At 44.6% G+C, this 288,358-nt stretch overlaps 4 protein-coding genes across 5 annotated transcripts; 1 reads left to right on the top strand and 3 right to left on the bottom strand.

The window, feature by feature from the left end:
• Positions 1-7,357: 7,357 nt before the first annotated feature.
• Positions 7,358-9,767, bottom strand: MCHR1 (melanin concentrating hormone receptor 1). Its single transcript, XM_008144590.3, has 2 exons — positions 9,504-9,767; positions 7,358-8,325 (listed from the first exon to the last, which is right to left on the bottom strand). The coding sequence occupies exons 1-2, from the start codon at positions 9,583-9,585 to the stop codon at positions 7,358-7,360; spliced, it is 1,050 nt and encodes a 349-aa protein (XP_008142812.2). The 5' UTR covers positions 9,586-9,767.
• Positions 9,768-46,682: 36,915 nt separating this feature from the next.
• On the top strand, positions 46,683-229,182 carry MRTFA (myocardin related transcription factor A). Its single transcript, XM_028149946.2, has 16 exons — positions 46,683-46,718; positions 47,009-47,573; positions 78,779-78,840; positions 106,397-106,658; positions 188,499-188,564; positions 209,860-209,915; positions 212,259-212,334; positions 213,205-213,366; positions 216,931-217,106; positions 217,499-217,630; positions 219,848-220,101; positions 220,332-220,503; positions 221,557-222,585; positions 223,769-223,930; positions 224,204-224,264; positions 227,773-229,182. Exons 1-16 carry the CDS (start codon positions 46,683-46,685, stop codon positions 228,285-228,287), a joined length of 3,786 nt encoding a protein of 1,261 aa, XP_028005747.2. The 3' UTR covers positions 228,288-229,182.
• A 107-nt stretch (positions 229,183-229,289) lies between these two features.
• SGSM3 (small G protein signaling modulator 3) lies at positions 229,290-262,527 on the bottom strand. Of its 2 annotated transcripts, XM_054719555.1 has the most exons (23): positions 262,426-262,527; positions 261,734-261,891; positions 241,166-241,282; positions 240,537-240,622; positions 240,074-240,140; positions 235,560-235,768; positions 235,365-235,472; positions 234,694-234,837; positions 234,253-234,448; positions 233,796-233,941; positions 233,278-233,502; positions 232,943-232,997; positions 232,628-232,755; positions 232,376-232,531; positions 232,076-232,130; positions 231,871-231,920; positions 231,523-231,675; positions 231,282-231,352; positions 231,126-231,195; positions 230,965-231,050; positions 230,095-230,217; positions 229,924-229,984; positions 229,290-229,779 (listed from the first exon to the last, which is right to left on the bottom strand). In XM_054719555.1, exons 3-23 carry the CDS (start codon positions 241,170-241,172, stop codon positions 229,699-229,701), a joined length of 2,277 nt encoding a protein of 758 aa, XP_054575530.1. In that variant the 5' UTR covers positions 241,173-241,282; positions 261,734-261,891; positions 262,426-262,527; the 3' UTR covers positions 229,290-229,698. The 2 variants fall into 2 exon arrangements, with proteins under 2 accessions (XP_054575530.1, XP_028005755.2); XM_028149954.2 differs by lacking the exon at positions 261,734-261,891 and having other exon boundaries at positions 231,126-231,174.
• A 5,997-nt stretch (positions 262,528-268,524) lies between these two features.
• ADSL (adenylosuccinate lyase) lies at positions 268,525-284,895 on the bottom strand. Its single transcript, XM_008144595.3, has 13 exons — positions 284,675-284,895; positions 281,542-281,745; positions 279,735-279,779; positions 279,324-279,403; positions 275,698-275,869; positions 275,478-275,524; positions 274,796-274,886; positions 274,272-274,341; positions 273,983-274,130; positions 272,387-272,477; positions 271,006-271,095; positions 270,346-270,522; positions 268,525-268,849 (listed from the first exon to the last, which is right to left on the bottom strand). The coding sequence occupies exons 1-13, from the start codon at positions 284,843-284,845 to the stop codon at positions 268,763-268,765; spliced, it is 1,473 nt and encodes a 490-aa protein (XP_008142817.2). The 5' UTR covers positions 284,846-284,895; the 3' UTR covers positions 268,525-268,762.
• Between the last annotated feature and the right edge of the window lie 3,463 nt (positions 284,896-288,358).

Here is a 288,358-nt window from a genome sequence, read left to right as displayed (position 1 = left end):
CCCTAAATACAGGATGGTCTCATCCCGAGATCCTTAACTTAATTACACCTGCGTAGACCCAATTTCCAAATATTGTGTTCTCAGGTGTTGGGGGTTAAGACTAAGACGTACCTTGTTGAAGGACACGATTCAACCCATTATACTATACCCTTTTCAGTCCTGAAATTGACCTTCCTGCAGCATTTGATGCTCTTGATCACTTCCTTTTGGAAACTATCTTTTCCATTGGCCTCCAGGATGCCAATCCTACCTGTCTGACGGATCCTCTAGGAGTTCCTTTTCTTCTGCCCAGCCCTGAAATGCTAAGGCCCCTAAGATTCTGTCCTGTCCTTAGCTCTCTTCTGCTCTTAATCTTCCTCAAGCAATTACATTCATTCCCATGGTCTTCAATAAAGACATAACAGAGACATCTTATATTATTGCAGACTTTAGGGCTGGAATGGGTCTTTGACTTAACCTAATGGCAATAGGAAAGGAATATTATAGGGTCAGAAGAGAGGCCAAAAGAACACAATATTTTAAGAAGATTTCTCTGGTCATGGTATTTGGGATGGACTGGATTGGAGAAAGAGGTTAGAAAACTGGGGACCCTTTGGGAAGTTACTGCTATAATTCAGGTATGTGATGAGGCGCACTTAGACTAGGATGCTAGGGGGAGAGAGAGAGAGAGAGAGAGAGAGAGAGAGAGAGAGAGAGAAGTGTTTTTCATGGCAGCTATAATGTTGACAAAAGAACATCCAAATTTATAGAAAAATTTCATGAGTTAATGTGACCCAAAATTTTGAGGACATGCCCAGAAGCAAGATCTCAATGGATTAAGAAAATGCTCCAGAGAATGGAGTTTTGCAGCAAATTTTATACATTAGATTCAAAGGAGAATATGTAAGGAGAGTCACATGAAATTCATTGGTGGTAGATTAAGGGGCGGGAGAAAACAAAGTGGAGAAATCTCTAGGACTGGATAAAAAGCAACATGGAGAGACACAGAGGTGGTATGCAAGCAACAAGATAACGAGGAGGAGTTTCTGGGGCTCGAGCTCCGGTGGTCTTGGGCTCTGGTGCCAGCAGTTGTGCCTCGGAGGGGTTTGAAAAAGAAAATGACACCGATCTTTCAAAGGTATGTCATCCTAGATGCATAAGAACAATGGACAGGGTTCTCTTAAGGTCAAGGTTGACCTTTGCTAAGGAGGCTATAGGCCTGGGACGTGACTACCCACCATGACCTGTCCAGTCACGAATTTATGATCAGAACATCCTGTGTGGTTACTTTAGGTCACTGAACTTGCCAGGCCTGCCATGTGACCCCCTGAACTTGTAAGATCTTACTACTAACTCCCTCACATTCACAGTAGTGTGCCACTTTATATATGCTTCAGTTCTCAGAACAATCCTGCAAGGAATATATTTTTACCTCCATTTTACAGATTAAAAAACTCAGAGAGGCTAAGTGATTTGCCCAAGGTTACACAGCAAGTTAATGGCCATGCTGGGGGAATAAACCCAGGTGACTCTGAGTCTAGAAATCAGAGGGAAGGCATGAATCTGCTAAATAATATGTCTTGATAGGACTTTATAATGAAACATATAGGAAGTTAAAAAAAAAAGCAAGGGACATAATGTGCTGGAGAAAACTGGGGAGTTTTGGAGAGTGAGTTGGTGTGAGTGGTAAGTGGTAAGACCATCATACTGAGCCTGGGATGCTAAAGATATGTGGACAAATGGAAATATTAGGCTGGGGGTCAGGAAGGAAGATAGGGATTGAAGGGCATCAGTAAAAACGGGGAGTGGCTGACTGAATGGTCAAAGAGATGACAAAGGCTGTGAGTGATGATTTGTGGGAGCACTTCGTTTTATCTAAAAGTTGCTGCGGCATTTCAGGTTCCTGTCCCCAGTTTATTCAGAAAGGTATTGCCTTTTTTATTTATTTTTAATTTTTTAACTTATTGATTTTAGAGAGAGAGGAGGGGGAGGGGGGGAACCATGGACTTGTTGTTCCACTTATTTATGCATTCATTGGTCGATTCCTGTATGTGCCCTGACTGGGGCTCGAACCTGAAACAGTGCTCTAACCAACTGAGCTACCAGGCCAGGGCCAGAAAGGTATTTTCTTAACCTCTGACTCCTTCCTCTTCACTCCATTTCCGGAAGAGAACCTGCCAGAAATAAGCTCCCCAGCAAAGCTCTTGTTGTCTGGCAGCCACGTGAGCCTGGGCGAAAGCCACTGGTGAGCAGCTGCAGCTCACCTGGCTCCCAGGGTGAGACGCTGACGCTCATCTCAGATGACTGGCAGCAGGCGGTGGGGTGGGGGGGAAGGGGGGGGACGGTGAGCTGACCTGGGAGGGCTGAGCAATGGGATGGTGACAGGACAGGGTGGTTTGTGTTCAAAATTGTTTGTCTGGCCCTAACCGGTTTGGCTCAGTGGATAGAGCGTTGGCCTGCAGACTGAAGGATCCCAGTTTCTATTCCGGTCAAGGGCATGTTCCTTGGTTGCGGGCGCATCTCCAGTGGGGGGGGGGGGGGGGGGTGTGCAGGCGGCAACTGATCGATGTTTCTCTCTCATCGATGTTTCTAACTCTCTATCCCTCTCCCTTCTTCTCTGTAAAAAATCAATAAAAATATATATATATATATAAAATTGTCTGACAAGACAGAGCTTTATCAGGTGCTGGTAATGGAGCTGGCATTTGGAATTTCAGCCTTTCCCCCCTAATGATATCCAGGAGAGACTGGGATGAGCCAACTCTCTAGTTTTTCCCTTTGGCAATGAATTGGTCTGCCCCCTGGGTCGCTGTTACAGTCCTGTCATTGCAACCAGATTTCTTTCATGTTACACAGTGCAAAACAGAACCCAGATGAACCCGAGAACACAGTGTGTGCGCGGCTGAGACATCGCCTCGGTTCACCCATGTCAGGGCATCCATCAGCATTCCCTTAAACACAGATAACGCCTCTGCCAGGAAGGCCCCTCCCTTTTTGCCCTTCGCAGCTCGGTGGGTGAAATGTCACTTAGCCAAGCTTCTCCGACCCGCCTGAGCAGCTCTGCTCCTCTCCCGTGGTGCTCATTCTCTCTCATGCCTCTCCTTTGTAGAGTCCCAGTGGTGATTTCACATTTATTTCTGAGTTTATCTGATTAATGTTTTGCTCCCTACTGGGCTGGAAGCTGCAGGAAGACAGAGACCCTGGCTGTTTTCGTTCTGATGAGGGGCACTGTGCCTGCGCACTTGGCCACAGCCATCTTGGGTCTAATATCTGACTTTGCTGCCAGGTACCTAGATCCCACATCCAGGGATTGCTCCATTCCCAGGATTCTTCCTCTGGCATCTGGGGAGGAGTTATAAATCCTCCAAACTTGCTTGCAGCATTTTATGTGCATAAGCAAATGTGCATTTGGTGTTCGGGGGGAGGTATTCATCAGATTCAAGGTTTAAGGTACTTTCCTGTGCAAAATGCTTACCAGCAATCACTGGCTTCCTTGCTGAACTCTAAATCTTCCTTGATCCTGCTTGCCTGTTCCTTAGCCATTCTGTTTTTCATGCCACTCTCTCTTATTATTGAAAACTTACCTGGTGGGATATTATTTTTGTCTGCCCGTCATCCTTCTCTCTACTTGCAATAATATAAATTCTCTTCTCTTACAAACTACACCACACACATACGCACACACACATGCACACGCACAAGCACATGCAGAGAGAGAGGGAGAGAGGGAGGCTGCCTAGGCCCAATTAGGATGAACATGTGACTTATACTAGCCAATAAGAGTGTCTCATTTCCCTAGTTCTCAGGCTAGGTTGGGTGGAAATGGGAACTATGTAATTCACACATGACCAATAGAGGCTTTTTTGGGGTTTTAAAACAGATATTGAGGGGAAGGTGGCAGGACAGAAGTCCTGGCTAATTCATGGAGCTGCTGCCAGTGAAGACAATGCAAGTTACATACCTGCTGGTGGCCATTTATGCTACTACATGGGAGGACATTCCTTGAGAAGGAAAACTGAGATAAGTGATGAGAGAGAGAGATGGTGTGAGGAAGAGAGAAAGGGGGAGTCTGTCCTGAGGACAGAGTTCGAGCCCATGGATCCAGGCATGACTTAAAGCTTTACCTAGCCCTGAATGTTTCCCCTTAACAGGCCAATACATTCTCCTTTCTTGCTCAAATCAGTGGGAGTTGGATTTCTGTCATTTGCAACCAAAAGAACTCTTACCAGCTGTCTCAGTTAGCTCGGGCTGCTGTAACAAAACACCATAAACATCAGACATTCAGTGGTGTGTGCAGGTGGCGGGAGCACGCATTGCTTCTTACATAGTGGCACCTCTGATGTGTTCAGTTTACTGCGGGATCTGTTAGTCTCATTATAGTCTCCTTGCCCCTATTCTCTCTGACTTCATCGCTCCCCCAATCCTCTCCCCTCTGTTCTGTTTTTATCACCGCTGAAAGGTTCAAGTCAGTTGTTTGAGGGCAGGCTAAATAGCCATCTATTGTTGGCTATTAATGATGGTGATTAAAGAAAATTTGAATTTATTTAAGGAAAAGGGATGGGAGATGGGGATATCCAAAGGAAGGGGCTACATAGCACTGAGACAAAGGTATTGGGTTCATAATGGCAGCAAAAATATACCTAGGACGGTAAAACAAGGAAGGGCTTAGCACAGAAGAAGCCACAGGAGAGCCCAGGCTGGGCTGCCTTGGCTCACTGGGAAGTCGGAGAAAAGGCGGCCTTGGAAATAGTTCAGGGAGTTGATCTGGGATGAGCTGCTGCTGCCCACTGCTCCCCTGGTTGCAGGTTTCATGGGGTTCCTTAGAGGTTGGGAGATACATGCCTGTGGGGGAAGAGGTGGGGAAGTAATGGCACAGGTGTGCTCCTTAAAGAGAGAACACACACTGGGTCCTGTGTCTTGAGCATATTTTTCTCTCTCTTGCAGGAAATCTCAGGGGAGCTCTCAGGGGAGGGTCTCAATAGACTATTCATCAGCTCTCCAGGTGTGCTCTTTCAGGGTCATGGTCTCCACTGATTGGTCGGTGCCAGGGCAGGAGGTCATTAGTCAATGTCGCTGGTCTGAGGCAGCCAAGGAGTCACTTGTCTGGTTTTGCTGTTTTTCTGGGCCTGGAGCTGAAATGCACTGAGGCCTGGACGTTATCGTCAGGGGGTCTAAACTACCTGACCATCGATAGGATGGGTTCTAAATCACATGACCAGTGATATGCTAGGGGAGGATAGGTTACCCTGGGGACAAGGTTCTTATTTTCCCAGTTTTGCCCCTTGCTAGGCACTCAGGGCTTTCTTCCCTGGTGAGTTTCTGTTCCTGGCCAATTGTCCTTGCTCTGCGCATGTCTGTCTAACAACCACACACTCACTTTTCTGACTGAACCCACTTTGCTGCCATTTAGGGTTTCAAATGGAGTTGGGAGCTGAAAGAAGGGGTGTTGCCTTCCCTAGGGGTTGCAGGGCCATCAGCAGGGTGGTCGTCCACTTACAGAGCTGTGGACTTGGTCACTTCCATTTCCTGAGACGGGTCACCTCACCTATTTCCTCTCCCAAATTCCTGGATGTGGGGGTTGGAGATAGACCCGCGGGCAAACGTTTCACAGGCAAACCAGCTTCAGGGAAACCTCCAGTGGATAGGAGTTGCCTCAAGGCTCCCCAAAGAATCTTTTTTCTTTTGTTGGATGTGCTTTTAAAATGTATTTGGAGTTTACCTCTGGCAGCTAGAGGCCCCACCGTCAGTGAGTAGGGAAAAGGAACCATCAGCTTCTTTGCTCCCTGGTGCTGGATGGAGTGGAAACCAAGCTGAGAAATGCTGCTGCTAATGACGGCGATAAGAAGAGCTCCCGGGACCCAAAGAAGCTGTCCAAAGGTTTGTAAAACAGGCTACCTGCCACAACTCGGGGGGGGAAATGGCAAGAACAGGCCGTGCCCGTGCACCTGCTTTCAGGATGCATCTGGGCCCGTTGGAGGCTCTGAGGCTCACAATTTGCTCCCGCTATCTCATCAACATCTGCTGAGAGTTTGCGAAGGACTCTTGGCTCCCAGCTGCTCTTGGGGAAGCAGCCGAGAAGCAGCAGCCTTGGCTGCCGCCCAGCGGCCCCGCCTGTAATCTGCCTGCTCAACGTGGCTCACTCCAGGTCTCAGCAGCTGCAAGAAGCTGGCTCAGGCTGCCCCAGGAGCCAAGCCTGCAACCAGTGACTCAGCGGGGACGCGGTGGTGGGACGTGGGGCCCGAGGGACCAGCACTGACGGAAAAGGAGCAGACAGAAAGCTGAGTTCTGACGGTGAGCACAGCAGTAGAATTGCAATCTAATGAATTCTCAGTAATTCCATTTGTGACACTGAATCCTCTCTGTGGGTATAGATAAGCAGAGCCCCTGCTTTTTGCTTCCTAAAATGTAGCCTGAACCAGGTTCTAGGTTCCCAAGCCAAGTGACCCCTCTTTCCTCTTCTGGCACCCACCCTGCCCCTACCCCCAAGCCCAAGCAGTTAGACAGCAGCATCTAGAGATTTTTATTTGGGAGAGGACGGGCCACAACGAAAAGATGGTGCCAACACACCAGGCATCGAATGACCCCTGCACATGCAGGACACTGATGGGCACTCACCCTGGATCTGGTGACAGATGAGTGTGCCCCATGATGACAACGTGCCCACAGCTGCAAAAACCCCCTTGTTACCTCCTTTTTTTAAGTTTCAAGACACCCCCGCCTCCACCCACCCCAGTTAGCCTGGTCATTTTCAGTTGGATCTGCCAGCACATTGGGCTTTTACTCCTGTGGGCTCAGAGCCCCCCACCCCCAAATAATAAACATGCATGCCCTAAAGATACAGGGAAACCAACACAGGATGCTGGAACACGGAGAGACGGCATGCTTCCTTTCTCATCCCCCTCCAGCTTGGGAGAGAGGCCGCCCTCCATCCCACCAAGGAGAGATGGGAAGGGCATGGAGTCTGCCCCACTCTCCCCATGTCCCCAGGGCCCATGCTGTGCCGCGGGGCCTCGCTGTCACGCCCAGGCCCTGCCTGGCTTTAAACAAACCGCTTGTCTCAGGAAAAAGACATCTGGGAGCTAGCCAATGCAGGGCTCCACTGAACATTTAAAGCAACATTTTCTTCTTGCTCAGCTTCTGTTCAGCCCAAAGGTTCCATCCTGCCCTCCCAAGGGGATCTCTGATGTTGAAGCCCCCGACCCGGCTTGGAGCCTTCCCAGCAATTTGGGGGGCCCTGTGGGAGGTGTTTGGTAGCAGCAACCCCTCCCCACCCAGCCTCCCTGCACTCCCCCAGAGCGGTCTTGGGTTTTCATCGGTGTCTCCCCGTGGCCTGCCGTGGTGTCCTGACTTGGAGGTGCCCAGGGCGGCAGGGGAAGTGTCAGGTGCCTTTGCTTTCTGTCCTCTCTTCCTCGTGGCTGACGGCTCGAAGCTGCCCCTGGGCCGCGGGCTTTACCGACAGGACCAGGCGTTTGCGGAACGTCTCGCAGAGCACGATGTACACGAAGGGGTTGAGGCAGCTGTTGGCGTAGCCCAGGCTGATGGCCGCGTTGTACAGGTAGACGAAGGTGAGCGTCGGGCGGCTGATGGACAGCTGGGTCAGCTGCAGCACGTAGTAGGGCGCCCAGCATACAAAGAAGACCAAGCATATGGCAATGGCCGTGCGGGTCACCTTCTTGGTCCGCAGCCGGATGCTGCGTTGAGAGGCGGGAGCCACGGAGGACGTCATGCGCTGCAGGATCCTCACGTATGCAGCCGTGATGACCACAAAGGGCAAGGCGAAGGCCAGGACAAACTGGTACAAGGTGAACCAGTAGAGGTCAGTGTCCGGGTTGGGCAGGCGGATGCCACAGCCCACCGTGCCCCCTGGGAAGGGGATGAGCCTGGCATAGAGCCACACGGGGGTGATGCTGATGAAAGAGAGGGCCCACAGGAGGCAGATGACCAGGGTGGCCACAGAAGGCTTCCGGAACTTGGTGGAGGAGATGGGGTGGACGGTGGCCAGGTAGCGGTCGATGGCCATGGCGGTCAGGATGTAGGTGCTGGTGAACTGACTGTTGGCGTCCATGGCCGTGATGAGGGTGCACATGGTCTCTCCAAAGTGCCAGACCCCGTTGCCCATGAGCTGGTGGATCATGAAGGGCATGCCCAGGAGGAAGAGGAGGTCCACCACCGAGAGGTTGATGATGAAGATGTCGGGGACGTTGCTGCACCAGCGCAGCTTGGACTTCTTCACCACCGCGAAGATGACCATGGAGTTCCCCACGATGCCCAGGAGGCAGATGGTGCCAAACACCGAGGGCATGATGATGTTGACATAAGAGACGCTCCCTCTGCGAGGAGGTGGCCCTGGGGACAGAAGGCCAAGGGTCAGTCACTAGGCGTGGACTCCGCTCTCTAAGGGCTGACATCCTTCTGGCCTGCTCACCCTCCGGCGACACGCTTGCGTGCCTCTGCATCCTCCCTGCCATTCCAGCTCGGGGCCCACCATTTATCTAGAATTCTCTCCTGCCATTCTCCCTCCACACCCTGTTGCTCACCTTGGCCTCCTCCGCCGGTTTCCTGGTCAGTCCTAGGTTCGAACCCACTACCTGTTAGTTGAAGGACCCAGTCCTTTGCCTCCTGCATTGTTTCAGACGACACAGAGCCAACAACCACAGCTGCGGGCCCCGCTGGCTTAGCAGAAGGACATGAAAGCGTGTGTGTGTGTGTGTGTGTGTGTGTGTGTGTGTGTGTACTTTTTCCCTATTTGCAGCCTGGACCATTTCATTTTAGAAATTGCTGGTTGGAGCTGTGACTGCTTCCTGGGCATCTCTGTGGGCGACTGTCTTGTGGGGGCTTCTGCCCATGAGGTCCTCAGCCCTCCCCCCTCCTGGGACCCTACCGGGGATTTCCTTGGCCTGGGGCTTCCGAGCCCGGGCCCGCACCCAGGGAGCAGAAGCTGACGTGGGTGCTGCAGCCTCACCGCCTGCGAACTGTCTTCACACAAACCTTGCCTCCTTTTCCGTCCTTCCCGTCTCCCTCCAAGCTAGAACTGCAAGCATCTCGGCTCTGGACATGTCAGGCAGCTTCCCTCAGCAGGAAAGTTAATCCCTGTGAGTTACCCCTTCCCACAGCCTTTCCAGGGCGCAGCCGGATGGTTCAGAGCCCGTTGCTGCAGTTGGAGTAAAAAGCCAGAGGGATTGGTGAATCGGGGAGCCTCCAGTTGCCTCCCCACAGACTGTCCTCCAGCTTCTCTTGCTGGCTTTTCCAGCCAGGAATGTTTCCTGCAGAGCAGATTTGGAACTCAGCAGCCGGCCCTCGCCGCCGCTGGCCACCATCCTTGCCACTTCTGAATGTGCCTTTGCTCCAGCTCCTCCTGCCCTTGCCTGCCCCGCCCCCTTCTCCCCTTCCCCTGCGAGCCAGGCAGCCTGCAGACCTGGAGACAGAGCCCTGAAAGTTTCCCAGGCAGTTTGGCTCAGAGGTGATACCGCCTCCTATTCCCTCCCCAGCGCTGAGGAGGGCGGCTCCCCTCCGACCCTACTCACCTGCGGAGGTGAGGTTATCCCGGCCGGCCGAGGTGTTGCTGGCGTTGGGGCCAGTGGTCAGCAGCAAGGCTTCCAGGTCCATCCTGTGGTGCCCGTGGCTGCTGGCCCGGCCGCCCACGCAGGCTGCGGCAGCCCGTGCCCGGAGTCCTGTCCTGGAGCCGAGCCCGCAGTCCCGGAGGGGGTCTCCTGGGCAGCCTGGCAGCCTCAGCTGCCTCTAAGCCCCACTGCTCTTCCCACTCCCTCCTTCCCGGTTCTCACTGACATCACCTAAACACATTAACATTCGGAGGCAGATGAACATTAACCTCTTCAGTCCCGGGCTGCAGCTCCCACGCCTGACTGCCCGCAGAGCCAGGGACCCAGGGAAGCCCCAGGGACCCACCAGCTCAGGGCACCCCAGCAGGGAGGGGCTGCCTTCCCCCTGGCAGGGCTGTGTCTCCTGTGCTCACGGGGAGTGCTGCCTGCTCCATGTGAGGTGCCTGCAGAGGACAATGGGCTGCCTCCCATTGGAGGAAAGACAGAGCCTGGCCTGTCCCTAGTCCCAGGTCTGGGCGGCTGGCCACCTGGAGGGGACGGTATGACTGTTCTCAGAGCTTGGGAATGGAAGCTTGGATCACAGCACGCCTGCCCCGCAGGTCACCCTCAGCCCCTTCCTAGAGCCCCATGGATTCCAACCACCTTGCTGGAGAGACTGCCAGTGTCCTTTCGAAGCTAAGGAGTCGCTGGCTGCTGAGATGACTTTGGGCACTCCATGCTGGTGATGGCCAGAGTCTCAGAGGCCAGAGGAATAAACTCCCGCCTGCACAGGATCGCAAGGACTAGACTCACAGAGGTTTTGTTTTCCTAAGTGCTCAGAGGTCCTTGAAGCTTCTACCTGGGAGTCCTTGAGACACATTTCAGAGCATCGACCCCCCAAAGAGGTCATTAACCAGGAGCAGCCTTAGAGGGCAAAGCATGGAGTGAATGGTCTGCAGAGGCATCCTGTGGCCCGGCCTCAGGCCCCTCAGAGCCTACAGCTGCCACCACACCCACTGCCAGACTCAGGAGCTGGGGGTTCGAGTTAACCATCGTCTGATCCTCACACACGTCTTCAGTCTCATTATTTATTTGCTTCATCCAACAAATGTTTGTTGAGCACTTACTACTTTCCAAGTACTGCTCCAGGTTCTGTAAGGAAAAAGAGCGATCAAGTCCCCGAGGCCGTGTCCTCATGGAGATCACATGCAAACTGGGGAGGAGACAGAAGATGCTAGTGTACCAACACACGAAGAAGACAAGCTGTGATATTGGCCATCAGGGCTCTGAAAAGCTTAAAGCTGGGCCAGGGCCCGGGGAGCAGCAGGGAGGTGGAGGTTGCTATTTGACACAGGAAGGCCTCTCTGAGCAGCAGGGAGGTGGAGGTTGCTATTTGACACAGGAAGGCCTCTCTGTTTTGAGAAGAATCCTGAAGGACGTGAAGAGAATGTTGGGAAATATCCGCAGGAAGAACATTCCAGGCAGTAGGAATAGCCAGCGCAAAGGCCCTGGCGCAGGAGAGTGCTGGGTGTCTGTGGAGATCAGTCAGTGTGGCCGTAGGAGAACAAGGGACAGATTAGCAGGAGAACCCATCCGGGAGGAAGCAGTGGGACGGTGGGTTCTGTCAGGCCTGGCCAGCCATGGTAAGGACTTTGGCTTTCCTTTTAGGGGAAATGGGAGTCACTGAGGGTGTTCAGCTGAGGAGGGATATGATCACACAGGTTTTTAAAAGATCAGTCTGGCCCGGCCTGTGTGGCTCAGGGGATTGAGTGTCGGCCCATGCACCAAGAGGTCACTGGTTTGATTCTCAGTCAGGGTACATGCCCAGGTTGCGGGCTCGATCCCCAGGAGGGGGCATGCAGGAGGCAGCCAGTCGATGTTTCTATCTCTCCCTCTCCCTTCTCTCTCTCTCCAACAACAACAACAAAAAGCAATAAAATGATCAGTTTGTTTCTGGGTAGCAAGGGAAACAAATTGAAAACACATTTTAGCTTGGGTTTCCTTGAAAGCAGAGGCTGATAAGCGAAACAAGCCAGAGAAAGATAAGTATCACATGATCTCACTTATATGTGGAATCTAATGAACAAAATAGACTGATGAACAAAATAGACCCAAAGACATACTAGTAGAAACATGGAACAGACTGTCAATCCACAGAGGGAAGGCAAGGGAGGGTGGGTGGGTGGGAAGAGATCAACCAAAGAACTTGTGTGCATATATACATAACCCATGGACACAGACAATAGGGTGATGAAGGCCTGGGGTGGGGGGTGGGGATGGGCTAGAAGTCGGGGGGGGGGGCGCAGAGGGAGGGAGGGAACATGTGTAATACTTTCAACAATAAAGATTTTAAAATAAAAGAAAGTAGAAGCTGAGACATGGACTTACGTCCACGTGGCTTTTCTGAGAGAGGACCCAAAGAGCCAGGCATGAAGTAGTGGAGACAATGAGACAAGAAAAGAGAGAAAGTCAGTATAAGGGTGTATTTTCATTGTTGCTGCTGTGGGCGTCAGGAGCTTGAGTTTACCAGGGTCCTTGAACAATGCACAGACTGTTCCCCAGAATCACCCACCTGAGGGATAGGAGGCAGGAATTTCCCCAGCTGCCCCTTCCCCCGCTGGTTGAAGGTTGCCCCTGGGATGTAAACCCTGCACATCTGAGTGCCTGGGTAGAGCAAGCTCTGAGAGCATCAAGATTCGATGGGGCCAAAAGCAGAGAGACGGGCAGCTCACTCGTGAGGCGATAGACATGAGGTGCACAGAAAGCAAATGGACACGAGGTGCACAGAAAGCAAATGGACACGAGGTGCACACTTGAGGCAAGGCACTATTGACACAAGGTCAGCTGAGCTCAGCCACAAGTGCCTACCGCAGCTAGAGCTGAAGTCAGAGGTGGCCAAGAGACAGGTGACATGGGTTCCCAGAAACATCCGATATAGAAGACTATTGCAATAATCCAATAGAAAAATGGATTAGGGAGGTGGAGGTGGGGAGAAACGGTTGGTTTCTATACGTTATGTAGAGCCCAGAGGATTTGCTGAAGTAGTGGGTGAGAAATATGCAAGAGAAAGAGGCATCAGGGATGACTCCCAAGTTTGGGGCCCAAGCAACGGGAAGAATGGCGTTGTCTTTACTGAGATAGGGAAGTCTGTGGGAGAAGAAGGTCTAGAAGAGAAATGAAGAGTTCTGTTTTGGATACATGACATTTGAGATGCCTATTAACATCTGGTTGGGAATGGTGGGTAGTAATTGGATATGAGTCAGAAGTTCAAGGGAGAGGTCATGCCTGGAGACATAAAGTTAAATTGATGACACTGGATGAGCTCACCTAGGGAGTGAGGGTGAATAGAGGAGAGTTTTGGAGACTTAGACCAGTCATTCCAGATTTTACAGGTTGAGAGAATGAGCCTTATGGCCCACTATTTTCTCCTCTTCCACCTGCCACAGTATTCCCACATCCATCCATCCGTCCGTCCGTCCGTCCATCCATCCATCCATCCATCCGTCCATCTGTTATAGGCGGTGGGAACGGCACCAGGCGTCTGACCCATGGCATCAGACCAAACCTGAGTTCAGCAACCTCAGTACTTGGGTTCTGGCTAGAAAAAAGACCCAAACTGTAAGAGAACCTTTACTTGGTAAATCAGAGGCAGAAGAAGTAATTCCTAGAAGAAATGGGCTAAGGCCATGGTCGGCAAACTGCGGCTCGCGAGCCACATGCGGCTCTTTGGCCCCTTGAGTGTGGCTCTTCCACAAAATACTACGGCCTGGGCGAGTCTATTTTGAAGAAGTGGCGTTAGAAGAAGTTTAAATTTAAAAAATTTGGCTCTCAAAAGAAATTTCAATCGTTGTACTGTTGATATTTGGCTCTGTTGACTAATGAGTTTGCCGACCACGGGGCTAAGGGAACAAGTTATAGAGGCAAAGGAAGGGCCCTTGGAGCTTGGGAGTGAGGAAGCTCATGGCAATGTGCCTGAGGGGGGGGGCAGGGGGGGTATGAAGGGAAAGGCACAGGCTCCCTCCAGCCACAGGGTTTTAAGGGTGGAGATTTTAGGGGCGGTCCCAGGGGAGGATGGTAATAGACTATTCAGCAGATTTCCAGGCGGGTCCTTTCAGGCTTGTGGTCTCCACTGATGGATTGGCTGGCACCAGGGCAAGGGATTATTATGCAATGCAGCTGGTCCTGAGGTCAGCCATGGGGTCCCTGGTCTGATTTTGCTACTTTTCTGGGCCTGGAGCTAAAATACAACTGAGGCCTAGATGTTATCTCTAGGAAGGAAAGGTCAGGGGGTCCAAAGCTAGATGCTAGGGGAGGAAAAGTCACCCTGGGGGCGAGGTCCCACCCTACAATTGTCCTTTGCTAGGCACCTGGGGCTTCCCCCTCCCCCCCCCCTGACCTTCTGTACCTGGCCCACCGTCCTTGCTCTCACGTCTGTCCAACTGCCTGCCACACATCCAACAAGTCATTCCTGAGCCCCTGCTATGTACCAGGCACTGCGCTAGGCTCTGTAGATGCAGTGAAGAAAAGCAAATGCCGGGTATCAAGGAGCTTACACTAAAGTGGGTGAAAATATCCTCATTGATTGAATCAAGCAGGGAGTCAGGAAAACACGGAACACATTCAAGTGGGGAAGTGGAGGGGTGTTTAATAAAGGGCCTATTTATCAAGGCTGAGGCATGGTTAAGGGAAATGACAAGTCCAGCCGGCGTGGCTCAGTGGTTGAGCGATGACCTATGAACCAGGAGGTCACCGTTCGATTCCCTGTCAGGGCACATGCCAGTGTTTCGGGCTCGATCCCCAGTGGGGGGCAGCAATCAATAGTTCTCTCTCATCACTGATGTTTTTTATCTCTCTATCCCTATGCCATCCTCTCTGAAATCAATAAAAATGTATTTTAAAAAAAGGAAATGAGAAGGATGTTGTAACTGTGCCCTGAGGTAGCAAGTCTTCAGCCTGAGGGCCAGGAGGTAGGGACTGTCTCAGGAGCTGTGACCTCGGCAGCACCCTGGCAGGGAAGGAGCCAGCGGGGGAAATAAGCTGACCTCTCTCTCATCTTGCCCTCTGGTCTCTGCCTGGTGGTGCTGTCCTTACGGGCCAGCCTCCAGGGCCCAGAGCAGGGTGCATAAAGGTGGGACTTGGATTTTGAAGGTGCAAATAGCAAATCGGCCCTTTGACCCAGGGGGAGGCATCCACACTGAGACAGGTATTTCACAGGCATCATTTTGTTATTAATCCTTGAAACAACTAGGTATTTAAGGAGCCTCCTTTGACAGGTAGGGTTTTCTGGGAGCAGGCGCTGGCATGGAGAGGGGCGTTGTCCCAATTGTGCCCAATTAATTAATTATCTGTCTAGACTTAGTGGGACAAACGCAGGTGACCAGGAGTCAGCAATAACGGCCTATCCCCTGGTGCTTCAATGTCTGGACAGCTCAGCCGAACCGGAACACATGAACACACAAGACAGAATTAGTATGCAATCACACAGCGTTTATTTACCTATTCTCCAGCAAAGGCCACCCGGCGATGCACACCGAAAGACGGATGACAAAGACAGAGACAGACAGGCGGCCGCAGTTGGTTCAGGCTCGCACAGCAGAGCAGTCAGTCAGGGCTCATCTCACGGAGCGACATGGAGTCCTCTATCGGGCAGGAGACGTGGACTGAAGAAGGTCCGGTGCTTATATAGCCGGTGGTCAACAACTTGTGTCCTTATTGGTGTGGGCCAGACGGTGTGCCTTATGCTAGGAGCAGGGTGTTTACACTTTAGGGGCTCAGGGTGTTCACATCAAGAGAGTGGGGCGTTCACCAACTTGGAAGTTACAGAGTATTGGGGTCTCCACACAGCAAACATTTCACACATGAATCATTTCACACATCAGAGGGGTTTCCTTATGACCATAACACTATAATAACAGGGGTGTAAATGCTTATTGTGGGGTGACCTCTGGGAAAGGAGGAAGCGATCTGCGTTGGGAAGGGGGCGCCATAGGTTGCGATGCAGACCTGACTTCCTGTGGGAACCGGGGCACAGCAGTGCCACACTGGATGGGGATGGCAAGGCCCTCGTCTGCCTGCTTAGTCGGGGGCCAGGAGCCACTCAGAGGGTGAGACCAGCTGGGAAGCTGAGGCCGACCCTGAAGGGACAGGCGCTGCCCCTGAACCACGGTGCCCGCAGCTGGGCCGCGAGGTTGTGAAGGGGAATCGGTGGCCCGTCATCGCATCGGCCGCAGCTTTGTCCCTGCCATTGCGTGGGGGGGCCCGGCCAGCAGCTCGCGGCTCGCTTTCTTCATCGACACAAAGGGCTGATGACACAGCCACATGCGCAGACTGTGTAGCGGCTGTTTCTGGCTCTGCAAAGAGACGTTTGGGGAGCCCACGTGCAGCATCCTCCCCTGGCAGATGTCCCCAGCTTTGCTTTTCCTCATTCTCCTTCCTCTGAGCGTGGTGCACGCGAGATCGTCTAGGCCAGTGATCGGCAAACCGCGGCTCGCGAGCCACATGTGGCTCTTTGGCCCCTTGAGTGTTCTAACGCCACTTCTTCAAAATAGACTCGCCCAGGCCGAGAACCGACTTCTGCGCATGGGCCACGAAGTTTCAATCGCACTGTACGTGCGCGCCCGCACGTGGTATTTTGTGGAAGAGCCACACTCAAGGGGCCAAAGAGCCGCATGTGGCTCGAGAGCCGCGGTTTGCCGACCGCTGGTCTAGGCGGTTCCTGCAGGCCACAGCTTGCCCCAAAGCCCGGGGCTGGGATTCAGAGCTTTACAGTCAGTATCCCAACCCCCCGGACAAGGCCGTGCCGCCCACAAACTCCTCCTGAGGACAGAACCTTTGACCTACTCTCCTCCGAGCCATCTGGCTCTTGCCCTGTTGCTCAGCCCTGCCCAGCAGTCATGAGGAAGACCCAGCCTGTACACAGCAGTAAACCCCTTTCCTCCCAGCCATGTGCCCCTAGGCACCATACCCGCCCCAGGCCTCCCCAGGAGTGTGGTGTAGCTACTGACTCCCCAGCGCTGACAGCCACCTGTCCTGTACGTCTCAGGACTCGGCTGACATCTCCATGTTTTGAGGCTCATTGGGAGTCACTGCATCAGATTCCCACTTATTCCCTTCACTCCGGTCTTGCCTCTTCCACTACACCCTCCACCCAACAGCAGGAGTATTCTTTTTTTGTTGTTAATCCTCACCCAAGGATAGTTTTCCATTGATTTTTAGAGAGAGCAGAAGGGAGGGGGAGAGACACAGAGAGAGAAACATCGATGTGAGAGAGACACGTTGGTTGGTTGCCTCCCACATGTGCCCGACCAGGGCTGGGATCCAGCCTGCAACGAAGGCATGTACACTTGATCGGAATCAAACCCAGGACCCTTCATTCCACAGGCCGATGCTCTATCTACTGAGCCAAATTGACTAGGGCAACAGGAGTATTCTTAAGACAAATCTTGCCCTGGCCCAATAGCTCCATTGGTTAGAGCATCATCCGGATACACTAAGGCTAAGGGTTCGATCCCAGTCAGGGCACATACAAGAAGCAACCAATTGCCCTAGCTGGTTTGGCTCAGTGGATAGAGTGTCGGACTGTGGACTAAAGGGTCCCAGGTTCAATTCCAGTTAAGGGCACATGCCCGGGTTGCAGGAGGCAGCAAATCAATGATTCTCTCTCATCATTGATGTTTCTATCTCTCCCTCTCCCTTTCTCTCTGAAATAAAAAAAAAAAATTTTTAAACAAGAAGCAACCGAGGAGAAACCAAGATGGCGGCATAGGTTAAACACCTAACCTGCAGCCGGGCACAACAATTTCAAAAATACAACTAGAGGTCAGAACGGACATCGTCCAGAACCACAGGAGAGCTGGCGGACTGAAATGCCCACAGCTGGGGGGAAGGAGAAGGCCACGGGGACAGTCGGGGAAGCCGTAAAAGCCTGAGGTATGGAGAAACGGGCGGAGACACGAGCACACGCGCCTGCGGGGAGGATGGAACTAGAGAGGAGGGGGCGGCTGATGACCTGGCCGGAGTTCACTGGCAGGAAGGAGATAAAGGCTCCGGAGTGCGCTGAGCACCGGCTCCGATTGCACTGAACCCCATTCCGGGCGAAACCCTGGGAAACTCACTCACTTTCGCAACTCCGCCGCCCCCGCAGGCTGCCCGGCCCGGGACGCTGGGGACGCCGCCGCAGCGGCGGCGCCCGGAGCCCGGCGGCCTCCCAGCACCCGTCCCCGCCGCGCAGCCCCCTTGCGCCTGGTGCCGCGGGCCGCGCGCCCCGCACACCGGACGGAGGCCCGGGCGCCCTCTCCGTGCACCTCCCGGCGGCGCTAGACTTCAGTAGAGTTGACTGAATTCAAGGGATTAAGAAGTATAAATTGGGGGGACGCCGCGGCGGCGACGTCCGGAACACGGCGATGGCGGTGCCTGGAGCTCGGCAGCCGCCCAGCGCCCGTCCCAGCCGCGCGGCCCTCGCGCGCCTGGTTCCGCGGGACGCGCGCACCGCGCACCGGACGGAGGCCCGGGCGCCCTCTCCGTGCACCTCCCGGCGGCGCTAGACTTCAGTAGAGTTGACTGAAATGAAGGGATTAAGAAGTACAAATTGAGAAGTTTGAAAAAGATGGCGGCGGAGGTTAAAGGCTGTTCTGTTGCCTCGCACCCAGCGAAATCGGAGGGGATGAGGTGTGGAGGTGCGTGGGTCTGGCTGGTGGCGGGGGAAAGGGGCTTTTGTTCCAAACCTAAGGGAGATTAGCTCTCCATCACCCTGAAACCCAGCTTCTGGCGAACCCCGGGAGACCCAGATGCCTGCGGGGAGAGGCGGGACTCTTGCAGAGGTGCGCCCAGCAATCAGTGTTTGCTGCGCTGGAGTGCGGAACGAGGGGACTTAGATACATGGAAGGCAGACTCACAGCCATCGAGGCTCGCCGCACCATGGCCTGTTGGCGCCCTGAGACCCCGCCCCGCCCTGGGACCCGCCCCGCACGTTTTGAAGACCTGCCCCGCAAGTCTTGCAGGCACACCTGCGCCCCAAGCAACGGCTTATGCTTGTGGGTGGCCTGCCCTCTGGCAGCGGACCAGATGATCTGCTGTTCTAGTCGGACTGCTCCAGGGCCACTCAGACAGGAGGAAGAAACTACAGTTTTTGCTGTAATCCTTGCTGAGTGCCTAAGGCAGTCGCTGATCTACACCCCATTGGAGACCCAGAAACGAGGGCATCTAGTGGTCTGTGGGAGATGACACCAGATTTCAACCACGTGCATAAGGGACACATTCAACGGGAATATTCAGTGAGCGCCAAAGCTTTGCTGCACCAAGACCCGGCCCATAAACGTGTCTCCTGCACAGCAACTCTTCCTTTATAGACAAAGAGAGCCCCCCCAGTGACACCAACAACAATCAAGACTTAACTATACAAAGGAGGACCAAGATGGAGGCATAGGGCGGAAGCCTGATTGTTGCCTACCACAACAACTTTGAGACTACGACAAGAGAGCAGAGCAGACACCATCCAAGACCACCATAGGGCTGGCTGAGTAGATGCTCTACAACTAGAATAAAAGAGGGGTATGTGGGATGATGCTGATGCCGGTGACCCAAAGACCACACTTTAAGAACTACAGCTCAGGCGACACAAAAGAACTATGTCTCAGGCGATACAACAGCGGCCTGGAACGTGCTCGGCGCAGTTCCCCCGGCGGTCTCCGGCTGAGGGGACGGCTCCACTGGCAGCCAAGCACGGACAGACGAGCCCCTATGAGACATGGGGTGGGAGACTCCGCGCTTGCTGACCTCTGAGTCCGTCAAGAATCTCAACGCCCCGGAAGCGGCCAGGTGCGCATGCTCGGCGACCGGCCACCGATGCAGACCCAAGGGCCGACGCAGCGACGCCAGACTGGCCCACCGCCATGCACCGGGTGCACCGGAGCTTCGCCGAGCCGCCGCCCGACGAGTTCTGCAGCAGCCATACTGGAGCTCCGGAAGGATGGCCAGGGGAATTGCTGAGGGGGGATTGACCGGCAGGAATTGGGATCGGGAAGACGGGGCCCCGCTGAGACCCAGGTGCGGGCGGGGTTGCGCGCCTCTGGGCTCGGGTGTGGTCACACGCCTCTGGGTATAAGTGAGGCCTCACGTCCCTGGGTCTAGCTGAGGCCACATGCCCCTGGGTCCAGGTGAGGCCGGACTCCGGGTCCGGGTGAGGCCAAGTGCCCCTGGACCCGGATGACGCTGGATCCCGTGCCCGGGCGAGGCCAAGCGCCACTGGGTCTGGGAGAGCCCACACACCCCTGGGTCCAGGCGAGACCATGTGTCCCTGGATCCGGGTGAGGCCGCGTGCACCTAGGCCCGGGTGAGCCCAAGTGGCCCTGGGTCTGGGAGAGGCCAAGCGTCCCTGGGTCCGGGTGAGACCATGTATCCCTGGATCCGGGTGAGGCCTCGGGCACCTAGGCCCGGGTGAGGCCGCGTGCCCCTGGGTCTGGGAGAGGCCAAGCGTCCCTGGGTCCGGGCGAGACCATGCGTCCCTGGATCCGGATGAGGCCTTGTGCACCTAGGCCCGGGTGAGCCCAAGTGGCCCTGGGTCTGGGAGAGGCCAAGCGTCCCTGGGTCCGGGTGAGACCATGTGTCCCTGGATCCGGGAGAGGCCTTGTGCACCTAGGCCCGGGTGAGCCCAAGTGGCCCTGGGTCTGGGAGAGGCCAAGCGTCCCTGGGTCCGGGTGAGACCATGTGTCCCTGGATCCGGATGAGGCCTCGTGCACCTAGGTCCGGGTGAGCCCAAGTGGACCTGGGTCTGGGAGAGGCCAAGCGTCCCTGGGTCCGGGTGAGACCATGCGTCCCTGGATCCGGATGAGGCCTCGTGCACCTAGGCCCGGGTGAGCCCAAGTGGCCCTGGGTCTGGGAGAGGCCAAGCGTCCCTGGGTCCGGGTGAGACCATGTGTCCCAGGATCTGGGTGAGGCCTCGTGCACCTAGGCCCGGGTGAGCCCAAGTGGCCCTGGGTCTGGGAGAGGCCAAGCGTCCCTGGGTCCGGGTGAGACCATGTGTCCCTGGATCCGGGTGAGGCCTCGTGCACCTAGGCCCGGGTGAGCCCAAGTGGCCCTGGGTCTGGGAGAGGCCAAGCATCCCTGGGTCCGGGTGAGACCATGTGTCCCTGGATCCAGATGAGGACTCGTGCACCTAGGCCCGGGTGAGCCCAAGTGGCCCTGGGTCGGGGAGAGGCCAAGCGTCCCTGGGTCCGGGTGAGACCATGTGTCCCTGGATCCGGGTGAGGCCTCGTGCACCTAGGCCCGGGTGAGCCCAAGTGGCCCTGGGTCTGGGAGAGGCCAAGCATCCCTGGGTCCGGGTGAGACCATGTGTCCCAGGATCCGGGTGAGGCCTCGTGCACCTAGGCCCGGGTGAGCCCAAGTGGCCCTGGGTCTGGGAGAGGCCAAGCGTCCCTGGGTCCGGGTGAGACCATGCGTCCCTGGATCTGGGTGAGGCCTCGTGCACCTAGGCCCGGGTGAGCCCAAGTGGCCCTGGGTCTGGGAGTGGCCAAACGTTCCTGGGTCTGTGTGAGACCATGTGTCCCTGGATCCGGGTGAGGCCTCGTGCACCTAGGCCCGGGTGAGCCCAAGTGGCCCTGGGTCGGGGAGAGGCCAAGCGTCCCTGGGTCCGGGTGAGACCATGTGTCCCTGGATCCGGGTGAGGCCTCGTGCACCTAGGCCCGGGTGAGCCCAAGTGGCCCTGGGTCTGGGAGAGGCCAAGCGTCCCTGGGTCCGGGTGAGACCATGTGTCCCTGGATCCGGGTGAGGCCTCGTGCACCTAGGCCCGGGTGAGCCCAAGTGGCCCTGGGTCTGGGAGAGGCCAAGCATCCCTGGGTCCGGGTGAGACCATGCGTCCCTGGATCCGGATGAGGCCTCGTGCACCTAGGCCCGGGTGAGCCCAAGTGGCCCTGGGTCTGGGAGAGGCCAAGCGTCCCTGGGTCTGGGAGAGACCATGTGTCCCTGGATCCAGGTGAGGCCTTGTGCAACTAAGCCCGGGTGAGGCCACGTGCCCCTGGGTCTGGGAGAGGCCAAGCGTCCCTGGGTACGGGTGAAGCCAGATCCTGGGTCCGGGTGAGGCCGTGCGCCCCTGGATCCATCCGGGTGAGGCTGGGTCCCAGGCCCGGGTGAGACCACGCGCCCCTTGGGTATGGGTGAGGCCACGTGCCCCTTAGTCCAGGTGACGCCGTGCCCCTGGGTTCGGCCGAGACCAAACCAGAGGGAGTCGGACCTCCATTACCACCATTTGTCCACCATCCAGAGCTGAGGGGTCAGTGCTGACATGTACACATAAGGAACTACTGGACATCGAAATTGGGTCTCAAAAGAACTGTTGGTCCAGGGGGAAGCTCGCTACAGATTGATTCATTTGCCTGTCAGCATAAATATTATTGCTCGTCTCACATTCAGTTCTTATTAGTATATATCTAGTGACATTTGATCTCGTTCATCTAGGGGAAATGATGAACAACATAGACTGAGGAACAAGAACAGAACCAGAAGCAAGGAGGCATCGATCGGACTATCGGGCCTCAGAGGGAGGATAGGGGAGGGGAGGGGGAGGGTGGGGGGAGGGGGAGAGTTCAACCAAAGGTCCTGTATGCATGCATATAAGCCTATCCAACGGTTAAGTTCAACAGGGGATTGGGGCATGCGTGGGGAGAGGGGTGGGATGGGAATGGGGGGATGAGGACAAATATGTGACACCTTAATCAATAAAGAAATTTAAAAAAAAATAAATAAAATAAAAAAAAAAAGAAGCAACCAATGAATGCATAAATAAGTGGAACAAGTCGATGTTTCTTTCTCTCTCTCAAAAATCAATCTATAATTTAAAAAAAAATCTCATCACCCTACTCTACTGTTGAAAACACTTTAGTGGCTCCCAATTGCTTTAAAAATAAAGTCAATCCCCAGCAGAATGTATTGGCTATGACATTTTCCTGGTTTCCCAGACAACCTCCCGCCCCCTGAAAACCAAGGCCTTGAGAAATTCTTTGGGAAGGGAAGTACCAGCACCTCTCAACAGCCCAGGTGGGAGCTGCTGGTGGGATAAGCAGCCATTGAAGAGGGTTTCTTTATCTCCACGGGGTGTGCAGACCCTGGGGCTGTGGGAAGCAGGTAGCAGCACTGAACTTCCAGAGGAGAGGGAGCATCGTCATGACAATCGCTAGGGCCCGTGGAGTTACCAGGATGGCTAACCTGTAGAGACTGATGTGGCTAATCCATCATGGAGTCTCTAAAACCAAAATATATGAGCCACCCACCCATTAAGTTTCTATTGGATTTATATATCTGGGAAAAAAAGCTTCAGGTCTGGTAAGCAGAGGTCTGACATTAGCCACCATGATGGACAGCGCAGTTCCGGCACCGATCCCAAGCCTGAGTCAGTCACTGATCCGGGACCCTGGAAAGAAGTGGATGGAGGTGGGCCCTGTGACCTTCAGACCTACTTATTCCCCCGCTGGGAGAGACAGGCTCGGCCACTGGCGGAATTACCGGATTGGCCCTTGGTTTGGCGGAGTAAGGGATCTGACGATGAGAAAATCCACTGGAAATCCCTCCTTACCAAAGTGATAAGCCAAAAGCAACGTTGCACCCTCCCGGGAGTTGAAGGGATTAATAATGTCATCATGGCCTTTAAAGAGGCAGAGGTGGTGATTTTATCACATCCCCACGTCACTCTCCGTTTGGCCGGTGGAGAAGGCACGTGGGCCTTAGAGAATGACAGCGGATTACCATAGACCTTCTGACGTGGCAGCTGCTGTTTCAGAGGTGGTGTCGCTGCCGGAGAAGAGCAGTGCGTCCCGGCCACCTGGTGGGCAGCTATTGAGCTGGAGGGCGTTTTTTCTTTATTCCAAGAAGCAGAGACGACCCGAAACCCTGCTTGTATGTGTCAGGGTCATCAGTGCACCTTCGCCATCTTGCACCAGGACTCAGCTATCGCTTTTGACAGTTCTCAGAGTTGGAACGCTTCCTCATTACACAAGCGTGATGCCAGAGCTCTGTGTTGATGACCTCATGCTGCTGGGGCCCGGAGCGCCGAAGGGGTCGGGTGCCCTGGGTGTGATGTGAGGGCCATGAAAACATAGGCCTGGCACCTCCGCAACGGCTTTGGGGTCCAGTGTTCTGAACATGTCAAATTTCCCCTCCAAAGTAAAGGACCTGACATTCTCTATCACAAAAGAGGCACCTCCAGAGACACACACTTGGAAAAGGGGACCGCTAGATCCCAGGAAAAAAGGGGGAGCAGTGTGGTGCTGGGATCCCAAACCCAGGGGAGCCCAGGCCACCAGTCACCCCTGTTAGACCCGGATTGCCTTCAGCACGGGGACTATGATTCTTAGTCTAGTGTCAGGCACAGCTGCATGTCAATCAATGGAGTCTGAGCACACCCCAGCCTGGTGCCACCTGCCCCCCCATTTAGACATTCACATTGTACCCTGCTTTTCTTCATAGCAGTCACCACAATTGTAACCATATAATTATTCGTGTAGGTCAGTGGTCGGCAAACCGCGGCTCGCGAGCCACATGCTATTTGGCTCTGTTGACTAATGAGTTTGCCGACCACTGGAGTAGGTGATTCTTTAATGTCTTTCTGTCACTATGTAAAGTCTTCCCTCCATGGATGCAGAGACCAGGTCTGCCTTATTCCTCACTCTGTCTCCTGCGCCTGCTGTAATGCCAGCACATGGTAGCCATTCAGTAAATGTGGGGGAACGAATGGCTACATGTGAAGGATCCTGGCACAGGAGTGGGCAGAGGGGAGGGTAGCACAAGCAATATTACCATGCTCCCCGACCCTGAGGCTCCTCCACGCAGCCCCCGTGCCTCCTGGCTGCCATGGCAACAGTGGCCACAATGCCTGTGAGCAAGGGGTGGGCAGTCCCTTAGCTGTGAGGCAACCCACAGGCCACATCAGGCTCCTGATTGTGAGAAAGACAAACAAGATCACCTTTAGGTTCCAAGATTCCAAGACAGGGACTCAGCCTAAGGATTCACAGAAATCCCAAGGAAGCGTGGGAAAGCAGCTCAGGTGAAAACGTGTATGAAATTCTGACACGTGCGGCAACGTAAATATAATGAAGGCAGTACACCACGTGAAAGAAGCCAGACACAAAGGACAAACACTGGACGATTCCACTTACTGACGTACCTAGAGGAGTCAAATTCACAGAGACAGAAAGTGGAATGGTGTTTGCCAGAGGCTGGACAGAAGGGGGAATGGGGAGTTGCTATTTAATGGGGACAGAGTTTCAGTTTGGGAAGATGAAAAATTGCTGGAGATGAGTAGTGGGGATGGTTGCACAACAACATGAATGTTCTTAATGCCACTGAACTGCACACTTAAAAATGGTTAAAATCTATTTTATGTTATGTACATCTTACCAAAATTTAAAGATATGCTAAATAGTTTTTCAAAAGGGAGGGGTATCACGTACAGCAATTCAGTTCAAGAACCTTTTATAAGATTTCAAAAGCCCAATATAAGTCCTATTCTTATAAATTGCAGCTTTGTTGCATATTCAGTTAAGTATCTTTTCCTAATGAAAAATGAAAAAAACTAAAAACACCGTCACCACTCTGGGCCCCCCCAAAGATTCCAAAATATCAGGCCACACGGAGACCTGGGTAGCATTGCAACAACCTTTGGGGGAACAGATCGAGGTACGTCATCTGCCTTCTCTGTGGGCACCCAGCCCTTGTGCTGTTCAGGAGAGAATCTGATTTTCCCCCTCTATCAAGTACTAGGAATCTATATTGGATACCAAGTCACCCTAGGCCATAGGCACTAGTCTAAGGTGCCAGTCACCAGGGGGAGAAAAGCTGACTTTACTTGCCAGAAATCATAAGAGTTGTACAAATTGCACATAGAAATAACTGTTTACGGCCTATTTTTCTTAAAAAGGAGCTCTGTAATATTGCCTAGACAATTCAGTGAGGAAAAAATAGCCTTTTCAACAAATGATGCTGGGACAACTGGATACACACACACACACACACACACACATACACACACACACACATCAAGTTGGACCCTTACCTCATACCATATATAAAAATGAACTCAAAACAGATCATGGACCTAAATGAAAGAACTAAACTGAAAGAACTAAAACTATAAAACTGTTAGAAGAAAATAGTACAGGGTAAATCTTCATGAACTTGGTTTAGATAAAACCTTCTTAGATATGATACCAAAAGCACAGCAACAGAGGGAAAAAAAATATAGCTCATCAAAATTTAAAACTTTTGTGCTTCAAAGGGCACCATTAAGAAAGTGAAAAGACAATCACAGGGAGAAAATCTTTGCAAATTATATGTCTGATAAGGGACTTGTATCTAGAATATATAAAGAAATCCTCCAACTCAGTAATAAAGACAACAATCCAATTTTAAAATGAGCAAGGGATTAGCATTTCTCAAAAAAAGATAACACAATCAATAAGCATATGAAAAGAGGCTCAACATCATTAGCCATAGAGGTATGCAAATGAAAAACCACACTAAGGAATGTATTTATTGCCACTGAATTATACACTCACAAATAGTTAAAGTGATAAATAATATGTCATGTATATTTTACCACACAAAAAATAACAACAACAACCCCACAATGAGATACTACTTCACACCCATTAGGGTAACAATAATTAAAATGACAGTAATAACAAATATTGGCAAGGATGTGAAGAAATTGGAATCCTCATACACTGTTGGTAGAAACGTAAAATGGCACAGCCACTTTAAAAACAGCCTAGCATTTTCTCAAAATGTTAAACATAGCGTTGTCACATGATGCAGCAATTCCACTCCTGGGTCTATTCCCAAGAGAAACAAAAACATGTCCATGCAAACACCTGCACATGAATGTTCATAGCAGCATTAGTCATAATAGCCACGAATTGGAAACAACCCAAATGCCCATAAACTGGATGAATAAATAAAATGTAGTATATTCATACAATGGAATATTTTTCAGCCATAAAAAACGAAGTACTGATACATGCTACAACACAGATGAACCTTGAAATCATTAAGCTAAGTGAAAGAAGCCAGACACACAAAGAATACATATCTTACGATTCTATCTATATGAAATGCTAAGGATTGGCAAAATTACAGAGCTACAAAGTAGATTAGTGATTGTCTAGGTCTAGGACAGTGGTCGGCAAACCGCAGCTTGCGAGCCACATGCGGCTCTTTGGCCCCTTGAGTGTGGCTCTTCCACAAAATACCACGGCCTGGGCGAGTCTATTTTGAAGAAGTGGCGTTAGAAGAAGTTTAAGTTTTAAAAATTTGGCTCTCAAAAGAAATTTCAATTGTTTTGGCTCTGTTGATGAATGAATTTGCTGTCCACTGGGCTAGGAGAAGGTGGGGCTGGGGGAAAAGGAGTGACTACCAATGAGTAGGAGTCCTTTTATGGGGTGATGAAAATATTCCAAAATGTATTGTGTGATAGCTTTACCACTCTGTGACTATACTAAAAAACCATTGAATTGTATACTTTAAAAGGATATGCTTTTTGGCATGTGAATTAGATCTCAGTACACCTGTTTTTAAAAGGTGGGTGTATGGGTGAATGCTCTAGACATAGGAAGCACTGAGAAATGGGGTCTCTTCTCTAGTCCTCAGGGTACACATCTACTCTCTGTCTCCCTTTTTGCCCTGCCTCCTGGGAAGCTCATCCAGCTACATCTTGCTAATGATTTGGAGGACATTGGGACTGCCCATCGGGAACCGCCGGGGACACTCTTTGCTGAAAGGGACTTCCTGAAACGCCTCTGACATCTGAACTGCAGGGTGAAGTTGGGTTTCCGCGGACTCTGCTGACGATGTTGAAGTCAGGGATGGCTCTGCTGCTGACTTGCTGTGTCCTCCGGTAAGTCCCCAACTTGCTCGGCGCCAAATGGTAAGTGGAGTAAAATGAGGCTGCTTCGGGATTCTCCTGATTATTTTCGTTTGCTTAGTTGGTTTTTGTGTTTGAGGCACACTTATAGTAACTAACATTTGTACAGACTTTCCCCCCCACCCCCCCGTGTGATCCATCCTTGATTTCAGAGAGGAAGGGAGAGGGGGAGGGAGAGAGAGATACAAACATCAATGATGAGAGAGAATCACTGATCAGGTGCCTCCTGCACACTCCACACTTGGGATCGAGCCTGCAAGCTGGGCATGTGCCCTTGACCGAAATCAAACCTGGGACCCTTCAGTCCACAGGCTGACGCTCTACCCACTGAGCCAAACCAGCTTGGCCTTAAATATCTTAATGTTTCCAGAAAGCACTGCAAGCCCCTGCAACTCTTACACGTGGTGACCCCTCGGATCTTTCTTTGCTTGGCTGCCTTCTCCGCTGTCCTTCAAGATGCAGCAGGATAACCCTCTCCTCCAGGGAGCCCCCCCCCCCTGCCCTCCCTTCTGCTCCCCACTATGTCCTCCACCAAACACCCAGCCCGGCGGCAGCAGATGCCATTGGTGCCTCCCAGGTCGCTCTGCCAGGACAGTGTGCCCAGCCTCCAGCTGCTCAGAGCGTTGGCTCCAAGGACTCACAGCTACCCCAGCTGTCCTCTCACGTGGGGGAACCTCCTTGCCAGGAAGGTGGCGACCCCCCAGGACCCGCAGCCAAAGCCTGAGGCAGAAGTGGAAAAGGCCATCAGGGGACCCTGGGGCGCAGTTGTGCTTCAGAGCCCAACCCCACCCTCCAGACCAGGAGACGGCTGGACTTGACCTGAGACCTCCTGCCGGCAATGTCTCCTTTGCTGAGCTGCTTCACTCCCCCCTCAGGGCTATTTTCCTTCAGCACCCGGTCCCTGCAATCACATGACGTTGTAATTAAGGATTTTCTTATTGTCTCCCACTCTAGACTCTGCGTGCAGGGGCCACATCCTATTTATTTCTGTGTCCACCCCATACCCACCCCACCCCCCGCAGCCGACAGCAGGTGCTCCGTGTTGAACTCAGCCCAGCTCCTGAGTGGTTGTAAAAAGCACCCCATGAGATTCTGCATCATGCCTAGGTTTCCTGTTTCTGTCTCCTTCATTTCCTCTCCTTTCCTGCGGGATCCCCTCCTCACGGGCCTCCCTGCTCTGTTCCTCCCCTCCCCTCCCAAGTGACAGATTCCCTCTGTTCTGTTCCTTGCAACTTACATTTGAAGGGAAAAAAATTGGCAGAGCTGGTCAGGGGACTGGGCTGGAGCTGGGGCAGCTAAGAGCACCCCCCCCCCGCCCCCGCCCCCGGGGACTGGGCAGCACAGGACCCTTAGCAGAAGCCACCCAGCCTTGGTCGGCAGCCTTTTCTAATCACTGCTCTCGACTTCCCTCCCGCTTTCTTTCTGTATATTGAACGTCATAAACGCTCTAGAGGAGCCCCGGTGTTCCCACTGTTTTTCATTCATTCCCACCCACTCAGGGCACCAACCCACGCCACGGGAGGGACGTCTTGCCTCAAAGACTTATTAACTTTCCAGGCAGCATCCAGCTCACGTAGGAGCTGAGTCAGTGCCATCTCAGCCGGCTGACAGGCCGGTGTGCAAGGCTGACTCAGAGCCGGGGCGTCTGAGCAGAGGCCTTCTCCATCTGCACTGCGCAGGCCGAGGAACAGGGATCAAATGTACCCACGGAGAGGCTCGCCCTGGGCCAGGCTCGGGGCTAATGTTCCCAGGGTTAATCTTACCTAATTCCCTGCAGCCAACCTACAAGCCACGTCTATGGTTTCTGCGGCCTCATATCCGTTCTCCTCATTTCCCTGGGCTTCCAGCGGGTGACTCAGCACGGCTGTGTCCAGGGCTCTCAGAGCCAATGAAAGGCTTTGAAACTCAGATGAAAAATTCTGGGACATTGCCCTAGCCATCGCCCTGCAGACCGAAGGGTCTCAGGTTTGATTCCCTGCCAAGGGTTCTCCCTGGGTTGCAGTTGCTTCCTGCCCCCAGTCGGAGTGTGTGGGGCGGCAACCAGGCAATGTGTCTCTCTCACATTGATGTTTCTCTCTGTGTCTCTCCCCAAGCCCCTCCCCCTCTCCCTTCCACTGTCTCTGAAAAGCAATGGAAAAAAGTATCCTCGAGTGAGGATTAACCGAAAATTAAAAATTAAAAAAAATTCTGGGACAAAGAACTCTCATTCCTTTTGGCTGGACTTGAGAGCAGAGAGGATATGGGGGTTAGAGCTGCTGGCTCCAGCTTGCTACCATGTGAAACCTGATATGAAAGCATCCCTGTAGAAGAGAGAGAGAGAGAGAGAGAGAGAGAAGAGAGAGAGAGAGAGAGAGAGAGAGAAATGGCCAGAAACTAGTCCTGATTCTCTCCTAGAGTCCTGGATCCAACCATACCTGAAGCTGGTAATACAAGGACTTTCGGATTTCTGTGGCTCACTTTACCCATTTGACTCAGGTCAGTGTGGGTTTTCTGTCACTTGCAGTTGAAAGAATTCTAATCAATACTGGTATTTACTACCATATTTAACTAATTCTAAGATATACATTTTCCCTCGGTTGTAACATCTCTGATGTTAGGAGTGTACGTTATAATCAATGGCAACATCGTGATGAAACCGCCACTGTTTGCAAATTTGAGCTATTAAGCACAGCTGTTCTTACTGTCCTTCACTGAATTAGGTACCCTATGGGTCCTGTATGTGTACACAGTGAAAGTCGACCTTGGTGCTTGAGTTCTGGCTAAGAAAGAATTCAGAGCCAAGACTCAAACTCTAGGGAGATAGTTTACTCAGCAAGCAAAGCAGAAGTCCACTTGAAAGGAAGTTTCGAGTGGGCAGTTCGAAGAGCTGCCCCGGCGTGTGGGCTAGGGCCCCTTCTAACCCCTTGGATGCCGTTAACTTCTTTCTTCTTTGAGCTGAGCGATCGGGGCCTGTCCCTTCATCTCCTGCCCTTGTATGGAGGTCAGATGGGGCTTTTCTCCAGCCCCCCTGCTCTTCTCTAAGTGTGTGTGTTTGGGGGTCTACTGCATGACTAGCTACATATGGGGGGGGAGAGTCAGGGGGAGGGTCTGACCTGCTTGATGGGAGATGATCTAGGGCAGTGGTCGGCAAACCGTGGCTCGAGAGCCACATGCGGCTCTTTGGCCCCTTGAGTGTGGCTCTTCCACAAAATACCACGGCCTGGGCGAGTCTATTTTGAAGAAGTGGCGTTAGAAGAAGTTTAAGTTTACAAAATTTGGCTCTCAAAAGAAATTTCAATCGTTGTACTGTTGATACTTGGCTCTGTTGACTAATGAGTTTGCCGACCACTGATCTAGGGGAAGAAAGGGTACCTTAGGGGTGAGGTCCTGATGGACAATACTTCCAAGTATTTCCAACACTCGCTCTCCCAGTTCTGCCCGTTGCTAGGTACCCATTGCTAGGTGCCCAGGACTTTCTGCCCTGGTGACCTTCTGACCTGGCCCATAGTCCTGCTCTGCTCATGCCAACCTGACTGCCTACCGCACATGTACTGGATTTGATAGGGGCAGGAATAGAACGTTGGGGAACCAGCTCTAATTGTAAGAAATATTAATCATGCTCTGTTAACGTGATTGTTCAATTCTGATTAAAGAAGGCCCGTTCTAACCTGGCTGGCAGCTGCCTGTGGGACCTGGGAACCCACTTGGAAATGCAGCCCATGCTCCCCATCCGGGAGCTGCCCACTCTCATGGGAAGATTAGTCTTGTTGCAGAAACCAGAGCCAACAGCCCTCTGAAGACCCCCAGCCTTCCCATATCACTAGCCCTTTGAAGAACCCCAGCCCTTGGCATATCTGCAGATCTCCAGCCCCCATAACCTGGAGACTGCCCATTTGGCAATACCCTTTGGCTACTTCCCCATGGAATCTTTGTCTGCCTACCCAGTATAAGCAGCTGGCCTAGGTGGGGTGCAGAGCAGATTACCCCATGCTGCCGACAGTATTGGAATGAACGCTCATGTATGATTCCACCCCGCCGCTGCTTAATTGGCTCAAGTAGTGACAGGCCGCACGGACCCAATGATTGTCCGGTTACAGATTCCGTGCTCTTTAAAATGTCTTCAGAAAATCATATTGTGACAGCTTTCAGATAAAAAGCGATGACGCAGACAGAAAGGCAGGGAGACCGGAGCAACAGGGAGTGCAACTAAAAATTAATATAACAAAGCTTTCTCTTTGGAGGAGTGACTACTCTTTCTTACAAAGCAACAGCAAGTGCTTTGCAGAACCTAAGATAGGAAGATAAATCAGGAGCAGAAGTCGCGTTCCATTTTGTTCCTAAGATATGGGTAGAAAGATCACCATATGCCCAGCAATGCGACCGAAGGCAGGAGAAATGGCAAACCTCACAGAAGGGATGAGAGGAATTTCAAAGCAATGGCTGGTTTATGGCTTTGGAGGACTGTTGTTAAGAGGTTTCGTTGTAATGCAACTGTTGGTGTGTTTTCTTAGTGGTGCATTTTGTGACCATTGGAATGCATTGTCAGTCCCATGTTGCACAAGTGCTCAAGGTCACAGGCTCGGTACCATCAGCTCTAAGTTCTTTATTGTAACCACATCAACTGTAATTGCATCAACTCTTCCTAAAGCAAGAAACACACCAGGGTGTGGGGGAATCGAGACAAAAGGTGAGAAAGGGAAGCAGAAACCTATGGCCTGGGGTCTCTGGGAAGGAGGCTACACACTTAGCGGGGGAACGGAGCTAGGAGTCCAGGTAGTGACCCATACCAAGGTGCAAGGTGGTCCCCAGCAGCCCTGGGGTGAGGGGACACACTAAGACAGGGAAGCCTTGCCCTGGCCGGAGTGGCTCAATGGGTTAGGTGTCATCCCGTGCACCAGGCGGTTGCCGGTTCCATGGTTTGGTTCTCAGTCAAGGGCACGTGCCTGGGTTATGAGCTCGATCCCTGGTAGGGGGCATGCAGGAGACAGCCAATGGATGTTGTGCTCTCACATCAGTGTTTCTCTCCCTCTCCCTTCTTCTCTCTCTAAAAAACAATTAAGAAACTATTTAAAAAAAAAAAAAAAAAAAGATAGTGAAGGCTCAGGAGAGACCAGAGAGAGAACCTCCTCTCCCCCACTTTGTGTCAGAGGAAGCTGAGTCCCAGAGCGGGGCAGAAGCGGAGGTTTAGTTGCCAAGGTCGGTTTAACCCTCATTTACACATGACAAGATTGGGCACTCAGTAAGTTACGTGAGGTCACCCGGCTTGGAATCCATGCCTGTCTTTCCACCACCCAGTTGCCCTGCCTCTCTTTGTGAGTTTCTCATGAAGTGTCTGGCTGTTGTTTTTTTAGAGAAGGGAGAGGGGAGTGAAAGCGATGAAGAGAGGCAGAGAAGGCGGAGGAGGAGGAGGAGGAGAGAGAAAGCTCTGAGTTTTTAAAAAATATTTTTGTAAAATATGTTTTTATTGATTTCAGAGTGAGGAAAGGAGAGGGAGAGAGAGACATCAATGATGACAGAGAGTCATTGATTGACTGCCTCCTGCACGCCCCCTACTGGGGATGAGCCCGCAACCCCGGCATGTGCCCTGACCAGGAATTGAACCGTGACCTCCTGACTCATGGGTGGACGCTCAACCTCTGAGCCACACCGGCCTGGCTGTTTGTTTTTAAATCCTCACCGGAGCATGTGTTGTACTGATTTTAGAGAGAGGGAGGGGAGAGAGATAGAGATAGAGTAACATCAACCGGTTGCCTCTGTGCACGATGGAACACACAATCTAGGTGTGTGCCTGACTGGGAATGGAACCGGCCACCGTCCGGTGCACAGGACTGCGCTCCAGCCCCCTGAGCCACACTGGCCAGGGCTGACACGTCCGTTTTCTCGCTGCCTTAACGAGACACGTTTTGTTCACCTGTAGGGAGCTGGGCCTGTGGGTGTAGTATAATCAATTAGGTTGAGTCTAATGAGCGTTTTCACTGCCGCTGGGTTTCCCACATTGTAGTTTTCTGAGACGTGGGGGCGGGGGGCCGCTGAGCACTCCTGGCCACTCAGGCAAGGAGAAGTCACCGCTTTGGCAGGAGCCGGCAGACAGCAGCGCCCGGAGGCAGGGAGACGATGACTTCAGAACCCCGTCTAGTCAGGTAGGGAGATGAACCAGCATAACCCGGCCCACCCGCTCAGCACCGCTGGCGTTGGAGTCCCTCCCCCCACTTTGTGATTTGCCCCCAAGATCGCCACCAGCAGCTCCAAGCCAACCTGGTCTTCATAGCTTGTGAAGTTAGAGTAGAAGAGAGAATATTTCTTCTTCTTTTTTTCTTTTTTTTTTTTTAAATTTCTTTATTGATTAAGGTGTTACATATGTGTCCTTATTCCTCCAGAACCCCTCCTAACCCCCCCCCCCCACTCATGCCCTCACCCCCCTGTTGTCTGTGTCCATTGGTTAGGCTTATAGGCATGCATACAAGCCCTTTGGTTGATCTCTCTCCCTTACCCCCACCGTCCCCTACCTTCCCTCTGAGGTTTGATGATCTGATCGATGTTTCTCTGTCTCTGGATCTGTTTTTGTTCATCAGTTTATGTTGTGAGAATATTTTTTCCTGACGACTGTGGTGTAAGTCCCCGGCAGCACTCCGATGGCCTGGTTTGGCTAGGTCCCTGTCCCAGGGGTAGGAAATCCTTTGTCAGAACTTGGTTGTGTGGCCTCTGTGGGGGGATGGGGAAGGGCTCAAGCCCATTGAAGTCACATGGACAGAGAAGGCTTTCTGAAGAATAGGTGTGGCTTATTCCCCAGAAGGTTCACTGGACCGACAAAATACATCCCCTGGACCAGTGGTCGGCAAACTCATTAGTCAACGGAGCGGCAAACTGCGGCTCGCGAGCCTCCCGGATCTGGCTCTGGGAGTGGTGTGATCAGCTGCTCTACATGCCATGGGGGTGCCAGATTCTTCCATTTCTCCCCTCTGCCTCCCTCGCTGTCAGCTTCATTTTAAGTCTAGTTTTCCTCCTGGTCACAGGGTGGCTGCAGCGGCTCCGGCTGTCACCAAATAACACCCTCAGTCTCTTTCTTAAGCACAAGAGAACCTTTTACAGCCCCGTCCCCAGGGGAAGGTCTGTTGTGTCTCATTTACCAGGACTGGGCAACTTCCTCACTCCTAAAGCAGTGACATGTATTTTGACCCCTCCCTCACACCATACTAAAATTCATTTCCAGAAGGGTTACAGATCTGAAGCTAACATAAATAAATACATTCTAGACTAAAGTATAGGAATATCTTTATGACATTGGCTAGGCACATCTTTCACAAACAGGAAACAAAAAGAATCATAAACGAAAAACAATTATTAATGAACTGTATTAAAACTAAGAACCTCCACTCATCAAAAGATACCATTAAGAGAGTAAAAAGAAAACCTACAAAATGGGATAAGATAGTCCCAAATCCAGAATTTAAAAAGAACTCCTACAAATCAATAAGGAAAAGACAGACAACCCAACAGAAATCTGGGCAAAAGACTTGAGCAGACACTTCACAAAAGGAACTACTCAAATGCATAATAAACATATGAAAATGTTCTTAAACTCATAACTTTACTCTCCGTGGACATGCAAATAAACTGCAATATGATACCGTTCCGCTCGACTGGATAAAAAGAAAGGTTTGAACACATCAAGTCTAGACAGGATATGAAGCATCAGAAACTCTCAGTGAGTAAAAATTATTACAACTACTTGAGAAAGCTAACTAAAGCTGAAAATATGCATCTCCAGTGACCCAACAAATCCACTCCCAATAGAAACGTGTGCATGTATGTTAACCAAAGGACATCCATGAGAATATTCATACCGGCACAATGCGTGACAATCCCACATGGAAAACAGCCCACATCAGCAGAATAGATAAATCTATTGTAATTTATTCATACAATGCAATGAGACTGAACAATCACACACACACAAATGGTCTAATCTCACCAACAATTTTGAGCAGAATAACCCAGATCATTCCATTTATATAAAGAGCAAAAATAGGCAAAACTAATCTATGCTGTTATCCTATCTAATAAAGAGGGAATATGCTAATTGGCCATCACTCCGTCACAAAGATGGCTGCACCCACAGCTGAGGCCAAGTTCCCAAAAGGAGCCTTAATGAGCAATCAGCAGGAACCTGAGGCTACACTCTCCCCCGCTCCCAGTGGGGCTTGACAGGGGACCTCAGGCCGTGTCCCCCACCTGGAGGGGCTTGATGGAGGACCTCAAGGCACACCCCTCTCCCCAGTCTGGGCTGGGGGACCTCAGGCCACACCCCCCGTCCTGGTGCCAGGCCAGGGGACCTGAGGCTACGCCCCCTGCCTGGCAGGGGCGACTGGCCGGCTCTAGATCTAGCCCAATGGGGGGAGTGGTAGCCAGGTCTGGGTCTCACGGGATTTTGAGGTGCATGTGGGTGGGCAGGCACTTGACTCTGGGTCCCATGGTGAGCCCCAGACTCTGACAGGAGGAAGGTTTTCATATGCATTTTACTAATTTTCTTTCATCTCTGACACTTCTATTATAGAGAAAGGGCAAATAGCAATATTAAATTATTTCCTCTAATTAATCCCCTTTTAATGTGCATGAATTTCATGCACCAGGTCACTAGTCTATATATATAAAAGGTTAAGTGACCAACTGTCCAACCAGTAGCTATGACACGCTCTGACTACCAGGGGGCAGACACTCAAGCAGGAGCTGCGACTGGTTTATGGCTTTGGGTGATGCCGCACCCCAGAACCCGAGAGGAGGGAGCCCAGTTCTGGGGTGCATCACCTGAGAAACTCTGTCTTGCAAATCCAGGACCCCTCGGGCCTGTGGGAGAGCCAGTTTTGGCCCGATCCCCGCCAGCCAGGCCAGGACCGTGGGAGGTTGGCTCCAGGGCATGTCCAGCCTGTCTCACCCAGCCCCGCCCCGCTGGCTACCTTCTAATTAATTTCCTTTCAATGTGCATGAATCCGTACACCGGGGCACTAATATATCAATAAGGAGGCACCTTGGGTGGTATTGAATGGAAGGGGGCATGGGAGGGACTTCTGGGGACCTCGTGCTATTCTCTTTCTCGATCTAGGTGCTGATGAACATGTGCTCTATTTGTGAGAGTTCTTTGAGCTGTACAGTAATGGTAAATGCACTTTTCCGTACACTTCTGAACTATATATACTTCAATAGCAGGTAACATAACAAAAACAAAAATAAGCCATGACTGGTGTTTCTCAGTGGTCAGAGCGTCGGCCCTCACACTGAAGGGTCGTAGGTTTGATTCCCAGTCAAGGGCATGTACCTGGGTTGCAGGTTCGCTCTCTGCCCCCTGGTTGGGGTGAGTTCGGGAGGCAACCAATCCATGTGTCTCACATTCATGTTTCTCTCAATTTCTCTCTCCCTTTCTTTCTGTCTCTGTGTCTCTATCTCTTTCTCAACGCCCCCCCCCCCCTGCCCCCTTTCTGGTGAGGATTAACAACAACAACAAAAAGAATATATTATGGCCCGGCTGGTTTGGTTCAGCTGTTGAGCATCGACCTATGAACCAGGAAGTCACGGTTTGATTCCCAGCCAGGGTACATGCCCGGGTTGCAGGCTCGATCCCCAGTTGGGGGGCGTGCAAGAGGCAGCCAATCAATGATTCTCTCTCATCATTGATGTTTCTATCTCTCTCCCTCCCCCTTCCTCTCTCTGAAATCAATAAAAATATATTTAAATATATATACTAGATATTATGAAGTCAAATTCAAAATATGCCGAAACAAGAGTCTTAAAGAAATGCCTTGCTTATTGCAGGCCTCTCGTTACTCAAACAGGGAATGCTCCCTCCTCTATGAAGGTTCTTTGGTGGAAAAGTCTGAAAAGCCCACTTCTGTTTCCCCATGGTGAGGTTTGATGTGCCACCTTCTGGAGTCCTCCACCAGAGAGCTCTGCCACGGGGCCGGGTTTCCTGGCTCCTGTGTTTGTGCCACAGGATTAAAGTGAGGCATGGTAAGGTAAGTGCAGGGTCAGATCCCGTCTGTCTTTTAAATTTTGATATTTTATTCATCGTGGGGTTTGGGGGGCATTAATTTTGATTTTTTGAAATATTTCTTTGAAATTTATTTATCTTGATTATTGGGTAAGGGGGGGGATTGACATCCTTTTAAACTTTGTATCTGATTGTCTTCACCCTAGATGATGACAGCATGACCAGTTTTTATTTAAGAAAAAAAAGCTATTCTAGTTTTATTTTTAAAACAAAATCTCTATGTTCTCCAAGAATTAAGAACTCTCATGGTTTACCAGTGTGTTGCCTATTCGCTAGTGTAGGGAGTCAAAAGGGGATTACAGCTTTAACCATGAGGGGGCGCCAAAGAACACCTTATAAAGCCAAACTCCTGGGTAACGGGTGTCCTCCAGGAAAGACATTCCCCAGCTTGGATTCCTTTTCTCTGACAAAAAAAACATCCATTTTGTGATTCCATGCCTCTATCCGCTCCAGTCTCAAGTACAGGAGCCAAATTCAATATAAGAGTATGCTTGGATTCTATCCCAAAAGTACCCAAGTAAGATATTTATGTTGGCTGATCAGAAAGCCAAAATAAAACCTTATGGGGTTTGATTTTGTCAGACTTGTGTTTATTTTTACTTATTGATTTTAGAAAAAGAGGGGGAAAGAGAGTGTGTGTGAGACAGAGGGAAACATTGATTTGTTGTTCCCCTTATTTCTGCATTCATTGGTTGATTCTATATGTGCCCTGACTGGGATCAAACCCGCAACTTGGCATACAGGTCCACCCTCTAACCAACTGAGCTACCTGGCCAGGGCCCAGACCTGTTTTTATACCCTGGCCTGTGTGCTGTGGGGCAGGGCATATTATTGGCAGAGTGACCAATCTTCTTTATTTGACGGGGTAGTCTTGGTTTTAGAACTGAAAGAAAGTCCCTGCAAACTGGGACAACTGATCACCCTACTTGCTCGACCCTCAGTTCTTCTGATATGTAAAATGGAAATAATGTCAGTACCTACCATTGGGAGAATTCAGTGAGACTATGATATACATAACAGGTGCTGAATATGAAACTAGCTTAATTTTGTTATCAAGTAATAATGTAGATGGTTGCAGGCATGATTAAGTTCCTATAAAACAATTTAAACAGAGGCCCAGGGCCCTGGCCGGTGGCTCAGTTGGTTGGAGTGTTGTCCCGGTATGCCAAGGTTGTGGGTTTGATCCCCAGTCAGGGCACATACAAGAACTATGAGCCCAGCCAGCATGGTTCAGTGGTTGAGTGTTGACCTATGAACCAGGTGGTCACAGTTCAATTCCCGGTCAGGGCACATGCCTGGGGTTGTGGGCTTGATCCCCAGTGTGGGGTGTGCAGGAGGCAGCTGTTCAATGATTCCCTCTCATCATTGATGTTTCCATTTCTCTCTCCCTCTCTCCCTCTCTGAAATCAATAAATTAAAAAATCCCTGGCCGGTTTGGCTCAGTGGATAGAGAGTTGGCCTGCGGACTGAGGGTCCCAGGTTTGATCCCAGTCAAGGGCACATGTCGGGGTTGCAGGCTTGATCCACAGTAGGGAGCCTGCGGGAGGCAGCCAATCACTGATTCCTTCTCATCATTGATGTTTCTTTCTATCTCTCCCTCTCCCTTCCTCTCTGAAATCAATAAAAAAATATATATTTTAAAAATCAACCAATAAATGAAGAAATAAGTGGAACAACAAATATCAATGTTTCTTTCTCTCTCTCCCCCCGCTTACTTTCTGTCTCTAAAATCAATATAAATAAAAAACCAAACAAATAAATAAACAGAGCCCCAGCATTTTTATCACCTCCATCATGCATTCAATTCAATTCCAAAAATATTTGCTGAGTGATTATTAGTGGTTTAGTGGTTATGGGCACATTTAAAAAAATGATTGACACTTCTCAAGGATGTTATGATCTTTAGGGGACAAGGAGGGACAGAGTGTTTATAGAGCATATGGGGAAAAGTAATCCACATTTACTGCCTCCACTATCATAGGTCCTTATTTCCTGTGGGTGGGTAACATATCCTAGCTTATCTCCTCACTCCCATTGCAGTCTCCTATCCAATCAACTAACTACCAGGTAAATACTCTTAAGATACAGTTTGGATCCTGTTTTCAAAAGCCCAATGCCAACTTTGCCTTTCTTTACTTTTTACAAGAGGGACTCAACCAAACTTTCAAGCCTTATCTCTCCAACAAAGCGGACAACTCCCTTGCTCAAACATGCCCATGTTTTCCTTCTCCCTGTTACTCACGGTGTTCCCTGAGTCGGGGTGCCCTCCCTCATGCCTGCCTGTCGAAAGCAAACTCCTTCACGTGGCCTTCCTGCGTTTCCCACCAGACATGGTTTCATTTCTACTGTCCTTACAGCATTGTTCATGTGAGGGTCATTTATGGATCCTGTTTTGGATTGTGGGCAAGCATGGTCTATTTCACTTTTTTATATTTCCTCCAGTTCCTTGCATGCAGCCCACAAATGCTCATTGGATCACGTCCACAATGCTGCTTTTAGTGTCTGTTCCCTGGCTTTGCTAGCTTTTAGACACTGAGTTACTGAATTAACCTCTCTAAGTCTCAGTTTCTCATCTGAAAAACGGGGATTATAACAGCATCCACCTCAGAGTTTCTGCAAGAATGAAGGAAGATAATAAATGCACTTAGGGTGCTAGTATTGTGCTTGGCACAGTAGGAGCTGTGGATGGTCCTTCCTGTTGGGTCTGGAGAAATGGTGGAGGGGTGGGATGTGAGCCGGGATGTGAACAGATCAAAAAGAGAAGACATTGAGACAGAGGGACCAACCTGAACAAAGGCATTAGAGGAAACAGGGAAGAGCAGGATTTGCTGAGGACAGCAGTGGTCCAGTCCCGGGAAAGATCTTTGGAGAGATTCCCCAGGAAGAGAGACAGAGGAAAAGAACAGGTGAGCCCTGACTGGTTTGGCTCAGTGGATAGAGCGTCGGCCTGCGGACTGAAAGGTCCCAGGTTCGATTTCGGTCAAGGGCATGTGTCTTGGTTGTGGGCACATCCCCAGTGGGGGGCATGCAGGAGGCAGCTGATCGATGTTTCTCTTTCATCCATGTTTCTAGCTCTCTATCCCTCTCCCTTCCTCTCTGTAAAAAAATCAATAAAATATATTAAAAAAATAAAAAGAACAGGTGAAGTTAAGTTTTCCAGGAGGATGGATCAGCAGGTTGGAAGGAGGGGAGGTCAGTCCCCAGTGTTTGCTGAAGGTTCCCATCTTTGGGTCAGCCCCTTTCAGCAACAGCAACAAAACTAGAAGCGGCAGCCATTGAGGTGACAGAAGCAAATCAGCCTGTGTTTATAGCAAGTTGCAGCAAAAGACGGACATGGTCAGAATGACAGCTAGTTATTAGCAGGGTTAAACTTAAAATCCCACATTTGTGTTCAAGAATTTATTGACATTCATGAAAGAGTGAATTTGGCTTAGAATCAGTTTGTGTGGGGAAAGCTGTAGCGAAAGGGGCGGAAGGGATCGGTTATAAAGTCAGTCGGAGCCGCTAAATTTGCTGATGCGATCACCTAGTGTACTAATGGATGTAGGGAGGCCAAGGAGGGCCACGGTCTCTGTTTTTTCTGTGTGTGTGTTTGTTTTTGTTTGGCCACCGTCTCTTTGTACTCTGTGGTGGTCAGATCGCACCCGGGTATTTTATGGAATCACATTTTGGGCACAAGAAACAAAAACTCAGCCCTAGCTGGTTTGGCTCAGTGGATAGAGCGTCGGCCTGTGGACTGAAAGGTCCCAGGTTCGATCCCGGTCAAGGGCATGTACCTTGGTTGCGGGCACATCCCCGGTAGGGAGTGTGCAGGAGGCAGCTGATCGATGTTTCTCTCTCATCGATGTTTCTAACTCTCTATCCCTCTCCCTTCCTCTCTGTAAAAAAAATCAATAAGATATATTTAAAACAAACAAACAACCTCCCCCCAAAACAAACAAACAAAAGAAACAAAAACTCAACTGGAAAGGGAAAGTATTGGCCCATTTGATTGATAGACTCAAACGGTGCCCCTCCCAGTTCTCTTTCACAGGCCAGTGCACCCATTCCCCAGCTGGTGTGTTGGCAGCTAAGTGCCTGAAATTCCAGAGATCTGCCCTTAGCTGAAGGGAGCAGCTTTGGTGACCTTAACCCCTTCATGGCTCATCGCCAATGGCTGACTGATTCTGGGGTACACATGGAGGGATAACTCTGTGGTGTGTGTGGTTTATGCTCCAGAACTCTCCACCGTGGGTCCGGCCAAGGCCAGATCAGGCCCAGCCTTGCTTGGCTCTTTCACTTTCCCTTGTCTGCTCCACTTCCTCCCTTAGAGGTCTTTCCTCCCTTGGTAAATTGCATCTCTGTGTTTCTACCAACCCTGACCTAAGACACCTGCAAAACCAAATAGTCAGGAAACAGCTGGATTCAGGTTCTCAAACAAAGTTATGACCCATTGAGGCCTTGATCTGTGTCTCAGCCCTGATAGTTTGTTTTCACATTGGCCTTGTCCTTGAGCAGGTTCTTTCCCCTGGCCCTCGCTGTCAGCTCCAGGTGCATAGTCAGGCTGCTCAGTAGCCCCAGGGCAGAGAATGTCTCTGTCCCAGTAGTTTCACCAAAGGTTCCTGGAACCACTCTGATTGGAGACCTTGGCCTGAATCACTCACTGTAGATGTTGGTGGTGGGGAGGGAGAACAATGCTTTGGTTGGTTAAGACTGGGCCCCCGTCCTCTCCACTGGAAAAGTGAGTAGTGAAGTCAGGGAGTGGGGAGGAGTGGTTCCCCAGAGAAATTAGGCTCCCCTTACCAGGAGAAAGGGAACACTTGCTGGAAGGATAAAAATAACACATGTCCCTGGTAGATCCTGGCAAACTGGAAGATGTCATCAAGAAGTCATCAAGACAGTGAGGCTTATGGGAACCATCCTCTGAGGAATGGTGGCAAGAAAAAGGGACTTTATCCCCATTGATTGGAGAGATGGGTAGAGGTGGTGTGAAAGGGCATAATCATCATCTTCCAATATTTGGAATGTTGTCACAATGACGTGGAATTAGACATGCTCTGTGAAGCTTTTGGGGAAAACATTAGGATCGAGGGTCGGAGATAAGAGAAAGGCAAATCATTCATAAGAAATACATATAAACACTTTATAAATATACAACATAGACATGTATGTATGTATACACAAAATCTATACAATATAAATTGTCAAAAAAAAAAAAAAAAAAGAACAGGCCGCTTGGTCAGGGTGGCTCAGTGGTTGAGTATCGACCCATGAACCAGGAGGTCACAGTTTGATTCCCGGTCAGGGCACGTGCCTGGGTTGCTGGCTTGATCCCCAGGAGGGGGTGTGTAGGAGGCAGCTGAGAGATGATTCTCTTCATCATTCATATTTCTATCTCTCTCTTTCCTCTCCCTTCCTCTCTTTGAATTCAATAAACATATATTTTAAAAAACACACAACAGAAACAGGCATATTTGAGTGGTGAGTTTGCCGTGTCTGAGAGGCTGTGAATGTGCATACCCCTCTTCGCATGACTAATAAAATACATGTCTGCTTCCTTCTTACCTTGGCTTTTTCACGAAGGCTGTGTCTAGGTAGACTCTATTTGGAAAGTTACACCTGGGTTTTATCTTGGGGAAATCTGCCCTACCCCAATAATTCCAACCAGCAGTACTTTTTCTGAGGTGTACTTCTGCACCCTCTTGTTAGTCACGACTCTTGGTGAAAGGTTAACGTAGTGGTCCTCTGGCAGGCTAAATAGCCATCTCAGATGGTGATTAAATACAATTGAATTTATTTAAAGAAAGGGGGATGGGCTATGGGGACATCCAAAGGGAAGGGCTATACCAGACAAAAGGGCTAAACCAGCCTTGGAGACAGGTTCAGGGGTTAAGCTCTGGATGAGCTGCCGCTGCCCATTGTTCCCCTGGTTGCAGTCTCAGGAGGTCCCTTAGAGGTTAGGGCAGTGGTCGGCAAACTGCGGCTTGAGAGCCACATGTGGCTCGCGAGCCACGGTTTGCCGCTCTGTTGACTAATGAGTTTGCCGACCACTGGGATAGGGGCTTAATCACAAGGAACGACAACAGACTGTAATTATTGGAATCGAGAGTCCTGTGCCTGTGGGGAAGGTGAGAGGGAAGGGAATGGTATGGGTGTGCTCCTCGGAGGAAATGTGCACTGGCTTCTTTGTCATGAGTATATTTCTCTCTCTTGCAGGTGGAAATCTCAGGGGAGCTCTCAGGGAAGGTTCTCAGTAGAATATTAATCAGCTTTCCAGATGTGCTGTTTCAGGGTCCTGGTCTCCACTGATTGGTTAGTGCCAGGGCAGGGGGTCATTAGTTAATGCTGGTCCTGAGGCAGCCGAGGAGTCACTTGTCTGGTTTTGCTGCTTTTCTGGGCCTGGAGCTGAAATACACTGAGGCCTGGATGTTATCTTCAGGGAGGAAAAGGTCAGGGGGTCTAAACTGCCTGATCAGTGAGATGCAAGATCAGAGATCCAAACCGCATGACCAGTGATATGCTAGGGGAGGATAGGTTACCCTGGGGCCAGGTTCTTGTTTTTCCAGTTTTGTCCCTTGCTAGGCATGCCCTGGCCCATTCTCCTTGCTCTGGGGGTGGGGTGTCTAACATTTGGGATATGGCCTGGCTTTATAGTCACCTCAGTATGTTCTTTAACTTTCCCCAGTTTGGTGAAAGCATCAGGGTGTGACTATTTCATCTTACCCCCTACATATCTTACTCAAGAAATGCTGAATAATGTTGAATAAATAATTTTATCAGGACTTGACTTTTGTGGAAGGATTCTTGCCACGGGGAAGGTGTATGACTAAGGGGTCACGAGAATCCTGCTCAACTCAGAAAGTCTGACCACCGCGTGGTACTGAACTTGAAGCTGACCTATCCTACCTAATAAAAGAGTAATATGCAAATTGACTGCACCTTCACTAAGCCCAAGCCATGCCCACTAGCCAATCAGGGCGGCTATGCAAATTACCCAACAAAGATGGCGGTTAATTTGCATATGCTGAGGGAGGGAGGAGTGAAGACTGAAGGAAGAGGGAGGAAAAGCAGAAAGCAAGATGGCTGCCAGAGGGAAAGCGTGGGTGGGGCGGGGCGGGGCAGGCGGCAGTGGCACGTGCGTGCAAGCATGGCGGCTGCATGCGCAGCAGCAGCAGCAGCAGCGCGTGTGGCCGCAGCAGCCACTTGCAGGAATCTTCCTGCAAATGGGCTCCTAGTATATATATAAAAAAGCCCATCAACCGAATGGCGGAACAACCAGAACGACTGGTCGACCAGTTGCTATGACATGCACTGACCACCAGAGAGCAGATGCTCAATGCAGGAGCTGTCCCTTGGTGGTCAGTGCACTCCCACAGTGGGAGCGCTGCTCCGCTGACTGGGATGAGCAGCTGCTCCCGCAGCCGCTACCAGGCCCAGGGTGAGGCTGAGTCTCTGCACCTATCAAATACCTGAGACAATCCAGACTCTGGCCTGACCCCACCAGCTGATGCAGGACCTCTAAGGTGTGTTCTAGAAAGAGTGCAGGGAGCTGGCATAGGCGGATGGCAAGAGGGGACGTGACTGTGGACCTCCTGGGGAGGCTGTCCTGATGGCTGAGGATCCTGGAGCACAGCTGCCCTGAACATCCTCTATGGTGTCACCGACCTGGCATCACACATCAAGGACATTCACCGAGTGGCTTTGGTGTGTAAAGCTCTCCGCCAGGTTCCTCCAGGACACAGAACATGCCTTTACCCAAGACATTACCCTGGAATATCAGCTCAGACTAATTTCCTCATTCAGCAGCCGCTCAGAGAGCGGGTCCATAGCCACTCGGCTGACCCGGATGAGCAGCACTCCCACAGCAGGCCGATCTCTGCAGGCCACGCCCCCCACCAGTGCATGAATCCATGCACCAGGCCTCTAGTCTACACTAATAAAAGCCTAGGTGGCCCTCGTGCCCTCACTCTCACATCATCACAAGATGGCCACCCCCACACCATCACAAGATGGCCACCACAAGATGGCCGGCAGGAGAGGGCAGTTGTGGGCGATAAGGCTGGCAGGGGAGGGCAGTTGGGGATGATCAGGCTGGCAGGCAGAAGCAGATAGGGGCAATTAGGCAGGCAGGCGAGTGGTTAGGAGCCAGCAGTCCCGGATTGTGAGAGGATGTCCAACTGCTGGTTTACCGACATCCCCTGAGGGGGTCCCAGATCGGAGAGGGTGCAGGCTGGGCTGAGGGACACCCCTCCCCCCGAAATTTGTACACCGGGCCTCTAGTCTATATATATAAAAGGCTAATATGCAAAGTGTCTCCTTGGGAGTTCGATTGCCCGCTATGACGTGCGTGACCACCAGGGGGCGGTGCGGAGCATGGTGGGGTCACTGAAGGAGGAGGGAAGAAGGCAGGGAGGCGGGGAATCTGATTGGCCCTGATCACTGGCCAGGCCTAGGGACCCTACCCGTGCATGAATTTCCTGCACTGGGCCTCTAGTAGATGAATAACTGGGAATGCCCAGGGCCCCCTTGGCTTTTGGAAGGAGTGAGGAGGCACACTTTCCCTCCCTTCTTCAGAGAATTGCACCAACGGGCAGTCCCCGGAGACCACTGGGGGAGAACAGGGAATTACAGTAAGAATTTACCCTGGAATGTAAAATGAATTGCCTCCTTTCAGTCTCGGTACCTTCACACTGCTCCTCCTGAAACCGGGAAGAATGCGCTGGCCTCTTCTTCCTCTAGTTACTGTTACTCCTGTCTCCAGCCCAGCCTGGTGACACCATCCCCAGGAAGCTTTAGGAAAGCTCTTCCCCCTCTTTTCCACCCTGCCAAGTTGACGTTATTCCTCCTTTTCTGGGCTCCCTCCCAGAGGGAGGAGGGGATGGGGAGCAAACGGTCCGCCTCCGCCTCCACCAAGGCGCTTCTCACAGCAGACCTGGCTTTACTTGTTTCTCTCTCCCTGCTCGCCTGCATTCTTTCTCCTCTTGTTGAAGTTATGAACCAGGTCCATGTGTGGGCTCTGTGCCTAATGCAGCACACACACACACACACACACACACACACACACACACACCTTCGCTACACGAGTGGGTGCCAGAAAGAGCAGGACGCCAGCATTTTAGAATTTTAGAAATTGCAAGAGTCCGGAGTCATCGGGTGCAGCCCGCCCCTTTCCAGACGCTTTTCCTGGAGTCTCCTAATACAAGCTTTTGGGTTCTTTCAGCCCCTTTCCTTCTCGAAGCCCAAAGCACTTTCGCTGGGGATGATCTCAGCATTCCAGGCAGGTGGAGAGGTGTGGGTAGGTGTCAGCAGCCTCCCTTTTCACCGTAGGGTACACTGACTCAGACGACGACGGGCCTCGGTGGGGCGGGAGCTGTAACGGGAATTCAGGGCTCCAGGCCGGAGCGAAATTTATTGTGTATCCTTTTGGGAAGTGTGAAAGTGAAGTCATCAACTTACGAGTCCCAGGCGGGACCCTTCAGCCCTCTAGAAGGATCGGAATGGATTAATGCAGTAGAAGAGCTCGTGGCATTGGCCCATTGGCAACTTTGCGAGGTCCAGCCGAGTCCGCCGCCCTTCGCTTGACAGGGTGGCCAACGGCCTGCGGCTTCTTTAAGGCCCCAGCGTCCCGCCCCGGCTCGTCGCGGACCTCCTCCCACCTCCTCGCCCCAGCTCCTCCAGTTCCAGACTTCCCTCGGCGATGAGGTCATCTCCCTGCTTCCCATTGGCTGCTCCGGGCCGTCAGTCACAGGAAGTCCCGCCGCCGCCCTCCTCTCCCTCGTGCCCCTCCCTTCCTTGCTCGCCCCTCGGCCCGCCGGCCGGCCTTCACGAGGCCTCCGATTGGCCAGTGCCGCTATCACTCCTCCAGCGGGCGGCGTGGAAGGCGGGCGGCGGGTGTGGTGGGAGGGTCTGCAGCTTCCGTGGCTGAGAGGAGCCGGCGGCGGCCGTGTCTGTGGTGTCCGCGGTGGCGGCGAGAACGGCCGTCCCACCTTCCCCATCTCCCAGGCTCCGCCGGCTACACACCCTCCGCGTGTGCGGGCTTCTCCGCAGCTCCGCGCGTCTTCGCGGGACGTTGAGCTTCGTGAGGAGACGCGCGCGGTGAGAGCCGGAGCGGGGACCGCCGCGGAGCTCGGGCCGGGAGGAGAGCGAGGCGGTGAGTGAGAGTCCGGCCAGGGACCCCCTCCCCCACCGCGGCCCCGCCTCGCCGGAGCATCCTTTCTCCTCGGCGCCCCGCCGCGCGCGCCCTCCCCTCCGGGGTTCGCGCAGGGCCGGCCGCGCCCCCCTGCCCCCAGCCGGATCCGTCGCCCCCGCCGCTTCTCTTCGCCCCTCCAGGCCCGGGCGAGTGGCGCGGGGCGCGGTCGTGCACCTGTGCGCTGCCTGGCCGGGCCGCGCTGGTGGGGAGACACCGAGGTTCCCGCCCCCGCGGCGCCCCGGGAGCATGGTGACTGCGGGGACTGGGTGTCCGGCGCTTTCCCTGGGACCTTGTGCAAACCCTCCGGATCCATGTGCAAACCCGGGATTCCCAGGCGGGGGAGGCTCACCTGGGCTTGTTGATGCCTGTTGTAGCCACTGGAGTGCCTCCAGGTGCGAGGGCTCTGGCAGACGGGAAACTTGCCGGCCGAGAACTTTATCCTCGAAGAAAGCGCCTGCCTGTCAGGGCACTTTGATTACACCCCCACCCTGGCCGGTGCCATGAGAAAACATTGATACGGCAGTGTCTGGGCTGGAGCTTTCCACTCAGGTGTTCAAACCTGCCACTTGCCACCTGTGTAATCTCGGGGCTCAGTTTCTTCATTAGAAAAGTGGGGCCCGGCCAGCGTGACTCAGTGGTTGCGCAGGGACCTATGAACCAGCAGGTCCTGGTTCCATTCCCGGTCAGGGCACAAGCCCGGGTTGCGGGCTCGGTTCCCTGTTGTGGGGCGTGCAGGAGGCAGCTGATCCATGATTCTCTCTCATCATTGATGTTTCTCTCTCTCTCTCCCTCTCCCTTCCTCTCTGAAATCAGTAAAAAACATATATTAAAAAAGAAAAATGGGGATAATACCTATCACATGGGGTTGTAAATTGAGAACGACTGGTAGACCAATTTGTATGTATGTATGTATTTTTCATACCACGTTTGCTTATTGCTAAGCACTTCAGGTGGATATGGATGGACTGGATGGATCGAGTCTCACCACCACGATGCTGATTTACTTTCAGAGTCTCCAACCAGGTCACCAGCTGCCCTGTAGGGAGCTGAATAGGGTCTGGAGGTTGGGACTTCCCCGCGGGAACTGGGGGGCGGGGGGCGGCCAAGAAACAGACCGCTGAGGACCACGATGGCGCTCAGGCCCAGGCTGGACCCATGAGCTACCGGCTGCGGGTTTGGGCGACCCCCTCAGCTTTACCCGTGCCCAGTTCCAATCCGGGCGTGGCATACAGAGTCCAAAAAGTAGACATTTTTCAGCTGTGGCTGGTTGGCTCAGTTGGTTGAGTGTCGTTCTGTGCACCAAAAGGTTGCAGGTTTGGTTCCCAGTCAGGGCACATACCTAGGTTGCGGTTCTGTCCCTGGTGGGGGGGGGTGGGGGGCGAGTACTGGAGGCAACTGATTGATGTTTCTCTCTTACATCCATGTTTTTCTCTCCCTCTCCCTCCTTGTACTTGATCCCAAAAGAGAGGTCAGTTTGTATTTAAGCACTAGCCCAACTTGGCTTTGTCAGAATTTCTCTCTTTTTTTCACTATTATGTAGCATAAGTAAAGGGCAGTTGGTGGACAGTTAACTGCTTACCAGCCCGTACTTGGCAGCAAGTGTGTACATACAGGAATGTGAAATACATCATTTAAATGTAATATGAAATTACACCTAGCTTCATGCGTTTTTACATACTCTAAAATCCATAAGCTGTCTCTTCCTAAGGTGCTAGGTTTTTGAGATCTTTTCTACCTGAAACCAAGTCTATAACATAACCTTTATTTTCAATAGAAATTAAATTTGTCCATTTTAAAACATTTAAGAGACACCCCCCCACACACACACAAAAAAAAAAAACCCCACCCTCCAAATCTTACGTATCCAGTTTTACTGTTGAAAAGCAGCCACCTCCCAGGGCTGAGGTGGTACAGCCAGCTGGTCCACAGCCCCATGACTGCAGGGTGGGGAACCCTTGGCTGAAAGTTATTAAACTGTTTTGCCTGTTGTCATTTGCATTTTTCATAGTGAATCAAAGGGCTTCACTTCATGATACTCAGTTTCTTAATTTAGAAAGAAACCATTACTACTTTTTTCAAAAACACATGCAAAGAAAAAGTGACTGTAGTTTAGTTCTAGCATTTGCAAGAACTGTTGAAGAGACCCTGTTTAAAAAGGCTTCCAAAAGTCCTATGCATTAGGATAATTTTTAAATTTAGTGTAAAATTGTAAGATGGAAGAGTAATATGAATCCCATAATCCAAAAGTATTTATTGCAGACTTTCCATGTCCATAGTACACTGCTGAGTGGTAGGAAGAGATTCAAAAGAAGTATAAAACAGCATCTCAGTCCGTAAAGGGCAAAAACATAAAGTTTGGGTCCCCCAGTAGTAATTATGGGTACTCCTTACTTAAGTACTGACTTCATTCACTCATTCGTTTATTCATTCAACGAACGTTTGTTCCATGCTTGAAAGTGCCAGGTGTTTTTCTAAAACATAAGATAAAGATAAGTGAGATATGGTCCCTGATAGTGAGGAGCTCACAGCCTAATGGGAGCAGCAGCAAGTGACAGATAATTGTAACACACTGAAATAAACTTTATGTACAAGCCCAGAATTGTATGGGAGAGTCAAGGGAGTTTTTCCTTTGGATTTCAAAGAGAAGATGGTGTTTGAGCTGGTGGGAAGATACCGAGGTTCCCGCCCCCACGGCGCCCCGGAAGCGTTGTGACTGCAGGGACTGGCTGTCTGGTGCTTATTGATGTTAACTCATTGATGAAGGATAGGAAGATCATTCCAAACAGATGTAACTGAACTTGGAAAGATTTCCTGATACTCTTCTGATCGCAGGTGTAAGTCCTAGGGAAGGGGAAGGTAATTGACATTCCTTGATGTCCACTATGTAACAGGCATTAAGTTAGGCTTTTAGTGTATTACTTAATCCTCACAACAACCCTATGAGGTAGAATTTTATCTCCATTTTAGGATAGGGAAACTGAGGCTCAGGATAATTAAATAATTTGTCTATGGTTAGTGACAGAGCCAGGACTTGAATCTCAGTCTTAAAATTGTAGTATTCTCTTTCCCTTTTAACACTCTGTTTTATAGAAGTAAATACAAATGGGTGAGAAAGTTCTACCTACATATGTCATTTTATTACATCTATGACAAATTACATTCTGTGAAATGTTCATATTTGGTTTAGAATTGCTAAAGCTTTTATAATAAACTAGAGGCCCGGTGCACGAGATTCGTGCACTGGTGGGGGGTGTGGCCTGCAGGATGGGCCAGCTGTGGGAGTGCTGCTCATCCTGGTCAGCTGAGTGGCTGTGGACCCGCCCTCTGAGCAGCTGCTCTCGCTGTGGGAGCTCCTCTCATCCCGGTCAGCAGTGTGGCGCTTCCACTGTGGGAGTGCACTGACCACCAGGGGACAGCTCCTGTGTTGAAAGTCTGCCCCCTGGTGGTCAGTGCGTATCATAGCAACTGGTCAACCAGTTGTTCTGGTCATTCTGCTGTTCGGTTGCTGGGCTTTCATTTTATATAGGATAGGATGAAGGCTGTCTTTATCAAATGGTATTTATTTTATGCTTATAAATGTGGCATTTGCTAAAAAGTGTGGCCCATAGAAAGATTAAATAAAATGGAAGACATTGATTGATACATACAGATTCTATATGGAGCACTTTACACAATTGTTAAACCGATACAGACTTTCCTTGAGATTGAAGTTTAAATATCCTATATAATAAGAGAGGAATGTGCTAATTATCCGTTACGCCCTGAGGATCCGTTAACGACCAACTGTGTAAAGACCAGATCACGGATCTGCAGGAGGGTAGGGCAGCGAACTACAAGTGGGTGGCGGAAAGCTACAGGAGGGGGCAGGGCAGCAAGCTATGGGGGGAGTGCGGGGGGAGTTACAGGAGGGCGGCAACGACCTACTGTGCACGGATTAGTGCGCAGGGCTGCTAGTTTAAGTGTACAAAGTAAAGTATATCAGAAATATAACCAATTAGACAGTAAATGGGGTAAAATAGTTTTGAGTAATTAATTTTTACAAAGGGGAAATTAGAATTTTGATCACTATGGCAAGGACATATACTAACTGTAAGCTCCACAGAGCAAACCTTGGGACATAATAGGTGCTCAGTAATATTTGTTGAATAAAAGATGAGTATGAACAAATGTATATTTACAGTGAGTAGTGTGTTTATGAGTATAAATACTAGGATTGATAGTTAGAATTGATTGACATAATAGGGAATGTTTTAACCTGCTGAAAAAAACTTTGTATAGGTTATATTTCAGAAGGTGTTTGAAAGGGAAAAGGGAAGACATTAATAGATTAAAGATTATATGGGGAGTAGTTTACATATGAATTAATTTGGGAAGAAAAGGAACATTGAACAAAGGGAATGGCCCACTGACACTGAGAAGCAGAAAGTGACAGATAATTGTACAAATTATTGTACAAGGACAGATAATTGACAGACAATTCAACAAGTATAGGCAGTGGTTCTTTCTTTTTTTTTAATTCTCACCCGAGGATATTTTTTTCATTGGTTTTCAGACAGAGTAGAATGGAGGGATGAGGGGGGTAGAAAGAGAGAGAAACATCGATGTGAGAGAGACACATCTATTGGTTGCCTCCCCCACTCGCCTGGGACCAGAGCCAGGGGATCGATCCCACAACCAAGACACATGCCCTTGACTGGGAATTGAACCCAAGAGCCCTCGATGGGTGGATGCTCCAACCACTGAGCCAAATGGGCCAGGGCAGCACTGGTTATTCCTAAGGCCTTATTGGCGTTTTAAGGATCAAGGAAACAGTTTCTGCTCTCCAGGAGCTTACAGTTTCCCAGAATAGTGTGCTAGCTATCCATTGTTGTGTAACAGCTTACCACAAAAGTTAGTATTTAAGACAACCATAAACATCTCTCACAGTTTTTGTGAGTCAGGAATTTGGGAATAGGTCGGCTGAGTGGTTCAGACTCAGGGTCTCTGAAAAGATTGTAGTAATATGTCGTCTAGGATTTTAGTCATCTGAAGTTTTGACTAAGGCTGGCAGATCATTTTCCAAGGTGGCTACTCACATGGCTGACAAGTTGGTCTAGGCTGTTGGTAGGAGATCTCAGTTCTCCATGTGGGCCTCTCTGTAGAGCTACTTGAATGCCTGCATGGCAGGGCAGCTGACTTCCCACAGAGCAAATAATCCAAGAGACCAAGTTGCATTGTCTTTTATGATTTAGCTGCAGCGGTCACATCCCATCTTTTCTCCAGTATTCTGTTGGTCACACATGTGGGAAGGGCGTATACAGGGATGTGAATACCAGGAGGTGAGGATCCTTAGGGACTGTCTTGGAGGCTGACTACCTCAGTGGGTAGAATAGAAAAATAAGTGCTGGAAGAAGGTACAGACTGCTGGGGGAGGGGAAGGAAGGAATCAGAGGAGAAAAAGGTTACTGTTGGAGAGATGAGGGAAAGATTTAATTTTTTTAACAGATATTCACAAATATTTATTGAGTGCTTACTGTGTGCCTTCCACATGGTCAGCTAATATGTGGACGTGAACACTGAATTAGAGTTATTTGTTTTAAGTATTCTAGGTCAGCATTTACACTAAGGACAAATATTTGATCGTTGTGTGTAAGGTGAGGGTGGAGTAATTTTTCTAATATTGAAGAGAACAGTAACGTATCAGAATGATAGACAAGCAGTTGCAGAATGCAAGAAGTTAAGAGCATAAGCACTAGACTTCCTGGGTTCAAATTGTGGCTACACCACTTGCTAGTTGTGTGACCTTGGGTTTGGGATTATGATACTCTTGCTATTTAAAAAAAATACATTTTTACATATTTTATATATGGGCCACCTCTGCATGCTCCCCAGTGGGTATTGAGCCTGCATCCTGCATGTGCCCCGACCTGGAATCAAACCTGCAGCCTTCTGGTGCATGGGATGGCGCTCAACCAACTGAGCATTTAAATGTCAGTCATTGCTGCTTCAGTATCAATTTTTTTAGTTCAAGTATCTACCTACGTCTAATAATTTTTATTTCACAAAGTAGAGTGAACCAATAATTTCACTTAGCTGAACTCCATAATTAAAACAAGACCACAGTTGCTTGTTGAGGGCATAGCATATCCTCTTGGGCCTCTTTACATTACTGGGCCCTCTATCTGCTAGAAGCAGTACTTAACAGGTGCATATGCTTCAAAAGAGCTTTGGGGTGGAACCTGGGACCCATAGTAAAAATACTGTGCCTAGAAGGAGGATTTTTGTGACTAAGTCACAAGACAATCTGCAGACATTCTTAAAAATACTATATCACTTCTATGAAGCGGAAAGATCATTGAATTCCATGTCGCTGCAGGTGTTAAATCAGAAATTGAGTGATTTGCCAAAGTGCATTGGGTGAAGCTAATTGCTTACATTTTCTTCAGTTCTGTGATTCTGTGAGTCAAGTCCAATTCTCATTGTTTAGTTGAACGAAGGCATTGAGAAATTAAATGGTTTGAGATTCCACAACAGTCTCATGGCTGAGCCTGGATTAGGTCTTCACTCTGTATTTAAGGCTGGCTCACATAGCAATAAGAGAACATTTGCAGAATCCTTCCAAGACTGAGTTGTGCAAAGTTTTTCTTTTCTTTAGATACCATATTTTCACTTTTGTGGTATATCTGGTTCATTTACTTCCTCACTTATGCTTGTTCATATGCATGTAGAAGTCATTCCTTGTATAGATGAGTGCTGATAATGAATAATTTGGATAGCTCATTTTGAAATCTGGAGTGTATCCTCTCTTTGTTACTGAATTTTCAGGTGGGCTACTTACAAGTTTTTGACCTCTAAAATTGTGAGAATTATGGGTGAGTTTGGTTCTTTATACATTTTTTTATTTAAGAATAGTTGATATACAATATTACGTTAGTTTTACATGTACAGTATGGTGATTCAACATTTTTATACCTTACAATGTGATCACCCCAGTAATTCTAGTAATCGTCTGTCACCATGCAAACTTATCACAATATTATTGACTACATGTGACTTTGGTTTTAAATTTAAAATTATAATGGGTGTAATTTGAAAAAAAAATCTAAATTCCCTAGTATGATAGAGTAAAAAAACTAAGGAGGTAACATGTCAAGTTTAAGGGCATGAACAGAGTTAGGTCCTGACAGTTGTTAGCTGTGTAACCATAGGCTCACTCCTTAACATGTGGTGACTCAATTTCCTGATCTGTAAAATGGAGTTAATAATTCTTACAGCATGAGGTTATAAGGATTATGGGAAACTGTTAAGGGAAGTAACAGTGTCATCATCATGGTGCTCCTTATTAACTTGCACCAGCTCTGTGAAATATGTAGTAGTATCATTTTGCAGATGAGGTAAGTGAAGCTTGGAGAGATGAACTAATTTAAGAACATTACACTGAGGATTTGAACCCAGGTCTGTCTTTGAATTAAAAGATACTGACTCCCTACATTAATGTATATGAAGTGCCTAATTTTGCCACTAGTAAATGTCTGTTCTTGTTCACTTTCTTTTGCAGAGTGAACAAGAAAAATGTCAGTATACTGAGAATTCCTTATGGTAGTAATAAAAATATTCTTTCCTTATATGCATCTTGTTGCCATTCCTGGAATTGCTCAATAAATACTTACTAAATAAGGGCATACTATAATGTCCAAATTAAAAAAAAAATTTGTCAGTGTGTCAGTATCTGTAAATGGTGTAAGTGATGCCAAAGTCTCTTAATTATGGTGAATTTGTACATATTTTCACTACCACAAAATTTACAGGAACTTAGAAAGTTGTCCTCTCCTTATACTTTAGGACACACCATGTCGCATTTTGGTATGACTGTGATACTATCATGGTTATGAAACTGGCTGTATTGATTTTATATTTTATATGATGGATATATTTAAAGTAGTCTTTTAAAATTTGCTTTATATCTGATATCTTGCCTTTCCTTTGAGAGGTAGAGATGGGGAAAGAATTTAGGAATGAAAAATAAGGGCGTTTTCTTTTATATTCTTGATGCATTTTTTTTTTTTTGATCGTCACCTGAGGACATGTTCATTGATTTTTAGAGAGAGGAGAAGGGACAGGAAGGGAGGGAGAGAGAGGAGGAGGGAGAGAGATGCCTCCTGTAAGCCCCGACCTGGGATAGAACCTAAAACCTAGGTATGTGCCCTGACTAGGAATAGAACCTGCAACCTTTTGGTACATAGGCTAACGTTCAACCAACTGAGCCAACCAGCCAGGGCTTCTTGATACACTTTTAATGAAAAGTCACTTGAACTAAAGCTTCCTTTCAGGAGCCTTTCACTCTTTATTTTTATTAAAAAAATATTTTTATTGATTTCAGAGAGGAAGAGAGAGGGAGAGAGAGATAGAAACATCGATGATGAGAGAGAATCATGGATTGGCTACCTCCTGCATACCCCCTCCTGCATACCCCCAGAGCCTGCAACCCGAGCATGTGCCCTGACTGGGAATTGAACCATGACTTCCTAGTTCATAGGTCGGCGCTCAACCGCTGAGCCATGCCAGCTGGGTAGTCTTCACTCTTTAATTCTAACATTCCAGGTGAATGCCCTGAGGTCGTGGCATTGAAGACAAAGATATGTTGGTATTTTAAATTCTATTTTATAGATTCAGTGAATCATTTCACATATTGTTAATGTTTCCTTGTGTTCAGATTTTTTTTCAAGAGGTTGGGGGGAGTCTGGAATGGGAATAGGGAATCTAGAATATAATACTATGGGTTAATGATTATTGAAATTAAATAAATTAAAAAACATATATTAAATATAATAAATATAATATATATTAAATATAAATATAAATATTTATATAAAAATATATTTAATATAATAAATTAAAATAAATATATATAACCACCCAGTAGAAGATCATGGTGTGGTTCATTTGTGTCATACCTATCAGGAATCTGTATACATTGAGTCAAACGATTATTTAATCATTTTCCTAAGTCAGTTACTCTGTAGCATGATTGACCTTATTATTATTTAAAAAAAATTTTTTTTGACTTTTACCTGAAAGCTGATTCTGAAGATGAACCTGGCAGATTGATTTGTATGAAAACTGGGCATGAGCTGTACAATTTGGATAAATTATTCATGACATTTTATTTTCAACATATTTAATAACCTGTTGGGTACCTAAATAAAACTGAGTTAATTATAGTGTAACCTTTTGTTCTATTTGGAGAGTGTTAAGGGATTTTGAATACCTTCCAAAATTCACCTTCATCAAGTGAGTTTAGAAAACTCTTTCTAGAACAGGGATCCTCAAAATTTTATCTGCATGACCCTCTTTATCTCTTCTGACCATTTCTTTGTTTTGTTTAAAAACAAAAACATAGATTTAAAGCATGGTAGATTTCCCTACTGTTTGGAGATAGTGATGTGTTTTGGAGTTGAATGAACCTGTTTTCAGTCCTCGCTCTACTGGTCACTGGCTCTGTGATCTTGGGCAAGAGAATTAATCTTTCTGAATCTCTCTTTCCTCATAGGATAGTTGTGAAGTAAATAAAATCACATGTAAAGTATTTAGCACATAATAGGCATTCTTTGCATGCTCATTTTCTGAGCCCCCAGAATTTTTCTTTTGTAGCTCTAGCTAAATTGCAGCTAAACAATTGTGTAATTATTTTATGTTTTTCTTCTTATAAGTTTCATGAGGCTAAGGACCATGTCTGTTTTTTCACTGCTACATTCCCAGTGTCCAGCATAGTGCTTGGCATGGCATAATAGATGTTCAATAAATACTTGTCAAATGAATGAAAGTTACCCATTCTCTCTCTTTATCCTCTCCTTCCTTACCTAAAGGACAGTGTACTGAATTTATTTTCCTTGGCCCACTTGATAATTAATTAACTTGTTACTTGAATTTTAGTCTATTGAAGATTAGAGCCAGAAAAAAGAAAGATAGATTAGAGCTAGATAAAGGGAAGGACAATGAGTAGATGAATAATAACCAGAAATAGAGCAGAGCAATATTCAAAGTAACTTATAATACTACTAGAGGCCCGGTGTACGAATTTGTGCACAGGTGTGTGTGGGGGTCCCTGGGCATGGCCGGCCATCAGGGCCGATTGGGGCTGTCTCGCCCAGTCACAATTGGGGTGGGGCTGGCGGCTGGGGGGAGGGACCGCGGGAGGTTGACTGGCCTCGGGAGATTGGCTGTGGGAGAGCACTGACCAAAGGATCTAGAATAGCCAAAGCAATTTAGAAGCAGAAGAGCAAATTTGGAGGAATTAACCTGATTTCAAGACATTATAAAGCCAGAGTAATCAAAGCAGTGTGGTTTTGGTGTAAAAATAGATATGGATCATTTGAATACAGTAGAGAAAACTAGAAATAGATACATATATGGCCAATTGTTTTTTCAACGAAGGCTCAAATGTAATTCAGAAGGGGCAAGGATAGACTTTTCAATAAATGTTGCTGGGACAGTTGGATATTTGTATATAAAGAAGTGAACTTGGCTGGCGTGGCTCAGTGGTTGAGTGTCGACCCATGAACTAGGAGGTCATAGTTTGATTCCTGGTTAAGGCACATGCCTGGATTGCAGGCTCAATCCCCAGTGTAAGGTGTGCAGTAGGCAGCCAATCAATGATTTTCTCTCATCATTGATGTTTCTATCTCTCTCTCCCTCTCCCTCTCCCTCTCCCTTCCTTTCTGAACTCAATAAAATATATTAAGAGAAATGAATGTCAATTTTTATCTCTCACTATACACAAAAATTAATTTGAAGTGGCTCATCAACCCAAACATACAAACTAAAACCATAAAAGTTGCAGAATAAAAATTGTAAGAGAAAATCTTTTCAACCTTCAGGTGGGCAAAGACTATTTAGGACATAAAAAGCACTAACAATAGAAAAAAAAGTTAACAAATGACCTTATAAAAGTAAAATTTTTCATTCTTCAAAAGACACTAAGAAAATAGTTAAGCCACATTTTATATATATATATATATATATATATATATATATATATATATATACATACATATATATATATATATATATATATATATATATATATCCTCCTCATATAATTAAAGGCTAATATGCAAATTGTCCCCTCGTGAGTTCGACTGGGAGTTTGACTGCTCACTATGACGTGCGCTGACCACCAGAGGGCAGCGCGGAATGAAGCAAGGCCCCAGCTGGCAGCCAGGGGAAGGAAGGCCCCGATTGGCCCTGATCGCAGGCCAGGCCTAGGGACTCTACCCGTGCACGAATTTCATGCACTGGCCCTCTAGTATATATGTATTAAAGGACTTATATCCAGAATATGTAAAAAAATGTTAAAGCTCAATAATATGACAAATGGTGCCCAGTTAAAAATGAGCAAAAGATTTGAATAGACACTTCACAGGAGAAAATATATTTGAATATCCAAAAGCATATGAAAATATGCTGAACATCATTAGTCACCAGGGAAATACTAATGAAAACCACAATGATATACTTCTTCATTTCCAAATTCTAAAATTTTTTAAAATGGACAATTTCAAGTATTGGTGAGGATGTGAAACAACTGGAATTCATTGGTACAACCACTTTGGAAAACAGTTGGTCAGTTTTTTTTTGTGTGTGTGGTTTTTTTTGCCATCGTGTCAAGGCTTTATTTCTCCTTCATCATCGTCTCATACAGACTCCGAGGCACCGTCCTTTGTTCCAGTCTGGTATCCTCATGATGGTCAGTTTCTTATGGAATTAAGCACATACTTATTATGCATCCCCGCAGTCCTGCTCCTTGGTATTTATTACCTATGAGAAATGAAAACATATATTCACAAAAGACCACGTGAATGTTCATACTAGCTTTTTTATTCATAATAGCCAAAAAATTAGAAACAATTCAAATGCCATCAACAGGTGAATAGATAAAACAGACTGTGGTTAAACAAAACAATGAATTATTGACACATGCAACAAAGTGAATGAATCTCATAAACATTATGTTGAGTGAAAGAATGAGACACAAGAGAACTTATTCTATGGTTTCATTTATATTGAAGCTCTAATAATTTATAATAATAGTAATAGAAATTAGATCAGTGGTTGCCTGGGGCTGGAGTGGGGAGGTGGCAATGGAGATTGACTGTAAAAGGGCATGAGGGGTAGTGGGAATTTTTTTTCTTGATTGGTTTTGGTTACTGCATAAGAATATACATTTGTCAAAATTCATTGAACTAATTGAAAATGTATACTTAAAATACGTGTATTTTATTGTAAATAAATATACCTCCAAGTTGATTAAGAAATACTGTGTGGGTCAATACTCTGGACAACACAAAACATGTTTGCATGCCAACTTTGGTTGAGATTAGTTTCTAACAGCTGATCTACACTACAGGAGTCTTCAAATTTGTGTTGAATGAGTGAGTGGATGTATAATGTGCCTTCTTGCAGCTCCATTGTAAGAAAATATCCCATCCTTCATCCTCCTGCAGTTTTCTAACTCCAGTCATTTTATGGAGTTAATTTGTTTACTCCTGGCAGTAGTGTCTTGAGTACAAATTGGGTCATTCCTTTCAAATAGTTAGTGAATATCTATCATGTGTAAAACCCTGTCTGAATAAAGTATTTTCTAGCTGTGAGGAATTATACCAGTGACAATTGATTATATATATGGAATTTACGTTTTACTTATAAAAGGCTGGGCAAGGTTTTCTAGCTTAGAATCTGTTTCAACTACCATTTCTTTGTCTTCTGCATTTACACTCTATCTGGAAGAATAGATAATAACAGACTCTGTATATAATAACTTATCAGATAAGAGGAAGCAAACATTTTAGAATGTTTGCTTTACCTGGTATAGCTATAGAAATGGCAGATTTCTTCGTTTTCAGTTAAAGTCTATGGGGATGAGTGGACTGACTTAATTTGGTTGCTAGAAGCAAATTGCTTCTTGGTCTTGTAGTTAGTCTATAGCTATATGCTGTCTTCATTAAACTGGGATATGGCTAATGGATACTTTTATAGGTCACCAAGCAGAATTATTACATTTTTTTCAACCAGAACTTTAAAAAGCACTGGTTATCATTCTGTACTGACAATTGTTACTTTCCTGATTTTGATCAGGCTATTCTGAATTCTCTGAACAGCCTTCTGCCTCTCATTCTCCAAACTCTATCCTTGCCTATTTTTAAGTTAGCTTGAGGCTTAACTTCTTTACAGAAGAATTGTCTTTGATTAATACAACCTCAAACTTGTTTTCAGACTCCCCTCTCCCTATAGTGCCTTTTTTTTACTTAACATTTTTTTCATCAAGAAAAAATTTCTGTTAGTGTCATAGTTCTCTGGGAGGTAGTAAGTGCACTTAATATTATTTTCTCTCCATGTATCTAATATATGATCTGTACCATGTAAGTAAAGTAAATAAAAGAAAGAAGTTGGATGATACATTCTAGCCTGAAGGTGAATAACATGCAGTTCAGAGTTCATAATGAATGAAAGTGCAAGTACTTTAGAGAGCTGTGGACCTGTGTTTTTCTCCTCCACCTTTTCTTGGCACATGCACCTGAAAAGGAAACCAGGGAGATTAAGAGCTGCTTCTATCTGATAATAGCCCAGAAATTTAAGAGGAGGCATTTCCCACAGCAGCAATCTGAATCTAGTAAGAGAGCTTAATGAAGTGCCTTTACCTGTACAGCAGTCAGAGTTTGTCTCCGCTGAGATATCAGAGGAACTGACAGAGAATTTACAGGAATATGGAAACGAGGAAAAAAGAAGTGGGCATTGGAATTGCATATGTGTGTAATCTTGATAGCTTATTTTAATTTGGAAAGATCTGTTATCATTGACAGTTTGCTCTGGTTAGAAGTGTTTCTACTTATGGCCACATTAGAATTAATATCATACTAAAGAAAGAGGACACTTGTTTATCTACCTTTCAGAATATGCTTTTTCAAATACCTGTTATGTTTGATGGGTTCAGAATCTTGGTTAATCACTTTCACTATCTTTAAGATTAAATTTATAGTATGTACTTCCATCTTACATTCCTACCAACTATTCATAAGGATTTCATTTCCTCCACATTTTTACCAGTGCTATTTTCTGTTTCTTTTTGTTTTGTTTGTTTCTTTATGGTAGCCATCCTAATGGATGTGAGGTGGTAGTGTTTTACATTTTTAGTGTTTTCATGTAAGATTGGTAGCATAGCCCTGCCAGTTCGATTCTCGGTCAAGGCACATGTTTGGGTTGCGGGCTCGATCCCCAGTAGGGGGTGTGCAGGATGCAGCCGATCAATGATTCTCATCATTGATGTTTTTCTCTCCCCCTCTCCCTTCTTCTTTCTGTAATCAATAAAAACATATTAAAAAAAGATTGGTAGTATAATGTTGGCTCTGTAGTTATTTTCACATGACTGTTTTCCTCCCCTACAGTACTTACCAGTCATACCTAAAGTGCTTATTTTTTTTTTGTTACCATAAACTCTAAAAGGGCAGACACCTTGTCCGACTTTATCACTAATATCCCTATGTTAGCAGTACCTGCTTAGCAAGTATTTGATAAATGAATGATGACTGAAAAGTAGAGAGGTACAGTGTAATGTGTGAAACCAAGGATTTTGGCATCAGACAGATTTGGATTTAAATCCAGGTTTCCTCATTTTTAAAATGGGTTTGATAATGCCTTCCTCAGTGGATTGGATGAAATTAAATGGACTTAATTAGTATGTATTTCCATCTTACATTCCTACCAACAAGAGGTCATCTATATATATAAAAGCCTAATATGCTAAGTGTCCGACCATTCGACTGTTCAAGCAGTCTCTATGATGCACACTGACCACCAGGGGGCAGATGCTCTGACAGGTAGGTTAGCTTGCTGCTATCTGATAATAGCCTAGAAATTTAAGAGGAGGCATTTCCCACATGGGGACTGGGTGAGATGGGCCAGACACATCCCGGAACCCTCCTGCAGCAGTCTCTCCCCAGCCGGCCAACCTCTGGTGGTCCCTTCCCAGCCAGGCCAAGGGACCCCACTGGTGCACGAATCCGTGTACTGGGCCTCTAGTAAATATGTAAAATCCTTAGTACAGCACCTAGAATATTGTAATTAACTGATTAAGTAGCAGCTATTATTATTAGAGATTAGCTGGCCAACGGGGCATCATAGGCTTGAGGCTTTAAAAACCTCATTATGGCCCTGACTGGTTTAGCTCAGTGGATAGAGCGTCGGCCTTCGGACTGAAGGGTCCTGGGTTTGATTCCGGTCAAGGGCATGTACCTTGGTTGTGGGCACATCCCCAGTGGGGAGTGTGCAGGAGGCAGCTGATCGATGTTTCTCTCTCATAGATGTTTCTAACTCTCTGTCCCTCTCCCTTTCTCTCTGTAAAAAATCAATAACAAATATTAAAAAATAAAAAAAATTAAAACCTCATTATGTTGTTAATAAGCTATGCAATACTGAGCATGTTTTCTCTAACATCTTTGATCTGACTTTTTTCCTCTGTTGTAAAATAAGAGTATTAAGTTAGATGACCCCTAAGGGCCCTCCTATGATTTCCATTAAATCCTTACAGTTATCACTATATTCACTCCAGCAATCATTGCCACTTCACACCATCTCAGCTTTACAATAGGAGATTGTTAATCCCAGAGTTTGAATCTCAGAAGCATGTAAATGATAGAATTGATTTAAAATAACTTTTCAAAGAAAATATCATACAATTTCAAAAGTTAAACTATTGAAATAATTGAAGAATAATTTGGCCTAGTATGAGGTGTCAAGTAATGATTTAATGTGCCAGGTTGTGTGTGATCCCATAAAGATTATAGAAATGAAGGAATGCAGATTGTAATGTAGGTTGCAGTGATAGTTTGGTGGTTTTGCTGAGTTGTATTGTACTCAGCAGTTAGGGAGACTTGCTTTAAAGATACCTTTCTGTCTACGTGCTATGCTGCAGATTGGACTTATATGTAAGATGGGAAACCATAAAAATCTTAGAAGAATCCATAAGCAGCAAAATATCAGACATAAGTCATAGCAATATCTTTACTGATACAGCTCCTAGGACAGTGGAAACTAAGGAGAAAATAAACAAATGGGACTACATCAAAATAAAAAGCTTCTGCACAGCAAAAGAAACCATCAACAAAACAACAAGAAGGCCCACTGCATGGGAGAACATATTTGCCAATGTTATCTCCAATAAGGGTTTAATCTCCAAAATTTACAGGGAACTCATACAACTTTAACAAAAGGAAGATAAACAATCCAATAAAAAAATGGGCAAAGGACCTAAATAGACACTTTTTGAACGAGGACATGCAGAATGCCAAGAGACATATGAAAACATGCTCAAAGTCACTAATCATCTGAGAGATGCAAATCAAAATGACATTGAGGGCCCTAGCTGGTTTGGCTCAGTGGATAGAGCGTTGGCCTGCGGACTGAAGGGTCCCAGGTTCGATTCTGGTCAAGGGCACATGCTCGGGTTGTGGACTTGATCCCCAGTAGGGGTTGTGCAGGAGACAGCCAATCAATGATTCTCTCTCATCATTGATGTTTCTCTCTCTCTCCCTCTCCCTTCCTCTCTGAAATCAATAAAAATATATTAAAAAACAAAAAACAACAATGAGGTACCATTTCACATCTGTCAGAATGACTATCATCAACAAATCAACAAATGACAAATGGTAAATGATGTGGAGAAAAAGGAACCCTTTTGCCCTGCTGGTGGGAATGCAGACTGGTGCAGCCACTGGAAAACAGTATGGAGTTTCCTCAAAAAATTAAAAATGGAACTCCCATTTGACCCAGTAATCCCACTTCTAGGAATATATCCCAAGAAATCAGAAACACCAATCAGAAAGGATATCTGCACCTCTATGTTCATAGCAGCACAATTTACAATAGCTAAGATTTGGAAACAGCCTAAGTGTCCATCAGCAGATGAGTGGATTAAAAAAGGTGGTACATATACACAATGGAATACTACGCTGCTGTAAAAAACAAGGAACTCTTACCATTTGAAACAGCATGGATGAACCTGGAGAGCATTATGCTAAGTGAAATAAGCCAGTTGGAGAAAGATAAGTATCACATGATCTCACTCATTTGTGGAATATAATGAACAACATAAACTGATGAACAAAAATAGAGCCAAAGACATATAAGCATTGAATAGACCATCCAACCAAAGAGGGAAGGCAGGAGATGGGAGAGATAAAAGATCAACCAAAGGGCTTGTATGCATGCATATGAGCATAATCAATGGACATAGACAGTAGGGGGGTGAGGGCATGTGCTGGGGGGTGGGAGCGACCAGGGAGAGGTCAATGGGGAAAAAAGGAAACTTATGTAAAACTTTAAGTAATAAAGAATTTAAATAAAAAAAAATCTTTAAGGAAAGACTTCTGGCCCTGACCGGTTTGGCTCAGTGGATGGAGCATCGGCCTGTGGACTGAAGGGTCCCAGGGTCCCAGGTTCGATTCTGGTCAAGGGCATGTACCTTGGTTGTGGGCACATCCCCAGTAGGGGGTGTGCAGGAGGCAGCTGATCGATGTTTCTCTGCCATCGATGTTTCTAACTATCCCTCTCCCTTCCTCTCTGTAAAAAAGTCAATAAAATATATTAAAAAAAAAAGACTTCTGACTTTTGAAATGTGGTTGGTTGTACCCCTATTCTTAGGAAATGTGGGGCCAAATATGCAAACTCAATCTGATTGGATTTTAGAGAAAGAGCATTTCATCAATTTGCCTAACTAAGTAAGATGATATGGCTCATCCAGCACAGTTATTTTTTTGTACAGATAACTCAGAGCAGAGAATAGAAGAAACTAATTTTTATTGAGTATTTGTTTTGTGCTGGCCACTATTAGGTGCTTTCACTTATGCTGTCTTATTTGATTTTATTTGTTGACAGAATAGTTGTTTTTCCATGTTTGTGTTGCTCATTGTCACCACCCTAAATCATCACAGACATTTCTGGACTTCAGAATGGTCCTTGTACATACCTTCTGTCAGGAGTCACAGGTGCTAGCCCTGAGAAAGTATATACTGCCTTTAAGGAGAAGCTCCTTTGGCTTCATTAAGAGCAAATAACTTAACCCTAATAAATTTAAAAAATTTGTATTTTATTGATTTTTTACAGAGAGGAAGGGAGAGGGAGAGAGTCAGAAACATTGATGAGAGAAACATCAATCAGCTGCCTCCTGCACCCTCCCCCCCCCACTGGGGATGTGCCCGCAACCAAGGTACATGCCCTTGACTGGAATCGAACCTGGGACCCTTGAGTCCGCAGGCCGATGCTCTATCCACTGAGCCAAACCGGTTAGGGCAACCCTAATAAATTTTGCCACTAAACTCCCTCATCTCTTCTCAGGTGCTTTCTGGTGGTCTGTCTCCAAGTAGGATCCTATACATTTCCTCCCCTGAAAAATATTACAATTGATGATTTGATCTCCAGCTGAAATACACATGTATACACATATGTGTATAAACTTATTTATCTGTTAATACATTAGTCATGTGGCAGAATTTCTCTGATTTAGGTCTGTATTTAAACATTTGTTTAATAGAAAGAGGATGGTCCATAGAAGCCACTTAATTGTTGTCTGACCTTGGGCTAGTGTCAACTTCTGGGCCTGTGTCCTCATCAGTAAAATGGGGGTATACTTATCTTGTAGGATGTTGTCAAGATTAAGTGAAATAATGTATGTAAAACTCATGGATATTTCAGATATATTACTGTTTCCTGTTCCTCCTTTCATTTTCAGATACTATTTAATAAAAGAGTAATATGCAAATTGACCATCACTCCAATACACAAGATGGCCGTCCCCATATGGACACAAGATGGCCACCACAAGATGGCCGGCAGGGGAGGGCAGTTGGCGGTGACCAGGCCTACAGGGGAGGACAGTTGGGGGCGACCAGACCGGCAGGGGAGGGCAGTTAGGGGCGACCAGGCTGGCAGGGGAGGACAGTTGGGGGCGACCAGGCCTGCAGGGGAGGGCAGTTAGGGGCGACCAGGCTGGCAGGGGAGGACAGTTAGCAGCAATTGGGCCGGCAAGGGAGCAGTTAGGCGTCGATCAGGCTGGCAGGGGAGTGATTAGGGGGTGATCAGGTTGGCAAGCAGAAGCGGTTAGGGGCAATCAGGCAGGCAGGCGGTTAGGAGCTAGCAGTCCTGGATTGTGAGAGGGATGTCCAACTTCCCGTTTAGGCCCGATCAGTCAGACATCCCTCGAGGGGTCCCAGATTGGAGAGGGTGCAGGCTGTGCTGAGGGACAACCCCCCCCCCCCCCAGTGCACGAATTTCGTGCACCGGGCCTCTAGTAACTGAATAAAACTCTTTGAGCATAGTGTTGTTAGTGCCTTTATTAAGATTTCAGTGACAATGGGATTGACAATGGAATTTATTTTTCCTTCCGTATCAATTACAAATGTTATTAGAAATTTATTCTTGTTCCAACTTTGGAATGAGGAAACTTTTTTAAAAGAAATAAATGGGTGTACTTTAGGCAGCTTTTTAAAAAATGTTTTAGATGGCTTTCTGAGATAATTTGGACAGGATTAGAATTGCTTTCATAGTGGAGTTCTCACCTGAAACATAGTTGGCAATGAGAAGAAAGGTGTTGCAGTCATATTCCTTATCAGATGTTCAATAAAGTTTATTGTCTCCTGAAACACTTGAGGAGTCCCCTTCTCTCTTCCTTTCAGTCAAGATGCTGATGGTGGAATAGAAGATAAGTAAATGAAAATTAATCTGACTTTGGCAATTGGAGAATGAGAAGAAGAATGCTAACCCTCAGGCATATGGGCTTGTTTCAGTTTCCCAGAGAGCTTCTCAGAGGTCTTGGCCTACTGGTTGTAAGCATTAAAAAGAAAAGACAAAACAAAACTGTAGGTGAAGCCTGGACTACATAGGCCAGTGATTGGCAAACTCATTAGTCAACAGAGCCAAATATCAACAGTACAACGATTGAAATTTCTTTTGAGAGCCAAATTTTTTAAACTTAAACTTCTTCTAACGCCACTTCTTCAAAATAGACTCGCACAGGCCGTGGTATTTTGTGGAAGAGCCACACTCAAGGGGCCAAAGAGCCGCATGTAGTTTGCGAGCCGCAGTTTGCCGACCACTGACATAGGCAATTTAAAAGACGTGGATTGTTAATAGAATGCAGAGATGATCTTCACTGGCCAAAATCAATTTTACTCATCTAAAATCCCTCTTGGTAAAAATTATTTTCTTTTAATCCATTCTCTCCAGAGTAGCAATAATGATCTTAAAAACATAAACTGAATCATGTCACTTCTTTGCTTAAAACCCTCACTTCCAGTGGTTTCCCATTGCACTTAAAATCAAGATTCTTCCCATGACCTACATTGTAAGTATGCTTTATCTATGCTGATCTCACCACCTGGTCTAAAATTCCATTACCCTTCAGTCAGTTACTTTATCATCCTTTGGTCTGCATTTGTTCAACTTTCCTTATCACCATATCTAAAAAGTGGATACTTTCTGCTCACAAAGTCCCTTCTTCGTTTCCTTTACAGCTTGGAGAAGTTTGTGATTATATTTCTGCTTGATAGCTTCTTTTCTTGTTTGTTTTTGTACTTCCTATGCTCCGAGATTATAAACTCCAGGAGGGCAGAGAACATGTTTTATTCTTTTTATCTAGCACATGCTAGTACATGGTAGGTATTTAATAAGTATTTGTTGAATGAATGATAATTTGATAATTTCAGCTTTATAGAGGAATGGATACTTCAGAAAGAAACCAGCATTTCCTTATTAAACTGACCGTCTATGAGATTATGATAAAGTCAACATGGACAAAAAAAGAAATGACTCATTTATTTGGGTTGAATCTGCCAGAATTAACTTAGATGGTGCCGGAGAAGCTTTTCCTGATGGGCAAGAATTGGATTAGATCTCCCTCTTGTTTGGCTTTTGACACCATGTACTTGCCTCTTTCATGAGACATTCCCTACCCAGTTCCTTCAGGGAGAGAGAATTTAGTTTATCATTGTATCCTTAGTACTCAGGCTGGTGCCTGGCACATGGTATTTGTGATCAGTAAATATTTGTTCAGTGAGAAATAAGTGTTAGAATCGAGGTATGTCTTTAAAATTTTTTAAAATTGATTTTTAGGGAGGAAGGGAGATGGAGAAGAGCACAACACTGATTGGCTGCTTCCTGCACCCCTCTTCCCCCCAGGGAGGGGATTGAGCCTGAAACTCAGGCATGTGCCCTATCTGGGAATTGAACAGGCTACCTTTTAGTTAATTTCCCTTAGTTAGTTTCTCTATTTACCAATCAACTGAGCCAAAAGGTCCAGGGCAAGAGAAAGGAACACTTTTTACTCTGGTAGATTATGGAGCTCATTGGTCCCAATAATCACTTCGTTCTTTATTTGTTTCTCAAGTTCACTAGATCACGACATAGTTTAAAAAAGCTTAAATCTTTATTATGGACTATTTCAAACATATAAAAATAAAGAGAATAATAATAAAATGAACCATCACCATGGACCTATCACCCAGTTTCAATAATTATCAACAACCCTAGCCAGTTTGGCTCAGTAAATAGAGCATTGGCCTGCGGACTGAAAGGTCCCAGGTTCAATTCTGGTCAGGGCACATGCCCGGGTTCTGGGCTTGATCCCCAGTTGGGGGCATGCAGGAGGCAGCCAATCAATGATGTTTCTATCTCTCCCTCTCCCTCTCCCTTCCTCTTTCAAATCAATAAAAAAAAAATAATTATCAACACATAACCAATCTTGATTATTAACCTTGCTCCTCTTTTCCTCCTCAATATTTTAAAACAAATCCCAGACATTGTATCATCTAATCTGTAAATACTTCAGAAATGTATTACCAATTTAAGAACTAGTTAAGTCTTGGAAAAACCTGATACAAAAATTCTGTCTCCTTGAATCTAGTTGTACATGCCAGTTGGTGAATTTCTGTGTGCTAAACCACTTCCAAGGCCTGACTACCTATTGAAAGCATATACTCCATTGTAATTGCTGAGATAGCAGCAGTTTGCTGGAATGTGTGATCGTGGCAAAGTATGTTTCTATTAGAGAGATTACCAATAAGTAAAAACTCATATCAGAGATAAGTTTTTTCTTTTGGAGGTGGGTAAAGACAGATGACACAGTTTGATGCTGTGCATTATAGGCCTTTAAGATTTTGTCTGGTAAATGAAAACGAAATGTACTTTATGAATTAATAGAGTAAGTACCCGTAGAGCTTTTTGGCTGAATTTCGGATAGTATAATTAGCAGTAACAATGAAAAACAAGCCTGCCGAAGACTCAAAGTTAGAAAGACTCCTAAGCCTTGGGAGGTGGGGAGTTTAGAACTTGGGCCAGAGGAGAAGTCACATGGCATTGCAAATGGTTAGGGTTAGTTTTACCATAGAAGTTAAAGTTGTAAATAGCCTAGGTTAAATAAAACTTCCTTTAGGATGGGAAGAGAAAGCACTATTTTCTTCCAGCAAATATTTTCAAGGATTAAGTATTATCTCAAAATTTGGAGATTGGCTCTGAGAAAATAATGGTTGGACTAAAACAATGTTTTGTTATGATCCCAGTTTTTTGTGTTTTTTTTTCTTGTGGAAAAGGAAAGAAGGAAATGATCATGACCACCTTTAACTATTTTCTTTAACCAAGCACATAATAAGAGAACAAGAACCTGATTCTAAGAGGCTGCAAGTCCCAGCCCTTTAAAGACTGAAACCTTGCTTTCTCCTTAGCCTCCTGATTCACCACATGCGTCTTTTGAATGCAGATTGGTAGGAGATGGTGGATGTGGTGATCTCAAGTTAATTCTTGGCAATTTATTTGGAAAATCTCCTTTATTTCCACCTCTATACTTCCATAACCCTTAGTTAATTTCTTTATTTAAGTACTTTCACTCACAATGCCTTGAATAGTAATTTTATCATAATCATCTGTGTACCCTTAGCATTTAGCCATGGTTATTTGGAAAATATTTGTTGACACATGATGCTTACTTTCCAACCCTCAGATGTGATTTTGTGATTTCTCAAATGACCTTGAGTGTGGGAATAGTGCTGGTCCTGGGTAGGCTCCTCTCTATTGCTTTTGTTCCTAGATGCATTTGTTCTCAGGCTCTAGGCCAGTGATGGCGAACCTATGACACGCGTGTCAGCACTGACACACGTAGCCATTTCTGATGACATGCGGCCACTGAGGCGGCCGCATGCCGAGGATGAAACATTTGCTGCTCCTGAGGATGAAACATTTGCGAAATAATGTTTTTTCCTCAAAGTGACACACTACCCGAGTTATGCTCAGTTTTTTGGCGAAGTTTGACACACCAAGCTCAAAAGGTTGCCCATCACTGCTCCAGGTCGTTCTCTTCTTTTGGGATCTTCCAGGAAACAAGGAGAGAGAAATTTGTGTTTAGGACAAGAGGAGTGTGTCAGACGGAAGTTGATCATGTTAGGACCAAACACTGGAATTCTTTAGTTGCTGTCAGGAAGAAGAATTCAGTGTTGGTAACAGATGCCAGGAGCTAAGTTTTGACCCCATACCTATGACTGTGAGTTGAAATGGATTTCAGTCTTGATCTTCAGGTTTTACAAATATGGTCAGCCATTGGGAATTAATCAGAATCAAATGATCTAATGACTATCTTTTACCATGTATATTGTAACTATTGAAATTAATTTGTTGTAAAACTGTAGGTCCTAGGTCAGATAAAACCTATGGTTTATTATCTATTACAAGATAAAATAGAAATGTTAAAAACCATTATTTCATCAATCTGATCCTATTTACCTCTTGGAAAAGTTGGAAAGCCAACTGACTCAAAAAACATATACAAAACTAAAAGTAACTATTCATTTCCTCTAAACTTTTTTCCTCTACCAGAAGCTTTCCCTAACTTATTTGATGACAACTGTACTCTTTTAATTGCTCTGATCAAAACTTTGTACCCTTATCTTTCTCTCATACCCTATATCTAGTCTGCCAGGAAAACCTACGGACCTTCCTTAAGATATATTAAAAAATCAACTACTTCTCACTATCTCTGCTGCTACCACTGTGGTCTAAACCACTGTCCTCTCTTGCCTGGATTATCTCCCAGCTTCTACCCTTTTTTTATTCTCAACACAGCAGCCTGAATCATGCTTTTTTTTTTTAAATGAATGATTCGTTCTTTTTTAAATTTATATTTATTTATTTTATTGATTTCAGAGAGGAAGGGAGAGGGAGAGAGAGATAGAAACATCAATGAGAGAGAATCATCGATTGGCTGCCTCCTGCACACCCCCTTCTGGGGATCGAGCCCGCAACCAGGGTATGTGCCCTTGACTGGAATCGGACCTGGGACCCTTCATTCCACAGGCTGACGCTCTATTCACTGAGCCAAGCCGGCTAGTGCTTGAATCATTTTTTTTATGCCTAGGTCAGATCATGTTACTTCTCTGTTCAAAACAGTGACTTCCCATTCCACTTTGAGTAAAAGCCTGAGAGGTGTTGTGTTTTCTGGTCTTCTATTAACCTCTCTGACTTCACCTACTGTATTTCTCTTGCTCACTCTGCGGTAGCCACTAGCTTTCTTGCTGTTTTTTGAACATGATAGCCTTGGTTCTGTCTTGTCTGTTGCCTTTGTATGGAATGCTCTCCCCTAGATATCTTCGTGGCCAACTTTCTCATGATTGTCAAATCTTTGCTCCAGTGTCACTTTCTCAATGAGCCTACTCTAATCATCTTATTTAAAAATAACTCCTCTGGCCGAAAGCGGTTTGGCTCAGTGGACAGAGCGTCGGCCTGCGGACTGAAAGGTCCCAGGTTCGATTCCGGTCAAGGGCATGTGCCTTGGTTGTGGGCGTGTCCCCAGTAGGGGGTGTGCAGGAGGCAGCTGATCGATGTTTCTCTCTCATCGATGTTTCTAACTCTCTATCCCTCTCTCTTCCTCTCTGTAAAGAATCAATAAAATATATTAAAAAAAACAAAACTCCTCTGTCCCTAACACTTCTGATTCCCTTTATTCTGATCTATCTTTTCTTTTTTCTAAAACATTATATTTTAAGACCTATATACTTATTATATTTATTATTTTATTATTTATCTCCCTCCCCCTGCACTGAAATAGAAGCTTCATTAGAGCAGGGAACTAGGTCTATCTTGATCACTGATATATCTTTTGCAACTACAGTGCCTGACACCTACTAGGCCTTCACCAAATAGTTGTTGAATAAATGAATAAAAGAATTGTGAACTATTGAACTGTTTCTTTTGCTTAAATCTATGCTTTTACAGTACCTAGAGTCAATACCAACAGCAGTTTATATGTTTGAATATACTACCAGTAACATCTTTTCATGGACATTCTGCAAGATAGGTGGTAGTATATATCTGTTTTTTAGGTGAGGAAATTGAGGCTCAGAGAAACGAAGTAATTTAGTTTAAGATCATCTATACTAATAAAAGGGTAATATGCTAATTAGACTGGACATCTTCTGGACGTCCTTCCAGACAAAGCCACGATGGCAGGGCCGAGGCAGAGGTAGTTAGGGGCGATCAGGCCGGCAGGGGAGAGCAGTTAAGGGGATCAGGCCAGCAGGGGAGAGCAGTTAGGGAGATCAGGCAGGCAGGGGAGAGCAGTTAGGGGGATCAGGTCAGCAGGGGAGAGCAGTTAGGGCGATCACACCAGCAGGGGAGAGCAGTTAGGGGGATCAGGCTGGCAGGGGAGATCAGTTAGGACAGTGGTTGGCAAACTCATTAGTCAACAGAGCGGCAAACCGAGGCTTGCGAACCGCATGTGGCTCGTGAGCCGCAGTTTGCCGACCACTGAGTTAGGGTGATCAGGCCGGCAGGCAGAGGTGGTTAGGGGTGATCAGGCAGGCAGGCAGAGGCGGTTAGGGGCGATCAGGCAGGCAGGCAGAGGTGGTTAGGGGCGTTCAGGTAGGCAGGGGAGCAGTTAGGGGCATCAGGCAGGCAGGCAGAGTGATTAGGGGCGATCAGGCAGGCAGGTAGGCAGGCAGGGGAGTGGTTAGGAGCCAGTGATCCTGGATTGCGAGAGGGATGTCCGACTGCCGGTTTAAACCGGCAGTCGAACATCCCCCGAAGGGGTCCTGGATTGGAGAGGGTTCAGGCTGGGCTGAAGGACCCCCCCATGCACGAATTTCATGCACCAGGCCTCTAGTATGACTAATAAAGGTAGGAAATTAGTTACAAGTCCAGATCTGACTCCAAAACAAACACCTTTTCTCTGCTGCCATATTATCTTCTTCTTTTTTTAAGAATATATTCTTATTGATTTCAAAGAGAGGAAGGGAGAGGGAGAGAGAGGTAGAAACACCAAGGATGAGAGGGAATCATCTATTGACTATCTCCTGCATGCCCCCTACTAGGGATTGAGCCTAAAACCTGGTATGTGCCTTGACTGGGAATCAAACTGTGACCTCCTGGTTCATGGTCGATGCTTAACCACTGAGCCATATTATCTTCTTAAACCATTCCTTCAAATAGTATTTATCAAGTTCCTGTCATATTCCAGGCACTGTTGACAATTGAATAATAAATTATTCTGGACTACTAAAAAAGTATTTTTAATTTTATCATCTTTGTTGTGTTTTTGGGAAGTGAGAAGTTTAATGTGTTTATTTTTATCTGCAAGCTCTGCTTAAATGCAGGTAGACATAGACATGAAAATGCCTATGTTAAAACTTTGGTTATCCAGAAACCAGCTTTCTGTCATCCAAAGAATGCTGAACCCCAAACCAAGAAAAAGAAAAGCAAGTGCCTTAGATAATTAAGAACTTTTGAGCATTGTTGACAATTCCTGAGAAGACTTAAAGGAGCCCAAAGTGCTGTGAGTAGTGGGTTTTTCCAGAACTTGGAGTGTTTTAATTAAACTGGTAATGTGTGGGCCCTGGCCGGTGTGGCTCAGTTGATTGGCGGGTTGTCCCATGCACTGAAAGGTCGTGGGTTTGATTCCCAGTTAAGGCATATACCCAGGTTGCAGGTTTAATCATGGGTTGGGGCGTGTGCGGGAGGCAACTGGTCGATGTTTCACTCTCAAATCGCTGTTTCTCTCTTTCTCTCCGTCTCTCTTATTTAGATCACTGATAGACAAATGGGCCACTTCTCTTATGACTTCACTTATACTAGAGGCTTTGCTGTGGTTTGGTCTTCACCCATCATCTCTGAAATTAACCATTTTTCAGTGTTAGGAGAATCACCTAAGGGAATAGGTGTTTAAATACTTGAAAACTATAAAGTGAATTTTGCTTTGCAGTTTGAAAAAGTGGTAGCTATTTCTGCCTGTCTTGAGCTATGAAATCTGAGTCTTAATACACAGTGAAATGGGAGCTCTTCCCATGGCTATTGTGGGGTGCTAGCAGAGGAAGGCAAAACTGGAAACTTTGGTAGAGTTTGAAACTCTAATTAGTGGAAGGCCTGAGGTTTTAGTTTTTGATTTGTGAAGTATTATGTATATTCTAGTGCCTTACCAAGCATGTTAAGTTGAATGCTGCAGCTGGATTGACAGTAGGGCTACATATGTCTTCTTTATTCCCTTCCTTCATCTATAATATATATGGTATTGCCTCCCTTTTCCCTTTGTCATCTTAATCAATGTTATGTTAACTGTTCTTTAAAATCTCTACGCAGGTTAAATTGATAATCAGAAAGGAAAGGTTTTGTGGATATGAAAGGGAGCCGAGTATATTGTTCCTTGCAAGTTTCCAGTCTCTTTTAGAAGTGGTATGGACATGTTTGGGAACACAGTGGTCTCTCTTGCGTCTACTTTTGAGACTCTCTAATAGCTCCAGCCAGCACCAGAACTTTGATGGGCTACATGGACCGACATTTCTGACCCCTACTTTCTCCAGGGGGCCCAGTCCACTTACTGCTATTCTCTTTGGAAGTGAAGGAACACATAGAGGATTCAGGCAAAATGAGATTGAGATTTTTTTCGTAGGTGTTCAGTTTGAGGAGGTATGTAATCATATGCTGTTGATTGCTTAAAAACCACAGTTCATTAATTTAATTGAGAATTGGTTTTTCTCCTTTTTTCCATATCAGAGTCAAACCTTTGTATTAATTATCTTCTTTCCCTCCTTTTATTCCATTTTTTGGTTACTTTCCTTTTATTCTTTGCATCTCCCCAAAACGGGGATCGAACCCACAACCTTGCTGTATCTGGCTGGCAATGTTCTAACCAACTGAGCTACCAGGCCAGGGCCTGCTGCCCAAGTTTTTAAGGGACAACATTTCTAAATCTTTAGGGCACACAATCTAATTTTTAAAAATTTATCTTTATTGTTGAAAGTATTACTGAAGTCCCCCTTTTCCCCCCATTGACCCTCTCCACCCTGCACCCGCCCTCCCCCACCTCAGGCCTACCACACTATTGTCTGTGTCCCTGGGTTATGCATATATGCATATAAGTTCTTTGGAAGGGAGAAAGAGATTGAAATATCAATGTTGAGAGAGAATCATCTGTCTGTTGCCTCCTGCACGCCCTCTACTGGGGATTGAGCCTGCAACCCAGGCATGTGCCCTTGTCTGGGAATTGAACAGTGACATCTTGGTTCATGGGTCGATGCTCAACCTCTTAGCCACACCGGCTGGGCTAAAATAACCTTTTTATAAGATGGTCTCATGTAGAAAATTTTTGAAATCAGTTTCAAAATACATTCTCTGACAACTTTGACCTAAAAATGTAGGATCTCATTTTGAGATTAATAATTATAAGAAATCTGTTATTAGCTTGATTCCTATTTCCATTTAGATATTTTAAAAAATCAACTCATCATTTATTTAGGAGTTGACTTTTTGTGTTAAGGCTTCCATTGAAATACTATTGCTTTAGTCATTCTCCCTTAAGTTCCTTTTCCTGAGAATAAAGGATTGAGCTCATACCTTTGCATAATGATCTAGAGAGTATTTTAAGCTTGGCATGTTCAAACCTGACTGACTGGATTAATATGTGGACAAACTAGCACATTAGAACATTTTTTAAGTCCAAGCCACAAATTGTGCTTCAAATGAACATGGGCATGTATGAAATTAATACTTAAGCCTTGCATAGCACAAACATTGAAAATGACCGTTGCTGTGGGTGAGTGAGTTTTAGTGAGGCTCCTGCTTTCCATGCCCATTGCTTCTGCTTTCGGCAGAGAAAAAGGCTGCTGTTTTACTTCTTAACCTCTTACCATATGGAAAGTTTCTATAAATAAACTTTGGATTTATGATTGAACTTCCAAATTTATAACCTCAACTAAAGCCAATATAAATACCTAGTTAAACATGCATATTGCATACAGAACTGTGGCACTGTTTCAGTGAGAAAGGTCACCAGCACAATACCTAAGTGATCAATTCTGTTTATTTCTCCTATCTCAGTTGGCCTGGATGAGGATCTTGTTTTGTTGTAAAGCAAAAAGTAGACAGTTGGTAGTTTTTAGTGAATCTACTTTGACTTTGTTTCGCATGAATTGTTGTTATAATTATGTAGCAAACATATTCATGAAAATGTAAAAGTGGGTTAGATTGTTGACAAACGGAATTGTTTAAATGTACTGTTAAATTGTTTAAAGGAACTGACTATTTAGAAGAATTCTATAGTTTTGTAAATTCAAGTCAGTTGGGTCTTCAGTTAACAAGTACATAATAGGTACCTATTACGTGCCAGACACTGTGCTAGGTTTCATGGGATATCAAATTGTATAAAAGATGTTTCCTGTTCAGACAAGAAAGAGAAAGAGAAAAAGAAAGAGAAAAAGGAAACCTGGGGACAGTAAAATGTTTTACCATTCTAACAGAGAAATGGACAAATGCCATGTGAGTGTGGTGGAGAGGCACTGAGTAGATTAACTGGGGAATTGGAAAAGGCTTCAGAAAAATGTTTCAATTGGATATCCTACATAATAAAAGGTTAATATGCAAATCGACCGAACAGCAGGACGACTGGTCGCTATGATGTGCACTGACTACCAGGGGGCAGACGCTCAACACAGGAACTGCCCCTGGTAGTGGGTGCGCTCCCACAGAAGCCCTGAGCCAGGCTCATGGCTGGTGAGCACAGTGATGGTGGCGGGAGCCTCTCCTGCCTCCGTGTCAGTCGGACATCCCCTGAGGGCTCCGGGACTGTGAGAGGGTGCAGGGACCCCCCACCCCCCACCGTGCACGAACTTCATGCACTGGGCCTCTAGTTAAATAATAATAAAAGTTTTATACAACAATAGTTATATTTTATTGAGTACCTACTGTATACTAGGATTAAAGATACCCACCAGGGAAAAGGGGGAAATATAGTAGGAGAAACAGTGGAACTATTAGAGATTGTATGTCCTAGAAGTAAGAAGTTTGGTTTGGCTAATGGGCAGTGGGAGGGAGATTAGTGGCCACAGAAAAGGCTAAACTGGGTGGAATCAGATTATGAAGGACCTCAGGTACACTATGTCCCTTCCAACATGTTTTTGTTCTTATTTTCTTAGCTAAAGAACCTTTTTCCTTACTTTGGCAATGTAACCTATTTTTAAAGGTCTATGTTTATGGTACCTTTTATGTGCAGCTTTTCTCCCTTTTACCAAAGGGAGATTTGATTTTTTTTCAAACTGAATGATTGTATAAAGATAATGTGCCTCGTAATAGGGCATTTCATTTCTTGAACCATTTCTTGTAGTTTAGTCTGATCTTCCCAACTACTTTCTTAATTTCTAAAGGGCAGAGAATGAATCCTCTTAAACCTGGTGTGTGCTCAAGAAATGCACAATGAGTAGATGAATATGGAACACAGATATCTGCCATTGAGACAGTCCAGTTACAATGTTTGAAATTGCCTACGTTTATTTAAAAGGCATTTTTTAACACCAGTAAGAACAATTTTCAGATGTATAGGTCAGTTGTTATTTGGATGTAAAAAGAGTTAACAAGAGTATCTCACAGGATTGTTGTGAGTATTAAATTAATTCGTATATGTAAGCACTTAGAACAGTGCCCGGCATATAGTAAGTGCTCAGTTAGTGTTACCTATTGTTTAACTCTACCTCTCTGGACCTTTTGCCAGTGACAGAGCTCACCCATAGAAAGGAGATAAGAAACAGCTTATTACCTCTGAAACCAAATACCCTTTAGGAACTGGAAGAACTGCTTATAGTGCATGAACATTTATTTTTCTGTTTATATTTTAGTGACCGAAGGGTGTGGTTGGCATGGAATTGAATTTCATCTGTCTGTGGGAATTGTAAATAAGGTATGTCCTGGGTTATTTACTCTTTCTTGCCCAAGGTGTTTGTTAGTATTTTCAGTTCCACTGAACTAGAATAGATCAGATTTGATTGTTTAGGGAAATACTAATCATGGCCCTATGGTTTATCTAATATTATGGACTACATCTAGTATATTGTTAGAATGTATTAAATGTCAAAGAAATAGCCCAACCAATATAAAATTTTGGTGACCACAGAACAGAACCACGAATTTACACACTCTCTCTCTTTCTCTCTCCTCTCTCTCTCTGTCTCTGTCTCTGTCTCTCACATACCATGATTAAATCCTTAGAGGGTATAGTTTTTGTATTGGAGCCATTATGTTTATAAACCAGCCTGGGGTAGTGGGAAGTGACAGGCTAGCTAATTCTTCCAGCCACTCTAAAATTCAGTAGTTTCTGTGAATGGTAGACTAAATGCAACAAAGGGCCTATCTTGACAGTAGCCAGGCCATCACTGACAACTATAAATTTTATTACTGAAGACAGAATCTGTCCATCTCTAACCACTGGAGTTTAATTTGACATAACATGCTTATGTTCCTATCTTAAGCTCCAGAGCCTGAACAAAACTACACCAGATATGGCTTGGATCATATATCTACCTTGTGTCAGATGTCCACAACAAGAGCTATAGATGGCAGCTTCACCAGCTCTGCAAACTTATTTCTGTCAGAGCATTTTGTGTCAAAGTAAGGGCCAGTGATAGTTCAGATAGTTCTAGTTTTCCATGATTGTAGATATGTGGAGACACCATTGCTCATTGGGGCAGGAGACTTGGATTACTCGGAGAGTGAACTTGATAGCAAAAAAACTCCAACAACATGACAGTACTCCCCCAAACCTCCAACCTGGAATCCCATGAACTTGTACATGGGATCCCATGGGTTGATGATAATCTTTGGATTCTTGCTGCATCTATGATTAGAAAAACGTAGGTTCTTGAGATTGGCTTTCTTTCAGTCACAAAAAACAGGAGCTGATAATACATTGCTATAAGGAAAAACAGATGAGCCACTTCTTATAACAGAAGGAACATGGTCCTTGGAATTGACTTCCTAGGAAGAGAGGCAACGAAGGTAGATTAAATTTTAACTTCTGCAAACGCATCCCTTTATCACCACCAGGCGGCCTGAATTTTTGGGGTCTGTTCTCCTGCTTAATATTGGGGTAATAATAAATAGGAAATATTTCATGGAAATATAAGAATGAATGGAAAGGACAGAGAGGGAACTAACATTTCTTGATTGCCTACTAAGGGTTAGACATGGTACTGTAAATGTTCACAATATGTTGTTTTATTGAAATATATAAAGTTCGTTGATATTACAGTTTTTCAAGTCTAGATGGAAAATAAGCGAATATCGCTATCTTGAACTATTTTCACCTTTATTATAGCCAATTAGAGAAAATAGAATTATGTATTGATATATGTTTTTTAATTTGTGTCTGCTAGTACATTCTTTTATGGAGAAAGAAAGAAAGTACCTACATGAATTAGTAGAGGTTTTTGTTTTTGTTTTTATTTTCTGGGCTTGCTACTGACTTAGCCAAAGGCAGAAAGGAGACTAGCAGGTCTTAAATTAGAGACACCTGTGCTGTTTTGGGAAGTTGAGACTCTTGACCCAGGGTTTGCTGAAGTTGGTGCAGGGGAGGTCAGAGTAGGTTAATATTTTCATAGTTCAAAACAAACGTGAATTGTAGTTGCTTATAGGCGCAGTTTTGCTTGATCTCTAGTGCAAATGGAGTAAATAAAATGCAGTACTGCTGTTTTTAAGAAACTGCAAAAGTCCCTGAACCAATGCAAATTAATCTACTTCAAAAACCCCCAAATCCCCCATTTGAATGTTATGAGTGTTGTCATCATGCTTGTAAAGAAATTACCATACATTATTTTAAAATAGGAAATTAAATTGAAGTGTTTCTTCTCCTTATTTTACAGTTAAAGTTTCCAAATCTATTGTCTTTCTACTCTTAAGATAGTAAGCTTTTGTGGTCTTGGCAAGATATACAGAGTTATAACCCAGAGACACAATGCTGTCCTTTATTGGGCTGAAATGGAAATATTACTATTTCTTAATCTGTGAAAACTTCCATTTTATTTTCTTGTCTGTTGAATGAATTACTATACTTTTCCTCTTGGCTGTTTTTTATTTTTTTAGATTTTAAAATTGATTTTTAGAGAGGAAGGGAAGAGGGAGAGAGGGACCTATCAATCCAGCTGCTTCCTGAACATTTCCATTTGGGTGTTCCATAGATATCTTAAATTTAACATGTCCAAACTTGACAAATCGACCTCTCCTTACTCCACTTCCTTCTGTATCTGGTGAGGGCAGCATAAATCACTTCTTTATTCATATTACTCATTTTAGAAACCTGGGAAACAACTTAAACCCCACTCGCCCCCCCCCCCCCCCCCCCCCATTTAGGTCTATTTAAAAAAATACCTTTATTGAGATATAATTAAAATACCATACAATTCACCCATTTAAAATATACAATAGTTTTTAGTATATTCATAGAGTTGTATAACCATCACCAAAATAAATTTTGGAACATGTTCATAACCTCTCAAAGAAACCCCATAGATATTAGCAGCCACTCCTCATTTACCCCCTCCTCTTGGCCTATCCCTTCTCCCCCCAGCCTTAATATAATTGCTAATCTACTTTTGGACTCAATAGACTTGCCTATTCTGGACATTTCATATAAATGTAATCATCCTATATAATAAAGAGGGAATATGCAAATTGACTGTCACTCCAACACAAAGATGGCGGTGCCCACAGGGAAGGCGGGGTTTCCATAACACATGATGGCTGCACCCACAGCGGAGGCCGAGTTCCCGTAATGAGCCTTAATGAGCAATCAGCAGGGACCTGAGGCTGCGCCCACTCCCCTGCCCCCGTGGGGCTTGACAGGGGACCTCAGGCCACAGCCCCCGCCTTGGCACCAGGCCAGGGGACCTCAGGCTGCACCCCCAGCCCTGCTGCTGGGCCGGGGGACCTCAGGCTGCTCCCTTTGCCCCGAGCTGGGGGACCTCAGGCTGCGCCCCCTGCCCAGCGGGGCTTGATGAGGGACTTGAGGCTGTGCCCCCCTCCCGGTGGGGCTTGATGGGGGACCTGAGGCTGCGCCTCTCCCGGCGCTGGGCTGGGGGATCTGAGGCTGCGCCCCCCGCCCTGCGGGGCTTGACAGGGGACCTCAGGCCACGCCCCCCGCCCGGCAGGGCTTGACAGGGGATCTCAAAGCGCACCCCCCGCCCTGGCGCTGGGCCAGGGGACTTGAGGGTACACCCCCCCGCCTGGCGGGACTGGATCTAACCCAATGGTGGGACCGGCTGGGTCTGGATCTAACCCAATGCGGGGGGTGCCGGCTGGGTCTGGGTCTCACGCGATTTTGAGGCGCATGTGGGTGGGCGGGGACTTGACTCTGGGTCCCGTGGTGTGCCTCAGACTCTGACAGGAGGAAGATTTTCATATACATTTTACTAATTTTCTTTCATCTCTGACACTTCTATTATAGAGAAAGGGCAAATAGCAATATTAAAATATTTCCTCTAGACGAAACCGGTTTGGCTCAGTGGATAGAGCGTCGGCTTGCGGACTGAAAGGTCCCAGGTTCGATTCTGGTCAAGGGCATGTACCTTGGTTGCGGGCACATCCCCAGTAAGGGGTGTGCAAGAGGCAGCTGATTGATGTTTCTCTATCATCGATGTTTCTAACTCTCTATCCCTCTCTCTTCCTCTCTGTAAAAAATCAATAAAATATATTAAAAAAATATTTCCTCTAATTAATCTCCTTTTAATGTGCATGAATTTTGTGCACCGGGTCACTAGTATAATATATGTTTTTTGTTTCTGGCTTCTTTCACTTAGCATGTTTACAAGATTCATGGTTTTCAGACAAGTTCTTTCCTACTTTTAAAATCCTCTCCTCCAGTCTTCCTATGTGTGCCTTGAAAGAATACAGCTCTTAGTGAGGGCTCTGGAGTTAATCTGGGTTTGAATCCTGGCTCAGCCACTTAATCACTAGGTAATCTTGAACAAGTTATTTAACCTCTCTGTACTTCAGTATTCTCCTCTGTATAATAGGGAGGATAATAATACCCTCAACAAGCTTGCTGCAAGGATTGAATAAGCACTTGCCACTGCTTCTGGTCATGTGTTCAGTAAGTGTTACATTCTTCTCAGTGTGATAAAACTTGTCACATATTACTCAGTGACTTGTCCCTTAAATCTGTTCACTATACATAAATATATAAATGTACCCATAGATTTTGTTCAAGGAAATAATTTTAGACAGTTCTTCTGTAATTCTCTGTGTCCTATCCTTTCTTCATGAAACTTAGCAGAAATGTAGGTTTACTTTTCTTTTCTTTTCTTTTTTTTTTTGTTAATCCTCACCGGAGGATATTTTTTCCATTGATTTTTTTTTTTTTTTTAGAGAGAGTGGGAGGGTGGGGGGAGAGACAGAGAGTGAGAAACATTGATGTGAGAGACACATCAATTAGTTGCCTTCCCGGGATTGAGCCTGCAACTGAGGTATATGCCCTTGACCGGAATCAAACCTGTGATCCTTCAATTTGCAGGCCAGCACTCTAACCACTGAACAACCAGCTAGGGTGATTTACTTTTAACTTAGAATATGTGCAGAATCCACATATTTATTTATTTTTAGAAATTTGTACTTTAATAAGTATAAAGTGTATAAACAATTAGGTAAGCTTTGAAGAAGCTGACCCAGATACACAAATTAGGAAATACAAGTGTCCATCTAAAAATTTTTTTAACAGAATAATTATTAAGGTTGTTTAATGTACAGTTTCTCATTTGTCATTTCCTTTATTGTAAAGACTATTCTTTTGTCTGATAACAAACAGCAGCCACATTGTTGGTGTTTATTCTGGACCTCCATGTTGGATAAATTTAATTTTTTGAGACACAAGTTCCCTTCTGTGTATTTTTTCTTAAAGTTCTACATTTGCCACATACCACTTTGAAAATAGTGGGGACAGCCTTGTGCTAGGAAAAAGATAGTAAATATTCTTTCTGCTTCAGACCAGATGATTTTAATGCTAATTGGAAATGGTTAAACTCAAGACACTGATAGCTACCTGTCATCTATGCCCTGAATCTAATGCCACAGTTCATTATGTGGCAATCATTTGATGAAAGGAGGGTATCTGCTAAATTCATCAGTGATTCTCAGTGGGAGAGGTACCATATTTCGACAGAATATTTGGAAAAGTATGGGGGCATTTTTGGTTGTCATGGTGACTGTGGGGGAAGGGAAGAGATACACCATTGGCATTTGGTGGTCAGGGACCAAGGATAACAATCTAAAACAAAGAATTGCCCACCTAAAATGCCAATAGCATTGCTGTTGAGAAACTGAGCTAATTGAACCTAAAAGCTGGGCAAATTGGTAATGTTTTATTTTTATCTGTTATTAAAAAAAAAAAAAGGCAGGAAGTTTTCCAAAAGAATCTTTCAGATCTGTAGTATATAATCTCTGAATTCTTCAAGGAGAATTAAGCCATGTTTTCTCATTTGGGAGAGTAAGGTATTTTCCTGAAAATGCTGAAAACATTGCCATTATGAATGTGTGTTAGTAGTGTTGAATTTCTAAAATTAATATTAGTTGAATGGTTAGAATGGTTTAGTAGTTTAAAAAAATTGCTATTATATTTCTTTAGTAATCTGTACATCTCCTGGTTGGTAGAAGTAACATAATTTGTGCCTGGCATTCCAGTGATTTTTGAATACTGCTTGTACTGTTCTTTCTTTTTTTTCTTTTTGAACACCAAATGGTATTCTTTTGGCAGATTAATAAGATTATATTTGATATGTAATTATACTTGTTGTAGCTTGTTTCACTTGAACTTAATTTAGGACTTTAACAAAGGGAACCATAAGTATCCTCAGCTTCCTAGGGCAGTGATTTTCAACATTTTTTATCTCATGGCACACATAAACTAATTACTAAAATTCTGTGGCACACCAAAAATATATTTTTTGCCTGTCTGATTCATTCACACCAAACGGCTATTGTTGTGTTGGCTATTGTCATTTTTTAAATTTGACAGTCTAAGGGAAAAGAGATCAGTGCCCTTGACTAAATAGTCAGGTATTGCATGTTTAAAAATTCTTGCAGCACACTGGGTGAAAATTGCTGTCCTAGGGCAGTGTTTCTCAAACTATTTTGCTGTGACCCATGATTGGAGACATTTTATATTAGGACCCATAAGTATACAGATATCTGAAACAAAAGTTTCATAAAATTATGCTTACTACAAAAGTGTTATAATCTGTTTGTTTTACTACTGCCCTTGGCTAAGCCACCTTCATCTCTCTTAAACTTCTCCAATAGCCTCCTGCTTGTACTTCCTGTTCCCCCCACCCAGCTCTCTTCTCCTTTCTGCTGTCTGAATGATGATTTAAAAACATTATTCAGCCCTGAGTGAGTGGCTCAGTTGGATTCAGTGTTGTCCCATGCACCAAAGGTAATGGGTTTGATTCCTGGTCAGGATGCATGCAGGAGCAACTGATAGATGTTTCTATCTCCCTTCTTCTCTCTAAAATCAATAATTTAAAAAATGGTTTTTGGGTCATAATGTCTCAGTGATTATTGCTTTTTGTTATAAATCTAGCCTATGCAATTTTTAAAACCTTATATAATGCTTTAATAAAAATTTAAAAATTAAAGTAATAATTATTGACCTTAGGTATCTAGAACAAATTATACCATGGATTCCTCTTACTTAGTAGCATTGAGGCCTAAACAGAGTCTTCTCATCCCTGTTTTCTTGTTTGTTATCCTCACAATCCTGCTATACTCATTTTAATTCCAGTGCATTTCCTGGCACATTTTATTGATCTACTTTTCCTTTCAAATTGGCAGAAATGATAGCTGTGCTGGATTTTATTGTAACTTTTATTTATAAGCCAGTGTGAGAAGATGTTTGCCATTTTAAAAGACAAGCTAGTTTAGATTAAAAATGGCGGCAGAGTAGGAGAATGCTGCATGGACATGCTTCCAGGAACAAGCTGGAATTACAACTGAAATACGAAAGGGCTTCCTGAATAATCAACAGAAAACTCACAGGAGAGAACCCTGATACCCAAGGACTGCACAGAGACTGGTAGGAGGGGTGGAGGTGCAAAAGGACTGGCTGGGCACCCACAGACAGCAACTGAAGTCCCGGAGACATAGTTCAGCTGTGGGGTGATGCCACTGAGAACTCTAGCATCTAATCCTGAAGCTGGGCTCCCCAGCAGAGAGCACCAAACTGAGGAGGGTACCCACATAACATCTAGCTGTGAAAAGCAGTGGGGTGTTGTCTGCCAGGGAGTGGCAGCTGAAAGTTCAGGCACCCTCTTAAAGGGCCAATGCACAAAAATTCCCTGTGGAGCCACCCACTCTGGCAGAGGGAGTGTGAAGTGGACTGGAGCGGTGAGAGCAGAACCCAGGACTGGGGAATCGGGAGATAGAGCTCAGAAGGCAGACACCCCAAGTTTCCTGGGCTGAGTCATTCCCTCACAGAGCGGAGGACATCTTTCCCCATAGACATCTGCCTTGCCTGGGGGGAAGACAGTCCACATACCCTATTGTAAAACACCTTGCCCTGAGGCCACTTAAGAGATTAAAAGTAACAATTAGCCTCCAGGCAGGAGCAACTGCCCCACCCTATTGAAAAAACTCTCGCCACACCTAAGGATGATTACCTGGGAGCAATTCAAGTTGGAATCCTATTAGTCTGTAGACAGAGGTGGTCTTTGGAGGCTTTGAGTTTTTGCCTGGTCCAGTTAATCAGAAACTGCCTTTAACACTCTCTTGCACTAGAGATTGAGAGGTGTAGAGGATCTACCTAATACATAGTCGCAAACCCAAACAGATAACCAAAATGAGGAAACAAAAAAACAACCCTCAAATGAAAGAACTAGAGAATGCTCCAGAAGAAGAGATAAATGAAGCAGAGATAAGAAATAGATATGAAACAGAGTTGAGTAATGATGTTAAAAATGCTCAACAGTTTGAAAAAAGATATAGAAACTATGAAAAAAGAATAGTCTGAGATAAAGAATGACATAACACAAATAACACATTGGAAGGAATACACAGCAGATTAGGGGAAGCTGAGGATTGAGTCAGTGAATTAGAAGACAGTTGAAAATATCACTCAGTTGGAGAACCAAAAAGAAAAAACCATTAAGAAACAGGAGGACAGCAGAAGGGAGCTGTGGGACAATGTGAAATGTAACAATATTAGAATAGTAGGTATGCCAGAAGAGGCAGAAAGGGAGAAAGGAATAGAGAAGGTGTTTGAAGAAATAATGGTAGAAAACTTCCCTAATCAGGTAAAGGAAAACACATCAGTTCAGGAGGCACAGAGAACCCCAAACAAGAAGGACCTAAACAGACCCACGGCCAGACACATTATAATTAAAATGCCAAAAATTAAAGACAGAGAGAATCTTAAAGGCAGCAAGAGAAAAGAAAACTTACCTACAAAGGAGTTCCCATAAGGCTGACATGAGAAACTCTACAGGCCAGGAGGGAATGGCATGAAGTACTCAAGGTAATGGAAAGCAAGGATCTGAGACCAAGATTACTATATCCAGCAAGGCTATCATTCAAAGTAGACGGTCTAATAAAGAGCTTCCCAGACGAAAAAAGGCTAAAGGAGTTCATCACCACCAAGCCAGCATTACAAGAAACGCTAAAGGGATTGCTGAGAAGAGGAAACAGAAAGAGAAACCTAGCCATACAGAATTAAAGTGGCTATAAATAAGTACCTCTCAATAATCCTGAATGTAAATGGATTAAATGCTTCAGTCAAAAGGTGTAGGGTAGCTGAATGGATACAAAAACAGACCCAACTGTATGCTGTCTACAAGAGACCCACCTCAAACAAACACACACAGGATGAAAGTGAAGGGATGGAAAAAAATCTTCCATGCAAATGGAAAAGAAAAAAAAGCTGGAGTAGCAATACTCATATCTGACAAAATAGACTTTAAAAGCATCATGCTAAGCGAAATAACCCAGTCGGAAAAAGAGAAATATGTTATGATCTCACTCATTTGTGGAATATAATGAACAACATAAACTGATGAACAAAAGTAGAGCCGGGGGGTGGGGGTGGGAATATTCTAGAATATAATAGAAGTAATCTTGTTATTTGCAGATTTTTAATATTTCCTACAATTTTTGTGATATCATACTATGTTAGTACAGTTTGGATAATATTATTATACTTAAAATCAAGAATAATCTCATTCTTGAAATATTAATGTTGCATGTAATATATGTAAGATCATTTTTCTTGAATAATTGGTGTTTATTGCATGTAACATCATATTTAAAAGTTTTTCTTGAGATACTAATGTTTATTGCATGTAACATTATTATATTTAAGATAGTTTTTCTTGAAATATTAAGGTTTATTGCATGTAACATTATTATATTTAAAAATTTTTTTCTTGGGGGGAAAAAAAAAAGACAAGCTAGTTTGCTGAGCCAGACAGCCTGGAATCCTCCACACCTATTTCATTATTTGTTTACGGAAGAGGAAGATGGTAATGTTGAAATGCTGAGTTGAGAGGCAGGATCGGGGTTTTCCTCCTGGCTTTGCCACTTAATTCATTTGGTGACGTTGAGCAAATTGCTCATAACTTTTCTGAGCTTTAGTTTCTTAATCTGCCAAAATCATTGGATACTGTAGGTTTCTTCAAACCCTAAAATTCAGCAATTCTGCTATCTTTTTTATGAGGTTTTGAGACAAAGGAAGATTCTATTTTTCTATTCTGCCATCCTGATTTTCTCCCATCTGTTGTGATCTGAACGCCTAAAAGAAAGAAAGTAAATTTTAATTGCTCATACTCAATTATTGTGATAGAATAATTACAGAATTGTGATGATAAGTAGTCTGAACATATAAAATACTATGCATATGGCAAATAATTATATATACCACTGTGGGGGTAAAAAATGGATATAGGCAATCACTTCATGTACATTTTCTGTGAACTGCTCTGTGGTCACGATTGTACGGTCCACCTAGAGAGCCTTTTGGGCAATGCTTTATTGTGCTTTCCTTGAGTTGGAAGGCTAATTTCTTGTAGCATTCTCTTTGTTTTGTGCCTTGAATGTGTGTTATTCACCCAGAGGTAAAGCTGGGAAATTCATTGGTTTGAGGGTTGGAATCTCTCTCCTCTTTCTTTCTTTTTTTTTTTTTAATATATTTTATTGATATTTTACAGAGAGGAAGGGAGAGGGATAGAAAGCTAGAAACATCAATGAGAGAGAAACATCGATCAGCTGTCTCCTGCACATCCCTCACCGGGGACGTGCCCGCAACCAATGTACATGCCCTTGACCGGAATCGAACCTGGGACCCTTCAGTCCGCAGACCGACGCTCTATCCACTGAGCCAAACCGGTTTTGGCAAGGAATCTCTCTCCTCTTTCATCTTGAGGCACTTTTGCAGGAGAATTTAACACCAGAAAAGATAAGGTTACTACAGTTATGACTGCCGTGTTTGTGAGCAGGGTCCCTGGTGTCACATCGAGAGCTGTGGTTTCCTTATTACATATTTTCTTTTTCATTAAACATTGTAGTTTTCTCTGAGGTGCTAACGAGCTGTCCTGTGCCTATATTTGCTTTCAAGTTATTGGGAGGATTGGTAGATATCTTTTGAAGTCCTATGAAAATAGGCAAAACAAGGCTCTGGCGTTTTAATCAAGTAGAGTTGCTTGGTGACACTCAGATTCTTCAGACTATTTGTTAAAGGCTCTTTACCTCATTCAGTAAAAGAGATAGAACATGTGCCCTAAAATCTACTAGCTACTTCAGTCCAATGAGGCACTTACCATTACAGTGCCTAACTAAGGTCACTGTGTTCAGCTCGCCACTATGTAATCCTAACCAGATTGCCCTTAGCCTTGTATTCCAACAGAAAGAACAGTGATGTGGGTGCTGGGTGCCTCTATAATAAAATGAATTGAGTTTTGGGCAAGTACAATTGTAACCTCAAAGGAGCTAATTGTATTCATGTTGTTTGGTAGGCTTACCCTGATTTGTGAACAAATTGTGTCTTTTCCCAAATGAATCAAAGTCACACTGACTTCCATAGTAGAGAAGGGTGTGTGTGTGTAAGTGTAAGTTCTGTATCAGAATTATATTCAACCATTTGTGACCAAAAAAAGGTAAAATAAATAGTGACTTAAACATGCTATAAGTTTATTTTTCTTTTACATAAAAGAAGTCCAGAGATGGGTAACCCAAGGCTGGCGTGGTGCTCCACAATGTCAGGGAACAGTTTCTTTCTATTTTTCTTACCCTGTCATTTTCAACATGTGGCTTCTTCCTCATAGTGTAAGATGGCTGCTTGCCCTCCAGCACCTCATCCACATTCCAGCCAGCAGGAAGGAGGGAAGTCCAAAGAATGATGTACCCAATTCCTTTACGGACATTTTTTTGAAATCACACTTAATACTTTTATTCATGTCCCATTGGCATGACCACACCTAACAGCAGGAGAGGCTGGGAAATGCAGTCTTCATTCTGGCATTGACTTAGCTAAAGCTCAGGTGTTCTGTTACTAAGGGAGAAGGGAAAGTGGACATTGGGCAACAACCTCCAGTACCTGCCACACTGATTTAGACGAGGTCTTTTTTCCTTCCTGCTTACTAGTATTCTCTAATATTTAAAAATGTTCATAATTTTCTTCCCATTGTATTCTTTTTCTTCATGCTAAGACTTTTTGAGTTACTACATTTAGATGCTTTCTTCTTTTTCAGATATAGATCATGAATGTGCCTCCCTTCTCCTTGGTTAAATTTAGAACCTGTCCACTTTAAGATATGCTACCAAGCTATTTGAAAATTTTCCTGCTGGTATGCATTTACCTTCTCTTTTTTTGCTATTCTTATTATACTTGTGGCCTACACAGATGCCTTCAATATGCACTGCACTGAGTGCTGCAGCTATGTCTTAGCATTTTATAAATTCTACACTAATTGCTCTTAATGTAGCTGTAATGTGCAAACTCCTGCAGTGTTGAGAACACTTTGTTGTATTATTTGCCTTGTTTGAGAAATAGATTTCTTTGCTTCTACTCTCTCTTCCCCGTTTATTCTAAAGCTTTTAATATAATTACAATAAAGTTAAAATTGTATTTATTAATATCTGTTACATTTTACTTTATCAGAAATTTTCAGCACCTTTTTTAGAGATATTAATTCGCCGAAAGTAATACTATTTGAAACAAGAGTCTGTCAGAAGGGAAGAATAATGAGCCATGACTTAGTAGCTGTTTTTATTTAAGTTATTGAGATTCATTATATTTCCAGAGGTTCTATATTGATTGAAGCCTTTAATGACAATAAGAAACTGAAAATGCATTTTAAAACACAGACTCTGTACCTGTATGCTGTGAAGGTAATGTGAAGAGCCAGTGCTTTTGTATGGTAACTGATCTTTCCTGAATAGATTGTTTTAATTAACAAGTTAGCTTATGTAATTAAAGTGTAATCAGAAAAATAATTGGTGAGTATGACGGTGATATACCGAGGTGTTTCAGCTCTAATGCTTCAGTGCTGTATAGGTGTCTACGTTGCCCTGAGGGTCCCTTATTGTAGCACCCATTGTTGTCCTACCTCTATTGTCTTAAATGTGTAAGTATGGGTTGCTGTATTTGGGTGTTCTACAAAATTGCAACAGTTTCTGGACTTTTTTTCTCTTTTTATGGCAAGATATTTCATTCCAGTGTTTAAAAATATTTGATCAAGAATTTAGGAAAATATTCATGACTCCTTTTATTAAAAAGGGAGCAGAGTTTTAAGATGGAAAGAGAGCTCATTGGGAAATCTAAGGATATGAGGCTCTGCCACCGGAAAATAGGGCTTCTCTTCAAATGCTTCATTGTAGTGTGAAAACAAAGCACAATACTGTAAATGTCTTCCCTTTCCCCTCACTGCATCCTAGGTGAGGTTCGTCTCAACAGGTTTTCATTCCGAAGTTAGTATGTTCTAAAATATTTCACATTATTCATTCCTGAACAAGATCACTATGGCAGATTTCTATACTGTGGCTTGTCAACATTTCAGGTTGTCCTGGCTTATTGAAGTGTAAGGTTTTAGTGTAAGAGTGGAAGTGACAGAAGAATTGAAAATTATCTCACGACAGATTACATAATTTTGTAAGTGAATACACAAAATATGTTTAGATCCTATTTAAATTTATTTAGTTTTTTTATACATAGCATGTGGACTTGTAAATATCCATCATCCATTCTCTTAGAGAACACATTTCTAAAAGACAGATAGAATTACACATTTAAAAATTGGAATGCATTGAACATCATAGAAGAGGGATTAGAAATCATAAGGAAAGCATGTCTGTAATGTTTGTGGGTATGAATATATTCAAGGAATGTAACCAAGTCATTTTGCCAAAATAATGCTTTACATTTCAAGCAGCCTTTTCTTCTTCTTTTTAAAATATATTTTATTGATTTCAGAGAGGAAGGAAGAGGGAGAGAGAGATAGAAACATCAATGATGAGAGAGAATCATTGATTGGCTGCCTCCTGCACACCCCCTATTGGGGATCGAGCCCGCAACCAGGGCATGTGCCCTTGACCGGAATTGAATTTGGGACCCTTCAGTCTGCAGGTGGATGCTCTATTCACTGAGCCAAACCGGCTAGGGCTCAAGCAGCCTTTTCTTGGGAAGGGGGGAGTTTGGGGAGAAGAGTTAAGGCAGAGTTGTCAAATTTCTGTTAAATGTTTTAACAAAATACCACCTTGTAGTTAAACTCTGTACTTTTTAGAGTAACTTTTCATAAGATCCTTTAAGATAGTAACAACAAATTTTATTCAAAGTGATTTGTTCAAGGTCATATTTACTAAATTTGGTTATATGATGTATTGAGATATGGGTCACATATCATAATTTTTTCCAAAACATTATTGCAGTTGTTACTAGAGGGCCAGGCAGAATGGTAAATTATACCAAACTCAAAGTCAGGCTGAAGACTGAGGTGAACAAGTTCCCCTACAATCTGTTCTCTCCACAGCTGCCAAATTGATCTTTTAAAAACATATGTCAGATTATATCACTCCATTGCTTATAAGCTCCCAGTGGAATCCAGTTTTTCTTATTATATATTTCTCCCCCCCTGCCCTATTCTCTGGCTGTGCTGGTCTTTCAGTTCATTGAAGATGCCAAGCTCATTGCCACTTCATGGCCCTTGAATTTGCACATGCTGTTTCCTCTGCATGGCTGGCTTCTTGTCAAATTCTGGTAGAGTCAGATTATGTAGTGTTATGGACATGGATTCTAATCATATTCCTGATTACTCACTTTTAAGTTATTTAACCTCACAATGCCTTTGTTTCCTCAATTATTAAAAAAAGGGGGGGTAATGCAGGGTGTGGCAAAAGTAGGGTTACAGTTGTTTGTAGGGGAAATAATACAATACTTAATAAATAATAATACAACAATAAACTCTTGTGTTTTGCATACTCACAACTGTAAGCTTGCTTTTGCCCCACCCTGTATAAGTATATATCTCTTCACTCTTGTGAAGATTGAATTCATACACATAAAGTGCCTCACTTATAGGAAGTGTTCATTAAGTGTTGGCTGTTATTCAATCTCAGTTCAGATATCACCTCCTCAATGAGACCTTTCTTGACCATTTAATCTAAATTAGCCATCCTCTCCCCACCCCCACATAATATAGTTACCTGAAATTATTTTACTGTGTATTTATTTACTTTTATTTATATGTCTCTCTCACTGTCATGTAAACTTCATCAAAGCAGGGGTATTTTCTGTTTATTGCACTCCCAGTGCCTAGAACAGTGCTTGATCAATATATATTTATTGAGTGAATTAATGGAAGTCAGGTCCGCTCCATAAGATCTTAGGTGACATAAGACTGAAAGTTAAGAGAAGATGTTAAGAGAAGATGTCCCCATGTGTACCCAAAACCATTAGGTTATGTTCTAAGCCAGCGATTTTCAACTGGTGTGCTGCAGAATTTTTAGAACATGCAATACCTAATTGTTTAGTCAGGGGCGCACTGACTCTTTTCCTTTAGATTGTCAAATAAAAAAATGGCAACAGCCAGTACAACCATAGCCATCTGGTGTGAGTGAATCAAAATTATACCTTTTTTTTTGTCAGATTCAAAAAAGTATTTTTTGTTGTGCTGCAGAATTTTTGTAATTAGTTTATGTATTCCATGAGATGAAAAAGGTTGAAAATCGCTGTCCTAAGTTATGGATATCTGGTAGGGACTTGTTAAGATGGCGTCGAGGTACTAATAATCAATAGAGAAGGAATTGAGCCTGGAGATAAAAATATATATTTTACTTTTCTTCTGTTTTTATTTATTTTGCCTGCTTCCAGCTGTTAAGTTCATGTCCTTTTATATAAGCCCTTGAGCTTTCTTGTGTCTTTAAGTTTGGGGACAGCTGGTTGCCCCTCAGCATTATAAAGTTACAGCTTTATTGAGCTTCTAAAATAGTGTGAGTAGAAAGTACTGATACGAAATTAGATACTCAGCTGTATATGATAATTTTAGGAGTCAGAGGGATGGTTTAAGATCCAGAGTAGGCAATCTGAGACTGGGAATTCCTGAGTTATGAACAGTCAGGTTTGATAGCAATTTTTCATTCCCTTATATCAGTGGTCGGCAAACTCATTAGTCAACAGAGCCAAATATCAACAATACAATGATTGAAATTTCTTTTGAGAGCCAAATTTTTTAAACTTAAACTTATTCTAACTCCACTTCTTCAAAATAGACTCGCCCAGGCCGTGGTATTTTGTGGAAGAGCCACACTCAAGGGGCCAAAGAGCCGCATGTGGCTCACGAGCCGCAGTTTGCCAACCACTGCCTTATATCAATATCTCTGCCTCTTTCTCTTCCAACTGTTTTCTGTTGTTCTCTTCCTATCTGTGTATTTTTGTTTGTTTCTATCATTGTACCTTCATTTCCGTGTTTTCCTTCTCATGTACCTAATGAAAACTCAAATGACATTAGGTAAATGATTTGGCTTTGGCTCCTGGACCCAACAACCAAAATCAAATTCCTTCTTTTCCCCCTGTTTCTATTAGCAGAATCATCATTCTGGCAGTCACTCTAGGTATCATCTTTGACACTTCCCTTTCCTTTACCTCCACATCCAGACACAAACCCATCCTATCACATATACATTTTGTCTCATTCATTCAACATCAATTCAACAAAAATTTGTACCTGCTCTGTGCCAGGTGTGATTCTATTTTGTGTGGTGGTTCCCTTCTTTCTACATTTACTACCCAAATTCAGGATCTCAACATGTCATACTTTGCCCATTGAGGTAGCTTTGTAACTTTCTCCCCAACCTCATATTCCTTTTTTTCCAATCCAGTATTGTACTTACTCCACTGTCAGATTAATTTTCTAAAACATGGTTTGACCATGTCATTCCCTGCTTTCTAGAGCCATTCCAGGCGCATCTCATGTAACTTGTACCTGAGTCACGTTACCTGCCAAGTTGGATTGCCCTTTTAGAACGTTCTCCACACTTGCTCACATCCACGTTTTTGTTCATGATGTTCTGTCTCCTGGAAGAATATAAACTTCCTGAAGACAGGAATTTTGTTTTAATTACTGTATTATCCTCAGCACCCAAAACAGTATCTGGCATCTAGTAGCTACTTAATATATATTTATTGAAAGAATGAATGAAAAATAAGTGAATCCTGTCAGTCCTTACCACTTTAAATTATTGTTCTTAAATATTAATGTTACCTACCTCAGGAGCCTTTTCTGGTCTTCTGTGTATTTCTGTTTAAACATCAATATCTACCTGTGATAGAACCATCTTCCCTCTTTTTTTCTGAATCAATGCTGACTTTGTATATATGCTGTGGCTGCTGTGAGGATAATAGAGTCGGTCAATTAACAAATATTTATTGAGTTCCTATTCTGTGTCAAGTATTGTATCTAGGTACTTGAGTCAAAAAGACAATAGAATGGAATTCCTTTCCTCAGTGTCCTTACCATTTACTGGAAGATTAATTCATTAAAGTAGTAGTGAAAGGAAGCAGTGAGAGAAGCAAGGTGAAAACTGCCAGCCCTCTTAAAGTCTACACCTGAAACTGGCACAGATCACTTTCACTGCTCCATTCGTCAAGGCATTCACAGGCCAACTCAGACCCAAGGGAGCGGAAATAGATCTCACCTATCAAAGGGAGAAGCGTTAGCAAATTTGTCGTCCTCTTTAATATGCCATACCACTCTCATTGCTTTCTATTGTTTTGAGGTAAATTTTATGTTTTTCTGTTTCTTATATTCTTGGTTTTGGATGATTTATAAGATGAAGAGGGAGGCCTTTTCTTTGCCATTTATTAAAGCCTGAGTAGTTTTTAAGATATCTGAAGATAATGAGGGTGGTAGTGATGGAGATAAGGGCAGCTAATTAGTCAAGACTAGATATTTTTGTCACCTTCTGTGAGGAAAATAGCAAGTGTTGGCTAATACCTAGCATGTACATATATAGTAAGCTCTCAGAAAATACTTCTTAAATTCCTTTGTGTCTAATTTTATTTATCTATATATATATGTCTGCTTAGGTAGGAAGAGTTTTAAATATTTTGGTTTATTTACAATGTTGAAGATAAATTGGGGAAAATCAAAGTAAAAAAATCTGTCCATCTTAAAATTCATGAATTGATTAACAATGATTTTTATACAGGCAATTTTTTCCACAAGAATCATATAATTTGGTTGTATGAAACTAACTCTTTGTCATGGGTCATAATAAAGAATCTTGCTAGTATATACTTTTTTAGAGTTATCAGCTGTCTTCCATTTCTCTAACACAGTTTGTACTGTTGCTTTTAAGTTGCATATGTGCTCAGCACCAGCAGAAGGCTTGCAGCCCCAAAAGGGGGTGGGGTGGAGAAAAGATGAGGTAGACTCAAAACAGCAAGAGAGGAAGCAGATGGGTTGTGGGAGATGACCCTGCCCCCATGTCGTTTTTGTTCTGGCTGCTACTGATCATATGTGAATCAGCAGCCAAAAAATTGGAGTTGGTGATCCTAAGATGAAAAAGAAAGTTTGATCTTGACTCAGTAGAATTATAAATTTATAACACTAAAACATGATGCAGATTTTTTTCTTTTGGTTATTTTAAATATGTTTCCTTTGAAACATTTCAGAAAGTATTTTGTTTGAGATAAAACTTTAATTTTCTGAATAATATACCTAGATTCTGAGATAAATATTACTCTTTTAGGTTTTCTTGTTCATGCAAGTTTTACAGTAAAATTTTAGTAGTGTTCAGGAATTGATAGTGGAGACTTAATACACGATGGCTGTACCTCACATTTTTGGATCTTGTCTCTAGATTGTCAGAGTTTACTAGGACTTTCTCCTGTGCATTATTTAACAATGAGTAGAAAGTAGTGTGTTTGCTAGAGAAATAGATCTTCCCAATGAATATATTTTATGCTAAATATTCTTTCTTTTGTCAGTGCTTGTAATGGACTTTTGTTTGGCTCATTTTCTAAGGTCAAGATAAAGGAGACCTTTCTGTATGTTTCACCAAGTCTTCACTTTGTTCTATGGAAGAATCTTATTTTTTTACAAAATTATAAGAATATTATCAAACATACACAAATGTAGAGAGAATAATAGTATAATGAAGCTTTTATACCCAGTACTTAGCTTCACCATTTATCAATGTTTTACCCACCCTTCTTTCATTTTCCCCTAACTCTAATTTTTATGGAAGAATTTTATTGTAATACAGTTTAATATTAGCATTTTTAAAGGACATATCCTGAAATTTTTGAAATCTCTAAATTAACACCATAGCATATAATTTACCCAATAAAAACACGTGGTAATATATATATAAAATTTTTAAGTGATCTCTTTAAGCCCTTAATGATCCTATAAACATGGAACTCAACTTGTTACTGAGCTATTAAAATAAATTCAGAATGAAACACTCACTAAAACAGTTTTTTGAATTGCTTTTTCTTTCATTACAGGCAGTGACAGGCACAATTGTGACCCAAGTTACTACAGAATTTGATACTTTCTTTAATCTACTAAAAATATATGTGTTCTAAGAAACATTACTTTTAAACTTCTTCATTATCTCTTCATGCCTAGCACTAGGCTTGTATTGACTTTCTTTTGGGGGCCATTTTCTACAGCTTCTTTTAAAAAATCATTTTCAAGGATACTGGTTATATGCATTAAGTGCATACCAGGATTACAGAATCTTGCAGTTTAACTTCATGCTTCATTAGAAAAATCATATTTATTGTCTCTTTGGGAGTAGTAACAAATGTGAATGTCAAGTCTCTGAATCCCAGAAATCCTATATAATAAAAGGTTAATATGCAAATTGACCCAACAGTGGAATGACCGGTCGCTATGATGCACACTGACCACCAGGAGGCAGATGCTCAATGCAGGAGCTGCCTCCTGGTGATCAGTGCACTCCCACAGGGGGAGCGCTGCTCAGCCAGAAGCCGGGCTCACGGCTGGCAAGTGCATCTGTGGTGGCAGGAGCCTCTCCTGCCTCCACGTCAGTGCTAAGGATGTCTGACTGCTGGCTTAGGTCTGCTCCCCGCAGGGAACGGGCCTAAGCTGTCAGTCGGACACCCCCTGAGGGCTCCTGGACTGCGAGAGGGCGCAGGCTGGGCTGAGGACCCTCCCCCCCTAAGTGCACAAATTTTGTGCACCGGGCCTCTAGTAGTAATAATAATCACATTCAAAGGAGGTCCTGAATTAGTGAAAAGTAAATTAATATTTTAAAGAATAGAAAATTTATTCTTTCAAGCTTGATGAATAATGTGGGTTAGCTTAGTAAATAGTAATAATAATAATTATTATTTTGTTGTTAATTCTCACATGAGGATATTTTTTCCATTGCTTCTCAGAGTGGGAGGGAGGGGGAGAGAGAAAGAGAGAGAGAAACACTGATGTGAGAGAGACACATTAACTGGTTGCCTCCCAAACGTGCCCCTACTGGCGATGAGGAACAAACTTGCAACCCAGGTACATGCCTTTGACTGGGAATAGAACCAGAGACCCTTCAGTATGCAGGCCAAAGCTCAACATGGGCCAGGGAAGTAAATTATCTTTTTAAGAAGAAATCTTGCCAGGCCATTCTTAAATTATTGTGGTAAAAAAACATACAGCATTAAACTTACCATCTCAACTATTTTTAAGTATACAGCTCTGTAGTGTTAAGTATATTCACATTGTTGTACAACATATTTCTTAGAACTTTTTCATCTTGCAAAACTGAAACTTTATACCCAGTAAACACTATTGCCAGACCATTTATTTTTAAATTTCTTTATTAATTATGGTATTACATATGTGTTCTTATTCCCCTCATTACCCTCCACCCCCCCCATTCATGCCCTTACCCCCTGTTGTCTGTGTCCATTGATTATGCTTATATGCATGCATATAAATCCTTTGGTTGATCTCTCCCCCTTACCCCCACCGTCCCCTACCTTCCCTGAGGTTTGACGTTCTGATCGATGTTTCTCTTGTCTCTGGATCTATTTTTGTTCATCAGTTTATGTTGTTCATTATATTCCATAAATGAATGAGATCATGTGATATTTATCTTTCTCTGCCTGGCTTATTTCACTTAGCATAATGCTCTCCAGCTCCATCCATGTTCTTGCAAATGGTAAGAACTCCTTTTTTACCGCAGCATAGTATTCCATTGTGTAGATGTACCCCAGTTTTTTAATCCACTCATCTGCTGATGGGCACTTAGGCTGTTTCCAAATCTTAGCTATGGTGAATTGTGCTGCTATGAACATAGGGGTGCATATATCCTTTCTGATTTGTGTTTCTAGTTTCTTGGGATATATTCCTAGAATTGGGATCATGGGGTCAAATGGAAGTTCCTTTTTTAATTTTTTGAGAAAACTCCATACTGGTCTTCACAGTGGCTGCACCAGTCTGCATTCCCACCAGCAGTGCACGAGGGTTCCTTTTTCTCCGCATCCTCGCCAGCACTTGTCATTTGTTGATTTGTTGATGATAGCCATTCTGACAGGTGTGAGATGGTACCGCATTGTTGTTTTGATTTGCATCTCTCGGATGATTAGTGACTTTGAGCAGGTTTTCATATGTCTCTTGGCCTTCCTTCTGTCTTCTTTCGAAAAGTATCTATTTAGGTCAGTTGCCCATTTTTTGATTGGGTTGTTTAACTTCCTTTTATTAAGTTCTATGATTTCCCTGTAAATGTTGGAGATTAAACCCTTATTGTTGATATCATTGGCAAATATGTTCTCCCATGCAGTGGGCTTTCTTGTTGTTTTGTTGATGGTTTCCTTTGCTGTGCAAAAGCTTTTTATTTTGATGTAGTCCCATTTGTTTATTTTCTCTTTAGTTTCCATTGCCCTAGGAGCAGTATCAGTGAAGAAATTGCTTCGGCATATGTCTGAGATTTCTCTGCCTGTGGATTCCTCTAGTATTTTTATGGTTTCCCATTGTATGTTTAAGTCCTTGATCCATTTTGAGTTTATTTTTGTGTATGGTGTAAGTTGGTGGTCTAGTTTCATTTTTTTGCATGTATCTGTCCAATTTTCCCAACACCATTTATTGAAGAGACTGTCTTGACTCATTGTATGTTCATTCCTCCTTTGTCAAATAGTAATTGAGCATAGTGGTTTGGGTCCATTTCTGGGTTCTCTATATGTCTGTACTTGTGCCAGTACCAGGCAGTTTTGAGAACAGTGGCTTTGTAATACAGCTTGATATCTGGTATTAAGATCTCACCTACTTTGTTCTTTCTCAGGATTGCTGCAGCTATTCGGGGTCTTTTTTTATTCCAGATGAATTTTTGGAAAGTTCGTTCTAGATCTGTGAAATATGCCGTTGGTATTTTAATGGGAAGTGCATTGAATTTATAGATTGCTTTGGGTAGTATGGACATTTTGATGATGTTGATTCTACCAATCCATGAACATGGTATGTTCTTCCATCTGTTTATGTCTTCCTCTATCTCTCTTTTCAGTGTCCTATAGTTTTCCGCGTATAGGTCTTTTACCTCTTTAGTTAAGTTTATTCCTAGGTATCTTCATTTTTTTAGTGCGATGGTAAATGGGATTGCTTTTTTAGTCTCTCTTTCTGTAAGTTCATTATTGGTGTATAGAAATGCCATAGATTTCTTGGCGTTAATTTTGTATCCTGCTACATTGAGGAATTCATTTATTAAGTCTAATGATTTTTTGATGAAGTCTTTAGGGTTTTCTATATGTACAGTGTCATGTCATCTGCAAATAAGGATAGTTTTACTTCTTCTTTTCCAATTTGGATGCCTTTTATTTCTTCTTCTTGTCTGATCGCAATGGCTACTACTTCCAGCACTATGTCGAACAGGAGTGGTGAGAGTGGGCATCCCTGTCTTGTTCCTGTTCTTAGGGGAAATGGTTTTAGTTTTTGCCCATTGAGTATGATGTTGGCTGTGGGTTTGTCATATATGGCTTTTATTATGTTGAAGTATGATCCTTCTATTCCCACTTTGCTGAGAGTTTTTATCAAGAAAGGGTGTTGGATTTTGTCAAATGCTTTTTCTGCATCAATTGATATGACTATGTGATTTTTATCTCTCAATTTGTTTATGTGATGTATCACGTTTATCGATTTACGAATATTGTACCATCCTTGCATTCCCGGGATAAATCCTACTTGGTCATGATGTATGATATTTCTGATGTACTGCTGGATCCTATTTGCTAGAATTTTGAGGATTTTGGCATCTATCTTCATGAGGGATATTGGCCTGTAATTCTCTTTCATTGTGTTATCTTTATCTGGTTTTGGTATTAGGGTGATGCTGGCTTCATAGAAGGAGCTTGGAAGTGTTCCTCTTGAATTTTCTGGAATAGTCTGAGAAGGATAGGTTTTAGTTCTTCCTTGAATGTTTGGTAAAACTCCCTGTGAAGCCATCTGGCCCAGGGCTTTTGTTTGCTGGAAGCTTTTTGATAACTACAATTTCTTCCATAATTATCAGCCTATTGAGATTTTTAGAATCTTCCTGAGTTTTGGAAGGTTGTATTTTTCTAGGAATGTGTCCATTTCCTCTAGCTTGTCTAGTTTGTTAGAATAGTGTTGTTCATAGTATTTTTTAACAACCCTTTGTATTTCTGTGGGGTCTGTTGTTATTTCACCTCTTTCATTTCTGATTTTGCTTATTTGCGTCCTCTCTCTTTGCTTCTTGGTGAGCCTGGCTAGAGGTTCATCACTCTTGTTTATCCTGTCAAAGAACCAGCTCTTGGTTTCATTGATCTTTTGTATTGTTATTTTGGTCTCTATGTCATTCATTTCTGCTCTGATCTTTATTATTTCCTTCCTTCTGCTCACTGTGGGCTTTTCTTGTTGCTCTCTTTCTAATTCTTTGAGTTGTAGAGTTAGATGATTTATTACCATTTTTTCTTATTTTTTGAGGTAGGCCTGTAGAGCTATAAAATTCCCTCTCAGGACTGCTTTCATTGTGTCCCATAGCATTTGCATTGTTGTGTTTTTATTGTCATTAGTCTTCAGGATTTTTTAAATTTCTTATTTGATCTCATTGGTAACCTAGCATGCTATTCAGCTTCCAAGTGTTTGAATTTTTTGGAATGTTTTTATTGTAGTTTATTATGCCATTGTGGTCTGAGAAAAGGCTTGATATGATTTCAATCTTCTTGAATTTGGGGAGACTTTACTTGTGACCCATATGTGGTCTATTTTTGAAAATGTCCCATGTGCACTTGAGAAGAATGTATAATCAGTGGCTGTGGGGTGAAATGCTCTGAAGATGTCAATTAGTGCCAGACCATTTTTAATGAAAAAATAACTCATTTGAAATACTTATTTACATTTTAACATTGAATGTGTTAGTCTCTCTTGAAATCATGTAAAGAATGAATTATGAGGCAGTATTTTAGTTTTTCTCTTAATCTGGTAAATACTATAAAATTGCTGGTACTCTTTTATTTGATAGACCCCTCCTCCCGCTCTAGCACATTTTACTTAATTTCAGAATAAGTTATAGTACCACAGATACCAGGTAAGTCTGAAATAATGGGGTTTTGCTGTTTGGATAAGAACTTTTTATATGAAACTATGATTCTAGCCCAACAGTTTAACTAGCGTACTTAAGTGGAATGAAGTTTACTGGTTCCTTTCCTTGACTTCTAAACATTTTTCTAAGTCTTTCTGTATGTTTCATGCAGTCTTTCCAATTCCTTCAGATTTTCCTCAAGATCTGCCTGTGTTGGGTCCCAGATTATCTTCATGTGTCTTCATTTGCTTCTGTCTTTGTTCAGACAAGTATTTGTTGAGTGCCCCTTAATGTGCAAATGCTACTAGTATCTACAGGGTCTGTCTAGAGTTGTTACTATCTCAGTTTCTAATGAGAGGAATGAACTCATATTATCCATGATTGAATAACTTTCCCTCCAAGATATATTGAGATATAATTGACATACAGCAGTGTGTAAGTATAAGGCACATAGCATAATGACTTAACCTTTTGCACTCGGATGTCGAGTGTGACTTGACACGGTTAGCATCGGTAGCAGCTCGTATGTCGAATTGTATTGAATGTATCAATAATTTGAAATATAAAAAAATCCAAATAAATAAGTTTGTATGAAAAGAAACTCCAGTTTTTTATTCTACTGCCGCGCTTTGTAAAATCTGGGGTATTTAAAAAATTAAATCTCGAGTAGAATAAAGTAATCGAGAAAAAAGCAAGCGAGTGCAAAGGGTTAACATACATATTGTATCACCTGTAAGTTTAGTTAACATCCATAATCTGATATAGAAACCAAAAAAAGCAACAACAAAAAACACAACTTTTTTTGTGTGATGAGAACTCTTAGGATTTACTATCTTAATAACTTTCAGATATAGCATACAGCCTGATGTAATGTTCTACAGGGTTTATTTATCTTATAAAGTGGAAGCTTGTACCTTTTGACCACCTTTATCCAATTTTCCCACTCCCTGCCTCTGGTACCTACAAATCTGATCTCTTTGAGTTGGGTTTGTTTCTTTTTTTGGGAGGGGGGGACGGGGGGCTGTTTTTTTGTTTTTAGATTCCATATATAAGTGAGATAATGCAGTATTTGTCTTTCTCTGTCAGATTTATTTCACTTAGCATAATGACCTCAAGGTCCACCCATGTAGTCATAAATGGCAGGATTTCCTTCTTTGTTATAGTTGAATAATATTCCATTGAATATCAACAACTGTTTATTGAAAACCTATTACTGTGTGTGAAGCCACCTTTCCTATGTCTTAGGGCTGAAATTTTGATACTGTTCTTCTACAGCTCACTTAAGAGTTTTTGTTGTTTTTAAAATGAACATGTTAGTGTGTCATCCATGTGCACACGTGCATGGTCACATATGTATCACTGTGTGGAAGGGTATTGAGGACTACTGCCCTAAGGTGTTCAGGTCTCATGGGATCCTTTGAATATCATAAAATTGAATCTTTTTCGTTTTATAAGGCTGCTGTTAAGGAAAGCAGACATGCTCTTAAAGGTTCAGTGGCAAAGAATACTGAGCCAAATGGATTAATCATGTATAACAATTGTTTTTTTCTCAGTACACACAGAGATATGGCTTAAACGATGGTAAGTCATAGGTAAGATGGAAAAAAATTCTTTGAAGGTTAGATTCTGGATTTTCTTAGTAGACATTTGTTGTTTTTTATTCCTAAAATTGTTCAAGCCCTTAAAAAAGTCCATTTCCCAATTTTGCCTATACTTCCTCTTAAAGTATTGAGCTCCTAAATTTTTTTCTGTTAAACTTGCCTCACTTATGTCTTCTTCCAGGTTTTTATTGAGCAGAGAGTTCTTCTTAATATCTTTATTCTTTTAAAAAATATACATATTTTTATTGATTTCAGAGAGGAAGGGAGAAGGAGAAAGAGATAGAAACATCATTGATTGGCTGTCTCTTGCATGCCCCCCACTGGGCATGTGCCCTTGGCCGGAATCGAACCTGGGACCCTTCAGTCCGCAGACTGATGCTCTGTCCACTAAGCCAAACCAGCTAGGGCTATCTTTATTCTTTTTAATGCCACTTCCCCCCATCTTAATTGCTCTTATCTGGACCTTTTCCAATTAATTTTCTATTTTATGCAGTTTATCAACCAGAACTATACTCAGGTTTGGGCACACAAAAGCCTTACATGAAGGGCAATGTGATGGTCTTTTAGTTTTCAATGCCTTTCTTCATTTTAAGACTTCTAATGTATTGGTTTCTCCATCTGGAGCAAACTAAAGTCCTCACTAAGTTTGCAGGGAGCTGACTCCTAGATCCTCCTTTCTAAAGAACTATACCTTTTTCATTATAAAAGCAATATATAGTTTATTACAAGAGCACATAAGTGTCTTAGAGAAGATTTGGAAACTAAAGAAAGTAAAAAGAAACAAAACCTGTTTTGAGTTTTGGTATACTTCCTTATAGTCTTTTTAACCTGTATAATATTTTTATGTATTAGTATGCATTTTATATCTTACTTTTCTGACACTTAACTTTAGAAAATATTTTATGCATTTTAAATGCTTTATAAAAATTAATCTTAACTGCATAGGATTTGGTGTATAAATATATTCTTAATCCACCTAACCATGAATTCCCATGTTGTTGAAAATACTTTCCTGTTGTAAGTACTTTGTCATTAAAAATACATTTTTTTTATTGATTTCAGAGAGGAAGGGAGAGATAGAAACATCAGTGATGAGAGAGAATCATTGATTGGCTGCCTCCTGCATGTCCCATACTGGGGATCTAGCCCGAAACTCGGGCATGTGCCATGACTGGGAATCGAACCATGACCTCCTGGTTCATAGGTTGCCACTCAACCACTAAGCCATGCAGGCCAGGCTCTTTCATTTTTAAAGATCTTGTCCTTTCCCATGTTGCCATTTTTATTTTTGTTTTTATTATCCTATTCCTGGGTACTATGATTAAATATTCATGTAAGCTACTACCCATCATCAAACAGACATCTCTATATTTATATTTCTTTACGGAATCTAATGGCTCGGGAATTGTTTTCTTAAAGAAAATTTCTCCCCCAAATTGTGTTGGTAGTAAATGACACTTTCATACCTTGTGGATACTCATTAAGTGTTATTTCTCAGGATACTTTCCCATAGTAATTGGAAGGTAACACTGATCTCAGCTATTTCTCCTTGGCCACTATTTCCTTTTGTTTCATTGTATGTGTGTGTGTGCGCGCGTGCTACCTTTATTTTAATTGTATGTTGTCCTCCTGAGTGATGTAGTTGAGGAAAGTATCAGACTTTCAATCTCATGCACTCTGTTAGTATAGTTAATTTAATAATGCTGCTATCTTATTTTACCAAATGTTTTAAAGAATGATGGTAGCTTGCTAATAATATAATTTACAATATTAGTATCCAGCTTATTCTCAGTAAAATAATCTCTTTACAGTGACATTTAAGCTTTTTGTTTTTCCTTCCATTTCCAGGTTGCCATCACGAAAGCCAAAGTGGATTTCTCCAGTGTAGTGTGCCTGCCCCCTTCCGTCATTGCTGTGAATGGGCTGGACGGAGGAGGGGCTGGCGAAAATGATGATGAACCAGTGCTGGTGTCCCTGTCTGCGGCCCCCAGCCCCCAGAGCGAAGCTGTTGCCAATGAACTGCAGGAGCTCTCCTTGCAGCCCGAGCTGACCCTTGGCCTCCACCCTGGCAGGAATCCCAATTTGCCTCCACTTAGTGAGCGGAAGAATGGTGAGTAGACAGGGAATTGCCTGATTTGACCCAGGGTCTTATTTTATTTTAGGTCTCTTAAAAGTTTCTTATAATCTTATTCTTTCTTGTAAAACAGAGAAATAGTAAGTTTAGGTGGTCATTGTGAACCCAACATCTTCGTTCTGGGTTATTATATTGCTTTTTAATTTGTCTTCCTACTTTTCTACTTTTCCCTCCTCACTCCTTCCATAAATTCATTAATTCAGGAAATATTTATTGAGCATCACTGTATTATAAACTGTGCTAAAATTAGGGAGTGATTTGTGTTGAATTATATGTAATTTATTTTCATTGCTTTATAATAAATCCATTTTATGAATATACTGTAATTTGTTCATTTTACTTTTGATGGATATTTGGGTTGTTTTCATTTGGGACTATTATCATTCATGGTCCTATGAAATTTTTGTACATGTCTTTTGATATACTTGTTCAGATTTTTATTTGAAATATACATAGGTTAATGGGGAGAATACACACTTAAAACATTTTTAAATTTATTGAGTTTAGAGAGAGAGGAGCGGGGAAGACAGACAGAAATATCTATTTGTTGTTCCACTTATTTATGCATTCAATGGTTGTTTCTTGTATGTGCCCTGACCAGGGGTCGAACTCACAACCTTGATGTATTGGGACAATGCTCTAACCAACAGAGCTACCCGGCCAAGGGCCACATTTTAAATATTGGGAATTCCCAACCAGTTGAATTTTTCAATAAAATAGGCCTCCTTTAATGTCTTTTTTGTTTTTTGCTCATCCTTACTCGAGGATATTTTTTTCCATTAATTTTTAGAGAGTGGAAGGGAGGGGGAGAGGCAGAGAGAGAAAAGAACATCATTATGAGAGAGACACATAGATTGATTGCCTCCTGCGTGTGCCCTGACCAGGGCTGGGGATCAAGCCTGCAACCGAGGTACATGTCCTTGACCGGAACCAAACCCGGGACCCTTCAGTCCTTGGACCTACGCTCTATCCACTGAGCAAAACGAGCTAGGGCTCCTTTAATGTCTTCCAATAGTTTTATAATTTTCTCCATAAAGGTCATGTAAATACTTTACTAGGTCTTTTTTTTGGGTAGACATTATAAGAGGTATGTTTTTATAAAATATTTTGGACTGTTTGGTGCTGGGAAATTGAAATACCAAAAACTCTTGTGGCTTTTCTACACCTATGCCAGCTACTTGGCATAGACCCCCCCCACCACCACCTCCTTTCTTGCTAACTTTTTCTTGTTCGGGCATCACTTCTTTTGCAAAGCCTGTCCTAACCCATATTCATTGTTAGGTGTTTCTCTTTTGGTTTGTCCAATTGCCCTTTATTATCTTTATCACCCTATGCTAGAGGCCCGGTGCATGAAAATTCATGCACTGGAGGGGGGTCCCTTAGCCCAGCCTGCCCCCTCTCAGTCTGGGAGCCCTCAGGGGCGAGAGGCATCCCGGTGATCAGGGGAAGGCGACGCCCATCACAACCGTCAGTCGGACACGTCTCTCGCAATGTTGTTGCTGCTGCTGCTGCTGCTGCTGTTGCTCTGTGGCATCTCTCTGTACTGTGGTTCATACTCGCCATGCTAGGGTTGCGCCCCGGGTTCATGATGTTCAAGGCCTGGCCCTGGGGGTTCAGGCCTCCCATTGCTTGCTGCTGCGGAGGGACAGCAGGTCGTGGCCCGCTGGCTTGCATGGCGTTCAGATTCAGCAGGTTGGGCTAGAGCTGAAGGCCGGCCTGGCTGGCCACTTACTTGGCTGTGTGCTATTTGATGAGAGCTGCCATCAGCTGAGGGTTTGACTTGAGGATGTTGAGCATGTGCTGCTGCTGGGGGAGCTGGGAGACTTCAGGGTCTGCAGCAGGCCCTGCAGGGCACCTGGAGGGATGTTCTGAGGTAGCTGTACGTTGGTTTTGCATAGGCATCACGGGTCTGGGCATGCCTCACATTGGCTGTTGCTGGGGGATGGGTGCCGGCCACCACTGCTGGAGCTCGGGGGGCAGGATAACAGGCCCACTGACCTGGTTGGGTCACATTCAGGCCCATGGGGGCCATCTGGCTCTCAGGGGTCACTGTGCCTCAGGGGCATACCATTGTTGGTGCTCACCCAGTACAGATGCTGCTGTTGCTGTGCCTCACGTGTAATCTGCCGGGCACCTCCACTGCTGCAGGTGGGCCTGGGCAGGGGGCGGTGGGGCTGGCACCTGGTTAGTGGGCTTCCCAGTGCAAACTGTGGTGGGGGGCTGAGTTCTGGCCACGTTGGAGAAGCCGGCTAGTGACATGCTCACAGGCAAGGTCTGGGGCAGAGTCGGGGGCTGTGATGTCCAGGGTGTGTTGGGATGCAATGGCTGGGGGCAGGGTGGTACTGAAGGAGGGGAAGGCAGACTCAGCTGAGGCACGATGTGGGTGTTGATGGTGGCATCCGCTGGCACATGAGCTACACATGCTGCCAGCGGTGCTGTGTCTTCTGCTGGCGGAGCTTCTGCTTGATGTTGAGGTAGTAGGGAATGGGGCATGTGTTTTCTTGGCAGTGTTTGGCATGGTAGCAGCAAAGGGCCATGAACTGCTTGCACACTCCGCAACCTCCATTGGTCTTGCACTGGCAGCCCTTGATGTGCTGCACAACCCATCTCATCTTCTAGCAGGACGTCTGCGGGCAGTTGGCATTGCGGTACTGGCGGGTATGCCTCAGGGACTGGATGCAGCACTGGATGGCCTGGTGCTGCCACTCCCAGAGGCTCCTGAACTGCAGCTCACCTGCCACCCCTGTGGGAGCAGAGGCAGCCCTGCCTCCTCTGCTTCCGCTCCCCCACCTCCTCCACTCTAGCTCCGTAGTGGCGGTTACCGCCTCCTCCCCCACGGCTCCCTCAGCGGCGTCAGCGCTGTTTCCTGACCAGCCAGCAGAGGAGCTCTCAGAACCCCCTCTTGCCCAGAATTGCCGAGAAACAGGCTGTTTTGGAGCCAACTTTTATTGTACTTGCTGTGGCGATGAAGCAAGCATTCTACCAGGCCACTCACGGGACTGGAGGGCTCTGGCAGGGCGACTGCTCATGCTGCCCGCTCTCAGCGGCCGCTCCTGGCAGGGCTGAGAGGATTGGGCACTTCCATCTTGTGGCTATGGGTGCTGACATTTTTGTGACGGAGTGATGGTTAATTTGCATATTAGATAGGCTTTATTAGGTAGGATTATAATGGTAATTATCCACTCAGCAACATGAGTGACCCTTTGAAAACTGAAATCAGACATTGTTACACTCCTCTCAAAACCCATTAGTGTCTTCCTAAAGACTTATGATGATATTATAGTTCTTATGATGAGGCACTGGTATCCTCTCTGACCTGATTTCTTATCTTTGTTCTCTAACTCACTCTACTCTGTTCCAGCCACACTTGCTGTTTCTTGAACACATCAGGTATGCTCCTGTCGCAGGGTCTTGGTACTTGCTGTGCCTATACTGAAGTTCCTGCACAAATGTCATTTCCTCAGGGAGGCTTTCCCTGCCTATTTTACAAAATAATGCCTCCCATTACTCTCTGTCCTGCTCTGTCTTCCAAGCACTTACTATGATGTGTGTGTTTGGCATGTGTGTATTTGATGTGTGTATTTGGTGTGTTTATTGTCTATACCACCCCCACTTTAATAAGTTTCATAAGACCGGAAACTTTATTTTGCTCACAGGTGTATATTCAACTCCTAGCTCATAGTGGCCACCAAATAAATATTTGCTGAATGAATAAATGAATGGTTTACTTGTATTTTTACATCCATAGTGGGACAAGTAATGAAAACTCAAGCAGTTTTTATTTTGGGAAATAGTGGATACTCAAGCAGTTTTTGTGTGTGCTTTTCCCATTCATAATTTCTACTTTTTTACCCCCATATTGTATAGACTTTAACTTATTTATATATGTTAAGGGAAAATAGTCGAGAGGGAAAAGCTGAACACAGAAAAAAGGCAAGGATACCTGATAGAGCAAGGTTCCTGTGGAGATAGGAGAGGATGGGATCCAAAGGTATTGGCTTTGTCTTGAGCAAGAGTGAAGACCAGCACTCCTCAGGGATAGGAGGAATAGCAGTAAAGGTGATGACAGTCAACAAACAACAAACTTCTTATGTTTTGGGCAGGGAGTGGAGAAAATTGGTGCCGACAGATGTGTTGGTCTCAGTGGAGTAGAAGGCAGCTGTTGCTGTTGGGGCAGAGGTGTTGGTGTATCTTCAGCCTTTCTTTCTCAACTCTTTGGTATATAAATGTACTGAATTTTCCCCCATTTTGAAAAACAACTCTCTAATCTTTGGAGTCAAGCTCCTGAAAGTAGTTTACTTTCCCACATTCTAGAGACTTCACTGCATTCTGGCTCCTGTCCCTACCTCTCTTCAGAAACTACCATTGCCAAAGCCATTAGTGTTCTTTTCATTGTAGATCAGATAGGCACTCTTTAGTCTATTGACCTCTCTGCAACTTTTGATATGGTGGCAACTCCCTCTGACCTGAAACTTTTCCTCCACTGACTTCTGTGACATTACTCTTTCCTGGCTTTTAAAGCAGTTTTTAAGCTCTGCCTTTCCAGCCACTCTCTTTTCTGCTCAGATCTTTTGCTATATTTCTCTACCCATCTCCTAAATTTTGTTATTTATGGGCTTCTTTACTTCATATTCTATCTTTTTTTTAAATATGTTTTTATTTCTTTCAGAGAGGAAGGGAGAGGGAGGGAGAGAGAGAGAAACATAATTGATGAGAGAGAATCATGGATCAGCTGCCTCCTGCACACACCCTAATGGGGATTGAGCCCGTGACCCAGGCATGTGCCCTTGACCAGAATCGAACCTGGGACCCTTCAGTCCACAGGCTGACGCTCTATCCACTGAGCCAAACCGGCCAGGGCTTATTCTATATCTTTACCTTGAATGATTTCCCCCAGAACTGTGGCTTTAACCATCATCATCATATGCTGTCGATTCCCATCTTATACAGAGGTGGGCATAGTAGGTTAATAATAATAATAAATACAATAAATAATAATCCTATATAATAAAACCCTAGTATGCAAATCAACCGAACAGCGCAATGACTGGCTGAACAACTGGTCGCTATGATGTGCACTGACCACCAGGGGGCAGACACTTAATGCAGGAACTGCCCCCAGCCCACAGGCCCCGACCAGTGGCTGCGGCAGCAGGGGGCGGAGCCAGCGAGTGGATGGCGCCAGGCCAGCCAAGGCGGGTGTCAGCTGGGGCCCCGATTGCCCTGCTAGTCACCCCACAGATCAGCCCTGATCGCCGGCCAAGCCTAGGGACCCTACCCATGCACAAATTTCATGCACTGGGCCTCCAGTATAAGAATAAACTCTGTTTCACTTACAACTGTAAGCTTACTTTTGCCCATCTTATAGGTCCAGGCCAAGTCTCTCCCCTGAATTTCAGACTCATATTCTTGGCTATCTATTGAATACCTCCACTGGCCTCAGTATTCTCAGAGTTAAACTCATTACTTCACCTGCAGTTCCTACTGAATTCTCCATTGTAGGAAACCATACCTCCGTCCACCCAGATGTTCATACCAGAGGGTTATTTTGTTTTCTTCCTATATGAAAATGTAAAGGTTTTGTTTATAATCAGATAAAGTATAGGAAAAAAGAAAATTAAAATTTCCTCATAATTACTCAGTTCATTGATGGCCAGTGATCAGAAATACTAATTGCTTCGCAAAAATCACTAAAGTAACTTTGTCAAAATCAGATTCTGTTATTATAGAGAAAATAGAAAATGTTTATCAAGTTAAGAGAATAGGAAGTTGCAGAGTAGCTGTTATCTTGGTGAAACGTGCACATTGTTTTCAGCAACTATCAGGTGAATGTCTGGACAGGGGCAATATTACTGTCTAGTTGCAGGGCTTTCCGGTCCATTATTGGGTCTCCTGTTAGTGCACCTTGAAGGTGCTTCTTCTGTCAAAAGAGAAAGAAGGCTGGAAAATCATTATTGTATTTTACACGAAGTCTTCTTTGCATGGTTATTTGTAGGGAGGTAAAAGTAGGAGTAGAAATGGAAAATCCCTGAGAGGATAGTAAAATTGCAAAGTGGGGAGTTTAGAGCAGAATGATTTCTGGAGTTAGAGGAGCTGCTTTTTTGTGGATGGTATACCATGTGTTGAAAAGGTGGAGTGAGAAATTTATTGTTTTATATATTTTTTTAAAAAATATATATTTTTATTGATTTTTTACAGAGAGGAAGGGACAGGGATAGAGTGTTAGAAACATCGATGAGAGAGAAACATCAATCAGCTGCCTCCTGCACATCCCCCACTGGGGACGTGCTCACAACCAAGGCACATGCCCCCGACCGGAACCGAACCTGGGACCCTTCAGTCTGCAGGCCAACACTCTATCCACTGAGCCAAACCGGTCAGGGCTTGTTTTATATCTTTTATATAGAAGCTTATGTTATACTAGAGGCCCGGTGCACGAAATTCGTGCACTGGGGAGGGTGTCCCTCAGCCCAGCTTGCACCCTCTCTAATATGGGACCCCTTGGGGGGTGTCCAACTGCAGGTTTAGGCCCGATTCCTGGAATCGGGCCTAATCCTGCAGTTGGACATCGCTCTCACAATCCGGGACCGCTGGCTCCTAACTGCTCACCTACCTGCCTGATTGCCCCCTAACTGCTTCCTTGCTGGCCTGATTGCCCCCTAACTGCTCCTCTGCAGGCCTGATTGCCCCCAAATACCCTCCCCTGCTGGCCTGATCACCCCCAAGGCTTTTATTAGTATAGATATGACCCTGCACAGAAAATTTTACTAACCCTGCTTTACAATAAGGGCTTGACGATTGAATCATTAGGACCAGACACCAAGATTTCCTTTCTTTGAATAGTGGAGGGAATACTTATCTTGTCTTTAAGTTGCCCGGAAATTAAAATGAGATAATGACTTAGAAAAGTATAAAAGCACCATATAAAGACAACTGTCTTTTTAATGAAGTGGCAAAATGAAAAACACTTTTTATTCTCCCCTTCCTTCCTTTACAGCTTTTATTTAAACTTTGAAATTTATAAAAATTTCACTCCAATTTTCATTTCTTTACATTCAACATTATTTTGTATTGGTTTCAGGTTTTCTATTAGTTACAGAATAGTGGTTAGACAATCATATACTTTACAAAGTGTTCCCCGATATTTCTAGTACCCACCTGGCATCATACCATCATTACAATACTACTGACTATATTCCCTATTTAAGTGACAATGGGTTTACAGGTTCCTTTCAGTCTTTTGTGTTTTTTGTCCTTCCTTTTCTTCCCTCATTTTCTTTATATAGTATCTCAATTGGCCATCAAAGCTCAGTGAAGGCACTGGGACACGCTTCATCCATTTTACAGACCAGGAAACTGAGGCCAATTCCAGTTGGCTGTGGAACTTGACTCAGCACACAGGAAGCCCTCAGAGCCATGCTCTTTGCGCTTCCTAAGGGGCAGCAGCCCAGCAAACAGAACAAACCTTCCAGTCAGGTTTCCCAGCCTCTTTCTCAAGCACCTCTTCATTGCGGATGCTCCACATTCTTTCCTCTCCCCCCATTCTTTACTGCCCCCCGCTTCTCCAAAGCAGGTGGAAGGCTTCCCACTCACTGCCTAGGCATGCTCTGCTATGGGGCAGGGTGTAGCGAGCTTGCTTTGGGGTCAAGGCAGGAACAGTAGTCACTGCCTCTGAAGTGTGAAGGCCACCTGAGCGAGGCCCATTAGCACTGGGAGCTTCTCTGAATCACGTCAGTCAGTCCAGTACCCTGCAGTGCAGCACCCCTTCACTGAGGTGGCTCCATCCCTCAACCCCCGCCTCAGGGGTGAGGGTCCTTGCCCCTCTGCCAGGAGTACTTCCATGCCCCTTGATCCATGGCTGGGCCCACCCACCTCTTGGGGGCACTGTAGAACCTCTGTCTCTCTGCAGATGAGGCAGATCCCTGCCCTAGGTCTCCGCAAAGCTATGAATCTGTGGCCAGAGGCCTGGTCTGGGTCTCAGCAACCACATGCCTGCAATGTTCCCAGGGACCCTGGGAGCAGCTGGGCGAGTCCCGCCTCACCTCCCTGGGATGCCGATCTCCCCAGGGACCCCCGGGAGCAGCTGGCTGGGCCCAGACATGCCCCACACGCCCCCCAGGGTGGCGATCGGCCCCGGGACCCCCGGGGAGCGCCTGGCTGGGCCCGGCCACGCCCCCCCAGGGCGGCAATCACCCCCTGGGACCCCCGGGAAGCGGCTGGCTCAGCCCAGCCACGCCCCCCCAGGGTGGCGATCGCCTGGGACCCCCGGAACTAAGAGGATTGGGCGCCGCCATCTTGGTCTTCTCAATGGCCGGATAGGTCACCCGGAGTCCCGCCCCCAGCCTCTCGCAGGCCCAATCATTCGCATAGCGGAGGTGCGGTCAATTTGCATGTTTCTCTATTATAAGGTAGGATAGAAATTCAGTGAGTTAGCAAGGGTCCTTGCAGGGCAGTAGGCAGTCAAGGTCCTGATAGCTCTATCCTAAACAGAGGAGTTGGAGTCCTAATGAGAGAAGGTGCCTTTGGTTAACCCAACCCTTATTGGTGTAATTGGAAAAAATTGAGAAAGTTTCAAGGTGTATTTTCAAATATTACTTTTCTGTCTTCTTCTAAGCTGAGCACTTGGGTCTAAAAGATTAATTGATCCAACTGTGGATTCTGTCCAGTCTGAGCTCAGTAACCACCTAACCCCATCCTCTTTGGCTCCAGCTAAAGGAGTTCTGGCACACATTGAATGAATGTGCCATACTAGAAAATTTAAGTTTCATTTTGCTTCTTCCATTAATGGTGTAGTGCGATTTGGCTGTCTTTTCCTTACATATCTATTCCTTCTTAGTAATAATCTGAGATCAGTCTTTTAAGTATGAATAAGTTTTAGAACTGGCTGAGACTGCATAAAACTATTTCAGGAGCCTCTAGAACGGGAGCTAAAATACTGTTTGCTTTTTTTTCTCATTGTAAATATATGGCATTTTAATTATCCTGTAGGCTTTTGTAGGAAAGCCTGGGAATTTTACCATAGTTCATATTTCATGGCTTTTGTGGGAAAGTGCATTCTATGTTCCAAATGATCAGATTACAAATGAGCTTTTGGAGTATAATCCATTTATAAGTTGGAGACTTGCTTATATCCTAAGAGATGTGCCTCTTAACGATTGGGAATTACAGAGTTGTGACACAGTGATAGTAATTACATGAAATGATTACTGAGAAGGCATTGGATAAATTAATAGATGACAAGTTCATAAAGATTTCCAAGAAGGAAATGTCATTTTTAGGGTTATATTCTTGACCTTTTATTTTGTCCTTGACTTTTAAAATTTTATTTCAGGACAGTCATTTGTGCCTTCCTGCAGTTCTGTTCACTGGTGTGGTCACTATGGAAATTAGTATTCAGCAGATATTTATAAAGTGCCTATAGTAAATGAGACACTGAGGAAGACATTGAAAGGTTCAAAAAGTTGCACTACAGCTACTGGTTTTGCCTCCTTCCCTCCTATTCCTTTAATGAACAAACCTTTAGCTCTTTTATCAGATCTAATAAATACCAAAATTCTTTGTTTTTCCTTTCCATTTTCGGAAACACAAACTAAATTTGGGACTAGTGATCTGTTTATGGGGGATAATTTTTTGGATCTTGGATAGAGGTTGAATATCAGGCAACATTTTTAAGCTGGTGAGATTTACCTTTCCTCTTCCCTGCTTAGTCCCCCTTCGTAGGTATCCCCTTGATAGCACTCCTTGTGTTTTGGTTAACAAATCCTTGATTGGACATTAAAGTTGATGAGAACTTTGTATGACTTGGATTTTTGCATTTGGAAGGGCGCGGTCCTATTATTGAGAAAGTGCCGTTCTCCAACCCACCAATGATTGAATAAATAAAAACTTGAAATGTCACCCACAAAAAATTGCTTATATCAACATGTATAGGAAGCTTATTTTTTGAATCACAGCTTGTTCATGGTCCAACACTTATGAATATACCTACAGAACAATAGAAAGGAATATTTGCAATGAGGTTGGCAATGCTGAAAAAAGCTTCTTGTACTAAACGCCTTCCTTGAAGTTAGATTGGTGAGATATATATTTTTTACCATTCAGGTCTTGTTTTATTTTGGGGCGGTGGGGGAGAGAAATAATAACATCCTATATAATAAAAGCATAGTATGCAAATTCTCCCCTCCACTGGGAGTTCTTCTGGGAGTTCGACCAAAGGGTGGGGCCGGCCGGGGGAAAGGAGGGAGGCCCTGGCCGGTGGCAGGTGGCCAGGGGAAGGGAGGGAGTACCCGGCTGGTCGCCACCAACCCCTAGGGACCCTACCAGTGCACGAATTTTGTGCACTGGGCCTCTAGTATATACAGAAAAGTGCATAAATCATAAGATAATTTACAGAATAATCACAAAACAAAAAGCTATGTAACCACTAATTAGCCCAACAATTGCTCATTGTGAGCCCAAGGAAGCCTCCCATGTGCTCCTCTTTGATCACAGCCCCATCTCTTCTTCCTAGGAGTAGCTGCTATTCTTTTTTTTCTTTTTTAAGTATGTATTTTTATTGATTTCAGAGAGGGAGGAAGAGGGAGAGAGAGATCGATAGAAACATCAATGATGAGAGAATCATTGATCAGCTGCCTCCTACGCCCCCTACTGGGGATTGAGCTTGCAACCCGGACATGTGCCCTTGACCGGAATCTAACCTGGGACCCTTGAGTCCACAGGCTGATGCTCTATCCACTGAGCCAAACTGGCTAGGGCTGCTATTCTTGACAATCATTTGTTTTACCTACTATATATTTATTCCTAAATAATATAGTTTAGTTGAAGTTTATATTAATGAATCTGTATTATTCTTTTGCTCAACATGTGTGGTCTTCGTTCATGTATATAGCTCTAATTCACCCATTTTCATTACTGTATAGTGGATGCTTCCATGGAAAATTATTATGTAATTTTACAAAAATCCATTTTGTTGATGAACATTTGGGTTGTTGCCAGGTTTAGGTTATTATATGTTGCTGTGAATTGTTTTTCATGTATCTTGGTATATGGGTACAGGCATATATACATAGGAATGGAGATTCCAATTTTACATCCTATATAATAAAAGCCTAATATGCTAAGTGTCTGGTTGACCAGTCGAGCAATCAAAGTGTAATATGCTAATGATAGGCTAAGGCCGCTCAACCACTCACTATGACGTGCACTGACCACAAGGGGGCAGACAGTCAACTGGTCGACCAGTCGCTATGATGTGCATTGACCACCAGGGGGCAGACGCTCCAACTGGTAGGTTAGCTTGCTGCTGGGGTCCATCCTCTTGCAATCCGGGACCCCTCAGGGGATGTCAGAGAGCAGGTTTTGGCCCAATCCCGCAGGCCAGGCCGAGGGACCCCACTGGTGCACAAATTTGTGCACTGGACCTCTAGTATATATATAAAATATTATATTTTAATGTAAAGTTATTAGGTAATACTGAAGTGTTTTCCAAAGTTGTACCAATGTATATACCCTCCAGCAATATATGAAAGTTTCCACTGCTCCATGTCCTTGACAATACTTGGAATCATTAGATTTTTAATGTTTACTACTCTGCTAGTTATATAAAGGTATCTTAAGACATTCTTGATTTTCAAAATACTGTTTTCTAATGAGGTTAAATATCTCCTATATTTACTAGCCATTTAGATTTCTTGTTTTATGAAGTGCCTAGTGAAATCTTTTGCCTATTTTTTTTCTACTGTTGTCATTTTTTTTTCTTGTCAACTAATAGTTCTTTTTTTTTTTCCTTTTTGTCAGTTTATTTTGTTCATTAGATTCCACATATTAGTGAGACTGTATGGTATTAGTCTTTCTATGTCTGGCTTATTTCACCTAGCACCGTGGTCGGCAAACTGCGGCTCGCAAGCCACATGCGGCTCTTTAGCCCCTTGAGTGTGGCTCTTCCACAAAATACCACGGCCTGGGTGAGTCTATTTTGAAGAAATGGCGTTAGAAAAAGTTTAAAAAATTTGGCTCTCAAAAGAAATTTCAATCATGGTACTGTTGATATTTGGCTCTGTTGACTAATGAGTTTGCCGACCACTGACCTAGCATAATACTCTCCAGGTCCATCCATGCTGTTGCAAAAGGTAAGTAAGAGTTCCTTCTTTTTTTTTTTATATTTTATTGATTTTTTACAGAGAGGAAGAGAGAGGGATAGAGAGTTAGAAACATCGATCAGCTGCCTCCTGCACACCTCCCACTGGGGATGTGCCCGCAACCAAGGTACATGCCCTTGACCGGAATCGAACCTGGGACCCTTCAGTCCGCAGGCCGATGCTCTATCCACTGAGCCAAACCGGTTTCGGCAAGAGTTCCTTCTTTTTTACAGCCAGGTAATATTCCATTGTGTAGAGGTACCACAACTTTCTTATCCACTCACCTGCTGATGGCTGTTTCCACATCTTGACTTATAATTCTTCTTGAGCTCAATTTCCACAGAATGAATTCTGAACTTTATTTGAATTTGTCAATTCAAAGGAGAAACGGACGAAGGTCTCCATCTTCTTTTAACTACTTCCTGCTATTAAGGGGCATAATCTTGCCTATCCCAAGGCTAAGAGGTTCTCCCTCTTAGCTTGATTTCATTAACACCTTATCTGGCAGATGCTAAAAAGGTGGAGAAGCCTTTCTCTTGTGTTGTCAGCACTTTCAGACTCACTCCCTCTGAGCTCCAGTGCTGGGGCAGCAGCTTGAAAGGATCCAGGGACATACAGGGAGGAACTAAATTGGCATCAGGGCAAGAACTCAGGGTCAGCTTTCTCCCAGACAAAAGTGCTCACAGAGGTCATTGTTCCTATGCTGAAACCACCCTGGTTGTAGAGCTGACTGGCAGGCGCCATATCTGAGTTTCCATCAGCCTGGCTCACCAATAGGATTCTTTATATGTTTGGAATACTAGTTTGTTGTTCTTAAATATGCTATAGATAGTTTCTCCCACTCTTTGTCTTTATCATTCTCTTTATGGTATCTTTCAATTAAGAATTTCTAAATTTAGTGTAATTGATTTATGAGTCTTTTATAGTTAGTGAGTTTTGTGTCTTAATTTTTTGTATGGGGGTAAAGTAAGCTCCAATTTAAATTTTTTTTCAAATGGATTCTCATTTATTGAAAATACTGGTCTTTCCCCACTGATCAGCAGAGCTACCTCTTTCATATATGAAGGACCTACCTACATCTGAGCTCACTGTTTGTTTGCATTGGTCTGATTTGTCTACAACTACACCAGTACCTCACAGTCTTATTAATGATAACTGTAGTAAGCCCTCTTATATGGGAGAAGTCCATCTTCCCACCTATTTATTTTCCAAGAGTGTCTTTCCATATGGATTTTTAAGTTACTGTGGGGTTTTGATTGGGATTACACTAACTCTGTAAACCAAGTTATGGAGAATTAACATATTTAGAATATTATACTGTGAATGTAGTATATTTCTTCATTTATTTATATTTTCAGTAAGATCTCCCAAAGAGGTTTTATAATTTTCTCTGTGGTGGTCTTATACATCTATTAGATTTATTTTAAAGGTTTCATATATTTTAATACAGTTGTGTTATTTTAAAAGAATTATTTTATAACTGTTCTTGATTTGATCCCAAATATTTGTCTGAAACAATGTACAGTTATCTGCTCTGCTAGTTGGGATGAGAAGTTATGTAAAGAGAAGTAAGGAGAAAATGGAAGTGAAAAGGACATGCTTGTTCCCCTTTCTTTTTTTAAAAAATAAATCTTTATTGTTCAGATTATTACAGTTGTTCCTCTTTTTTTCCCCCATAGCTCCCCTCCACCTGGTTCCCACCTCACCCCATACCCTTACCCACTTCCCACTGTCCTCATCCATAGGTGTATGATTTTTGTCCAGTCTCTTCCTTCACCCTCCACACCCCTTTTTCCCCCAAGGATTGTCAGTCCACTCCCTTTCTTTGCCCCTGTTTCTCTTATATTCACCAGTTTATTCTGTTCATCAGATTTTTTATTCACTTGACGTTTAGATTCACTTGTTGATAAATATGTACTTGTTCATAATTTTTATCTTTACCTTTTTCTTCTTCTTCCTCTTCTTAAAGAATACCTTTCAGCATTTCATACAATATTGGTTTGGCGGTGATGAACTCCTTTAGCTTTTTCTTATCTGTGAAGCTCTTTATCTCACCTTCAATTCTGAATGATAGTTTTGCTGGGTAGAGTAATCTTGGTTGTAGGTTCTTGCTATTCATCACTTTGAATATTTCTTGCCACTCCCTTCTGGCCTGCATAGTTTCTGTTGAGAAATCAGCTGACAGCGTATGGGTACTCCCTTGTAGGTAACTAACTGTTTTTCTCTTGCTGCTTTTAATATTCTCTCTTTGTCTTTTGCTCTTGGCATTTTAATTATGATGTGTCTTGGTGTGGTCCTCTTTGGATTCCTTTTGTTTGGGGATCTCTGAGCTTCCTGGACTTGTAAGTCTATTTCTTTCACCAAGTGGGGGAAGTTTTCTGTCATTATTTTTTCAAATAGGTTTTCAATATCTTTCTCTCTCTTTTCTTCTGGTACCCCCATAATTCGGATGTTGGTACGCTTGAAGTTGTCCTAGAGGCTCCTTACACTATCTTCATATTTTTGGATTCTTTTTTCTTTTCTGGTGGGTGTTTTTTGCTTCTTTGTATTTCAAATCTTTGACTTGATTCTTGCGATCCTCTAGTCTGCTGTTGGATCTCTGTATATTATTCTTTATTTCAGTCAGTGTATGCTTAATTTCTAGTTGGTCCTTTTTCATATCCTCGAGGGTCTCACTAAATTTATCGGCGGTTTCTAGAAAGTTCTTGAAAAACCTTATAACCATGGTTTTGAACTCTATATCCTCCATTTCTTTCATTTGTGACCTGTTTCTTTGTCTATGCATTTTGGCTGCTTCCCTGTGTTGATAGAGTGGCTTTGTGTGTTAGGTGTCCTGTAGGGCCCAGTGGCTCAGCCTCCCCAGTTACCTGAGGTGGACACTCTTGGTGCACCCCTTTGTGGGCTGTGTGCACAGCCTTGTTGTAGTTAAGCCTTGATTGTTGTTGGTATCACTGGGAGGAATTGATCTCCAGGTCAATTGGCTGTGAGGATCAGTTGTGTCTATGATGGGAGAACTTCTGTGCTGGAGACACCTTTATGAGGTAAGACTTGCCTCATTGGGGCTTTGGTGCTTACTGAGTCTGCCCATGAGTGTGTCCCTTATGGATATGAGGAGTTGTAATCTGGATGGTCCCACTCTGACCACTGGGTACACTGGCTCTTGGATCTCCAAGGAGGTGCTAATTTAGCCTCTGCCTGAGGCCACCCAGCAGGAGCTACGGAGAGATCTGCAGATTCCTCTTTGTTTGGGTTTTGGAGCTGCCCAGATGAGGCCCAGCTGTGAAGCAGTGCAAGCTGCTGTGGGGCCTTGGGCCTTCTTTTGGATGTTCTGGGTCTCTCTGACTCACCTGCAGTTTGTTAGGTAATTTTAGATTTCAAAGGACCAGGCCATTCATATGCAAAAGCCTTTGCACACAGCTTGGGTGGGGCAGGGTCTGAGGGCAGAGCAAACAGCAATGGCTTCCTGTCAGCCCTGCCCTAAGAGGCCCCCGGGTGTCAGTGTCCCTCGGTAATCGCTGCAAGCACCTCTGAGAGAAAGCCGCCCTCGAGTTCCGCCCAATGCCAGACAGTCCAGTTTCTTCCCGTCTGAGTCTGGGTCCCTAGAGTCTCGCCCAGAACTGGAGTTCAGAGCAGTCGGGAACTTGTGACTCTCTCCCGGTTGAAAAGACAGTCGCGTACTCAATTGCCAGCCCTTTTCACGTGCACACCTCCGTACCTCTGCACTTCATTTCCGCAGCTCCTCTGAGTCTCAGTGTGCTTTTTCTCTTCTAGTTGTAGAATTTCCACCAAGCCAGCCTTCCTGTGGTTCTGGATGATGTCCGTTTTGTCTTTTAGTTGTAGTTTTGAAGTGGTTGTGCGAGGCAGCAGTTCAGGTGTTTACCTATGCCGCCATCTTGGTTTCTCTCTTGTTCCCCTTTCATAGGCTTTTCTTTTCTTTGTGTAAAACTTAGGAAGTACTCATTTGTTTTTCACATGTGTAGCCTGTAGAAGAAAGGGCAGATAATGTAGTTTTTTTCTGTAAGGGTACGCACTGTATCCTTTCATGCTTTAGTGTTTCACAGGAGGTACTAATTAACTGCTGGGAGAAGTAAAAATTTTGAGTAGGCAGTTTCTGATTCAAATTACAATATTTTCTTTGGGAAAGGAAAGAGCTTTGTTACTTATGCTCCTCAGGCAGCTTGGTTGTCAGGGATTCTGCAGATTAGGTCTCCCAGCCAATGTGAAAATGCCCAAATCTTAAACATGTCAACTCATTGATTCTGTTTATAATGTGATTTATAGAACTTCATACCTAATTCATTCCAGTACTTAAAGATAATCAATTTTCCATTCTCATGCATTTGTCAAATGTGCTAGGTTCCTAGAGAACAAATACCAGATAGACTCTCCCTCTTTAAAAAACAAAACAAACAAAAACCTCCCAGTGGATTCCTTCTTCCAGAGAAAATTGCTATAGTATGTGGTTTATTTCCCTCTTCTTCCAAATGTATGTTTTAAAAATAACTAAGCTAATACTATGTGTTTTTTTTTCATTTAGCATTATATAATTTAAGATTTTTCATATGTCACTGCAAGTTTTATAAGTAGCCATTTTAATGCGTGTAGGATATTCCATTCTGTGCCATCATTTATTCAATTCCTCCACCTCCCCACCCACTGAATCATTTTCTGTTTTTCACACTTTACAGAAATTTGATGAACATCTTTTGAAGCTTTTTTGTTGTTGTTGTTGGTATTTTTTATAAATACTTGCTTAAAGAATTTAACCATTTTAACATTGAAAACTTATTCAGTGACTTATGGCACCATCCGTGTGCTAAGTATTGGAGAGACAGTAAGGAACAACACAGATAAGGTTTTTATCGTCACAAAACTTACAGTGGGTGAAAGAAAGATTAAACAGATTTATACAAGCCAATTCATAGTTAAAACTTGGAGGGGGGCAGGGCATAAGATGTTTTAACAGATTTAATAGTGATGGTTCTAATTTAGGTAGTGAGGTGTTGGTCAGGAAAGGCCTCTTGAGGGAAGAGACATTTAAGCTGATAGCCAAAGCACAAAGAATGATAGGCAAACAAAGGAGAGGGACTAGCATGCGTTAAGGCTAGGGGAAGGGAAATGGGAAAGTAAGACTTACTGTGGGAAACTTGGCACAACAAAACTAAGAGAATACCAATATGTCAGTGGAGGGATTGAGAGAGAGTGACGTGAAATAAGTAGGTATATTGGGGCCAAATCACACTGGCCTTTGTAGGCCTTATTAAGAATTGAGGTTCTTGAGAAATACATTGGTTCCATTCCATAGTGGTTTACCAATTTATATTTCTGTCAATCCTGTATGAGTGCCTGGTTCACTTTATCAACATTGATAGTGTCATTTATAAAAGACTGCTGGTGTGATAGATGAAATGTTTTCATTTCAGTTTGTATTTCTTTGATTAGTAGTGAGGAAGAACTTTTCCCTAAATGTTTGCAGCTGGTGGGTGTTTCATTGTTTTTGACCATTCAGTTCATTTCCTTGCCCACTAAAACATTATTATTTTTTTAAAAAATATATTTTATTTTATTGATTTTTTACAGAGAGGAAGAGAGAGGGATAGAGAGTTAGAAACATCGATGAGAGAGAAACATCGATCAGCTGCCTCTTGCACCCCCACCCCCCCACTGGGGATGTGCCCGCAACCAAGGAACATGCCCTTGACAGGAATCGAACCTGGGACCCTTGAGTCCGCAGGCCGACGCTCTATCCACTGAGCCAAACCGGTTTCGGCTAAAACATTATTTTTAAGTTGTTCCACAAGTGCTCTAGTAACACACTGGGAACCACTTGTCAGGAATTTGTAGAAGAGTTTCCTACATGTATTTCACTCTTAGTACTCTGGATAAGGAGCTGGATTAGGTCAAGACTGAGTTTCTTTTGGCTTTGTTATTGGGTATACAAGTATACACGTCTATGGAGTTGGAATTTTGAAAAGAAGCTGATAAACTCTGGTGCTTTTACTTTTTTAAGAGGCAGCTCACATCATTCTTCCCCAGAATGAATTGCTGCTGCTTTTATATTTGTTTAGCTCATTGCTTGTCCTTTTATTAGCACTTTATTTTTCTTTTAAATTGTTGGTTAGAGATTTTCTACCCTACTTCATTATAAGGCCCTTGAGAGCAGAAGCAGTGTCAGTCTGGTGCATCTGTCTTTGTGCCCCCATTGGCATTGCCATTGTGCATAATGACAGTATTTCGGACATACAGTATGAATGAATTGGCTGTTTATGTTTATGGCTGTCATAGCCCTTAACATTTATTATACTTGGAAAAGTTAGCTGAAAATACAGCTTTCATCTATTCTGAGGCCAAGGAAGAGCATACCTAGAGTAATTTTGCTAACTGAATCCCCTTGATGTTATTGAACCATGCTCCATACCTATATTTGCAGTAACTTACTCAAAACCAGGACTGCTCGTCTTGACAGGGTTTCTCATCAGTAGTAGGTTGTGGTCACAGGAAATAGAAGCTGCCCTGAATCTGTAGCAACTTGCTTGGGTGTTGGGTTATGTTATCTTTTGGGTGTTTTAACTTTGCTCAACACTCGGTGTCTGGGGGAGAGACTTAATTGGTTAGAGCCTGTAAAATTTCAATATGATGATTGGATTTTTGTAGATCTGAACATCAGTAAACTCATATATGTATTTGTGAGAACCCAAATCAGAAATGGACACAGGAACAAGGTTACACTTCAATGTTCTGAAATCCCACAGAGATCATTTGTTATTTTGTGTATACCTGTATACTACAGTCCATCATAGAAATTGATACAACTTGTTAGTGAGGTTGACCTCTTTCGAAGGTTAAAGGATTGCTTATTTTGTGGGCGAGATAGGCCTTCTGTTTCTCTGGTTTCTCTTACTCATTCCCTACAATTTGGACATTTTCATTGTCATTAGCACTTAATATTGCTAAGGGTATTATTGTGAATGTTCTGTTTATGTTAACCCTATGCTTCATTGCTATTGATAAGTTGTCTTCCTCAAGTAGTTTTGTTATAACACCTTCAGCATGTGTTCTAATGAAAACTGTAGCAAACTACTTGTCTTTTCTGGGTATGTAGGGATTCTTTTGTTATGTATTTTCACCATGCTGTTAGAATTTTCTGCGATAAATAGGGCTTTTTATTTCTTTTGGCATACATTTATGAATGCTTTCACCTCAGACATTGCGCTAAATCTTTTAATGCAGAGGCATTAAGTTATGTGGTAACAAGCAATATATATAGGTGGGCACAGGTTCTGGGGGAGCAGAAATGAGGGATATGTATCCTATTCATGGAGGGTGTGGAAAGTGCCAGGATCAGGGAAGGCTTTCTGGAGGAGGCAGCACTTGAACTGGTTTTGAAGAAGGAATAAGAATTGGGTGGTAACAAGGGTAAGTTTTCACTGAGGTAAGGATGGAGAGAAAGGAGCCCAGTTAAGAAGCTGTTGCTGAAGTACCACCTAGGAAATATTCTTGTGAAAAACTTTAACCTGAATTAGATCAAGCCTCTATATCTAACTAGTAATTTACTGCAAATGTAGGGTATGGAGCATGGTTAAATAACATCAAAGGGATACAGTTAGCAAAATCCAAAATGTGAGAAAACAACTTGTTTTTTTCAACAAAGAAGAGAGGAAGAGGGAGAAATCTATAGATTAAGCAAAACTTAAGAGGCACATCAATGAAAATGCAATGTGTTTTCCCTGTTAGACTCTGATTTGAATAAATTAACCTTAAAACACTTATGAGACAGTTGGGAAAACTTGAGCATTGATTGGATAGTTTATGATATTAAGGGATTAAAAAAATTTAGGTGTGGTAATGGTATTGTGCTTCTGTTAAATAATTTATATATATATATATGTATATATATATATATATATGTATATATATATATAAAATGAAATTAGATGATGCTTAGAATTGGCTTCAGAGAGATCAGTGTTAGCTGGGTGCTGTGTGTGGAGGAGGGGCATTTACTTGTTGATACATTTTAAAGCTAGGTGCTGGGTACATACAGCTTATTATACCATTCTTTCTACCTTTGTGTATGTTTGAACTTTTGTATGTTTTTAAAAAGCTGTTGCTATACTCCAGACAATAATTATTAAGGACCTGAAATAAAAAGTACTGGTTGTAGTGATGGAACAAAAAGGATAGATTTGAGGAATAAGTCACGTGATAATTAGTAATACTTAGATGTTTGGGGTTGGAGGGACAGGAGTCTAAGTTTATGGCTTCAGACCTGAGTACTGTTACCTAAGCTAGGGAAAATGGAAGCAATGTACTTTGAGCGGTTGGAACAGGGTGATGATATTGGAAGTTTGCTTTTGGACATACCGAGTTTTAAGAATCTGAATAGAGGTGCATGGTTGGTAGCTTAGGAGAAGTCAGAGCTAGATATGGATCAGTATGTAGGTGATAGTAACTTTAAGAAAGGATGAAACTGGCCAGGGAGAATATGTAAAAGGAAAGAAGTGTCCCTGAGAGGGACAGAGAAAGAGGAGCCACTTAGGATTCTGAGAAGAAGGTCAGAGAGTTAGGAAAGTAGGATTTTTAAGAAAATCAAGGAGATAAATTTTCAGAAGAGTATGAAAACTATGACAAATCCACTAGGAAGGTCAAATAGGATTAGAACTTGTTTAGTTCCTCTTGATTATGAACATTAAAATCCTTTGAGGAGCTGGTCTGGGGTGTGTGTGTGTGTGTGTGTGTGTGTGTGTGTGTGTGTGTGTAGAAAGCTTTGTGGGCAAACTATTGATATCCTGCATTTATCGAGTCCCTTTAGAGTAGATTAATAGAGACTGTAAGTCAAATTAAACTTGTGTTGATTAGCTAGAGAGTTATGATTTAAAAGCAAAAGAGCTTTGGCCCTGACCAGTGTGGCTCAGTTGGTTGGAGTGTTGTCTTGTGCGCAGAAAGGTTGCCAGGTTTGATTCCTGGTCAAGGCACAGGCCTAGGTTGTGGGTTCATTCCTGGTAGGGGTGCATATGGGCATATGGGAGGCAACCCTAATGTTTCACTCTTAGGTTGAATGTTTCTATCTCCCTCTCTTCCCTTCCTTTCCCTCTCTCTTAAAAAAAAAAAAAAAAAAAAGCAAGAGAGCTTTTCTTTTATTAGAAATTAAGATCATTATCCTTCATTTCTTTGGTGCCATTAACTTGAAAATCATGTTCACTTGTGCAGAAGCATTGTCACACTTTACTTTAGTTCTCTATCTATGAAAATTTTGTCAATTTGCACAAAAAAATAGTGGAACTGAAGCTGCTATAGTTCATATTTTTGGAATTGTGAAACCTGTCATTGTGCTGATACTCCAGCGTAAATGCCAACAGTCTTAGCAGTAGGCAAAGATTATGTTGCTTGTTGTTTCCCTTTTTTTTAAGATTGATTTTTTTTTTAGAATTTTGTTTTAAAATTTGTTTTTCTTTAGCTCCTTTTTTTGGTGTTAATCCTCACCTGAGGATATTTTTCTATTGATTTTTTTTTAGAGAGAGTGGAAGGGATGGAAGGAGGGAGAGAGAGACAAACATTGATGTGAGAGAGACACATAGATGGGTGGCCTCCCACTTGTGCTCTGACTGGGATCGAGCCTGCAACCGAGGTACGTGCCAGAATCGAACCCAGAACCCTTCAGTCCGTGGACTGAGGCTCTGTGCACTGAGCCAAACCAGCTAGGGCAGCTCCTTTTATTCCAAAGGGCAGATGAGATAGATAATGGATGTGGAATTGCTGTGAAAAAGTTAATAAGTCAGTTGGAATGTGATGTCTTACTGTTACTTCCACTATATGACCATCAGTATCTGTGTTAGGGCTGAAATATTGTGGCTTTCCGAACACTCTTAAACAGCAAAGAGAGAAGTTTTGGCAGGAGGGAAATAGCCCTCTGCCCTTCCAACCATCTTCTGTGCAGTAATCTCACTATCTTCTATCTATATATATAAAAGGCTAATATGCAAAGTGTCTCCTCGGGAGTTCAACCGGGAGAATGGGAGTTCAATCGCTCGCTTTGACATGTGCTGACCACCAGGGGGTGGCATGGCGGAGGCAGGGCACTGAGGGAGCAAGGGAAGGGCTGGGGATGGGGGGTGGGGGGGGGAACACTGCATGGTGACAGTGCTCAGGGAGGCGGGGAACCTGATCGGCCCTGATCACTGGCCAGGCCTAGGGACCCTATCCGTGCATGAGTTTCGTGCACCAGGCCTCTAGTTTGTATATATTTTCATGTAAGTACAGAGCTGTGAGAACTTGTTTCATTTGAAAAACCCTCACAGCAGATTTTACAGCCCACATAGGGACAAAGGGATGACTCAACCTTTTAGGGATGCTTTTCCTTTAGTTCCTAACCTCTGACCAGACTATCTATGTAGTATGAGAGTTGAAATTTATCCATTTTTCATAAGACAATTTGTGAGCTTGTTTGCCAGAAGGGGCCAGAGGGAATGATTCTGTCTTTCCAGAGCAGCATTTAGCCCACACTGGCTGCCACTCTGTTGCCTGTTGAGTCATTCCCACAGTTCTATATAGAGCTTTTCTTTCAAACATGATGTTCTTGGAGTGAGAAAGAAAGGAAGTTTTTTCTCTCCGCCATAGAATCTCCCCCCCTCCCCCCAAATTTGCATTGCTTTTCTTTTCTAATAACAAAATATTGCCTTCAGTCATTCTGAAAGTTTTCTCTTTTAAAGTGTTTTGGTACTTTATCATTTGTTTGACTATGTGAGCATTTAGGCATTCACTGGGCTGAGTTTGCAGCAGTAGGCTCTCAAAATACAGGCTGATACTTTACCAGAAAGATTGAGGAATTCTAGGTAAACATACTAAACATGGATTTCTATACACATTTTAAAAATTTATTTGAGAGAGAGGAAGGGGGGGGAGAGAAGGGGGAAGGGTGGGAGGTAGGGAGAGAGAGAGAGAGAGAGAGAGAGAGAGAGAGAGAGAGAGAGAATAAAAACATCAGTTTGTTTTTCCACTTATTTATGAATTCATTGGGTGATTCTTGTATTTGCCCTGACTGGGGATCAAGCCTGCAATGTTGGCATATTGGGACCATGCTCTAACCAACTGAACTCCCCGGCCAGGGCCTAAACATGGATTTCTAGTTTTGAGCTATTTAAAACTTAATTAAATATGGTAAAGGCATCTGATTATTCTTATTGAATATCTGTTAGTAAAAAGTAGTATGAAGGGAGCTTTTAATTTTGGATAACTGGAAATTGCTATAATTTAGAAGGATTTCAGTTGGTTTGTTTTTTTGCAATGGAAGGTAAAGTGCCCATGTTCGTCCTTATTCAGAAGATCCTGCTTTGTGCTAGTAGAAAAAGAATTGAAGTTCCTTTATCAGAAAAAGGAAATTCTTATGTCTTGAAACTGCCTTCTTATATGTTCCATACATTCAACAAGACCATAAAGTATTTTAGAAAAGTCAAATAACATCAGTAAGCTGTCTAGTCACAGATCACATTTCTCACTTAGGAACAAGTTAGAAGCTCTTCTAGGGGATTGGCAGATCTGAAAGACAGATTACAGCTTTGGAATGCATTCAGGTGACTTAAAGAAATTTAAACTTTATTGTTGAAAGTATTACTTATGTCCCCTCAGATGACTTTTTGAAACAGATATTTTAATTGGAGTGGGGGTGGAGAAATAGTTGAGCTTCTGTAGTTAAATATTCAAGTTCCTTAGCCTGTTATCTATAAATATCACAGATGAAAAAGCCATTGGAACCATTTTTCATAAAACGAACTCACCATACATGCATATTTATATGTATGTGTATATATATATATATATATATGTTTCTATATACCTAATCCTCATCCTCACCTCCTATCAGTGGGTCAGTAATTGGGCTGTCTCTTTCACAAGACTGAGGGATTCTGTTTAATCTGTTGCTCTAAATTGTATAGAAGCAGAGTCTCTTATACTAAGATTTTGAATAAAACCTCAACTTCCCTTTTTAAAAAGAGAGGGGGGAAAACCAGTTAATTGGTTTTCTGAATATCTCTTTCTGTATTTCTCTCTCCTCCCCCCAGAGACAAATAGCAAGGGGAGGAGCTCACTCACTGTTCTAACCACACTTCATATGTCTTAACTTGAGAGCTTTCTTGGTTTCCTGTCGGCAGTAATTCAACTCTGTGTCATCTTAACTTGCCTGAAGGGTGGATAAACTGGTAACTGCACTGAGAAGGGGAGTTCTCACAGTCTGCTTTGAGCATAAGGCATGAGATTGAATTTATGAAAGCTTCGGTAGCCTCTGAAAACAACATCTTTCTTCTGCGACTTTGAATTTTTCATTATATTTGTGAACTGTTGTTTTTGAGAAGAATTTGTCATGACTCTACTGGAACCTGAGATGTTAATGATGGCTGTGCAGTCCGGTAATTTCCCATATTTCCTGCAAATCCTATTTGCCATAGGTTTCTTAAAAAAGGTTGGGAATATTTGTGCTAGGATTGGATGGAGATGGGGAGGAAGATAGGGGTTAAGATTAATGTTCCAGTAAATGTATGTGTTTTCAGATTTTTATTGCAAAAAAAAAATTATTTTTCTAATTGCAAATTCTGATTATTCAGACATAGCTTTGAATTAGATGTTTACTGACCTTAAAACTGTTCAGTGAGGAGACTTATGTGGGGAAAAAATAACTATCTTCCTTTAATCAATTATTTTATCATCTGTGGCACTGCTTTTAATGTAAGATAATTAACTTGTTTTTGTTGTTTTATACATTATTGTCTTCAGGCAGTAATCTATACTCTATTTTTATGTCTTTATGTGAAAGCATATTTAAAATTTTTTTCCTAGCTGTTCTTTCTCTCTTGTGGTATAACCTTCGTTCTATTTCGTGTTTTGGGTCTTTGGAAATGCTCTTGATAACACATAGGATTAGGACTCTTAAGTTTTAGAGATGGGAAAGTTTGAGCAAGGAGACAGAAAACAAAGAATTTTTGAAATTCTCTAAAAACAGTCTCCCCAACTCAAAAAGTATCTTAAAACATTTAAAATTCCAGTTTGTTTTTAATGGTTTGTTTTACTTTTAGTGTTTTTAAACTTATAAGTTAGACATCTAAAAATAGGGAATGTTCTTTTGTTATTTTTAGACTTCTGCTAAAATGTAGTCTAGTGTTTTCCTGTTTTACAGCATAGCTTGATAGATTCGTACAAGTGGCATTTGAGGATCTCTTCCCATCCACTGGCCTTTACTCAAAGGAGACTGAGACTCGTTGGTTCTGGAAGATACTGTCTCTGGCAGAATTGGTCTCACTGTTTTCCTTGGGGAGTGATTAGATAATATGTTGAAAGACACAGATATCCATCTGAAGATAGGATCAGATGCTATCTGGCTAAGCTTATGGACAGGTAAGGGGCAAAGAGAAAAGATATTGCTATTCTTTCTTTTTTTTTTTTTTTTTTTACAAAGAAGACCATGGATGAGACATTTAATTAAGTTTTTCTGTTTATAATATGCCATGTGTTCCAGGTTGCCTTTCCTTTTCCTCCCCCAAATCTGTTGAGCTCTATGTTCTAAACAAGATAATGTGCTTATCTGAATGCTTCCCATCTGTCTTTGATGAAATAGCTCCCAGTTACACTGACTCAATTATTTTTTCCTTTCTGTACTCTAGTTCTCTGCTGTCTGCGGGCAAGTGCATGGTTCATCTTAGGGAGTGGATGTTAGCATTTGAACTCTCTCTCCCTTCTTTGATCATCTTTTACTTACAGATCACCTCAGTCTAATCACTTTTCTTAATAAAGGTTAAAAGATTGTTTGCTTTCTCCTAAAGGGTCTCACTCTTCCCAGCTGGATAAGGGAAAGGGATTTCTTGTTTTCTTGTCTTGCCTAAGAGCTGTTTTTCCTATGACATATGTTGGGCAGAGCTAGCCACCCATCTGTTGGACCAACTAACTACTTCATAAAACTTTCAAAGGATAATAGTATGTAAGACAAGTATAGATGAAATTGGCAAGGGTGTTGCAAACAGGTAGAATGAAAGGTCTGCAGAGAACAGCATGTATGTGGACCTCTTTGTTTTGCCTGTGTGTGTAAAAGAGAAACGGTATAGGAAGGAGTAATAGGAAACCTATTTCTATAATAGTTGTGATTCCTAAATGTTCAAAAAATTTAATAATGTGTTGGTTTTGTGAAATTGTTACTGTTTTCTTCTGAAACTCTACCCTTCAGAAGAAGTTATAAAATATAGTAGTAATCTGACAGTTATATTTATGATGGAAAGTGAAAAAGCATCTGTTATGAAGCCTTAATAAACCAAAAGCCAACTTTTTTTAAGTCGACATTTAGACTATGTGAGCATTAGATTTTCTAGCAGTAAAATATTTGGGACCTCCATTAATATATGCTTTTTAGGTGAAACTACTGTTTAATAAGATTTTAAACTACTGTTTAATAAGATTTTAAACTACTGTTTAATAAGATTTTAAACCTCTTTAAGACAAAATTCAAGATGCAAAAGTTTTTACCCTACATTAAACTTTAGGATACTGAATATTATATAGCAAAGTTTCAGGGTTCATTGTGTACTTACTGACAGTTTTCATTTAGTATTTGGAGCTTGGGGATTTTGGTGAGGCATATTTGCACAGAAAGACTTTCATCTTGCTTACTGGTGGTGGTTTCTTACTGACTGTTTGAGATCCAGTTCAGATACTGCCTTTCTTTGAAACCTCTCTCAATAGAGTCAGCCCTTCCTCCTGTTTGTTCCCTAGTACCACTTTTACAATGTAGACTAATTATCATTTTTTACCTGCCTCCCTAGTTAAACTATTGACTTCTCAAAGGCAATATGTTAACCTATATACTGGCTCCTGACACTGGCACATATAGACCCTTAGAAAAAAAAATTTTTTTTAAGTGAATGAAAATGGTTCGACATACTTCCCCTAATAGGCATAAGCCTTTTTAAATCAGGAATTTATTGAAGTGTTTTGGTATCTGTTTTTGCATTAAGAAATAAATCCATTTCTAACTACCACCCTGTATCTTAGTCAATCCTTTCAAAGCAGGTGCTGTTGAAAGCAGAACTTTCAAAATTGAGATTCTTCTACATCTCAGGATGTGCAGTGTGCCCTGTCTGTCTGCCTGTGAAGACAGGGCACACTGCTACCTCTAAGTGTTCTGATCAAGCACAGGTACAGGATTAAAGCATCTATTACCATTCTGGAAACCTATCTAGATCCTTGTGATTAGAAAACTGATGATCTTAGATGGATATTTGTGATTTCTGAAGCTAACACTAAGGAAATATTGGGACACAGTACTATGTCTCACGTATTTTAGAACAGTGAAATTCTGGGGTTCAGCTCTTCTCAGCTAATATGTAAGGCTTTCAGCCAGTGCAGTCTTATTAATTTACTAGAGTCCTGGTACATGACATTTGTGTACTACTGAGGGGGATGAGGGGGCATCCCTCAGCCTGACTTGCACCCTCTCGCAGTCTGGGACCCCCTGAGGGGTCCTTAGCGCTGCCAGGTAGGCAGGAGAGGCTCCTGCCACCGCCGCTGTGCTCACCAGCCGTGATCCCGGCTTCTGGCTAAGCGGCGCTTCCACAGGGGGAGCGCCGCTTAGCCAGAAGCCGGGCTCGCTGCTCCTTAGCGCTGCCTTGGAGGTGGGGGAGGCTCTCCAGTCACTGCTGCTGCGCTCCCCAGCCGTGAGCCCAGCTTCTGGCTGAGTGGCATTCCCCTTGTGGGAGCGCACTGACCACCAGGGGGCAGCGCCTGCGTTGAGTGTCTGCCCCCCTGTGATCAGTGTGTGTCCTAGTGACTGGTCATTCCGCCATTCGGTCAATTTGCATATCAGCTTTTTATTATATAGGATAACTCTGGTAGTGAGACAGAGTTCCCTTGTAGAGAGAAGTATTGAAGCAGTTCCCTAGGTATGCTTTGATCCCTGACATACACCTGATCTTGATGAGGCACAGTCAGGGAGTCAGTTTGTTCTTTCTGTCTCTTTTGTGCACATATGTGCACACATCCACCCACTCTCATGCACTGCACCCAGACACACACACTACCCACACCCTACCCTCCAACCCCATGCTTATCTATGTATAGAATATCCCTGGAAGTAACTAGTAACAGTGACTACCTCATGGGATTGGAATAGAAGAGAATTTTTGTCCCACAAATCAATTGAGTTCTCTTTTAAGTTTATTATGATTATGGAACACCCTGTAAATGTGAAAGAATAGAGTCCAACAATATACACAGTGTATGAACTCATGGACACATTATATAACCTAAGAAAGAGTATAATATACACTGAAATCTCTAAGTGCCCTCTTTGATTTATCCCTTAGAAACAGTTTTGTTTGCTTTAAATTTTTTTAAATCTTTATTGTTGAAAGTATTACGTATGTCCCCTTTTTTTCCTATTGACCCCCTCTACCCTGACCCCCCTCCCCAGGCCTTCACCACACTATTGTCTGTGTCCATGGGTTATACATATATTCACATAAGTTCTTTGGTTAATCCCCTCTCCTCCTGTTTTGGTTGAGCGTTGACCCATGAACTAGGAGGTCATGGTTCGATTCCCAGTTGGGGCACAATCCCCAGTGTGGGTGTGCAGAAGGTGGCTGATCAATGATTCTCTCTTACCATTGATCTCTCTCTCTCTCTCTCTCTCTCTCTCTCTCTCTCTCTCTCTCTCTTCCTCTCTCTCTCCCTCTCTCCCTTTTCCCCCTCCCTCCCTCCATCTCTAAAATAAATAAAAACATGTTAAAAAAAACAAACGAACAGTGCCTGGGTGTCCACTTCCTGTCCCTAAGAACTGGAGTCAGATGCTACAGGCCCCATAGTTCTATGATGGACCTCCATCTTGCCCTGTGTTCTCTGGCCTGGGTGATGATCTCATAACTTGATGATGATCTCAGAAGACAGGTAGGCAGACAGACAGCTGTTGTCATCAGTGTTCTGGATTACATCTTACTCCCCTTTCTCTGACTCATTGATTTATCTGGGATCCCCTTAAGAGTTAGGACCCAGATCAAAGGAATCTGAATTCATCTGTCTGTCTCTATCTTTTTTTCCTCCCTCTTGTTTCCTTTTGGATAAGGCAAGCTGTCAAGACCATGAACCACAGTTTTAGCTTTATTAGAACAGTGCCAAATTAAATAAAGATGAGTCTCCTAGTTTTGTGTTTTTTTTGTGTGTTTTTTTTTTAAGCTTCATTTTTATGATTACCACATGCATTATTTTTTAAAGGATTTTCTGTATAATAACAAGGAAAAAATACTAAAAAAAACCCATCAACAACAAAAATCAGTTTTCTCTGTCTTGCTCTCAACAAACTAAAGGGCACTACCTGGCTGAGCTCACGGTGTCTGGGGTCTTGGGCATCCTTCATCTCATGGCAGTCACTGCTGACATATGTTCATTTAAAATGAAAGTCAGATCATAGCCTTTCTCACTCCGAACCTGCCAGTGGTTCTCATTCACAGAAAAAGCTCAGGTCCTCATAGTGCCCACAGGGTTCTACGTGATCTGCCCCACTCCTATAACTCTGCTGCATCTCTTCCTCTCGCTTGTTTATTCTGCCCTGGCCTAGTGGCCTCTTTGCTGTCCCCTGGGCCCCTCAGGGAATGCTTCTGTTTCAGGGCTGTGTACTTGCTGTTTCTTTCACTTGGAGCACTTTTTGCTGGTAGCCTCATGGCTTGCTCCCTCACCTTCTTCAGATCTTGGTTCAAATGCCACTTTCTCAGTTAGGCCTTCCCTGACCCACCCTATATTTTTAAATCCTGCTTTTATTTTTCTTTATGCTAGTTACCTGACAGAATATGTGACTTATTTGTTTGTTTATTGATTACTGCTCTCTTCCAACTAGAATATAAATACATCAAAGTACGGGGTTTCTCTCTCGTTTTCTGCTGTTTCCAATGCCTGTAAGGGTACCTGGCACATAATAAGCACTTAATAGTAATTCTTGAATAAATGATTTACTAAAAAATGTGGAATATGTTTTAGGCATGTATGTTCCTGAGACCATGCATTTTAATTTTGTATCACATGCATTGCACTAACTAGTGTAGTAGTTCTCAAAATGTGGTCTGGGGACCTCTCTGGGTGTCATTTTCAGTGGGTGAAAGATTAAAACTTCATATATTTATACTAAAATTTTATTTGTCTTTTTTCCGATTGTTCTCTTATGAGTGTACAATGTATTTTTCTAGAGGTACATGATATTCAGTATCCCAACAAACTGAGTACAGTATCATGTGAAAATACAGCTTTCTTTTAGTAAATTATACACGAGATGAGCAAAAATGATAAAAGAGTGGCACTCTTTTCCCTGTTGTCTTTTCATTTTAGAAAATAATAGTATTTTTCATAAAAATATGTTAATATGTAGTGGGTTTGTTGCTAGTTTTAAAAGAAGAGGAAATCTTTTAAATGTTTTTCATTTTTATTTTTTAATTTCTTACATGAAAAGCATTAGTATGTATAACCCACATAAACAAGTGTGTTATACATTAGCTTTTTGAAGTTCTCAATAACTATAAGAGGGTAAAGGATTCCTGACATTAAAAAGTTTGAGAAGAGTAGGGATAGTGTTTAAGAGCATGAACTTTGGAGTCCAGGTTTCTTAGCTCTGCCACTAGTTAACTGTGTGACCTTGGTAACATTGGGTAAATTACTTAACCTCTCTGTACCTGTTATTTCATCTGTAAAACAGTAATCCTATCTAATAAAGAGGGAATATGCTAATTGAATATCACGCCATCGTAAAGATGGCAGTGCCCACAGCCATTAAGGAGGGAATATGCTAATTGACTGCCACATCCTCAAAGATGGCGGCACCCAGTGTTCTCAGCCCCCCAGCCGTCCAGGGCCAGCCCGAGGTGCAGGCAAGTCTTGGATGGTGGCTGCCCAGCTGCCCAGGGCCACCCGAGGCTCAGGTAACCAGGGCTGGCCAAGGCTTGTGCTACCAGCAGTGGCAGCAGCAGAGGTGTGATGGGGCGTCGCCTTCCTCTGATCGCCGGGTCACCTCCCGCTCCTGAGGGCTCCTGGACTGTGAGGGGGCAGGCCAGGCTGAGGTACGCACCCCCCCTCCAGTGCATGAATTTTCATGCACCGGGCCTCTACTATTATAATAGGAGAGCGAGAGAGAGAACGCATGTGTGCACATGTGTATGTGTGTTGTAGGTATGGCTAAAAGAGAAAATGGCTGAAAACATAGTATCTTGGATTAGGAGCTAGAACTGTTAGTTTGGGACATCTGTAGTCAAAGCACTCCACTGACCAAACAATGTGTGATAAAGAGGCACTTCATCCCATTAAGCTGTTCCTTCTAACAGTCTAGTTTGTATAAATCCCGTTTTCATTTTTTCCCTTTGTTTCTATTTTGTAAGATTTATTGAAATTTATCTTTGCAGTGTTTGTATTAGGCCATGTTCTTGGCAGAGCTGTAGATCCTTCCTATGCACACTGACTTACTCTCAATTTGCTGAACCTTTCAGATGTTTTTATAAAGTAAAAACACACTAAATTATTTTTTTGTTTCTGATGGGTTAGAATAATTTGAGATCTCTTAGGCATAAAGAGTGGTGTTAGTATGAATTTTTAAAAATTATTTGAAAGTAAATTTCTGTAATATATTTTGTTCTTTGACCTGAGGGTAGGTTGAAAATCCTCGTAACAACCCATCTACTCTTTATCAGAAAACCATAACTAATATTGCCTCATCTTTGCTTTATAAATAGGACCTAGGACGTAGAGCACTTAGTTCAAGCATTAAAATGTTAATTAGCCCTGGCTGGTATAGCTCAGTGGTAGAACGTTAGCCCGAGCGCCAAAGGGTCATTGGTTTGATTCCTGGTCAAGGGCACATACCTGGATTGCAGGTTCCTTTCATTCCCCCGCCCTGGTCAGGGCATGTGTGGGAGGCTACCAATTGTTGTGTCTCTCTCTCGTTGCTATTTCTTTCTCTTTTTCTCCCCCCAACCCCCTCTCCCCTTTTTCCTCCCCTCCTTCTACTCGCTCTAAAAATCAATGCAAAAAATATTAACAACAACAAAAAAGCTAAATTGACCTTGACTTCTGAGTTGTTACATTTCGTATGTTCTCTTGAGAATCAATGAGGTTATATTCCTCAAATCAGTGCCATAAAACTAATTTATAAAATATTTGGCTGTATAGAGTATTGAAAACTTGTAATATTAATATTAACTAGGCTCTCCAAATAGATACTATGAACTCAGTATTCTAACAACTTGCTACTTACTCATGGTGTGTTTCAAGGACTAGCAGCATCTGTATCACTTGGGAGCACTGTCTCTGGCTCCGCCTTAGGCATGCAGTCAGAATCTTCTCTCTAACAAGATCCTCAGGTGCACATTAAAGTTGAGAAGTATTGTTCCAACAGATACTTTATTGATCTTTTTTTGTTGTTGAGGTGAACAGGTGAAATGATGATGTATTTCCTGAGTAGTAAGCACTGTTCAAAATGATAAAAATCAGAAGATAGAACTACAATGGTTGGAAAGATTATATGATGTCTAATTACTATGGAAACATTAGATAAAATAGGAAACAAAAAAAAGGAAACTTGCTCTTAGTACAGTATTCACCATGTGATAAATGTTCACAATTCGACATCTTTTTAGGGTAAGTTTTCTTGGCTTTTGGAAGAAAGAATAGGTAATAGCTTCAGGAAAAAAAACCACATTTACTTGTTGTCTAGAAGTTGGGCTGCTACTTCTCTGAACCATTGGAGCTTGCTGTTCAGGCCTGTGCTGTCTAAGGAGGGAAGGTACAGACCTTGCTGTTCAGGCCTGTGCTGTCTAAGGAGGGAAGGTACAGACCTTGCTGTTCAGGCCTGTGCTGTCTAAGGAGGGAAGGTACAGACCTTGCTGTTCAGGCCTATGTTGTCTAAGGTGGGAATAGCAGGTATTTAGAAGTAGTGTTATTTCCTTTTTCTTTTCTTCGTTTAAATAAAAGTTGATACATCAGGGAAGGAAACCTTTTCAACAAAGAATGCTGAAAGAACTAGCTACCTGTGTCCCCCCAAACTCCAAAAACAATGAATCAAAACAAAAATCCATTGATTCTTATTTCATACCATACATAAAAATTACCTTGAAATGGTTCACAGACATAAATGCAAAATCTAAAGGACACAAAGAGCATGAACTATAAAAGAAAAATTTTTAAATTGGACTTTATGAAGTTTAAACACATCATTTCCTCTTTGTACATTGCTGAAAATAAAAAGACAAGCCATAGAGTGTGGAAAAAATATTCACATGTATCTGACAAAGGGGTTGTATCTATAATACATAAAAAACTCTTAAAACTAAAAAATAGGAAAAGACTTGATCAGACACTTCAAAAAAAATATGCAATGGCCAATAAGCACATGAAAAGATGCTCCAAAATCATTGGACATTAGGGAAATTTAAATTACAACCATGAGATACCACAACATATCCACTAGAATAATTAAAATTAAAAAGACTGACAGTACAACAAAAATAAGACTGACAATCCCTAGTGTTGGCAAGAATATGGAGCAATGGGAATTCATACACGACTGGTGGAATGTAAAACAGTATAATCATTTTGAAAAACAATTTGTTATTTCTTAAAAAGTTAAACATATTCAATAAATGGTGTTGGGAAAATTGGACATACACATGCAAAAAAAAAATGAAACTAGACCACCACCTTACACCATACACAAAAATAAGCTCAAAATGGATAAAGGACTTATTAAACATAAGACAGGAAATCATAAAAACCTTAGAAGAATCCATAGACAGCAGAATACCAGACATATGTTGTAGCAATATCTTTACCGATACAGCTCCTGGGACTACATCAAAATAAAAAGCTTCTGCACAGCAAAAGAAGCCATCAACAAATCAACAAGAAAGCCCACTGCATGGGAGAACGTATTTGCCAATGTTATTTCCGATAAGGGTTTAATCTCCAAAATTTACAGGGAACTCATACAACTTAACAAAAGGAAGATAAACAATCCAATTAAAAATTAGGCAATGGACCTATATAGACACTTTTTGAAATAGGACATACAGAATGCCAAGAGACATATGAAAACATGCTCAAAGTCACTAATTATCTGAGAGATGCAAATCAAAACGACAATGAGGTACCATCTCACACCTGTCAGGATGACTATCATCAACATATCAACAAACAACAATTGCTGTCGAGGTTCAGCCACTGTGGAAAAGAGTAGGGAATTTCCTCAAATTAAAAATGGAACTCCCATTTGACCGACTAATCCCACTTCTAGCAATATATCCCAAGAAATCAGAAACACCAGTCAGAAAGGATATCTGCACTTCATAGCAGCACAATTTACAATAGCTAAGATTTGGAAACAGCCTAAATGCCCATCAGCACTGAGTGGATTTAAAAAATGGTAGTACATCTACACAATGAAATACAACATTGCAGTGAAAAAGAAGGAACTCTTATCATTTGCAACAGCATGGATGGACCTGGAGAGCATTATGCTAAGTGAAATAAGCCAGTCGGGAAAAGATAAATATCACATGATCTCACTCAATTGTGGAATATAATGAATAACATAAACAAATGAACAAAAATAGAGCCAGAGTCATAGTCATCGAACAGACTGTCCAACCTAAGAAGGAAGGCAGGGGAGGGATGGGGTAAGAGATTAACCAAAGGACTTGTATGCATGCATATGAGCATAACCAATGGACACAGACATAGTGGGGTGAGGGCATGTTCTGGGGGGTAGGAATGGCTGGGGAGAGGTCAATGGGGGTAGGGGGAAGGAGACTTGAAACAACAAAGAATTTAAATTAAAAAAGAGAATAAAGAAAAAAAAACATATTTCCAACATAATTCTAACAATTCTCTTTCTAGGTCTTTACCTAAGAGAAATGGAAACGTAGATTCATTTGTACATGAAGCTTCATAGGGGAGCTTTATTTTTAATGACCCCAAACTATCAACAGGTGAATTGATAAATTGTGGTACAACCATAAAGCAGAAAATTACTAGCAATAAAAATTAACAAAATATTGATTCATTTTAAAAAAGGATGAATTTCAACAACATTATGTTGAATGTAAGAAGCCAGACTCAAGTGAGTGCACATTGAATGTCCATTTATATAATGTTCTTAGGAATGTTATTCAGCAATTAAGAAATTTTAAAAAGGATCATACTATCCTATACAATAAAAGGTCAGACCATAAGTGTTGTAACAACCAGAAAGACCACTCGGCGAGTCGCCATGAGGTGCATTGACCACCTCTCGGTCCCTTCTCCCCCCGCCCCGCAGGCTCCAATTGCAGCATGGCGAACGAACGGGGAACCACGGTGAACGGGGGAGGGGGAGTGGCGGCGGGGCAGGACTGGGGACTATTGAGCGGCGGTGAGCATCCAATGGAAGCGGTGGCAAGCATCACAGGGTGGCAGTGGTGAGTGTCACGGAGCGTCGTGGGGCAGTGGCCAGGAGCGTCATGGGGCAGCTGTGGAGAGCATCACAGAGCATCGCGGGGCGAGGAGCTTCACGGAATATCGTGGGGCAGCAGTGGCAAGTGTGGCGGAGTGTCACAGAGCAGTTGCAAGGTGGTGGCAGGGAGCATCACGGAGCTTCGCGGGGCAGTGAGCGTCGCGGGGCAGCGCAGGGTGTCACAGAGCATCCGACATGGTCCTGATCGCAGGATAGGCCTAGGGACTCTATTTGTGCACGATTTCGTGCGCTGGGTCTCTAGTTGATACATAAAATACCCTGGGTGAATCTTCAGAGAATTATGCTGAGTGAAAAAGCCAGTCCCAAAAGGTTACATACTATATGATTCATTAATATCTATAATAATAAAAGGGTAATATGCTAATTAGACCGGGTCGACTGGCCATCTTCCAGACGTCCGACTTCCTTCTGGACAAAGCCATGGTGGGGTCTGAAGCAGAGGCAGTTAGGGGTGATCAGGCCAGCAGGGGAGGGCAGTTGGGAGCAAGGCCAGGCCGGCAGGGGAGGGCAGTTGGGAGCAAGGCCAGGCCGGCAGGGGAGGGCAGTTGGGAGCAAGGCCAGGCCGGCAGGGGAGGGCAGTTGGGAGCAAGGCCAGGCTGGCAGGGGAGGGCAGTTGGGGGTGAGATCAGGCCGGCAGAGGAGGGCAGTTAGGGGCGATCAGGCAGGCAGGCAGAGAGGTTAGGGGCAATCAGGCTGGCAGTGGGGGGGCAAGGTAGGGGTGACCAGGCTGGCAGGGGGGCAAGGTAGGGGCTATCAGGCCAGCAGTCAGAGGGGTTAGGGGTGATCAGGCAGGCAGGCAGGCGAGTGGTTAGGAGCCAGTCATCCCAGATTGTGAGAGGGAGGGATGTCTGACTGCCGGATCAGGCAGGCAGGTGAGTGGTTAGGAGCCAGTCATCCCAGATTGCGAGAGGGATGTCTGACTGCTGGTTTAGGCCCACTCCCTGCGGTACATCCCCTGAGGGGTCCCAGATTGGAGAGGGTGCAGGCCTGGCTGAGGAACCCCCCTCCATGCATGAATTTCACGCACCGGGCCTCTAGTAACATTATAACATTATTAAAATGACAAAATTATAGATATGGAGAACAGATTGATGATTGTCAAGGGCTAGGGCAGATGTGGCTATAAAAGATCAACATGTGGGATCCTGGTAGTGTTGGAAATGTTCTGTATTTTGACTCTATCAATATCCATAATGTCCTGGTTGTAATGTTGCACTATAGTTTTGCAAGATGTTATAATTGTGGGGGAACTGGGTAAAGGATGGGATCTCACTGTATTATTTCTTAAAACTGCATACTAATCTATAAGTATCTCAAAATAATAAGTTTAATTAAAAAATGAAGACAGTTTGGCAGCTTTTAAAAAATCTAAACAGAGTTACCATACGACCCAGCAATTTTACTCCAAGGTATAGACCTAAGAAAATTGAAAAAATTTGCCCATACAAAATCTTGTACATGAATATTTATAGCAGCATTAGCCAAAAGTGGGAACAACCCAGATGTTTATCAGCTGATGAATGGATAAACAAAATGTGGTATTTCCTTACAATGGAATAGTATTCGGCCATAAAAAGGAATGATATACTTATATATTCTGTAAAATGAATGAACCTGGAAAACATGCTATGTGAATGAAGATAAGCACATATTGTACAGCTCAATTTATATGAAATGTCCAGAATAGGCAAATTCATAGAGACAAAGTAGATTAGTGGTGCAGGGCTTTGTGACAGGATGGGATGGGGAGTGACTGCCAGTGGATATGAGTTTCATTTGCAGGTAATGAAAATATTCTGGAATTAGATAATGGTGGTAGTTGCACAACTTTGGGAATATACTTACAAATACTGAATTATATATTTTGAGTGACTAAATTAAATGGTATGTGAATATCTCAATAAAAAAAATTGTATGAGAAAAAATGCAGGTTCCTCTAGAGTGATAGACAACAAGCAGATAATTGTTACCTGGGACCAGAAGTGGAAAGTGAAGATAACTACAAAGGGGCATAAGAGAACTTTAGGGGATGAAAATGTACACTGAGTGGCCAGATTATTATGATCTCTGAACACACACACACACACACACACACACACACACACACACACACATATATTTTAGAGGCCTGGTGCTTGAATTCGTGCATGGGTGGGGTCTGGCCAGCCTGGCCAGGGGGAGGGGACATGGGCGGTTGGCTGGCCTGCCTGCTGGTCGAACTCCTGGTTAAGGGGACAATTTGCATATTAGCCTTTTATTATATAGGATATACACTGAATTGCCAGATTATTATGCGTTCAGAGATCATAATAATCTGGCCACTCAGTGTATATCTTAATTGTCATAGTGGTTATGGTAGGTGTATACATTTGTCAAAACACATTGAACTGTATGCTTTAAATGGGCAAGGTTTATTTTATAAAAATTAAACTTCAATAAAATTGATTTTAAATTTTATAAAAATTATCTCTAATTCTTGTAAGCTTAAAGTGACCTTTAGGTTAAAACTGACTTTTATTAATATAGGCTAACAGCTGTTATAAATATTAACTTAGGGATTCTGACTTATATTGCTAATTTCTCTCTCCTTTTTCCATCTAGTCACTTTACAAAGTGAAATTAGATTAATCAGTTTTAGTCAGACTGTGCTCTTATACTTTTGAACTAGCATAATTCTGTTGCTGTGCTTTTTCAAAATCTGTGAGTGGGTGTAATTGTTCTAAATATTTTTAAACTTGTGGAACATTCTATTGGCATTTGCTTTTTTTCCTTTTATGTACAACAGAATAATGTTTCATTGGGTATTAAAAATCAGGCTGATTGCCTTTCACCTCCGCTGTGGAGCACCTGGAGCTAATTTGGGTTCTAGGAGGTTGAAGTTAAAGTGACTCTTCAAGGGAGTAAGCAAACGACGAAGAGGAGGTAGCACAGCTAGGTAATGTAACAAACAAAACTAAGAAAATACCACCTACACCACCTCTGTCTCCCAACCCTGATACCTTGCCAGGAAATGTGCTATAATTATACAAAACCCTCCCAGGTTTGAGAACAGTTCTGGAAGATGATCGCCAAGTTAGAAATACTAACTGTAGGTGGCTCCTGAACTTTCTCCCTGAGGTTTTCTTCCCCTGCCCTCACTCATTTTTGGGGCCTGATCATGCCCCAAACCAGGGTTTGAGTATTTCCCACTTAAAATCTGCTCCACAGGTGGACAAATAAATTATTTTCCTTAAGCATAGCTGAGGCAGCCTTATATTTTTTTAAAAAACCATTAAGAACTAGTAGAAACCAAATAGGAAAGTGCAAAAAAAATGTAAATGCCAAACACAACAGACACATTTCTCGATTATGAAATTTTAAGTGGGTTTTGTAAGAATTATAGCAAAATATAAATATATCCTATATAATAAAAGGCTAATATGCAAATAGACCGAACAGCGGAACAACCTGAACAACTGAACAACTGGTTGCTATGATGTGCGCTGACCACCACGGGACGTGTGTGGAACATGGCGGGCATCAACTGCGGCGGGATGTTGGAGCAGGCGAGTGGGGTGCCAGACCAAGGCGGGGCACTGGTTGCTGTCATCCAGGCAAGCCTCTGGTGGTTACTGAAAATTCTTTGCTCCCGCGTACTGCGGTCCTGCCTGGCACTTGCATCTGCTGCCAGCGCCGGTCCCACTCGCACTGCTGCCAGTGCCGGAGCCGCCGCTTGCACCCACTGCCAGCGCTGGCCCTGCTCTCACCTGCAGTCAGCGCAGGAGCCGCCGCTCGTACCTGCTGCCGGTGCCGGCACTGGTCCTGATCGCTCGGCGCCATCAGCGGGTGTGAGCGGGCGGCTGCCAGCCCTCGTCATCCCTGAGGGCTTCTCCATCTCCCTCTCTTCCTAAGGGGTGATCGGGGCAGCAGCCGCCTCTTGCACCCACTGACAGCACCTGCCCCGCTCGCACCCGCTGCTAGTGCTGGCCCCAACTGCTCCGCGCCATTAGCGGGTGCGAGCGGGGCTGGCGCCATCAGTGCGTAGGAGCAGTGGCAGGAACAGGGCTGCTGGCAGACAGGGGACCGGGGGCTGCGGCAGGAGGGGCCAGGCAGGGGCACAGAGGATGGGCCGAGCCCCGCCCCTGTGCCTACCCGCAGCCTAGTGACCCACAGTTCCTTTCAAGGTGCACGAATTCGTGCACTGGGCCCCTAGTATTTAAAATAAAATGTAGCTAACACTTAAATAGGATTTACCATATGCCAGACAGTGTCCCAAACTTCTTACATATGTTAACTCTTAATCTTTACAACAAAGATGTGAAATGGATGCTCTTACTACCCCTCCTCCCCTTTTTTTTGTTAATTCTCTATCCCCTTTTGCTTTTTTTGTTAATCCTCACCAGAGGATATTTTTTTCCATTGATATTTAGAGAGAGTGGAAGGGAGGGAGTGAGGGTGGGGTGGGAGGAGAGAGACAGACAGGGAGAGAGTGACACATGGATTGGTGGCCTCCCGCATGCATCCTACTGGGCCTGGATCAAACCTGACACCCAGGTACTTGCTCTTGACCAGAAATCGAAACAGTAACCCTTTGGTGTACAGGCCGACACTCTAACCACTGAGCACCAGCCAGGGCTTATTATCCCCTTTAAAAGATTATGAAATTGATCGTGCAAAGTAGATAAGGAATATGTGAAATGCTACACACCTGGTAAGTGATAGAGCTAAGATTCCATGTTCTTTACCACTACATTATATTGCTTTCCATGTGAACTCAAAATCCTTTTATCCCCAAGTAATTATATAGTAATTGACAGGCTACCCAATTTGTCTAAGTTCCTTTGTCCCCTTCTCTCAAGACATAGACCTACCTGTCTTTTTTGCCCCCCTTCCTTCCCAGCCTTATTTTCCCCCTAGAACACTATGACATAATAGTTAAGAACAAAAAATACCTCCAACCTTTTGCTCTTTTTGAATACCTATATTAAATTCTGTTGTTCTAGACCTCCTCTCTGTATAGAGATGGCCTTTTTTTTTTTTTTCCTGCATTTAACTTATTTAGAAAGCTTTCCTGGTTTTAACCTGTTCACAATGATCAGAAAGGATGCTGTTTTGAGTTACATGGCAGTAAGATTTCTAACTCTATACCCATGCCCAAACCAACATCGTATGTTTGACACTAACTAAAACCTCCTGAGTGTCTTGCCATAAACGTGCTTTAGAAATTTTTTCCGATGTAGCAAATAGTTTCTGTGGGGGGGTGGGAGGGGTAAAGGGGGGATAAGGACACATATGTAATACTTTAATCAATAAAGAAATTTAAAAAAAAGGGAATTGAAACTGTATATATATAGAATAGGAACATTTTCCATGTGAAGGTCCTTGCTGGTTCTGGAAAGAAAAAAGGTCCTGGCCTCCTTCCCCCTTTCCTTCTGAGCTCTGTAGTACTGAGCTTTCAGGAACTTCTTAACAGCCGAATTTTATTTCTGCTAAGTCAGTCCATGAGATGTTTGCAGATCTTTCATTAGTTTTATCCTGATCATCACTGTGGAGTTAGGCTTTTGGTCAACTGACTTGATTTTACTAAATTTATATTTACTTCCAATTAAGGTGGGTAGTATAATTTTTTTTTTTTTTTTTAGAAAAGTCTAGGTGAATTTAAAGAAAAAATATGTTTTTGATGTACTCATAGAATTTGCTAGGTGTTTCATGAAAGGTGTTTTAGAATCTAGAAAAACATATGGTCCCCACTTGCATAGGGATCGTATTCTGGTTTAGATAATATTTAGTCCTGAAGTCAGTATTTGTACTTATGGACTAATAGCTGAGTGTCCCAAAGTGCATGGTCCCACTTTTTCTTTCCCTGCCTCCCTCTTCAGCTTCACTTCCTGTTCTTTGCCCTTTTACTTTCTAGATTGCATTCACCATTTTTCTTTCCTCCTATTTCCTACCTGTTTCATTCATTCCTATTCATCCTTCAGGTCTCAGAGAATGCCCCTCCTCTCCAGTGGTTTTCATTCTTTTTCTCTTTTCTTCACACACTTATACTTTGAGATTATACTTTATTTATGGGTGTTTTTTTATTTTTTAATGTGTATTTCCCTTACTAGATAATAAACTCTATGAATGTAGGTATTATATCTGTTACTGTTCACTTTGTTTTATCATTTTATATCCAGCATCTATCTAGTTTGATACCTAGTAGATGCTAAATAAATGTATGTTATTGAATGAATGAAGTGAGTATGAAATATTGGAAAGACTGGGAAGAAGAAAGCCACTCCTGGAGTATTTGGTATTCAGGTCCCCCAACCAAACTATTTCTCACAAAGCAAGTACCAACCGTCTTGCTAAGGATGACTCTAGTTCCTTTATAAAGATGGAGCGGTCATGTTTTTTGTGCCATCTTTCCCTGTCCCTTATTAATTTTGAGAAAGGTGGTCCTCAATGTTCATGAAATGGTCAAGATATGTAAACCTACGGAGTATTCGTATTCCTATCACTAGATACTGTTCTGCTCAGGGTTGAACCAGAAATTGTATCTTATTTCCAGTAGGGCGCTGGCACATATTTGAGAGCCCTCTGTTCCGGTAATTGATTTGAAATTAATTTTTTTCTTTTTAATATACTTAGTTTTGACTCAGGATTTGGGATATCATCATGGCATATTTAACTCAAGTGACTTAACCATTTTTATTAAAATGGCAAGCATTCATTTTGAAACTTAATCACGTAAGCTCAAATCAAGAGTATTAGTGTCTGAGTACTTCTGCTCCCTGCCCGCTGGTTTCTTACTTCCTGCATCTCAGAGCACTTTTAAGGTGAAGATGGACAATTTTTATGAGATATGTGGTGCTCCTGAAAGCTCTTGGCTTAGTGTACTCAGTTTCAAAAATTCTTTTCATAAGGACGTCAGACAGCTTTAAATTTGGTGTGCTGGTGGTAGGATTAAAGTACCACAAACAGACTTCATTCCTTGGAAAACTTCCCTTCTAATTTCTTTTGTTACTTTAAGCTTTCTGAACTGTCTTTGTTCTTTGGAGGTGCTTAGAAATTTCTTTTCCTAACAAAAGAGTTACATAAAATAAGATTTAGAAAATTTGTAGTTTAACAAATGCTCTCATAAACTATTCATAATAAAGATGGATTGGTTCAAGTTTACAAATTACATTTAAGATTCAAATTGCTAAGTGGTGGTGTTATGGGTATGAGTTTCTTGGCTTTTCAGGATGTCATCCTTTTTAGCCTCTAGCTAAATATCAAGAGGCTACATGTTCAACCATAAAACTTAGCCTCTGCCAGCATTACATCAGTTCCACAAAACCTCATTGGCTAATTATCCCCTGGGACTGGGACATGGATTTGGCAGCTTGTGAAAGCTGCTTTTTCCAATTTCTCTCTTCCTGGCTGTGACATATCCCAAAGGAATGAAGTTGAGAAATAATCATCTTCTTTTGATAGTTCTCAACCTCTCATTCCCACAGTGGTTCTCATGGCCAGGGATAGAAGATTCCTTATTATTCCACTTGAATCCTATAGTTGATGACATGTTCTTTACGTAGTGACCAATAAATGAGCTATGAGAAAGATGAGTGGCAAGGCACCTCTTGTACTTTGAGGTATGTTTCTGGATGGTTGTCTACCAGGATCCTAGTGCTTTGGTTAGCATCCTCTTTATATTACCTATTGGAAAGCTGAAAGTCCTCTATTGTGAACCAGTGGGGTCATCAGCTGTGCTAGTTGACATTTGGTATAAGAATTAGTATACACATTTAACATCTCCTTTAGTGAGCATCTGTAAAATAACTTTCTTGAGGGCAGCCTTGGATAGTAAAAAGAACTGTACGACCTTAAGCAATCCTCTTAATCTTTAGCCTCAAATTTTTCATTAAATAATTCTTCTAAAAATAAAGATGTAGTACCTGTTTTGTCTTCCTCAGAAAGTGTTGTAAGGATGGAATGAGATAACACGTGGACAATTTTACCAAGATTACCACTGAGCTCCTAGCCCAGTGGTTGGCAAACTGCGGCTCGTGAGCCACATGCGGCTCTTTGGCCCCTTGAGTGTGGCTCTTCCACAAAACACCATGGCCTGGGTGAGTCTATTTTGAAGAAGTGGCGTTAGAAGAAGTTTAAGTTTAAAAAATTCGGCTCTCAAAAGAAATTTCAGTCGTTGTACTGTTGATATTTGGTTCTGTTGACCAATGAGTTTGCCGACCACTGTCTTAGCCATGCTATTCAGTGAGCCCATTTTAGGCCTCTTACTTGATTTTTCTTTACCATTGGACCCTAGTCGATGCTCTCTCCTCATTCTATATTACTTGGGGTTCTTTGTATAATCTTGATTAACCTAAGCATAAAATAATTTTTTTGAAAAGTATTGGATAGTGCACAGCTTAATAAAAAGGCTGGATAATAAAGGTCAGAAAGTGAGCAAAGGCCCTGGCTGGGTAGTTCAGTTGGTTTAGAGCGTCTTCCCAATATGCCAAGGTTGAGGGTTCAAACTCTGGTCAGGGCACATACAAGAACCAACCAATGAATGCATAAATAAGTGGAACAACAAGTCAGTCTTCCTCTCTCTCTCTCACTCTCTCCCTTCCTTTCTCTAAAATCACTAAATAAAAAAGTTTAAAATAAAATGTACAGAAATAAGCACATTTAAAACAGTAATGACCATGTCACAGAACCGGTCTGCTGAGGACTCTTGCACTGGCACTGCTCACTGGATCTTTTTTGCCATTGCTGCTGGCCTGGTCTCCAACGAACTCCTGTTGCTGTTAGCATTGCCACCAGTAGACACTTGTGGCAGTGCCATGAATAATTTCTGATTATATTTCCCACCTTTGTGTCATTCCCCCAATTTTTAAATTTCTAAATGGGAGGACGTTGTTGGCTAGACTTGGGCTAGATGCCAGGATGCTGAGAGAGGAACTATCTGTTCCTCTTCAGCTTCCGTAGTAATAAGAGGGGCCTGCCTTCCCCCTATCATGGAATTTCCCCCAAATGGAAAAGGCATTCACATCCTGGGCAATTAAACTATAGACACCATTCTCTCTCCAGTTTGCCTTCTGCCTCTCAGCCTACTCATCCTGCTTCTCTAAGTATTTCCCAGGATTAGTCCTTGACGCTTTTTTCTTCTCAGCCTATGCCGCCCTATACATTCTCTCTAGCAGTCTCATCCCAACTTGTGGTTTCAGCTATCACCTATTAGGATGTCTGTATCTGTATCTCTAGGGCATCTGTATCTGTATCCTGAGCTCTGGATTCATTTAATGTGTGAATTCTTCCCACGTAGACATCTAGATGACTCATAAACACTTCAGCCTTTTACATAGTTAAAATTGATGTCATCATTCCAGGACTACCCCTGCATTCCCTAACTCAGTACCAGTTGCCTAACCAGAAAACTAGGAGTCATTCTTAATTCTTCTTTTCCTCTATTCCTCACATCTATTTAGTATCTGAGTTCTGTAGATTGTACCTCTATTTAGACTTCTATTTTGTCTCATTGCCCTAGATCAGACTCTGATAATTTCTCACTGTGGTTTCAGTAGCCTTCCTATTGGTCTCCCGCCTATAACCTGACTCTTCTAATCTGTCATTTATACAGCTGCCAACCTACTTTTTCCTATAGTCAGTTCTAATAATTTTCTTTTCAGAATTATTCAACTTCTTGTGGGGTAAAATTTAAACTATTATATTTGTCTATTTGGCTTCCGGTTATTCAGTCATTTCTTATCGCTTCCAACTTCAGTCCCCGGCATGCTGAACTGCTTTTATAAAACATCCTGTGCTCTTTTAATTTTCTGTTTCTTTTCATATCATCTTCCCTCTGCTTTGCCCTATTCTCTCTCTGCCTGCCAGACTACTAACTTCTACTCATCTTTCAAGTCCCAGCAAGGGCTCCTCTTCCGAATGCATGCTGTGTTTGACTCCAGACATACTTAGGTACTCCTTCTTGTGCTCTCCCCATACTTGGTACAAACCACCAGAGCAGTTGTTTAATTACATTATCGTTCCTAGCAGGTCTCATCAGTGCAGGGGAGGTGTCTTATTTCTGTTTCCCCAGATCCCAGTACATAGCAAGTATATAATACTTTTTATTTAAAGTGTTGTACAAATGTAACAGTATTTTTAACATAGGAATTTTCTTATAAGTAATAGGCCCTTTCACACTCTAAAATTCTATGATCTATAAATCAGTTCCAGGGGAACAGTTCTGATTTTATTTCATTCATTTTTTCTAAATGCTGGGGGCCAAAGGTTCAAGACCTCTACCAGCCCCTCAGATGAGTTTACCGTCCCTGTGATCAGCCTTCTACTCTTTTTCCAACAAGTCGATTAAGCATACTTTCCTTTAGTTTTTCCAGTCTTCCACCTAATACACATTTTAATCCTAAGTAATGATTTGCTTCATGTGTAACTCCATTTTCTTCCACAACCACCGATTCAGTCACTATGTTTTAATTATAAATTATACAGTGGCTGGAAACATGTGTATTAATATTCTAGAGATTCTCTAGAGAACCTGGAAATCTATCTGTCAATTTGGCTGGACTGCTGGTTCTGTAGTAACTTTTTCTCCCATTCCACAGCTCTCATCCTGGTTCTATGCTCCTACTGGGGGCCTTAGCAAAGCAAACAGTATATAGTTTAGCTTCACTCACATTTTATTTTTTAGAAGTTGGCTGCTCTCTTGATTTACTGCACTGGGAAGAATAAGTCTTGATTTTTATTTTTTCCTTGTTCCTCCCTCCGAGGGAGTCTGCGTCATTGAGAAATGTTTAACCTCATGGCCTTGCACAGAGGCTGGAAATTTGCCTAAGGGAACTTGAAGCTGGCAGTGTTTTTACTCAAATTCCCCTCTATGGGGAGGGGGATTTCAGCAGGGCCTGCCAAAACAGGAAGATGTTGGGAAATTTTTTAGTAGCAAAGCAGTTGCCATTAGGTTACTGAAAAGTATTTGAAGAGTTTTCTGGAGATAAGCTTCAGCATTTTGAAATCCTTCTGGGAGAAAGCTGTAGCTTCTGTCAGGTATAAACAAAAATTCAGACTGAGGAACTTAGCTTTTCAGTTGTGTGGTATGTTGTTATAAGAAAACTTTGACCATTTAGATGAGGAAGAGAAGCTAACCAGAGAGAGTTTTAGGAGTTTAGAAACTCTCAGGGAAAATAGCTGTAGGCCGAGGCAAATCTCTAGGGATTATGGGAAAAACTTGGCTTTTTATCAGTTCTGGATTATACTAAGAGTAGATCATCACAGGGATTTTCTTTGGCAAATCTCTCTTTCAAATTCCTATTTTTATTGTCACTGTATTCTGTTTACAAAAGCACTTGATTGATACAAACACTAAGAGTTAGAATAGATGATCTCCCTATTAGGAGAAGGTGTGAACCAGCAGATGTTTAGAATATGACTACCTCTGCTTATTTTTATCTTTGTGTCACAGATGAGGAAAAGTTATACAGTTGTTTGCCTTTATGGAATGATAAGCTGAGCAGGCTCTGGGCCCTGACAATGGAAGAATTGTGTAGTTAGACCATTTGTGGCAGCTTTGTAACTTTCTGGAAAATTGGAAACAAGTACATAGTACTTCTTACAAATACAGGCATTCCTGCCCACTCTAAAAGATTGTTGCACTCATCCAGTAGGTTGTCATTCTGTGCAATGGCTTCTACTGTTAGCATGGGTGGTTGAGGGGTGATAATATGTATGGCTACTGTGAGATTTCTCTTTTAACTAGCAAGTATTTATTATTGATTATATACTTAACACTCTGGTAGATACTCTGAGGGATTTCTGAGAAGTAGAAGGAATGATTCTGAGATTCAGAAAACATATTCTTTTTGGAGATACAGGGGTTACAGAGAATTATAAATTCCTTAGAAAAGAGAGAGAAATAAGGTCAGGAAAACTTCATAGAGGAGGTAAGATTAGAGCTGGACCTTTGAGAGAAAGTGCGATTTGGATAGGCAGGAGGAGTCAGAGAAGATAAGGGTGAATCAAAGGTGTACAGGCAGGAAGAGGATCCTTAAGGCAAGATCTGGAAACTAGACTAGGCATGGTATGCGAGGAAAAATGAGGTTTTCTCCTTGATTAGAATTATAGATATGGGATCGTTGGAAAAGAAGATTGAGTTGCATAGGTAATAAGGAACTGGATTATTGAGGACCCTGAGTATTAAATTGAAGAGCTTGGCCTTTATCAGGAGTGGGGAGTCATTTTAAACTCTTGAGTAATTATCAGTCCATTTCTTTCAATTATTACTGTTAAGTTGATTTACAGGCATCTATAAGAAATAATAGAGAGATCCCTTATATACAATAATTATTAAGTGCTAAGTTTGTGAAAGTCACTCCAAAAATTTCTTAAATATATGATATTGTACCTGATTTTTACAAGCATACAGGAAAAGAATACATGTATATACATTATTTTAATAGATATGTAATAAAATATAAAGCATAAAATATGTGCCATATGAGCACAAGGCCTCATGGTGCTAGTACCATAAGAAATTATTCACTCAGCCCCGCATATATCCCAGGCCTATGGTAGGTGCTGGGGGTACAGTGGTGAACAAGATAGACATAGTTTCTGTCGTCATGCAGCCTAAAATTTATTGGTGAAGGAAGACAAGTAATTATAATAAAATAGAATGTGGGTTATAATGGGAAATTTAGGGTGCTATGGGAGAACAGAGCAGGGGGATCCAAACAATTCTAGGGATCATGGCAGGAAGGCCTTGCAGAAGAAAGGAATGTGTAAGCTATGATCTGAAGCATGTTTCATCATTGAGAACAATGTGAAGACCTGGGGGTGTGAAATGAAATAGCACATTTGAGGAAGTGATGGACTTTTGTTACAGTTGATGTAGAGCAGGGGTCCTCAAACTTTTTAAACAGGGGGCCAGTTCACTGTCCCTCAGACCGCTGGAGGGCCGGACTATAGTTTAAAAAAAACTATGAACAAATTCTTGCACACTGCGCATATCTTATTTTGAAGTAAAGAAACAAAACGGCAAAAACACCCGCATGTGGCCCGCGGGCCGTAGTTTGAGGACGCCTGATGTAGAGAGACCGCGTAGAGTATCTGGATATGAGTGAGGGCTCTGGAGCCTGACTGCCTGGGTTTACATCCTGGCCTTACCACTTACTAGTTGCCCTTGGACAGTTATTTCTTTGTGCCTCACTTTCTCCATCTGAAAATAGATATAACAGTAATTCCTACTTTACAGATTAGGGCTAAATTATTTAGGACATATAGTGCCCTTAGATTAATGCCTGGCACACAGCAAGTGCTCAGTACCTGTTAGCTTTACTGATACTGCTACGACTACCGCTATTAGATGTGAGATGATGAACGGTAAAAGTAACTTAGAGATTCATGGAGGCCCAGAAAAGCCTTAGGAGTTTGGTCTTTATCCTGAGAGCAATGGGGAAGGGTTTTGAGTAGAGGCATGACATTAGATTTGTATTTTAGAGATTATTCTGGTTTCAATGTAGGAGATTAATTGAATGAGGCTACGAAAGGTGGCAGAGAGACCAAATAAGAGGTAGTTGCAGAAGTCCAGGTGAACTGTGGTATTCATGAGAAGATGCTTATATTAAAAAGATGTTTGCTAGTCTAACAAATATTTATTGAATGCTGATTATGTAGATTTCTCAGTTCTGAAGATAGAGCTCTCATGGAGCTTATGTTCTCCTGGTGAGAGGGAAGTCAGTGACAATGAGCAATACAATGTAATGTAATATTAGGAATGAGAAATGCTGTTAAGAAATATAAAGCAGGGAAAGGGGATAGATGGTAAAAGTCTGTACCTAATTTAGAAAGGGTGATTAGAAAAAGCCTAAGAAAGTGACATTTGAGCAGAGACCTGAATGAAGTGAAGGAGTGATCCATGCTCGTATTCTCCTGGGGGAAAACTTTCCAGACACAGGTGCGATTGTGCTTAGCATGTTCAAGAACTAGTAAATACGGTGGGGGAATATGAGTGAGGAATGTATGTATCACAACAACAGAGGCCTTTTCTTGTTCACCGAGCAGTATTAGACACACAGTGGATGCTCAATGAATACTTGTTAAATAGATAGATGGATAGATGGAATTGTGAATGAATGACCAAATAAATACTTTATTCTCCCAAACAAGCTTGGAATCCAGGAGGGAGAGAAAGTTGTGGGTAAGCTTCTCAACTAGGTCTTCCTTCTGAAAGGCTAAGAGTATGGACTCTGGCACTAGCCAGTATGACTCAGTGGATACAGCATCAGCCTGTGGACCAAAAGGTCCCAGGTTCAGTTCTGATCAAGGGCACATACCTCGGTTGCAGGCTCCTCCCTGGCCTGGGCTCTTGTATGGGGCACATGCAGGAAGCAACTAATCAATATGTTTCTCTCACATTGATATTTCTCTCTGCCTTTCCCTCTCTCTTTCACTCTCTCTAAAAATCAATGAAAATATATCCTCGGGTGAGGATTTTTTTTTAAAAAAAAGAGTATGGATTCTGGAACTAGACTGCTAGGTTCGGATCTTGGCTTTGCCATCTGCTAGATCTGTGACCTTAAGCCATTTACTTACTTTCTCAGTGCCTCAGTTTTTTCATCTGAAAAATTGGAACAACAGTAGTACCTACCTTGTAGGGTCATTGCAGGGTTTCTCAGCTCAGCACTATTGACATCTGGGGCTTTAAAATTCTGTGCTGTGGGGGCTGTCCTGTGTGTTGTAAGGTGTTTAGCTGTATACGTGGCTGCTGCCTGCAGATGCCAGTAGCAACCCTTCAGTTGTAACAAGCAAAAATGTCTCCAGATATTGCCATATGTTCCCTAGGGTGGAGAGACAAAAATCACCTCGGGTTGAGAACTACACTGGTTTTGTGAGGAATAAAAGGGTTGATAAAGCACATAGAACAGTGCCTGGCACATCTGCTGTTAAGATTAATATGGTGGTTTCTAGGGGGAAATAAGTGTTTTTCCAAGCAGAAATTTAGGATAATTGAGTCTCCCATTTGATTAAGTAAATAACAAAAGTAACAAAACTTAAAAATAAAGCACAAATGATGATGGAATGTAAAAAAAGGGGGTTTGTCTGTTCCCAGTAAGATTTATTTATGAACACTGCCACTTTCATTTTTTTTAAATTATTTTAGAGAGAGGAGAGAGAGAGAGAGAGAGAGAGAGAGAGAGAGAGATTTGTTGTTCCACTAATTGATGCATTCATTGGTTGATTCTTGTATGTGCCCTGACTGGGGATCGAACCCATAACCTTGGTGTATGGGACAACACTCCAACCAGTTGAGCCACCTGACCAGGGCAACTCTTTTAAAATTTTAACTGGTCTAATAAGAACAAGGTGATAGCTCGTTGTTACTTTAATCTCAACCCAACCTCTATAGACATTGCAGTCACATCTTGAAATGGCAGTGAGATATGGATTATAAGGAATCAGGGACGAGTACAAGATTTCATTAATAGTAAAAGGCTGGGCATTCGGATTCTAAGGCACCTATTAAATATAAAAATGTTGCATAAAATTGAGTTTTAGTGCATAGTCTTTGTATCTATCTATGCAAAACCTTTTCCCCCAGATCCTTGACAAGTTTATCTTTCTACAGAGATCATTTTTCTGGGGAAGTTTATCATAGTGGTAAGCAAATCATGTTCAAGAAGGGTTTATGTTTTATGTCCCATATTTTACCAGAATATTGATTTCATAATGTACTTTAATGTAATGTAATTTATATTATGAATAATTTTTAGCTTATACTTAATCATAATTTTAACAGCAATAATAGCTGCCATGTATTTATTGACTGCCTCCCTTATAGTAGGCACTTTAAGTAGTCATCTTATTTAACTTCAACAGCAGTCCTTCAAGTTAAGTAAAATTTTACTTTGAGAGAACCTGGAACCTAGCTGATAATTGCCGGAACTAGGGGTCACACCTTTGACTTCAAAGCACCTGACTATATATTAATTAAATCAGTTGAAAGAGCTTAGATAAGATTTATGGATAATGAAAAAATTTTTAATTTAATTTGTTGAGCTGACATTGGTTAATAAAATTATATAGGTTTCAGTTGTACAAATCTCGAATATGCCATCTATATATTATATTGTGTGTTCACCATCCAAAGTCAAGAGTCGTTTTGTCAACACTTATTCCCCCATTACCCTCTTCTACCTCCTCCCACCCCTCTGGTAATTTTTAAAACTTTATTTTATCATAAATATAGACCATTGCAGTCTGGGTCTGATCAGCACCAGGGTCTAATTTGAGTATGGTCTTTTCTACTTCCCTTTGTCTAGGATCTGGCAATGATGGTAAATAACATTGCTAATAATTAGTGAGCATCTGGTTGAAAGATAGTGGACTAGATGCTGTGGGTATTTGATAATGTTTATTGAGTATCCATTGGGTTCCCTGTAAGAAACAAGATGAAATCCTTTTTGCAAAGAGTTAGCATTCACAATCCCTATCAAAATACCGATGGTGTTTTTCACAGAACGAGAACAAATAATTCAAAAGTGTACATGGAACCACAGAAGAGCCCGAATAGCCACAGCAGTCTTGAGAAAGAACAAAATTGGAGGTGTCATGTCACCTGATATCAAACTATACTATAAGGCAATAGTAATCATAACAGCATGGTATTGATCTGTGTCTACAGAGCAGTGGAACAGAATAGAAAGCCCAGAAGTAAACCCATACCAATGACAGAGGAGGCAAGAATATACAGTGGAGTAGACATTCTATTCAGTAAATGGTGTTGGGAAAATTGGACAGATAAATGCAACAAAATGAAACTAGACCACCTTTTTCCACCATGTACAAGAATAAATTCAAAATGGATTAAAGACTTACATGTGAGAATTGAAACCATAAAACTCCTAGAAGAAAACGTAGGCAGTAAAATCTGACATCTTTCTTAGCATTTTTTCTGATATATCTCCTGGGGCAAGGGAAACAACAAAAACAAAAAACCCAAATCGGACTACATCAATGTAAAAACTTTTTGCACAGTAAAAAAATAGGAAATCATCAACAAAACAAAAAGACAACCCACTGAGTGGGAGAAACTCACCAGTGATATATCCGAGAAGGGGTTAATATCCAAAATTTATAAAGAACTCATACAACTCAACACCAAAAAACAAACAATCCAATTAAAAAATGGTTAGAGGACCTGAATAGACACGGGGCGTAGAGATGGCCAATAGATAAATGAAAAAATGCTCAGCATCACTAATCATTAGAAAATGCAAATTAAAGCCATAATAAAATATCACCTCACATCTGCCAAAATGACTGTCATCAATAAATCAACAAATTACAAGTGTGAGGATGTGGAGAAAAAGGAACCCTCATGCACTGTTGGTGGGAATGCATACTGGTACAGCCACTATGTAAAATAGTATAGAGGTTCCTAAAAAATTAAATATGCAATTGGCTTATGACCCAGCAATTCCACTTCTGGGTATATATATATATGAAAAAACCCAAAACACTAAAAGATATAATTTTCATTGCAGCATTATTTACAGTAGCCAAAATATGGAAGCAACCCAAGTGCCCATCAATAGACGAGGGCATAAAAAAAGTTGTACATATATACAGTGGCATATTACTTGGCTATAAAAAGAATGAAAATCTTACCATTTGTGACAGCCATGTATGGACCTAGAGTTTTTTACGCTAAATGAAAAAAGTTAGACAGTGAAAGACAAATAACATATAATTTCACTTATATGCAGACTCTGAAGAACAAAATAAATAAAACAGGAACTGACTCATAGCTATGGAAAACAAACTGATGATCGCCAGAGGGGAGGGGGGTTGGGGACTTGGTGAAAAAGCTGAAGGAATTAAGCAGTTCAAATTCCTGCTAGGGCTGTTTCATTATTTTAAAGAGTGGAGTATCCCTTGTAACACATCTAAATTTGAGATTATAAATTGAGGATTCTGTTTGATCAAACTCTTACCTAGTCTCTCACTTATTTAAATGACTGCTTTGCTATGCTTCCCCTTATCATTTTGATTGCTTGAATTTGTGGGGATGATGTTTAACTATATGATCTGGATTCAGAAAGTAGATTTTGGCACTCTGTTGCTTTTCATTAAAAGATATGGGTTAGAGGTAATTTTAATTGTTCTTCACCATTCACTTAGTTTAATCAGAAAACTTACTATTTCCTAACAGAAAGACTCATGTATTAAATATGTTCAGAACCAAATTTTGTTCTGAAATCTGACCAGACACAGCATTTATCTTGAGATTACCTACCTGAGAGAATTTGACATCTAAGAAGTTTGAGGGGGAAAAAAACTAGGCTAATTTTTTCAACTACAAAGCAAGTGGTGATCAATTTTTATTTTTAAAATTAATTTTCAATTATAAAATAATATTTTTTTCTTAAAATAACAAACTTTTACAGAGAAGACTCATTGCCACCAATCCAGTTTAGAACTTTATTAACTTCACCATTTGCATTTAAAGCTATAAAATTAGTTATTTTCATCTAAATTTAACTGTCTTTTCAGTGGGCCTATGCAACCTTGTATAGTTTATTTTTATAATGTATCCTGGGAAATGTTGATACCTTCTTTGCAGTACAGTCTTGCTAAGAAATCTTTTTGTTGAATAGTGGCAGAGTCTCAAGGTAAGGTGTCTGATGAAGGACACCACTCTTTTTAAAATTATGAAGCATTCCAAATTGGAATTGACTCTCTGAGTATATAGTACCATTAAAGGAGCTCAATAAATGTACTGTCTTTCAGATTCCCAAATTACAGACACCCTGAAGTTAAATGGGACTCCGGTTTGTAGTGCCCTGCGATTGAGGCTTGTGTGTATCCATGTAAAACTAGAGGATTGAACTATATGAAGCAAAACATGTAACCCCAGTGAGTGAGTGGCTGCTGGGCAACCTGATTTCTAGGAGAAAATGCCTGGATTTGCTGAAGAATTAACGTGACTGACTCTTGCTTTAGAGAAGATAAGTAAAGGGAGATGGCCTTGTCCTGGAGGAGTTCTAGCAGCTTTTGACTTTGAAAGTTGCGAATAATAAAAAACAATGAAGTCATGTGAAAGAGCCAGCAGAAATGTAGTTTGATATCATCTAAATAGTTTTTTCCTTGGAACTGTGCACTTCTAATCTTACTGCCAGTTCATAAAGTGCAGAGCTTATTTGGCTGGTGACAGCTGGACCACTGAGAAAAGAACAAATGGTGGTATGTAATGGGGCTGCCACAAGCAGTTATGGGAAGCACACGTGAACGGATTTCTAGCCTCATTAGCTCAGCTGTCCTGTATCTAAAGGGCTTTGTGGTAGGGTCTTCTTGCCTAAAGTTCAGCTGGAGACCTTTAAGAGAATAGAGCATAGCAGGGATGCTCAGGTTGTTCAGAGGCTCACTAGCTGCTGGCTTCCCGTGCATTGATGACAGAGGGAGAGAGTGGAGGAACACAGCCAAAAGGTGTCCTCTGTAGTATTAGGTAGGCAAAAAGGACCTGGGCTTCCCTGGAAGCATGCAGAGAACTATCTTTATAAAGGAGATTGTAAACCACCAATAAGAGAAGAGATGTAAAAGTATGGTATTCTTTTTGTTTATAGATGTAGACTTTTATTTCAGTATAAAAAAATTATAGACTGTACTTGAAAATCCTGTGTAGGCCCTAACCGGTTTGGCTCAGTGGGTAGAGCGTTGGCCTGCGGACTGAAGGGTCCCAGGTTCGATTCTGGTCAAGGGCATCCCCAGGAGGCAGCTGATCGATGTTTCTCTCTCATCAATGTTTCTAACTCTATCCCTTTCCCTTCCTCTCTGTAAAAAATCAATAAAATATATATTTTTTTAAAAATCCTGTGTAGGTTCTCCTCTGCTTCTTAAATTCTTCTGTTTGAGCTGAAGTATTACTGCCTGGTTTCATTATGAAGGGACTTTTGGGGGGAAAGTTTAAATAAAATTATTTTGGCTCTTAAGGTCTCAGATTACAGAGAAGACATTTTTGTATGTTCTGTCTTCAAAATCTTAAAATGACTACTATTGTTTTCGAAGTCATTTGTAAGAAATAAACATTTTTATTTAAAAAAATCTTTATTGTTGAAAGTATTATATATGTCCCTCTTTTCTCCCTATTGACTACTTCTAGCCACCCCCCCCCACCACCACCCCAGGCCTTTACCACACTATTATTTGTGTCCATGGTTATGCACACATGCATACAAGTTCTTTGGTTGATCTCTCCCATCCACCCACCCACCCCCGCCTCCCCTCTGCAATTTGACAGTCTGTTCCATGCTTCTATGTCTGGATTTATTTTGTTAATCAGTTTATTTTGTTCATTAAATTCCAGATATGGGTGAGATCATGTGATACTTGTCTTTCTCTGACTGGCTTATTTTGCTTAGCATAATACTCTCCAGGTCCCTCAATGCTGTCTCAAAGGATAAGATACCCTTCTTTTTTACTGCTGCGTGGTATTCCATGGTGTAAGTACACCACAGCTTTCTTATCCACTCATCTACTGATGGGCACTTGGCTGTTTCCAGATGGGGGTGCATACATTCTTTCTGACTGGTGTTTTAATCAGAAAGATATATTCCTTGAAGTGGGATTTACTAGTAAAATGTGGTTAAAACATATTGAGTATGTGATTATAGGGAGGCAGCAGGGTTTTGCTTTCTTTGTTTGCTTGAGAAACAGTTGCTTCGCCTCTTTTCTTTTGGAGGCTGTGATTACTCAAAGGCACAGTTAGACAACTCCCCTTCCATCTTGGTTTTTCTGTTTCAGCTTGCAGTAAATGGTCAGCCTGCATATGCACTATACTCTGGCAACTCTGCTCCACATTTGTGTTCAGACTACTTATCAGTACTCTGCGTTTTCTCTGCTCTTTAAATGACTCAGTGTTAGAGTCAGAACGATGAACCCCAGGAGAGATTGTGACTGGCTCCCTATTTTGGGTGATGGTTTTTATTTAATTTACTAGGTTCTGTAATTTAGGCAGATATTAACAGCTTGAGAAATGCTAAAGGAATGTTAGTTCCAAGCATAACATCTATATATGAAAACAATTGTGAAATCACTAAAATGTTAATTTAGTAATGTCAAACGGATTTTTATACCTCGTTCCCCCTATTTTCTACCCTATATTTTTGCCTGTATAGTGAGAGATCATGAGCTGTCCTGAAGGTGAAAAATTACAATGAAACCATCCCATGTAATAAAAGGGTAATATGCAAATAGACCGAACGGCAGAACAATTGAACAACCAATCAAAGTGCAATATGCTAATGATATGCTAAGGCTGCTCAACTGCTCGCTATGATGTGCACTGACCACCAGGGGACAGACAGTCGACTGGTCGACCAGTCACTATGATGCACACTGACCACCAGGGGGCAGATGCTCAACGCAGGAGCTACCCCCCCCCCCCCCCCCCCCGCACTCCTCCCCCCCACTCCTGGTGATCAGTGTGTTCCCACATGGGGAGCTCTGCTCAGCCACAAGCCAGGCTGACGGCTATGAGTGCAGGAGTGGCATCCTTGGCAGCACTGAGGATGTCCGATTGCATGCCTGAGCTATCAGTTGGACATCCCCCAAGGGCTCCCAGGCTGCAGAGGGATATCTGACTGCCAGCTTAAGCCTGATCCCCCGGGGAGCGGGCCTAAGCTGGCAGGTGGACATCCCCCAAGGGGTCCTAGACTGCGAGGGCACAGGCCGGGCTGAGAGACCCCCGCCCCCAAGTGCACGAATTTTCATGCACCAAGCCTCTAGTATGCTATATTTATAAATATAGTAAAGTACACTTAGACTAATATTTATCAGGGTTATTTGTGGCATATAGAGACATTTGAATAATAATAAAACAGTCTCATATGCTTTCTGGAGATTATCAATGGTCTGAATAAACAAATGCTCATCTCCCTCTTTCTAACCAGCCTCCCTGCTGCTGGTCTTGGCCCTCCTCATTTCCATACTGCTATCCTTCATTCCAAGAAATTGCTATTTGCACACCTTTTGCTTTTGTACATTCCTATTCCCTTGGTTAGAATTTCCTTCCCCATCTCTTTGGTTGACTTTTTTTTTTTTTTTAACCATTCAGTTATTGGCTCAGGTATCTTCTCTGACTCCTCCAAACCCAGCTAGTCTGCTTCTGTGTTCCCTTCAAAGCACTTATCATGCTGAATAATTGGGTTTAAGCCTGTCTTTGTTTTTTTGAATAGCTTGTACTATAAGCTCCGTAAGGACAAGGACTTGGGTGTTTTATCTGTGTGTGCCACTGTGCCTTGTACATGGTAGGCAGATGGCAAATATGGAAAGAAAAGTGAGACACAATAAAGGGTATAACTCACCTAGTCCCACCATAAGTCCTAGAAAACTATTTCTTTTAGAGATAGAGGACACCTTATCTGCTCCAGCCTTTCCTTTTTAGAGATGCAGGTGACACCCTTAGGTCATACAACTAAATAATTAGCACAGCTGAAAAACAGGACAACTAAATCATAGCCCAGTGTCCTTTATTTTATTGTTTTTGAGAAAATCATTATTTTTTGCTTAGTATAAAGGCAAGTATTCTTTAATGTAGAAAATACAGATAAACAGCAGCGAGTGAGGAAATAAAATTATCCTTTCCCACCAACCAGATAGTGGCCATCCTTCCACTCTCTTCTGTGCCCAGAGATATATGTATGTGTTAAATCCGTGGTCGGCAAACTGCGGCTCGCGAGTCACATGCGGCTCTTTGGCCCCTTGAGTGTGGCTTTTCCACAAAATACCACGGCCTGGGCGAGTCTATTTTGAAGAAGTGGCGTTAGAAGAAGTTTAAATTTAAAAAATTTGGCTCTCAAAAGAAATTTCAATCGTTGTACTGTTGATATTGGGCTCTGCTGACTAATGAGTTTGCCGACCACCGTGTTAAATAATTGTGTGATGACAGCAGCTTGCATGCACTGGATGCTTACAGAATAGGCACTGTTCTAAGTGTATTAGCTCATTTATTACAGCAACCCTTTGAGGTAAATACTATTATCCCCACTAAATGGAGGCATAGAGATGTTCAAGTTCTCAAGGTAACACAGCTAGTAAGTTGTAGAGCCAAGATTTAAACCCAGGCAATCTAATTCTAGAGCTTATATTCTTAACGACTGTTCCATTCTGCCTCTATGAATACTATTTCATAGTCTGCTTTTTAAAAAATTGAGATTAGTTTATATGCAACAATGGTCACCCTTTATAGGGATACAGTTCCGAGAGTTTTGGTAAAAGGTAAACCACTGTCACAATCAAGACATATAGAATATTTCCCTCAAAAAGTCCCATCATGCCTGTTTACAGACAGTCTCCTTCCTATTCCCAACTCCTGGCAACCTCTGATGTTATTTCTGCCCTTATAGTTTTGCCTTTTCCTTAATGTCGTGTAAATGCAATCATTCTGTATGTAGCCTTTTGCGTTTGTCTTCTTTCACTAGCATAATGCTTTTGGGGTTTGTATATGTTGTAGGTAGCAGTAGTTGGGGGTTTATTTAGTCACTAAGTAGTATTTCGTTGTATGGATGTACCACAATTGTTATTCTGTTCACAAGTTGAAGGACATTGGTGTTGTTTCTAGTGTTTAGCTATTAAAATGAAGATGCTATGAATATTCATGTACAGCTCTTTATGTGGACATACATTCGAATTTCCCTTTGTTTAAATATCCAGGAATGGGATTTACTGAGTTGTATGGTAAGTGTAAAAAGTGTGACTCAGTTGGTTGGGCATTATCCTGTGCAACAGAAGGTTGCCAGTTGGATTCCCGGTCAGGGCACATGCCTGGATTGCAGGCCGATCCCTGTTGCAGGGTGTGCAGGAGGCAGCTGATCAATGTTTTCACATCAGTGTTTCTCTCTCTCTTCTCTAAAAATCAATAAAAATATTTTTTTAAAAAGAGACTTCCAAACTGTTTTCCAAAGTAGCATTATTATTTTGTGTTTTGCCCAGTAATGTCTGAGAGTTCCATTTGCACATATATATATAATATATATATATATATATATATATATATTCCTTTTTCTTTTCCATTTTACAGATACTTATTGAGCATCTTATAATGCAAGGGGGTGAATAAGGATGAGCGACTCTATTCTCAAAGCTCCCTGGTCTGCCCTGCGGGTAGGGCCATGGTAGATGATGGTGACACAGTTGATTCTTATACTTTACCTATTTTCCTACTGGAATAAATTGCTCTGCATAGAGGTTTTTGCTTCCATGCCTCTACACTATGCCTTACTCAGCTTTCAAGTGCTAAGGAACCTTGTAGGGAGAAGAATCTGGTGGCACATCTAGCTCTAGCTGTGTTGCCAGCCTTATTTAAATCTACCACCACTACCACCCTTAGGTGTGAATGCTAGTGAGTGTCATGGTGGCAGCTGTTTCCATAATTAGCTGGGTAGATTTTTCAATTCATTCTTTTGGTGTAGCTGCCCTGGTTGCCTACCCAGTGATTTGAATGACGGCCCTATGATATAAGGCCGTGGTCGGCAAACTGCGGCTCTGTTGACTAATGAGTTTGCTGACCACTGATATAAGGAATAAAATCAAATTAAGTGAAATGGACAAGATAAGGGTATGACTCTCATATTTTTGGTGGGCTGCCACTGTTGTTGCAATCCATTGTCTCTGGCACTAGCCAGCATCTAACAGCCTTTCTTTCTAAATGAAAAAGTCAGATATGTACTGAGCTATATCTTCTTTTAGAGATTTTATCAGCAAAATATTTGCATATTGTTAAGTGTCCATCTATTTACTCATTTGTTCATTCATTGAATTGCCAGTTAACCATTCTGTTTAATGGTACTCTTCTCAATGCTGTGGTATGGCTTAATTCAAAGTAAATGCTTCCTGGTTTTTCCATTGGTACCTCCCTCTCCTCCCAATTTGGTATGTTTCATCTGTAAACATTTTAAAAACAAATGTCAAGTGAAATAAAATAGTGCAGTGTTTTAGCTCTTTGTTCCACTTCAGTGCAGACTTTGCACAAAAAGGGAGGGAGGCAGAGGAGAGAAGAGGGAACCTGGTCATGTGATACTGCTTGTCTGGCAGAAGTCTTTTGGTTCTGAGCAGAGAAACCAACTGTTTACTATTTTGGGTGAATGAGGTTGGTTGGTTGCTACGAGCATTTTCTCTGAGGGAACCCTCTTGTCTTCCAGCTCTACACATTGAAATCAGTCCTGCTTTTTGGCATTTGGGTAGAGGAGGGAGGTGTCTGTGTCAAGGCCCAGTGCTGACAGGAAGAAATGTTTTCCAGGAGACTTACTGATTCTGACCTTCTGCTGTCACTACTTTTAATGCCCCACTCCCTAAGTAAACTTGGGATCTAGCTGTTCTTGCAAACCTTAGTACTGCGGAAATGAAGTACCCACTTTAACCTAAAGAGCAATGCTAATCAAATCTTCAGCAAATAATAAATGGCCTCTTTAAAGAGTGAGGGAAGGAAGACGGGTTTATTGCAACACTGGCCTTTGGAGTCTCACATCTCCCCCAGCATGCTGGAGGAGAAGACCAAGATTCATCAACCCACGTGCAGGATTCTGCCACTCTCATGGATTGTCCTGAAGCCGGGAAAGGACAGCTACTCAGCAGTGTGCCTGGCCCCTTATCACAGTTTGCGGGAAGGTTGGCATATTTATCCCTTTGGGATTTGCATGCTTTTTTCCCTCCTCAACTTACTGCTGTCTTTTTATCCCCTCCCCATTTTTCTGTAGTCTTTCAAGCTTTGACTTTTGGTGGTGTATTGTCCCAGGGTTTTTATTAAAGCTTTTTGAGCACTCAACAGATAGATAGCTGGGCATGGTACTGCAGGACATATTTCATGACCTGATCAGACAGTGTTCAGGATGTTTTACTTTCTTACTCCTCTCCTTCCACCCATGCAGAGCTCATGTTACCCAACTGAGATCATGGAAGAAGAATGAAAAACTTTTCTTTAGTAAGGTGGGATTCTTCTCCTTTATGTGGGTCCAATACAGTGTTTGATCAATAAAACATAATTTAGCCATAGGTATTTTACAAATAAACAAGGGGCTATGGGTGATAATGACTTCAGTTTCTTCTCTGCTAAATACTAAAAGTAGGTAGATAACCTCTAAGATCTCATAACACTAAGATAACATAATTTAAAATAAAATAACACTTGTATTCCATGTTAGTTTTGGTTTTGGTGAACAATTTGGACTGGCCTTAGCAAATCTTTTTAGTAACTGTAAAATTACATCCAGGTATGTGAAAGATAGCAATACCCATAAAGTTTTCCTTTGTGATCATCCCTCTTTTGTATTCTGAAACTGCTAAGAAAATACTACTTGAGAGTAGAACAGACACATTTGAGTTCTGCAGAAAAAATTCAGTTTTAAATTGGAGGCAAATTCTTTCAGAAGAGTTTTGTATTATGGGAAAAGGGGCGGGGGATTGGGACTTTATCCAAATTCTATCAAATGTGAATGGAAAATAATTATTGACATTTTCCCTCTCCTATCTTGGAAACCCTCTCTTATTCCTTATTAGAATTTATATGCAATTTTAAATATTGATACATAAATGTCACTTTCCTAAAAACTTAGATAATTCTCTTGAATTTTTGAGATCTCCTTGGGACTTTATGAACATCTGACAAGATGAATTGAACATGTAGCATTGGCAAAAAATGAATCCATTGAAGAGGGAGATGAGTGATTATCAGTGCCCAATTTGCAAAGAGAATAAAAAAACTGGTTGAGAGAAGTTGATTTTTCTTTGAATATGTACTGCACTCATGTCAAAACCCAAAGCTACAGTAGAAGGAAGATTATTTGAGAGTCAGAGACAGGTAGTATGGCTCAGGGCTTGTATCTCTGAGCTGTTTGTTACTGTTGGTTTTTTTTTGTAATTTGGAGGAGAGGATTGCAGTGTTTTAGATTCCCAATCTGATCATTAAGAATGTATTTGTTTTACTCATAGATGTGGATAAGAATTAGAAATGCAGACTTGTTGCTATAAGTAGGATTGGAATGGAAATTTTAGACAACTACCCTAAGCAATTGACTCTGTTTTTCTGGTTTTATACTGTGCTTAGAACTTGTATTTAGAATTCTGAATGTCTACTGGATCTTTAGAAGATTCACATTATGCTTTCTACAAATACGTTATACACATTGTTGTTGTTTTTTAATGGCTGTCATTTTGTAAATTGCACAAAAGAAATAGATTGTGCATTAGATAGTGAAAAGTATAAAGGATGACTGATGTTACTCCTTTGGGGCCAAAGCAGGTGTTTGAGGGATAAATACTCAAATACTTGCTTTAAATACTCAGAGATTTGACTCCTCTTAGTCTTCTGTTTTATCATTATAGATAAAGCCCTAATAGTCTTTTCCTTCTTTCATAGTTTTCTTAGTTCTGTCTTTTCTTTTTCCCAATAAAAAAAGAAAGAGATTCTAAAGGCTGGTACACTTTTTAAAATACGATTGTTTAGGGTTATTAGGAGGCCACGTGTGCTACTTTTCTCTTTGTTTTAGTTGACAGTTGGAAATGCCCAGAAGAATAGGAACCAAACTTTTAAATTTACCTCTTATGGCATTAGGACCTATGGGTTTCTCTATTAATAGATTTTTGGCAAGGATCAGATATGCACATTTTAGGAGGAGTAAGCCTTGAAAGATTGATGTTTTGTGGTTTAATACAACTTGCTGGTACAGCACTGCTCAGGACTATATCTGTACTGTCCAATATGGTAGCCACTAGCCACATGTGGCTATTGAGACTTGAAACATGACTGGAATGACTAAGAAACTGAAATTTTTATTTTGATTAAATTTAAATGGCATATACTTCAAGTGGCTACAGTGTTGGATAGTGCAGTTCCAGACCCTTCCCAGTCTAACCTTAGCCAGCCTTTTCAGCTACCTTCTACTATACCCTTACAAGCTAAATTGGAGCATATTAGTTATTTTCTTAACCTTATAGTATTTCCTACTTCCAGTTCTTGATTCATACTGTTCATCTCTGGTTTATGAAGTCCTTCAAAGATGGCTTATATGCTACTGATCCCATGAAGCTAACCTAATCCTTTTTGTACTCTAGTAATTTATTATCTGCCAACTCTTAAAGCATTTATAGCACTGTCTTTGATTACAGTGATTTATTTTACATTTCTTATATTCCCCATTATATTTATAAATTCATTGAGGTGCCTATATAGTATTTATGATTAAAGGTGTGTGGTAGGCTTAACCTTTTCTCCACCCCCATCCCCAGCCCCCAAGTGCTTAGCAAAATATGTTTATACATAGTAGGTGATTCACATGCATTAGCTGAGTTAGTCTACTGAAGTTACTGTGTTTCCTGGCACTAGAGGGCAGTATCATGCCCATAAACAAAATGTTTATCCCAAAGTAACATATATTTTGAGCACTCGGTCCTAATTTAGTTTTATTCAGTCTCATATTAGTAATTCTAATCTTCATAAGGAGCTCACATCTTTTAATTGTTAGTGTTAATGAATAACCTTGTCTTAAATTCAATTCAGAATATGATGTTGAACCAAGAGATTGGTGAGATTTGTATTAAGAAGAAACTTGGTATATCTGAGAAACACTGGCCAAGGCATTAAGTGTCAGAGATTAATTCCTTGAGGGCAGAAGCCTTTTTCTGATAAGTAGCTAGTGTTCCAGCACTGAGCTGATAGTCAGGAACCTGAAGTTCTTGGTTTGATCTTGCCAATGATGCGCTTGGTTAAGTTGCTTGAAGCTTGGCAAACCAGTTTCTTATGTTGTGCGTGGGTGTAATGTCTGCCATCCTAATTCCTAGGGTTAAATAAGATTACATGTGTGAAGGTAGCTTTGTAAAGTGTTATATATAAATGTATAGGGTTATTTTCCTTCTCAATTTCTTCCTTGTACCTAGTGCCAAAGCATGTACATAGTAAGTGATTGATTATAAATATTTTGACATTAATTTTTTACATTTTAAGTAAGGAATGTACTTTGTTAAAGGTTGATGAGAGCTATGTTGATGTAATTACTCCCACCTAGACTGCATGCACTGAGAAGTGATTACAGTCACAATAGTTTGGTTAGCATATATCCTGTCCTTTGATGTTATACAGCCTTAAAATGAACTGTATCTGATATGTGTGTGTGAATTATATATAGTTTCAACTCTTTTTTAGTTTCCTATCTATTGGATTTATTTTTTATGCCCTCTACCCTCCTTAATTAGCAACTTAAAATATTCAGAATGAGCTAATTATTGTGAAGTTTTTGGACTTGTTATAGAAATCCACATTCAAATACAGATACTTAGCCAAACTGGTGTCATTGGAAAATATTCACGAGCATGTTTTCCTGCCAGGTTCATGGCTTAGAAAAGAATCAAGCCATTCTAGAAGAGGGTATTGCAGTAGTTGCTTTTTGGTGAGAACAACCATCAGCCTAGAGCCTTCTCTAGTAAATCATATGCATTAAATAAAATATTCAGCTGAAGTTCATGCAATCTCACAGTTACCAAACACTCTTGCCAAAGAGAGTTGCAGTCACAATATCTGCAATCGAATCATTTCCTGTTCAGGCTTGCAGGTGGGGAGCTGTCTGAAACTGCAGTTCTGTAAGATTAGTTATAAAGAGAATGCTTTGGTGTGAGAGGCCTTGATGATACTAAATGACAACCTAGCAAGTGTGGCGATGGGGAGGGTACCCCAGGATCCTGGGACTAACCAGACTTTAAGGCATAGGTCAGGCTATGCAATCTCACTCCCATGGGGTGATCTGATTAAAGCTCCTCTGGGGCACCAGATATGTGCTGATCACACTCCGGCAGTGGGCCAGGAAGATGGCACATTCCTGTACCGACCTTCGGAAGCCTGCCAGGTTACACAGCTGGCACTGGAGGCATGGCTGTTCTCTGGCACGAACAACCCGGAGAGCCTGCATTTCATCTAGTGTTTGGTCCTCTCCAGTTGAGGGAATGCCTTGGGACTGGGTTGATCTCTGAGTCCACTTAGGGGTTGGCATATATCCTTACATCCTTTGCCCCTACTACCCCATCTTGGAGTTGATTTTTACTGTCAGCATAGCCCCAGAACTGACTCACACCCTCCAAGTGATTCCTCCAGACTGGGATGACCCAAGGTTAGCCTTTGAGATGCCTCCCACCCCAGCCTATCTTCACTGACCCACATTTTTAGGTTTGACTAAACCTTCCATCCAAGAATAGGTGGGGGCTAGGCAAGTTAGATTGTAGTCACTTGTCCCTTCATTGGCTTCAGTGAATCCCTTCGCAGTGGGTGAAAGGAAAATTGGGTATGACACACTCCTTGGGCTTCACCTTTTCTCTCCGCCCCTTTCCTGTTGCCCTTTTGATTTTTTAAAATCTGATACTCTCCTCCCCAACCCCACCCCCCTCTCACACCAATGGAGTCTCCTAAGCTATTTCTGTCGGTTTAATGATCCCCAGCTGTTGCTGTAGTTCTGGCTGTTTTCATGGCTGGGAGAGGCAGAAAAGCCACAAAAAGATGGGGCTTGCTTGTGTCGCACAGAGTATCAGACAAGTCTAATGCATTTTTTCTGAAACAACTATCTGTGGCTTCTTAGGGAGGGATGTTAATACTGGGATAATTTGAAAATGCAGGAAGAGGGAAACTGCAAGCTACTATCAGAACATTTTAAAAATAAGCATTCTGCTGATAGGTGTGGCACTGTTTCACTCAAAATTACGCTAGAAAAATGTGGTATGTGGTAACTGAGTAATAGTTTGATCACTTTGCATTCTACATTTTTTTTAGCTTTAGAGCTTGAATGTTCCCTCCACCCATGGTGTGTGTTGAAGTAGCCAAACATCAAAATAAAAAGGAGAATTCTGTGATAGGAAAATATTTGGAAATCATTCCTGAAGTGGACAGAAAAGGCATTGATTTCAGTTCTGTTTTAACTTAATGCAGGTTTGTTTCGTAAAATTTTGTGCAAAACCTGCAGTAATGAAATGTTCCACTTGCAAATTCAACCACACAAACTTCAGGAAATATAAAGTTGCAGTTCTAACAACATGAACTCCTTTACAGTTACATGTACATTTACTTTTAAGATGTCTTTACTTAATCTAGGGGATGGGAGTGGGAAAATCCTGTAGTAAAATGGGCTGCTATATTATAATAGACTTGAGAATTTTAACCCAATAATTTTAGCTAATAGACTTTCACACTTCATATGCTGTATGAAGTTTAATTTTATGAATTTCATTCTATAAAGAAGAAAAACTTTGCTGTAGCCTTTACCAAAATTTTATAGACAAATATATAAAATTTTATATCAGCTAGGATTTGAGGGTGAGAAATTATTGTTTTTTTCTTTACATATCCATAGAGTACTATACACATAAACATTTGAAGAACTTTTAGATTGTGTGTGTGTGCACGTGCGTGTGTGTGGATGTATTTTTAACCCATTTGGCCAAAATTTTATTTTCTAAAAACCCTCTCTGCTCCCTAATTCTTCCCCTAGAAAAATTTCTTCTAACTTAAAAATTATTTTTATCCAAATTTACATTTTTATTTTTCTTAATGTCAGTTAAATGAAATGTCATTAATTAATACAAACACTGTAAATTAATTTCAAAAACATCAAATAGGAAAGCCTAACCCTGACCAGGTGGCTCAGTTGGCCGGAGGGTCATCCTGTACACCAAAAGGTTTCAGGTCTGATTCCTGATCAGGGCATATAGGTAGGTTGTGGGTTCTATCCCTGGTTGAGGCACGTACAAGAGGCAACTGATCGATGTTTCTCTGTCTCTCCCCCCTCCTCCCTCCGTCTATTCCTCCCTCCCTCTCTAAAATCAATAAACATATTAAACATATCCTGGAGTGAAGATATACTAGTAAATAAATAGGTAGGTAGGTAAGTAGGTAGGTAGATAGATAGATAGATAGATAAGAAAGCCTATCAGGAGAGTTAGTACTGATTATTCTACCATGCTATATGTTTTTCAAGTCCATATTATAAAGCTATAGAAAGAGTAAGTATTCCAATGTAGTTTTAAGGGAAAATTTTTGGTTACTTCTGGCTTGCTGTGTAGTAACTACCCTTTTCCAGGTTTTAAATCTGCTAACCTGTCCCCTACTCTCAACAGAGATGAGTATAAAGTCATCATCAGTAATACCAGCAGAAAATAGCAAATGAGATTCGAGACTGCCCATATTTTCTGGGCAAACTTACAGAACGAATGCAGCTGGGAAAATGCTGTCCCTGGTGCCTTTGACTTTGGAGGGATCCCTGAGATGGCCCTGCCAGTTTAAAGGAATGACATTCCCAGTGTATCTTCACCCCATTCATACATCTGGCACAGGTACATGCGATGATGTTTGAGCATTGTCTTTTGATCCTCAGAATAGGGACTCATGACATTGAAGCAGCTGGCTGTTTGAAATCTGTCTACTGCAGTTAGAGAAGGAAATGACTTCTTTTCTCCAAGGTGGAGATGAGCAGTTACCTGAAATGAAACGGTAGCCCCAAATTTTTGAGAATGTGGGAAAGAGTTTGATTTATTTACTTATATATTTATATATAACTAGAGGCCCGGTGCACAGATTCATGCACCGGTGGGGTCCCTCAGCCTGGCCTGCGAGGATCAGGCCGAAACCGGCTCTCCAACATCCCCCGAGTGATCCCAGATTGCGAGAGGGCGGTTCTCGGGTGACAAACCCCAGAATCGGCCTCCGTCCTCTGTGGTTCTGGGTGCGTCACCCGAGAACCGCAGCTGCCAAGTCACCACAGCTCAGCAGCTCCTGCGTTGAGTGTCTGCCCCCAGTGGTCAGTGCACGTCATAGCTACCAGTCGGTCAATCAAACCGTTGGCCTGTTGGCTGGTCACTTAGGTGTGTGTGTGTGTGTGTGTGTGTGTGTGTGTGTGTGTGTGTGTTATATATATATATATTATATATATATATATATATATATATATATATATATATATATACTAGAGGCCCGGTGCACGAAAATTTGTGCAAGAGTAGGCCTTCCTTCCCCCAGCTGCTGGCACCGGCTTCCCTCTGGCACCCAGGACCCGGGCTTCCCTCTGGCCGCTGGCAGGCACCCAGGACCTGGGCTTCCCTTGCAGACCAGGCTTCATCCGGAAGGTTGTCTGGAAGGACCTCTGATCTAATTAGCATATTACGCTTTTATTATTATAGATTATTAATATTTTTTGCTGTGATTCTGGGGTTAAATAGTAGAAAAAGCATTGACTTTGGTATTAGGTCAATCTGTGTTTGAACACAGGCTCTGCCTCTTATTAGCTGTGCAAACAGTTACTTAATCTCTTTGAACCTTTGTTTCTTCATCCATAAAATCAAGGTAATACATAGTACAGCTAGCTGTTGAGATTAAATGAAAATGAATCACTGAAGTAGTACACCCAATCCAGTGTGACTGCATAATGTAGGAATTCAGCATATTAAATTCCTCATTTTATATCTGAGTTTCTTTCTCAATATAAGCCTTTTCTCACTCAGTGCCTTTGCATTTGCTATTTCTTCAGATCTTTTCATGGTTTATCATACTATTTAGGTTTCTACCTAAGAGTCATCTATCTACTCAGAGGTCTTCCCTGTGTACTCTGTCTGAAATTACCACCCTCAGTCACTCTCTCTATTCTCTTATTACACTGTATTTTTCTTCACATAATGTACCACCAAAAATTATAATATATATATTTGTTATGTTTCTCCCACTAAAACGTGCTTTGTGAGGGCAAGGACCTTAACTGTTGCCCATTTTACTGCTACATCACCTAGCACAGTGCCTAGCATATAATAGGTGCATGATAAATATTAGTTCAATAAATGAATTAATGAATTAACCTAGAGTTTCCCTAGTACCAGGGAATAACCCTGGCAGAATGCAGAAGGGTAGTTGTACCAGGAAGTGAATGCTCTTTGCCTTTTCAGTGTGGATGTTTCTGCTTTGAGAACCAAGTGGCAAGTAGGCCTGTGAAGTTCTCTTGTAACCTTCTATACTATCTCCTGTCTCTGGGATAAGTCCCTCTAAATGACCTTTACTTGTGACCATTGTTGCCCTGTTAGAGTTCCTATTCCTTTTGGAATCCTATCTAATAATAGACAAATATGCAAATTGACCATACCTCCGACACACCCACAAGCCACGCCCACAAGTCACGCCCATCATCCCATCAGAGCGAGCATGCAAATTAACCCAAACCAAGATGGCTACAGCCACAGAGAGCAAGGTTTCCTAGGTAACAGAGGAAGCCAAGCTTTCCGCCTGCCCTGGCCATGCCTAAGCCTCCACTCAAGCTACAAAGTTTCAATTATAGAAGGTAAACAAATTCAAACAAATGGCGCAGAATGGAGCTTGAGAGAGCAGGCCAGGGTTGCCCCTGGCAACAGGGGAAGCAAAGCTTTATGCACACCCTGGCCGGGCCCACCCGCTTAAGGCTACAAAGTTTCAATTATAACCCCAACACAAATGGCTACTGGAGCGAGCCCTAGGCTTGGCTCCGCTCCAGGCTACAAAGTTTCAATTGTAGAAGGAAAATAAATTCCAGATACCAGGGCCTCTGCTTGGGTTGCCAGGGGGCGTGGCCGGCCTGCAAACCACCACAGGCCCCTCGCTCAGGCTGCCCCACACCTCAAGGGAACCCCCACCTGATCCCAGACGCCCTTCAGGGCAAACCAGCTGGCCCCTACCCCTGTACCAGGCCTCTATCCTATCTAATAAAAGAGTAATATGCAGATTGATCATCACTGCAACACACAATATAGCTGCCCCCATGTGATCAAAGATGGCCACCACAAGATGGCCAGCAGGAGAGGGCAGTTTGGAGGCACCCTGCCTGCAAGGGAGGGCAGTTGAGAGGGACCAAGCCTGCAAGGGAGGGCAGTTGGAGGTGATCAACCCTGCAGGAGAGGGCAGTTAGGGGTGACCAGGCCGGCAGAGGAGGGAAGTTAGGGGTGACCAGGCCGGCAGAGGAGGGAAGTTGGGGGCAAACAGGCTGGCAGCAGAGTGGTTAGGGGGTGATCAGGCTGGCAGGCAGAAGCGGTTAGGGGCAATCAGGAAGGCAGGCAGGCAAGCAGTTGGGAGCCAGCAGTCCTGGATTGTGAGAGGGATGTCCGACAGTCGGACATCCCTCAAGGGGTCCCATATTGGAGAGGGTACAGGCTGGGCTGAGGGACAACCCCCTGTGCATGAATTTTGTGCACTGGGCCTCTAGTTTAAATATAAGAATTCTTTTCCGATTGTAGAGTTGTGAAATGTCAAATACTGTTCACTTAAATCACCTGGATTTTCTCCTAGTTAGTAAGTATATAGGTCTTTTCTAGCCACTTCATGCAGATAGCACTATTAGTGCAGTGTCATTTTTAAACACGGGACTGGTGTGTTTTATGAAAGGAGAAGCGCCACATTTAATAGGGATTTGAGGGCTCAGGCTGTAGATTGCGATAGATATCTTGGGCATGTTGCTTAATCTCTCTAATGCTCAATTTCCTCATCTACAAATAGGATAATAATAGTGTCTTCCACAAAGCCTTGTTTTAAGAATTAAATAAAATGATGCATGTGTGTTTTTACCATTTTATAAGTAACTAGAGGCCCAAAGCACGAAATTTGTGCAAGGGCCTTGGACCCGGACCCCACCCGCCATCGTAGCGGCCAGGGGCCTCTGCCACCTCTGCCTCGGCCCCCACCTGCTGCGGCTTTGTCCGGAAGGAAGGACGTCCCGTCTAATTAGCATATTATGCTTTTATTATTATAGATTATTACACAATATAGAGAGCTTTTATTTTGAATATTTTAGTAGTTCATGTTCAATTTTCATAAGCTTATTCTTCGTAAATTAGCAGGATAGATGTATAAGTAGCTAGGTTTACCAAACCAGGAAGATCTCTCATCTCTCTGCCTGTATTCCTGATGATATTCAGGTTAAATTGAAAATATTTACCAGTTTGGGGGGTATTATTTCTAATTTGCAAAGCTGATTGAGAGAGAATTTAACTCATATTTACACACTATATACAGAGATGGAAGAGAAATTTAGGGAATTGTGAAAGGGATGAATGATTGAGCATATTGATAAAACTTAAACTTGAAATCTCATTATAGATGACTATTGACATTGTGATTGTAAACAGAATTAGGAATTCCTCTCTTCAAGTCTTTGCAACATTACTTTATTGTTTACTAGAGGCCTGGTGCATGAAATTTGTGCACTCGGGGGCGGGGCGGGCCTCTCAGTCCAGATTGCGAGAGGGCGCAGGCCAGGCCGAGGGACCCCATCGGTGCAGGATTAGGGTCAGGGAGGGATGCGGGAGGTTGGCCAGCCGGGGAGCAACCGCGGGAGGGCTTCAGGGCATGTCTGGCCCGTCTTGCTCAGTCCCAATTGGCCAGACCCCAGCAGCAAGCTAAACTACAGGTCCGAGCGTCTTCCCCCTGGTGGTCAGTGCACATCATAGCAACTGGTCGACCAGTTGACTGTCTGCCCTCTGGTAGTTAGTGCACATCATAGCGAGTGGTTGAGCGGCCTTAGCATATCATTAGCATATTATGCTTTGATTGGTTGAATGGCCAACTGGACGACAGGACACTTAGCATATTAGGCTTTTATTATATACTAGAGGCCTAGTGCACGAAATTCGTGCACTGAGTGATGGGGTGCCCCTCAGCCCAGCCTGCACCCTCTCCCATCTGGGACACCTCGGGGGATGTATGACTGTGGGATCGGGCCTAAACTGGCAGTCGAACATCCCTCTCACAATCCGGGACTGCTGGCTTCTAACCACTTGCCTGCCTGCCTGCCTGATTGCCACTAACCGCTTCTGCCTGCCAGCCTGATCACCCCCTAACCGCTCTCCTGCTGGCCAGATTAACACCTAACTGCTTCCCTGCCGGCCCGCTCGCCCCCAACTGCCCTCCCCTGCCAGCCTGGTCACCCCCATCTGCCCTCCCCTGCCGGCCTTGTCACCCCCAACTGCCCTCCCCTGCTGGCCTGGTTGCCCCCAATTGCCCTCCCCTGCTGGCCTGATCTCGCCCCCAACTGCTCTCCCCTGCAGGCCTGATCTCACCCCCATCTGCCCTCCTCTGCCAGCCAATTTGGTTCTGATTAATCAGTTTCTATGCCAGTCAGCATCAAAAGCTCCACCTCCTAGGCAGCCATTGGCTCCTCACAGTTCACCCAGATTTGGTTCTGATTGGTTGGTTTCTATGCCAGTCAGCGTCTCTGGGCCTATTAACGGGGCCTGATCAGAAAGGCGGGGCTGATCAGCAGCCCAGGTGGAGGCCTGGAGAGAAATGGAGGCGCAGCTGCTGGCCAGGCCCAGAGAGAAAGAGAGAGGCAAGTGCCGATCAACAGCTGCCACAGAGGCTATGGATTAGACCCTGCTTCTCTCTTCAGGCCTCTCTCTGGGCCTGATTTGCAGTCTCCTCAGCAGTCAGTGCTGGGTCACCACGCCTGCAGCCATAGCAGTCAGTGCTGGGTTGCCACGGCAACCCAGTGCTGACTGCAGGACTGACTTTTGGTTGGTCGAGCCTCTGGTCGTGACGGACCCAGGGTTTTTATATATTAGGACTAGAGGCCTGGTGCACGAAAATTCATGCACTCCCGGGGGGGGGGGTGTCCCTCAGCCCGGCCTGCACCCTCTTGCAGTCCAGGACCCCTCAGGGGATGTTCGACTGATGGCTTAGGCCCGATCAGACATCCCTCTGGCAGCCCAGGAGCCCTCGGGTGATGTCCACCTGCCGGCTTAGGCCCTTAGTCGGACATCCTTAGTGCTGCTGTGGAGGCGGGAGAGGCTCCCGCTACTGCCACTGTACTGGCCAGCCATAAGCTGGCTTCTGGCTGAGCAGTGCTCCCCCTGTGGTAGCGCACTGACCACCAGTGAGCAGCTCCTGCATTGAGCGTCTGCCCCCTGGTGGTCAGTGCATGTCATAGCGACTGGTAGTTCCCAGTCATTCTGCCATTAGGGTCAATTTGCATATTACTCTTTTATTATATAGGAGGATTGTGTGTATATACATATGCCACAAATCATTTTATAAATTGCATTTATGAAAAGGTACATTATTTATTTTTAATTAATTAGTCATTTATAGAAATCAATAATATATTTCTGTACAAGACAAGGTAACATTTCAATTTGAAAAAACCTGACTTTTGATATGTTTTAGTAATTGATTCATAAATCTTTCTGAAAGGAGAATCAAATCCATGGGATTTTTAAGTGAAGTTTTTCCTTTGGAATAATTTTAGACTTACAAAAAGTTACACAGATAGTACAGAGAGTTCCCATATACCCCTAATGTTAGCATCTTACATAACCATGGTACATTTATCAAAACTAAGATATTAACATTGGTACACTACTAAGCAAATTCCAAACTTTATTTGGATTTTATCTGTTTTCCCATTGATGTCCTTTTTCTGTTCCAAGACCCAATCCAAGATACCACATTGCATATGATTTTTAGATGCTGAATCAGTAGGATCCCAGAGAGAATTCACTTTCTTTTTCTCAGTTCCACTTTTTGTTTGTTTGTTTTAAATATAGATCTGAATTTCAGCAGGTCCTTCTTTCTCTGGTAACAAACGAATGGACCTTTCTGGATCCTTTAACCACTATTTCCATATTGACGACTTAGAATTTCAGGAGCATACTTTCAACATTCATTGTATATTTAATTTTATTAATGAACTAGAGGCCCAAATGCACAAAATTCGCACAAGGGGCTCGGTCCTCGCAGCCCCTCGCAGCTTCAGCTGGCCCTCGCAGCTCTGGCTTCGTCCTGAAGGTCGTTCAGGAGGTTGTTCAGCTGTTCGGTCTAATTAGCATATTAGCTCTTTATTATATAGGATGGGTAGCGATTCTTCTCCTTTCTCTAAGTCTTGCTTTATACATACTAGCTTGCCTAGAGTCTGGGAGCAGAGAGTGCATCTTCGCTGACTACATGTTCCAGAACTATCTTCCTAAGGGAAACAATTCTCCTTTCCCTTCTTTTCCAGTTTGTCCCTCCCCTCTCCCTTTCCCCTGTCTTCCGATTCTTTCTCTGATGTTTTTTGGTGTCCACTTAAAGGGTGATTCTGTAAGTATATTGCATTCACTTGGAACTTATACAATATTCATATAATCAACTCAATATACAATGCTTGCCCCTTTCCCCAGAAATCATAGTTAGGTTGACAGTAAATCCTTCTGCTTAAGGGTAGAGCTAATTATAGAATACGTAGAGCCTTTAAAATGCTGTTGTTTATGTTAAAAGCACAAGCCAGAAATACATTTTTGGTGTAGTGTACACTGTGCTAACCCATTCAGGCTCGCTTCCCAAGTCGAAGGAAGAAAATTAATCATGAAAAGGATCAGAGAAACTTAGTTTAGAAAGTTTGAGGAAATTATATATAAGAAATAGAAAAAAAATCCAGAGATGCTGTAGGGCAGGGTAAGGATTGAGAACTAGGGAGCATCTTTCTAGGCTGTATCAGGAAAGACATGTTGGAATTTATAGTAAGTAGGGGCCCAGAGTAATGTTACTTCTTAGGAATGATATCAGGGAATTACTTGAAACTTTAATAAAACTGACCTTGAGGATAAAAAATATTTTTTAAGGTCCTGTTTAATATGTTCATCAGTCTTACCCCACATAGAAAGGATCTTGTTTCTCTTTCTTTGTGACTTTCAGTGTTGGTTAGTATCACCTTTGCACCTAAAAAATAGATAACTATTTGAATTTTTATTGCTTTTAAGAAATCAACTTTATTATTATTATTTATGCACATTTGTGTATCACACATAAGACCAGATGATTGGAATTTGGCAGGGACCTTTAGTCATACTGCATGTGTGTTAACTAAAATGGAATTTTCCTATGACTTTTTAAGTAAAACTCTGTATTACAGATAACAGTATTTTTCTTATAGCATTGTAAATTACTCATTTGAGTCTCTTTTCCCCCATTAGGTTTAAAAATTCAACAAGGATGAGAACAGTGTCATATTCACTTATGAATCTCTAGCATTCAACCCTCGCTTTGAGAGTACAAAAGATACTTGAATGTATGAATTGAATCATGGGAACAGTCAAACTGCTTAGTTAGGATGTAGTGTCTGAGTATGGTTTGTTTGAAAATACTTTTCACTCTGTTAAGTACTTATTTGATTGTTGTTTCCCCCACAAAAGGATGAACTCCACTGAAGGCAGCTATTAAATTGGTCTGGTCACTACTATATCCCCAGCAGCAATCAGTGTCTGGTGTGGATAGTAGACCCTCATATTTCTTGAATGAATGCCTAAGGAAAGTTTTTACAAGGAACTAAGGAAGATCTGAATAAGGCATGATGAATATGAAGTGAATAGATGTGCTGACCCACTAAGCAAATACGTGTAAAGAATAAATGAAATTGTGTGCCTTCTCTTACTTATTTTCATTCAGCTTACTGAGCTCTCTGATTTTCAAGGAGTTTTAGTATCTTTTTAAAAAAATATATTTTATTGATTTTTTACAGAGAGGAAGGGAGAGTGATAGAGAGTTAGAAACATCGATGAGAGAGAAACATCGATCAGCTGCCTCCTTGCACACTCCCCACTGGGGATGTGCCCGCAACCAAGGTACATGCCCTTGACCGGAATCGAACCTGGAACCCTCCAGTCCACAGGCCGACGCTCTATCCACTGAGCCAAACCGGTTAGGGCGAGTTTTAGTATCTTAAACAATTGACTGTATGGTAGTAAAGAGGAAATGTGAAAAGTTAATTAGCACAGAATATTAAAGGAGGGTCCGACCTCTCTAATATCCTTTATTCTTTTCTTATAAAAGATGGATCATAATTTGTACTTATTTATATGTGATTTGATGTTTTTTACCCCAATTGAACTGAAAGCTTTGTGTGAGCAGAGACCACAGGTGTATGCATCACCCAGTATAGGGCCTGACACATAGCACAGGCATACCTCAGAGATATTATGGGTTTGCTTCCAGACCATTGCAATAAAGTGAATATCACAATAAAGTGAGTCATAATCCCTTTTGCTGGTGGAGGGTCTTGCCTTCAATTTGTAAAAAAGAAACACAACCAGTACCATATGATTTCACTCATATGTGCATAGAGAGCAGGCTCACAGCTGTCAGGGAGGTTGCGGGGGGAGAGAGAGGGATTGAGAAAACCCCCCACTACATTTGTGAAGTGCAATAAAATGAGGTATACCAATAGTTGTCTAGTTAATATGTGTTAGATGAATGAATGGAGAAGAACTCTCTTCATCCCAACTCGCAGTTCCTATTTTGGTGGTGATGTTGTAAAGTAACTCAGGCAGTAGAACATGAGGAATACCCTCTAAGAATGAAGCTAGTTGAGTGTTCAGAGAATAATAACCTTGGGATCTGAGTGATAGGTAATGTGGTTTTACAATTGGGTGTCACTAAATGATTTTTCAGGCATGTAGGATAAACTGAAGTATAAAATACACCAGTAAAGTAGGTATAAATCACTACTGCAAAGGTGAACATTCTAACACCAGCATGCTAAGCTTTAAGGCTAAAATCCACACTGTTCCTTCTCCCATCTTCCCAAGTGGAAGCCACAGAGCTGGGCTTGAGAACACTGCACTTATTTTTGCTTTTTCTTTACAGTCCTGATTGACCCAATTGTTTTGATGGCATTACCCTTTGAATACCATCAAGGTACTTCCATGTTCTTACAGGGCAGAAATAGGTGATGTTCATTCCTTTGCTTTGATTTCTCAAGTAGCCAGTTATTCAAATAGCAATTGATCGCTTTTGTTTGAAACAGGTGGAAAACTTTATTATTTCCACTTTATGGTCCAGTTTCTTTTCTTTTCTTTCCAATCCTTTTCTGGCAGGCAACTCAGTTGATTTACCATCCACTAGCTTTAAAGACATCTGCTCATCTATATATAGGCTGCTCGCACAGAACCACTTAGAAACAGATGATATATTAAACTTGTGGAATTCAGTAACAGTGAACATAGAAAGACTTGTACTCAAATAGGTATTTTTGTTTAGTTTTTATTGATTTGGAGAGGAGAAGAAAACTAAATGTTGATGTACGTTAAATAGATTTCGTTGAATTCTTACTTTTTGGATCTCTTTGGTCTAGCACTGTCTGTGAAAATATTAATTTGAATTAGTGTTAGGTCTTGGTGAGGGTGGATGTGCATTAAATGTATGGCCTCTGAAATATACTTCTGATTAGAGTACCTTCTGCAGCTAATACAGAGCATATGCCTTGTAATGTTATTTACTGAAAGTGAGTTACTAAATGATTTCTTCTAAAACGAATAATCCTTAAGATCTGGAAACATAAAAGCATTTTATTTAGTGTTTAAATTAAGAGAAAGTAAGATATATTAAAAAAAGGATATTCATATAAATATTTATTTCTTTGTAGTTGAAATCTTAGAAAAAGGATCATTGCATGTATACACAACACACACACACACACACACACACACACACACACAGAGGCAATCAGATAAAGTATAAAATAAAGTATAGGTTGACTACCATAATTCTGAGTTTACTGCTTAGGTCTTTTCACCCTCCTTATAAAGATTGTTAGAGTTAGTAGGAGAGGGTTATGCAATGTATAAAACAGAACATACCTACAATCAAGTTGTGATACCCAAGATAATACTGATGCTGGGCAACTTCTGTTATTTGAATGGGGAACTTGGTCAGATTTCAGATAAGCATGGAATTTGGAGTTAACCCAAGTTAACCCACTGAGAGGGACAAGATGGAATTTTCAAATAACTAAACTTTAATTTCATTTAGTTTTAGAGATGAAAAAGGTTTATTCAGTAAACTTTCCTCTTTGAACTAGAGTTCTTAAAATATAAAGCTTAAAAAGATTTTTACTTTGCTCTTTATAAAAAACTTGAATCATAGACTCAAAGTTTTGCTTTCATGAAGCAATAAGTTTTTTAATTCAGAAGCTTGCATAAAATATTCCTGTGGCCTTATCTGTATATGTTTGGTGTTTTTTTTTTAGGAGGGTTGCTGGTTGATATTTCAAAATTATTCTTGGCCAACAGCCATAGTTCTCATTTCTTTGAGGTGTTCAGACTTATTGAATTACATTAGATTTTCATGTTCTCTGAAATCAAATTAATTTCTTGTATTTTATACTTTTCTAATAGCACATCTTACATTGGCCTTAGAAATACTATAGAAAATGACAAATATTTGCCCTTTTTTCTCCTCTTTATCTTGCTTGGCATTTCTCTTTCTTTCATATGGGTTGGTTAGTATTAAGTGCTCACACTTTTAGAGTCACAGGGCCTTTTTTTTTTTTTTAAGTACGTTAAAAGCCTGTCAGTTACTTAACACATGGCTGTCTCAGCAACACTAACTTCTAACTACTATTATTTGTATTTTATTATTATAATTGTTATTGTTACTGATCTATGGTTATAATTTATTCTGAAATCAAGTTCCTAGATTCATTTAAATTTGTTTTATTGAAGTTGATCACCCAAACTTCTTTGACCCTGGCCTGAAGTATCTATTTTCCTCAGGCCCTTTGTCTCTCTCTCTAGAGAATGAACCCAGGTGATCACATTCCATGCCTGTTATCTCAACAGCACAGGGTTCCAGAAGACCCTGGAGAAGCAGAGAGTAAGGAGCCCAGGGTCTGGAATCAGAATGCTTGGGTTCAAATCCTGTTACACTTCTTATTAGTGGGATAACCTTAGGTTAATTACTTAATTTTTCTGGGCCACATTTTCCTTATCTGTAAAATAGGATTAATAATATTCCTCTTGCCATAGGGGGTTTTGAAGAGTAAACGAGTTAAAACATGAAAGTACATTGAATAGTGTCTGGCACAGAGCATATAGCCTGTAAATATTAGCTATTAGAGTGGCTATTGCTGTTTATACCTATTTTATTCTGCAAGGCTTTGCTTTTAACAGTGTTAATTTGTAAAAGAAAAAAAAAAATATATATGTAATTATAGCTATAACCTCCTGATTAGATTTCTTAGACTGTATGTATCATCATTTTGAGATTCAGTTCAATTCAAGAAACAATTATTAAATGCCTACGGTATATTAAGTGCTATGGGGGGGGGGGGGGGGGCATCTATAATAATAAAAGCCTAAGCAACCATCGCAAACTGAACGGACAACCAAACCAACCAAGCAGGCTGCGTAGGGCGACCAGGCCAGTGGTGGGGGGCGGTGGGGGGGGGCAGTTGGGGGTGACTAGGCCAGCAGGGGGGGCAGTTGGGGGCGATCAAGCAAGCAGGCAGGTGAGCAGTTAGGAGCCAGTGGTCCCAGATTGTGAGAGGGATGTCCAACTGCCGGTTTATCGGGCCTAAACCAGCAGTTGGACATCCCCCGAGGGGTCCTGGATTGGAGAGGGTGCAGGCTGGGCTGAGGGAAACCCCCCCCCCCATGCACGAATTTCATGCACTGGGCCTCTAGTACATTAATAAGATATATTTCCTGCCCTCCAAGAGTGTATAAACTGGCAGGAGAGAGAAAATATATTCAGAGGGTAAGTATTACACAGGGAAAAATATTACTATACCTTTTATATCAGATAAAAAGTAGCTCACAGTAGGCCTAGGCTAATTCTGAATGCTGGGGGATGAGTTGGGATGGTCAGTTGAAGAGGGTAGACATTTTCAGGTGAAGTGAATAAAGAGTTGGAACATGGTACTTGAGGAAGAGTAAATTGGACAGCCTTCATTGGGGTGACTTAGAAGGAAGACACACAGCACAAGGAAGGACACAAGCCAGTGAGCTAATACTGCAACATGGGAAAACATAGTGCAGTAAACTTTATAAAATAGGAGAGTTGCGGAGGGGAAGGAGATGAAGTGGCTCAGAAATTTTAATATTAGTACGGGGAAGGATAGTGATACCATTAAAGAGAAAAAGAATAGGAAGTGGATTAGGGTTTTGGGAGAAAGACAAGTTCTACTTTGGGCCTGCTGGATTTGAGATCTAGTCAGAAGCCTAGTTATGAATGTTGGAGGCCTTAAAAACGGCTCTATGGATGGAAAAGACAGATATTAGGGTAATATGGTTCCTAATAGAGGCAGGTCCCTCTCAGATGTGACTTGCAGGGACCTTATAATTGAAAGAATTATCCTGTAAGGGTACTGTCCTTGGCCCATGGGACCCTTCTGTGAAATTTTTGAACATTTTCTCACCTAGCCTCTGAATGCAGGCTATGACATGCGTCATCATTCTGCATGTGTGCAGTGGTAATACTCTTTAGGTTTCATTGGCATTTGAAATATAGATCATTGAGTTTTAAGTTTAAAAAAATTCCTAATAAGTTGTCCAATTAAGTGGTGTTGCCAGAGTGGAAATAGGAGAAACACCTGTCACTTTCCCCTAGCCTCTTGCTTTAATCATCTAGGCCAGTGGTCGGCAAACTGTGGCTCGCGAGCCACATGCGACTCTTTGGCCCCTTGAATGTGGCTCTTCCATAAAATACCACGTGCGGGTGTGCATGTAAAGTGCAATTGAAACTTCGTGGCCCATGCGCAGAAGTCGGATTTTGGCTCTCAAAAGAAATTTCAATCGTTGTACTGTTGATATTTGGCTCTGTTGACTAATGAGTTTACGACCACTGATCTAGTTGGTTGGTGTTTCACCTCAACAGAAAAGGCTCTACGTGAATAGGAAGAAAAGAGTTATATTAATGGTAAAATATTTCCTGGTGAAAATAGGTATGATTTTTAGATGCAGATGAAAAGATTTTACCAATATTTCCTGATCTGTGTGAATAACTGTATCATTCACTATATTTATGGTGGTAAACATTTGCTACCGGGAGGAAAGTATAGAATATCTGGGAAGCTTTTTCTGCTGGGTAGTGGTCCTCATATTTTCTTTGAGTTAAGCATTTGTGTGTTTTTTCAACCTTGAGAGGACAGTGTTGTAGGAGGTTTTGAGCAAGAGGCAAGAGTTTGGTACTTTGTGGATTGTTATCGCCTTGCAAGACCCTTTGCAACTTCCTCTCGCCGCCCACAGCAGAATACGGAAACCCTGCTGTATCAGGCCACTTCTGCAATTACAGTCACAATTCAAGGGGATCCTTCTTTTACACTACACCCTTCTGTTTTGAGACTTTCTTTGCATTTGAAAATGTGTCTTTTGTGGTGGAATGCCCTCCTGAGCCTTCATCTCTTCTCTCTCTTTGCTGCCCTGCAGTGCTGCAGTTGAAGCTCCAGCAGCGGCGGACGCGGGAAGAGCTGGTGAGCCAAGGGATCATGCCTCGTAAGTACTCTCTCTCTTTCAGCATTTGATTGAGTTGCTTTTAGGACATAATTGTGTGTACCCAGTATGCCACAGAAGGCATCCAACAGAAAACAAGGGCAACAGGTTTCATCTTTCACTCTTCTTGCTTGTGTTTTTCCAAGTTCAGGACTCTTCATCGCTAAGAGTGAAGGTAACTGCCCTAATTGATTGAGTTCAGTGAAACCAGCAGCAGTAGTTTTGATGGTGTCAGCATTAGCTTTTGAATGCACCTTTAAAAGGGTTACACTTACACGCCCTGCTACACTTCCCTTTATTGGAGGAGCAGATCTTGAGCTGAAGTATTGTGCGGAAGAACCTACTTCATGCATATGATTTGCTTTGTGTTCAAACTCTTTTCTGCCTGGTGTTTTGAAACAACAAGAGTTTTTTGGTTTTTTTAGAGTGAGATCCTCAGGTACTCTAGGCTGGCCTGGGTGTGAATGTGCTTGAATGAGACTTAGATGGCTTGTTGCAGAGCTGGGGGCAGAACTGCATTACTCAGGGAGAAATGAAACCAACCTTGGAATCTGTTAGAAGAATAATAAAATTTGCTTCTAACATTAATAATATTTATTACAAACTGAGTGGAAGCTGGAACCAGCAAGATTTTGCTCTTTTTTTTTTTTTTTAAGATTTTGCTCTTTTTGACATTTCTTTTTAAGTCAACAGTGGGCTTAGACTCTCCTTCTTTCGTTTTTCTTTGTATGTTATTGCTACTTGAATATACCCTAATAAAATAAAATAAAATGTCGGACAACAATCCCTAGCTTCACAGTAGGAAAACTAATGTTTTTCACATTAATTCAGTGCCTGCTCACCTACTGCCACTGTATTTTCCTAATTCTCATTCATCCATTCACTCAAAATATTTGAGTGCCTAGTGTATGCCTGCTGATTCAGCAAGATAAATCCAGCTCCTGGTCTCGGGAGTTTTTTATTTAGAAGAATACTGGTAATTAACAAGGAGACAAATAAGATAATTGCAGAGTATGGGAAGTGCTATGAAGTAAATTAACTGGTTGGTATGTTAATAAGCAAAAGAAATGAGATGGGTCATTTCGGATAAGATGGTCAAGAAAGCCCTCTCTGAATAGGAAATATGTGAGCTGAGATCTGAAGGTTGAGATGGAGTTAGCCATGTAAGAGTGGGAAGAGGGCCCCGGGAGACGGAAGAGCAAGTGTAAGGGCCTAGTACAGGAAAGGGCCTGGCATATTGAAAACCTCAAGGAAGCTGTTGTGGCTGGGGCCTGGTAAGTGAGAGGAGAGCAAGGCCAGTTAAGATTGGTAAGGTGAACAAGACCAGAATGAGGGCCTTACCAGCCACACAGAGGAGGTGGATTTTATTTTAAGTACAATGGGAAACCATTGAAGACTCTTAAGCAAGTGAGGGTGGGATTTAATTTATGTCATTGTAACGGCAGGTCCATTTCTGAAAGCTAGAATTATGTGACAAGTTTAAGGAATCTGGGCTCTATTTCTATCCTAAGCATCAGCCAGGGGACTTTAGTGTCAAATTCATCTTTTTGTTTATTGCAATGAACTACCAAGCCATTCACCCACATTATACTGTCTTCTTTTCTGGCCCTCCAGTGAAGGATTCCCTACCCCCAACCCTTAAAGTGCCAGATAGAGCAGATGGCTTATGCAGTGGATCGGTAATGGGATGAGGTAGGGCAGTGTTGTGCTTTACAGAACCCTCCAGGTCTGCCAATCTACAAACCTTTGTAGAGGAACAAGTTACCAAGAGTCTCATTACTTGTTCCATTCACCAAGAACATCAGGTGTTTAGCAGCTACTTTGTGCCCAGGGTAGTCCTAGATGCTATAGAGCAGCGGTCGCCAACCGGTGGTCCGCGGACCGCTGGTGGTCCGTGAGGTCCGAAAGGTTGGCGACCGCTGCTATAGAGATTAAAGAAATATGTTATGGTACCTGCCCTCAAGACATTTAATTGTTTATTTGGGTAGCTAAAACTTACCCGTACACAATATAAGGAGCAATTCATTGCTGATCAGTGGCTGTTGACTGTAATTACAGTACTAGTTCTGAGAGCATACGGCTACATCTCAGAATCTGTAATATGTTCGGGATCTAAAAGCCATGCAGAGGTGCCCTGCAGTCTTCTTCCTGTCTTTCATTTGATACCAGGGGCTACTGGAGATCATTGTTTAATAGGATTTACTGAATGTGATCTCTTTGCTTAGGACTAATCATGCTTCAGTTATTGCAGTTATCTGTGTTTGTTTCTCCAACTAGACTGTGAGCTCCTTGAGAAAGTGTCTTATTTATATTTCTGTACCCAATGCCTGGCACCAAATGAATGAATGGGTGAAGACACACAGTTGTAAAGTATGGAGAGAGAGAGAGAGAGAGAGAGAGAGAGAGAGAGAGAGAGAGAGAGAGAGAGAACGAACAGATATTACTCTGTTGCAAACTTGTTGAATTTCTGGACATGGAGACATGGAATTTGAAACAACACTCCAGTTCTGTCAGGAGGCGAGGTTCGAAATGTTCTGAATATCTAATTGTATACTTGGGGTTAGTCTCTGTATCTGTGAAGTGAGAATAGTTGTCCTTCCTATAGGAATAGAAATGACCTGCTTCTGTGGGAATACTGCATCTTCCCTCATAGCAAGAGCCCCCGTCAGCTGTGGGCACAGTCTCGGTTTTCAGCTTTTCTAGTGAAGGAAGTAGGTAGCCAACGCTTCTGAGAGAGAATGTTGAGGCCTGGGAATAGCTTCCGGTATGAAATACCCTGCTCATCTACATACCTGGTTATACAAGATAGGGTCCTGAGTTCCCAAAGAGGAGGCTCACTTTTTGCTAGCCGCCCCCCCTCCACACACACACACACACACACACACACACACACACACACACACTATGAGTAACCCTACTTCCTCACCACAACCCTGCACCTGCTACCTTAATTCCTATTGTAATCTCCAACATCTTCCACCTCCCAGACATCATCATGTGCCATCTTCCACCAATGTCTCCAGTCTTTCAAAGAAAACATGAGCAGTGCTGGGGCAAACTGTAAATGACCAGAAAGTTGTTGATTATTGGAGATTTGGAACCCTGAAAAAGTAACATTTGGTTTGAAGTACCCACGTCCATTCCCATCTTGCTGGCCTGAGGAGTTTCTGGAAAGTGCTTTTATATTTACCTTGGTTTTACAAATTAGGAAGTGGGTAGGGCCCTCAAGCTGAGGGAAAGGAGCAGTGTAGTCATGGCTATATTCTGTCCCTCATCATTTATGTGTTCATATCTTTTATCAAATTTTTCTCATCCCAGTTTTTTTCTTCTTCTAGTTCTGGGAAGAAAAACCCACCCACCTCATCTCCCAGAATACTTGTGCACAGTTCCCATGTAGGACTGGCTCTCAATTTCATCATGTCTGTAGGATACAATGTCTCCAGTGGCTCTCTTGCCTTCAGGATTGGCCATGCTTCTCATACATATCATTCAAAGTTGGAATATGGCCTTTCCATAAAGTTCAGGGGATTAAAGAATCTCTCAATTCTGATACATTTCTCTCTGCTGCTTGATAAGCTCTGTTCATGGCATCCAAACTATGGGGTATAGAAGTTGATTTCTGATGTATTTTTAAACAGGATCATTTCCCAGAATCCTTCATTCTCATCATGTAAACATATGTTTCATTTAACACCACTTAAACCCTACCAAATACAGAGTGCCAGATAGCAAAGGATTACATATTCCAGGCCCTAAGCTTTCTTTAATGATGTCTGAAGCTCTGCATATCTTGAGGGAGAGGAGAAATGGCACAGACAGGAAGCTGGTGTTTAAATCCAAAGATTAAGATCAGGAATGCTTCTGTATTCAGAGTGAAGACTCATAGAAGAGATGGGTCTTGTGTGGTACACTCTGTTCTCAAACAAAGCATCCCCCACAGCCTTTCTCTTTGACATTTAAAGGTGCACAAGATCATAAGGTTAAGGTGAAAATTAAGAAAAATGTTCTGGCAATGAAAGCTGCTGTAAAGGAATAACCTTTTAAAGGAAAACATGGAAGTTCTGACCCAGACAACTGAGAAAAGTCTCCTGTAATCTTTCTGGTTATGAGAGAAGACACTTGTTTGTCTCTTCCTCCTCTACCTTTTGTTATTCTGTTGAGAATCTTTGAGAAAAGCACAAAGTAACATGTTCCTGATGCTGTAGTTAACCCTCAGTTTATTATTTTATCAAGTGCATGTAGTAGAAAAATCTTGGTACCTTGGCAAGCACATGAAGAAATTATTATTTTTGTCTTACAGATTCTCTAAGTACCTTGCTCTAGTTCTTGAGTGAGCTTGTTTTTTTGTTTTGTTTTGTTGTTGTTGTTGTTTTTCATTTTAAATGGTGTTTCTGTGCACCCAGCCAGTGTCATTAGTAACATTTATCTCTGAATGGTTGGGAGAATCCAAAGAGTCTGAGGGCAACACAACTCAGAGGGGACAGCCAGTTAGTGTCAATCCACAGCTTCACAAACTACCTTGCCCTGAAAGGTGCTCAAACAAGTTGCTAAGTGAAAAGTGAACAAATTGGCCAGCTCGTTGTGACTGGTTCATGGGTCTCTAAGTTGGCCCCATGTACCTTATATTGAAGCTGAAAACAGTGGCTTCATGTCATGAGTTCTTGCAGCTCTTTTTTAATAAACTTTGCCACATCTTCACTCCCTAACCCTTCAGTTCTACAGTCCGATCTCTGTCACACTTCAGCTGTCAGTGTGAGCTCAGTGGTCTTCACAGACTGTGTGGCCCAGTTGCCCTTAGAGCCAATCTAAGCTGTGCTTTTACTGGACCTCAGGGTTAGCTGAAAATCTCCTGTCCATCTGACTGTGGTATTCTCTGCACCAAGAAAAAGTTTATTCTAATCCCTGAAAGAGGTTATTTAATGGCTGGAAGTAACAAGTTTGATTGCTATGATTGATCCCTTTTTCTCTGAATCTAAATTTCTTCTTAATAATGTTTTTATTGTTTATAACTTGGAGAAATTATTACCTATTCTTCACCAAATATACAAACTGAGTTTCAAGATTTTCCTTCCTGAGTACATACGGATCAAATGCACTTTGGTAAATATCTTTTAAAACGAATTTCTGCCTTGGCCAATGTGGCTCAGATAGTTGGAGTGTCGTCCCATGCACTGGAAGTTTGTAGGTTTGATTCTGGGTCAGGGCACAAACCTATGTTGCTGGTTTGGTCCCTGATTGGGGTGCATAGGGGAGGCAACCGATCGATGTATCTCTCTCACATCGATGCTCCCCTCCCTCCCTACCTCCCTCTTCTCCCTCTCCTCCCTTTCTAAAATCAGTTTAAACTTTTTAAAAACTAATTTCTGTTTTTATAATCCTTAAGAAGATAAAACAACCTCCTGAAGTTTCAGTTTCTTGTAATGAGAAAGAGACTGTCACTTTCAGTCCATTTTTATTAAGCACTGGATGCCATGTGATTTAGTCCCCAAGTTCCATGAATTTGGAAGAACTAGCCTCTAGACCAGCCCTGCCCAATAGCACTCTCAGAAATGATAGAAATATTCTGTAACATTAGGCACATGTGCTGTTGAACACTTGAAATAAGATTAGCTTGAGTGAGGAGCTGGATTTTTAAACTTAATTTAATCCTAATTAATTTAAATGTAAATAGTCACAGGTGGTTGGTGGCTATTTTATTAGACAGTAGAGTTTTAGACCTTACTCTGCCACTTAGGAACAAGGTGACTTTGGGCAACTCAATTAACTCTTTTGAACTCAACTTCAACTTTTATAAAATGGGGATAATAATGCCTGTCTTACCTACCCCACAGAATTGGTTTGGAGATATACGAGATGACACGTTGTTCATGCTTTTGAAATACAGGTATTGTTATTCTCTGCAAACCAGGAGAGGAGCATTAGCTTTGATCTGCCATCTTGTGAATCTGAAAGCAGCTTTTAATACACACACACACACACACACACACATATCATTAATTTCTGTCAAAACCAGTGTTTGGGAACAGGAACTATTTTCAATAAACCAAATCCTCCTTAATTCTACTTTTCTCCCTACTTGTGGAATTAAAAACAATTGCTGAAAATGGTCAAGAATCACAGAACCACTAATCAATATGGTTCTCTGTTAAAATTGTTCCCTTTTTGGTCCTTTATGAACAGGACTCATTTTATTTGCATGCCCTCTGTGGTAATGGATGCTTCTTTTTTAAACTCTCTTAAAACTAACAAGTGGCTGGATTAGAAATAATGGTTTTTATTTGCTTGTTTGTTTCTGGACAACTTGCCAAGAGACAGAAATGTTCACCAGTGGGGACATAGTAGTGATTCCAGAGCAGATGAGATGGTCTGGTTTGAGGCTGAGTTGCCCTTTAAAAAACAACAGCTTACAGATTTAAGATGACAAAATTGTAGGCTTCAAGGAACTGTCATTTGTTTTGCTTTTAAGTGAAGTGTTAATAGTATTGAAGAGATGTATGTCTCACGGAGATTTTGTAAATTATGAGTTTGGGTGGGGACTAGAGTGGGAGCAGATCCTCATCTGGGCTGTGGTCATTTCCCATTGGCTCCAGTCCACTGGGAGCTGCAAGAAGCACTGCGTGGTAGTCTCTGAACTGCTGTCCCTGGAACTCAGAAAAGGCGTCCCCCAAGCTCTGTAATTGGCTCACTGCTCCCTTCCGGTCAGGGCCCTCAGGCTCATGCTTCTTTCAGAGCCTCACTCACACGTTAGTGTCATCCATTTGGCTCTTTTAGATACACAGGTATCTTTGGATGAAAGAACTAGTTTCGCCTTAACCTATTTGGCTCAGTGGATGGAGCTTCGGCCTGTGGACTGAAAGGTCCCAGGTTCTGTTCCGGTCAAGGGCATGTACCTTGGTTGCAGGCACATCCCCAGTAGGAGATGTGCAGGAGGCGGCTGATCGATGTTTCTGACTCTCTGTCCCTCTCTCTTCCTCTCTGTAAAAATCAATAAAATATATATATTTTTAAAATAGCTAGTTTCCTTTTTTGCTTTTGTTTTAATTGAAATGTAATTGACATATAGCATTATATTGGTTTCAGGTGTTATACCGTAACTTTTTTTCTTTAAAGAATCGAAGAATCCTACGTCATTTATTTATTTATTTATTTATTTTGAATCCTACGTCATTTAGATGATGTAAATGAGCACAGGAATGTGATTGTTTAACTGGAGTTGACTCCAAGTTTAAATGGCATTTGTAAAACATGTGTTCTAGAATTGTGGCTAACCTGTTCCCTAGACTTGAAGCTGAGGGAAAATTGTGTTAGGCATGTGACCTCAGAAATCTTCTCTTTTATCTCAGGAGACAGCCAGCTGGGTACATCAATCCCAGGCATTTCTGATCGATGTCATCATCCTTTCTCTCTTCCTGCTGTTGTAGGGTATCCCACCTCAGTGGTCAGTGACTAGGATAGAACCTTCTCCTTGGCCAGTTGCTAACAACTCCTAAAATAGGACTCTTGAGTGAGTTTGTATATTCACATTCTGAGCATATTTATTGTTTAGTGCAAAGAAGGGTCCAACAGGGAGCTCTGTTGAATAAGCCCTCGAAAGTAGTTTTCTTGATATGAGTTCTTGATACAATTGAAAGTCTAAAAGGTATGGTAGGTATTCAGTTTCACTTAATTATTAGTTTTGGAAATGTCTGAGATATTCTTTTCATGATAGTAAACGAAGTAAAGGAATTTATAGTCACTTGTCGAAACTACTCACTGATTTTACCTAAACAATATAAATCCTAAAGCATTATATACCCAAGGGGGAGCCCTGGTAAATATATGACAGGGTTGGAAATTTAAAATTCTTCAGTTTAACCCTAGCTGGTTTGGCTCAGTGGATAAAGCATCGGCTTGTGGACCGAGGGGTCCTGAGTTCAATTCCAGTCAAGGGCACGTAGATTGGTTGCAGGCTCCTCCCCAGCCTCGGCCCTGCTTAGGGCGCATGCAAGAGGCAACCAATTGATGTGTTTCTCTCACATCGATATTTCTCTCTGTCTTTCCCTCTCTCTTCCACTCTCTAAAAATCATTGGAAAAAATATCTTCGGATGAGGATTAAAGAAAATAATAAAATTCTTCAGTTTAGTGGGATGTTATTTGCAGAAGAGCAAGGTGATTTGGAGCTTTATCTAAACAGATGACTTAGGCATATTGGTTATAGGGCTTCAGAAAGAGGGGAACCGGCTGGAGTGGCTCCGTTGGTTGAGCGTCGTCCTGTGCACTGAAAGGTTGTCATTGTCATTCAGTTCCCAGTCAGGGCACATACCTGGGTTGGGGGTTTGATCCCCATGTGGGGAATGTATGGAAGGCAACTGATTGATGTTTCTTTCTCACATCGATGTCTGTGTCTGTGTGTCCGTCCGTCCCTCCCTCCTTCCTTCTCTCTCTCTCTCTCCTTTCTTCTCTCTCAGCATGTTCTAACTTGTGTGTGTGTATACTGGGATCACGATTGATCTGGAACATTAGACTGGGCAGTGGTTTGAAAACCATATATTAATAGGGCTGGCATATACCGTATGTCGAAGAGAAGATTGGGAGTCAGGTTCAAAATATTTGGGCCCTGATACTTTGGAATTCACTGTACCTGTTGCTATTCATGCTATACAAGATTGTGCACTGACCTTTCCTCCCAGTCTGGAGTCTCTCTCACCGTCAGTGAGTCAGGGGTGCGAGACTGGAACAGCTTGCACTTCTGGGAAGGTAAAGATTTAGCATCCTTGAGTCTCTACTTCCTATATTCATTCTTGGTACTTGGCTTTCCTGCTGATTTGGGTGGCGGTGACAGCCCTGGTGCCAAAACAGGGTGGTGGCAAGTCTGAGTACCAAAACAGGATGTGTATGAAGCACGTTTTCTGACTGTTTGGATCCTTGCTTGTCTCAGAATGTGTGGTCCCTTCCCCATACTCCACCACCCAAGCTCTTTCTTTGATTCACATGAACTTACTTCTGGTTTTCATTGTCATGGCCAGTATTTGGAAATGTTGACACAACTCTTTGGTTAATGGTCTTTGTTGCAGGATATTTTTGTAGGCATTTTGGTATGACAGCTAAAAACAGTAAAACAAAAAATGGAAGTCAAGCCTACTTAGCTTTCAGCATTTAACTCTATACATACTGTTTTCTTCAAAAGGAGAATGGCAGAGAGGAAAAAAATTAAAACCGTAACAATGCCTCAAGCTTAACAGAGCTTCTAGCAAAGTATTTTCACTTTATTTAATGCTAAGTCATCAGAGTAGTTTGTATAATTGCCATTTTGTGGATGAGAATATTGAGGCCCAGAGGGGTTGTGCAAATTGCCCAGGGTCACACCGCCACTAAATATAGGCACATCTCATCCAAGTTTCTGGCTCCACATTGCATGCTAATTACTGAAGACCATGGTTTAATGGTTCTTAATGACATAGGAATTTTAAGAGGGTAGGCTGTTGTACTTTCACCAAAATTTCAACTTTGAAAATAGCATCAAATCAGGACCCTTAGTTGGTGAGGTAAGGTGAAAGTTGGTAGTGGGGGTGAGAGTAACCCTGTCATTTTTAAGTCCTCTAAAAAATGGCTTCTGAGTTGCTGCTGCTGCTCTTGTCTGCTGGTTGTGAGGCTTAAAGGCCACAGGCATGCATGCATGTTTCCACATCTGTCATAATAACCCTTATTTAAATCAGAGGTTCTTGATTTCTTTGGTGCCATTATTGCTCCTTGGAAAATTTTACACAACCTCTCACTGGACATTGCCCAAGCAAGGACCCCAAATTCAGCACACAGTTTCTAGGGATTCACAGATACCCTAAAGCTGGTACAGTGCATCCCAGGTTAAGAAGCTCTGCTCTGCCTGGATACGGAATCCTAAGAAACATCATCTACATAATGGCAGTAGTCGAGACCCGTACACACCAGTGACACAGCCGACTTCTGTGCTTCCCTGCTCAGCGGGGAAGTGACTCTCCCCACTTCCTGTACTGGCACCAGTGAACTCTTCGCTCCTCACTCGCTGCGTGCTAACACCAAGGACTGCGTTTCTGTGCTGCCTTCCACTGAGTGCGACTGTCATGCCCTAGATTCTAGGGGCCTAGTGTGGACTCAGGCCCCTGCAAGGCTTGTGAGGAAAAGGGCAAAAGCTTTGATCCATTGACTCTTAGAAACAAACGCTTTGCAACTCAAAGCACTGATCCTGAAAGGGGCTCAGGAGAGTAACCCGTTTGCCAATTTATGAGCACCTATGCAGGCCAGAGTTGAAATGTTGAGTTAAGCTGTTGAGAAAGGTACTTTTTAGTCACTTTGCCTCTGGTGGTAGAGAATGAGCAAATAAAGGTCTTTACTTTCTTATCAGCAGTGTCACCTTTCCTCTGCATTTTGGACTAGGAAAACAATGGCTTTTTAATTTTTGGTGGCATCAGAATCCTTGGAGATCTTACTAAAGATTTAAAAAAAATTTTTTTTTAAATCCTCACTCAAGGGTATTTGTCCATTGATTTTTAGAGAGTGGAAGGGAGAGGGAAAAGACAGAGAAAGAAACCTCAATGTGAGAGAGTGGTTGCCTCCTGAACACTTTATCCACGGAACCAAACCGGCTAGGGCAAGATTAAAATTCTTGAAGCCCAGGAATCAGCACTCCAGAGACATTCTAATGCAAATGGTTCCTGAACTACACTCGGAGAAACACTGGACCAGGGGTTGCTGGTATTTTTCCCCTTTTCATTTTTACTGATGGCTAGACTACTGTTATTCTCTTCTCCCCAGGGGTTCTGAAGTAGAGGATGGCCCTGGCCACATAAGTCAAGAGTTGATGACAAATTTCTAAGACAGTTAAGGCTGCATCATATAAAATGACTAGAGGCCTGGCGCATGAAATTTGTCCACTGGAGGGGGGTGCCTCAGCCCGGCCTGCGCCCTCTCGCAGTTTGGGACACCTCAGGGGATGTCCTGGGGGGATCGGGCCTAAGCCGGCAGGTGGACATCCCTCTGCAGTCTGGGATACCTCTCACAGTCCAGGACCCCTCGCTCCTTACTGCCTGCCGGCTCGCTGCTCCTTACCACTCAGCTTGCTGCTCCTTAGCACTCCGCGGAGGCGGGAGAGGCTCCTGCCACTGCCACTGCCACTGCGCTCACCAGCCATGAGCCCGGCTTCTGGCTGAGCAGTGCTACCCCTGTGGGAGCACACTGACCACCATGGGGCAGCGCCTGCATTGAGCATCTGCCCCCTGGTGGTCAGTGTGCATCATAGTGACCTGTCATTCCACCCGTCATTCCGTTGTTCGGTCGATTTGCATATTAGGGTTTTATTATATAGGATTGGGTATAGAGAACTTATGAACCCCTGTCTTCAGTGCTGGGAAAAGCCTGCCTTTTTTATGGCCTTGTACCATGTTAGTGGTCAGTGGTCAGTTTGGCAGAGTTAACAAACTGCCTGGAGCAGTGTGACAAACTTCTGAGCTAGGGCCAAGCGATGTGGCAAAAGACTCAGTTAACTTTGGAAGGAGTTTGATTATTCAGCGACTCCCTCTTCTGCTGTGTCCTTCAAGAGAGGCTGGAGGGAAAAAGGAGTGGGAGAATGTGGGTCCCTTGACTGTTGCTGAAGTCCTCCCTTCTGTTCCATTGCCAACATTAAAGAAAAGGACAAGGCAGCATTTCTTTCCAGAGGAATAACAGGGAAAGCAAGCAAAATGTGAAAGACCAGATTAAAATCAGTTGGAGGTGTTTTTTTGTTTTGTTTTGGTAGCTGTCACATTTTGAGGGAAAAAATCAGGGACATATCTCTTTTCCAACCCACCACCACCCTCCCCCTCCTCCTTCCTCCCTTATGCTGAAATATACATAAATAAAAGGTCTGAATTTTGAAATCAGAAGAACCAGAGTCTAGTCTTCGTTCTGCAGCTGATGAGAATGTGATCTCAAGTCAGTTCTCCATTATATAACATGGAAAATAACAGCTCAAGTAAGGTAATTCCCAGCACCCTAGGCAACCATGGGGGCGGGGGCAAGGAAACAGTTTACAGATCTTTTTATCAGTGGCAAGGTTGATGGGCACAACCCTACTTTCTCATGCTGGAATTTTACTTCCTCTAGTACTACGTGGGAGCAGAGTCCTACAGGGCCCTGTGTGGCTACCCCTCATCTCCTCCCACTCTTCCCTTTGTTCACTCTGCTCTGCCACTCTGGCCTCCATGTCCCTCTGTCACTCAGGCAGTTTCCCACTCAGGGCCCTCCTTGCTGTTTTCCTTGCCTGGACGGCTCTTCCCCAGGTGGCTGCAGGACTCACTCCCTTCCTCCAGGCCACTGCTCCAATGTCACATCAGAAAGTCTTTTCTGACCACCCCATATGAATTGCTCCCACTCTCTGTCGCCATAGCCTGCTTCATATTTCATCATAGTATGTATCACCTACTACTGTGTTGTATCTTTTATACTAGAGTGTAAGCTCCACGAGAACATGGGTATCCCAGCACCAAAACAGAGTCTGACACATATGGGCTCTCAGTAAATACTTGTTGGGAGAGTGAGTGAGTAATTAACTGTTAGTACAACTTGAGCTCTCAGGGACATAAACCTCTGGACTCCACTTCCTCACCTCTTACTCCAAACCTGTTGTGGTTAGTTTCTGCCTCCACCAACCCACTGGCATAGCTCTGAGCCCACTAGCCATGTCCTTAGTATAAGTAATCCTCTTGACACTTAGCAAGCCTTATTTCATCTGCCCGCCCACTATTAGCATCTCTCTTTTTCTTCCTACACTCTTTTTCTTTATGCTTACTCTTTGCCTGGCCCTTTCCTGCTTCTGTGAGCCTCAGGTTCCTATGCTGGACTCTCATGATGATCTAAGGGAATTCTGGGATTCCCTTAGATTCAGCCTGGGAAGTATTGTCTTCTGCCCTACATATTGTGTCACATTATCCCTAGATGACCCTCCCCACACACACACACACACACACACACACATTTGTATACACACACACACCACTTATACATCTATTTATATAAAATCCTAATATGCAAATAGACTGAACAGCGGAACAACTGAATAACCGGTCGCTATGACATGCGCCGACACCAGGGGTCGTGTGCAGAACATGGTGGGCATTGGCTGCGGTAGGATGGTGGAGCAGATGAGGGGGGGTGCCGGACCAAGTCGGGGCACCGGTTGCTGTCATCGGGGCGAGCCTCTGGTGCTTACTGAAAATTCTTGACTCCCTCACGTGTGGTCCCGCCTCATGCTTGCACCTGTTGCCAGCACCGGACCTGCTCGCATCCACTGCTGACCTGCTCGCATCCACTGCTGGTGCCAGAGCCGCCGCTCATACCTGCTGCCGGTGCCTGGCGCCTGCGCCCTAATCACTCGGCGCCGTTGGTGCAAGTGGTGGCTGCTTGCACCCACTGTCGGCACCAGCCCCGTTCACATCTACTGCTCCTGAGGGGCAATTGGGGCAGCAGTCGCCTCTTGCACCTGCTGACAGCGCCGGCCCTGCTTGTACCCGCTGCTGGCATCGGCCCCAATTGCTCCAGCGCCGTCAGTGGGTGTGAGTGGGCCGGCGCCATCAGCACGTGGGAGCGGCGGCGGCGGGAGAGGGGCTGCCAGCAGATGGAACCAGGAGCCGCAGCGGGGGCGGGGGGGGGGTTTGGGTGGGAGGGCAGGAGATGGGCCAAGACCCATCCCTGTGCCCACTGCAGCCTCAGGGCCCACAGTTCCTTTCAAGGTGCACAAATTCATGCACTGGGCCCCTAGTCTCTTTATAGGATGTCTCACAATCAACGAATGCCCCAAACTGAACACAGTCTCTCCCACCCTGTCCCAAATTCATCATCCTGTGTCCCTTGTCTGGGAGTGTTAATGGCACCATTCACCCAATCATTCCATTTTGTTCTTCTAAATGGCCTCTTGATCATTACTAAGTGATCTTTAAAAATGCAATTCTCATTATTTTGCAGTTCCTGCTGTAAGAATTGGTTTTATGCAGGGATCATCGCTAAAACCATGAAGTAAATGGTGGTTAGGGAATAGGATTTTCACATGTCCTCAAAATGTTACCCCACAGATAACATATTCATTACAAACGGTGATACGCTTTGGTGTCACCTTCCAAGCTTGTAGCACCGTCAGTGGTTGGACAACATGATATATGTGCCTCCTGATATTAAGAAGTACACATCATCTATGTAGTCCTCATGCCAAAAATGTTTAGCCTAAATCTTATGAGGAAACAGACTCAAAATATAGGACATCTTTCTGCAAGACAACTGGCTTACATAATTCGGTGCCATTAAAAATGGAAAAGGTAGGAATACTGTTCTAGATTGTGACTAAAGAGACAACAACTAAATGTGGTGTATGGGACTCTTGACTAAATCTTAGATTGAGCGGGGAGGAGGGGGGATTCAAACAGCTATGAAAGACATTGTGTGGGCAGTTGAGGAAATTCAAATGTGGACTAAATTAGATTATATTATTGAATTATTGTTAATTTTCTTAGATGTGATAATGGTAGTTATGAAAGAGTATGTTCTTATTCTTAGGAAATATGCACTGAAGAATTTAGGGATGAAATGTGATTATTATCTGCAGTTTACTTTCAAGTGATTTGGTAAAGAATAACAAAGGGTGTGCATTCCTGTATGCAAATAAGAAAGAGGTAAAACAAATACCGCTAAAAAAGAATTGGTGAATCTAGGTCAGTTATAGGGCTGTTCATTATTTGTTCTTTTGATGTTTGGGGGTTTGAAAAATTCTAAATTAAAAGAGGGCATGGGAAGGAGAGCATGTGAGTGCAGGCATGTGGGTGACACAAATATGTGCCAATTACCAGGTGTGTTTCTGCTCGTTTTATTTTTTAATGAAAAAAAATCAAGTTAGAAATAACTCCCCCACCCTATCCATGCAGTTCTGGCCTTTGACACTGCTGGGGCAGGGGTATTGGGGTGCTTCATTACAGCCTTGCAAGGGGAGAGGGCTGGACTCCCCACTTGACCTTTCCTGGTAGGGCTGAGTCCCCTTTTTTTTCTTCTGGTGTCTGGCTGGAATAGAACGATGATTGTCTAAAGGTTTTCCATCTTGCTAGGCTGCCCTTTTCCTGGTCCTTTGGCTAGTGAGCAGGTTTCGGAAGGGCTGTTTGGTCCACCTTCGTTGGCATTTCCAACTTGCTGACTTTTTTCAGCTCCGAGTCTGGTATGTATGAAGCCAAAGGAAATCCAGGAAACTCACCACTGTCTTGTTCTTTGGGCCCAAGGCCCCTACCCAGTCTGCCTTCTTCTCTCCACCTTTCAGAACTTGCTTATGTTTGTTTTATATACAATGTGCAGAGTTTAGTTGTACTTAGTGGGAGGAATAGAGGAAAGTATGTCTGCTACATCTTCCCAGAATCAGAATACTGTACATTAAGGCTCTTCATGGGCTGGTCCCTGCCTCCCTTTCCAGCCTCATGGCGCCCCATGAACTTCTAGGTCCATCCGCCGGACTACTTGAAATTGTGCGCTTTCACCCTTCATGCTCTTGCTCTTCCTCGGCCTCAGGTGACCTCTTGACTCCCTTCCTTGTCGGCCTGTGGAGATTGTATTCCATTCACGTGGATTTTCTCTGTAAAATCTACTTGGTCACTTCACACACTTCTCTCAGGCTGAGTGTTGCCTCTTCTGTCCTAGGTAGCACTTTAAATCACCTCTACAATTGTACTTTCGTCTTGTATTGTAATTATTTGTCTTTTTTCCTAAGCAGACCCTGAGCTGCCTTTGAGGGATCACCTAGTACTTTTTAATGATAATGATGAGGAAATAAGTCTTGATGGTTAATTGCTATCCTTCCTTGCTGAGACTTATTTCTAGAACTGCTTTTGGATTCTAGACTTTCACTTGCCTTCGTGTGCAAATAAATCTGGGGATGGTGATGGGAAAGTGCTGTGTACTGTCCTAAATTAACATGGTAGTTTGGTTTTCAAGGGTTCCCACTTACTCAGTGCTAGATGAAACCAAGACCAGTCGATCGCAGTGCTCCTGCATTGTAAGCCACAGAGCCCATAGACACGCTGAACACGTCTTTGAGCTCCCCTTGGAAGTGGACGGCAGTGCAGTCAGCCCTTCATATCTCCAGCTTCTGCATCCATGAGTTCAACTAACCCTGGGCTGAAAATGTTCAGGAAAAAAATGTTACGTGGTTGCTGATGGGTACTATATAGTTAGGCCTGTACAGAACAGGTACCGACTTTTTTCTTGTCATTCCCTAAACAATATAGTATAGTAACTATTTATATGGCATTTATATTGTATTGGGTATTACAAGTAATCTAGAGATGATCCTATATAATAAAATGCTAATATGCAAATTGACTGAACAGTGGAATGATGGTTGCTATGACGCGTACTGACCCCCAGGGGGCAGATGCTCAATGCAGGAGCTGCCCTCCCCACCCCACCCCCAGTGGTCAGTGCACTCCCACAGTCTCTCCTGCCTCCACGGCAGCACTAAGGATGTCCGACTGATGGACATGCCCCAAGGGCTCCCGGATTGTGAGCGGGCACAGGCCAGGCTGAGGGACGCCCTCCCCCCCCCACCCGCAGTGCATGAATTTCGTACACCGGGCCTCTAGTTAAAGTATAATAAGGAAGGATTGCCTCAGTTACATGCAGATACCACTTTATATAAGGGTTTGGTATGGGGGTGGGGGGGGCGGTCCTGGAAACAGTCTTTCACAGATACTAAGGGATGACTGTGTGTTTTTTTTATTTATTTATTTATTCATTTATTTATTTATTTATTTATTTATATTGATTTCAGAGAGCAGAAGGGAGAGGGATAGAGAGATAGAAACATCAATGAGAGAGAATCATTAATTGGCTGCCTCCTGCACGCACCCTACTGGGGGAGATCAAGCCCGCAACCCGGGAATGTACCCTTGGACGGAATCGAACCTGGGACCCTTCAGTCCGCAGGCCGACACTCTAGCCACAGAGCCAAACCAGCTAGGGCTGACTGTGTATCTTTAAAAAGAAAGTTGAAACCATTTCTCCCTTTTTAGTTCCCAATGACCTCATTTAAGTAATGTAGCAAATGTGTAAGGGAGAAAGAAAATGGGTGCTGGAGGCAGGGAACAGAATATTAATTGGTGGTTTTAGCCTGCCAGGGGCGGGACCTACATCTAGAACTGAAACTGACTAAGAACGCCACACCTCTTAGCCACTTCTGTGCATTTGACTTCTGTGGGAGCTTGGTTTGTTCCCTTTCAGGGTGTGCTGCTCACTTCCCTTTGTTCACACAAAACCCTGCAAGGGTTCCAGCAGAGCAGCTCCCAGAGAGGGGGGGTAAAGGATCAAGAACTGCCCTCCAACAGCAAAATGTATATTCCTGTAAACAGTGTGCACAGCGCTGGGGTTTGCAGTGGTTTGGGGGGCTTCTCTTTCAGAGACTGCCTTCCAGGACTTCCTGGGAAAATGAAATTTCTGAGTAATGTCCTGGCTCCTCTGACAAAACCAGCAAGGCAGAGGGAGATGGAAGTCCGAGATGATCAGCCCTCCTGGTCAGACACATTATGGGTTAACGTTAAGTCTTTTGGATTTTTCCACAACCAGCAGAAGCCTAAAGTTTATGACCTATTTTCTGCTCTGCTGGGCTTCCTCGTGTTTCATTCCCTTCGCATGGAAGCTTGAGGTGACTGTCATTTGTTCCTACGTCAGGAAGGCCCAGGGCTCACCTTTTTATCACCTGCCATCTTTCAACCCTCCACCGCTGTGGCTTTTAACAAACCTGTCTGGACATGCATAGGGGTGCCCTCTCGACCTTGCACCCCAGTGTGTCACTGGCTGCCCCAGCTCTAGTCTGTCCCCAACTGAACCTGAGAAGTGCCTTACAGGAGTCTTGACGGAGTCCCGAAGGAAGAGGGGCCATTGCTCCTTTCACCTGCTAGAATTAGTTACTGAATTGCTGCCCTTGCTATCAGAAAGCAGCTAGAAATGCGGAAAGAGCTGCACAGAGTGAGTGGGCTGTTCAAGAACTGAGAGACACTGGCTCAGTTGTCAGAAGTTTTAGAGAAGAAAGAAAGGGAAGACAGAACTAGCCCTGGGTTCGGCCCACCACTCAATGGATGACCTCACAGCTTGCTGCAGTGTTGGTTTTATCGCACATAAAACTGGAATGTTGGTTCCTACCGCCAGATTGTTAAAAGGATGCAATTACAATGTGTTATTGTTACAAAATGAAACTGTCTTTTGTGATTGGTCATTATTGTCTTGAATTATTTTCTTGGTCCTCATTTCTGGTTCTCTTAACCAGGCCCTGACAGCTAATGAATTCAGTTCTTCTCGTCTTCCCATTCCCCTCCCAGCTCAGCTGGTATCAGGGCTGAAGGCTGCCCCTTAAGTTCTACAGTAAGACCCGCATTTTGAACCTTGGCTCTCTGTGCCTGTGGTCATTTTGAACCCTTCTTGTGAGCCTTCCTTACACTGGTTTGTGCTCAGGCTGTGGTTGAACTGACCTTTCCACCTTGCCTGCACTCAGCCCTACATCTAAGTCTGTGTAATTGAAGCCTCGTTGCCTCCCCATCTAATAGGGCAAGCATGTCAAACTGAAAGGCTAACACGGACCAAATAAACGAGGCATGCGGCCAGCAGGCCCCGAGTTTGACTGCTTGTAATAGGGTCATTCTTCTCTTGTTTTGAAGAAGTTAAGAAACCAGTCTAGAGGAGTGGAAAGAACTAAGGTTGTCATCCTAACTGCCATTTGCTAGCCTTTCCTGTTCTTATCTGTAAAATGGAATGTTACCTTCCACCTGGGATCTTTAGGAGTATTAGAACAGGCCTAATCTTTAGGAATTATCTCGAACAGTGCCTGCCACATAAGCAGGTGCTCAATAGATATCAGTGTCTTCCCTGCTGTTACACGTGGTCATCTACACTACAGCCGGTTGTCCCCAGTAGTGCTGCATCGTCCTTGTACATGCAGAGGATGCAGTTCCCTTCCATCAGATTCTGGGCTTCGTGAGTTGATTTTTCAGAAGTTGGATTTGTGCCTTAGCCCTAGGGATAGCCAACATAGGTTGTTGATTCAGCAGGTCAGCCGGATTTTTAGACAGAATGTGTGGCTGTGGTACAGAAACTATAACTGGCTTGTTTGGGGATTGAACCCATGATTCAACCCAGACACTGCGTTTGATGACAGCAGTACCTTCGACGCATCGGAGAGTGCACCATTCGCTTCTGAGCACTCTCACTCTCGTTTGACTCTTGCAAGAGTTCTGGGAGGTGGACAGATTCTCACTCTACAGAGAAGAAAATGAGACCCCAAAATCATCCGTACCGGTGTCACACCAGTTGTCATTGGTAGAACCCAGGACAAGAACACGGATGCCTTGATTTTTCTACAGGACTTCTGTGAGGTTTTCAACCCAGATGACAGCCATAGATCTGGCTGTCCCAATGAAAATTTAGTGCTTCGCCACAGAATCCTCCAATTTTCCTGTCACGTGTATACTTGGTATCCATTTCTTACAGAATATTCATTAATTCATTGAATGAGTTGTGTGCTGGGTACTCTTGGCACTGAGGATACTGTCAGAAATGAAAGACATGGACAAAACCCCTGCCGTGCCCCGATGAGGCTTCTGTGGTAGGAGGCTGACCATAAACAAGTAAGAGAGAGGTAGTGTTACTGTAGAGGGTCAGCGGAGGAGTGCTGTGGGACAAGCAAGGCAGAAAGAAGGGTGGGGCGGGGCGGGGCGGGGCGGGCAGACCAGACACTGTGAGTTTTCTCTTTGATTCCTTCTGCTTATTGTCTTATCCATGTGATAAGCTCTCCGAGGAGAGAGTAAGGCTGCGTTCCCTGCTGGCCCATCATGTCTAGTACAGATTCCTACATATCAGGGCCTTTGGAGATGGGTTTTGCAGTTGAGTCAGCCTAACGCAGTAGAAACAGGCACAAGGGCTGTCGACTTACCCACTAAGATGCCCAAGAACTCCCAGAGCAGAGCTGGGTAGCCTGGTTTGTGGGGGCTCCAGCCTGTGCTGTATTTTCCTTCCAGGTCATTTGTTAAATCTATAGCTCCCCCTGCTGTTAAAAGATGGGGTGGTCTTCCAACTTGTCTTGAAATAGAGGGGTGTGTGTGTGTGTGTGTTTAATGCTAAGATTTAATTATTATTTTTTAATAAGGACTCCTGGGACACTTGGAGCTTTGTTCTGGAACTGCTGTTGCTGAGACCCAGGGTTAGGATGGAGGGAGGAAGTGCAAAGGCCCAGGCAGGATAGGTCATATCTATGCTCTGGCTACTTTTAGCGTCTCCCCACCCTGCCCTCCTCCACAGCCGCAGCCTAGCAAAAGTTATCGGCTCACACAGTTTAGCAGCTGTTCTGAAATTCCAGGGCAGCAGCCGTGAAACTGACCACTGTCTGGTAAAATTTTCTCTTATTGCTAGTGTTCCCTACTTGAAGTGAGTCAGGCCTTTTCCCCTCTTGTCCTCAGGGTGTCCCAACTCGTCATTTGTCACTATAGCCAAGTTTTGACACAAAATTCTCTTAAAGGTGCCGAATTTGTAGAGGGTCCTGTTTGGGTCTCCCCACCCTCAGTGTTGTTTGCTGAGTCGAGAGCTGTGGTCCTGGTGGTGGTGGTGGTGGTGGTGGCCCCAGAATAGAGCGAAGTCCTTGACAGGGGCTGCAGAGAGCCCTTCTTGTCAGCTGCTGGTTGTGTGTGTGCACCAGCGTCAAACATATAACCACTGTGAAGTTCCTTTAGTCCTTAGAGATGAAACTCAAGTTTAATTTTAGCAGCACTATTAATATCAGCTGAAATGAAGAAGGAAATGGCACCCAAGTAGACATGTCTTTTTTGTTTAACAGCCCCATTCAGTTTGGTCCCTTTGTGGTTCCTCATGAGGTAGAAGTCAGGTGGACCCGACATGCAGCTGACCCTTCCTGAGTCCCCGTCTCCCCGAGAGTAAGGCGAGGCCCAGTAGCTGTTTGTGGAGGTTGACCGATCAATGAGGATTGTGCAGCTAACAGTCCAGCTAATGGGCCCAGGATATTTTTCAGTTATATTTGATGGGTGCACTTTATTGAGCTTAAGCTTAGGCCAGTGACGACTCCTATTAGGAATAAAGTAACCAAAATTATTTTAATGGGGCAGCTGAACCATAAAGGTGTACGCTTACTCGCGTGCCATTTTCTTCTTCATTTCAGCTGATATTAATAGTACTACTAAAATTAACGTGAATTCAAGATGCCTTCTCCATGGTAAGTTGTAGCAGTAGACATGATGCTTCCCTAATAAAGTAATTCTTTTATGATTCCTCTCCCAACAGCTTTGAAAAGTCCAGCTGCGTTTCATGAACAGAGAAGGAGCTTGGAGCGGGCCAGGGTAAGGCACACAATCTTTTCGAGCACCTCCGAAGAGCTTTCTCAGAGCCCCTGGCATTGCCGGTCATGTTCCTTCCAGTCCAGCATGCCACCAGGGCCAGCCCGTGCCTCACAGTTCTAATGAGCAAGCTCTCCCTTTTCTGCTTCATCTCCACACGGCCGTCTCCTAGTGCGATGGTGCAGAGCGTGATCAGAATGAGTTTTCTCCTTTGTCACCTTTAAGAGTGTGGAGTGCTCACCGAGCCTTTCTCCTGTTTTGGAGACCACTGGTCTTTCCCATTTATAACCACCACAGCCTTTTGTGGATGTTGGGACATGGACAGCATCCGTGGTCCCTCCATGTCAGTGGCTGCACTGCCCACACCTCTCCAGGGTGGGCATGCACTGGTCTTCATGTGCCCTAAGCAGCCAGTGTCCACTAGCGGCCGCGGAAGCAGAAGCTGGGCCCCCTGAGCCGGGTTCGTGCTGTTGCACCTGGCTTGCTGCCTATTCCCCTTGCTCTCAGTTCCCTCAGGGGCCTCGGGGGGATGTTCTGCTGCCCAGTGTGGGCGGAGATGGGGAAGTCGCCAAAACACGCTTCCCCCTCGCACCCCCTTCACTTTGGTCTTTCACGTAAAAGACAAAGGAAGAGAACCTCCCAGAGGGAGGGTCACAGACTGAGGTACCCTAAGACCCACAGGTCTTTCAGAGACGAAAATGTTTACCTCCAAGACTTCCCTTACTACCTGCTCTTTTTAAATTATTTTTTTTAAATGTTCTAAGGAAAATCATGATTAGTTCTTAGAAGGAGAAGAATGAGGTCATGGATACTGGGAACCAAAGCAGTAACAAACTGCACTGCTGTAGTGCTGGGAGTGCTAGAGAATATGGGGGGTCGGGGGGCTGGAAGGGCATTGCCTGTGCCCCCAACCCATTTGTAAGGCTTGGCGCCACTTCCTGACTGCTTCTCAAGCAGGCAGGGAGTAAATATGAGCCGATTAGAGCAGCTGTTACTTTATTGAGTACTTTTCATGTAAAATTATATCATTTTCTTGTGTATGCTCACATCAGCTCTTAAGAATTAGGTGTTCTTATCTTCATTTTAATTTTATAGTTGCAGCTAAGAGAGGTTAAGTAATGTGTCCAGCTAGCAAGTGGCCAAGCTGGGACTCAAACCTTGGTCTGTGGACTCCAGGTATTTTCTTAATCAGTACTGTATTCTGCCTTGGCCTTGGTCACTGCTCAGAACTTCAGGTGGCTTAGAAAATACGCCTGCTCTGATGGCTGTGAAGACCTGCAATGTCCGACACCTGTTCTAGCATCTTCTACAGCAGCCAGAGCAGTTTTTCTGCCCACTGCAGATGGGGTGATAGATCCAGAGCCCACAGCCACTTTAAACCATCTCATGGAGAGCTCAGCACCAACCCAGGCTGGCACAGGCTGCCCAGTCAGAGCCCAGGCAGCTGACAGGGGCCAGGCAGGGCAGAGCCAGGTCTTTGCACACTTTCCTACGTGCAGTGTGCTCTGATACTTTTTCTGTTTTTACTCTCCTCTGTTCTACCCTACTGTACCTTATCCTATCCCATTCTCTGCTGATCTTGAACCACTAATGGTCTTGACCTATGGTTTGAAAATTTCTGGTGCAGAGATTAAGAGCCCAGGTTCTGGAGTCAGACAGATCTGGGGTCACATTATATGCATTATAACATGAGCGCCAGGCAGTGGGTGGCTTGGGACTGTTGAAGAAATGGCTTCGTTTGCCTGGAGTCTCAGAAATGTGGAAATGATTACATTGGACTTTAAGGAACTAGAGCTTTGACACCATGTATCAATATTAGTATTCCATTTGGTAGTCATTCAAAATGAGTGGAAAATGCTTATAAGATCATGCACATTATTTGAAACAAGATAAAAAATTATATTCAGCATGATTACAGCTCTGCAAAATTAAACTTGTCTTCCATGTGGAAGAATGATTAGAAATAAATATCCCAAAATACTAACAATGGATGATTAAAATATTTTATTGTCATTTTGCTTGGTAATTTTCCATTTTCTTTGATGAAACTATACTAATTTTATAACAGTGAAAGTAATCGATTTTAAATACATATATATCGGTAGTCCAACCTCAGACTGACAAACGTTCTTGACGGATGGTGCCCTTCGCAGGTGCACTTGGAAGTGGATACGTCCTCCCCTGGCTGCCCTGGCTGCCCTGGGCCTCCGCACCCTGCAGTCTCCACACTGAGCTGGTGGGGGCTGCAGAGGTGACCAACAGCCACCGCTGCTTTTTGGTCCCGTCTGTGCCATAAAGCTTGTGATCTGGATTTGAGAGCTTCTTGGTGTTGTTGTTTTTCTATAGACAGAGGACTATCTGAAACGGAAGATTCGTTCCCGGCCAGAGAGATCGGAGTTGGTCAGGATGCACATTTTGGAAGGTGTGTTAAAATGGCAGTGCTTCTAAACCCTTGTTCTCACTGTGTGTTCACCGCCTCAGCACCCACATTTCTTCTTCCCTTTCTTGTCACTCTCATTTCTGTAGGCAGTGGGTGAGCCAGAGCCTTAGCACGCTCAAACAGCAGTGCTGTGGTTGCCGGGAATTCCTGGGAGCTCGACGCCTTCTGCTGGGCTGGCTTACCCTTTCTCCTGTGGCCACGAGGTGGCCCTGGGGCTGGTCATCTCTTGATGTAGATTTTTTCCCTCTAAGATCTGTTTTTCAAATGCGTTTGCTTTCTCTTTTCCATTCATTTATCCATTCATTCACTCAGCATTTCCTTGAGCACTTGTGATGTACAAGTAAGGTCATCCTAGACACACTCCACCTGGCTCCAGCACACGCTTCTTCCCACCTTCTGGTGAAGGCAATGGCTGCGGAAAGCAGTGTGAATCTCCATTTTTTTAGTTTTGAATTACCTTTGGGGTTGGAAGAGAACTTTCCTAGGGTGAACCCCACATTTTGCTGATGAAGACTCTGAGGCCCAGAGCAGGGAGGTGAATTGCCCCTATAACACAGCAAGCTTGAGAAGGTCACTTTGCTGTCTGGTGCTCTTTTCAGCTCTGTAGCTCTACCTCAGGGAGTCCTCTGGCCTGGTGGCCATTGTTGTGTGTGGCCACACATCGCCCACAGTAGGGGCCCCTTCCGTCCTCGTGAAACTCTAAGCTGGGCCACCCTTTTCCGCCTGAGATGCGCTTTGCATTCTGATGGTCTCTGCTCCTTCCCCAGAGGGAAGGAGACTGCTCTGGAGTTCCCAGGGCAAACCCAGGTCCATTTCTACATCCTCCTGCACTCCATTCTCTCCCACGGGCAGAGACCTCGGCTGAGCCTTCCCTTCAGGCCAAGCAGCTGAAGCTGAAGAGAGCCAGGCTGGCTGATGACCTCAACGAGAAGATTGCACAGAGGCCTGGCCCCATGGAGCTGGTGGAGAAGAACATCCTGCCTGTGGAGTCCAGCTTGAAAGAAGCCCTCATCGGTGAGGAGGCCCACACACCCTGTGTGCACTGCAGGCCAGATGCAGGCGTGAGGGTGGGGCGGGCTCTGGGCTTCTTGCCCTTCAACTTGTTGCTTTGACTTGGGGACTGAGGTACAGAGTGTGAGAGCCTGATAAACGGGTTGTGTTAGCTTAGGACAGTGCCGGGGCCACAGAGATCAGCGCCATGGCAACATAGGTGCATAACAGAGAGTCCTGTCCGCCCTCATCTCTGTAAACTCAGAGCTGACTCCTCTCACAGGGTAGGTGGGGGTCAGGATCGATGAGTGTAAATATGCGGAAATGCCAGAGGTTAGAAATCGGTACCCACTGGGTTTTCTATTAGTGAAATCTCTTTTTGGAGCCTGGCACTTTCCACAGGTATTTCACTTTTCAAATATTGATTGATCCACCAATCAGTGGCTAGGTGCTAGGACCACAGCCCCACAAGCCCCTTGGCCTTACAGAGCTCACGTCTAGGAGCAGACACAGGCAGGTAAAATAGGCAGAAGCAAGTTCTGTGCTAGAGGGGGCACACAGAGAGGGCCCCCCAACCCGACCCTGATGGTGGGGTGTGGTATCAGAGGCTGGGCTGGGCTGCAGGGGAGTAAAAAGCAAAGTGCGTGCAGAGCGAGGTGTGGAGCTGGAAGGCGGGCAGGGCTTCATGTGCCCCAGTCAGGTGGTTAGACACGAATCCCTTCGATGTTGGTGATGGTTGGTACAGATATGTCTTCTTTGCAACAGTGGACCCAAAGCCTGAACCTGGGCAAGGCTGTATGCTCCTGCCCTCAGGAGGTAGCTGTGCCTTCAGGGGAAGGGGGCTCAACTGCTCCCGCCTTGGGCAGAGTATGAGAGGAGAACCATAGGAGCGGACCCCACGGCATGGCGAGTTGTAACACAGCGAGCTTGAGAAGGTCACTTCTCAAGGGGGGACTGTGGTGTCTAGGGCTTTATCTGCACTGCAGACGGAGGAGCCACTGCGCTGGAGGTGGGCATACCTAGGCCCCCACGAGCCCTTTTATTCACTGCTTTGCCTTGGCATCCATCTGCCTCATCTCAGTGTTTTCCTACCCAGATCGTCACCAGATTCAACAGCAGCCCCTAGTTTACAGGCCAGTGTTTGGCCAGCCAAGACCTGATAAATGTTGGCCGAGAGTTGGCAATGCTCCAGGCCCCTTGTGAAGGCCTGCAGAGATGAGCAAACGATGATGCTTCCCTCAAAGAATGTGGTCTGATGTGTAAACTGATGTATAAACAAGTAATCTCTGAGTCTGGCTCCGAGCAGTTGCCGGCATTGTGTAGCAGAAAGGCATGTGCCCTGTGGCATAGCTGAGTCGTGTGGATTGCAGGACAAGGAGCCTGGCACATCCTTGGTCCTGGGGAGACTCGTGGAAGGGCTGCTGCTGTCAGCAGTGCCGTCCATGGTGGACAGCATGGAATAGTGGACTGTGTGTCAGGTCAGAGGGAGCTCTGCCAAGATGGGCTTCTCTCAGGGCTGGGGAAGTTCCATAGATGATATGGCCCATTTGGGGTCATCCCGAAGGCTGAATCACATTGTCAGGTGGAGTACAGAAGGACATTCCAGGCGGAGGGGACATTAGGAGCAGTGGCCTGGAGGCCTGGTGGAGTGCGGCTCGATTACGGCCTGGGAGTAGTTTGGTTTGGCAATAGGTAATCACTGGTGACGGGAGAGAAAGAAGCATTTGCCAGCAAAAGGCAGATCATGCGGGCTGAGGAATGAGCAGGAGGTAAGGAAATGGTGACAGCAGATGTGGCCCATTTGTTCACAAGGTGAGGGGAGAGGGAAGAGTGAGGTGTGGTGGGTAGGAAGGATGTTTAGGCTGGGAGGAGTGGAGCAGACTGTGGCTGAGGAAGGAGTGGCGGGGTGGGGGAGGAGGAGGAGAGGGAGGAGAGGGAGCTGAGACAGTTCTGGAGCCTGCAAGAGGGGGCTGGGAGGGGGCTTTTCTATCTCCCACAGTCGCTTGCTCACACTCACACCCTTGCCTCCAGGCCACCCCTGGTTGATGTGATTCATGCCAAGGCCCTGTCTTCCAGAGAGTTCCCTGAGCCTCCCTTCACTGTCCCCTCGGCGTCCTTTCCCTCCACACAGTATACGTGTGGAGCATATACTGTGCTCCAAGGTGATGGCACCATAAACTCCCAGAGGGCCTGGACCCGTCTCTGTCCCTCCACACCCTGCGCGCAGCCGACAGCTGGTACAGCAGAGAGGAGCAGACTGCTGGGACCCTGGCCTGCACCGGGCCTCGGGCTGCTTCAGTGCCAGCAGCTTCCTTGGGTTGGAGGACCCGGGGATGCAGCTGCAGCTCTTCTTCCTGCTTCCATGATGTGGCTGCTGTCCATAGCAGGCCCCTCCCTGGGAGTTAAAATCATGGGAGAAAATGTAGGTGTGTGATGGGCAGGGAGTCCACGGTGGCCAGCAACCTGCCCTCCGTGTGCTGTGTGTGCCTCTGCAGGACAGATGGGGCGGAGGGGCGAGCCAGCCCAGCCCTGGGCGTTCCTGGCTCCATCTCCACAGTCGGCTGGTGGAGGAACAAACTCAGGGACTTCCTTGCCAGTCCTGGGAGGAGAGAGCCTCGGGTCATGGCCCTGGAGGGGAGTTACTGGCTTGTTCTTGTTCCTTTTCTGTGGTCTTCCCACCACAGCACATTTCCCCAGCTGTGGCCGACAGCTCACCTCCGCATCATGGCCACCACCTCAGTTCCTCTGTGTCGACAGCGTCGGTGCAGAACCTCTCCCCCGACTGCGCTGAGGCCGTGTTGGGACATGGGTCTTTTGAAATATCCTGCTTGCCCCTGTTACTATCTTTCCTTCCGCCTGTATCCTGGGATTTCCATGCCAGGACCCTGCCCCTCCTGTTCCTCCCTCTCAGCCTGGCTTCAGCCAGCCCAGGAGCCCCTGCGCTCACGGCCACCGGCCCAGGCCGGGAGGGTGGGAAAGCCCATAGGATGGGTTTTCTTCTGCTGGCCTTGGGACTCTGCGTCACTAATGGGAAGCCACTTCCCGTGGGCCGCTTCACTTCTGCAGGCAGGAGTTCCTTTTCCAAGAAGCTCCTTGGGATGTCCCTGGCCTTGTTCAGGCAGCCCAGGGAGGAGCTGCACTCGAGGTGGTACGCTCCTCGGGCCCCTCCGCACTCTCAGCCCTCACTGCGGGCCCACAAGCCTCCAGGGAAGAGAGGAGTTTTGTGCTGCCATAGGATGGAAATAAAATGCCTTTAACAGCAGGGGATCAGAGGCAGAGGAGGCAGCAGGCTGTGGCTGGGGGGGCGGGGCGTGGAGAACTTGACTTTTAAGACTGACGGCAGTGGAGAGTGAAAAGCAAGAGCGGGAACAGGTCTTTCCTTCCCAGGGAGCACTTTGCTGGCTCAGCAGGACTTCCCAGCCTTTGTCTCCGGGGCCATGATGATGAGCACACTGGTCTCCCTTCTCCTGAGGGGTGTGGGGGCTGAGGAGCAGGCACCTTGCTGGGACAGCCTCTGGGTGGTGAGCAGCACCCCCTCCCCCTTCCCTGGGGCCGGGAGAGGAGTCTTACTCGCACTTTGGCTTTCAGTGGGCCAGGTGAATTACCCGAAAGTGGCAGACAGCTCTTCTTTCGATGAGGACAGCAGCGATGCCTTATCCCCTGAGCAGCCTGCCAGCCAGGAGTCCCAGGGCTCAGTGCCATCACCCCTGGAAGCCCGAGTCAGCGAGCCACTGCCCAGTGCCACCTCTGTATCCCCCACTCAGGTGAGCTGACCTCAACACACTTCCTCAGGGCCCCAGACTTGCTGAGCTGCCCAGTTCAAGGTCCCTCACTGGGACCAGGCGAGACCGGGAAGTGGGAGGGGTGTTGCCCGGGAGCTCAAGGGCTGGCTGCTCGAGGGAAGGGAGGTGCCGGCAGTGGACGGTTTGTTAGCCTCCCGGGCCCGCCCCGTGTCCCCTCATTCATCCTGTGACCTTTCACCCCCTCCGTCTCTCCCTCTTCTAGTCCTCTTTGCCCCGACAGTGATGGTGTCCAAGGAAGTGGCTGCCACCCACCTCCGGGCAGGGCAGGGCTGGGATGCGCTGCCACCTAGAGGTGGCCCTGCCCTCTGGAGCAGCCAGAAGGGGAGGCGTCCTCACTCCCCCTTTTCTCTCAGGTTGTGTCTCAACTCCCTGTGGGCCCAGAGTCCAGAGAAACGCTTTTCCTGGCAGAGCAGCCTCCTCTGCCTCCCAGCCTCACCAACGGAACCACGGTCCCCACCGCCAAGCCCACCCCCACGCTCATTAAGGTACAGTTCTCCAGCTTGTACACCATGCCCCTCCGAGCCCTGCTGAGACTTCATCCCAGGGTGGGGACAACTGCAGGGGGTCAGGGCTCAGCGAAGCGCTGAGGAATGTGGGAGTGCTTCCTGTTCTCCGGGCTGCTGGCTGTCATGGTTACAGCCCCCGTTTACGGAGCACAGTGTGCCAGGCTCTGGGCTGGGCTTTCAGGGCTGAAGTCCTGCCCTCCCCGTGGAAACATGCCCACCTGTCCCATCGGGGTCACTGACAGCCTCGAGAGGCCGTGAAGAACCCTGTTCTGCAAGCGACACCACTGAGAAGTGCAGATGGGCCCGAGGCCACTCTGCTGGCAGAGCCGGGTGTAGGCTCCTGTTCTCCGTCAAGGCCTGACTGAAATACCTGCAGGGGCGGTTGGGTTTACCGTCAACCCCACGAGACACCTATTGGGGACCTTGCGTGGGGGACACTGTGCTGGGCACCAAGAGCCACTGCCCAGTCCTCCCTCCCTCAGAGCCTCCGCCTTAGAGCCTCTGAGACCCGAGTCTGTGCTCCTGCTGGGCAGGTTCCCTTCCTTCCCGGCCCCGCTTGCTTCCCTGTCTGGCCTCATTCTCTGGTCCCCCTGGCACACAGGCCCTGGCCCCGTGGGCGTCTCTGGTCATCCTTGGTCCTCCGCTCCTGTCGCTCACAGCTGGGAACTGACCAGGTGCGGTTCTCTCCCCTTAGCTGAGCCCTGCTGCCTGTTCATCGGTGGAGCTTCCTGGTGCCATGGTCTCTGTGAGGCCTCCCCTTGGCCCAGAGGAAGCACCAGCGCCTTGGCCTGGTCACAGGCGCTCCAGAGCGCTTGCTGGCTCCGGGCTGCTCCCTCATCACAGGCACTTCTCTTTGGCCCCGGATGTCAGAGGTTTCCCCCCAAAATTCCTCCTCCAGACTTGCATCTCGTCATCTGACTGGTGCCTTCCTTTGACCACCACACATTTGAAAGAATGTATATGTGTTTGTCTACACTTCCTCTTCTCTGGGGTGAGCCCCCCAGCCTTGCCAGTGAGCCCTCCTCAAGGCTTCCTAATTCCCCCAGCCCCCCATCTGCCTCTGACCCCACGGGTCATGCTCCTCTCTCCTCGGGCGTTTTCTGCCCTTCCCCTGCGCTGCTCTTCGCTGGCTTTTCCTCCTCTGCCCTCTCAGCGGGGTGCCCCAGGCCCAGCTCTCAGCCGCCATCCTTAGTCCCTTTCGGCCCCAGCCTTCCGAAGCCTGCTCTGGGTCATCCTCCCCACAGGCCCATCTTCAGGCACCAGTTGCTCTGCCTGCTTTGCCGTCTTCTCCTCTTTCCATGCTCCGTAGCAAACCCAGAACCTCTTCCTGACTCCCATGAAGGGACCACCATTGTCACAGCTGCCAGCGCTCAAAGCCATAAACCCTTGAACTGCTCACCTGCCTCAGGCTCCTGTTGTCCCCTCTTCTCTAGTCCGTCTACCCAAACCTTCGTGTTGGCTCCCACTGCCACCTGGTCGAGACCCCTGCTGACGCCGCGCCGTCTCTACCCTTCTGTCTAGCATTCTCCACTCAGAGGCGTCTAGGCCCTCCACAGCCTGGCCTGCCCGCCCTTCTGCCCCTGCCCCGTCCAGCTCCACCCTTCCTGAGCCAGACACAGGCCTCCGGGCAGGACCTGCTGGCCCTTCCTGGTCTGCTGGGTCCTCATGGACACTCACGTGGGAGGCTCTGTGTGCCCGCTGGGGTCTCTGAGGCCCATTTGGTGAAGGAACAGAGTTTTGGAGTCCCAGCTTCACGTGGTGAGATCAAGATCACTGCGACCGTGGAAGGGACTTCACGGGCCTGTTTCCTCATCTTCACGCGGACTTGCTGGTTCCTGCCCAGGCAGGATGCTGGCAGGTCTGCAGGACCCGGTCTTTGTGAAGTGCCGGGTGCGGAAGGCACACACTCCAAAAACCAGCTGTTTTACTTTCTCGTCATGTTCCCTCTGCTGGGGGTGACAGTGACTTTATTTTTTGGTTGATTTTCCCTCCAGCCTAGAAGCAGCTCCCTCTGTCAGCTCTTGCCCCTCCTTGGGACACTCTGGGCACTGATTTTGGAGGGAGAGAGTGGGACTGGGCAGGAGGCCTCCTCAGGAGCCACTCCGTTACAATAGGACGGCCATCGGCCTCCCACTTGGGGGCCTCCCTCTGGAAGCCCAGGATGCCCCCTGACGGCCCTGTCTCCTGTGCCCTCAGCAAAGCCAACCCAAGTCTGCCAGCGAGAAGTCGCAGCGCAGCAAGAAAGCCAAGGAGCTGAAGCCAAAGGTGAAGAAGCTCAAGTATCACCAGTACATCCCCCCGGACCAAAAGCAGGACAAGGGGGCGCCCCCCATGGACTCCTCCTACGCCAAGATCCTGCAGCAGCAGCAGCTGTTCCTCCAGCTGCAGATCCTCAACCAGCAGCAGCAGCAGCACTATAACTACCAGACCATCTTACCGGCCCCCCCAAAGTAGGAGCCCCCTCCCACTCCTTCCCGTCTCACCCGTGGGTACCCCAAGATAGGCAGATGCCAGGTTTCGGGGGGTTGAGCCCCAGCCTTCGAGGATCCTTTGGTCTGGATCCTGCAGGAATGGCCCCCAGGCAGGGCCTATGTGCAGGCCCCTCATCCCACACCGTCTGCACCCAGCCCTGGGGCGGAGGGCCTTGGCGGGTGCTCATTTCTGCCTTTTTTTCCCTCAGGCCGGCAGGTGAGGCTCTGGGAGGCAGTGGGGCTCCCCCGATGCGCAGCCTTTCCACTTCCAGTACCAGTTCCAGCTCGGGCACCCCTGGGCCCAGTGGGCTGACACGTCAAAACAGCACCTCGCTGACTGGCAAGCTGGGAGCCCTGCCCGCCAACCTGGACGACATGAAGGTAGGTGGTCGCCCCAAAGTTGGGGAAAGCAGCCAGCCCAGGGCCCACGCTCATGGCAGGCAGAGCAGAGCGGCAGGCAGAGCGGGTCTCCTCCGGCAGAGGCACCTGGAATCTGTTCAAGGCCTGCCTGGCCCTGGTCGAGAAATCAGCCTTGTCATGGTAGTCATGACCACGAACAGCATCAGCCGGCACCTGGCCAGGGCCTGGGCTCCCCCAGCCCTGTGCGTCTCTTCTCTTCTTCGGCCTCTGCGGTGCAGGTGGGACACGGGAAGTGTTCCCCGCTGAGGATGAGCTAGCGGAGGTGTCTCAGGGTGGAGGTCTGGCTGGTGGTAGAGCCCGGACTCAGGCTCGGGGCTGCCCACCTCAGCACTCCACCTTTCCCACTCCCCTATCCGCTGGGCAAGTGCTGAGCCACCGGGGAAGGGATGGCCCATCCTCGTGTCCTGGGACCTTGAAGGGCGGGTCGTGTTTGGGGCCTGGCCTGTTTTCTAAGCCTGATCAGCATATACGGTGGATCAAATTCTCCTCAGAGGGTTTGCCCCCTGAACCAGGCAGGCCCCTCCTGAGCAGGCCTGATTGCAGCAAGTCACAGGCCTCCTGGGGGCACTTGGGCACAGGCTTCAGAGCCCGTCAGACCTGGCCGGAGCTCCTGACTCTGCCGCTCGTTAGCCCTGTGACCTCGAAGACATTGTTTTTCTTTGTGAGCTCAGTTTTCTCTTCTGTAAAATCCAGTCGCTTCATTAAATATGTATTGAGCACCAGCATCATGCTGGGGATAGCTGAGGGCATGGCCCACCCGGACGCGGGGTAGGCAGTATTTTAACCAGGCCCCGGGGGTGGTGAGGACGGGGACAGGGAGGAGGCTGGGGGCATGTGTCTCACCCTCCAGGTGGGAGGGTCAGGCAGTTGATGTATAGTTACTGATCAGTAAGGCCTGAATAGATGAGGCCTAACAGACAAAAAAGCTCGTCCCTCCCATCCTTCCCTGATGCCCTCTTGCCTGGACCCAGTTCCCTTCATCCCCTGCTGCCCTGATTCTCCATCCCCTTGCAGGTGGCAGAGCTGAAGCAGGAGCTGAAGTTGCGGTCACTGCCCGTCTCTGGCACCAAGACAGACCTGATTGAGCGCCTGCGTGCCTACCAAGAACAAGTCAGCCCTGCCCCAGGAGCCCCCAAGGTCCCTGCTGCCACCTCCATCCTGCCCAAGGCTGGCGAGGTGGTGGTAGCCTTCCCGGCGGCCCGGCTAAGCACGGGGCCTGCTCTGGTGGCAGCAGGCCTGGCCCCAGCCGAGGTGGTAGTGGCCACGGTGACCAGCAATGGAGTGGTGAAATTTGGCAGCACGGGCTCCACACCCCCCGTGTCTCCCACTCCCTCAGAGCGTTCGCTACTCAGCACAGGAGATGAGAACTCCACACCTGGGGACACCTTTGGCGAGATGGTGACATCACCACTGACCCAGCTCACCCTGCAGGCTTCACCACTGCAGATCCTTGTAAAGGAGGAGGGTCCCCGGGCCGGGTCCTGCTGCGTGAGCCCTGGGGTGCGGGCAGAGCTGGAGGGGCGTGACAAGGACCAGATGCTGCAGGAAAAGGACAAGCAGATTGAGGAGCTGACCCGCATGCTCCGGCAGAAGCAGCAGCTGGTGGAGTGGCTCAGGCTGCAGCTGGAGCAGGAGAAGCGGGCCCAGCAGCCCACGCCAGCGCCAGCGCCAGCGCCAGCCCCCGCCCCTCTTGGCGTCCCAGTGAAGCAAGAAAACAGCTTCTCCAGCTGCCAGTTGAGCCAGCAGCCCCTGGGCCCTGCTCATCCCTTCAGTCCCAGCCTGGCAGCCCCCACTCCCCACCATGTAGACACTTGTGCCCTGGTGCCTCCTTCGGTGGTGGTGAAGCAGGAAGCCATGCTGCCCGAGCCGGAGCCAGAGCCGGCCCCCACACCCCAGCTGCTTCTGGGCCCACAGGGCCCCAGCCTCATCAAAGGGGTGACACCTCCCACCGTCATCACTGACTCCACAGGGACCCACCTTGTCCTCACTGTGACCAATAAGAATGCAGACAGCCCTGGCCTGGCCAGTGGGAGCCCCCAGCAGGTACCTGGGTGTGGGAGGGCAGGGGACACAGGAGTGTGTGATGATACTTCTAACGACAGCCCTGTTTACTGGGCGCCCCCATGGCGGGCAGTTAGGCTTGCTTCCTTTAATTTTCCCTTCAACCCTCCAAACTGAGGGATCGCCATCCCCATGTCACCAAGGAGTACTAAGATCTGGGATGGTTAAGGAACCTGCCCATGATCCCACACCCATGAGGGTGAAGCCGTCAGTGACTGCCCACCTCCTCTGGCCATTGATACCAGAACATTCCTGCACCCTGGTAGGGGGCTCTGAGCAGCCCCCACCCAGGCCAGGGCCCACTCTTCCTCTGCTCCATGGGAGTGGGACAGGCCCCAGATGAGGGCAGGGAGGGGCTGCTGTCTGGGCTGAGCCTGGGGTGACCTTCACTCCTTTTCCCCACTCAGAGAGGCCAGCTGTCCCCACCAAGTTGCCATTGGCAGCTGACTCTCAGCTGCTGCCACCTACACAGCCCAGACCCTTCACCCAGCTTTAGGCTTTGTGTGGCCTCAGCCCTGCAGAACAGGGTGGAGGGGACAGTGACAGGAACCAGGCACCTCAGGATGGGAGACAAGGGCTCTGAGACAGAAAGGGAGGAATCAGCCCAGAACCAACCAACCAACCAACCTCCCTCCCTCCCTCCCTCCCTCCCTCCCTCCCTCCCTCCCTCCCTCCCTCCCTCCCTCCCTCCCTCCCTCCCTCCCTCCCTCCCTCCCTCCAATGTGGCTTGCACCAGACCCCATGCTCACCCCACCCTCTGCAGGATCAGAGGTCAGGGCCTCCCCCAACCCTTATTCCTTCTTCCCCAATGGCTTTCATGAAAGCTTCCTGAAAGCCAGTGCAGCTGGCCAGGTTGGCTTAGCCTAGAACAGTGGTCGGCAAACCGCGGCTCGCGAGCCACATGCGGTTCTTTGGCCGCTTGAGTGTGGCTCTTCCACAAAATACCACGGACCCTAATTAAGTTAATAACAATGTACCTACCTATATAGTTTAAAAAATGTGGCTCTCAAAAGCAATGTCAATCGTTGTCCTGTTGATAGTTGGCTCTGTGGACTAATGAGTTTGCCGACCACTGGGCTAGAAGGTAGGCGCCTCCTGCCTGTGCTCCTGGAGGGCCGTTTCCCTCACGCCAATCACTGCTCCTCTCACCGTTCCTCCTGTCCAGCCCTTGTCCCAGCCTGCTTCTCCAGCCCCCGTCCCACCAGCCCAGATGGACCTGGAGCACCTGCCACAGCCCCCATTTGGGACCCCCGCCTCTCTGCCGAAGAAGGAGCCGCCTGGCTATGAGGAAGCCGTGAACCAGCAGCCCAGACAGCAGGTGAAGAAGGTAGACTGAGGCCTGGCCACGGTGGGCGGTACCTAGGCTGCTGGGTTCCCGCAATCCCCCCAAGTCCAGGGGGAGGATAGGGGTGGGCAGGAGCCAGTCTTGTGAGGTCAGAGAGGCCTGAGGGAGTGAGCTGTTCTGGGCAGGTGGACTCTTTGGGTCTGGCTGCCGGCTCAGGGGCAGAGGGGAAGAAGGCCTGTACCTTGAGCCAGGCTGGGGGGCTCCTGTTGTAGATTTTCATCTTTTTTTTCTTTTCTTTCTATTTTTCTCCCATAGGAAAATGGTTCCTCGAGCCAACAGATGGATGACCTGTTTGACATTCTTATTCAGAGTGGAGGTAAGGCCCCGAGCTGCCTCCCCAACCTCCTCCTTTCTCCATAGGTTGTCTTCAGCCCTCAGTGGGTTGACCTATTGTTTTTTTGTACCTTAGATGCAGCAAGGGCTGAGATGCACGCTCTCCGGGGGCTGGGGGAGGGGGTGTAGCAACACACATTCACTTTACCCAGCACCCACTGCCTGGCAGGCAGTCCCTGCAGCCCTGGACGTAGCAGTGAGCAAATTAGTGAATGCCTTTTTGTGAGAGAAACGACAAAACAAGTAAAGTGTATCACGTTAGAGAAGTGCTGTGAAGAGGGAAGAGCGGTCTGAGGTGCACGGTGGTTGGTTGGTGAGCAGGTGCAGAAGTCAGGGCAGGGGCAGATCACAAGGCCTCCTGGGTGCAGGGTAGAGGGGCTTTGAGTCTGATGCCAGAACCGCGTAACTCTGAGGAATGTTCAGCTGGAAGGGCAGGAGCAAGAGGCTTGGGGGCAGTGTATTTTGGAGTGCCAGTGTGATTTCCTATGGATTAGGAGATTGGCAGCCAAGGATGACACCAAGGGTTTCAGCCTGAGTCACTAGGATGCAGCTGTGTGGCTGCGGGGAGCTCCGGTGGGGTGTCGGGGGGACGTATAAGGTGCAGCCTCAGCTGGGCTTAGATCTGTCCCCAAACTGGAGGAATCGATGTGGGCACCGCCCAGCTGAGGTCTGGGCGAACAGAGAGAATGAGATGGAGTTGGGGACACAAACAGACGAGGCCGGGCAGTGAGCCGCTTCTGAAGCCAAGGGCTGCTGGTGGGCGGTCAGGGAAGACGGGGACCTCAGCCAGGGTGTTAGAGTGGGCAGGTGCCTGTCTAGGTGGGTTGAAGGTGTGGGAAGCAGCAGGGCTGGAGGAGTCTGAGCACGGCGATGCCATTGGTGGCAGCAGGCACGAGGCAGAGCTTGTGGAAGATCTCCTTCAACTGCCTTAATTACGTCAGTGGGAAGAGGATGAAGTAAGATGGTCAAGTGGGAGCTTAGCCATGGAATCGTACACGTTAAAATGGCCAATTTTATATCATCTTTTTTAAAAAATAAAGAGCTCAAAAGCTGACATTACTTTCAAGGTCACTGATTCTGATCTTAGGGAGACTCCCTGGACGCCAGGGTCTGCGGTGGGACCTGAGGAGCATTGCTGACCAGGGCAGGTAGCACTCTGGGGCAGTTGGAGACCTGGGTGTGAGCTTCGGAGGAACCGACACTGGGAGGGACGAGGCTGCCCGAGAACAGAGGAGAGATTGTGCAGGAATGGAAAGGGAGCAGGCCCTGAGCTCCAGCCCCGAGAGACGGCAGAGAGAGGAGGGGAGTGCTGAGAAGTGGCCGGAGGGAAGGTGGCGAGGACGCCAGGAGGAGGGCGTTTGAATCAGATGGGTAGGGTGGCAGCGTCCTCAGTGGTGGCATTTGGGCAGGTTGACAGGCTACCTCAGAGGGAGCTGGTCTTCTGGACGGGAGTGGAGTGGGTGGGAAGATAGGGCCTAGAGGGTCAGGGAGCAAGCCTAGTTTCTGCATAATTTTGATTTATTGTGGTAAAATACACATAAGATTTTCCATTTAACCATTTAAATGTACAATTTAGTGGCATTAAGTACATTCACAGTGTTGTGCAACCATCACCACTGTTCTAGAACTTCATCATCCTATACTGATACGCGTTTACCATTTCACAGTAACCTGCCTTCCTCCCCCGTTCCTGGTAACCTCTGACCTATTCTATCTCCATGATGTTGACTCTCCTAGGGACCTCACATAAGTAGAATCATGCAGTCTTTGTCCCCTTTGTTTCTGGTTTACTTCACTTTGCACATTGTCCTCAAGATTCATACACATAGCATGTGCCAGAATTTCCTTTTTATGGCTGAATACTTCATCGAATGGGTGTATCACATTGTGTTGATCCCATTATCCACTGATGGACAGACACCCAGGTTGTTTCCACCTCTTGGTTCCTCTGCGTAATGCTGCTGTGCACATGGGTGTGCAGATCTCTCAGCCCCAGCACACTTTTCACTTTTTTGGGGTGTATCCCCAGGAGTGGGATTGTTGGATCATAAAGTTTTCGTATTTACCTTTTTGAGGAACCACAAAACTTTTCCATAGCAGTGTACAGGGTTCAGATTTCCCTGTATCACTTAATACGTATATTCTTCATTATAGCCATCCCAGTGGATAAGTGGTACCTCATTGTGGTTTTGATTTGCATTTCCCTGATGACTAGTGATGTCAAGCATTTCTTCATGTGCTTATAGGCCATTTGTGTTTCTTCTATTGGAGAAATTCTGAGTCCTTTGCCCATTTTTTAGTTGGGTTTTGTTATGGATATGAATCACTTATCAGATGTATGATTTGCAAATATTTCCTCTCTATTCCATGGGTTTTCATTCTTTTCTTCTTTATTAAGGCATTACATATGTGTCCTTATCCTCCCATTGCCCCCCATCCCACTCCCTTTCATGCCCTCACCCCTCTGGTGGCTGCGTCCATTGGTTATGCTTATATGTGTGCATACAAGTCCTTTGGTTGATCTCTTCCCCCTTACCCCCCACCCACCTTCCCTCTGAGGTTTCAGTATCTACTCGATGCTTCTCTCTGTTCATCGGTTTATGTTGTTCATTATATTCCAAAAATGAGTGAGATCATGTGATATTTATCTTTCTCTGACTTACTTCACTTAGCATAATGCTCTCCAGCACCATCCAAGCTGTTGCAAATGGTAGGAGTTCCTTCCTTTTTACAGCAGCGTAGTATTCCATTGTGTAGATATACCACAGTTTTTTAATCCACTCATCTGCTGATGGGCACTTAGGCTGTTTCCAAATCTTAGCTATGGTGAATTGTGCTGCTATGAACATAGGGGTGCATATATCCTTTCTGATTGGTGTTTCTAGTTTCTTGGGATATATTCCTAGACGTGGGATCACTGAGTCAAATGGGAGTTCCATTTTTAGTTTTTTGAGGAAACTCCATACTGTTCTCCACAGTGGCTGCACCAGTCTGCATTCCCACCAGTAGTGCACGAGGGTTCCTTTTTCTCCGCATCCTCACCAACACTTGTCCTTTGTTGATGGTAGCCATTCTGACAGGTGTGAGATGGTACCGCATTGTCGTTTTGCTTTACATCTCTCGGATGATTAGTGACTTTGAGCAGGTTTTTATATGTCTCTTGGCCTTATGACCTCCTTCGAAAAGTATCTATTTAGGTCCGTTGCCCATTTTTTGATTGGGTCTTTTCAGTCTCTTCATAGTGTCCTTTGATGTACAAATTTTAAATTTTACTGTAGTCCAGTTTTCTTTTGTTGCTAAGAAATCACTACCAAATTCAGTGTCATGAAAATTCCCCCCATTTTCTTCTAAGAATTTGGTAGTTTTACCTCCTGAATTTAGATCTTTAACCCATTTTGAGTTAATTTTTGTATATATATGGTGTAAGGTAGAGTCCAACTTTAGGTCCTATTGAGGCCTGGTTCCTGACATCCTTTCACTTTGATTGGTAGAAATTTCAGCAGATTTCAAGGAGCCACCATCCCTGCCAGGGAAAGAGAAGCCCCCCGCGACAGCAGCCTGTGGGTCGCCCCTGACCACACAGTCCCCACCCTCTGCTGAGCTTCCCCAGACCGCCCTGCCCTCATCGACCTCACCTGTCCTTCCTGGGCGCCTGGAGGACTTCCTGGAGAGCAGCACTGGGCTACCCCTGCTGACTGGCGGACATGAGGGGCCAGAGCCCCTCTCCCTCATTGACGACCTCCATAGCCAGATGCTGAGCAGCTCTGCCATCCTGGACCACCCCCCCTCACCCATGGACACCTCGGAATTGCACTTTGCCCCCGAGCCCAGCAGCATGGGCCTGGACCTGGCTGATGGCCACCTGGACAGCATGGACTGGCTGGAGCTGTCATCAGGTGGCCCCGTGCTCAGCCTGGCCCCACTCAGCAACACGGCCCCCAGCCTCTTCTCCACGGACTTCCTTGATGGCCATGACCTGCAGCTGCATTGGGACTCCTGCTTGTAGCTCTCAGGTTTGCCAGGGGACTGAGGGGCTGGAAGCTGGGGAGCCTCAGGAACAATAGGGAGCTCGGCTCTCTCCTGCGGGGTCCCGCTCTGCGTGGTCGTGAGTCCTGACAATCACAGGCCCTGCTTTCCCCTCCCGGGCTCAGGGTCCCCCAGGGGTTTGGAGACCTGGACAGGCCGGGACTTTCTGACCTCCTTTTGTGAGGTTGGAGTACGCTGCCTGGCTACAGTTTGCTCAGGTGGGCGAGGTATGAATTCCCTCCCTTCTCGGGAAAGAAACCAACTGGGCCTCTACCTCCCCATTCCCCGTGACCCTAACCCCAGGCTTCCTAGGCTGGGGGAGGCGCTGCCATGTTAGTGTCTTGCTGTAGAGTAACCATTTAGTGGTTGGTGGCAAACATGCTCTGTACAGGTGTATATACCTCTATATTATATATCGCCATACATATATATACATATATTTTTGGGGGTAAGAGGGGAAGTTCCCTCCCATCCTACTGTGCACATATAGAAGGGTCTGGAGACCCCTGCTCCACCCATCACGTGTGTTTGACATGTAGACACCCCATCACACCCTGTCCCCCACCTGTCCTGCTCGTTATCAGTGCCATGAGGGCAGAGGTGCATCTTGGCCACCTGCCCACATTCCGTCCTGCTGCCCCACTGCAGCCACCACGGCCCTGGGACAGGAGGGGCATTGGCCCCACAGTGGGGCCAGACGTGGCCCTCAAGCTATGGCTTCCTCCTGCCCTGGGGCCCAGCCTCCCCTTTGGCTGTCACTGTTATTCTAGGGGTTTGGGGAGGGGGGGGGGGCACCAGCCTGGGACAGAGGTGGGGAAGCTGTGTGAACTTTTTAAAATAAAAGCAAAAACACCAGCTTGTTAGTCCCTCTTGGTCAATCTATGGACAAGGTGGGTGGTATGGCTGGGCCCTAACCCCACCTTCCCAGCCAGGCTCTCCATTCTGGGCCATTCCAGAAAGGGCAGAACCTGGGACATATGGCCCGGATTGAAGACAGAAGGTGCTTCCTCAAAGACAATTTATTTACAGGCCAAGGAGCCTTTAGCCACCTCCTTCCTGAGCAAAAGCGGACCGAGGTGGCTCTCTACCTCCTCACGAGGTTTTGGTCAGTACAAGTAGTAAGGGTGGGGCCCGGAGCCTCCATAGACACTGGGAGGGATAGAGTGAGCCAGGCCCCACCTGCTGCCACCAGGGTGGTGTCCCCGATCTCCCTACCATGGTGCCTGGCCAAACTCCAGTGTCTTCTTCCCTTGATCCCGTAGCTTGGGTTAGGCCTGGACCATGTCAGCCCCATCCCAACGCCATTCTCTTCTTGCTGAAGGAAGCAGCTGCTCTGGTAGCCGACGGGTTGGGAGAGGCCTGGGTGTGACGGGGCCCCTGGAGGAAGAGCGTCACCCATCTATATCCCAGCTGAAGAGGTGGTGCTTCACCAGCATGTCCTGGACGCCCTCCTTGAGGGGCTGCTTCTCCTCCTGCACACAGGACAGCGCCCACTTGACAGGCTGCACACAGCGAGGAAGCCCAAGGCGGCAGGGGCCCTGCCTCAGCCACCACCCACCGCACCCCTCCAGGAGGAAGGCAGGCTGCTGGGCTAAGGACCAACCCCAACCACCCACCTCTCTCTTCATAGGAAGTTCCCAGTCCTGGGAGAGGCTGAAGGCAAAGCAGCAGAGGACACTAGAGAGGAGGAAGGGGAGGCTGTCAGTCACCCTCAGGTCTGCTCCTTCTGCCCCCCTCCCCCAGAGCCACTGGGCTCTAGAAGCCCAGCACCAGAGCAGGGTCCTCACCGGAGCTCACACTTGATCTGGACCCAGCCGGGGCTTCGCAGGAAGGACCAGGGCTGGTACCACTTTTCCACGGTTGGCAGGCTGGAGCAGAGCACCTCCAACCACAGGTGTAGGACCTGCTCACTGGGGACAGGTGGGGGAAGTGGGCATCCACAGAGCCTTCTGAGGACCATGGGTGGGTTCTCCCCTCCAGTGCTGGGCTAACCCCACTCCAGGGCTCCTCTAACCCCAGCCCCCTTCCCTCCACTTCTCACTCCTCAGGTGACCCCACCTCCTTTACTCTCAGCCTCTGGCTCTAGCTCCCTCACACTGGGGGACACACTGCCCCCAGAGCCCTCAGTCCTGTCACAGCTCTTTCCTCTCTGCGTCTGAGACTAAAGGAGGTGGGGTCACTGCCTCCTGCCAGGCAGAGGGGCCTGAGCCCGGCTGGTCAGTCCAGGAGTGAAGTGCATACTCACCAGCCTTTTGGGGCCACAGCCACATTCTGAGCGTGTCTCTGCAAACCACTCCTCCTCTCACCCCAGAGGGCAAATCCAGAAACATCTCCTTTACCCAGACTGAGCCTCACAAATGCCCAAGCCTCTCAGCAGGCCCCCTCCCTCGTTGGCGGCAGTAGACTCATTCTGGGAAGCCCCTTCACGGGTCATCTGTGCTTCATAAACCCTCAAGCACCTTCCCCATAAAGCAGCAGCTGGTCTCGTCCTGGAGGAAGGTCTTTGGGGGTTACCCTTGCCACCTTCCATTTGTCTGTCCAACTCCTGGGGGCCTGGAAGGCCCAGCTCACAGCCCCTGCTCCCCCACAGGGCCAAAGCCTGGCTGCCACTCAAACAACTCTGGACTGTCACGCCCACAGTAGGCACAGACACTCACTTGAGCCCCACACAGATGAGAGAGCGGAGCTTGACGTCCATTTGCGCGTGTGCAGCGTCATGGGTCACGTTCACAGACTGCACAGCCTGGGAGGACACAGCTGTCACTCAGGTGCCCCTGCTGCCAGCCCAGGAGCAGGCCCCACCCATGGCCCCGCCTACCCGATAGAGCAGCTCCTCCGGGGTCAGAACTTTGCCATCTTCATCCAACCTGGGGAAGGGGGACCCAAAGCTGCCAGATGTGCAGGCCTGGGCTGCTCTCCCCCTCCATGCTGCTGCCAGGACCCCTGCCAGGGTGGGGGCCTGGGGCCCAGTTACCTGTATGTCTTACACAGCACCAGGCGAGAATACACCGAGTCGAAGTCTCTCTCCACCTCCCGGCCTGCTGCCTGGAGGTTGTAGGGAGAGAACGTCAGGGACAACGGGGTAGGTTTCAAGTCAAAGCTACAGGGCCCAAGTCAGTGCACATCACCACCCCATGAGCTCCTCCTGCAGCTCCACAGAGCCCAGGGACCTGGGGAAAGGACAGTGGAGGACATGGGTCCAGCCACAGACTCACCTCCTCAATAAACAGCCAGGGGTGGCAGGCGCCCCCAAGCAGAGACGGCTTCTTCAGTCCGTGTTCAAACAGGGCCTTGAGGGCTGGGCAGAGGGTCCCTCGCACAAGGTCTGTGACGCCCTCCGTTACAGTGTCATCCCCCGCGATGGAGTACTGTTGGTGGGGGACGGGGTCTGAGAGGCCCCAGCCCTGCACCTGCAGCCAGTCACCCTCTCCCTGTCCTCACATCCCTTTCCTCAAGCCAGAACTCGCTCAGACATGGGCCCTGGCCAGGAGGAGGGTACAGGCCTTGCCCGGGTGGAGGCAGCAGCAGCTCCCAGGGGCAGCCCTGCCCTGTGCCCCTCTTACCTCTTTGCTACGTTCATCCAAGACTTCCACAAATTTGGCTGGAAACCAGCCTGTGGGAAAGGCAGGGTCCTGTGAGGAGCCTGGTTGTCCCCACACTTCCAACCCCCACCCCCCCCACCGCCCCAAAGGGGCTGAGGACAGGCTCAGCCCAGTTCCTGGTGAGGGGAGGGGGCCAGGAGGGATGCAGCGAAGTGACCAGCCTCACCTCTTAGGCCATTCAGCTCCCCGACCCAGCAGTGCTCGTCCTTTTGAGAAATGATCTGTAGAAAAAGAGCAGGAGGCAAAGCTTTGGTTGCCTGGGCCCAGTGCCTTGCACACCAGCCGGTGTCATCCTCGGCCAGGTGGATGGAAATCCTCGGCAGGGACAGGGACAGGGCTTGGGTGAGGCTGAATAACCGGGCTGTACCCTCAGGGCCAGCAGGTGGCAGGACCAATGGTACCTGCTCCCAGCAACCAGGCTCCACCTGCCTCTGAGCACCCACCTCCCGAGCCTCGCCCCACGCACCGTGATGATGTCATTCTTGCGAAAACCCAGCTCGTCGTCGTCATGTCGCTCGAAGTCTAGCAGGGCCTTGGCCCTGCGCCGGTGGCTGCGTGAGCAGGCCACGTAGTTCTCGTGGTCCCGCTGGTGGCTCTCCATGCTGTAGTCTGGGGTCAGCTCCTGCCGGAGAAGTGGGAAGGCGCCTCAGGATAGGGCTGGGAAAGGAGAGCCCCCAAGTCGATCCATCGGGCACGGGACTGGGAGCATGCGACGCACCACATGACAGCTCTTGGGGTCAGTGCACTGGAAATGGCGTGCCACGCGCAGGATGGCTTCCCGGAGGTCAGCCACCAGTTCCGTCTGCTTGATGTTCTTGGCCTTGAGTGCCTCTAGGTCGTCCTCCCCTGAGGGTCCAGAAGGCTGTGACAGCCATGGCTCCTGCCTGGTCCCCTTCCCAACGCCAAGGAAGCTCCGGGTCCACCCGGAGTGAGGATGACGGACACGCCCTGGTCTCGCCGCCCTCCAACCCCAGGCTCCAAGAGCTTAGACTCGCTGGCCGTGAAGACACCGCTGAACTGGGCGAGGACTCACCGAAGAGCAGGGAGGTGAATCCAGACTTCCTCCGCTGCGTCCTGCGACGAACCACCTGCAGGCACGGGCATGGGAACGGGTCAGCAGCAGGAGGGCTCCCAGGGCCCAGCCGAGGGGAGGCTACTCGGCGCCAGAGGAAGGGCTCAGAGCCCTTCCCTGGGGCAGCTCAGGCCTCTCACGGGGTCAGCAATGTGCTCAGTTCAAAGCTGGGTCTTCCTACACCCAAACTGGTGTCACTCCCCAGCTGGGTCTGCTGGGCCAGGCTAGCCTGGGTGCTGAGCTGGGGAGGGGACGGCACAGCGGGGATCCTGGTGGCTCCTCCCTCACAGGCCCACCTGGGAGAGGTTGGTGGTGGTGCTGGTCCCCAGGAGCTGACCCTGGTCTGCAAGGAGGTAGGCCAGGTGCTTGCGGCGTTGGGTCTCCACAGCCACGTCCGTGAGGGAGCCAGCCAGCCGCATGGCCTCCCCCAGCAGCAGCTCCGCGTCCTCCATCTGCGAGGGTATGTCCGACAGCGTGTTGAAGATGGAGGCCGAGTTCTCTGACTGGATCAGCTCCTCCTCCTGGGCCATGTGAGGGGAAAGGGGAGTCACTGCCCGGCACCAGGCCCAGGAGCTGACCCCAATCAGCATCCCCAGGCACGTGCGACTTCCCTGGAAGATCAGCTGAGCACAAGGGAGTCCCTGGCCCCAGGAGACACCCCCCCAGGGGCTCTCAGGAGGGGCTCATGCTCAGGCCACAGGATGCTGAAGCGTGGACCCCACTGCATCCCCCAGAGGAGCACCAGCTGTGTCTGGCTCACGGGCTCCTCACGGGCAGCGGGCCCCTGGGGGGCGGAGGGGGGCTGCAGGCGCACCTTGAGGCGCAGCATGCCCAGCGTGGCCTGGAAGAGCACCAGGGAGCCCTCATAGAAGAACAGGTCCCAGAGGCGCAGCAGCAGCTTGATGTGCACCACGCTGGCGAAGGCCGTGAGGAACCAGTGCAGCGTGATCAGGGACAGCTCTGTGGACAGACCAGGGACAGTGGCATGAGACAGTCTGAGAGGAGGGGCACTGCCAGGAGCTGGGGAGGGTGAAAGTGTCTCCCAAAAAGCAGGAGACCCACCCTGCTCCAAGGGGAGGGAGGAGACAGTGCAGCGTCAGAGAACAAAGACTGCAAGTGCCGCATCCCCGGGTCATCGGCAGAGGAGTCCTTTCTTCCCGAAGGCGGCCAGCTGCTGCGCCCCCTGCGGGCTGTCGGGAAGCCCCGGATCCACAGTATCTGAGTCGGCATGGCAAGAGCCCTCAACCCCGGAGAGGACAGGCGGCCCTTACCGATGTCATGCTCCTGGAGCAGCTTGTCCAAGCGGGGCAGGTACTGGACAATGAGGTGGCGCAGGACCCGCTGGTCTGTCTGGACGCCCAGCAGGGTGGTGCTGAAGTAGGAGGCAGGGAGCAGGTCCTCGATGATGGCGCACATCATCCAGAAGGTGTCCTCCTCCTCCAGGAACAGCAGGAGGCAGGCGGCCACCTGGCCAGGGCAGGGGGACAAGGGGCCTCGACCCAGGTCTCCACACGAATGAGAAGCAGCACCCTTCTGAGGGTCACGTCACGGACCGCGTGCCTTCCTCAGGATAGAACCACCGTATCTGGCAGCCAGAGCCCTCCTTGGGTACTTCTACCTCCGCCCCTGCTCCGGTCCTACTGCCCTGGATGGGTCCCTGGAGCCTGGAGAACACCCTTGGGGACACCCCTCCCCTTCCCGGCTGTGCTCACCATGCCTGTGCCCTGGCAGTAACCAATCTCAGGGTAGAGCCAGGCCAGTGCTCGGAGAACCCTGCGCAGCCGAGGCACCCCGATGCTGCTCTCGTTGGCGAAGCAGGCGTTGCTGGGCATGGTGCGGAGCAGGTCCTTCTCAATCTGTCAGCGGCCCACCCACAAGCCCCCATGAGACCGCTGCACGCCTGTGGGCCCACCCCCTCCACCCTGGTGACACCCTGACCCAAGAGGGCACCCCCCAGGTGGGCTTCTCTCCCAGGAGTGGGGAGTCCTTGTGCTCCTCTCTTCAGGGGTAGAGCCCGCTAGTGTTTGTAGTTGATTCTACCAGATCCACTTGGGGAACTTACAAACAAACAAAAGAGATTCCTGGGCTTCGGGCCAGAACTATGGAATGAGGGTCTCTGGAACGAGGCCTGGAAATGTGTACTTAAGTCTCCAGGTGACCCTACTGTGCACCCGGTTAGACGGGCTTTTTGACAATCTCCCTGCTGCCTACAGAGGACCGGGGGGAGCCAGAATGCCCAGGCACACACCTGTGGGTGCAAGGACTGCCCAGGCCTCTATGCAGCTGCTGTGCTCTCCCCCGCCAGCCTTGCCAAGGAGAGACCAACCGGGGACTCCTGGAAGCCCAGGCAGACCACTGCCTGCCTGCAGGACCACCCCTTCACCTGTTTGGCAGCAATGGTCTCATCGTTGGAGCTGTTCTTCACCATCTCCCGGTAGGACAACTCCGAGTTCCTCTTCTTCTGCAGGGCCCCAGAGAGCCGCATCCACAGCTGAGGGGAGGAGCCGATAAGCATTCAGTCTTTGGTGAGACCCCTGAGCCTCTGTGGCCCTCTGTGGCCCGGCCTCCGTGGCCTCACCTGTGGCCTCATGCTGTGTGGGATGCCGGCCAGCACCAGGGAGCGGAGCTTCTCTGAGCGGGGCAGGGAGGCGGCAATCTTGTCCCAGGTGAGGTCGCCCACGTCGTGGTTATGGGTGAACTCCAGGTGGGCCTGCCACCGCAGCCGTTGGGGAGGGTCCTCCATCAGAGACACAGCAGGCAGCCTGCTGGAACTGGGGTCGGCACCCTCTGCCGGGAGAGCCAGGAGGAAGGAAAATGTCTCTGGACTTCCAGTCCGGGGCCCAGATCCACCACGGAAACCCAGAGCCACAGTTTCCATGGCCCAAGGAGCACTTGGACCAGCAAATCCGAGCTCTTCACTCTCCCCCCAAACCTGCCCTTCCATGATCTCCCAGACCCACAGACCCCCCTCCATTCTCCAGATGCTCGGGCCTAAACCTCAGAACCACCTCCACTTCTACCCCAGGATCAATCCCTCAGCAAATACTGTTGGCTGGGCCCTCAGAGCACAGGCAGAATCTCTCCACTCACCACCTCTGACCACTGCCCTCCAAGCCATCACCTTCCTTGCGGGTTACCACCACAGCCTTCCTCCCTGTTCCGCCCCTGCCTCCCTAAGGGCAATCCTCCACACAGCAGTCACAGCGCCCTTGACCAGGCAAGCCAGATCATGTCACTCTGCTCAGAGCCCTCTAGTGCCACTCACTCGCCCGCCTCACTCCTACCGATCGCCACTGGTAGAGGCGCCTCACCTACTGCCTCACCACACTGTGACCCACCTCCTCTTGCTTCCTCCACTCCAGCTACTCCCCACCAAATCCACTCCCGCTCCAGGGCCTTTGCACTTATTGTTCCACTTCCTTGGCTATATATACTCACTGCCTCTCTTCCTCCCAGTCTCCGATCAAAGGTCTCCGCCTTGGAGAAGCCTTCCTATAAAGTTTATAAGAAGGCTTCCTAGTTCCCGGAATTATTTCATAGCTCTTTCCCCCCAGCATATGATATATTTGTTTGTTAGTTTGTTTATTGCTGGGGGAACTCCATGAGGCCAAGACCACCTTCGGTTCTGTTCAAGGTACTGGGGATGCAGCAGGGGGAGTGGTCAGCAGTGGCCTGAACTGCTCCAATCAACATGGACAGCCGCCAGCCACCTGGCAGAAAGCCTCGTCCTCACTCATCCTAAGTCACAGCCTTAGCTTTCTAGAATTCCACCTTTAGTGAATTTTCATACAGTAAAATGCACAAATGTTAAGGGAATATTTTGGTGAGTATCAATAAACAAATGTATAAACATTGTCTCCATGGAGATACAGACTGTTTCCATCATACTAGAAAGTTTCCTGAGTTCCCTGAGCTCTGACTTGCAAATATATGCCTGCAAACTAGAGAATAAGGAAAACGTTTGCCAGAATTGTAAATATGACCTGAAGATGACTGGTTTCAACCAATTAAAATCTTCTAGTCACAGTTATATCCTGGTGAGAGGCCATCCTGGGTTCTGGAAAATGGCTTTCCCCACAGCCCACTCAGGAACCAACAGGTGCATTTTTACTAGGAAACAATGGAAATGGCCTGCAGGCCCACTCACAGAAACATGGTTATAAAAATATTATGATAAACCCCTTATAATGGGATATTATGCAGCCACTGAAAAATATGCTTTAAAACAGGTCTTAACTGAGAAAAAAGTGCTCATGGTATGATGTTGAGCTCTAAGAGCAATATAAAAACATGTAGCCTGGCTGGTGTGGCTCAGCTGGTTGAGCAGATGCACACACCAGGAGGTAGCCAGTTCGATTTCTGGTTAGGGCACATGCCTGGGTTACAGTACAGGCTCAACCCCCAGTGCTGGGTGTGCAGGAGACAGCCGATTGATGTGTCTCTCTCCCTCCCTCTCCCTTCCCCTCCCCCCTCCCTCTTTCTCTAAAAAAATCAATAGAAATATCTATACTAATAAAAGGGTAATATGCAAATGGTCAGGATGCCCTCATGAGTAACGACCCATCAGCATGCTGTGTGCACAGCAGGAGTGGGTGGGCGGGGACTTGAAGCATCGGGGACTTACGTCACGCCATCACAATCCATCACCAGGAGGCCTGGGGATCCCTCGGCTCTGCATGGCATGGCCTGGGGGTCCCGCGGCTCCGCACAGCGCGGAGGTGGGACCCCAGCTCCGGCCTACCTCTTTGGGGCAATCCATCGAGGAGCCCCAGATGGGTGGGCGGGGCCTACCTCTTTCAGGCGATGGATTGCGGGGCTCCTGCACTATGACAGCACAGGCCAGGCTGGGGGAAACCCCACCCCCCGAGTGCACAAATTTCATGCACCGGGCCACTAGTATTTTTAAAAACTCTACAAATATGTATATGAGGACAATGAGGGGGGGGGTAGTAAAGGGTAAAAGGGGCCAAATATATGGTAATGGAAGATGATTTGACTTTGGGTGGTGGGCACACGATGCAATATACAGATCATGTATCATAGAAATGTACACTTGAAACATGTATAAAATATATAACAATATAAAATATATAAAGTAAATTTGTTAATCTTCACCTGAGGATAGTTTTTACATTGATTTTGAGAGAGTGGATGGGAGGAAGAAAGAGGGAGAGACAGAGAGGAGGGGGAGAGAAACATCCACGTGAGAGAGACATCAATTGGTTGCCTCCCATGTGCACCCTGATGGGCTGGGGATTGAACCTGAGACCCTTTGGTAAATGGGCCAACGCTCTACCCACTTAGCCACACTGGCCAGGGCAAAACCTAATTTTATTAATCAATGTCATCCCAATAAAGTTAATTTTAAAAAAAGAAAATAAAGGAAGTACAAATTGGTAGTTACAGAATAGTCACGGAGATGTAAAGTACAGCACTGGGAATATAGTCAATAATCTATATATATAAAAGGCTAATATGCTAAGTGTTCCTCCGACCAGTCGCTATGACACACACTGACTACCCAGGGGCAGATGCTCAAGGCAGGAGCTGCCGTGACACGCACTGGCCATGTACAAAGAAATGGCACTGCAGACCTGGCGCCTTACAAAGCAACACTCAGCTTCCCCCAAGCGGGACACAGGCCCCGCCACCACCCTGGAACAACACCCACCAAATCACAGCCAACGCTGCCGAGACCCAATGGCGCAAAATGCAGCCCACAGGCCCAGCCCAGCCTGGAAATGGTCGCTGTGGGCACAGGGTAATGACATCATGCAACAACGCCCAGCTTCTTCTCCCTAGCGACTAGCCCCCTTGGAGTTTCTTCAGTCCAGGAACATGACTTGCTTTATAGCCAGGTGCAAACATTTTACACTTTAACCAAATGTCTGTGAAGCATTTTCCCGTGCCTCATCTCATTTGATCCTCACAGAAGTCCTGGAGTAGGTAGATAGAAGACTCAGTAGAATCCTATTTTCTTTTCATTAGCCGAAAAACAGAGATTTAGAAAGTTTAGAAACTTGACCTGATTGAAAAGAAGAAATGGTGGACCTTGAAAATGACTTCAGGTTTTATCACTGCGCAGAATATAGTCAAACACTGCTACAGTTAAATATTTTACCCTTTGCGTGATCTACAATAATAATCTGCTTCATGTTGATATTTATTGCTCTATTGCTGACAATTACCTGAGAGAGAAGTTGGGGTACTTCACTGGGCTGGAAAAGGTTTAGCTAAATCAGAAAGCAGGTCTAATTAAGGAAGTTTATTCTATATATATAAAAGGCTAAGTTGACTCATGCATGCACGATACATATAAAGCTCCGGCTGATGCCAATTGCATGTGTGTGTTTCAATCTGTTATTGCTGATCATGAATTTGGTTGACACTTCTATTATAGAGAAAGGACAAATAGCAATATTAAAATATTTCTTCTAATTTTCTTTCAATGTGCACAAATCTGTGCACTGGGCCACTAGTCTAAAAGCATAATATGCAAATTGACCAAACAGCAGAACAACTGTCCTGATGACCACACTATGACACACACTGGCGCCAGGCCAGCCAAGGCGGGTGCAATTCGATATATAGTTATAAACACAAAGCTAGAAAAGGATACACTAAAATGTCAGCAGTTATCTTCAGGTTGTGGGATTATAGGTTAATTTGTTTTAATCTTTATACTTTCCTGTATTTTTAACTTCTCTACAAGGAACATTGTTTTTATTATCATATAAAGATTAATAAAATTTTTAAAAACCTTATTTTTTATTTTGATTTTGAGAGTACATTTATTAAATTAAAGCTGGGGACAGTGAGAAAAAAAATTAATAAAATTAATCTAAAAAAATCATAGGTCCCTTGAACAACACAGGTTAGGGGCACTGTCCACCCTCACGATCAAAAATCGAGTATAACTTAAGTTGGCTCTCTGTGTACACAGATTGCCAACCACCAGTTGACCCCTAAACAACTTGGGCTTGAACAGCAGGTCAACTAAACTGCGTGGGTCAGCTGCATAACGAGAGACCGGGGAACTAGGGTCCTCGCCAAGAACACCTGCAAGATGACACTCAAGGGGCTCAATCTCACCTTCCTTGTCCACCCGGAAACCGAACTCATCGTAGCAGAACTCTGGTTGCTCCATTGACTCTTCCTTCTAGAACCAGGAGTAGGAAGAGTCAGTCATGCCTCCAATCTAGGACCACAGGTTCTGGATATGCCGCCCATGATGCTGCCATCAGATCAAAGACCTAAGTGTTCCTCTGAAGCCTCTGTGTTCATCACTCAGCTACTTCTCGAATTCGCCTGGCATTTCCCCATATGTCAAATGAAATAAGATCAAGGCATTTGTGTCCTCATAATACTGAGTACATAATGCCATAATACTCTAACCTAACGACTCATTCACAGAGAATGTGGAGCTAAGATGCCATCTCTGATGGTGGCCTCTGACCCTGTGTGAACAGGATGCATGGCCACCCACTGGGAGCTTGCAGCGGCAGGTCCCCTGAGCACCACAAATTGGGAGCATAGCCACTGGTCACTGTTGTACCTGCGTGTACTTGGCCAGGATCTCCTGGGGCCATATGCTCGGAGTCAAGGCTGAGAAGGGACCAGAGGCAGAAGGTATGTGGCTTCCTGAAATCAAGGAAAACCAGGAATAGGAGATGAAGGCAATGCAGAGCACACAGGGAAAATTCAAGTTGAGATATCCACCCCCACCCCAAGAGCTCCAGCATAAAGGGACTGACTGCACCATCTAAAGTGAGACAGGTAGGGAGAGGCAGAAACTCGGGAATGTGCAACTTTCTAGAGGAAGGAAAAGGAAAAAAAACACACAAAAACCAGCATGTTAAAAGCACCACCAAACTCCCTCTCCTTGCCTCTCCCTCCACTCAGAGTGAGGATCTACAGCTGGAAGGGGGGAAGAGGACAGAGACTTAAGGAAAGTTGGAGAGCTGAGCTGAGAAGAGAGCTGTAACTCTCCCAGCTGCTCCGTCAGAAGACTTCCTCCTTCCTCCTTCCTCCACCTCTTACCTGGATGGTCGTGACCCTCAAAAGTATGTGAAAAACAAACAAGCCCGCTTCACCACACTGAGTGGGCGGGTCCTCCTGGATCAGAGCTCTCCTTCATTCTGCAGAGCTTAGCACCCATTTCCAGCCCAGGTCCCTGCTTCCCACCTGACATGGTGAAGAGGTGAGGCCGTCTTCTGCAGATCCAGACTTAGAAGTTTTTCCTTCCTAATATCTTACAGCTGGAAGGCTCCTCAGGCTTCATCTGGTCCAGAAACATGTGCCCTGGCAGAAGCAAAGGGGAAAGTCATTCTGAAGCAGCCCCTCCTGAGTCCTTTCCACCCACCACTCTGAGTTTGCTGGCCCAGCGGCGGTGGGGAGGGAAGTCCTGGCCACTGTTCAACAAGGGAAGGGAGAATCACACTGGAAAAGGCCTTTTCTGAACATTTCATCTGAGAGAAGATACACTCAGAAGAAGCTACAAAACCAATGTTCTCCACAGCTTTGTGAGCCAAGGGGAGGGCTCATTAAGTTCCCATATTAAGGAAGGAGAGAATCACACATCCAGACTTCCTGGTGCCCTATGCTCAGACAATGTTTAATTAAGAAAATAAAACCCAACACCATCAAAACCTCCGTGAATAGGTTTTCCTGAGCCAGAATATTTGAGGAATCCTTTAGAGAGAATACAACTCAGCTTCTGAGTCAACACCGACACATCCCACTTCCTCCAATAGTGTGCTCTACCACATTTCCACTAACCTTATAGCTTGGAAACTAGAAAACTGCAATCTAATTCAGATTTCTACTGTCACTGTTTAAACCCCTGCCTTCCTCCCCTCCCTTTTTTGTTCACTTAAAAAATAAAGACTTGCCTGGCGGGCGTGGCTCAGTGGTTGAGCGTCGACCTGGTCAGGTCACATGCCCAGTTTGAGAGCTCCATCCCCAGTAGGGGCATACAGGAGGCAGCCAATCCATGATTCTCTCTCATCATTAATGTTTCTCTCTCTCTCTCCCTCTCCTTTCCTCTCTGAAATCAATAAAAATATATTTAAAAAAAATAAAGAAGACTTGCCTGGCCGGGTAGCTCGTTGGTTAGAGTGACATCCTCATACACCAAGGTTAGGTGTTCTATCCCTGGTGAGGGCACATACAAGAATCAACCAATGAATGCAGAAATAAGGGGAACAACAAATTGGTATTTCTTTTTCCCTTCTCTCTCCCCCCTTCTTCTCTCTAAAATAAATTTTTTAAATGTTAACCAAAAAAATCAAGGACTCAACAAAAAGACAAGTAGCTCAATTTAGAAAATGGGTAAAAGATCTGAATATACATTTTTCCAAAAAAAGAGATGTGAATGGCCAATGAGCAGGTAAATAATGCTTGACATCTTTAGTCATCAGGTAAATGCAAATCAAAACCACAGTGAGAGAGAGAGAGAGAGAGAGAGAGAGAGAGAGAGAGAGAGAGAGAGAGAGAGAGAGAGCGAACGAACCAAGATGGCGGTGTAGGTAAAAGCCACCGCCTCCCACAACCACATCAAAATTATAACAAAAATACATTAACAAGCATCATTCAGAACCGCCTGAAAACTGGTGATTCTACAACTAGAAAAGAAAGTACATGGAGACTAGTAGGCGGGGCGGGGGTGTGGAAAGGCTGGTCTGACACCATGGGTGGCGGTTTTTTTTCAGTTGGGAGGGATATCAAGGGGTCCCAGCCCCACCCCAGACTCCCAGCCCAGGATTCCAGACCTGGGAAGAGAAGTCCTCGTAACTTTGGGCTATAAAGACCAGCGAGGATTGTGGCTGAGTGACACGGAGGCTTCTGGAACCCCAGGCAGTTCTTATACGTCCGCTTCTTCTGAGCTCCAGTGCCAGGCCACGGCTTTGAGAGATCCAGGGCACATCTCCTATCATCCATCCATCCATCCATCCATCCATCCATCCATCCATCCATCCATCCATCCATCCATCCTACGTACCTACCTATCTCCCTTCTTCCCACCCTCTCTCAAATCAATGAAAACATACCCTCAGGTGAGGATTAAAAAACAGTGTTCTGGCCCCGCCAGTGTGATTCAGTGGTTGAGCGTCGACCTATGAACCAAGAAGTTAAGGTTCAATTCTCAGTCAGGGCACATGCTGGGTTGAGGGCTCAATCCCCAGTAGGGGGCATGTAGGAAGCAACCAATCGATGTGTCTCTCTCACATCAGTGTTTCTGTCTCTCCCTTTCCCTTCCACTCTCTAAAACTCAATGGAAAAAATATCCTCAGGTGAGGATTAAAAATAAAATAAAACAAAATAAAAGCTCTCTCTGGCTGTGGTGCAGAGACAGCAAGGCAGAAGGGGTTGGAATGATGTTGACTTTACTACAGTGAGAAATGATCAGATTCTGGATATATTTTAAGGAGTCTCTGCAATTATGTGTGTGTGTGTGTGTATACACACACACACACACACACACACACACACACACACACATATGCGCCATATCTCCCATCAACTGCCCTTGAGTCTCTGAATTCCCAACAGGAGCAGGATGTGATATTGCTAAGCTGGGCAGGCAGGTTTTTCCTGCCTCTGGTCACTATGGAAACCAGCCATCTGTGAGCCTGCAGAAGCAAATGAGGAGTTAGCCACGTCACTCACTGCCCTGCTGTTGTCACAGAAGTACTGCGAGGGGAAAACTTTTGAGAAACAGGATTGATGCAAGCAACTTTGAGGTGCTCTAAAACAGAAGCTTTAAAAATTAAATTTTATTTAATGTTTAAAGGTATCAGTCTTTTTACTCGGCCCCCAATATTTTTCTCCCTAGTCTGTTGACCCCACATTTCCTACAAGACAAATTTTGTTCACAAAGCGAAGATCAACAGATGTCATTCTAAATCCTTGGGGTGTGGGGAGGCAGGGGGTGGGTAGGGGACTCTTGATATAGATTAAAGAGATCTCGTCCTCTATCTACTCCTGACCTACTAACCTGTTCTGTCTCCTAGTTTTCTTGACAATACAGCAGAGTTGCCCCTACTGCATAGGTGGTCACACATTTTCCAGGGAACACAAAAGCTGTAAGCAGCAAAAGCAAAAATACTTGTATTCTAAGAGGCCTCTGATATCCTGAAGACTATTGTTTTGTTCCGGGAAATGTCAGGACACTGAGAGCTATCGCTAACAACAAACTGGGAGAGAATACAAAAACAGGAAAGTCTGAGAAAGGCTGGAGAAAGATGATAATGTGGCTACTAGAAATGCTTTTAAAAAAGTAAAATCAGACAATAAATGCTCAATATGATATGAACATTTTATTGGAAATGAAGGAAAATATATGAGTACTTTTATGAAGGCAGAGTAGAAAAATAATGAAGTTCTTTCTGTTTTCTCTTCCTCAGCAAATCTCTAAATGGGTGTGGGCTCTGCCCTCTGCCCTTGCTCTTCTCACTGGAGCTATTCCTGGGCAATATCATGACCTGCCAGAGCTTCCACAACCACCTGTCAGACTCCTCATCCAGTGACACCTTTCTTGCAAGCTCCAGACTCCTATTTCCAGCTACTTCCTACTAACAACATTATCCTCCTAATGCAAATGCGAAACCTGCATCTCCTGCTGTACTCTTTCAATGGCTTGCCATTATCCCCAAAATAAGGGCCACATTCTCTAGCCCTTAGAATATGAGGTTCTACAAGCTCTGGTTCTCTTTCTCTCTTACCGTCCCCACACCTGCCTTACACAGTCAAGGTGGCCTATTATCAGCTGCCCAGCGTCTCCATTGTTTTGTCTCTAATGGTCGTCTTATCTGCCAAATAGAGTCCTATTTATACTGTAAGACTCAACTCAAAGGACACCTGTCACTGAAAGAAGCCTTCTGTGGTAGCCGGCCTGGCCTCCACGATGGCTCAAATGATTCTACCTCCTGGTATTCATTCCCTGGGTAGGGCCTCTCCACACTGAATCACAGCTAACCTCTGCGACCAATAGAATACAGCAGCAGTGACCGTGGATAACTTCCAAGGATAGGCCATAAATGGCATTACAGCTTCCATCCTGGTTTCCTGTATCACTTGCTCTGGGGGAAGTCAGCACCATGTCCTGTCATGAGAACACCCATTTACCAGCCACATGAGTGAGCCACCTTGGAAGTAGATCCCCTCGTCCCAGACCTTCAGATGACTGCAGACCCAGCCAATGTCTGGCTACAATGTTATGAGAGAGACCCTTCTCTCTCATGATCCAAAATCTCCTGAGATGCTCCCAAATTCAATTCATAGAAACCGTAAAAAGATAATAAATGGTTATTGTTGTTTTAAGCCACTAAATTTTGGGGTGATCTGTTACACAACTAATATACCTTCATGACTCTTCTCTGCCTATAGTTGAGGTTCTCTGTGCCCATAAGAAGCCCTGTGAGAAAATCCATCACAGAACTTACCTCATAACATTTTTATCCCTTGCCCTTTCTTTAGCCAAATGACTCCACTAGACTCACTGCATCTTGTTTCTCTGCATCCTTGGCACTCAAAAGTCTCTCAATAAACATTTACTACATAAATTAGATGAATGAATGAACAGCCAATTTTAAAAAAAGTAAACAAAAGGCACATTTCATGCCATGGTAATAAATAACTAGCATTTTATTTATTCCATATTCTCCCTTCCTCTGAGGTATCTGGAAAGCAGCAACCGCCCACCACACTGACCCCACACTTTGTGAAACTGCTTCCTTTACTCTTTCCAACTGCCCGGTTTGGGGAAGTTGTTGATATTTACACGATTTCATCTACCTGAGCCGAGCTCACTGGTTTTAGGTGAGCACAGACCTGAGCTATGCCAATGATAACACTTAATAGGACTGCCAAAGTGATCAGACCAGGTGTGAGCACTTGACCAAAAATGGTCGAATAGATCTCTTCTTTCTTAGAGGTCTATCCCTTTTAGTGCTGGAGCACACACATACAGGTGGAGCAAAAGTAGGTTTACAGTTGTGAGTACGTGAGTTTATTCTTGTATTATTATTTACTAGTGGTCCTATGCACGAATCCGTGCCTGAGTAGCTTGCTGTCGCTTGCCTCAGCTGGCTGCCTCGCCTACCGCCGCTGTAGCTCTCCATTGCAAGTAGCTCGCTGCCCCGCCCTCCTGGTGATTGGTCATTACACATCATGGTGTAAGAACCATTTGCATATTACCTCTTTATTATATAGGATTACTAGAAGCCCGGTGCAAGAAATTCATGCACGGGGCGGGGGGGTTCCCCTCAGCCTGGCCTGCACCCTCTCCAATTCAGGACCCCTCAGGGGATGTCCAACTGCCGGTTTAGGCCCAATCCCTGTGTGGGATCGGGCCTAAACTGGCAGTCAAACATCCCTCTCACAATCTGGGACCGAAGGCTCCTAACCGCTCACCTGCCTGCCTGCCTGCCTGATCACCCCTAACCACTCTGCCTGCCGGCCTGGTCGCCCCTAACTGCCCTCCCCTGCCGGCCTGGTCGCCCCTAACTGCCCTCCCCTGCCGGCCTGGTCGCCCCTAACTGCCCTCCCCTGCCGGCCTGGTCGCCCCTAACTACCCTCCCCTGCCGGCCTGGTCGCCCCTAACTGCCCTCCCCTGCTGGCCTGGTCGCCCTTAACTGCCCTCCCCTGCTGACGTGATCGCCCCCAACCACCTCTGCCTTGGCCCCCACCACGTGGCTTTGTCTGGCAGGACATCTGGATGGATGTCTGGTCTAATTAGCATATTACCCTTTTATTAGTATAGATTGTATTATTTTCCATATGAATAACTAAACCTAATTTTGCCCCATCCTATATATACATACACACACACACACACACACACACACACGAATGTATGTACGTTGGTATAATTATATGTATATACATATTAAAATGTATATACAAATACATATAAATGTATACATATATGTACATATGTATATGTACATATACATATGTTAAAAATTAAAAATACATTTTTAAATAAAATATTCAATGTCGGCAATAACTAGTTTTGTGATAAAAATCTACTTCACTCATGAACTGCTGTAAACTGATCATTCCTTTAGGAATGGAATATACAAAAATATTTCCACATCCTTTATTCAGTAACTATTTTCTTAGAAACTTAATAGAATAATTCAATTAAAGCAAAAGATATGTGCATGAAAGGTTTACTGCAGCATTACCTACACACAACAATATGAAATAATTTAAATGTTTAACATTAGGCAAATTCATCAAATTTTGGTATACTGACACAATAAATCTGATTCACTCATTTCACATTCCAACTCTGGACTTCTGCATCTGGCCAAGATGGAGTTACAAGGACTAAATATATTACTCTCCAAACTTGAACAACTGAAAAACTGGAAAAATAGACGAAACAGTGATTTTCAGATGCTGGAGATCAAGCAGCACAAGGCAGTGAACCCTGAGAGAGAGAAAACAACCTTCTCCTCAGTCGCTGCCTGGAGAGTCTGCAGGCTACAGTGCTGGGAGTGACCCAGGAGCTGAGGTGAGAGTTAGAAGCTAAAGCAGCTTGAATGTGCAGAGCAGAGAAATGGAGGAGAGAGACTGACACAGACAAAATTCAGAAATCTGTACAGGGCAACCCAAATTTTCATCCATCCATCCGTCCGTCCGTCCGTCCGTCTAATTTTTATTGATTTTAGCAAGAGAGGGAGGTAGAGGGAGAGATAGAAACAGTGATTGGCTGCCTCCTGCATGCCCTTACTGGGGATCGAGCCCGCAGCCCAGGCATGTGCCATGACCAGGAATTGCACTGGCGACCTCTTGGTGCACAGTGCTCAGCCACTGAGCCGCACCAGCCGGGCTATTTGTTTATTTTTCGTTAATCCTCACCCAAGGATATTTTTCCCATTGATTTTTAGAGAGAGTGGAAGGGGGAAGGAAGAGGGAGGGAGAGAGAGAGAGAGATGAGAGAGGTTGCCTCCTACACGCACACCAACCAGGGTTGGGGATTAAACCTGAAACCCAGCTAAGTGCCCTTGACCAGGAATCAAATCCATGGTTCTTGGGTGCATGGGCTGACGTTCTAACCACTGATAACACCGGCCAGGACCCAACTCTTCATCTTAATACTGGTTACAACACATGTGTGAGGAAACCACCCAAAGCTAGGAAAAACCACCTGTAAGAGGAATAACACCCCAAGTTCACCCCACAGAATCATCCTGATGTATTAACCTTTTTATATATTTGTGTAATGCAATTCACTAAAATTCTGTTTAGAATTCTTGCAGCTATGTTCATGGAAGATATCTGATCTGTATTTTTCTTTCCTGATAATACCTTTTTCTTGTTTTGGTATCAGGATAATGTTTGCTTTATAGAATGATTTGGGAAGCAGTCTCCTCTCCTCAATTTTCAAAAAGAGTTTGTATAGAAATTGGTATTATTTCTTTCTTAAATGTTGAGTAAAAATCACCAATGACATCATGTGTGCCTGGAGTTTTCTTTGTAGGAAGGTTTCCAACTACAATTTCTTTAACAGAGATAAGACTATTCCAATCATCTTTTTCTTCTTGAGTGAGCTCTGTTTTGGTAGTTTGTGTACTTTTAAGAAATTTGTCCATTATCTAAGTTGTTGAATTTATTGATGGATTTAATCCAAAGTAGACAGAAAAAAGAAAACAAAGATAAAAACAGAAATCAATAAAGTAGAAAACAAAAAATAGAGAAAAATCGATGTAATAAGAGAACATTATAAACAACTTTATGCCAATACATAAAAACACACAATACATATAAAATTACAATACTTAGAAAAACAATACCGTCATGACCAAGGGGGCTTTATCTTGGGAATGCAAGATTTGTTCAATATTTAAAAACCATATCAATGGACCAAAGAAGCAAAACTACAATTAACTCAATAGAACAAGCATTTGACAAAAGTTAATATCTATTCATGATAAAAACTCAAACAGAAATACATGAAAATTTCCTTAACCTAATAAAGGGCATTTATAAAAATCCTACAGTTCACATCACACTTAATGATCAAAGACTGATGGCTTTCCCCCTAAGACTGGGAACAGGAAAGAATTTAACATAATTCCAATCAAAACCCAGATGATTTCCTGGAGAAAATGACAAGCTGAATCTAAAATTAAATCGATGGGCAAAGGAACCAGAATACTCCAAACAATTTTGAAAAAGCAGAAGGTTGGAGAACTCACACTACCAGATTTCAATACTTACTACAAAGCTACAGGACAGTGTGGCGTTGGCAAAAAGACAGACCAGTAGTTTCTATCAGAAAGGGGTATAGGAAAGTGGACTACATAGTGACATGGGCTAATTTTTTAGGGTGATAGAACTGTTGTGTATCTTGCTGTGTTGGTAATTACATGATTGTATGTATTTGTCAGAGCTTGCAGAGCTGCACACTAAAAGGGGTGAATTTTATTGTATGTAAAGTAAACTTTAATAACATAAAAGAAGAAATAGTATACTTAGTGAAATAAGCCAGTCACAAGAATATAAAAAGAATCCCAATTATGGGGACTAAAGAAATATTGACCTTATTTATGATCTAACATTACGGGGAACACATCCTATCTAATAAAGAGGGAATATGTTAATTGACCATCACGCCCTCACAAAGATGGCAGCGCCCACAGCCAATAAGGAGGGAATATGCTAATTGATTGTCACACCCTCAAAGATGGCGGCACCCACAGCCACAAGATGGCGGCGCCCAGTCCCCTCAGCCCCACTGGGACGGCAGGCATTCGGAATGGCCGGGCCCGCCCCCAGGCGGGTCCGGCTGCTCCATGAACCTGCCTCCGGAGTCCCCCAGTCCCCTCAGCCCCCCAGCCACCCAGAGGCGCAGGCAAGCCTCAGATGGTGACTGCCCAGCTGCCCAGAGCCGCCCAAGGCTCAGGTAACCAGGGCCGGCTGAGGCTTGCGCTGCCGGCAGTGGCAGCAGCCGAGGTGTGATGGGGGCGTCGCCTTTCCCTGATCACCGGGTTGCCTCCCGCCCCTGAGGGCTCCTGGACTGTGAGAGGGGGTAGGCTGGACTGAGGGACCCCCCCCTTCCAGTGCATGAATTTTCATGCACTGGGCCTCTAGTGGTATTATAATATAGCATGTACACCCAGAATGTGTATATCATTCAGTCATTCCCTCCCCAAATATTTCTATAACATATTATGTGCTAGAGCAACAATGATTTATAATCTAGAGGGGGAAAATCAAACAGAAAATAAATAGATGGATAAATAAATGACAATTCCAGAGTGTGGTAGGTGCTCTGAATAAAACAAAAGGCTAATGTGATATAGAATCCAGGGGAGAAATCTATGAAGTGCTTTTTGAGTTAAAATCTGAAGGACAAGAAGCCAGTCCTGCAAAGATCTAGGGGTAGAGAGTCACGGGCAGAAGAAATGGCCAGTCCAAAAGCTCTAAGGTGGGGAAGATCTTGGAGGAACAGAAACACAGTGAACAAGCGGGGCAACAGGAAGAGGGAAGTAAGAGGCAGAGGCACCTAGATCACTAGGAGATTGCAGGCCAGAGTGAAAGATTCAGATTTTAACAATGGGAATCCACAAAAGGGTCCTAAACACGGCAGTGGTGTGAACTACATGTTGTTTTGTTTTGTTTTAAATATATTTTATTGATTTTTTTTTTTTTTTTACAGAGAGGAAGGGAGAGGGATAGAGAGTTAGAAACATCGATGAGAGAAAAACATCAATCAGCTGCCTCCTGCACACTCCCCACTGGGGATGTGCCTGCAACCAAGGTACATGCCCTTGACCAGAATCGAACCTGGGACCCTTCAGTCCGCAGGCTGACGCTCTATCCACTGAGCCAAACCAGTTAGGGCGAACTACATGTTTTTAAAAAATCACTTTGGCCGAAACCGGTAAGTGGCCGATGCCACTTACTAATATGGGGAAGAGGGAAAAAGGTTTAGGCAAAGAGGGAGGTAAGAGTTGTGGGATACTTTCCATGTTGCTTAGAAAACCAAGTGGAGATGTTAGTAGGTGACTGGAAACACACGTGTACATCTTCAGGGAGATGCAGTACTATAGATATAAATTTGGGAGTCTTCCCGTCTTCTACCCAACCAACAAGTATTTTTTGAGCAACTACTATGTGCCAGACACTGTTACATGTGCTAGGGATATAGCAGTAAAACAAGATAGACCAAGTTCTTACTGTTGTGAACTGCAGTTTCCTCATCTATAAAATGGGGATGACAAAATGTAAATAAATACCTATAACATAGTGTGTGCTTAATCCGGCTATTAATATTAGTGAGAAACAGACAATAAATAAGTAAACAGTGAAATAAATTAGGTAGAAAAAGACAAATACCGTAAAATCTCACTCATATGTAGAACGTTCAAAAAACAAAAACAAAAACGCCAAGCTCAGAGATACAGGGAACAGATTAGTGGTTGCCAAAAGCAGGGAGGGGGGGGGGGGAGAAATGGGTGAAGGTACAAACTTCCAGTTTTAAAATAAATAATTCGTGGTGACTATAGTTACTAATACCATACAGCATATTTGAAAGTTGCTAAGAAAGTTCTTAAAACTTTTCATCATGAAAAAAAGTGTTTTGCAACTATGTAAGGTAACGGATGTTTTCTTGTCTTATTGTGGTGATCATTTCACAATATATACAAATACTGAATCTTGATGTTATACACCTGAAACTAATATAATGTTACATGTCAATTAGACCTCAATTAAAAATTTTTGCAATAAAAATAGGTAAGTAAATAAAATAATTTCAGAGTAATAATATATGCTATGAAGAAAACACAGAATAATTTCCAGAGTAACAGGCAGTGGCAGGAGGACTATTTTTGACAAGTGTCAGGGAAAGCCTCTCTGGGGGGGTAACATTTCAGCTGATGGCAGCTCTGACAAGGAGCCAGCTCTGCAAAGACCTAGAAGGGCAGCCCAAGCAGAGGAAATGGCTCCTGCAATGCAGGCCTTAAAGAACAGTTTATGGCCCTGGAGAAATAAAAGGCTAGTGTGTCTGAGGTAGAGCAATGCGGGGGAAATTAGCAGAAAGCACTGGAGAGACAGGCAGGAGCTAGGTTAGGTAGGGCCTTCTACCCATGGCAAAGACTCTGGCTTTTATTTTGATGGGAAGCCATTGGAAGGGTATGACACGGTCTCTGACTTAGGTTTTTAAAGAAATCACATTCGCTATGGTGAAGAGTGAACTGCAGAGGGGTTAAGACTCTAAGCTATTACAATTGTCCAGGTGAGGATGCTATCTTGAGATGATGACTAATTAGATTCTGGATATAATGTGGAGGTAGTGCAGAGGTAGATAATGGAAAGCAGGAATCAATAGTGTCTCCTAAGGTTTTAGACTCCAGCAACTATATAGGTCCCATCAACCAAGATGAGGGACGACTCGGGGAAGAGCAGGTTTCAGGGTTAGAAATCTGCCCAGCTGGCATGGCTCAGTAGTTGAGTGTCAACCTATGAACCAGGAGGTCATGGTTCAATTCCTGGTCAGAGCACATGCCTGGGATATGGGCTTGATCCCTAGTAGGGGCCATGCAAAAGGCAGCTCTCTCATCATTGATTTCTACCTCTCTCTCCCTCTCCCTTCCTCTCTGAAATCAATAAAAATATATTTAAAAAAAGAAATCAAGAGAGCTCACCAAAGTCAGAACTGAAGATGTGAATTTAGGAATCATTAGGAGTAGATGTCATGGCTGAGGAGACAATGCAGAGTAGTGGCCTAGGACCAAATCTTGGAACTTTCCAATATTTAGAGGTTAGGCAGAAAAAGAAACAGGAAATATAACTTGAGGAGTAGCCAGTGAAGTAATGTGTGGTGCTCAAAAACCAAGAAAAGAAAGTGTTTCCAGAGGAAGGGAGGACCATCAGCATCACATGCCACCTGGAGGTCACTGGTTCGGCAAGCTGGAGATTGTTGGTGATCTGGACAAGAGCTCTGATTGTTAATGGTGAGGGAAAGTCAACAGGAGTGGGTTGAAGAGGGAAAAGAAGAGTGGAGTTATCAGCATCAAGACAGCACACGATTTCTTAACTATTGGGAATATTATACATATTGAAGGTAATATAAAAATGAACATGGCTGGGTAAGGTGGTAGGAATATGGGTTTACTAGTCTTGATTTCTAATGTTTTCTTTTTTGACAAAGTACAGAAGTACTGTGTTTAAAAATAATTACATCACATAAAACCTGTAAACAAATACTCACAACAGCATCCTATATAATAAAGAGCTAATATGCTAATTAGACCGAACAGCAGAACGACTGACCATCCAGACAACCTTCCAGACAAAGCCAGGGCTGTGAGGGCCAGCCGAGGCAGCCGGGGCTGCAAGGGCCAAGTCCCTTGCACCAATTTCGTGCATTGGGCCTCTAGTTATTTATAATAGCCTAAAAATGAAAACAATCCAAATGTTCATCAATGGACACATGGATAAACAAAATGTGTATATCCATGTACTAGGCTATTATTCAGCCATAAAAAGGACTGAAGTACAGATATACACTACAACATGGATGAACCTTGAAAACATACTCATGAAAGAAGCCAGTGACATTTCTATGATTCCATTTATATGAAATGCCTGGAATAGACAAATCGATAGAGACAGGAAGTAGATTAGTGGTTTCCAGGGGCTGGAGGGAGGGGAAAATAGGGAATGACTCCTAATGGGTATGGAGTTCCTTTCTGGGATGATAAAAATATTCTGGAATTTGACAGTGGTAATGGTTGCACAACACAAGTGGATACACTGAAAACCTCTGAACTGTACACTTTAAAACGGTGACTTTGTGGTGCATGAATTATATCTCAATTTTTAAAATTACATTTAAGTATCGTAGAACGTTGAGGAATAAGAAGTGTCCTACCTGAGTGTGTTCTGAGGTCCACAAATGAAGTCCTGAACATACAGCACCCATAGCCCCTCTGTCTTCCCTGCTCTTTCTGTCAAAGCTACTACTTATCAACTTAAATATCCATCTCCTCCGGGGATTTAATGTTTATACAAAACCAAGAAAAGCACAAGTGAAAAATAAAAAGGTGCAAACTGTTAGCAATAGCTTATTTGTAACTGTGAAAAGGATCCCTTTCTCTCTCATTTGTAACTAACACTTTACTTACACTACTCAGCATGAATTTGACATCTTAGCAACCTGTGAAGTCAGGAACTCCCTAAGCCACTAAAAGGTAAAAATTATAAAAGAATGTAACAAGTTTCCCAACAGTCGAAGTAATCGCTGGAAAAAGAACTTACAACACTTTAAAACTCAATATTGAAGCACCTAAAAAGCAAATTTTGCAATAAAAACAATGCTGTGAGGTACTCTCCCTCTAAAGATTTTTTAAAATGACATTAACACATCTGTCTCATTTGGGAGAGGATTTGGATTTTTAAAGTCTGCTTTCTTGACTTTAGTGTCAACTCTGTTAATAAAAATCAAAGTATAAGATTAGGTTAGCAACAAATGACTGGTAATGGAGTTTAACATGATGCCAGTTGAAGCAGACAATAAATCTAATGACCCCTAAAGTGAACTTAAAATTGTATAATTATAGCAGAGTGGAAAATTGCTTTTTAATAGTTGGCTCCAGAAGGCTTCTCAGAGAAAGAGTTTATCTTTGTTTGGGAAAATCAACTCCCTAAAGGTGGAGGATAAACTTTGAAGGCATAGATTAGAAGAAAGGAAAGATTTATCAATGGCCTAGCAAAAGAAATCAAGAGAAATTTGGAGACAGGTGAGAACGGACAATAGAGGTGGCCTGGACTATAGAGGGGAGGGGAAGAGAAGTCCAAAGACAAGGTAAGGAGCTGCATCCTGTACAACAGAACCACCTATGAGACATTAACACTGTGCATCTGCGTTTGAGGAGGCCTCGGGGTCGGGACCAAATAAATGCTTTTGCAGAAAAGGATAATCCCAAACCCCATTGCAAAGTAAGATCCCTTTGTTGCCGAAACCGGTTTGGCTCAATGGATAGAGCATCGGCCTGCGGACTGAAAGGTCCCAGGTTCGATTCCGGTCAAGGGCATGTACATTGGCTGCGGGCACATCCCTGGTGGGGGGTGTGCAGGAGGCAGCTAGTCGATGATTCTCTCTCATCGATGTTTCTAGCTCTCTATCCCTCTCCCTTCCTCTCTGTAAAAAATCAATAAAATATATTTAAAAAAAAAAAAAGATCCCTTTGTTATTCCATATCTTCAGTAAAGCCTGCCTTACTCTTAAGAGCCTTTACCCATTTCAGGGGTAGACTGCTGAGTGGAGGGAATACCAAACTCCTGGTAGATCTCCACGTACAAGATCCTCTTTGAGTTCCTGTGCTGGCTCCTTGAGCTTCCTTTGTTTGTAATGCCTCCACTTCACCTGACTTCTCATTCTTCAAGGCTCAGCCCAGGCAATTCCCCCTGGAAGCCTTCTCCGACACCCCTCTCTGGTTGTGCCAGATGCCCCTATTCACTCTATCTGTAACATATCGTACAACCCCTCTAGGACACATTCATCTTAATAGCTACCATTCATTGCAGACTTTCTAAGTGCCAGGAACTCTAATAAGAAAAGCTGTATTAAAACATTTATAGGTCCTATGGTCCACCAATTTCCATTTCTGGAAACTTATTCTGCATTTCAGCAAAATGATTCATATACAAGGACACTCCCGCCCTAGCACGTTTGGCTCAGTGGATAAAGCATCGGCCTGCAGACTGAAGGGTCCCGGGTTCGATTCCGGTCAAGGGCACATGCCCAGGTTGGCAGGCTTCATCCCCAGTAAGGGGTGTGCAGGAGACAGCCAGTCAAGGATTCCCTCTCATCAATGATGTTTCTATCTCTCTCTCCCTCTCTGAAATCAATTTAAAAAAAAAAAAAAGGACAATCTGTACAACACTGCTTGTGATAGCAAAATATTAGAAAACCTAAATACCCATTAAAAGGGATTAAATAAAGGACAGTACATGTATATAATGGAATAGTGTGCATCTATCAAAAAAGAATAGGTTAACTATTTATGCATTAATAGGGAATGATCTTCAAGATACAGCATTAAGTGAAAAAGGCAAAGAGCAAAAACAGTGGTCCCTATCTCAGGAAACAGGCATTATCACCTACCCACCTACTCTCTTCAGCCTCATGGCTAATGGATTCTCCTTCATCCACCCCCAACTCTCAGGCTTTTCCTAATATTTTCTGAATTTCCTTTCTTTTTCTTCAACTTGTCGCTAGTTTTCATTTCTCACAACCATGGTTATTACAAATCTCTCAACTGGGATCCCTACCCCCACCCCCCACCCCAAGCCCCTACTCTATTCTGCAGCCAGAGAAATCCTTTAAAAATGCAACTAGTGATTTCCTTTTCTTTAAACCCCTTTTTCTTCCCTTTGACTTTAGGAAAAAGTCCAAATTTGATAACTTGGCTTATAAGACCCTGAATGACCTAGTAATCCTTGCTAACCATTCCAGCTTCATCTCTCAACACCTACCTCTCATTCGCCCTCAACCCATGCTCTATGCTCCTGCCATAGAATACTTCTTTCTGACGTTGGAACCCACCTACTTTCTCAGAGCATGCTGCTACGTAAATGAAACAACAGTATGTAAAGAAAGTCTCGAACCTTGGGCCCCAACAATCACCATGATAAGGCAGCTAGTGGCACTAATCTTCCAGAACTGGTTCCCTGCTCCAGTCACCGCAGTCATTCTTTTTGGAAACATCTTTATTATTCATATCACCCTTTATCTCCCTTATTGCCAAAGACATATCAAGTAAAGACCCACTACATCATCCAAATTTCTCAACTGACTCCCCCAAAACTGGCATCAGCAGAAGAGCAAAATGACTCCCATAATCGACTCTATTTTGAGCTCTGCTCCTGCTCCTGCTCCCACAGGTTTACAGCTGGAACTGATTTCCCTTCCCTGAGTCAGTATTTCCTTTGTGACCAGAGACAGAGAGTGTTCCTTTAGGCAAGAGCTGGGGGTGATTGTGCAAGGCAGAGCAGACTGTGGAAGAACAGACCATGGAAACAGGAACCTCACCCCAGAATTCCGCAAGCTCAGGTACAGCTCCCCCTTTCCTGCACAGCAGCACCGGTTACATGAAACTCTGCTGTGCAGACTTCTGGACCATGCTCATCCACTCTAGGTCTTCCTGTAAAATAATTAATCATCTAAGGTAATCTAGCTACCTCCCCGAGTCCCTCCCAGGATCACTCCCCTAAGTTTATAGCCTGGCAGTACCTGGATAGTGACAAGGAAGCAAAAGCAAGGTGCTGCATGGACCTTCTGTCATTCCCACACCAGGGGGGAGGGGGGCAACCACCTCCTTAGAAGTAAAAGTGAAACAAATAACCCTTAGCTAACTGCATCTCAACATTCAGGTAGCTCTGAAAAATGGCAGGCAAGAGTGTCTGAGGAAAATAAGCTCCTTGAGGGCCGACTGGCAAAAAAAGGCCACGGAGAACTTTACATTTAAAGTTTTATATTAACCTAGAAGCATACAGTACTTAACATGAGATCATAAATGAAGTTGATAAGGTCCCTATTCCTCACATAATTAAACCATACAGGTCTGCAAACTATCTTATCTTTAAGTCATTTATTTGGCCATACCATCTATATAATTACTGGGGATGTTTCAATTGCAGATATGAAAATAACTACATAATAACCCTAAAGTATGGTAATCCAACCCTATTTACTCGGTGTCAGTGAATGGACTGAGGTATTATAAGGGAGGTACCAAGGAAAATATTTACTGAGCATTTACCACTGAGCTAAGAAACCTGAGAACACCAGGGCTCAGAGAGGTTAAGCAATGCTCACGTCGAACACTCAGCGACTCCTGAGCCGTCCTTCTATTACACCACACTGACTAGTACAACTGTAGTTGTCAGACACATTACATAGATTTTATTTAATCTTCAAAACAACCCTATGAAGTAGGAGGTTATGAGTACAAACTCTGGAGTCTTGACTACCCAGGTTCAAATGCTGATTCCACCACTTATTTGTGTGGCCTTAAGCAAGTTACTCAACATTTCTGTGACTGTCTCCTCATATTAAGTGGGCATAATACTAATAATATATAGGGTGGTTGTAAAGACTGAGTTAATGTAATAAAATTCTGTGCCTAGTATATAGTAAATACCCAATAAATATTAACTATTATTATGAGTGGTGGTGGTGGTAGTAGTAGTAGTAATTATTCCAATTTTACAGAAAAGGAAAATGAGGCATTGGGAAGTAATATCAAAGTTTAAAGTGGTAGAGTCAGAATTGGAACTTCATTGTTAGGTGCTCCTAATTACTATATTCTACTAAGTTCAGAATTACACACACACACACACACACACACACACACACACACACACACAGTGGTATTTGGACTTTAACCCTAACCTCAAGTCACACAAATTAAGAATATTTACAAATGAAACTCAAACACAAGAAGAGGGAAATGATTTGTTGTTTCATGTCTTTAGAATGCTAGCTAGAAGGCTAATGAGATATCTAGAGAGGCCCAGGTCTTATCATTTTGTTAAAAAAAAAAAAAAAAAAAGGAAGCCCTAATTGGAAATCAGGCCCTTCTCAAGAACAAGCCTTCTGATAACTGGATTAGAGTGTTCAATCTTATTTCTGATGTTACTCTTTTTTATTTTTAATCCTTCCAGAGGAAAAAACCCCACTACATATATACATACATACATATATATATATACACACATACATATATATATATATATATATATATATATATATATATATGAAAGAGAGGAGGGGAAGAGGGGGAGAGAGAGAGAGAAAAACATCAATGTGAGAAAGAAACATTGACCAGGTGCCTCCTGTATGCACCCCATCCAGGAATCGAACTCCCAACCCAGGTATGTGCCCTGATCAGGAATCGAACCCGCTCCAACCGAGACACCCGGCCAAGGCCTGATGTTCCTCTTATTGATAAAGCTATTTAATCATGCCAAAGTAGTTAACTTTCCAAAACAATTCACATCATTAGCACAAGAAAAAAACCTACATCACAGTTAGAAAAAGCATGAACGTGTTTATAACTGCAAAAGAGGCACAATGTTAGAAGTGAAGACATAGTTAACAGTGCCGATCGAAATGCAGTGAATGTCTCGCTCCTCATTTATGAATTGTGACCATAGGTAACAAGCCTAATTGGTCAAAAAGAGGGAGAGGTGATACTATTCAAACGATGGTGTCTTCAAAATCAGTTCACAGGCCACACTGACAGCCTGCCTCACCTTTCAGTCACATAGTATTACTAGACAGTACCTACCACTGCAGAACACAGCCTTCTAGGAAGTGTTCGCTCAACAGATACTTATTGATCTCTTACCACTATTCTAGGAGATAGAAGTGAGGTGGTGAAAAAGACAGACTCTACTTTCATAGAGCTTACATTGTAGGCTGGCATCATGAGGAAAAAAATTAAGGATCAGTTCCCAGGTCAGACTCAAAAACCTACATTGTATATTTCAAGTGTATCATCTCTCACTGGCAAGATACAGTTTCTCCTAAAAGTACACACACCTAAGTATGCAGTCCCAGCACCACTGTCTAAAACAGTGGTTCTCAACCTTTCTAATGCTGCGACCCTTTAATACAGTTCCTCATGTTGTGGTGACCCCCAACCATAAAATTATTTTCGTTGCTACTTCATAACTGTAATTTTGCTACTATTATGAATCATAATGTAAATATGTGTGTTTTCTGATGGTCTTAGGCGACCCTGCTAGTGGTCTTAGAGCCTAAGACCATCGGAAAACACAGATATTTACATTACGATTCATTAACAGTAGCAAAATTACAGTTATGAAGTAGCAACGAAAATAATTTTATGGTTGGGGGTCACCACAACATGAGGAACTGTATTAAAGGGTCGCGGCATTAGGAAGGTTGAGAACCACGGGGTAGATTTCTCTCTGTTGGCAGTCCAGTGTCACTTTCTCAGTGACATGTTCCTCCCCCAACTCCCAAGAGCAAAGATTGCTCCATCAGCAGTTAACACATCACATTGACATGTATGAATTTCTTTTTCCTCCTCGTTAGTCCCTCAACAGGGCAAGAACCATGTTTTGGCCTCTGTACATCTAGAAGATGGTACATACAGTAGGTATTCAATAAATGGTTGAATGGAGCTCATGAGAGCAATTTCAAAAGTTGAGGGTGGAAGCCAGACTGCAATGAACTAGCAGCGGTCGCCAACCGGTGGTCTGCTGACGACTGGTGGTCCGTGAGGTCCGAAAGGTTGGCGACTGCTGAACTAAGGAGTAAATGGAAGAGAAGGGCAGGAAATGGTAGTAGTTTGAAGGAGAAATGTGATCACAGTAAAGTTTTATACATTTTTAAATATGAGCAAGACTTGAACATCTTTGTTGATAAGGTAGTGCAGCAAGCACAGTAGAAACAGCAGGGGTGTCAGAGTCAGACTTGAAGTTGAATTCTGGCCCTGTCACCATAATTGTAGGCAATTCACTGAATTTCTGTACTTCAGCTTACACTTACACATAAAATGAGAATAATACCTACACCTCACGGTGACAATTACAGCACTTAGCAAACAGAAGATGTTCAATGAATGTTATCAATGCTTTTTACGGTATGCGGAAGCCCGGACTAACTCAACCATATAATGTGTGCTCCAGTCCAGATTTCCTGTCTCTAATCTATGTGTACTGTGTGACGGCAAAGAAACTGGGTTCTTGCTTCTTCTGTGTGTACCACCCTCTGTGCTACTCCACTTCCTTGTCACAGTGCATGAGGGCACGAATGGCTGCTATGGAAAATTACTGATGTCACCAGCTGAGGAGCAGAGAGGATCTGGAGAATAACTAGATGAAATTGATGTTAAATTATCAAATGTACAAGATTTTGGGCTCCTGCCAAAACTCTCATTGAGAACTAAGAAGAGAGAAACAGAGAACAGTAAGTGTCTAAGACAACAGGTGTTCCCAGCATCCACTCCAGGCACAGAAAGATGGCTTGTATGATAAGAGATGATTGATTCTCTCCTGAGTTCCTTTCTCAATATTTCACCCTAGTGTCAGGCTCATTTCTGTGAGGTGCTACTCTAGTTGATGGACTTTTCTGTCAACCTGACAAGATCCCAAATTCATAAGGTTAGTAAGCCCTTTTATATTTAAACAATTTTTGTTCACAGCCTTTTAATTAAAGTTAATGCTCTGGTCACGCACCTGTTACCTATGTCTGATCAACAGAAACACCACCAGCCCTCTCCCAGATCACACACCTCCATGCTTAAGAAGGGATATGGGAAAGAGGACTAACGCCGGGTAATGCGACAATTCGTGATGAAAAGGCTACAGGCACTGAGGATTATCACAGGACAGGAAAGATACTGGCCTTTATTTAGAGTCAGTTACAAGCTGATCATGGAGAACAGAAACACAGATTTAAAACAAAGACGGTAGAGCTGTTGTGTCGCGTTCAGAGAGAACTGGAAGAGCTGAGGAAGAAAAGAAGTAGGAATATATGTGTATCCACAAAGAATCACAAAAGCTACAAGTAAACAAGTCAAAATAGAAAATTCAGTTCTTTCCAGTCTGATTAGGAACTTGAATTTACCAAAGAAAGGAGACAGAAGGGTCAATACTCCAGGACACCGTCAGTACCCCACCAGAACCAAACCGGAGCCAGCCCGAACCGCAGCCTGGCGAGCAGCACGAGGAACTGCAAAGAGACTTCGGCCTCCCCACCTGTCACCCCGAATAGGAAGCATCCGGATCCTTAGACTTTCCAAATTCCAGGCCTCATCACACCGGGCGATCCTAATTATTCTCAATTTCCCCGAAGTTAAAACACAAACAACATCCTGGTGTGTCGGGACCCCGACCAGCATGTTCACAAGTTACACCTGAGGAGGAGTTTCTGCTGTGAGTGTGCTCCAGGCAGCGGTTCTTTCAAAAAATAAAAATAATAAGCAACCCCCCGCATTTGGCGCAGTTTCTGTAAACCTGCTCCCAGCTGCCGGAGGGGAATGGACGTACGTATTCGGGTTCGAGGCCCCCCCCACTCCGCCCCGGCACTGAGGCAGGGGACGCCGGCGGCCCCCACCTCCCGCGAGGCCAGGCGGACCCACGTGGGGGGGGGGGGGTCCCGCCTTCGGAGGCCGCCCCCGCTCCGAGCAGGGACGAGCAGAGACTCGGGGGCTCGCGGGTCGGAGCATCGTCCCCGCCCCGCAGGCCCCGCACCCGGACGCGAGAGCCGCACCTGACCGCCACCGCCCCGGCCCCAAATCAGGCGTCGCACCTGCGAGGGGCGGCCCGGGCGGTGCATCCACCCTCCTCCGCCCGTCCGCAGCCGCCCCCGCGTCCCAACCCGAGGGGCATGTGTGGGCCTCGGCCCCGCAGACCCAGCCGGCCCCGTCGGCCTCTCCCCGCGCACTCACCTGCCCCACAGGAGATGTCCAGCTGCCTCGCCGCCGCGAGTCCCCGCCACCTCAGTGCCGACCTGGGTCGGGCTCGCTGCTGCGCGCCTCGGATCCAGTCAGCGCTCAGCGGCGGCGACGCCACTGCGCACGCGCGCAGGTCCCAGCAGGGTGGCCGCGGGGCATGCTGGGGGCTGAAGTCCTCCGGGTCCGATGGGCGGGAGCGGCGAGGTTCACACGCCCCCAACCCCGCTTTGGAGCCGCCTCTCAGAGCTGAACAACTTTCAAAGCCCATTTTCAGCCTAGCGATGTCCACCGGCCCCCTGTCTGCACTGCAGCCCGAGGAACTTGGGGCAAAATGGGGTGAACCAGCTGTCAGGATGGGGGATAGGCGCGACAGGTCTCTGGGAAGGAGGGGCACTTACTTGATGCTCATTTTCTAAATATTTAAGTGCCTTCTTTACGAGTGTACAGAACTAGTACAAGACCAGCCTGATCCACGCTTACACAGTTCACAAGCTTTGGAAGGAGCTCCAAACTGGAACAAATTGGTTGAGGTCATGCCCAAGAAATGTACGCTCCGGGTATTCGCAATGCGGTGGGAGTAGTCAGAGGCCTGCATTTGAGCCACTAAACCACGCTAACATTGAGCTCACCCACAAAATGAGAATGTGAACTTATGGTTGAGAACTAAATGCTATTTGAGAAAATGTTAATACACAGTACAAACTAATAGTCCAAGAGGGTGGCAAGCCCATCTCTGATATCCGGGTCCTAGCTGACATCAGGCTCTCGGTTGGAAAAACAACGCGATTGCCACATTTTAGAAAGGTCACCAAAAGCTACAATGGTATTACGGGAATGTTTCCTAGAAATTTCACCCTATTCCGAAGAGATTCATTTGAGGGCTGCTTACTAACCTAAGCATGGATTCCTAGTGGTGTTCCAGGGTGGTGATGCCCAGGGTAAATGAATGGAACCATAGGCAAAACCCACAAAACACAGGAAGGCAGTCTCAGTCATCTTACTGTGTCATGCTCACTTTACAAAGCACTTCCATGCAATTCACAACACGCAAAGCACGGTTCGTTTTATCATTTGCATTTTACAGAGGAGTTGGCCAAAAGAATGGGAAGCACTGACAGAGCCAGGATCTGAACCGTTTCTGTGGCCAAGTTCATTTTTTCTTCCCAACTACACTAGCCCTTACAAATTCTGCTCTTTAAAAAAGAATTGCCTTCCTGATACACCAAGGTTGCAGGTTTGATCCCTAGTCAGGACACATACAAGAATCAACCAATAATGTATTATAAGTAGAATAAATCAATGTCTCCTCCCCCTCTCTCTTCCCACCCTTCCCTCCTCTCTCTCTCTCTAAAGCCAATTTTTTTTTTTTTTAATGCCATAGAGCAATGAATCCCAGCCTTTTTGGTGTGGTAACATTCCTTTTCTCTCATATCACAACTTTCAAGGGCTATTATTTCTTAAATATATCTTTATAGAAAAACACAAATTTAATTGTAAGGTAAACTTAAGTGTCAAAACTCAACGGCTGATTAACGCTAGTTTCAGCATAGGCCCCTTAGGTTTTTGCAATAAAGCATTAGCATTTTGTCTCTGCCTACTTTCCCTACAGACTTAATAGGGAACTAAGGACTTACATTTGTCAGAGATTAATATCCAGCAGGTCCAAAGGCCACAGGAGAGAGACTAGCTACCAATTCTATAAAACGTACTTATTTATAAATGCTGTGTAAGAATACAACATACACATTTAGCCTCCATTAGACAAGAGGGAGAAAGAAAAATGCTGAATTCTTAGGTTCCTAGGACAGCACCCACGGCAAGGCCCCTGTTAATTAATGCCACGGGAAGGGTGGGTGGGGAGCCAGGTACTGAAGTAATTCAGCCAGTAATTCCCGCGCAGGTGGGAAAAGCACCTGCCTCATGATGAAGAGCGAGTTACAAGCTGCTAAAACCCTGCGGTGTGGATTTCTTGTTGAAGTTACATCTCAGGAGCACCTTTTCTGAGTGGAGCTTACTGAACTTTACGTGTTCAGAGGCCGAATTCTGTATGTCCCATTATCGAGGAGCCACTCATCACTCTGTGGTCGGCTCCCTGCCCTGGAACCACAGCTCCAGGAAGGCAGACTGTCTTGCTCACCACTATTCCTAGTCCATAGTCGGGTGCTGAAAAATACCTGTTAAAGTGTGAAACCTCCATCAAAAAAATCATTTTGCAAATACTTATTTCTTCCAAGTTATCAATAAGAAATAAAGCTTTCTAAGTATATTTTATTTTACCTCCTACTTATTCCTTGAAAGAAATGAGCAATTTATTTAAGGAACTATGGTATGAATCCTTCTGAGATGTTATTTGGATTTCTGGATTACTTTATTTTTAAAATACATTTTTATTGATTTCAGAGAGGAAAAGAGAAATAGAAATATCAATGATGAGAATCATCGATTGGCTGCCTCCTACATGCCCCACACTGGGGATTGAGCCCACAACCTGGGCATGTGTCCTCACCTGGAATTAAACTGTGACTTCCTGGCTCATAGGTTGACACACCAACACTGAGCCACACAGCTGGGCTCCGCATTATGTATTTTAAATAAATTTGGCTTGTACTCTTACAACTGGCACTATCCTAATTACAACTTTTAAAGACAGCTGTCCTTTGAAGTTTAAAACCACGGAAGAGGTTTGTTTCCCATTGTCTTAAATGTTTATGCCTAGAGCCATAGCAGTGAAAGGCTAGATGGCTCATGGATGGAAACTGATTGGGAGGCCTTCATGGTTCATCTCCTTCCCAGTCTCACATGTGACCACTTAAAACCACTATTCAATATGAGCTTATTTCCTACGAAACCCCTTATGGGGAGTAGGGACAGGGGTCTACAGAAGTTCCCAAAGATATCTTCAAACCCCTCCTTCCTTGCTATCCTGGGCTGAGATGTTGCCTAACCACAATTTCTGGCCCTCTATAGAAGAGGAAGGCCTAATAACACCACAAATATAAGAGAACTGGCAGAACTAAGTACAAAGTCAGAATCTGAAAGGGCAAGTCAAACCTCGCTTTTCTAAGGCTAAAGGGCCCTGTTATATAAGATACACAGGGCCTCTTATTTTCATCCACCCACCCATTCCTCATTTAACCTTTTGACCAAGTAGTCACCTGCAGATCTTGTCTTCTGATGAGCTCATCTTGAAAGCTGGGCCAGAAACCAAGCTGTTTCTTCTTGAGCTTGGACTTTTCACGAAGGCAAATTTATAGCCACACTCACCACTTATACCATTTTTTCCAGAAATGTGGCCTCTAAGAACTTCACTGTACACATCATTTAAAAAGGTAAGGACAAGGTCACTCAGATCCAGAATGGAAAACCAAATTCTGCTTTGACTTCTAGTTACATTCAGAATTAGCTAAATTTATGAGCTAGATTTTGTGTTCATTAGACTACATCTCTTATAAAGAACATACCTTAAGTAATACATATGAATTTCAATATTTAAAATGTTACAGATAAAATGTAATTTCTCTTCCAAATGGGGTCTTGGAACAGAAGAAGGACATGAGCTAAACACTAAGGACTTTAATAATGTATCAGTATTAGTTCATTAATTGTGACATTGGTACCATACAAATATATTAATAATAGAGGAAACCAAGTATGGGGCATATGGGAACTTTGTACTATCTTTGCAATTTTTCTGTAAATACAAACTTCTAAAATTTAAAGTTTATTTAAATAAAAATTGCATTAAGAACTCGAAAAAATACACAAAAACAAAATGAAAACCACCTGAACTCATTAGCCAAGCAACCACACTTAATATTTCATTATGTAGCTTTCCAACTTCTTTAACTTTTTACTTTTTTTCTATTTAATTTCTGACTCATTCCCCAATCTCTAGTTGGTTCTAGTTCAGGATATACTCTCTTCCATGGGAGGCAAACCAAACCAACAGCAGCACCCTCCAGTCTCAGCTGGCTCCCCAACTGACCACAGAGAAGAAAGTTGGTGAACGCTCCTGGGCTCAGAAAGGAAAGGACATTTCCAGAGCGCCTTCTTTTGTCAGACTCTGCTATGCCACTGCAGTCACTGAACCTCACATCCACCCAGGATGGATGTCTCCATTCAGGAGGCACCTAACCTGTGCTTCCACTTGTCACCAGGCGCTACTGTTATTAAATGAAATCTACCATCTGCCAGGGGGAGGGGGCAGTAAAGTGTCCAGGACCCTGAATGCAGCTGAACAGAAGCCAGTTGTCCTAGGGTTTGTCCAGACCCTGGTTTCTGGATGGTTCAGCTCCTTGTTTGCATCACTGGTTAACTGAAATCAACCTAATTTTGAGAAGGCATGAATTCTCTCTTCTCAGTCAAACATCAGCCCACCCAAATGCCTTTAATTAAAGTGCTAAATGGGAAAATAAGATAACAAAATTGCACTTAAGAGTATATCACAAATATATAAAAATGAGCATGGAAGAGGAAAGAAGAAACACACAACAAACCAATGTACCCATTCAAATAGCCCAGGATCACCAATCACGAGTTCAGAAATCCAACAGAATTGTCAGAACAAGACTGTCAAGATCTTATTTCCTCTGAGGAAATCTATTAACTCCACGGTATCGGATATCCCCAGTGTGTCTATGTAATAGAAATCCTCTGATTACAGATACACTGATGGTAGGCGCTTCCTCTGAAGTGGCCCACACTAAAGAAGGAAGTAGAGTGATTGATCAGAGCCCATTGACTTAATTCCTTGTGCCAGACCCGATTTAAACATCCGCACGAGAGGAGTAACAAATTGTTTCTGAAAGAGTTGAAATGTCATATGGCTCCACATCATCCATGCTTGCTACACTGAACTGTATTATAAAATTTGGTTTTCAAGATTGCCTTATTCTCCTTCCTTTCCAATAAGTTGAGCTCTTTACTTCTACCTTTGATTAGATACAATTGGAGGCAATTAAGCCTCTCCTCCCTCAAAACATTCCCATTCCCGACAACTAGACAACTAGGGAGTCTTCTGTTTGACCTGAAAGGGGGGGTGGGGGGAGAATCACTAACTTTTAGCATCTCCAATATCTGGGTCCAAACCAGCCTCAGACTCGAAACAATGGATACTGGTCTCAGTTGTGTCTCTTGGGACAACAGATAATTAAGTCATTCTTCCCCCTCACAACCATATTGGAAGCACTGAGTTTTCTCTTACAGGATGAAGAGCCCTAACATTCCTTCACCACTCATGACAAGGTCTTCTTTGGAAGCCAGCTCTCCAATGAACTGTTCCTCAAACTGGCTGTCCAAACCTGAACATAATACCATGAGTGTGGAACAGTAAGACTGGTGAGTTTTCTGGACACATACCATTAACACATCCTAAAACGGTCTCATCTCACTGGCAACCCTTTCTGGTTTATACCGAGTCTAAGGTTAACTTATTCACATTTATCTTAATTTTTTCTTCTTAGTTTAGGCCACATATCAGTCTATTTAAGGTTAGATAAAATCTTAGTTATTTATCAAATAAATGTATTGGTTAATTCTCCTAGTTTTGTGTCATTTGCAAATCTGATAAAGCAGCTTTCTTCTTCCCAGCTTTGCTTAAAAAATATGTATCAGCACAGCTAGTGACAGAGAGCTGTGACCTAACACTAGTGCCCTCCCTCCAGTGGAGAAGATCTATAATCTATCTTCCTTAGCTACAGCTAATTCAATAAACTATCGGTTTGTGTAACCAGGACTGAAGATTGTCAAAGGCCTTGATGAAATAAATATTCCCTACTGGCTTTTACTTGATATATAAAAGTCTTATCAAAAGATGAAGTAAGGTCAGGTACAATCTGAGCTGAGTAAGCCTGATGATCAAATCAGTTTCTTTGAGAATTTATTGTATCTCCAAATGTCATTACTTATTTTAGCCAAACGTAGCTGAAATAAAGATATCCAACCGTACTGAGTCACTGAATCCAGGTTACTTTGTGTCTTAGACCCAGATCAAATCTACCTTCAAAAAAGAGGACCAGGAACTTGCTTACTAACTGGAAATCAAGTGAACATGTGAAATGGACTAGATTAGAGGGAAAATACGCCTCGAAAGAACAGAGGGCAAACTGTGAGCTACATTTATTACGTAAGTCTGTTTTGCTGTAAAAAAAAAAAACAAAACAGAGTCCAACTACAAGGTAATTTACTTCTGCATTGTAAACCTTGAGAAATGTGACAGTGCCACAGAAAGAAAAAAGTGCTATATTAACTTAAGGTAACAATTTTTGAGGTAAAATAAAGCACTAAAGTTAACACAGCTAACAATGACTTTTTGTTTAATTCTCTTCCAACTCTACAGACATAATTCTGCTTTCACCTTCATTACATGTTCATATGGTTTTAACAGGGGATAAACCTCCTCTTCTAAGAATCTCCGTACCTGCCAAAAAAGAAAGCAAATATGAAACAACACATTAAGATGTAAGTTTTGATAATACTTTTTCAATGTCAGTTTATATCACTGAGACCTAATTAGATAAAGAACTTACTCCACCAATGAGCTATTTTTCTCAATTGCCTGTCAGAATTCTCTCCTTAGACACAGGCAGCTTAGCCACCATGCCCACATATGCTATCCTTCCAAGCCGGGTTTTCAATGGGTCTCACCATTCTCCACCCAGTTACCCAAGCTAAACTCATCACTGCTTCTTCCCGCCCCTCATTCAACCAGCTATGCTCACCCTTCTAAGAGCCCTCAAATCTCTCCCCTTGCCTGTACCTGCCACTGCCTTGGCTCAAAGCCCTCATCATCCAGTGCTTGGCCCATGCAGCAGCCTCCTTGTTGGCCTCCCTACTTCCTGTTTAAGTCTTTCAAATCCAAAACTCCAGAGTGATTTGAATATAAATGATAAACTCTTGCCTGTCTTCAACTTTAAATCCTATAACTTCTGGGGCAGTTGATATGCCAGCAGATGACTGCCGTTTCTCTCTCCAATGCTGGACATATCCTCTCAGCCTGGTGATCCCAGGTTAACTCTTACTTGGCCCTAAGATTCAGCTCAGATGGCATGCTGTCCAAGAAGTCTTCATCACCTTCTACTATTCTAGGGTTATGTCATCCTTTGTGATCCCCCAAAAGATGTGCTTCCCTCAATTCCTGTATGTACTGCTTGGTATTATGATGAACTATTTACAAGTCTTCACTAAGTTTTGAGCTCCCTGAAGAATCTACACATCTGTAAAGCCCCCAAATTAAACACTTGAGAAATGCTTCTGAATCGACTCTTGTGGTCCCCAAAGTCCCAGAGGAAAAATGGGAAACACTTACTGAATACACACTAAGCACCAAGCATCATGCTAGGCCTTTCAATCTCACATCCCTTTATGAGATGTGTGTTTATCTCGTCAGTAAATGCCAGAAATCAGGACTCAACTCAGATCTACAGGATAAAACCCTATCGTTGTCCATTATACCACATTCTCTAGACACGTGGTCAGCAAACTGCGGCTCGCAAGTCACATGCGGCTCTTTGGCCCTCTGAGTGTGGCTCTTCCACAAAATACCACGGCCTGGGCGAGTCTATTTTGAAGAAGTGGCGTTAGAAGAAGTTTAAGTTTAAAAAATCTGGCTCTCAAAAGAAATTTCAATCGTTGTACTGTTGATATTTGGCTCTGTTGACTGATGAGTTTGCTGACCACTGCTCTAGACCAAAGGAGAATTCAGAGAAAACCACACAGAAAATACTTAAGGCAGCTCAAAACAACCAAAATTTTACAGTCTAGACAGCAACCTGCTTCGAATTCTAACTGGCCCCATTTTCAACTCCTCGCCACACACACACACACACACACACACACACACACACACGCAGCCAGCAGTATAAAAAGATGGCATTTGGGAAGCCTGCAGCTCCACCGAAGTGCTTTGAGGCTTACCTGTTGGGATGCACGCCCAGTGAAAGAAGAAGGATCCAGTAAACGGTCCAACTGGGAGTGAATGGGACTGAAGTAAGCATCAGCGAGGATTCGCTCTATGAGGTCATTGTCACCTCCTTCCTGCTTGACCACAGCAGCTGCCTGCTGGGAGAGCACTCTAATTTTCTCATGGCAATCCTGGAAGACAGTGAGGCCTTGTTGGTTCACTACGAACAGGGCACCTGAATGCCTGGGTAAGTCCCCGGACACTTCACATCATACTGTCTCTGGCTGGTACAAAGCCCCTCCAGGCTGAGGTGGTTCCCCTTATAGTCTGGCTCCACCAAGATCGTGACTCTAACCACAACCTAGGACAGGGCAGGCTCCTCTAAAGCCTCTGAACCATCTGCCTGTGTCCTGCCTACTTCCCACCACTCCCTTTGGAAATTCAGACCTCAGCCCTTCACAAGAGTGGACCTTTTCTACAAGGGATTGATTCCCTTTTAACAATCCGAGTCTCCACAATCACCCTCCAGAATAAGCTTATTTTACAACAGAATATGGTCACTGTTTTGTACCAAACCGTGACTGAAGGTAATGACAGAAACGCCTTCCTTCATCCACTCCTCTTCAGGACTAAAGGTGCACTCAATCTATCCAGGAGCACAAGGAGTTACAAACCTGGCGGTTACCCCCAGCTTTCACCATGGCCATGATGATGTTCTCTGTGGCCATGAAAGGGAGCTCTTGCCGAATGCGCCGCTCAATTACCTAGAAGAATGAATGAAAGGCCTCAAAGTTGCGAAGTCATAGACACAGTAAGATATCAACTATGACCAGCAAAATGCATATCAGGGTTATGAATTAAATCTACACCATATGTTCAATTTTTCTTAAAAAAATTTTTTTTATTGATTCTGGGGGGAAGAGAAACGCTGATTTTGTTGTTCCACTTATTTATGCATTCATTGGTTGGCCTGACCAGAGATCGAACCCACAACCTTAGCGTATCAGAACGACACTAAACAGCTGAGCTACCAGGCCAGGGCTTAATTTTTCTTAGTAATCCAGATATTTCTTTGATTTAAAAAAGAAATATTGATTTTAAAAAATATTAAGTAAACTTTTAAAAGTTGCTTCACTGAAAACAATTCCTAAAACCTCAACTGTTAAATTTCAGTGCCATTGCAAGAGCCAAGTACCTGACGGAAATGAACCCGTCTGCCTCAGGTGCTTAAGAACAGACAAAGGGGGTTCCAAGATGGCGGCTGATTAAATGGAAGCCACACTGACACTCTCCCTCGACCAAACTGGAATTACAACTAAGATATAGAAAAATCATCCCGAATAACCAACTGAAGACCAGCTGGAGAGAACCCTTACAACCAAGGATGTGAAGAAGAGGCCACATTGAGAATGTTTTCTACATGAAGCTTGAATGTTGTTTTTGAGAAAAAATGTGACTTTATGAAAATAACAATTAAAAAGTAAAAACAAAAAAATAGGCAAATGGAGGCCCTGGCTGGTGTGGTGAAGTGGTTAAAGCATCGGCCCATGTACTGAAGGGTCACAGATTCGATTCCCGTCAAGGGCACATACCTGGATTGCAGGTTCGATCCCCGGCCCCAGTCGGGGCGCATGTGGGAGGCAACCAATCGATGTGTCTCTCACATTGATGCTTCTCTTTTTCTCTCCCCACCCCCCCCCTTCCCCATTCTCTCTAAAAACCGATGGAATAAATACCCTTCGGTGAGGATTAACAAACATGCTAAGGGACAGTCTACTCTGCTAGTCACACCAGACCTGATGATTCTTGCTGGTAGACTGTTTAAGCCAATTCAAAGTACTTCGCCCCATTTTCTAGAAACATGTCTATAAATTCCACATGTTTGTTCCCTAGATTTCATGTCAAAACCTGAAGAACGAGCTCCTGTTGGGAAGAACTCCTGGATCACACCACAGCTCCCCCAACATACCCACTCCAGAGCAGGAAAAGGTTACACTCCCCTTCCCACCCTCTAACCCCTCCCTAATGTTTTGCTTTTTAATTGAGGCCTCTTACTTTGGGGTACACCACCAGTCCTTCAGAAACGTTCTGCAATGTATTCAATATAGTATCTGCAGTGAGAAATGCCTCGGCCAAACAGATACGTCTAGAAAACAAACAGCCAATTCAGTTATCTCTTTAAACTAATAACAATTTCAGTGAAATGTAGGGTGCGTCCCAAGCAGTCCTATTGACTTCTCATGTCATATGTGCTATTTGGACAATTTCCTTCATTCTCTGACTTCAACTACCTCAATATCCTGACGACCCTCAAATCTATCGCCTCTTGTCTAGACCACCTGCCCAAGCGCCAGACCATATACTCAAAGAGCTCCACCTGGTTGATCCATTGGTATCTCAAACCCCAAACTGAATTCAGCCACCTTTCCACTGCCTCCTGCTCACCTTCTCAAAACTGCTCCCTCTCCCTGTGGCTTCTGGCTCAGTAAATGGCACTAGCATAGCATCACCAAGGCAACCACCTTGTCACTCTAGTCAACCACCAAGGCTGGCCCAGGCTCATCTGCCACTGTTTTATGTCTACATCCTTCCTCTCCTTTCACGTGGCCACTGTGGATTTGGATTTTTAAAATAGCCTCCTAGCCTGGCCAGCATGGCTCAGTGGTTGAGCTTCAACCTATGAACCAGGAAGTCACGGTTCAATTCCCAGTTGGGGCACATGCCCAGGTTGTTGGCTAGATCCCCAGTGTAGGGCGTGCAGGAGGCAGCCAACTGATGCTTCTCTCTCATCACTGATGTTTCTTTCTTTCCCTCCCGCTCTGAAATCAATAAAAAAAATTTAAAAAATAAAATAGCCTCCTAACTTGTTCTGACTAGATTAATGTCCCCTTATAACTGAATGTCCTAATTGTTGCAGGGTGTTTTAGTAGACATATCTCACTAGGTCACACCCTGCTAAAAAGTATTCAATGGCTGATTTCTGAATGAGTACACATGTCATATTTCCATAGGTAAAACCTGGGTTACAGATATCCCAAAAAGCTAGCTTTAACTATGTATCCTCTACTCAAGAAATCCCAGTACAATGCAAGCAAACCAGTGTAATGTGAATCTGCTTTAAATAAGTACATACATACATACAGCAGAAAACCACATACATGTTGAAATTACTTCTGACCCACCTCATTCACATGTCATTGTGCCAGGCACCACAGCTGACATCTACCTGCCTTCAGAACATTAGCTAAACTCTTTTTCAGGGCCTATAACGCCCTTCATCAACTGGCTACAATCCCTACCGTCCCACCTCATCTCTTGCCACATATAGACTTCATTCCCCAGTGCTACCTATTAGTAACTCAGTTTACTCCGTAAAATGTTCTTCTTCTGTCTTTGGGCTTTTATACATGGTCCCGATCTTGTCTTAAATGTCTTTTAAAAATGTCTATTTATTTCTTAAGTCTTAAGCATCACCTCCTAAGAAGCTTTCCCTGACTCCTCACAGAGTACCTTGCACACACTTTGATCCTAACACTTATCACACCGTTTTCTATGTTCTTGCCTCCCTGCAAGACTCCAGGCTCCTTGGGGACAATGAGAAAATGCAGAGATACTCAAAACATGCTTCTGTGACATCCCCACTCCACTGACCGATTGGCACTATCATCCAGCGTGCGTTCAAACCATTGCACAGATGCCGTCTGCAGCGGGTCCATGATCAGGGTCATGAGGTGACGGGCAAGGCTGCAACACCGCTCTGAGCGCATCGGGTTCCGCTTGTATGGCATCGCACTGGAGCCTGCCCACGTACAAGGACAAGAAGCAAAGAGAGAAAGACTTCAGAGGAGTGAGAGCCTGAGCATGCTGGTGGGTGAGCCATTAACACACGCCCGCCAGCCGGCAGCACCTCTGCGGTGTGCCAGTCTTCACACACACTCACCAATCTGTTGTTTTTCAAAGGGTTCCTCCACCTCCTTGAGGTTTGCCAGGAGCCGTATGTCGGTGCAGGTCTGAGGAAAAGAGGGGTGGAGGCATCACCCACACTCTTGAATGCAGGGATGCAGGGACTAGACTTCTGGAGGGGACTGCTCTCTGTGTGCTACTGCTGAGTCTAAAGAGCTCATCTCCTTCATTAGCATGTCCTCCCTAAGAGCGCGTGGAGAGAAACACTCAGACTTCTCTTGACCCCCGAAGAGCTGGGAAGACAAGCTCAGGGAGCCTGGGAATGTTTTTGTGAAACATTGCGTAAGATATTGTGGAAAGACAATGGCAAGATGAACTTTAATGAGAACACCACAACTAGTTCTTCCCTTCGACACACCTTAATTAAGAGACTTGTTTATGGGTCCCATATTGTTAAAAATGAAACCTGACATCGCTTGAGCAAAGTAAAAGTCTGAGGCTGACTGGTCTGTCTGTGGTGTCCAAAGCTCTAATCCCACCCCACCAGCTACCACCACTCACCTTGTGCACCGAAGCCCCCAAGCTAGCCAGCACAGACAGCACCTCAATATCCACTTTTCGGGTATAGGTCTGTCCTGTGATGATGAAAGCTCTAGAAATAAAAAATAAATAGAAAAGAGCCTTAAGTGGAAATATTTCAAAATGTGACTGTGTCAAACAAATGAACAAAAACAGACCCTAAGTGAAAGCTTGGTCTCACTGGTATACTAAGTCACATTCGGCCCAGAGGACTTCACTGATAACTAGTTCCCGGAACAAACTGTTCTTCCACCCTTTTTACTAATACCCAGTCAGCCCCTGACCCAAGAAGGAAATACAGTCCATGTGCCTGTTGTGTCCTCCTGCAGCTGATGGATGTGCCTGGAAGAGCCACAGTGGAGCCTGGTGGCCCTCGATGGAAATGGCCAGGTTTAACTAATGCATTTGAGGCCTCAGTAAATAAACAAAAACAGCAACATGTGTAAGGCTATTATTCTAAAAATCTCCGAAGTACAAGTTTCCTTTTTCTTTACAGATTGTAAGAAAACAGAATCCAGGCTATAGGAAAACAAATCCCAGACAAGCAATGAGAGGCAATGGGTGGAAAGAAAAAGCCAAAAAAGTTAGGGTCAAATCTACAGATACAGTGAACACAGGCCGTTCATCATTTAATAGGGAGACAAACACTTTCCCATTTACCTACCTCTTAAATCCTGCCTTTTCTGTCACCAACTTGTCAAGCTGCTCTACCTTGGAAAGAAAAGACATCCCTATAGTAATCCAGGGGTGTCTATATGAGAATATCTCATCCTGCTCAGATTGCGCTCCCCGGACCCCTTCCAGTCCAGATTCCACGCATCCCGAGATCAATCCCCTACGGCTCCACCACTGAGTTTCTGTGCCCCAGGTCGCTTTCAGAGTACCTTCTGGTCGTCTCCCTCGAAGAGCTGCAGGAAGCTGGCCTGAGTGCCAGTGGTGCCTTTCACTCCTCGGAAGCGCAGGTCATCTCGGACACGCTTCAAATTCTGAAGATCCATGCAAAGATCTTGAATCCAAAGACAGCAACGTTTCCCAACTGTGGTCAGCTGAGCAGGCCTGCAGGCAACCCAAAGAGAACACAGGGAAGTTCAAAGCCAGGAACTGACTTTCAGAACAGCTTCCTTGCTTCCTCTAGTCATCACTGTTACCCCTGGGAAGAATTAAAGTAAGAGATGGAGAAACGCGTATGGACAAAACTGAAACTAAAAACTGTAAACAAATAATAGTTAAGGAGATTCTATGCCACTTATAAATATCCAAAGATTATAAAGCTAAAGGGCTCCCAACACAGTTGTCTCTTCATCAAGAGGAAATGTAAGGGCAGAGACAATGTCTGTTTTGTTTATCCCCAGACTTTGGTAAGAAATATACATACACTCATGTAAAAACCATTTGCCAAGTATCTAATGTTTTCTTGATTTTGGAAATAAAGCAACAAACAAAACAGGCACCCTGTCCAATGGAGTGCACACTGTAGTGTAAACAAATAAACAAGGTAACTGTTGATTTGTTGTGCAAAATACGAAAAAAGAAAATGAGGACAATGGAGAATGCTACTCTAGATTGGCAATCAAGGAAGGCCTTTCCTTCTCAACCTTGCTAATGCCGCGACCCTTTAATACAGTTCCTCATGTTGTGGTGACCCCCAACCATAAAATTATTTTCGTTGCTACTTCGTAACTGTAGTTTTGCAAATATCTGTGTTTTCCGATGGTCTTAGGCGACCCTGCTAGCAACGCACAGGTTGAGAACCGCTGCTGTAGAGCCTAAGACCATCGGAAAACAGATATTTACATTACGATTCATTAACAGTAGCAAAACTACAGTTATAAAGTAGCAACGAAAATAATTTTATGGTTGGGGGTCACCACAACATGAGGAACTGTATTAAAGGGTCGCGGCATTAGAAAGGTTGAAATCACTGTTGTAAGGAGTCAAGACTTTATAAGGAACAGCCATACTGTGGAGATCCCCAAATCACACATAACCAAAGGACTCGAACATAACAGCTAATGACTTTGTATGTAGTCTGAAGCCTAAACCAATCCACTACAGGTCTGTTTCTGAACATAAAACATTACAAATAAACTGCAATAATGCAGGAGTCCTACTAGCCCATTCCAGATGGAATTTCTCTATTAGGCTGATGACACTGATAGCTGGAGAAAAAGAAACACCAACAGGAATGTCTCTAGCAGACAGACCACATGCTATAATACATCTCCAAATTAATCTTAAGTAGTTTTCTTTGCTCACTCCTGCTAACAGATTACAGGTACAAGCAAAGAAATAAATGAATTTGCATGGATCTGTTCACAGCAGCATTTTACATAATAGCCACAAATGGAAATGACCCAAATATCTACCAACTGATGAATGGACAAATGTAGGTAGACACTGAAAACATTGTGCTAAACTAAAAAAACTAAAAAAAAAAACCCACAAAAAAAACCCAAAAGAGATGAATATTGTATAATGGTTGCCAGGGGCCATGGAATGGGGGAATGAGAGTGACTGCTAAAAGATACAGATTTTTTGTGGGGTGATGAAAATATTATGAAATTATATACTGGTGATGACTGTATAACTGTAAATATACTAAAAACGACTCAATTGTACACTAAAAGGGATGAATTTTATAATACGTGAACTATATCTCAATACAGTTGTTTCTTTTCATTGCAGGGACTGACACATACCGAGGAGATGCCTACACAGCTACACCGTTTTCTGAGTTCCCAATGCCTGCTAACTGTGGCAGCAGACACCTCTCATCATGCTATCCCCAGCGGAACACTGGAATGCCTGCAGGCCCTGAGCATCTCCAACAGATGCAGGAGAGGAAGAGAAGCTGCAACACAGGTCATGCTAGTTGTGTGTGTGTGGGGGGGGGGGGGGGGGGGCAGCAGAGAGGAACACACAGACGCTGAGCACTGCCTCCTTCACATGGACAATTTCTTCAGGTTTCTACCAATAAATACAGGCCCTAACTTTTAGGAAGATTAAACTCAACTTGGGCTTTCCTAAATTGATGATATAGGAGATGACAATCTTGTTACCATAGCAATACCCCATCAAAACATAAGGCACATGCTAATTCATCACTTCTGAACTACCATCACTCAAAACCTGCTACTCTCATTCCAAAAATCACATAATCAGCTTTTAAACAGGGTTTTGTGGAGTAATCATAAAAATATTTGCATTTTATTTTTTTATTTTTTTTTTTTTAAATATATTTTATTGATTTTTCACAGAGAGGAAGAGAGAGGGATAGAGAGCCAGAAACATCGATGAGAGAGAAACATCGATCAGCTGCCCCCTGCACACCCCCTACTGGGGATGTGCCCGCAACCAACGCACATGCCCCCGACCGGAATCGAACCCGGGACCTTTGAGTCCGCAGGCCGACGCTCTATCCACTGAGACAAACCGGTCTCGGCAAAATATTTGCATTTTAAAAATTGAAAAAGATTAATTACCCTACTATCTCCTAAACCATAGCAATCAATATTTACAGTTTGGTATAATTTCTTCCAATTTTTGTGCTATTTATATACTGTCTTTATCCCTAACATTAACCTAAGCATGTTTCTGTATTAGTCTTACTTGAATAATTTTAATGGCTGCATATTATTCTAACCTGTGGATATACCATATAGCTTATTTAATTATCCCCTTATTGTGGGACATTCAGATTGTTTCCTGTTATAAATAATCCTATATAATAAAAAGTAATATGCAAATTGACCATCACACCCTCACACAATATGGCCACCCCCATGTGATCACAAGATGGCCGGCAGGAGAGGGCAGTTGTGGGTGATCAGCCAGCAGGGGAGGGCAGTTAGGGGCGACCAGGCCAGCAGGGGAGGGCAGTTGGGGGCAACCAGGCCGGCAGGGGAGGGCAGTTGGGGGCGATCGGGCCAGCAGGGGAGGGCAGTTGGGGGCCATCAGGTCAGCACAGGAGCAGTTAGGCGTCGATCAGACTGGCAGGGGAGTGATTAGGGGGTGATTAGGCTGGCAGGCAGAAGCAATTAGGGGCAATCAGGCATGCAGGCACGCGAGCTGTTGGGAGCCAGCAGTCCCGGATTTTGAGGGGGATGTCCCAGATTAGAGAAAGTGCAGGCTGGGCTGAGGGACACCCCCTCCCCCAGTGCACGAACTTCATGCACCAGGCCTCTAGTATTTTAACAAAGATCTTTGTACATAAAACTTTCCCCATAATTTGGATTACTTCTTTGGTCTAGATTCCCTAGAATAGAAGTATTAAATCAAGGGGCATGAATACTTTCTAAGGCTCCTGATACGTACTTCCCAAGGCTTCCCAAATGAACTATTGCATTTACTCTCTCTCCAGTACAGCATGGAGGGTAGGTATCAGGTATCTGCTTACGCTATGTTTTGAGATTATTCACCTCAAGGTTTCCCTGCAGAAGAACTGAAAACTAAATGAAAGCCAGGTGCACATAAACAAGCCCCATTCCCAAGATGTAATCATATCACTTACTGGAAATGTGTGAAACCTAAGGTGGGAAGATCAGCTCGTTCCTTAGCAAAGTCAGCAAGCCGAGAGATCACTCTGGCAAGCTATAAGAAAGACCATGTGGTAGAAAGAGGGTGAATTCAGGTTGAGCTCATTACATAATCAGGAACTAAACTTTTACACAAGTTAATATAGAATTAGACCTCCAGCTCATGGAAGGCACAGGCATCTTTTCATGTTTGTATCCTCAAGTGCCTCAAAGAGTTCATAGCAATGAACATTTGAAAAGTGAATTGACTAGAAATTAGATGTAGGATCATTCACCTGAATAAATGAGCATTTATTTAGATGACTATTGTATTGATTTACTCGTAAGTGGTGCCCATCCCCTATCACAGGGAATCCAGTGCTGGTAGGAAATTTCTGTCAACTCACCTTTGGCAAAAGCAGGTCAAATGCATTTCTAAGAATAATCAGGTCCTGCAAAGGAAAATGCAATGTTTTTATATTAAACAGCTTTGCCCAAACATTATTACATAACACTTTCTGGCCATCATAACTGGGTTTCTCAGCTAGTCATCTACCTCACTATTAGCAACCTATTGTGCAAACCAGAAGATGCTAATGGATGTCGTTTTCTGATTACTGCTTTAAAAGCATACCAACTTAGAGAGTGGAACTACTGGAATCTGTAAGGAACAAAACCTTTATACTCATAAAGCCCAATTTATGTGGTATCTAAAATGACCGGAAAATACTTAAGGAGTAACTCCTGAATACTGTGAAGATGCCCAGGTCAACAAGGTCTGTACTTCCCCACAGAGTGCTTGAGTCTCAAGAAGCTTCCACAGGGCCCATTCCATTAGTTTCCTCTCCTTTTTATCATGTCTATCTTTGCTAACAGACAAAAAAAGACATGAACCAGAGCATCAAGGTTTAGGAAATTAAAGCTGTTTTTGAGGGAGATAAGAGATGTATTTCAGACAACTCTGAAACATACTTACACAAGACAGTAATTGCTGAGCCCAACTATATATTGGGCACTTTTAAAAAGTGCATTTGAAGTGACAGGATTGTTGTTCTTCTGTTGACTCACTAATTACACACAGGTGCCTTCAATTATGTACCATTTAAGACTAATAAAATATTTGGGGCAACTTAAAATTTGGTGGCTTGCTTTTGAATTGGAAGTGTATCTGGAATGTAACTTCTGTTCCCACTGGTGCACTAGGATTAAAAGCACAGCTTTCGTGCCATTCTACGGGGTCTTGTATCATTTTCAGCTATGTAACCTCTCTTTAAGTTTCCTGAGCTGTAGAGATGGGAATAAGAAAGCCAGATTCCAAAGATTACATATTATGATTCCATTTATATGAAATTTCTAGGAAAGGCAAAACTATAAAGAAAGAAAGCAGGCCAGTGATAGTATGGGTCTGGAAGCAGGAGTGAGGGCTGACTGCAGACAGACACGAGAGAACTTCTTGGGGTGAGAGATGTACTCTGAAACTGGAGGGTGATGAAGGCTAACAATTGTACAAATTTACTAAAACTCATTGAACTGTATATTTAAAATGGGTAAATTTATGGTATGTAAACTATACCTCAATAAAGCTGTTTTAAAATGAAGATAATAGCATCTAACTCTTATGACTGTCATGAAGAATAAATGAATCCTATATAATAAAGAGATAATTGCTAATTAGAACAGCAGATCAACCTTCTGGACGAAGCCGGGGCTGAGAGGGCTGAGCCCCTTGCACACATTTCGTGCATCGGGCCTCTAGTATATACACAAAGTGCTCTGAAAAGTGCCAGGCACCTAGTAAACTCTTAGGAAAATATATGCTGATGCTTTTTCTAATTAAAGGTTTTGTTTAAGAATTATAATGCAACTCTTTTTTCTTTTCTGATGTCACAGTAAGGAATTGTAATGGACTTGGGAAAGAAAAATCCCTTTGGAAAATTACCTTGGCCACGAAAATGCTAAGACCTTGGTTTACGCCCAGCATGCCAATGGGTAAGCAGTATCTGCAGGTCTTAGTCTATGGAGGTGAGTAGGGGCTTATAGTTTAGATTGGAAGAGTACCAAAAGCAGAAAATTCCTAAGCATTAAGTTATCCCTAAAACTAAAGATCTATGGAATCACTTTCTCAAACTGGATAAAGTAAAATACAATCTGTAAATGCATTATAAATAATGATGACTGAGTCCTAAGTGGATACAAAACAACACGGGTTCCTACTGTATTGTCTCCAACATAGCAGGAGGTGGCCCCAAGATGTATAATGCCGGCGGCTTTGGGACAGCAGTGGCCAAACGTGTGCACATGAGCCATCACATCATGTCGTAATTTTTTCTCTTCCTCAGCTGCCATCTTGAAGTCGATGTTGTCTAGGTTTGATTTCATCTCCTGGATTTGTTCATCTGTGATAGGCAAACCCAATGTCTGCAGGACACACAAGATAAAATAACATAACTTCAGGTGTCACAATTATTTGAACTGAAGTAACACTGAGAAAAAAAATTGGTTCATGCTATCATTTATGCTCTACCTCCCAATTGTTAAAATTTGGTGTACCTCAAAGTACATGGTTAGGAGGGGATGACTTTCTCAATGAATCTTGGTAAGTTGTATTCTAAGTAAACTCCAACATATACAACAATGTAATTCTGATCGTTGTTCCCTCTGGCCCTATATCTCTGCTCATTCCCTCATATATTTTGGTTTCTGGGCTCAAATGTCACCTCTTCAGAGAGATCTCTTTCCTGACTCAATGTGACACATCGTTCTGTGTCTCTCTATCTCTTAGCCTGGTTTTACTTAGAGCACTCATCACAAGACATTTTTACAGATGTCCATCCTAGTCATTAGAATATATACTCATGAGCAATGTTGTCATGTTTATTGCTTACTCCTTAGTGCCTGGCATGTAAGTGCCCAAATTGTGGGATCCAAGCCACAGCTTTACATTTGACCCAGATGGATTTATTCAGAGAAAGCAAAATTATGAATGCTGTAAGTTGTTTTCCCAACAAATTAGATACAGAAATTCAGTGCAACCAAAAGCAATTCCAAAAGATATTGATTAAAAAATAAACACACCAACATCTTTTTTTTTCTTAATATTTTTAATGATTTCAGATTGGAAGGGAAAGGGAGAGATAGAAACATCAATGATGAGAATCATTGATTGGCTGCCTCCTGCAAGCCCCCTACTGGGGATCGAGCCCGCAATCCAGCCACGTGCCCTTGACCGGAATCGAACCCAGGACCCTTCAGTCCGCAGGCTGACACTCTATCCACTGAGCCAAACCGGCTAGGGCTACACAACAACATCTTGCATTCATCCATCACTGGAAAAATCATGCTGGCAAAAAACAGTTGGCTGCCCAGGCAGCTCAGAACCCTGAATGTGTACATTGGTGAAATTTATTCAAACCTCATTTGAAACTCCCAAGCCTTGGTTCTGGGGAGGATCTTGCATCTTAGAACTATCTGTCCAAGATGGTAACTAGTGTTCAGATGAGACTATTTACATTTAAACTGATTAAAATTAAAAAGTACAAATTCAGTTCCTCAGTCACACTAGCCACATTGCAAGTGCTCTGCCTTGAATCTTAGGGGGACCTATGACATTTCAGGGCTCCTCCCAGAGCAAAGCAGCAGGGGGCAGCATGACCAAACTGCTTCCTACCCGCAAGCAATGTATCTTCTCAAAGTTCATTCCAGATTCCTCATTTTCTACACTCTTAATCTCTCAGTCCTCATTTCCCCCCTTCACTACTAAATTATGTAACTTATGCTAATTTTGACACCCTAACTAATAGGTAAACTAAGTTTAGGGGATCATATCAAAAGTGTATGCATTTCAGGCAACATGCAGACTGGGCAGAGGAAAGAACACATTCAGACAACTCTACAGTTCAATTCCAGCTTGAAGCCATTGACTAGCCATGATGACCCTGCAAAGTCTTGGAATTCCACTACCCTAACCTGTATAATAAAGTACCAAAGGCTATAGAAAGTCAGTACATGCTGGCACATAATAAACCACAAGACACGATTCATGTCCTCTTTTACTACCCATTATTGTTACCTGAGCCAACAGTTTATGAAACCTCTCTGTGCCTACACTCCAACACCGGTAAAATCTTAAGGATTGTTTTGAGGATTAATAAGCTATTAATATGTAAAATCTTTTTTAAAATATATTTTATTGATTTTTACAGAGAGGAAGGGAGAGGATTAGAGAGTTAGAAACATCGATCAGCTGCCTCCTGCACACCCCCACTGGGATGTGCCCGCAACCAAGGTACATGCCCTTGACCGGAATCGAACCTGGGACCTTTCAGTCCGCAGGCTGACGCTCTATCCACTGAGCCAAACCGGTTTCGGCTAATACGTAAAATCTTAAAAGAGGGCCCAGCACATAGTAGGCCCTATAGAAATGTCTGCCATTATTATGTCACTTTATTTCCTTGAGCACAGTGATATGGAGGGGGTAAACTAAGAGGAAAATTTCCTTGGGGGTAATTCCCCTGTACCACCGTCCTAGTCACCTAGTCAGGGCTGTTTCAGTGTTTACGCGTGCCATTTCAGAGGGCACTGCCATCTTGCTTGCTGGGGCATTTTCCTCTGAAACTTTACAGCTCTCTGTATCACCTTCAGTTTCCTTTCACTCCTTTGGGGGAAGGCCCCTCTGGAGCTATTTCTGAAACCTTTGCCCCAATAGCTCTACATGCAGTTCTCATCAAACAAACCAGAAGTCCCGTCTAATAAACCTCTACTTTGACTCCTCCTCGGAGGCCAGACGCGGACTGGTGAAGAGGAGAGTGGCCTAGGAGACACGGACTTTGCAGTGACAGCCCAGTGCCTAGAGACACGGGGGAAGACGACGTGGCTAATCAAGCGCTCAGGCCCGGCACTGACCCCAGCCAGGCTCACGTCCCAGTTCCGTTCCAGCAGCTGGGTGGCCCGGCGCACACAACGCCTTTGGTCATTGGTTTTCTCCCCTCTAATGCGGGAAGAGCATCAGCTACTTTGCAAGGGCTTTGTGGGTTAAATGAGAAAAGATACGTAAAGAAACGGGCACAGCAGCACGCCCCGAGCGCTCCTGCAGGAACGGCCCCGGTTCGGGACCTGCGATCACAGACTGCACTTCTCGCCGCCGCCGCCGCGTCTCCAGCCCTCCGAGACGAACAGCCTGTGAGGCAACAGGTGGCGGCGCCCCGGCTCCTCACGAAAGGGAACACCCGGCCGAAAATAGAGGGGCAGCTGTCCCCTGGCGGCTAGACCCACGTGGGCGCCGAGCCCGGCACGAGCTGGAGCGGGCCCGCCTCCCTGCGCGGGGTCGCTCAGCGCCGCGGCCCGTTACCTGCTCGGCTTCCGCCAGCCACAGCCAGAGCTGCCGCCAGGTCCGGAACTTGTACTTGTCGCTAAACACGAAGCACATCTCCGGGCTGGCGTAGCGGGAGGCGAGCGGCGAGCGGTAGCTGTCGTACCCGCAGGCCGCCGGCTGCCCGCCGCAGTCTCCTCGCGCCGCCATGCCGACCACGCCACCCCACCAGAGTGGACGGGACAGCCGGGGCGGAAGCAGCCGTCTGGAGGCGGGACTTCCTCTGCTGGGGGCGGGACTTCCTCCACGTGGTCCCGTCCCTGGGGCTCCGGAAAACCTGGGGGGGTCAAGAGTGCGGCGTTTTGGCTGGTAGCTCGCTGTCTAGGGTTAACAATTTTCTCTTCGTTTACAGGAAACGTTGGTTAGCGCTTCATACATTACTTAGCCGCTCTGTTCCTCATTTCCTCATCCGGAAAAGGTACATTAAGACCTGCCTTGCCGAAACCGGTTTGGCTCAGTGGATAGAGCGTCGGCCTGCGGACTGAAGGGTCCCCGGGTTCGATTCCGGTCCAGGGCATGTACCTTGGTTGCGGGCACATCCCCAGTAGGGGGTGTGCCAGAGGCAGCTGATCGGTGTTTCTCTCTCATCATCCCTCTCCCTTCCTCTCTGTAAAAAATCAATAAAATATATTTAAAAAAAAAAAAAAAAAAGACCTGCCTTTAAGACTGCTGTGACGTTTGAGCATCAGATCGATGTCTGGGACACTTAGAAAGCCGTGCATGTGTTTGCTATTATTGTCGCCCCCTCTCCCCCCACTCCTACTGCCTGGCTGGTTCTGGGGAGAAATGAAGACGCCTAAGGGAAACTGGCATTGATTGAGCTGCAAGTGGCCCCCTTGGACCTCAACAAGCGGTGGAGCTGAGACTCCGAAGCTGAGAGACGTGCGAGGGTCACTCACCCAGCTAAGCGGAGCCGCCCCACCTGAGATTCTGCTCTCTTAGCCACGAAGCGGTACAGTGCCCAGCACACACCACGCCGGCTCACACCTGGGACTGGTGAAGGCATTCCCCGGTTCTGGAACACCTTTTCTCACTACGTAAGGCCCAGTCCAGGGAATGGCCCCCGATGGTGCCGCTCTGTCCTCTGGTTGGCTAATACTAATAAAAGCTCCCCAGTTTATGGAGGTAGCGCTGCTTTACATAAGTGATCTCATTAAGTCCTTGTGTTCCTGAGTTGCTCAGGTATCATTAAATGAAATACTACAAGTAAAGCCCTTGGTGCAATGCACAGAGGAAGTACCCAATAAATGCTAGTCATTATGATCTCATTTTGCAGATGACAAAACAAAGGCATGGGCAGGTTGAGTGCCTTTAGTTTGTTCATGACAAAGGGGAGAACTAGGAGTTAATTGAAGGCGGACATTCTCCAGACACTTGGTTCTTAATTCCAAATGTACCCTTTCCTTGGTACTCCAAAGGTACCACGCTGCTTTAAAATGACCTGTTTCGCCCTGACCGGTTTGGCTCAGTGGAGAGAGCGTCGGCCTGCGGACTCAAGGGTCCCAGGTTGATTCCGATCAAGGGCATGTACCTTGGTTGCAGGCACATACCCAGTAGGGAGTGTGCAGGAGGCAGCTGATTGATGTTTCTCTCATCGATGTTTCTAACTCTCTATCCCTCTCCCTTCCTCTCTGTAAAAAAATCAATAAAATATATATTTTAAAAATTAAAAAATAAAATGACCTGTTTCTGGCCCAAGTGGATAGCTCAGTTGGATGAGGCAGCATAAGGGTTATGAGGTCAATCTCCGGTCAGGGCACATTCTGGAGGCAGCCAGTGGGTGGAACAGCAAGTTGAAGATTCTCTCTCTCTCTCTCTCTCTCTCTCTCTCTCTCTCTCTCTCTCTCTCTATTCTCTATCTCTCTCCACCATTCCCCCTCCGGCCTGGCCCTTCCTCGCTTTCTAAAAATCAATCAATAAATAAAAACTTTAAATTGCCTTCTGAGCCCTTCACTAAAAGTAAGACGTCCCAGCTTGTTTGGTGAGGTGAACTTCTCTTTCCCAGTAACCGTATTGCAAAGATATTAAACATTGCTGATTAGATCTCAAGTAAAGATCTTGTTTTTGACAATAACTTTCCTGTCATCTTTCCATTTCTGTTTCATTTATTTCAGATTCACTCAAAAACCTATATATATAGATCACTCCTGTAGTGTCCTCCCTGCCCACCTCTGGGATTTCACAGATGGCTTCTTACAGGCCTCTCATAATTTTCACCAGAGAATTTACTTTTCCCATTGATGGCAAACTCAGCCATCATGTCTTGGTCACCCATATCCCTGGCACCTAGCACAGGATCTAGCATAATATAGGTGTCCAATAAATGTTTCCTGGGTGAATGAATAATGCCCAAGACCAGAAAGAGAAATAAGGCCCACAATAGCCAAGATACAAGTTAGATCCTGACACTGTACTTCTCCCCCCAACTTCTGTAACACCTCTTCAGTGTCCTCATTGTATGGCTCCTTCATGTCTCCATCTGGACTCCAGAATTATCAGTTGACTGCAGCACCAATTTCAGAATACCTTGAATCAGAGAAACCCATCAGTCACCTGGGCTCATCATTTAGGTCTTCTTCCATCTCCCCTCTTGAGCGGCAGAGGATTCATTTTGGGGATGAGGGCAGACAATTCTGGAAAGATGAGTTTACTTCCTTCAACTTTCCACTCTTTGCAGTGTTTCATAGCTTTGATGTGCCATGGAGTTTACTGTTCTCACTTGTGACTATTGCAAATGCAACTGTCTCCTTAGCCTTTCAGCCCTTTCTTCTGCCTCTGCTTCACTTTGCTGTTACTTTTCCTCCACAAAATAGGAGTTTCTGCCTCCAGCCTTCTATCTCTTCATTCAGGAAACTATCTTGCTTTTAATTATTTTATCATGGATTTTTAATCTCTCCAGTTCTGTCTCCCTTCTCCTCTGATTTAAAAATAGATGCCGACTCCCTAACTCAGTGTCCGGGACCTGTACTCAACAAATTCATTCCTCTCCCTGACTTATTCCTTAGCACTGCACTACAACTCCTTGCACTCTCTCGATTCCTCCAAACCACATTCTCATGATTACCGACAACTTCCTGTAATAAGCAAAAGGTCCTTCTCCATAACATATGTTTTCATAAAGAATATGATAAAGTCTAAATGTTGGGGGTGGGGGCACATACAGGGAATGAGATGGGCAGGGAACAAAACTAGGAGCAAAATTCCCACTGTATATCCTATATAATAAAATCCTCATATGCAAATTGACCGAACAGCGGAACAATTGGTCACTATGATGTGCACTGACCACCAGAGGGCAGATGCTCAATGCAGGATCTGCCCCTGGTGGTCAGTATGCTCCCACAGGGGGAGTGCGGCTCAGCCAGAAGCTGGGCTCACGGCTGGCGAGTGCAGCAGTGGCGGGAGCCTCTCCCACCTCCGCAGCAGCGCTAAGGAGCAGCGAGCGGAGTAGTAAGGAGCAGTGAGCAGGTGGGCAGTAAGGAATGAGGGGTCCTGGACTGCAAGAGGGATCCTGGATTGCGAGAGGGATCCCAGATCCCTGGGCGATTGGGCCTAAGCCTGCAGTTGGACATCTCCTGTGGGGTCCCGGACTGCAAGAGGGCACAGGCCAGGCTGAGGGCCACACACCACCACCACCCCCCCGCCCAGTGCACAAATTTCATG

Source organism: Eptesicus fuscus, chromosome 7 (assembly GCF_027574615.1).
Source record: "Eptesicus fuscus isolate TK198812 chromosome 7, DD_ASM_mEF_20220401, whole genome shotgun sequence".
NCBI lineage: Eukaryota > Metazoa > Chordata > Mammalia > Chiroptera > Vespertilionidae > Eptesicus > Eptesicus fuscus.
This window is presented reverse-complemented; position numbering and strand designations above follow the sequence as displayed.

Bases quoted from the DNA above. Each gene is read 5' to 3' on its own strand.
- SGSM3 (XM_054719555.1), bottom strand. The intron at 234,838-235,364 runs GTGAAGGGGTGG...GGCCGCTGACAG, and splicing joins AGACCATTGCTGCCAAACAG to ATTGAGAAGGACCTGCTCCG. The intron at 230,218-230,964 runs GTGAGTGTCTGT...ACCTGTCCCCAG, and splicing joins CTCATCTGTGTGGGGCTCAA to TGAGCAGGTCCTACACCTGT.
- ADSL (XM_008144595.3), bottom strand. From the start codon at position 284,845: ATGGCGGCGCGAGGAGACTGCGGCGGGCAGCCGGCGGCCTGCGGGTAC. The intron at 281,746-284,674 runs GTAACGGGCCGC...TGTGTCCTGCAG, and splicing joins GGCTGGCGGAAGCCGAGCAG to ACATTGGGTTTGCCTATCAC. The intron at 270,523-271,005 runs GTTTGTAACTCC...ACTGTCTTCCAG, and splicing joins AAGCTGGGGGTAACCGCCAG to GATTGCCATGAGAAAATTAG.
- MRTFA (XM_028149946.2), top strand. From the start codon at position 46,683: ATGATCTCAGCATTCCAGGCAGGTGGAGAGGTGTGG. The intron at 217,631-219,847 runs GTACAGTTCTCC...CTGTGCCCTCAG, and splicing joins CCACCCCCACGCTCATTAAG to CAAAGCCAACCCAAGTCTGC. The intron at 220,504-221,556 runs GTAGGTGGTCGC...ATCCCCTTGCAG, and splicing joins CCAACCTGGACGACATGAAG to GTGGCAGAGCTGAAGCAGGA.
- MCHR1 (XM_008144590.3), bottom strand. From the start codon at position 9,585: ATGGACCTGGAAGCCTTGCTGCTGACCACTGGCCCCAACGCCAGCAAC. The intron at 8,326-9,503 runs GTGAGTAGGGTC...TTCTGTCCCCAG, and splicing joins GGATAACCTCACCTCCGCAG to GGCCACCTCCTCGCAGAGGG.